At 44.0% G+C, this 266,059-nt stretch overlaps 6 protein-coding genes and 2 long non-coding RNA genes across 12 annotated transcripts; 5 read left to right on the forward strand and 3 right to left on the reverse strand.

Annotated features, from left to right (window-relative positions):
- The first annotated feature begins 2,873 nt into the window (after nucleotides 1–2,873).
- On the forward strand, nucleotides 2,874–17,723 carry LOC142748841 (zona pellucida sperm-binding protein 4-like). 3 transcript variants are annotated; one of them, XM_075856143.1, is made up of 13 exons: nucleotides 2,874–2,930; nucleotides 6,115–6,236; nucleotides 6,319–6,412; nucleotides 13,848–14,000; nucleotides 14,105–14,295; nucleotides 14,560–14,657; nucleotides 14,728–14,855; nucleotides 15,440–15,629; nucleotides 15,706–15,856; nucleotides 16,903–16,981; nucleotides 17,056–17,169; nucleotides 17,360–17,488; nucleotides 17,567–17,723. In XM_075856143.1, the coding sequence occupies exons 2-13, from the start codon at nucleotides 6,192–6,194 to the stop codon at nucleotides 17,710–17,712; spliced, it is 1,518 nt and encodes a 505-aa protein (XP_075712258.1). In that variant the 5' UTR covers nucleotides 2,874–2,930; nucleotides 6,115–6,191; the 3' UTR covers nucleotides 17,713–17,723. The 3 variants fall into 3 exon arrangements, with proteins under 3 accessions (XP_075712258.1, XP_075712257.1, XP_075712259.1); XM_075856142.1 differs by having other exon boundaries at nucleotides 2,875–2,942; XM_075856144.1 differs by having other exon boundaries at nucleotides 2,875–2,942; nucleotides 17,570–17,723.
- A 10,505-nt stretch (nucleotides 17,724–28,228) lies between these two features.
- Nucleotides 28,229–36,030, forward strand: LOC142750923 (zona pellucida sperm-binding protein 4-like). Its single transcript, XM_075859899.1, has 12 exons — nucleotides 28,229–28,406; nucleotides 30,300–30,421; nucleotides 30,864–30,957; nucleotides 31,584–31,739; nucleotides 32,229–32,419; nucleotides 34,051–34,148; nucleotides 34,232–34,359; nucleotides 34,534–34,723; nucleotides 35,239–35,389; nucleotides 35,473–35,551; nucleotides 35,650–35,754; nucleotides 35,888–36,030. Exons 1-12 carry the CDS (start codon nucleotides 28,229–28,231, stop codon nucleotides 36,028–36,030), a joined length of 1,635 nt encoding a protein of 544 aa, XP_075716014.1.
- A 23,992-nt stretch (nucleotides 36,031–60,022) lies between these two features.
- LOC142750924 (zona pellucida sperm-binding protein 4-like) lies at nucleotides 60,023–69,170 on the forward strand. Its single transcript, XM_075859900.1, has 12 exons — nucleotides 60,023–60,200; nucleotides 63,073–63,194; nucleotides 63,611–63,704; nucleotides 65,258–65,413; nucleotides 66,125–66,315; nucleotides 67,468–67,565; nucleotides 67,663–67,790; nucleotides 67,965–68,154; nucleotides 68,226–68,376; nucleotides 68,459–68,537; nucleotides 68,639–68,743; nucleotides 68,831–69,170. The coding sequence occupies exons 1-12, from the start codon at nucleotides 60,023–60,025 to the stop codon at nucleotides 68,971–68,973; spliced, it is 1,635 nt and encodes a 544-aa protein (XP_075716015.1). The 3' UTR covers nucleotides 68,974–69,170.
- Nucleotides 68,424–71,816, reverse strand: LOC142750925 (uncharacterized). Of its 2 annotated transcripts, none has more exons than XR_012882637.1 (3): nucleotides 71,652–71,816; nucleotides 68,836–68,943; nucleotides 68,424–68,736 (listed from the first exon to the last, which is right to left on the reverse strand). It is a non-coding gene; the product is annotated as an uncharacterized LOC142750925 (long non-coding RNA). The 2 variants fall into 2 exon arrangements; XR_012882636.1 differs by having other exon boundaries at nucleotides 68,424–68,758.
- Nucleotides 71,817–75,340: 3,524 nt separating this feature from the next.
- Nucleotides 75,341–82,333, forward strand: LOC142750926 (zona pellucida sperm-binding protein 4-like). The gene is made up of 12 exons (XM_075859902.1): nucleotides 75,341–75,518; nucleotides 77,230–77,351; nucleotides 78,023–78,116; nucleotides 78,879–79,034; nucleotides 79,478–79,665; nucleotides 80,817–80,914; nucleotides 81,013–81,140; nucleotides 81,323–81,512; nucleotides 81,587–81,737; nucleotides 81,820–81,898; nucleotides 82,000–82,104; nucleotides 82,191–82,333. The coding sequence occupies exons 1-12, from the start codon at nucleotides 75,341–75,343 to the stop codon at nucleotides 82,331–82,333; spliced, it is 1,632 nt and encodes a 543-aa protein (XP_075716017.1).
- Nucleotides 82,334–93,750: 11,417 nt separating this feature from the next.
- Nucleotides 93,751–122,108, reverse strand: LOC142748842 (cationic amino acid transporter 2-like). Its single transcript, XM_075856145.1, has 12 exons — nucleotides 121,741–122,108; nucleotides 116,627–117,002; nucleotides 115,040–115,195; nucleotides 113,389–113,554; nucleotides 112,580–112,716; nucleotides 111,955–112,177; nucleotides 109,762–109,898; nucleotides 108,104–108,206; nucleotides 107,889–108,025; nucleotides 104,646–104,812; nucleotides 95,825–95,933; nucleotides 93,751–94,674 (listed from the first exon to the last, which is right to left on the reverse strand). The coding sequence occupies exons 2-12, from the start codon at nucleotides 117,000–117,002 to the stop codon at nucleotides 94,532–94,534; spliced, it is 1,854 nt and encodes a 617-aa protein (XP_075712260.1). The 5' UTR covers nucleotides 121,741–122,108; the 3' UTR covers nucleotides 93,751–94,531.
- A 20,289-nt stretch (nucleotides 122,109–142,397) lies between these two features.
- Nucleotides 142,398–234,350, forward strand: ANXA6 (annexin A6). Of its 2 annotated transcripts, XM_075856146.1 has the most exons (26): nucleotides 142,398–142,551; nucleotides 155,220–155,268; nucleotides 187,572–187,662; nucleotides 190,177–190,271; nucleotides 190,485–190,598; nucleotides 191,097–191,187; nucleotides 191,306–191,385; nucleotides 194,770–194,826; nucleotides 198,235–198,328; nucleotides 201,561–201,656; nucleotides 202,695–202,753; nucleotides 207,990–208,112; nucleotides 209,563–209,621; nucleotides 212,784–212,868; nucleotides 216,470–216,551; nucleotides 216,781–216,875; nucleotides 217,837–217,950; nucleotides 221,214–221,304; nucleotides 222,064–222,143; nucleotides 223,327–223,380; nucleotides 227,128–227,145; nucleotides 227,341–227,434; nucleotides 229,201–229,296; nucleotides 231,277–231,335; nucleotides 232,262–232,384; nucleotides 233,933–234,350. In XM_075856146.1, the coding sequence occupies exons 2-26, from the start codon at nucleotides 155,257–155,259 to the stop codon at nucleotides 233,990–233,992; spliced, it is 2,022 nt and encodes a 673-aa protein (XP_075712261.1). In that variant the 5' UTR covers nucleotides 142,398–142,551; nucleotides 155,220–155,256; the 3' UTR covers nucleotides 233,993–234,350. The 2 variants fall into 2 exon arrangements, with proteins under 2 accessions (XP_075712261.1, XP_075712262.1); XM_075856147.1 differs by lacking the exon at nucleotides 227,128–227,145.
- Nucleotides 155,062–166,609, reverse strand: LOC142748844 (uncharacterized). Its single transcript, XR_012882318.1, has 2 exons — nucleotides 166,524–166,609; nucleotides 155,062–155,819 (listed from the first exon to the last, which is right to left on the reverse strand). It is a non-coding gene; the product is annotated as an uncharacterized LOC142748844 (long non-coding RNA).
- Nucleotides 234,351–266,059: the final 31,709 nt, after the last annotated feature.

Consider the following 266,059-nt stretch of genomic DNA (forward strand, 5'->3'; position numbering starts at 1 on the left):
TTCACACGCACTGTTTTCAGACGTAATGCAGGCGTTTTACGCCTCGAATTACGCCTGAAAAAACGCCCCTAATACACCTACAAACATCTGCCCATTGGTTGCAATAGGTTTTACGGTGTTCTGTTCCCACGAGGTGTAATTTTACGCGTCGCTGTCAAAATACGGCGAGTAAAAAGACGCCCGCGAAAAAGAAGTGCATGTCACTTCTTGGGACGTTTTTGGAGCCGTTTTTCATTGACTCCATTGAAAAACAGCTCCAATAACGTCCATAGAATGCGCCGCGAAAAATGCGAGTTGCTACAAAAATGTCCGAAAATCAGGAGCTGTTTTCGCCCCTTTAGTGTCGAAGTTGGTGCAAAAAGGCAAAAAGTTGCGACTTTTGTACGCCAGTTTACATAGAAATGTTGATAAATTACCCTCTTTATTGTTAACCATTTGAAAAAATTGCGCTAAGTGGTGAAGTTTTGCTATAAATCATGCCAAAAAACCGCTTTTTGATCGCAGCGTGAAAACTCAGCCTCAATTATGTGTTGGTTTTAGTTTGTGTGTTGCAGAAAAACTCATAAAAAACTGCAGTTGAAAAAAAGCAGAAAAAACCCCTCTAACATTTTAAAAACTGCATATATTTTTTTATGCCGTTCTTGTAAAAAACACACAGTAAATATTGTAGGACAAAAAATGTACACAATTTTACTGCCAATTGCTGCAGAAAATGGCATCGCATTTTGTGGTGACTCGTGGTAAAGTCATGTGCGGTTTTGCTGCGTTAATTGATGCATTTTTTTTACCTCACAGCTCAAAACATCTCATGCAAATGCACCCTAAACTCATGTTATTCATGTCTGCATTGATATAAGACCTTGTTCACATGACTTTTTTTTTGCAAGCTAATTCCCAAAGCTTTTTGTGCTCATTTGCATGCACGCTTTTGGCCTCCGTTTTACTGCCATTTTTTTTGCGGCTTTACAGCCAGAAAAGTCTCATGTAAATGGACCCTTTCAGCGTCAGAATCAGTATTGAAAACAGCTCTATATTTCCTTTTATTATTTATAATGGGAATCAGTGCCGTAGTTCGTACAGTAATGATTTTTCAGCAAACAGAATCTAAATCAGCGGTTTTACTGTGAATTTGCACAGTTTTGCGATGGGGTTTTAACCTACACCATTTGAACAGGTGAAACACATGACCTATTTTACAGTTTCACCTGTAAAAAAACACACGGGTTAAAAAACCGCATTGCAATTTACGGTAAAACCCCAATTTTTGAAGCGGTTTTTACCTAGCGGCAAAAAAACCACATGTAAATGTACCCTGGGGGTTCATTTAGACGTTGTGATTGAGGTGCGATTAAAACGGCATTAAAAAGACACATCTGAAAACCGCATGGATTTTTACCACGATTTGGTGCATTTTTCTATGCAATTTTTTACCGCATCGTAAAATTTACTAAATTGTTGTGAATTTTGATGCATTTTTTTACAGGCAGCTAAAACCGTCTCATCTAAATGCATCCATATAATGAACTACGGAGTAATGTATGAATGGACATGATGCTATATACCAGGATAAATGGAGGTGTATTATACCCTGATAATATACACCTGTAGGTACTCCCGCCCCTCCGCCTCCTGATATAAATGTCTGACTGGTGGATGTTGAGAGTATTGGGAGTTGGAGATAAGATGGGTTGGTGTAAGTGGGTACTGGAGCTACTGGTAGTGGTTTGGTGTTGTAGTTTCCAATGTTTAGCGTCTGGCATTGAGAACTTTTTAGATGAAGTCTCTGATCTACGGTGTCGGCCCAGTGACATGCGGGTTTCTCTTCCTTCTATCCGTGAAGATTTTGCTTCTGCTGTGACTGTGTTGGGTGAGAAGAATGATCCGTCCTCGGTTATTTAGGAGAGCGGCTAGAAATCTAATTGGGTGTTTCTCACACTTGTGTAACCTGTTACTAGATGTGGGATTTACTTTATGTTCTATGTTTGTGTGCTGTCGTTTTGGCAAGATTGTCTCAACTGCTGCGATTTTATGAAAATGATGGTAAAAGCTGCTGCTAAAAAAAAAAAAAAAAAAAAATTCATGTGCATGGGGGGGGTTTTTTTTTGTTTTTTGTTTTTTTTTGTTACAAATCCTAATCCGATGGATGGGACAGTTGGAGGAATTCCTTTAAGGGCATGTTCACATGGCTTATGAAAATAGGTCTGAAATTCCAGAGCTGTTTTCGCCTGACTACAGCTCCTGATTTTGAAGGTGGTTTTTTTTTTTTTTTTTTTTTTTTTAAAACTCACGTTTTTCGTGGCGTATTTTACGACCGTTATTGGAGATGGTTTTTCAATGGAGTCAATGAAAAACTGCTCCAAAAATGTCCCATGGCGTCTTTTTACGCGCCGTATTTTGACAGCAAAGCATCAAATAACACCTCGTGGGAACAGAACATTGTAAATCCCATTGCAAGCAATGGGCAGATTTTTTCAGGCGTAATTCAAGGTGTAAAATGCCTGAATTATATCTGAAAACACTGCGTGTGAACATGCCCTAACTGGCTCAGGATCAGACAATTTTGCCGTTCTTAGCACACGTTAAACTGCTATAGTGTTTTATTTTTTTAATGTACTGTACATATACATCCCCTGGATTTTTCTGCTTATAGTATGAAAATGGTAAAAATAAAAATTACATACTTTTGGTAATAGTTATGCTGAACAATGGCGGATCATCACAGGGCGTTCTGGGAGGCCTTTGGCCACCCAAAGTACAATGTAGATTTTGACGCGAATCGTGGCAAAAACTGCGCTGAAACAGCATTGTATATGTCCTGCAAAAGGACCTTTAGACATAAGGTCACATGACCTCATCTCTGAAGATTTTACGATTGCTTAGAGACCTGCTGGTCACATGAGCAGCAGCAAGACTCCACAGAGGAGACTGAGGTGAGCTGCTATGTAAGTATAAGGGGATGGATTTGTTTAGGGGGGTCTATTAGTTTGGGGGCTGTATTAGTTTAGGGGGCCTGTTCTGTAGTCTGTATTAAGGGAGTCAGGTCTAGGGTCACGATTAGTGTAGGGGGTCAGGTCTGGGGTTTGTATTTAGGGGTCTGTATTTCGAGGGCCTGGTCTAGGGTCTATTAGTTTAGGGGGTCTGGTCTGTATTAAGGGAGTCAGGTTTGGGGGTCATTATTAGTGTAGAGAGTTGGGTCTGTATTTAGGGTGCTTGTTCTGGGGTCTGTATTTGTTAAGGGGTGGTCTGGTCTGGGGGTTGCAATAGTTTAGAAGGTCTGGGGTCCATATTTATTAGTCTGAGTAAAAGGGGTTGTCCGGGCACATCGATAGGTCATCAGTATAAAAAATGATCTGCCCGGGCAACTCCTTTAATGTATAGTTCTGGGCCTTGGTGTCTAAATTTGTGTTTCTATAGAGGCTGGAAATGGCTGCAGAAGTGATGAGTGAAGAAGTCTCAGGAGAAGTCGCCATAAGAGTATGTTCACACGCAGTGTTTTCAGACGTAGATCGGGCATTTTACGCCTCGAATTACGCCTGAACAGATGGCTCCATTACGCCTACAAATATCTACCCATTGCTTGCAGTGGGTTTTACGATGTTCTGTTCTCACGGTGTAATTTTACGCGTCGCTGTCAAAAGACGGAGCGTAAGAAGACGCCCACATCAGAAGTGCATGTCACTTCTTGAGACGTTTTTGGAGCTGTTTTTCATTGACTCCATTGAAAAACCTCAAAATCAGGAGCTGTATTCAGGTGAAAACAGCTCTGTAATTTCAGACGTATTTTGCTACTGCGTGTGAACATACCCTAACAGTCCGTGTAAGATGGAGAAGAAAAGAAAACAGCTCCCGTCAGTGAAGACGTCACTAGATCTATAGGGGATCTGTCAACTCTCCTGACATATCTGTTGTAGGAAATCCTTGTAGTCTACATATCTTTGTGTACCCAGAATTAATAGACAAATGCGTGTTACCATTCCCATTCCCATTGTCAGGAGGATGTCCCTACACAGTGTGATACTGTCAGTATGTAGGGACACAGCCCTTTGACAAGGGCAATCGTAACACCCGTTTGTCAATGCTGGGGGAAAGGGGGTCCAACTTTGCCGAACAGCCCAGGGCCTACGGTCTACTTAATCCGCCACTGATGCTGAACATACTTATGTGTCATTATGTACTATAAACTTTGATTATATATGGATGTAGACTTGTTTATCTTGATAACTTGCTGCATATTACATGTGATGTCACGCAACAAGTCACTGAAAAGGATAAAGGATCTTGCCACTGTATACTGAATTCATTAAAAGTCAAAATTAAGATGTCTACATCTGTATTACATGTGCATTTTAGGGTAGTTGGGTCAGGGCTAGCATTATGACTGATTGGTATGGATTTTTTTTTTTTTTTTTTTCAAGCCCCTAATAAAAAACTAAATACAAAAACCTTGTCCACAAGTAACGGAATTGCTGCATATTTTCTGGCTGGAATTGCGGATGAAAAATATGCAGCTAATTGGGTGAGATTTAACAAATGTCATCCACACGCTGTGCAGAAATTCACCTGCGGTGCATATTTTTCGTACCGCAACATGTAAATTCCTGCTGTGGACAGAATTGCTGCGTCTTTCAGAGGAGATGTTACCATCTCACATCATTGATAAAAACACAGCATAAACTGCACCATTTCTGCAGTAAAAAATGCTGGAAATGGTGCAGGATTTCTGCAGAGTTGCTGCAGAAATTTTCTGCAGCAATTCAGTTACGTGTGGACAAGCGCTTAATGCATCTCCTCTCCAGGATCCAATTCCGTTTTTGTCTTAGAAGAAATGCATGCAAAACCTGTAGCAAACCTGCACTGTGTGAACAAGGCTCTGACTCTTAAAGAGGCTCTGCTGCAATGTAGATAACAGTAACATTTTTTTTTTTTTTAAACGATCATTTTTGGCCAAGTTATGAGCAATTTTATATTTATGCAAATGAGCCTTTCTAATGGCCAACTGGGCGTGTTTTCTCTTATTTCCAACTGGGCGTGTATTGTGTTTGTAACTTCTGGGCGTGTTTACTTGTTTTACTAGCTGGGCGTTGTGAATAGAAGTGTATGTCAGCATCATCCACTTCTATTCACAACGCCCAGCTAGTAAAACAAGTAAACACGCCCAGAAGTTACAAACACAATACACGCCCAGTTGTCCATTAGAAAGGCTCATTTGCATAAATATAAAATTGCTCATAACTTGGCCAAAAATGATCGTTTAAAAAAAAATATTTTTTTTTACTGTTATCTACATTGCAGCGCCGATCACATGCAATAGGAGATGGGGATTTGATCTGGTGGCAGAGCCTCTTTAAAACTAAAGGTCTATGTACTGCAGGTATGTGTAATGTGTCCAATGCTTGGTACTCGCAGATGTAAACTGGTTTTGTTGGTGGTTAAATGGGTTGTTTGCTTAATCACTGAAGACCTGGCCATTTTTGTTTTATATTTTTTTCTTTCTGTACAATAGTATAAAATTGCATAACAGCATGAAATTTTGCGACATAAGATTAGTTGCCTTTAGGGTTTTACAAAATAGAACTGATATAATTGATGAAGAAAGATTATGATGGCGGTGCGATATGCCACCAAGGACTACGTCCTGACGTTCATTTCCATGAAACCTCGGGCCTGTTCCCTAATCCTCTTATGTTAACCGTGTAGTTCCTTTGGAGCAGGGAGTCCTGTACAGGTTCTTGCCACCCAGTAGCCGAGTGGATGGGACCAACCAAGTCTCGATGTGTGTGTCTCTCTCTCTCCCTCTGTCCGTGTCCTGGACTCAGGACCTGACAGACCTTTTAATAGAGTACTGCTTCTGGCAAGATGGCTGTTATCCATAGTACAGGCTTAAACTGCTTGTCCAGGACTTAGAAAATCATGGTTGCTTTCTTTTAGAAACCGTGCCACACGTTCACAGGTTGTGGGTGATATTGCAGCTCGGCCTCATTTACTTAAATGGATGGACAGGTGAGGTTTCTGGAAAAAAGCAGCCATATCCTTCTAATGCCAACACCCCCTATATCTAGGAGAAGATCATTTACTGTATTTCAGTATGTAAGTTGAGCTATATTTGTCTTCCAGACTTTGAGGGAAAGTCACAAGATCTGCGTAATGACTCTACTTGTGGATTATTGGTGGGACACAATCTAGATGGCTCAATGACCATGGGTGCTGTATATGATGGATGTTATGTCAGAGAGGAGGTAAGTCAAGCATTGAAACTGTGCTACTCCTAAATAATAGGATAGGCAACCGTATGTATCCCAACGTGTTTTCTATTCCTAGCATGGAGATTATGTGATGACTCTGCTTGTGGAACACATTAAGAATGGTCAAGTGGAACATCGAAAAAAGGACTTTAAGTGCCCATCCATGCCAGGTAATCCCATGTTCTAAATTGTTCCTGTGGCTGTAAAACGAGGTTTAATGTATAACTGGGGTCAATGGATATGTACTAAAGTTGTATCCTATCCAAGCAACACCCTTTCAATGGTCCAAAGATTAAAGGGGCAAGCCACCATGTAGGAGGGTCAGTTTTTAGAGTGGCTCTTGACCCTGATACAGGAGCCCATCCCAGGGTGGTGCAGTAATGGGATCAGGTACAGTTCAATGAAACAAGACTCTTACTTCCGTTTGGAGAAGCTGTACAAATTTCTAATCCTTTCAATTCCTTATGATTTTCAAGGTCTCTGCTGGATGTTGGTAAATGGACACAGAATATGTCCTAAATGTCAGATAGATGTGGGACCCGCACCTAACTCTAGAACAGGCCCCCCCCCCCACCAAACCCCGTTCTACCGTTTGTCTGCTCTCGCTGCCTTCCGGCCACTTCCTGGTTATATGGTCGGGAGTTACAAAAACAGTGTAGCTCGCCGAGCTACTGTTTCCGTAACTCCCATAGTAGTCGATGGCAGTTAGTGCAGCTCAGCGAGCTACGCGGCTTCCTTAACTCCCGACCATATAACCTTTTCCATGGTCTGAATTCACCTGGTTCAGCCGCAACACAGAGCGGTAGAACAGGGTTTAGGGTGCCCCCTTCTGGAGATAGGTGGGACCCGCATCTATTTGACATTTATGACATCCTGTGGATATGTCCTAAATGTCTTTCATGGGGGGAAAGCCCCTATAAGGTACTTTCCAGTACATCCCTCATGACAGCACTACAGGAGGTTGCCCTCTTGACCTCTGTAGGGACAGGAAGACAGAGGTTAAAAGGCCCCTCCCACCACCCACTTGCCAGTGTTCTTCCTGTCCCCACAAGGGTCAGGAGCAGAGAGCGTCGCTCCTGTATTAGTGCAGGAAAAAAAACTCGGGCAGGGGGCAAGATCGGGGGGTCCGTGCACTCCCCCTTCTCTTCCCCCTAAAGCCCAGGCTAACACCCCTCATACGACGGGTCCCTTAGCTCCCTCCCTAAGACACCTACCGGAGGAATCCTAGGCAGGGTTCTGGTAGTGTGTGGGGGCTGGGGTTTCCCAAGCAGGCTTCGGCCGGACCGCGGACCAGGCGGGGACCGGCTACTCCATAGGCATGGACGCACCGGCAGGGATCCTCGCTGCACCGCATAGCAAGCCTTAGCGCCGGCTATGGCGGCTGCACTCCAGGTACACGCTGGACGAATAGCCGACCGGATATGACGTCGGGCTACTTCCGGTCCGCGGCCATCTTGGAAGGCGGGAAATTCAAAACGCCCGCATTTAAAGGGACACGCACAGGTATGTAGTTAGAGCTGATAACTCTAACTTGGATTTATTTTTTGTGGTTTGCATATTGCATTGCCTGTTACCTGTCGCGATATGGAACTTCCTCGTCCTGATGGAACTCCAGATATGTCCCAGGGTCACGTGAGTCTCACCCTTGGGGAAGGGTATGACCCCTTATGTATGTACACCATACTTTACCTACCTTCTGTTTTCTCTAGGAAAAAGATTTCTCTCAGAGACAAACTGATAAAAAGAAGGTTAAAAAATGTGCGACTTGTGCAAAAAAATTGCCAGAGTCCCATAAAAAACAATTGTGTCAAACTCCCTCACACTCCCGGGCAAAAAGACCACGGATTGAAGTGGATCAAAAATATTGGCCTCCTTCTCAGGGGTCGGACTCTGAACAGGAGTGCTATTACCTATCGGAAGATGAGTTAGAAGAAAGAGACGAACTCTTACCTTCAACTTCTTCCACTCAAGAGAAAAAATTTTTCTTCTCTTCCGAGATGTCTGATACCCTAATTCAAGCAATACGGGAAACTATGGATATTCCCGAAGTGGACCAACCACATACCATCCAGGATGAGATGTTTGGAGGTCTAACGGGAAAGAAAACAAGGGTTTTTCCGGTAAACGAAAATCTTAAAAGAATGGTGACAACTGAATGGGAAGATTCAGAAAAAAGGCTCTTCATTTCAAGAGATTTTAAGAACAGACTTCTCTTTGATCCAGAGGACACTAAGCCTTGGGATGAAATCCCAAAAGTAGATGTCCCAGTCGCCAGGGTTGCTAAAAAAACCGCAATCCCCTTTGAAGATTCCTCTCAGTTGAGGGACGCCATGGACCGAAAGGCAGACGGACTACTAAAAAGAGCGTGGGAATCTTCCTCTGCCTTGATCTCAACTAATATCGCGGCCACATCCGTAGCAAGAGCAATGTTCATATGGCTAAACCAGCTAGAGACCCATCTGATGATGAAGACATCACGACAAGAGCTACTAGAATCTCTACCGTTACTAAAAATGGCAACCGGATTCTTGGTAGACGCTTCAGCAGAATCTATTAGATTTGCTGCCAGGAATGGGGCTCTCTCAAATGCTGCTAGAAGAGCATTATGGCTCAAAATGTGGTCAGGAGATACTAAGTCCAAAAACAAGTTGTGTTCTATCCCATTTACAGGGTCTCTGATGTTCGGTCCTCTCCTTGATAACATACTGGAGAGTGCAACAGATAGAAAAAAGGGGTTTCCTGAAGAGAAACCAAAAAAACCCCCTCAATTTGGAAGATTTCGCCAACAGAGGGATCCTACTTCACAGAACTACAGCGGGAAAGGGAAGTCAGGTCGCTGGAGTTACCCCAAAGGGAAAAGGGGTCGAGGATATCTCCTTAACCCAAATAATTCATTCCAGCCCTCAAAGCAATGACGCCAAGAGTGTGGGGGGAAGACTCCTACAATTTTATCCCGAATGGTCGAGAATAACCCAGAACCCCTGGGTTCTAAAGATAATAGAAGAAGGATACAAAATAGAATTTTCCTCCATTCCTCCAGAGAAATTCCTAATAACCCAGTACCAAGCAAAAGATCTTCATCAGGTACTTATCCAGGACGTCCAGAAATTACTCAGATTGAGAGCCATTTCCCCAGTTCCCCACAACGAGATATGCAAGGGCCACTATTCGAAAATCTTCTTGGTCAAAAAACCAGATGGTTCCTACAGGACAATAATCAACCTGAAGTTCCTAAACAAATGGGTGAATTATCGGAAATTCAAAATGGAGTCTATCAGATCGACTATTCCTCTAATAAGGGAAGAGGCATCAATGTGTACGATCGATTTAAAGGATGCGTATTATCACGTTCCTATCCACCCCGCGTACCAGAGATTCCTCAGATTCGCAATTCAGGACGGTCCTTCCATTCTCCACTTCCAGTTTGTCTGCCTCCCCTTCGGCCTTTCCTCCGCCCCCAGAATTTTTACAAAAATTATGGCAGAGATCATGGCATTCATAAGAAGTCAAGGTATAGTAATTATCCCATATCTAGACGACTTCTTGTTGACAGCAGATACTCCTGCTATCTTAGTCAGTCATCGGTCACAGGTTCTTTCCCTCCTACAAGAATTGGGATGGATAATCAACTTTCAGAAGTCGAGTCTTCCTCCCCAGAAACAGAAGGTCTTCTTAGGAGTACTGCTAGACTCCTCCCTTCAGCATTCCTTCCTCCCAAGAGAGAAACAAATACTCCTACTGGCAGAAGTAAGAAAATTTTGGGGGAAAGACGCCTGTTCCATAAGGGAATGTATGCGGATGTTGGGAATGATGACATCTTGCATCCAATCTATTCCATGGAGCCAATTTCACTCCAGACCCTTACAGAATCTGATCTTGTCCCGGTGGGATCGAAAACAAAACTCCCTGAATTTAAAAATGCAAATTTCCGAGACTGTGAAATCATCTCTCCTGTGGTGGCTCTGCACAAACAACATAGACAAGGGAGTCCCCTGGAGAACTTCTCCTTATGTAGTGATTACCACAGATGCCAGCAAACACGGCTGGGGGTCAGTAATCCAAGACCAACACTTTCAGGGCACATGGACTGGTCAAATGAAGATGATGTCTTCAAACTTCAAAGAACTAAGAGCTGTATGGGAGACACTTATAAGAGCTTCACCCACCATAAAAGGGAAGCATATAAGAATTTTATCGGACAACACGACAGCAGTGTCCTTTCTTCGCCATCAAGGGGGAACAAGACACTCTTCTTCAGGGCCTCTCTGCACAAATTTTCAGTTGGGCAGAAGAAAACGTCCTATCAGTCACGGCAGTCCACCTAAAAGGCTCAGAGAACCTATCAGCAGATTTCCTGAGTCGGGAAAAAGTAGACCCAGGAGAATGGTCCCTAAACAAGGAAGTCTTTCGTTGCCTAACCCGAAATTGGGGTTATCCACAAATAGACCTGTTTGCCACGAGGAAAAACACTCAAGTAGAGACATTCTTCTCCCTAAATCTCAGAGACAACCCATTGGGAGTAGATGCATTGTCCCAACACTGGGACATGGATCTGGCCTATGCCTTTCCTCCGTTTCCTCTAATACCAATGGTATTAAGAAAAATCCAGGAAGATTTGACAAAGCTCATCATTATTCTTCCCTATTGGCCGAAAAGAAGTTGGTTTCCAATCGTACAATACCTAGCGTTGGAAGATCCTATCATGCTCCCAGTCAAGGAGAATCCTCTCTCCCAGGGTCCCTTATTCTTCCAGGGAATAGAGACTCTGAAATTGTCAGCCTGGATCCTGAAAGGCAGATCTTGAGGAACCACGGTCTGTCAGACGAGGTAATTTCAACTATCTTATCAAGTCATAAAGAAGTTACCTCAAAAATCTATCAAAAGATTTGGAAGAAATTCTGTTCCTGGCATGGAATCCCAGGACCAGATCCCTTTTCTCCCAACATTGCAAAAATCCTAGATTTTTTACAATCGGGATTCAAAAAAGGACTTAGCCCTAGTACCTTAAAGGTACAGATTTCAGCCTTAGGTAATTTTTTTAACACTCCTCTGGCTGAACATCGGTGGATCAGAAGATTCTGCCAAGCGGTCTCTAAACTGAAACCTTCCCTAAAGAAATCAGTTCCTACCTGGGATTTGAATGTGGTGCTAACGACTCTTTGTGAGCCCCCCTTTGAGCCGCTCGACAAAATTAGTATGCATTTTTTAACTCTAAAAGCTGCATTCTTAGTCGCTATTACTTCAGCAAGAAGGATTGGAGAAATCCAATCTCTATCAATCATAGAACCGTACCTAAAAGTACAAGAGGATAAGATCATCCTAAAGCTGGATCCCTCATTTATTCCAAAGGTATCTACCGCTTTCCATAGAGAACAAGAAATAATTCTACCTTCCTTTTATCCAGATCCAAAAGACCAACAAGAAGAAAAATTCCATTGCCTGGATGTCAGGCGAACAATTCTTCAGTATCTGGATAGAACCTCCTCCTGGAGACGAGATAAAAATCTATTTGTCCTATTCGGGGGAAAGAATAGAGGAAAGAAAGCCTCAAAAGGCTCTCTAGCGAGATGGGTAAAAACCACCATACAAGAAGCCTACAAGTCCCAAGGACTATGTGCCCCACAAGGCATCAGAGCCCATTCAACAAGGGCAGTCTCGGCATCCTGGGCAGAAAGAAGAGAAGCCTCTATTGACCAAATCTGCAAAGCTGCCACTTGGTCAAGCCATCATACGTTTTACAAACATTATAGACTCGATGTGCTGTCCGATACGGATTTAAGTTTTGGACGGAAAGTCCTCCAATCCATAGTCCCGCCCTGAGCATTATAATCTGGTATTGCTCCTGTAGTGCTGTCATGAGGGATGTACTGGAAAATAGCAATTAGACCTACCGGTAATTGTATTTCCAGGAATCCATCATGACAGCACCATTATATTCCCTCCCTTATTGAATTCTGATTTGTGCATTTAACATGTCAGTTATTATCCCTAGAAATAAAATATGGTTGCATCCATCCTGGTGTAGTAATTGAAAAACACTGGCAAGTGGGTGGTGGGAGGGGCCTTTTAACCTCTCTGTCTTCCTGTCCCTACAGAGGTCAAGAGGGCAACCTCCTGTAGTGCTGTCATGATGGATTCCTGGAAATACAATTACCGGTAGGTCTAATTGCTATTTTTCCATTTTGGCCGGAGCAATCAGCGCTTATCAACTAGACGGCTTATTGATCGGCGCTTGTTTCCTCCATTCACAAGAAACTAGTTTGGGGACCAGCGCTCGTTACTCTGATTGCTCGTCCCCATTTATCATGTTGGCAGCACATCTCGATGTTTACACAGGGAGGTGTGTTGCAGACGACAATATTTTTCACGGTTAAAACGTTATGATCAGCAGATGAGCGTTTGCTCTTTCATCTGCTGATCGCTGCCCTGTTTACACAGAGCAATTCTCAGGAATGAGCGTTCTTTGAACACTCGTTTGCCTAACTGGCCAGTGTATAAGGGACTTCATACTTGATCTGCAGCATAATAGAAAGCTTAAAGAGGCTCTGTCACCAGATTCTCAAATCCCTATCTCCTATTGCATGTGATCAGCGCTGCAATGTAGATAACCGTAGCGTTGTTTTTGTTTTTTGTTTTTTAAAACGTTCATTTTTGGCCAAGTTATGAGCTATTTTATATATATGCAAATGAGCTTTGAAATGGACAATTAAGCGTTTTTTTTCCATTATGTCCACCTGGGCGTGTTTATGTGTATGACGCTGACCAATCAGTGACCAGTCAGCGTCATACACTCCTCTCCATTCATTTACACAGCAGCGATGTGCAGCCACATACACAGAGATTAACGTTAATGCAGTGTCCTGATAATGAATACACATTAAATCCAGCCTGGACGTCGTGTATTCAGAATCCTGACACTTCTGACTCTCTTTTCTGTGAGATTCCAGCAAGCCACGCGTAATCTCGCGACATTACGGAGGTAAACGAGATTTAGTTTCCCTTGCTGGAAATCTCAAAGAAAAGAGTCAGAAGTGTCCAGGATTCTGAATACACATGACGTCCAGGCTGGATGATCATGTGTATTCATTATCAGGACACTTGATTAACGTTAATCTCTGTATGTGGCTGCACATCGCTGCTGTGTAAATGAATGGAGAGGACTGTGACTCTGGTCAGCGTCGTACACGTAAACACGCCCAGTTAAAAACATAATACACGCCCAGTTGGACATAACGGAAAAAAAACGCCCAGTTGTCCATTTCAAAGCTAATTTGCATATATATATATATATATATATATATATATATATATATATATAATCTCATAAATTGGCCAAAAATGAACGTTTTAAAAAAAAAAAAAAAAAAAAAAAGTTACTGTTATCTACATTGCAGTGCCGATCACATGCAATAGGAGATAGGGATTTGAGAATCTGGTGACAGAGCCTCTTTAAGCACAAAAACCTCATTTAGTATTTAAGGGATTTTCTGGCTTTAAAGTGGTGGGACCTTTTTTAAACCTCAGTCTGTCTGAAACTGTTAACCAAATAAACAAAGATCTAAATTAACTAACAAAGGCACAGTACTACATTAATGACTCTCTCAGCTTTGGATGCTCCAAGCCCCAGTGACTGTACTGCCATTCAGAGAACTGATCGTTTGCCATGTGCCAGCTCATCTGTGCCTCGGGATGCCTGTGAGGGATTAGGATGCTGCTTCTCTCCTGGAGATCTGCCTCAATGTTATTATGGAAACAAATGTAAGTTAATCTACTAACCAAAACCTTCCTATCATTGGCGCATTACTGTTCTGAAGGCTCCACTGAACACGTGTATTGCCTAATTTATTTTCTTCGTCCTCCAGTGACTGCACGGTGTACTGATGACGGTCAGGTTCTGATTACCCTCTCTAAAGATCTGACTCTACCATCTTTGATCTTGGCATCCGTGGTTGTCCTCAGTGTGGACTCCTCATCATGCTCAGAGATGAGAACTTCTAAGAATTCAGCTTTTGTAACGTTTCAGTTTCCTCTCTCGTGTGGTGGAAGGAGTCGGGTAAGACTGTAGGAAATTCTGCAACTTACAGTTCTCATAACCCTAGATAAGCACCAACTTTATGTAAGGTGGCTTCTTGGCAGCCTACAAAACTCCAACAGTATATTGTAGAGTTGCCATAATGGAGCAGTTGAGTAGAGTTCTCAGATTAAAAATTCAACTAACTATTCTCTAATAGTTGGAGAATCTATAGGCTACGGCAGTTTTTGTAATGACTTTACTTTCTTTACTATTATCTGACTCTAAACTATCTTACTTTGGCAGATTTCTGATAATTCTGTAGTATATGAAAATACTGTTGAAGCCTTTAAGGATGTCCGAACGTGGCAAGGGTCCTCAATCACAAGAGATAGTACAATGAGGTATGAATAACCCTGTCATACTGTGGGTGCGGCACAAACCACGTTGGAAAATATCTGCTTTTTCTCCTAGGTTGACTGTTCGCTGTAGATATTCGCAGATTGGTAATGTCCCGTTACAAGCTGAGGTATTGACACTGCCACCACCTCTTCCTGTATCCACTACTGGACCTCTGCTGCTGGAGATGAGAATAGCTAAAGGTAATGACTGAACTTAATAACCACAATGCAATGTGTTAACCACTCACCATATTAAGCTACTGAGCCTACATATCTGGGTGGGGCTGGCCCACCAGAGGATCTTCTGGTGGGCCCTTTATGACATATGGGCCCCAATGATCCAGCAGAAGACCACCCCATTTGGAGGAACTTTGGATCAAGGGTTGATTCGCAATTAGCCTTTATGTGCAATGTTAAAAAAACAAACAAAAAAAAACCTATTAGATCTTATTGATATCATTGCACAAAAAGGACATGACCAAGATTGCAATGCAATTAAAAGTGAATGTGTAGATGGAGGATGGGCCCAAAGGTCTCCAGTCTAACACTGCTACACATGGTGGCTTGACAAAACCATGTTGTATACATGGCAAACCTAAATGGCCGTAAGATTCCTACTCATTGCTGCAATCGTAATTTAAAAAAGAAAATTTCCTTGTATAAAACCGAGCTGAAATAAGAGGTTAACATCCTCCAAGTTGAGAAAAGCCAGTTAACAAGAGAAAAAATTGTACTAGTCTCCCTGCATTGACTAATGTGGCTTATTTATCTTGGTCACCTGGTAGATCAGGAGTATGCACTATACTACATGGACAACGAGTATCCTGTGATTAAAATTCTACGAGATCCAGTCTACTTGGAGGTCCGCATACTCAGAAGAAACGATCCAAACCTGATTCTATTGTTGGACGACTGCTGGGCCACTCCCTCTCCAGACTCCACCCAACAAGTCCAGTGGCCTATACTTGTAGATGGGTAAGGCTGGACAATGGCGCTTTAGTTTAAGCAAAGCATAACTGTTCCTAAAGCATGTAGTTCTCAATTATTTCAGATGTCCCTTTCCTGGAGACAACTACATGACTAGGCAACTCCCAATTGGAACTTCCTCACAGTCAGTGCCGTACCCAGCACACTACCAGCGTTTCATTGTCACCACCTTCACATTTGTGGATCCAAATGACGAAAATTCTCTTGATGGACTGGTAATATAACTTCAACATTTATTTAAGTTTGACTGGAGGTAGTATGTTGGCAAAGAGCATGGTGAGCACTATAATACCCAAAAGATCACAAGTGAACCAAATCAACTAGGGGGGGGGGGGGGGGGGCATGATTTCATACAGATCTATTGAGTAATCTCTTGTTGCAGATTATTGCGTCTATCATCATTGGCCCTGACCTTCTACCACGGGTTTTAGCATGTTTGGTTTTACTTGTGCGCTATACCATGGCTTAGGCCCCATGCACACGAACGTATTTATTTCCTATCCGTAAATACGGGTCCTTGGTCATACGTATTCCACCCGTATTTACGGGCACGTTTTCGCTGCAAAATTGCACTGCACTAATCGGCAGCCCCTTTCTATCGGTGCAGGATAAAGAAGGGGCAGCCCTTTTCGTAGTAAGTAAAAAATTCATACTTACCCGGCCATTGTCTCGGTGACTCGTCCCTCTTTCGACATCCAGCCCGACCTCCCTGGATGATGCGGCAGTCCATCTGACCGCTGCAGCCTGTGATTGGCTGCAGTGGTCACACGGGCTGAAACGTCGTCCCGGGAGGCCGGACTGGAGGAAGAAGCAGGGAGTTCTGGGTAAGTATGAACTTTTTTTTTTTTTTTTTTTTTTTAACACTATCTATATTGTGACCGGTAGCTTCTGTCCAGGTTGCTGAAAGTTACTGCAGATCGTTTAACTTTCAGCACCCTGGACAGTGACTATCCCCTGACGTCGCCTAGCAACGCTCCCGTAATTACGGGTGCACACACTTAGTCCCCTGTAATTACGGAAGTCCCATAGACTTCTATGGGCCTGCCCGTGCCATAATTATAGACATAATATGTCCATAATAGGACATGTTCTATATTTTTCAACAGCACGGGGACCTTACCGTAAGCATATGGGGAGGTACCCGTGGCCAATAGAAGTCTATGGGCCCGTGATTACGGGCGTTTTATGTTCGTGTGCATGGGGCTTTTAATCTGTATGGTCTTTATCCTGTTATCTGCCAACTCTCACTGTAACATTTCAGGTGTACTTCCACTGCAGTGCTGCTGTATGTGTCCCATCTGCTACAGAATCCTGCAGAACCTCATGTGTCCAAAGAAGCAGTAAGTCCTTTTACATCATGGCCTCAGTGTTTATAGACTGACCAAGCGTAACTGTTAATGTTATCTAACTGCAGAACGAGCCATCAAGGAAAGTGATGAGAAGATCACAGTAAGCAGAGGCCCTGTTGAGTTCATTGACCTAGAAACACCATTGCATATGAAAGTTAACCAGTCTATTAGCACTCAAGGTAAAACTTTACATGATCTTCAAATTCATGTTACTAGCTGATTTCATAATGGTGTAGCTTGGATATAGAGAGACTCTTCTAGTAGTTTTTGTTCTAACTTTTGATCACAAAATGGGAACGGTTTATATACAGAGACCTCAATATGCATGCTTCCACCTTTTAAACATATATGGTATATGATTTCCACCAGCAAGTGACATCTGGGATTATGACATGCAGAATGATACTTCTGGACCAGATTTTGTTGGTGCTAAAAAGGAAGACCCAATGGATGGAAGCTTAATTAGCATGGGCAAGAATTTCCCCAAGGGAGTTAAAGGTAATGGTGGCAATAAGACATTAGGGTTTGATTATCTCAGTATTTTCTTTAATTCAGGTTTTTTTTTTTTTCTTTTAGTAGGGTCTGATCCAGATTCGTCCACCCTGGTATGGCTAAAAGCAGCAGCTATAGGAGGAGGGTTCCTTGCTGTGATTGTTGCAGTACTTGGAGTCTGGCGGCGTCAAAGGAGCGAGAACCCCACTATGTATTCTGTAAAAATATGAATAAAGTAAATTACCACCATACAACTTTTATTTATTTCTCTGAATTTATAAACTACAAGTTTAAAGTGCTAGTTAAAGGTAATATCAATGCAGAGTTCTACATTTTGTTACGTGACAAGCTGCTTGGCTAATACAGCTAGCGGTTTGTTTTTTCACGGGTCTTTAAGTTTTCATAGTAAAACAAATATAAGAACAATTGTCCACAAACATTGGACAGGGTACAACAAGTAGTAATACAGTTCGTAATTGGAGCAGCATACAATATAGTAATGTCTATTACACAGTTCCTTGAATGTAGAAGACCTTGAAAACCTCTATTGCATAATTGGTGGTGATAAAGCAGGTGAGGAGATGAGATCCTGGGGGAAAAAAAGCACAAAGAGGAAGGTGTACCTGGCTGCCCTTTCTCAGGGGAGAAGGGTCCGGAAAAAAAAAGTTACGGTGGGATTTCCATGGGTCCCAGATCTTATCACATTTCTCCCAAGAGTCTGAAAGGCTGTATGGCGTTATCTACAGGGGGAGGGCTGTGTGGTGGAATCTATAGCGAGGCACTATCTACAAGGCGGGGGGGTTATTTGTTATGGGGCCCAGTCTTTCCTAGTTATGACCCTGAGTAACTAGATCGAGTGAGAAAGGAGATGAAGCTTTGAATTTCCAACCAGAATTTAGTCACCATGTGACATTCCCACCGTGTATGAACTAATGAGCTCACCTGTACGCATTGTCTAAAGCATTTTGGGTCGCTGGATTGAAATATGCATGACAAAGTGTGACCAATGCAGAAGAACAGTGTATCCTGCCTTGATCAATGTGTTAATGGCATGCTTAGAAGTAGTACAGGCTATCTCTCCAGGGACACCTCCAATATTTTTGCCTTTTTTTTTTTTTTTTTTGTAGTAAGCTGATGTAAAGCAGTCTGGCCCAGGGGCTTTGTTAGCGGAAAGGGATTTGATTCTCATTTCCTCTTTTGTAAACTGAGTCCATTTGATCTTTGTCAGATTGCATTGTGTTGTGGAAGTGCTTGTTGGAGGAACGAATCAGCGTTAGATTTCATAAGAAGGGGGTGTATCATGTAGTTTAAAATAGGAGTGAAACTTGTTCAGGTGCTTTTGTGGGTTTTGGGATAGGGATCTGTCATGTAACCTCTATTTGTGAAGGTGATGGGAGACAATGGGCCAGGAGGGTACTGTATTTATTTCCCTGAGAAACATTGGCATGACCATCTTGGACTTTAGTGAGATTTAAGGTCTGTTCTAGCCTCCCAAGTTTCTGCCCAGTCACGTCGGTCAGGGAGTTTTATATAGTCTACTCAGAGGCAAACTTGTATTCCTTCTCCGGTAATGCCAGTTTGGATTCTTTTGTCATGTGGCAATCTCAATAACTTTACCCCTAATTGTGACTTTGTGCTTCCCAGTTAATTATTGGGAAAGTAAGTCTCAATTTCATCCTGGATATTTTTGGCTATGATAGGCTCTGTCCATATATTCATTAAGTCTCCATATAAGAATGTGGCTTTCCCCCTTTTTTTTTTTTTTTTTTTTTTTTTAAGGTTCGGTTGTTGGACTTCTTTGGATTCGAGGACTACTTTGAGTACAGCATTTTATTTATTCTCAATAAAATGGTTGAGGGTTGTGTGTTTTTGTTTTGTTTCAATAAAATATTTTTTTTATGCCCTTGTATTCTTTCTAAATTTATTACTACCACTTTAGTAATGGCTGACAGTGTCCATTAGTAAGGCAGAGCTTGGTGTTAGCCAGTGAAACGGTTAATACTAACCTCCATTATTATATAGATGAAAGAAATGAAAATGCAGCACTCACCCGTTTGCAAATCTTCTTAACTTTATTGTGTCACCTTGGCGAGGGTAAAAGCATTACAGGGAGGACAGCTAGTTGTAGGTTACAGCCTGTTTCGCGCTGGAGATCGCGCTTCTTCTGACCTACTCGTAGGTCAGATGCTTTTACCCTCGCCAAGGTGACACAAAGTTAAGAAGATTTGCAAACGGGTGAGTGCCGCATTTTCATTTCTTTCATCTATATTATACTAAAAGACTGTCTATTTTTATGCTGAGCACCGCCCGAATTTTGCTTAAATGAGAAAAACCCTGATTCCACTTGCATCTATCTGCCTGTTCCATGCTGTGAGGATTGAGAGTGGTGCCGACTTTCTTCTACTGTGCGTAACCTCCATTATTACCCCGGTACCCACCGCCACCAGGGATACTGGGAAGTGCCGTGTGTGTGATCTGTAGTAATGGTTAGGCACTGGGGCGGCCGCATGCTGGTATCAGGCAAGGAAAGGCCAGAAACAGTGGGCCTTCCCACCCTGATAATGCTAGCCTGCTGTTATGTGGGTTTTTAAATAACGTGTGGTCCCCTGTCCCCGTCCCCCCCCCCCCCCCCCCCCGGCCCCATTTTTCATAACTGGCCAAACATGGTAGGCTTAGATACAGGGTCTAGCAGACAGTAATCTTATACAATTTAAGATTACTGTCTGCTAGGGACTTGTAGCTAAGCCTACCATGTGGTTGGCTTAAATACAGGGCCCATCAGACAGGATCACACTCATGAAGGGTCTGGACCCACTGGGCTGTTCTGCCTTGGCGGTAAGGTTGCTGGCCAACAGGGCGCAGGTGAAAGTCTATAGTTCGTATAGGTAACTGTGGCAGCTCATACAGCTACAGGGTAGGCTCGGCTGGGACTAGGTAGCAGGTAGACGTCAGACGAGGTGAAGCAGGTCAGACGTGAATACAGCACGACACGACTTTGGCACAGCACACGACCAGGACGGTATGGAATGCAAGGAACTGGAACAGGTAACACACTAGGAGGCCAACGCATAGACAAACTAGGAGACATCAACAATGCTCAGGCATAGAATCAGGGGGCTGGACCCCTCTTATAGTCCAGGGTACTCATGGGTCAAAGTTCATCAAAAGGTCCGGTATGCGTGCTGCCCCTTTAAGAGAGTGCACGAGCGCACGCACGCACGCACGCACGCACGCACGCACGCACCCACCCACCCTATGGGATCTGGCTGAGGTGAGTGGAAGCGAGCGCTGGCATCTCCTGAGGAGGTGGCTCGTGGCTGCGGCTGTCAGGAGGGGATTGGAGCTGACAGCCTGCAGCCATGGACATTACTGTATTTCCCCCCCCCCCCCCCCCCGTTCCGCCCCCTCTTCTTGGGACCAGAGCGAGATAGAAACTTCTTCAGAAGAGCAGGAGCATTGAGGTTCTCCTCTTGCTCTCAAGACCTTTATTCGGGACCAAACCCCCTCCAATCCACCAATTAAAAGGTCTTTCCTCACTTTTTTGGTGTCCAGGATCTCCTGAACCTCAAAGGTGTGTGAAGGGCCACTGGAGGTGTAGCAGTTCAGAATCACCAGCTTCAGGAGGGAGACATGGAAGGAGTTGGGGATCTTGAGGGTAGTAGGCAGCCGAAGTTTATAGGTGACAGGGTTGATCTGCTGTAGGATCTCGAAGGGTTCGAGGAACCCAGGAGCGAATCTGCATGATGCCACCCTTAGTCGGATATTCCTGGAAGACAGCCAGACCCTCGTGCCAGGAAGAAACTGAAGAGGTTCTCTTCTCCTTGTGTCAGCCTTCCGTTTCATGCGGTCGACTGCCATTAGGATGGAGGATCGAGGCTGCTGCCAGATCTGTAGGAAGTCTCTAAAGGTGGAGTCAGCTGGAACCTCGGAAGTATCGGGCACCGGGAGAGGAATTCGTGGGTGCTGGCCGTAAACAATGAAGAACGGTGTATTCCTTGTGGACTCGCTAGTGTGATTATTGTAGGAGAATTCTGCCCATGGGAGCAACTGCACCCAGTCATCATGCTGCTTGGAAATTAAGTGGCGCAGGTAGTTCTCCAAGATCTGATTGATCCTCTCGACCTGACCATTGGCCTGAGGATGTAGGCTGATAAAAAGTCCAATTTCACACTGAGGAGTCCGCAGAGGGCTCTCAAGAACTTCAAGGTAAACTGAACCCCCCGATCAGACACAATATGCTGCGGCAAGCTGTGCAGGCGGAAGATGAGCTTGGCCAGCTGAGGAGCAGAAGGAAGACCAGTCAGAGAAATGAAGTGGGCCATCTTCGAAAATCGGTCCACCACCACCCAGACAGCACTGCATCCAGCAGAGAGAGGCAGGTCTGTAAAAAAATGTCCTTAACTATATGCTGCCAGGGAGCATTGGGCACAGGCAATGGCTGGAGCAGACCAGCATGTCTGGAGTGAGCGGCCTTGTTGGCTGCACATACAGAACAGGAAGAAACACAGTCCATAAAGTCCTTGGGCAGCGTGGGCCACCAGAAATTACGAGCAATCAGATCCCGGGTCTTACGGACCCCCGCGTGACCTGCCAGTGTAAAGGAGTGTCCCCAGTGGAGGATTCTTCCACGAGAGTCCTCCCTGGAGGAATATACTATATAGCCCCCCTGTAGCTATAGCCCACCCCTGTATATGGTGCTCCATAGATAGCCCACCCCAGTATATAGCCCCCCTGTAGATATAGTCCCCCTGTATATAGCCCACCCCCTGTAGATATAGTCCACCTGTATATAGCCCACCGCATGTAGATATGGTCCCCCTGTAGATAGCCCACCCCAGTATATAGCCCCCCTGTAGATATAGTCCCCCTGTATATAGCCCACCCCCTGTAGATATAGCCCCCTGTAGATATAGTCCCCTTGTAGATATAGTCCCCCCGTAGATACAGACACACACTTCTATTACAGTTTAAAAAAAATAAAAAATATTCAAACTCACCTTATTCCCGCTCCCACGCCGTCCGGCAGCCATGGAGACCTGCTCTCTTCTGCGCAGGTCTCCAGGGGGTTGAACACAGCGTCTATGAAAGGCGCTGATTGGCTGGGCAGGATGACTTTCCCTGTCAGTCAGTCAGCGTCTTTCATCGACGGAAGCGTCACTGGTACAAAAGGTACCAGTCGCTTCATTCGTGGAAAGGCGCTGAATGGCCGGGCACGGAACGTGTCCGGTCATTCATTGCTTCTAATTGTACCTGTGTTCTTGCGACACAGGTACAATTATAGTGCAGGAGGAGGTGGCGCCGGCGCCCCCCTCTGAGCTGCGCCCGGGGCACGTGCCCCGCCTGCCCCCCCCCCCTAGCTACGCCCCTGGCTTAGATACAGGGCCACAGTAGACAGTAATCTTATACAGTATAAGATTACTGTCTGCTGGGGCCCTGTATTTAAGCCTACCATGTGGTAGGCTTAGATACAGGGCCCATCAGACAAGATCACACATGAGGTGAGATGCTCATCTCACCTCATGGACGGTGCGGCCCTGCCTATTTCAAACATTAGAAATTGCATTCTTGTTTTGTCTGAATTCATTTTGTTCAGCCTCACATACTTTGCAACTATATACATGTTTTATGACTGAGAGGTCATGGCATGAAGCGGAAATGCCTGGCCTGGATGTCATGGCTCCCTAGTAAAGGTGCCAAGAAGGTTTTGACCTGGGCTCTGGGCTTTTTGTAGACTGACAGTGCTGGCATTTCTCATTGCAGTCAAAAGGTTTACTTTGAAGATTCTGTTCCCCAGTGGAAAAATTTGTAAAAGGACGACCCACCCATCATGTTTCATTTATAATGCTGTCGTCTTCTGTGGCAGAGGTTGCCTTCCTCTGTACCCCCTATAGCTATGTACCTGTTTGCAGTTCTTAGTAATAGATTGAGTTGCATATACATACATCTTTCATAGGATTTTAATTTATTTTAATCTGTTACAACAGTCTGTGTAGCTCCAACTTTAAGGCTGGGTTCACACGACCTATTTTCAGACGTAAACGAGGCGTATTATGCCTCATTTTACGTCTGAAAATACGGCTACAATACGTCGGCAAACATCTGCCCATTCATTTGAATGGGTTTGCCGACGTACTGTGCCGACGACCTGTCATTTACGCGTCGTCGTTTGACAGCTGTCAAACGACGACGCGTAAATTGACTGCCTCAGCAAAGAAGTGCAGGACACTTCTTTGCAACGTAATTTGAGGCGTTCTTCATTGAAGTCAATGAAGAGCAGCTCAAGATTACGAGCATCAAAGACGCCTTGCATAATACGAGGAGGAGCTTTTACGTCTGAAACGAGGCAGCTGTTTTCTCCTGAAAACATTCTGTCTTTTCAGACGTAAAAGACAGTTCACGTGTGCACATACCCTAATGATTGTGTTTGGTACATAATGATATGTATTCACCCTAGGTTAGGCCCCATGCACACGACACTATTTTTCATCAGTAATTACGGACCATTCATATCTATTGGCCACGGACACCTTTCAGTATTTTTACTGATAGGTGTCCGTGTTGAAAAAATTCTAGAACCCGTCCTATTCTTGTCAGCAATTACGGCAAGGACTCTCCCATAGAAGTCTATGGGAGCTTCCGTAAATACGGACGGCTACTGATGTGCATCCCTAAACCGTCCGTATTTACGGAAGCATTGCTAGGCAACATGTTGATGACATAATTTGCAACCTTCCTCTTTCTGTTCGGATCCGTATATACGGAATACGGATGCAATACGGACAGTATTTACGGACACCCGTCCCTATATACGGATGAAATATGGATGTCTATGGACCCGTATTTACGGACAGTATTTCGGGATAGATGAAAATACTGTTGTGTGCATGGGGCCTTATTAGTGTGATGTCACTACACACGGAAAACAGGGCCAAGTAAATGAATGAGGGCAATAAAAGCCTTGAGTAGAAATCTCTGACATCAACGCAGTACTAGTTTGTTGTCTGGGGCCAAATGTGGAAAGAAATTTACATACAAGATCCAAAGTGGGGAGATGTATCAAAGCAAGTGCAAAGAATAACGTGATATAATTGATGCTTTCATTTCCCGAAGGCACCCTCAAACATGTGCGCAGACGTCTATTATGAGAAAATGCAACACTTTTTGTTGCATGTATTTGGATCAACGCAACATCTATCTATGTATCTTTTTAGCAGTCCTCACTGTTGGGTGCGATCAAAAGGAGAAAGGTGCACCAAGGTCAAAGTTTGGCAGAGTTCAAAGGCTAGCAATATTAGGGTATGTTCACACGACCTCTTTTCAGGCGTAATGGAGGCGTTTTACGCCTCGAATTACGCCTGAAAAGACGGCTCCAATACGTCTGCAAACATCTGCCCATTGCTTGCAATGGGTCTTACGATGTTCTGTGCAGACGAGCTGTCATTTTACGCGTCGCTGTCAAAATACGGCGCGTAAAACTGTCGGCTCGTCAAAAGAAGTGCAGGACACGTCTTGGGACGTTTTTCGAGCCGTTTTCTCATAGACTCTATTGAAAACTCATTGCCCCCTGTAGATAGTGCCATGCTCAGTGCCCCTTGTAGATGGAGCCACACTCAATGCCCCCTGTGGATGGAGCCACGCTCAGTGCCCCCTGTTGATAGTACAGCACTCATTGCCCCCTGTAGATAGTGCCACATTAAGTACCCCTTGTAGATAGTGCCACACTCAGTGCCCCCTGTAGATGGAGCCACACTCAGTGCCCCCTTTGGATGGCGCCACACACAGCCCCCCTGTATATGGTGCTACACAGCCCCCCTGTAGATGGAGCCACACACAACCCCTTGTAGATGGAGCTACACACAGCCCCCTGTAGATGGTGACACACCCCACCCCTGTAGATGGTGACACCCCCATAGATGGTGACATACACACACACACACACACACACACACACACATACACACAAACACACACCCTATAGATAGCTCCATTGGGGCTCTCTCTAGGAGTGGAATCCCCAGCCAGAGCGTTGTTGACACTCTGGCCGGGGATTCCTCTCCTGGAGGAGTGAATGGCAGAGAAGGGAGTGGGTAGATTCCTGCTCTGTCATAATATTTAATTGTATCTGCGTCCGTGAGGACACAGATAAAATTGCATAAGGCAGTTGCTGGGACATGTCCGGCACAGAAATTTGCCGGGACAGTCTCTGTAAAATCGTGACAGTCCCGGCAAATTCGGGACTGTTGGCAACTACTGTATGCACTTGGCAGTATGGCTGCATTTTAGCGTCTGTTCCAACTGCGGCACCTGGACTCCCCACGGTTAAATTGAACCGTTCTCAAATTGTAGCATCCTATGGTGATCTAAGTTCGATTTACTTGTACTGTGGGGAGTCTTGGTCTTGTAGCAACATTAAGGCCCTCTATAATGGTGCCTAAGGGCTTTGTTTTTGGTACTATTTCCACTGGCACTAAATCCTTATAAATTTGGAATATTGCCTTTTGAGTACAGGGTCCCATCCTTGGCTCAAATTTTGTCAAACTCCTGTAGCAAGTGCCTGTTGTACAGATCCATAATATATTGCCAATGCAAATCTATAGCCCCGTACTATACCTTTATGTGACTTAAATTTCACACAGCGGAATTCTGACGATTTTAGTCACATCACACTGTATTACTGAGGTGACTTTTCCCCACTGAAGTTCAACTTTTCAGTTTTAATGAAGGATCACCTTGGTAATAAAAAAAAATCGCAATACCCGGGAAACGCACATTTATGGTGATTTAGGTTAAATTCAGTAGAACTGTGTGGGGTTTGGAGTGTTGCTGTTGTTGAAGTGTGGGAACCAGGATACAAATATGAGTAGAACATATTCCCTTACACCCTACCAGCAGCACAATACAGCCCCCCCCCCCCATTACGCTATAAAAGCTGAACTAGCCCCTCCCACCACTGTATTTTTTTTCTGTCCTTTGGAGAGATTAGGACATATGATGTGATTCTTCATTTTCCTTCCAGACAGAGTACTCCTCCGTTAACTACCATCCTTTTTACCAACGGTCCCGTCGTTTCATAATGCAAACCAAGTCCTCTCCCTTCCGGTTCTGAACCTCCTCTGAGGAGGAATCTAGTCCCCATACACTAGAAATTTTGCATTGCCTCAAAATCTGTCAGTGAGTCAGTCAGGAAGGTTGAAAATCTCCTCATTCTCTTTATGGGGAAAAACAAGGGTCTCAAGGCTTCTAAACCCTCTATTGTTAGATGGATTAAGGACTATTAGAATTTCTTACGAATCTCAAGGTTCTGAGCCACCTGAATTTGTTGGGGTCTATTCAGCCAGGGCAGTTTTCACCTCTTGGGTCGAAAGAAGCTTGGAGCTTGACTAATACCTTTTTTGACCATCATTGGTTGACCATTTGGATTTTTGGAAGGGATGAACTTTGGACGGTCTGTTCTCAATTCCGTCTGTAAAGAGGACGCTCCCGTTGGGGTTATTTCTTGCTGAATCTCTATTACCCTCCATAACCCATGGGCTAAATTCTGCAACACAACTGTACTAACCAGTAAATGTCTATGACTCCATCAGGAAAACCGCATGGCCACTACTCATCTGATTCAACATCAAGAACATGTTTGTGGGGTCATCTGCTCTTGACTACAGTGTTTGGAACAAGCCAGACAGTTGTAGATGTTACAAGGTGATAGAAATGATAGGGGTTGTTGTAGACTACCTCAATTCCGCTGGATACATTCTGAAAAAAGTCCCTGAATAGTATAATATAGCATAAAGAGCAAACACATCTATATGGAAGTTACCTGTGGGTTCTGCATCCACAGTATCAAATGGAGATCGGCTGGTTGGAAGCACAAGCTGCAGATTTTGTTGCAGATTGAATGGAACTCATTTTGGCTGGATTCACACTTCGCATATTTGTTTCAAATTGATATGCATATTTCTGAGTCAAAGCCGGAAGAACTTTCAAAAGGGATGAGAAATATAAAGTAAAACATGTAAAATAAAAGTGTTTCATGAATGCATCCATAAACCATATGCGTTTTACCACAATTTATTGCGTTAAAAGATCGGTTAACCGCACTTCAACCGCAATGCCTGAAGTGCGGTTAACCTTTTTTCTAATGCAACAAATTGTGGTAAATTATGGTAAAACGCTTATGGTTTATGGATGTATTTTTTTATGCAGTTTTAGGGCGGATTCAGACGAACGTGTTTTGCGTCCGTGCCGGCCGCGTGGTTTTCACGCGGCTCGTGCAGACCTATACAAGTCTATGGGGCAGTGCAGACAGTCCGTGAGTTTTGCGTTTTTCGCGCATCACGCACCCATTGAGGTCCCATACAAAGTATGGGAGCACGGCCTGTAAAATCCGAAAAGTAGGACATGCTCCATAATTCCCGGCACGGTTCTATGGCACAGACACCTATCCATAGCGATACGGAAACATGTCCGTGGCCAATAGAACCGGGCGGATCCACACTTACTGAGTTTTTATTGTCGTGTGCATGGGGCCCAAGGGCCAAGAACTTCCAAATGCGCCTTAATTTTCCAAGAGATTAGGCAATCATTGGGCACGCGTGGAATATGCATAGTGTAAACTTCCTATCACCCATGTGATCTGCAGGGCACATGTGTTCCCATTAGTAACTGCCCAATCCCATTTGTTGCCGCCCGCTCTTCATGGTATAAATACTTGGTCTGGGCTTCCTGGCAGTATTCAGCCTTACAGGGAAGATGGGGGGCAGTAGAGCAGGTCTGAGGGTTGGGCTGATGTTCTGGACATGGTGTTTGCTCTGGTGTGAGGCCGAGGACTTATGGGAAGGATCTTCACATCTCCACTGCGGTGTTGAAAGCATGAAGTTGTCGTTTCCTATGTCTGTTGAGGATGTTGCATTTGTATTGATGGTTCTAGGTGAGTATGACATTATGCAAGTCTGTGTCCCATTGATTACTTATCTAAAATTTAATTTGTAATATAACTGATGCATTCGGACAACTTCCCATTTTTAGTGCAGGTCTCGTTCCCCTACCAAAAAATGTCAGCGTAACTTTTGTGCGTCTTCAAGTTTTGGCTAATCCTTTGTTTACACGAGTCTCTTTGATTTTGTAATTGTGTCAAAGCCATCCAATTAAAAAAAACAAAAAAAAAAAAACTTTGACAGATGGAAATGCCTTTTTAGTGTGCCAATAAAAACCATCTGAAGTGTGAACAAAGTCTGAAGGAACAGCCCCTTACCAGGTGGTGGTCAGTCTCCAAGTGAACTGGCTGAGTTGTAGTACCTGCAAAGCACCACTCCCAACCTGCTGAAAAATTAGAGGTAGCATTATCACCTGGGCCCATGTGCCTGTGTGGGCCCCTGCTATGTAAGACCTCTATTATAGATGACCCATGGTAAATATGGGGCCATGTTACAAATTTTGCATTGGGGCCTAGGAGCTTTAACTATTTGCTGACACAGGATGAGAATGCTCATCCTGAGCGGTGAGTACTTTGCGCATTAGGATGAGCAATTTTACCCTGTGACAGGTGTGCGTGTGCGATTGGGAGTGGGGCAACGGCTGTAACATACAGCCGCAGCCCTGCTCTAAGGCTGAGTTCACACTGAGTTTTTTGCAGGCAGAGAATCTGCCTCAATTCTGTTTGGAATTTTGAGGCAGATTTTGCTCTGCCTGCACCCTGTCTTTTTGCTGCATTTTTCGCCTGTGGCCATTGAGCGCTATTTATGTAAGTCTCATAGAACTTAATGGTAATTATCGAAGCAGCGTAGTATGTGAGCTCTTTCCGTAACTACCATTAAGTTCTATGGGACTTGTGTAACGCTGTTTATGTAACTCACGACCATATAAAGTTTTACATGGTTGGAAAACCCCCTCATTCGGCCACAACACAGCGGCTGAACGGGGTTTAGGGGGCCCCATTCTGGAGAGTGGTGTGGGTCCCAGAGATGGGACCTGCATGTATCTGACATTTATGACATATCTTGTGGATGTGTCATAAATGTCTCTTTTGGTGAAACCCCTTTAAATAGGAGCTGTACTGCAGCATGGCCGCTATATTGTGACAGGAGCCACCTGCTTCCAGCATGGACATCTGGAGGTAGGTGATCCGTGTGGGGTCCAGCTATTGGACCACCACTGATAGTCTAGCCACAGGATAGGTAGTCACTATATTATCCGTATGAAAGATGGATCTGTGCCCGGACCCAGACAACTACTTCAGGTTATGCCTGTGCTTAGTGCTGTGATTCCCACCCCCCCGACAGCACACTGCGAACACTACTGCCACCTAAGCCTATAAATATGCATTACTGCTAAATCGACTTACAATAGGGAGTTTTAGTGCACATTTTGATCAAATTGTGTGAGCCCACCTGCCACGACAAGGCGACTTCCATAAGGTGGGAACCTAGGCTGCACATACACCCAAACTGGGACTAAACCTACATATTCTTGGGGATGGTAGGAACCAGCATTAAACTAATTAAAATCACCCAGGGAAGAATGGGAGTGCAAGAACAAAAAATATATGAATCACATAAACACAAAAATGTGAACAGCACATTCCAATAAAATGTGTATGCAGGTGCAAGAACACCCGTGACTGCAAACTTATACAGCACACAAGAAAATGGCGACAGCACACTGCGAACACTAATGCCACTAAATAATTATTTGCAGGGTATGTCAAACCTCTTTATGGGGGATAAGATGTAGAACTCCGTTTAGGACCTAGATATCTCTATGAATGCTTTTTTTTATTTTTTTTTTATTCCATGCATTAGTCTAAAACCTACTTTGTCTTCAGATTTTCAGGGGGAGCCTCACAACCTTGATGATAACGCTGCTTGTGGGTTCTGGATAAACCAGAAACTTAATGACACCATGCACATTAGTGCTGCTTATGATGGATGCTACATAACAGAGGAGGTAAGAACCTGGTGGAACACCATTTGTTCTACTGATGACCACCATCCATTTATCCAGTCTGCCATGTACAACCCATGCATGGACCTGTGGTGGGTATTAGAATGGTTAATGGAACTGACAATGAGCGGATGGCTTGGTACTGATTGATTTCAAAGTAAACTTCCTCTTATGTCTATATGCCCTATTAACTCCAGTAACATATTTTTCATTGACATATTCACTAAAAAAAAAAGTTTACTTTCCTAGCACAACAGCTTGGGTAGTTTAGACCGCTAGTAGTTGCTATGGACATTCAAATATGGGGACATAGGTTCAGAATGAGAAGCTGCCAACAGAATTCGCAATGTAAATCGTGTAGATTACAACATTTTGCCCCAGTACTTGGCTTGAGTAGTAAAGATGAGCTCTGATCTACTGGTTTGCTGTCCATGTGTCCTTACAGGATAGAGAATATGTGCTGACCCTCATCCTGGAAGAGATTGTGAATGGAGAAGTTGAGCAACACAAGGTGGAGAAGAGATGCCCTGTTCTAAATGGTGAATAAGTGCTAGTGTAATCAATGAGATCTATCAATTGCCGCAGAGGGCTTCATCCCCCATACATCCCACTGGTATTTCTCTAGTTCACCTGTAATTTATATACACGACAAGGAATACCCAGCTCCTCAAAGTATGAGGTTATAAACGCAAATGTATCCCAACATGAGCAATGTCTTCAAGATGCAGCGGAGACTCGCCTTATGTCTATAGGGTCTGAAGTTATTAATGCATCTGTCCCAAAGAAATCAACATAATTGAGGGGTTAGTGTAAATTGGTGCCTCAAACTTGCATTAGTCACCTCAAACGCCTGTAGTTGAATGGAGACATTCTGAGGCTTAGTGTGAAGATTTACGCTGGGAATTAAGGTGTGATAAATCTCAATAGTTCATAGCCTGGAATATAATCTGACATGGGTGTAAGTTTTATTTATTTTTTCTTTCAATAGAGTACAGTAATGGGAAGCTGGTTCACATAGGTGGGTGATCTCCCTCCATCCCCCTTGCTCATGGTTTGCACTACTTTAATGGTTTGTCACATATGGTCCATCCCTTTCTACTTGCCCCTTTGCTTCTCTGCCTGTCTGGGTACAGCTTCTTAATGACCATTTTCTTATAACTTTTAGCTATGGACGCTCCTAGCCCAAGTGTGTGTTCTGCTGTGAGTCAAACGGGCAAGCTTTCTTGTATGGTGACACCGGTGTCACGAGAAGTCTGTGAAGAAGTTGGATGCTGCTTCTCGCCAAGTGACTTTACAATGCCCTGTTACTATGGGAATAAATGTAAGTGTCTTGTCATCAGAAGTACATGGAGATGCTGTAACCTGCCATGCCTGGCTTTTACTATGTAAAGAAACAAAGCTTTTTTTGTTTTTCCTCTACCATTTCTTAAACTAGTTTATTTAGCTTGTACCCATCTGCCATTTTATCTGTATTCAAAACTTTCTAACTTTGCCATCTATTCTTGCCAGTAGAACAGGAACATCCCTTTTGCAATAGTGTTGCACCTAGTATCACAATTGGCTTCCAAATATGGTTCTGAGTTATGTATTGACACTGTCAGAAAATTAAGATGCTCTTTTGCCAGTCAAACTTCTGCTTTATTTTTATGCATAGCAGGTTTTTTTTTTTCTCCCATAGCCTTAAAATGGGTACATGCTAATCTTAAAACACACTCTCCATTGTTGTCTTGGTCACCTTTTATTGAATTTTTTTATGCCTTGTGTGGCCTTTTTTGGATTTACATTATGATTCTTTACAACTTCCCTGCAGTGACAACACGATGCACAAGTGACAACCAAATGGTGGTTGCCGTTTCCCAAGATCTGACAAGGCCATCACTGGACTTGTCTTCTGTCCATGTTGTTGGTTTGGACTCCACTGGTTGTGCAGGGTTGACCATGTCCAGGAGCACATCCTTTACAGTTTTCCAGTTCCCTTTGTCCTGTGGAAGATCAACTCAGGTGAGAAGAATAGTTAAGCAAATTCTTGTATAAAGTTGTAAAACCAGTAGTCAGTACCTAGCGGTGTAGGATTTTGCAATGTGGACAATCTGTACCCTATTAGCAGGCTGTGTTCAGTAACACAAACTATGTAGGATACAAACCAGTCACCAAATAAGCTTTGATTGTTGGGTTACTTAGTGGACCGTGTATTTTCCCTCAATCTACTTGGGTTGAATGTTTTCTTCAAATTCTATCAGATCAATTATATATGACTCAAATTAATTATTTTTAACCCTCATTAGATAAGGTTCAGAACTTTTTTTGAATGCTGTCTGCCCATGCTACCTCCTTGTGTCTGCCCATGCTACCATCTGACTACTGGAACTGTAAAGAAACCTTATGTCTGAAACACTTTCCTCAACACATAAAGAATCTCCCCCCTGGTACTTTGTGCAGTACTTGTATAAAGTAATGTGGGCAATACAGAGAACTGGCCCAATTTATTCATTCCTTGTTTTCTAGCCTCACAGTGGCATCTGTCACCATAGCTTAATGGTATACATCATGAACTTTCATTACCCTGTTTATAATATGGGTAAAGGATGCCTCTATTAGTCTATGGGCAACATATGTTTTGAATGGATGTTCAATAGTATCCATTACATGTACACCATGAAAGGCTATTAACAAGCCCATGACATATACTAAATGTATACCATACAGTGGTCTAAATCACCCATAGACTCCACAAAAAAAAAACGTTATTTTACATGATCTATACGGATGGAAAAACATGGTCATATTCACTATTCCATCCTACGAGAGTAAACTGAAGTACCTCAGCCTGACAAAAGGCAAAAGGACACTTTTGGCCTTAGTCAGGCTAGGGACACTTAACGTGTACATCAGGAGCTTTCCCAATGTTCATGCTAAATGTACTATGCACAGCGTTGGACACCATCTCCTCTAATAATTTAGTTGCCTTTGAACTCACTCTCATATATGGAGCCTCAGGTCTCCGGTACAAGGGAACAAAATGCAGTTCTATAAAATGTACATGCTACAGATTGAGAATCCACAGGTCAATCTCCATACTTTGTTTTTTTTTTTTTTAGGCAATGCATGGGTGAGATTTGATCAAATCTCATCCACTTTGCCACCACTCTAATACATTTGTGGTGTTCACATATTTGGCTAAGTGAGTTCTTCTCTCAACGTCACAAGTCCTCATGTGACTACGCTGCAGTTTTCAGCTCTACTGAACTATATAAAAATGGTCAGTAACTAGCAGTTGGTGTGAGCTATGCTCCTATATTAGATGTGTTGTGAGGGAACCTATCCATCTGCTGCGGTAGACATATATTCAGTCTTGGGGCTGTAAAACTCCCCACAGATGAAACTGATGCAGATGTGAACCCATATCTAGGTAAATGATAGATTCACTTGGCTTATCTAAATTCCACTCATCACATCTGAGACCTCCAGTAATCACTGAAACAAGTATTCAGCTGAGTTTTGAGATCCAATAGCGTCCCTGTGTTTCCCCCCCCCCCGTAGCTCTTGGGTGCACACATAGAGTGGATGGATAGATATATCTTTTCTAAATGTTTGGGTGTTGTAGGTATGTAACAAAAATATATGTAATTCAGGTGCCTGGTGGTGCAATGATCTATGAGAACAACATTGAAGCTGTAAGAAATGCGATCTCATGGAAAGGATCCACAATCACAAGAGACAGCACAATGCAGTAAGATGAGTTTAGTAACCTCCAAGCATAGAGTTGTAGTGGGGGTCTCCATGCTGCATGGTAATATTGTATAATTCATCCAGGGTGACTGTGCGCTGCAGCTATTCCCAAACAGACCTTGTTCCTGTGCAACTTAGTGTATCAACTCTGGCACCACCACTTCCCGTGACCACATCTGGACCTCTCTTACTGGAGATGAGGATTGCACAAGGTAACTTTGTACTTAGATGTGATATTTCCATGTAGAGAATATGTACAGGCTTTTTCTTTCAATGGAACAAAGACAGTCTAGTTATAAAATTAGTCTTGGACAACTGGTAGGTCTAGTTTCTTACAAGTGCTTATAAGCGTATTCTTAGACCATTGCTTTTTGATATTTTTGTAGATATGGCCTACTCTTCCTACTTCTCTGAGAACGATTACCCTGTGGTTAAAGTACTCAGAGATCCAGTCTACCTGGAAGCCCGGCTCCTGCACAGAACTGATCCCAAACTTGTCCTAGTCTTAAATGACTGCTGGGCCACCAACTCTGCCGACCCCACACTCCTTCCTCAATGGCCTGTCCTGTTGAACAGGTAGCTGACCAGTTGCATCTGATAGATCTACTAATTGAGTTCATTCACATTAGGCCTTACTCACACAAATGTGTTTCACGTCCATGATACACACAAGAAAATCACGCGTGTCGCATAGACCTATTTTGGTCAATGGGGCCGTTAAGACATTCCGTGATTTTCACGCAGCGTGTGTCTGCTGCGTGAAACTCACAATATGTCCTATACTTGGCTGTTTTTCGTGCATCACGCACCCATTGAAGTCAATGGGTGCGTGAAAATCACACGAAGCACTTCCATGTGTCATGCATGATTCGCGCAACAGATCAAGAAATGAAGGAAAAATAAAAGCACTTCCTTAATTTCTTTTTCCAAACATCAAAACCACGTGTCATAGGGATGGCATATGCATGAAAATCACGCAGCCACGCACCATTCATTGACACACGGAACTGCAACGTGTGCAAAACACGTTTTTTGCGTGCGCAAAACTCACATATTCGAGTCAAAAAGGCCTAACTTACATATATTTTCAGATGCCCCTTTGATGGTGACAACTACATTTCCCAAACTGTACCTGTTGGAGGTCCTACACAAAGCCTGCCTTACCCAACTCACTATCAGCGATTTGTTGTGAAGACCTTTACATTTGTGGACCAGAGCACCCAAATTGCTCTTGCAGGATTGGTAAATAAACCTAAGTGCTATGTAGCCATGAAGAACCATTGTTCGTCTTGATAAACAGGCTTTGTATGGTCTCTCCACTCCAGGTCTACTTCCACTGTAGCGCATCTGTCTGTGTCCCATCTGCTATGGACAACTGCATGACTTCATGTTTCCCAAGGAAAAGTAAGTTCATATCCTCTAGGTAAAATCTTTCACCATATAGAACATCCTTTTGTGTCTCACCTAAATGTACATGCTAATGATTCTGAGATCTGTTCTAGGACGTATGGCTGAAGATTTTGAATTAGAACCTCTAAAGAACGTGGTGACTTCAGATGGACCAGTGGAGTTCCTCCCTGTTGGGAAAGAAGTCTTAAAACTGGAAGGTAACATGGAAAAACCTTATTAAAACAGTACACAATGGATTAATCCTTACATTGTAGTATTTCATATAAAAATTTTTTTACCCCGTCTCTATGTAAAAATTGATGTAATTACATTTTTTATTTTTTTTTATAGGTCACTACTACTCTGAATACTCCACTTCAGATGTTGTCAGAGCGATCGCTGCTGGAGGACTAGTTGCATCAATGTTTGTTGTGTTTTTAGGTGTGTGGTTTCACTGTAGAACTCAAAACAAAAAGCACAAACTAAATGCTTAAATAAAAAATATATTCAGACTTGTTCTTTCCTTCATTACAGCTACAGATTTTAAAACAAATCTAATAGGTGGCCTCGTAGCCATAAGATAAAACCAGGAATACATTTGTAGCACTTTTTTGCCTTGACTCTTCACACATTAAATACAGTGGCTTTTGCAGAGGCGTAGCTAGGTTCTCTAGCACCCGGGGCAAAGATTCAGTTTGGCGCCCCCCCCCCCCCCCCCCCCCAAAACCTCTTTCCCGACATCTCCTTCCCCCTCGCCGTGTTTGTTTTCTCTACCAATCGATGTGTCATTTCTCTTTATGTAACGTGAGCATAAAATTATTTGTACATTTTACAAGCAATATGGTTCTATACACAACACCAGAACCAAGCTCAGTACATATATACAAATACAGCTCAATTTAGTGCAACCCCTGCTGTACAGGTTTGTACGGTGTAAAACTACAGCTCCCAGCATAGCCAGAAGAATGGTGAGGATATGCTGGGAGATGCCGTTTCACAAAAAAAATAAATCCTATCCTAACTGATTAGAGGCAGAATGAACATTTACATTGAGTGACTCACCGGTGACATCTCAGATTCTAGTTCTTTTTCTCCGTCCGGTCCAGACCTCTATGATGACTTCTCCCGGGGACAGCCCATTTCTGCAGTTTGCCGCTCACATGTCTTCAGCTTCTCACTTTTCCAACATTTCTGCACCTATAAATAAAGAAAGTTCTCATTATACCACACACTATGCCCCTAAATATAATAGTGACATACACTGTGTCCCCCTCACGCACACCATGCCCCCCTGTGGAAAGTGCCTGCCATAGAGCCCCCTGTAGATAGTGCCCCATATAAACCACCCCTGTATATAGTGTCCCACAACTCCCCCTATAGTGCTCTACAGATAGCCCACCCCTGTATATAGCCCCCCTGTAGATATAGTCCACCCCTGTATATAGTGCTCCACATATAGTCCACCCCTGTATATACTGTATACAAGGGTGGGCTATCTGTGGAGCACTATATACAGGGGTGGACTATATGTACAAGGGGGCTATATACACAGGGGTGGGCTTTCTGTGGAGCACTATAGGGGGAGCTACGGAGCGTGGCTATAGCTACGAAAAAATAATAATAATTTCAAACTCACCTTGTTCCCGCTCCCACGCCGTCCAGCAGCCATGGAGACCTGCTCTCTTCTGCGCAGGTCCAAATTTGCCATTGACCTCTATGGCTAAAACGCTTGTATTTGTATTATGAATAGAATATTCAACTCTGTCCAATGTTTGGCTGAGTAAAGAAGGTTGTGGTTGACCCATTTGTAGTCTCGAGACCGTTGAGTACTGCTGTAATTGTATTTAATGTGTGATCAGGTAACAATCTCTAAGGATCTTAATATATCAACTAAGTACAAAGACTTTTGAAGTCACTGCCATAATGTGAGTTCCATAATTGGCTAGGCAGGACATCAAAGAACAGAGCTTTTGACCCCATTTCCTCCACACTGGCCTCTGTCTTATGTATGATTGTAATTGGCATGTTCACACTCTCTCCACTGGTGGATGCCATAGGTAAACTTCCTACAGGTCTTGCTATATATTTTGCCTATTTCCGCAAATTAAAAAAAAATTGGTTTTTAATTACCAATGACTACTTTAAGGCTTTAATGTCTGACTGAGGCTATAAAGAGTTCCGTTTTATTAGTCTTTTGGGGATATTGGTTCATGGGCTTGCACGGTCTGGATGGTATCTTGGTCATGTCAGCACCTTTTGTTAGTTGGACCATAAGTAAGTATTAGGATATGTTCACACGATTAACAAAATACGTCTGAAAATGCGGAGCTGTTTTAAAGGCAAAACAGCACCTGATGTTCAGATGTTGTTGAGCAACTTGTGTTTTTCGCTGCGGTTTCTGGACGGTTTTGGAGCGGTTTTCAATAGTCTATGAGAACTGCTCCCAAAACATCCCAAGAAGTGTCCTGCACTTTTGACGTGCCGTCATTTTACACGTCGTATTTTGACAGCGACGTGTAAAATGACAGCCAGTCTGCACAGAACATTGTAAGACCCATTGCAAGCAATGGGCAGATGTTTGGCGACGTATTGGAGCCATTTTTTCAGGTGTAATTCGAGGTGTAAAACGCCTCCATTACGTCTGAAAAGAGGTCATGTGAACCCAGCCGTAAAGTGTAGCTAAAAGTTTGCATGGGCGGGGGTCCAAGCACTGAGACCCCCCTCACCAATCGCTAGAACGAAGCGGCTGAAGTGCTGTTTCCGGAAATAAATGTATAGTGTACGTACACAACTGAAAGTCTGAGCCCGTCCTCTGATACATCGGCTTTCTGGAAAAAGCCCAATAGACACGAAGTGGCTGAGTGCTCACACGAGTACTTTAGCTGCTTCATTCTAGCGATTGGTGGGGGGTCTCAGTGCTTGGACCCCAACCAATCCAAACTTCTGACATGTCAGAAGTTTGTCAAATGTTTAGCTACACTTTTAACCCCTTCCCTCTTTAGCCACTTTTGACCTTCCTGACAGAACCTCTTTTTTCAAATCTGATATGTCCCTTTATGTGGTAACTCCGGAATGCTTTCACCTATCCAAGCGATTCTGAGATTGTATTCTCTTGACACATTGCACTTTAAGTTACTGGCAAAATTTGCTCTATGTTCAGTATTTAATTGTGCAAAACACCAAAATTTTGCGAAAAATTGCAAAAATTTGCATTTTTCTCAATTTAAATGTATCTGCTTGAAAGATAGGCAGTTATAACACACAAAATTGTTGCTAATTAACATCCCCCATATGTTTACATTAGATTGGCATCGGTTTTTGAACATCCTTTTATTTTTCTGACATCACAAGGCTTAGAACTTTAGCGGCAATGTCTCACATTTTCAAGAAAATTTCAAAAGGCTATTTTTACAGGGGCAGTTCAGTTGTGAAGTGGCTTTGAGGGCCTTATATATTAGAAACCCCCAAAAAGTCACCCCATTTTAAAAACTTCACCCCTCAAAGTATTCAAAACAGCATTTAGAAAATGTCTTAACCCTTTACACATTTCACAGGAATTAAAGCAAAGTAGAGGGGAAATTTACAAATTTCATATTTTTTTGCAGAAATTAATTTTTAATATAAAAAAAATTGTAACACAAGGTTTTACCAGAGAAATGCAACCCAATATTTGTTGCCCAGATTCTGCAGTTTTAGGAAATATCCCACATGTGACCCTAGCGTGTTACTGGACTGCTGCATCGGCCTCAGAAGCAAAGGAGTACCTGGTAGTGGATTTTGGGGCCTTATTTTTGTTAGAATATATTTTAGGCACCATCTCAGGTTTGAAGGGCTCTTGCGGTACCAAAACAGTGAAAATCCCCCAAAAGTGACCATCTGGGAAACTACACACCAAGGAAATTAGGGGTATAGTGAGCATTTTGACCACACAGATTTTTTACAGAAATTATTGGAAGTAGGCTGTGAAAATTAATATCTACATTGTTTCAAAGAAAATGTTGGTTTAGCGATATTTTTTTTTCTTTTTTCTTTTATTTCTTCCTCATTTCCACAAGGACTGAAGGAGAAAATGCACCACAAAATTTGTAAAACCATTTCTCCCGAGTAAAACACTACCCCACATGTGGTAATAACTGGCTGTTTGAACACACGGCAGGGCTTAGAAGGGAAAGAGCACTATTTGGCTTTTGGAGATCACATTTAGCAGGAATGGCTTGCGGAGGCCATGTCACATTTGCAAAGCCCCTGAGGGGACAAAACAATGAAAACGCCCAAAAAGTGACTCCATTTAGGAAACTATACCTCTTGAGGAATTCATCTAGGGGTGTAGTGAGCGTTTTGACCCCAAAGATGTTTCATAGAATTTATTAGAATTGGGCAGTGAAAATAAAAACAATCCTTTTTCTTCAATAAGATGTAGCTTTAGCGCAAATTTTTTTTATTTTCTCAACAAATAAAGGAAAAAAAGAACCCAACATTTGTAAAGCAATTTCTCCCGAGTACGTCAATACCCCATATTCGGTCATAAACTGCTGTTTGGGCAAACGGCAGGGCTCAGAAGGGAAGGACCGCCATTTGGAGTGCAGATGTTGCTGGATTAGTCTCTGGGCGCCTCTGGGCCCAAAACAGTGGAAACCCCCCCCCCCCCCTCAGAAGTGACCCAATTTTGGAAACTACACCCCTCAATGCATTTACCTAGGGGTGTAGTAAGCATTTTAACCCTGCAGGTGATTGGCAGAAATTGGTGTGCACTCGATGGTGCAGAGTGAAAATGGGATTTTTTTTTCCGTAGATATGCCAATATGTGGTGCCCAGCTTGTGCCACCATAACAAGACAGCTCTCATTATTATGCTGGGTTTCCTGGTTTTAGAAACACCCTACATGGGGCACTAATCTTTTGCCTGGACATTCGACCAGGCTCAGGAGTGAAAGCGTACCATGTAAAATTGAGGCCTAATTTGGCGATTTACAAAGTATTGGTTCACAATTGCAGAGACTCAGATGTGAAATAATAAAAAGAAACCCCTGAGAAGTGACCCCATTTGGAAACTACACCCCTCAAGGCATTTATTAAGGGGTGTAGTGAGCATTTTCACCCCACAGGTCTTTTCCATAAATGATTGCACTGCGGATAGTGCAAATGAAAAATTTATATTTTTCCCTAGATATGCCATTCAGTGGCAAATATGTCATGCCCAGCTTACGACACTGGAGAAACACACCCCAAAAATTGTTAAAAGGGTTCTCCCGGGTATGACGATGCCATATATGTGGAAGGAAACTGCTGCTTGGGCACGCTGTAGGGTTCAGAGCGGAGGGAGCACCATTTGCCTTTTGGAGAGCGGATTTTGCTTGGTAGTTTTGTTTGAGTATTGCTGATGTTTCCATTTATAATGTGGGGGTACATGTAAGCTGGGCGGAGTATATAAGGGGCATAGTCAGGTGGTATAATAATGGGGTAAAAAAACAATAAAATGATCCATAGATGTGTGTTACGCTGTGAAGCAATCCTTTCTGCACAGACCGGTGTCGCACTGATAAATGTCCATCCTTATCCCCCTTTTGGTCCACACTCCGCAACTTTGCAGTTTAGGGAATTTTGCTGTGAAGTGTTGTCCTGGTATAATACGGGCACCGTCGCTTCCAGCGGATATGTTTGGGCTCTCCCCTTCCTGGTTCCCTAATTTTAGGTCCTTGATAAATCGCCTCTTGAAACAGAAGAAATGTTCCCCTCGGACCTGCACAACTGCATATTTTTTTATTTCCCGACGTATTGGAGCCATAACTAATTTTATTTTTCATAGACGTAGTGGTATGACTGCTGGTTTGTTGTGGGACGAGCTGTAGTTATTATTGGTACCATTTTGGGGTACATGCGACTTTATGATCACCTTTTATCCTATTTTTTGGAAGGCCAGGTAAACAAAAAAACGCAATTCTGGCACAGGTTTTTTAGTTTTTTTATACAGCGTTCACCATGCGTTATAAATTACATGTTAACTTTATTCTGCGGGTCAGTACGATTCCGGCGATACCTCATTTATAGCACTTTTTTATGTTTTACAACTTTTTGCACGATAAAATTACTTTTGTAAAAAGAACGTCTTTTTTCTGTCGCCAAGTTGTGAGAACCATAACTTTTTAATTTTTTGGTCGACGGAGCTGTATGAGGGCTTGTTTTTTGCGGGACGAGCTATAGTTTTTATAGGTACCATTTTTGGATACGTGCGACTTTTTGATCACTTTTTATTCTAATATTTGTAGGGCAAAGTGACCAAAAAACAGAAACTCTGGTATCGGTTTTTACGGGTTTTTTTTACGCTGTTCACCGCGTGCAATAAATAATATAATATTTTGATACCTCAGATCGTTACGGTCGCGGCGATACCAAATACGTATGGTTTATTATTATTTTTCAATAATAAAGGACTTGATGAGAGTAAAAGGGGGATTGTGTTTTATTTTATTACTTGAAACTTTTATTTTTTGCACTTTTTTTTTACACTTTTTTATACTTTTTTTTACACTTTTTCTCAAGTCCCACTAGGGGACTTGAAGGTCCAATGGTCAGATTTTTTTTTTTCTAATACATTGCACTACCTAGGTAGTGCAATGTATTAGATCTGTCAGTCATTCACTGACAGCAAGCCGATTAGGCTTCGCCTCCCGGTGGAGCCTAATCGGCTTCCGTAATGGCAGAGCAGGAGACCATTGTGTCTCCTGTTGCCATAGCAGCAGTCGCCAGTCCCGATTGCCTATCAGGGCTGGCGATCTGCTAGTAACCGTTACGATGCAGCAATCGCTTTCGATTGCTGCATCGAAGGGGTTAATGGCAGGGATCGGAGCTAGCTCCGGTTCCTGCCGTTACAGGTGGATGTCAGCTGTACAGTACAGCTGACTTCCACCGCTGATGACGCCGGATCAGCTCCTGAGCCGGCGCCATCTTGCCGACGGCTACGGAAGCCGATCAGGCCCCGCCGCCGGGCAGATCTTGATTGGCTTCGGTGCTAGGCAGACCGGGAGGCCAGTATTAGGCCTCCGGTTGCCATTGCAGCCACCGGAACCCCGGCAATTTCATTGCTGGGGTTCCGATGAGCTGCAAACACCTTAAGTGCAGCGATCGCGTTTGAGCGCCGTACTTAAGGGGTTAATGGCAGGGATCGAAGCTAATTTCGGTCCCCGCCATTACAGCCGGATGTCAGCTGTCAGATACAGCTGAGATCCGGCGATTATGGCACCGACTCAGCTTCTGAGCCGGTGCCAAACATTTGTCGTAAGTACACGACATTTTGAGGGAAGCACTGGCTTTCCATGATGTATACTTACGACAAATGTCGGGAAGGGGTTAAAGTACTGGTAGAAATGGCAGACACAGGACCTACAGAGAAAACAAATCTTCAATTATAAAAGATACAGTACTAAACTTATTTCTTAAGATATATCCCTGGTGAACATGAGATGGAGATGTATGTTCCTCATATCAATGCAGAAATCCTGATGGCAGTGTTCATAAAATATCAAAACAGAAGTTGTCATGTACACTATATATATATACACACACACTACCGTTCAAAGGTTTAGGGTCACTTAGAAATTTCCTTTTTTTTTTAAAGAAAAGCAGTTTTTTTCAATAAAGATAACATTAAATTAATCAGAAATACACTCTATACATTGTTAATGTGGTAAATGACTATTCTAGCTGCAAACGTCTGGTTTTAATGCAATATCTACATAGGTGTATAGAGGCCCATTTCCAGCAACCATCACTCCAGTGTTCTAATGGTACATTGTGTTTACTAACTGTGTTAGAAGGCTAATGGATGATTAGAAAACACTTGAAAACCCTTGTGCAATTATGTCAGCACCGCTGTAAACAGTTTTGCTGTTTAGAGGAGCTATAAAACTGACCTTCCTTTGAGCTAGTTGAGAATCTAGAGCATTACATTTGTGGATTCGATTAAACTCTCCAAATGGCTAGAAAAAGAGAGCTTTCATGTGAAACTCGACAGTCTATTCTTGTTCTTAGAAATGAAGGCTATTCCATGCGAGAAATTGCCAAGAAACTGAAGATTTCCTACCACGGTGTGTACTACTTCCTTCAGAGGACAGCACAAACAGGCTCTAACCAGAGTAGAAAGAAGTGGGAAGCCCCGCTGCACAACTGAGCAACAAGACAAGTACATTAGAGTCTCCAGTTTGAAAAATAGATGCCTCACAGGTCCTCAACTGGCAGCTTCATTAAATAGTACCCGCAAAGAGCCAGTGTCAACGTCTACAGTGAAGAGGCGACTCCGGGATGCTGGCCTTCAGGGCAGAGTGGAAAAGAAAAAGCCATATCTGAGACTGGCTAATAAAAGGAAAAGATTAATATAGGCAAAAGCACACAGACATTGGACAGAGGAAGATTGGAAAAAAGTGTTATGGACAGACGAATCGAAGTTTGAGGTGTTTGGATCACACAGAAGAACATTTGTGAGACGCAGAACAACTGAAAAGATGCTGGAAGAGTGCCTGACGCCATCTGTCAAGCATGGTGGAGGTAATGTGATGGTCTGGGGTTGCTTTGGTGCTGGTAAAGTGGGAGATTTGTACAAGGTAAAAGGGATTTTGAATAAGGAGGGCTATCACTCCATTTTGCAACGCCATGCCATACCCTGTGGACAGCGCTTGATTGGAGCCAATTTCATACTACAACAGGACAATGACCCAAAGCACGCCTCCAAATTATGCAGGAACTATTTAGGGAAAAAGCAGACAGCTGGTATTCTATCTGTAATGGAGTGGCCAGCGCAGTCACCAGATCTCAACCCCATAGAGCTGTTGTGGGAGCAGCTTGACCGTATGGTACGCAAGAAGTGCCCATCAAGCCAATCCAACTTGTGGGAGGGGCTTCTGGAAGCATGGGGTGAAATTTCTCCCGATTGCCTCAGCAAATTAACAGCTAGAATGCCAATGGTCTGCAATGCTGTAATTGCTGCAAATGGAGCATTCTTTGACGAAAGCAAAGTTTGAAGGAGAAAATTATTATTTCAAATAAAAATCATTATTTCTAACCTTGTCAATGTCTTGACTATTTTTTTAGTCATTTTGCAACTCATTTGATAAATATAAGTGTGAGTTTTCATGGAAAACACAAAATTGTCTGGGTGACCCCAAACTTTTGAACGGTAGTGTATATATGTGACATCTTGGGCACCACTTAGCTCACAGGATCGCCATCTCTAGGGTGAGATGGTAAGCACACATAACGTTCACGCCAACTCATGGAATAAAAGTTTATACCAGCCGCAGCTAGCTTTATTGTCTTCACCACAGCTGCACTGCTACACAACATATATCCCCCCTTTTAGTCTCCCCCAATTAACTTCAAATAAATTAACCACCGACACAACTTCTTTGAAAGTGGGGTTGACCCGGGGGTCGGCCACAGCTTTATTAACACAATAGAAATTGAAATAACATTTGACAAAAATATAAACTCTAAATGACCTTAACAAAGGTCAATGAACAACCCGTATGCCTGCCTATACCAAGGACATGTAGGTAAATCCCCTTCCACTACCGCCATAAGGTGACCGTGTATTCCTCAACTATACGGCTCACCGACCCCCAACAAAACAAGAGCCTTCTCAACCCCATCCTGCAACCCCGACAAGAAAATATCCAAGCCAATGTCCGTCAGGTGCACCCCGTCTGGCAGCAACAATCCCCTGTTGTCACCTTCCAACTCCCGATGACAAACCACCACACCACCTCTAGCTCGGACGAACCGAGACACCCTGGTATTTAAGAGGCGCCTTGCCCGCTCGATGGCATTCACATCCCGAGCCCCATGTCACACCAACTGAGGAACAATCTCTGACCAAACTAACACCAACCAGGGGAAAAAAGAAGCGAACCGTTCCAAATCCGACTGGATCAGCGAGATCAACTCACCCAACCTAACCGAACACAGATCATTTCCACCCAAATGCACAACCAAAACAGTTGGTACCAGCCTATGCCGACTGATGTCGACCACTTCGGGCAGTGCCTGCAACCAGCGCAGGCCCCGGAGGCCTCTCCAGTAGACTTCGGCATTCCCAAAGCCCAACGATCTTCCACCTGGGCGTATAGCAGCACGACGCTCCACCCAGAACACATATGAGTGCCCGACAATCCACACCGAGGGTCTTGAACCTAAAACGAAAACTGAATTAATGCAAAAGAAGATCAGGTTGAACATAATCAGCAAAACAATCCGAATTGCACCTACCGATGTGCCTCACTGCCGCATCAGATAACCCCAATTCACTGGCCATAGTGGCCGCCCCAATACGGAAAGAATGAGTCCCATACTCCCCTGGAGGCTTACCGACCTGGACCAGAGCCTTACGGAAAATAGAAGAAAACTGAAACCTCGTATACAGACCTCCCATCCAAATGCGCCAAAAATTGAACCCTCGATCTACGCACCCCCAGGACAAGCCCCATCCGGAACTGGCTGAAGAGAAACCCAACAACCGCGTCCAAACACATCCGTCTTAGAGCGACATATATGCAAACGAATCCCCACCGAAGAAACCACGACATCCTCAAAAAGAAGGCCCCCCGGCCGAGCCGCCCCCATCAGAACTAGCTCCGAAATACGCAACGCCCCGAAAAAACATAACGAAAACGCCACCCAAAACAAAATGGATTCATACGGGGAAGAACATACCGACGGCAGCGCCGCTATAAGTTCCTGCAATAAAGAAAAGGACACAGGATGACGCGACTCCCTCCTGGAGGCCAACTTCTTCCAACCCTTCAATGCTTGCAAAATAAAAAAGGATTTAGTAACATCCGACCACCCCCGTAACTTCGAAAAGAAAGCAACCCCGGCCAGACGCCGCTGAGCCACCACCCCTGAGACACCACGCTCGTGCAAAGCTGACAAATATTCAAGCGTCACAGTCGTGCATAGCCCTGGATCCTCCCCAACGAGTCTATCCCGTGCAGCACTCAACCATTCCTTCCATGCATTACCGTAAGTAGCCCAGGTAGAGGGCACAAGGGACAACCTCACAAACGGCACTAACTCCGATCCAGCAACCTCCACAAAAACTCCGGGCAGCTGGCTCCCTCCAGATCCGCCGGCGGGCAAAAGGGAGCGAAAAACCTGCCAATGAAAATGAGATAAGGCATCAACAACAACATTGTGAACACCTGGAATATGGCGAGCTCGAAAACGTATGTTACACTGCAAGCAACGCAACACCAAATGACGAAGCAAGGCCAAAACCGGACCTGAGGAAGAAGTAAGTTGGTTAACAGCAAAATCAACGCGCCCCCCACAATTCAACGGCAACAACTATGGGAAAGAGCTCCAACAACGTTAAATTTGCACACCAACCCATGTCCCGCCAAGAGGCAGGCCAAGCTTCAGCGCACCACGCCGAACCCAGCAACGCCCCAAATCTCACCGCACCAGACGCGTCCGTAAACAACTCTAGGTCCACGCTGGAAATCGGCGGCGCCCTCCAACACGTGCGCCCACTGTAATCCTCCAAGAAAGTGCGCCAGACGCGCAAATCCGCCTTAACAGAACTAGAAATCCTACCACGATGAGAAGGCACTGAAACACCCACTGTAGCCAAGGACAACCTCCTGGCAAACACCCGCCCCATGGGCATAATACAACACGAAAAGCCCAACAAACCCAACAAGTATTTAATCTGCTGCAACTCCAACTTACGTGCAGCCAAGGCCATATCCAATGCGGCACGCAATTTCACCACCTTCTCCGCCGGGAGGCGAAAGACCATAGCAAGCGAATCTTTTTCAATGCCCAGAAAACACAATACCATCACCGGTCCCTCAGTCTTCTCTTCAGAAAGGGGGACCCCGAAACGCTGAGCAAGAAATTGAAAGGACCTCAACAAAAACTGACAGTGCCCAGATGAAACGGGCCCACAAACAAAAAATCATCCAGGTAATGAGTCACAGACCCATAGGCAAACACATATCATAATATAAAAACCCCTCCAAACACAACCCAACAAATGACAACAATCCGCATGAACAGGCAACAAACGATAAGCGGACGCAATATCGGACTTGGCCATATGGGCACCCTCCCCCACCCGACACACCAAGTTGACTGCCCGATCAAACGACACATATGAGACCGTCACCCTCGCTGTCGATCCCGTCAGTCATCGATCGTTCCTTACGATGGGACAGATGATGAATCAGATGGAACTTTCCAGCTTCCTTCTTAGGAGCCACCCCCAGGGGCGACACCCTAAGATTAGGAAAGGGCAAAACAGAAAATGGGCCGGCCATCCGGCCCAGCTCAACTTCTTTTTTCAGCTTCTCCCTAATGGCATCTGGAAACTCCACTGTAATGTCGGGGTAGGGAGACAGACAAGTGAGCCCTAATCTACCCACCAATCAGTCCCTGCCTACTTGCAACGACCCGCCCTAGGCGACGGGGTACAACTGGGCGACGGTCCCTATACTCAATAGGTGCACGACAGACAAACAGACAAGGGTACAAGAAGCCAGGGAAATGGGGAAGTTGCCCACGGGGACACCGTGAGCAAAAAGCGAAGTGAACGAGCCGAGACAAACCAGGAGATGAGCGAGGTACAAAAACGCAGAGCAGAAGAGTGGTCAGTAAAGCCATGGTCAAACACAAGCAGAGGATAAGTAGTTCAAGAAGCTGCAGCAGGGCCAGGAAACCAGCAGAGAAGAATCACAAGCAAAGGAAGAACAGGAAAGGCAGGTATAAATAGACAGAGGGCGGGAGCTAGCTTCGTCTGGCCAGGCTGCGATAGGCTCTCCCACTCCTAAGCCTGCCATCCTGGGTGGTGGAAGATGGAGTCAGTCTCACAGACATAGAAGCAGGTGCAGACGGATTACCTATGCGTTTCGACACAGAAGTTGTGTCTGGCAGATCCTTTACAGTACCCTCCCTTTTATGAGGGGCCACCGGACCCTTTCTAGGTGGACCTGGTTTATTGGGGAAACGCAGGTGGAACCTCCTGAGCAATTGGACCATCCTGCTGTCCACAATCTTGGCCACCTCGAATTCTACCCCCTCAGGGGTGAGAACAGGGACCGGAGGTTTCCTCGAGGGAGCCAAGGACGGGGAGCAGCGTTTAAGGAGGGAGGCATGAAACACGTTGTGTACTCGAAAAGACGGGGGCAACTCCAGTCGGAAGGAGACAGGGTTAAGGACTTCAATGACCTTGTATGGCCCTATAAACTGGGGAGCAAACTTATTGGACGGGACTTTAAGGCGCAAATTTTTTGACGATAGCCACACCAGATCCCCGACCACAAACAAAGGGTTAGCAGAACGTCTTCTATCTGCCTGAGTCTTTTGTATGCTCTGGGACGCCTCTAGGTTCTTTTGAACCTGGGCCCAGACTGTGCACAGTTCCCGATGAACGACATCTACCTCGGGATTGTTGGAACTACCAGGTGAAATGGAGGAGAACCGTGGATTAAACCCAAAATTACAGAAAAAGGGGGAAACCCCTGACGAGTTACTGACCCTGTTATTAAGGAAAAATTCGGCGAGGGGAATGAATGAGACCCAATCATATTGACCGTCAGAGATAAAACACCTTAAATATTGTTCTAGAGACTGATTAGTCCTCTCAGTTTGGCCATTTGTTTCAGGATGGAAGGCAGAGGAGAAGGACAGATCAATCTCCAACTTTTTACAGAAGGCTCTCCAAAACAATGAAACAAATTGTACCCCTCTGTCAGAAACAATATTGACAGGGACCCCATGGAGACGCAGGATGTGTTTGACAAACAAGGTAGCTAACGTCTTAGCATTGGGTAGTTTATTGAGGGGCACAAAGTGGCACATCTTACTGAAGCGGTCTACTACAACCCACACCACCGACTTGCCTTGAGATGGAGGCAAATCGGTGATGAAATCCATGGAGATATGGGTCCAAGTTCTCTGGGGAACGGGCAAAGAACATAGTAAGCCCGCTGGTCGGGACCTGGGAGTCTTGGACCTAGCACAAACTTCACAAGCGACGACGTAGGCCTTAACGTCTTTGAGCAACCCAGGCCACCAATAGTTTCTGGCAATGAGGTGCTTGGTACCCAGGATGCCTGGATGGCCAGATAGTGCAGAGTCATGATTTTCCCTAAGTACCCTTAGCCGGAATTGCAGGGGAAGAAACAGCTTGTTCTCAGGAAGGTTCCCGGGAGCTGAACCTTGATCAGCCGCAATTTCAGAGACTAAATCAGAATCAATAGAGGAAATGATTATACCTGGAGGCAAAATACAAGCAGGATCTTCCTCCGAAGGAGGGCTGGCCATGAAGCTATGCGACAGTGCATCAGCCTTAATATTTTTAGACCCAGCCCTATAGGTGACCAAAAAGTTGAATCTGGTAAAAAATAACGCCCATCGAGCTTGTCTCGGTTTTATCCTCCGGGCAGATTCTAGGAAAACCAGATTCTTGTGGTCGGTAAGGACCGTTACCTGGTGCCTAGCCCCCTCCAGGAAGTGGCGCCACTCTTCAAATGCCCATTTAATGGCTAAGAGTTCGCGGTTGCCAATATCATAGTTACTCTCAGTGGGCAAAAACTTCCTGGAGAAGTAGGCACAGGGGCGGAGATGGGTGAGACCTTTGCGAGTGAGATCCGTAAGAGGCTTAGCGATGACCGAGAAGTTAGCAATAAATCTCCTGTAATAATTAGCAAACCCCAGGAAGCACTGTAACGCCTTCAGGGAAGCAGGTTGGACCAATTCCGCCACAGCCTGGACCTTGGCGGGGTCCATGCGGAATTCATGAGGAGTGAGGATTTGACCCAAAAGCGGTATCTCCTGCACCCCAAACACACATTTTTCGGTCTTAGCAAACAGTTTGTTTTCCCGAAGGGCCTGGAGCACCTTCCTAACATGCTCAATGTGGGAGGACCAATCCTTGGAAAACACAAGTATGTCATCAAGGTACACTACAAGAAATACCCCCAGGTAGTCTCTTAAAACCTCATTTATGAAATTCTGGAAGACCGTGGGAGCATTACACAACCCAAAGGGCATGACGAGGTATTCAAAATGACCTTCGGGCGTGTTAAACGCAGTCTTCCACTCATCCCCCTCTTTGATGCGGATAAGGTTATAAGCCCCCCATAGATCAAACTTAGAGAACCATTGGGCCCCCTGAACCTGATTGAAGAGAACAGGAATCAAAGGAAGGGGATACTGGTTCCTTACAGTGACCTTATTCAAGTTTCGGTAGTAAATGCATGGCCTAAGACCACCATCCTTCTTCCCTACGAAGAAGAAGCCAGCACCTACCGGAGAAGTAGAGGGGCAAATGTAACCCTTGGCCTGGCATTCCTGGATATACTCTCTCATGGCTTCACGTTCGGGACAAGAGAGATTAAATATCCTACCCTTAGGGAGCTTAGCTCCAGGTACCAAATCAATTGCGCAATCGTATTCTCTATGAGGTGGTAACACTTCGGAGGCCTCTTTAGAGAAAACATCAGCGAAGTCCTGAACAAACTCAGGTAGAGTGTTCACCTCCTCAGGGAGAGAAATAGAATTAACAGAAAAACATGACGTCATGCATTCATTACCCCATTTGGTAAGATCCCCAGTATTCCAGTCAAACGTGGGATTATGCAACTGCAACCAGTGAAGGCCTAAAACCAAATCGGCCGATAATCCCTGCATCACCAGTACAGAGCACTGCTCCAAATGCATGGAGCCAACAAGGAGTTCAAAAACAGGGGTATGCTGTGTAAAAGAACCATTAGCACGAGGAGTGGAGTCGATACCCACTACCGGGACAGGTTTAGGCAAATCAATAAATGGCATAGCTAGAGACATAGCAAATTCCACAGACATAATATTAGCAGAAGACCCTGAATCCACGAAGGCACTGCCGGTAGCAGACCTTACCACCAAAAGAGACCTGAAAGGGAAGCAAGATTTTATTATGTTTCATATTTACGGGAAATACCTGTGCGCCCAAGCGACCTCCCCGACGGTCACTTAGGCGCGGAAGTTCTTCCGGCTGCTTATTCTTATGCCTAGGACAGTGGTTCACATGATGCTTGTCATCCCCACAGTAGAAGCAGAGACCATTCTTCCTGCGGAACTCTCTACGTTGTCGGGGGGACACGGAGGCCCCGAGTTGCATAGGTACCTACGAGTCTTCCGTGGAAGAACGAAGCAACGGAACCTCGGGAGGCATCATGGGGGAGTCAGAGGAGAAAATACAAATACGTTCAAGTCGTCATTCCCTGAGACGTCGGTCAAGTCGTACGACTAAAGCCATAACCTGATCTAGGGAGTCAGAAGAGGGATAGCTAACTAGCAGATCTTTCAGGGCGTTCGACAGACCCAATCTAAACTGGCACCTTAAGGCAGGGTCATTCCACTGAGAAGCTACGCACCACTTCCTAAAGTCAGAACAATACTCCTCAACAGGTCTCTTACCCTGACGTAAGGTCACCAGCTGACTCTCGGCAAAGGCAGTCTTGTCAGTCTCGTCATAAATGAGCCCGAGAGCAGAAAAGAAAAGATCAACGGAGGAAAGTTCAGGAGCGTCAGGAGCCAAGGAGAAGGCCCATTCTTGGGGCCCGTCCTGGAGCTGGGACATGATTATACCCACCCGCTGGCTCTCAGAACCAGAGGAGTGGGGCTTTAAGCGAAAATAGAGCCTACAACTCTCCCGAAAGGAGAAAAAAGTCTTCCGGTCCCCTGAGAACCGGTCAGGAAACTTGAGGTGGGGTTCAAGAGGTGAGGTGAGGGGCACTACCAGGGTAGCAACAGGCTGGTTGTCCCTCTGAGCCAGGGCCTGGACCTGTAGGGAGAGGCCCTGCATTTGCTGAGCCAGGGTCTCAAGGGGGTCCATAGTAGTGTAAGGGACCAGGGTAGACTAGGTATATGGGCTTGTGATTATGTAATGTCGGGGTAGGGAGACAGACAAGTGAGCCCTAATCTACCCGCCAATCAGTCCCTGCCTACTTGCAACGATCCGCTCTAGGCGACGGGGTACAACTGGGTGACGGTCCCTACACCCAATAGGTGCACGACAGACAAACAGACAAGGGTACAAGAAGCCAGGGAAATGGGGAAGTTGCCCACGGGGACACCGTGAGCAACAAGCGAAGTGAACGAGCCGAGTCAAACGAGGAGATGAGCGAGGTACAAAAACGCAGAGCAGAAGAGTGGTCAGTAAAGCCAAGGTCAAACACAAGCAGAGGATAAGTAGTTCAAGAAGCTGCAGCAGGGCCAGGAAACCAGCAGAGAAGAATCACAAGCAAAGGAGGAACAGGAAAGGCAGGTATAAATAGACAGAGGGCGGGAGCTAGCTCCGTCTGGCCAGGCTGCGATAGGCTCTCCCACTCCTAAGCCTGCCATCCTGGGTGGTGGAAGATGGAGTCAGTCTCACAGACATAGAAGCAGGTGCAGACTGATTACCTATGGGCGTCGACACAGAAGTTGTGTCTGGCAGATCCTTTAAATCCACAGCCGACTTCAAATTACGTGACATAACCGGGTCCGCCTGTGCCGTAAACGGAATAAAGAAACCAAACGGCTTCCGCCATCTTGGGATACTGGTTTAACCACGGGAGCATCGCGGACATGCGCACTGGCGTCCTCCCCTCGACCAACACCCGCTGCAACCCGACGGGAACACCTAACCGCTGCATGAGTACCTCCACATGAGGAGCACTCGTGGCGGAATTTACAAGTGGAACCGATAAAAACAAGGGGACATATATGAAAACACAGAAAAAGGCCATACTTGCAAATGGACACAGCCAGGTCAGAAAATGCTGATGAAGGAGTGAGCAGGTGCTTTAAATAATAATAGCCACTCCCACTGGTCTTGAGGGGAGTGGTGTGTGTGTGGTGCATGGGATGTGTAGTAAGAAATAATAAATGAATAGTGTGTGTGTGCAAGTGTAATACTATGAGTGAAATATAGGGGGCAGTAATGAGTAAAGTGCCTCAATAGAAATAAAATGGATAATGGGGTGCAAGTGTGTGAAACATGGAGGGATAGTGTGTACGTCATGAGGCACAACGTGTATAGCCAGGTAGAAGCCTATTTGTGACGCCTTGATAGTTCATAGAGCGGGCTACCCTGCTTGCTATGCCAAACAACAACACACCATGCTCTCCCAGCATCAAAGACCCAGCTGTGTCCAAGAGAAGCGAATATATGTAGTAATGAAAGATACCTGGGGTATTAGTAATCATTTTGGCCAAAAGGACGCAAGCTCGCAATCCACGACAAGGATCCCCAGACTTGCGAGTCCCTAACTCCTTAAATGGAACAGAACGTTCCTGATGTACAAACAGAACCGATAAAAACAAGGGGACATATATGAAAACACAGAAAAAGGCCATACTTGCAAATGGACACAGCCAGGTCAGAAAATGCTGATGAAGGAGTGAGCAGGTGCTCACTCCTTCATCAGCATTTTCTGACCTGGCTGTGTCCATTTGCAAGTATGGCCTTTTTCTGTGTTTTCATATATGTCCCCTTGTTTTTATCGGTTCTGTTTGTACATCAGGAACGTTCTGTTCCATTTAAGGAGTTAGGGACTCGCAAGTCTGGGGATCCTTGTCGTGGATTGCGAGCTTTTGGCCAAAATGATTACTAATACCCCAGGTATCTTTCATTACTACATATATTCGCTTCTCTTGGACACAGCTGGGTCTTTGATGCTGGGAGAGCATGGTGTGTTGTTGTTTGGCATAGCAAGCAGGGTAGCCCGCTCTATGAACTATCAAGGCGTCACAAATAGGCTTCTACCTGGCTATACACGTTGTGCCTCATGACGTACACACTATCCCTCCATGTTTCACACACTTGCACCCCATTATCCATTTTATTTCTATTGAGGCACTTTACTCATTACTGCCCCCTATATTTCACTCATAGTATTACACTTGCACACACACACTATTCATTTATTATTTCTTACTACACATCCCATGCACCACACACACACCACTCCCCTCAAGACCAGTGGGAGTGGCTATTATTATTTAAAGCACCTGCTCACTCCTTCATCAGCATTTTCTGACCTGGCTGTGTCCATTTGCAAGTATGGCCTTTTTCTGGGAATTTACAAGTGGCATAAAATTTACAGCGTCCCTCATTAATAAGCCATCAGGCCCCTGCTCTACAAACACCCCCAACCCCCCCGCCAACCCCGCCCCCACCGGAAGGGGAAGAGGCGGGGGCAGTGGGCTGAAAGGGCCACTGCGCCATCATCAAGCGCAACCAAACATCAGTGGCTTTGGTATCCCAACCAACCTCCGGCCTATGAGCCAGCCGCCTACGGAACTCCTCATCGCACCGCCACCAAGCCGCACTAAAAATAGTGACCAAATAGACAAACAACTGCCCCGCACACTCAGGCCGAGCCGTACTAAACCCCCCCCCCCCAAAATAGCAAGGGCCTGCAGCCAATTATTAAAAGACCGTACGACCTTAGGCTTACCCAACACACCCCGCTCCATTTGACGCTCCTTATCCACCGTCGACGAATCGACTGACAAAAGAGACCAAATATCAATGTAAGCATTCTTACCGATTTTCTCACGCACCTCCTCAGACATGTGAGCACCCAAGGGAGACACACTACAAAAATAAGAATCTCTGAACCGACGGGATGGACATAGAAGTGGATGCCTCCGCCGTGGACCCCGCAACCACAGCCTGCGACGACGGTCCCACGGGCAACGAGACGGCCCCTACCACCAGAGATTGCACAGCAGACAATAATTTAGTGGCAGACATGTTATCAGTATTCCAAGCCCGAAGGTAGGCATGCTCACCGTGTTCAGCAGCAAGTGCACCTCCCGGCGCGGACGGAACAACTTCAGCCGGCGTGGCAACTGGGACCACCGAAACCACACCTGATGCTCCAACCGATGGAACAGCGACTCCGACTACCAAGGTCGGACGCAGCGCGAAAACTCCTGCTACTGCTCCGTGCTGCCCGCCAACTACCCCGGGAGATGTCCGACGACGACGAGTCGGATGGAGACCGCCTATATCTCTTAGAGTGACGACGCCGATGCCGCCGCGGCCCGACTGCGACCAGACCCCTGGCGCCGACCCGATCCAGTCCTACTAGCCCCATGTCTGATATGGGTGCGCTGCGTGCGAGGTGAATGTGGCCGCACAGAAGAGCCCGTGGCGATCGCCGAAGGCCCGGGCAGGACGGGCACCACATCAGTGGGAGGCGCCGCCGCCTGACGGGCCACTCGCCTAAGTGACCAGCCAGAGAAAAATAGCTCCGAACCGTCTTGGGAGCCCTCGCCCTCATTGTGGGAATAGTCCTGCCACTCATCGCCAGCCCCCCAGACTACCCTTCTAGCTCCACTGCTCTGCCCTCTGAGGCAAAGAGCAGTGGAAAGCTCCCTGCTGGGGAAGCAGCCGCCGCTGATAAAACTGGGGCCGAGACTAAGGCCTGTCCCACGGAGCCCCGACCGTCCAGTGGGCGGGGCCTAAGGCCCACCACACCCATGGATCCCCTGGTCCCCTGCGTCGGGGGAACCACATGCCCCACAACGGCCCCCGGCACCCCCGCTAACGGAAGCACCGGCGCCGGAGGAGGAAGCCCTGACAGGGCAGGGGCAGCAACACGTGCATCGCCGGCAGCTGCAACCTACCGGAAGTCGCGGGAGAGAGCCGGGCCGGTGGACAAGAAGTCCTCGCAGAGCGCCGACGGCCATCAACAGGGGAGGGAGCCAAGACAGCTAACTCCTGCAGTATGGACTGCAGCCAGTCACTCCCCTCAGCAGCGATTGTGGCGCGCAGCACCTGAAGCAGCTCCTGTCTATCCATGGCAGAAAAACCGGGAAATCCAGCCTTAGAGGTACGGAACAAATTTTCACTCAAAGAAATTTCTGCAACACGTCTACCACTTGTTAATGTACCCTAAGGGAACATTTAGGGTAGGAACACACATGGCGTATTCAGGGTGGATACACTGCGTGAAGCTGCGCAGTGTATCCGCCCTGAACACCGCAGGGAATGCCGTCTGAAAAATCACAACACTTTGTGGTGCGTTTTTCTAGCGGAATTTCCGCTGCGTAAAACAACGCCGGAAAAAAACAATAGAAAAACAGAAAGGAAAGGTGATAAATATCTGATCGGTGGGGGTCCGACCGCTGGGACCCCCACTAATCATGAGAACATGCTTACCCTGACATTCCTGGGAGCCCCATATGAATGCAGAGGTACTGCACATGCTCGACCTCCGCTCCATTTTTTTTCTATGGGGCTGCCAGGAACGGCAAGATAAGCTCGTTCTCGTGATCGGTGGGGGTCCCACTGGTTGGACCCCCACCGATCAGATATTTATCACCTATCCTGTGAATAGGTGATAATTATTGAATATGGGAAAACCCCTTTAAATAGATTGACTTAGGTGGCTATCAGGCTAGCTTTTGTGTCCCAAAACCTTGATCCTCCTGACATTGTAAGGCTGGGTTCACACAACCTATTTTCAGGCGTAAACGAGGCGTATTATGCCTCGATTTACGCCTGAAAATACGGCTCCAATACGTCGGCAAACATCTGCCCATTGATTTGAATGGGTTTGCCGACGTACTGTGCTGACGACCTGTAATTTACGCGTCGTCGTTTGACAGCTGTCAAAAGACGACGCGTAAAATTACAGCCTCCTCAAAAGAAGTGCAGGACACTTCTTGGGACATTTTTGGAGCCGTTTTCTCATAGACTCTATTGAAAATAGCTAAAAAAACGGCCAACAAAAACGGCGCGAAAACGGCGTGAAAAACGCTGCGAAAAATGTGAGTTGCTCAAAAAACGTCTGAAAATCAGGTGCTGTTTTCCCTTGAAAACAGCTCCGTATTTTCAGACGTTTTTGGCTCAGCGTGTGAACATACCCTAAGGGTATGTTCACACGGCCAAATTTCAGACGTATACGAGGCGTATTATGCCTCGTTTTACGTCTGAAAATAGGGCTACAATACGTCGGCAAACATCTGCCCATTCATTTGAATGGGTTTGCCGACGTACTGTGCAGACGACCTGTTATTTACGCGTCGTCGTTTGACAGCTGTCAAACGACGACGCGTAAAAATACAGCCTCGGCAAAAGAAGTGCAGGACACTTCTTTGGACGTTTTTGGAGCTGTTTTCTCATAGACTCCAATGAAAACAGCTCCAAAAACGGACGTAAAAAACGCCGCGAAAACGGCGTGAAAACGCCGCGAAAAATGCGAGTTGGTAAAAAAACGTCTGAAAAGCAGGGTCTGTTTTCCCTTGAAAACAGCTCTGGATTTTCAGACGTTTTTGTTGACTACGTGTGAACATACCCTAAAAGCTCACTTGAACTCGGTCGATTTCCACCTCGTGGGCATAAAGAAATCTGACCCCGTTGGATCAGATTTGCAGTGTAACATCATAGAGCTCACTTGCCACCTTCTTTAACTACTACAGGTTAAATTCCAGGTTTTCGAAAAATACAGCCTTTGGGGAGTGTATTCTGAACTCGCCATTACATGAAGGCCCTCCTTAAGGGTATGATCACACGTGCACGTCCGTTACGGCTGAAATTACGGAGCTGTTTTCAGGAGAAAACAGCTCCTGAATTTCAGACGTAATGGCATGTGCAGGCGTTTTTCGCAGCGTCCGTTACGGATGTAATTGGAGCTGTTTTTCTATGTAGTCAATAGAAAACGGCTCCAATTACGTCCCAAAAAGTGACATGCACTTCTTTGACGCGGGCGTCTTTTTTTACGCTCCGTCTTTTGACAGCGGCGTGTAAAAAAAATGACCGTCGGCACAGAACATCGTAAAACCCATTCAAATGAATGGGGAGATGTTTGCCGACGCTTTGGAGCCCTATTTTCGGGCGTAATTCGAGGCTAAAACGCCCGAATTACGTCCGTAAATAGGGTGTGTGAACCCAGCCTAAGATTGCATTTTTGTGCATTTTCATAACGTCTTTATGCACTTCACACAACTACATGAAAAACGGCACCCAAAACACGCTATAAAAAACGCATGTTACATTTTAATAATGCTAGCGGGTTTTTTTGCGATGCAGTTTTAGTTTGTTTTCCAAGTTTTATCTGTAAAAACCACACAGGCAAAAACTGCATCAGAGACTGCGGCAAATTGAGGCCATAATGTCTCATCTAACTGCTGTTTGTGGTGCGTTTAAAAATGTATCCGAAAAATGTGTGCATTTTACTACGATTTGGAGCATTTTTCTAATATTTTGCGATAAAAACCACTCAAAAAAAAAACCACAACACTTCAAAAACCGCATCAAAGTGCTGTAAAAACCACACCTCAACCACAGCGACTGAATAATCCCTTAGGCTGGCTTCCCCTGTAGCGGAATTTTCACAACGGAACTCTGTGCGGAAATTCCGCAGCATTTACAGTGGCAGCAAAGTGGGTGAGATTTTGAAAATCTCACGCCGGTGCTGCGGAAAAAAAACGCAGCGAAAACGTTAATAAATTGACCTGCGCCACAAAAAACGCATCTCAGAAAAAAAAAATCATTCCTAGGACTCCATGCTTCTTCCTCCAGTCTGGCCTCCCAGGATGACGTTTCATCCCATGTGACCACTGCAGCCAATCACAATGTGGTGAGGTTTTATGGACGAAATGTTCTGCGTGTTCCAGGTTGGATACGCAGCGTAGTTTTTACGCAGCGTATCCGACTCATGGGAACCCGGTCTTAGGCTGGGTTCACACGAGCATGTTACGTCCGTAAACGACGGAACGTATTTCGGCCGCAATTCCCGGACCGAACACAGTGCAGGGAGCCGGGCTCCTAGCATCATAGTTATGTACGATGCTAGGAGTCCCTCCCACGCTGCAGGACAACTGTCCCGTACTGTAATCATGTTTTCAGTACGGGACAGTAGTTCCACGGAGAGGCAGGGACTCCTAGCGTCGTACATCACTATGATGCTAGGAGCCCGGCTCCCTGCACTGTGTTCGGTCCGGGACTTGCAGCCGAAATACGCTCCGTCCTTTACGGACGTAACATGCTCGTGTGAACCCAGCCAAAAGGTGCATTTATATGAGACTTTTTTGGCTGGACGGTAAAAACGCATAAAACATCGCGGCAAAACACACATGCCTTTTGCCGTGGTTTACGATTCAGTTTTCACCTGTACGGTTTTCATATGTAAAAGATAATTTTAAAGATAAAATAAATGTTTTTTACCTGTAAAAAACAACACAGCTGAAAGCCACGACAATTCACAATAAAACAACCTGCGTTTATAATCACGCAATCCAAAAACTTGTCATCTAAATGCACCCAAATGATCCAGGAGATTAGGCAATCATTGGGCCCACATGGAATATGCATAGTGTAAACTTCCTATCACCCATGTGATCTGCAGGGCACATGTGTTCCCATTAGTAGCTGCCCAATCCCTTTTGTTGCCGCCCCCTCTTCATGGTATAAATACTTGGTTTGGGCTTCCTGGCAGTATTCAGCATTACAGAGAAGATGGGGGGCAGTAGAGCAGGTCTGAGGGTTGGGCTGGTGTTCTGGACATGGTGTTTGCTCTGGTGTGAGGCCAGAGACTTATGGGAAGGATCTTCACATCTCCACTGCGGTGTTGAAAGCATGAAGTTGTTGTTTCCTATGTCTATTGAGGATGTTGCATTTTCATTGATGGTTCTAGGTGAGTATGACATTATTCAAATCTGTATCCCATTGACTGCTTAATGAAAGCTTTTGGTTTTTTTTTAAATCCTATTTAACTTGCTGTTTCTCTCCCTTCATCATGTGTGGCTTGTACAAGGTCCTTATGCTGAGTAGTGTCATTATATTGTATGAGCTGCAACATGCTGAGGGGACCTGGAGTGGACAAATGGTGAGGTGAGTATTCATGATTTGTCTGGTTGGTATGGTGCCCAGTGGGGACTTCTACTTTGCTATGGCCCATGGGGAGGGATCTATGCCAGCTAGGAGCTGGTGTAGATTTCCATTCAATTCTTACAAAAATATTTTGGAGTGCTGTGGGCCTGCACTCTTTTTGTGAAGTTGTACCCTTTCTGTAAAAATGGTGGGCAGTGTAAAAAGACCCTCTTCTGACTTCAGCAAAAAATTGGTGAGAAAGGTTGAGTAAACTTGCCCAGTGTGGCAAAATAGCCAAGGGACCAATGCTCAAAGCTGGACACCAACTCTGCATGGCACTTGACTAGTTAAGGTACTTACTACCTGCTGCTGTAAAATGCTGAAAGGGTCTATTCACATGTTTAGGTGTGGTAAAAACTGCATGCGTCTTTACCGCAACTTGGTTTATTTCTTTGTTGCACCTGCGTAAAAAAAAAAAACATAACAAATGTCGTCTGGGTTTCAGATGCAGTTTTAACTGCAACATCTGAATGAATTCTTAGACTACATTAACCATTGTTTGCTGTGGCTCCACTGCAAGAAAAAAAATGTCCAGTGGACTCCCAGCCTTATTTTAGACTTTCAATTTGCCATGAAACTGAATTTCTCTCCAGTTTTGGTGCAGGTTGTGTTCCCCCTACCAAAAATCTGTGCATAATTTTGAATGCATCCCATTCCAGCTTTGGGTAAAGCGGAGTTCACACAGGGTGGCTATACTATGTTAAAGCATGTGATGTATGTGCGCTGCAGGGAATTCTGGGTGCAGTTTTTTTTGCCTGGAATGTCCACTGCAAAAAAACTGTAGCACTTAGCTATGCTGGCCTCCTGGGAAGATGTGGATTGGATGAAGTGGTCACTTGGGATGAAACTTCATTCCAGGAGGCTGACCTGGAGGAAGAAACAGACTTCTGGGTAAGTATCACTACTTTAATTTTTTTTGCAGCAAACACGCCACAAAAAGCAATTTGTTATGGGTTTTACCTTCCCATTAAATGGGGAAACCCTACAACAAATTAGCAGCATTTATGCAAATACAATTGACATGCTGTGGAATAAATCCCTGCACCACATGTCAATGTTTGAGTGGTTTTTCTGCAGTGTGTGGATGAGATTTGTTTTACCTCATGCACTTAGCTGCTACTGTACCTGCTGCGGATTTTTCGTCACAAATCCCATTGCTGAAAATCTGCAGTATTTATGCAATGTGTGTATTAACCCTAAATGTGTGGTTTGTGTTTGGCTTACTTTAGTCTAATAACCACATTGCAGTACTAAAAAAATAAACAGTTTCAATGTGCGTCACCTGTAGTTACCACAATGCCAAAAAAAAATTCAATCTAAGGTGATTTGTGTCCTAACCCATGTGGCTTTAAAAGCAATTAAGAAGCATGTGAAAATAGCAACAATTGCTATAAAAAAAACATTTCAGACATTGCAAACAAAAAACACATGCAAATGTAAAGTGTTAACAAGGTCTGAAGAATCCACCACATACCAGGTGAAGCTCAGTCTTTCAAGGGCATTGGAAAAAGCTGTAGTACCTGCAAAGCGGCACTCCCAACCCATTGATATCAGAAGGGCCACCTGTTTCAGCTGTAGGGGGCGCAGGGGCAGCAGTTGTGCCTGTTGGCTCCCAGAAGACACGGTATTAAAAATAGTGGGTAGGAGCCCTGTTAAAGATTTTGCATTGGGGCCCAGGAGCTTCAAGCTATTGTCAAAAAATTCTGAAAACTCTGCAGAGAACTTCATCACTGATTTCTAGCATGTCCAGAAGTATTGCAAGCCCCAAAGCATTTCTCCCCCCCCCCCTCACAAAAAATTATCTATATAGTTATTAAATCATGCCACTATACCAGAGTAAATATTACCTGCATACTGTTACTGCACACAACTCACTAGAAGACCAATAATATCACGTTAAAAGGTCCAAATAATACCACCACACCATAACCACATAGTGACTGAATAATACCCCCCCCCCCCCATAGTTACTGAATGCCTTCATAGTGTTACTGAACAAAACGCTGTACAAAGACCAATATTGCCACCATGTAGTGGTAGACACCAGTTATACACAGGAGCTCTGTAGACTATTACAACACATTTATATCCAGTGACTCACAGGTGGTTTCTGAGTCGTTCACTTCCCCCTTTTTTTTTCTCCATCCGGCCCAGACCACTGACTACTTATTCCAGCCACAACACGTTATTGATGTGAGGGTTTGTTTTCCCATGCTTTAATCTAAGGATATGTTCACACGACAGCGTCCGTAACGGCTGAAATTACGGGCATGTTTCCGCCTGAAAACATCCCCGTAATTTCAGCTGTAACGGCATGGGCAGGCGCTTGAACGCCGCATCCATTACGGATGTAATTGGCACTGCTATTCATTGGAGTCAATGAATAACGGCTCCAATTATGGGCAAAGAAGTGACAGGTCACTTCTTTGACGCGGGCGTCTATTTACGTGCCGTCATTTGACAGCGGCGCATGAATATACGCCTCGTGTGAAACGTCTGCCCATTGCTTTCAATGGACAGATGTTTGTCAACGCTATTGAGGCACTATTTTCAGACGGAATTCGGGGCAAAAACGCCAGATTTAAGTCCGTAATTAGTGCGTGTGAACATACCCTAAAACCTACTTTTGTCTTCAGATTTTCAGGGGGAGCCTCATAACCTTGATGATGACTCTGCGTGTGGGTTCTGGATAAGCCAGAAACTTAATGGCACCATGCACATTAGTGCTGCTTATGATGGATGCTACATAACAGAGGAGGTAAGAACCTGGTGGAACACCATTTTGTACTGATGACAACCATCCGTTTGTCCCGTCTGTCATGCTACAGCCCATGCATGGCCCTGTAGTGGGTCTTGGAGTTGACAATGAGTCCCAACAGCGTGAACTTCCTCTAATGGTATCTCCTAATTTCTTTAATGTCTCTAATTCAAAAAACATTACTGACATTTACTTTGACAGTACAGCAACCTTATGGGCTCAGGTGGGTTGGACCTCTAACTTTCTTTGGGCATGTAAATGTGGAGACATGGGCTCAGAACAGAAGGCTTCCACCAAGTGCACCATGTAACCTTGCACAGGTGTATAGAGAATATGAAATGGATTCACCCCCTGGCCGCAGTACTTGGCTTGAGTAGGAAAGATGAGCTTTGATATAATGTCCATGTGGTTCACAGGATCGAGAATATGTGCTGACCCTCATCCTGGAAGAGATTGTGAATGGAGAAGTTGAACAATACAAAGTGGAGAAGAGATGCCCTGTTCTAAATGGTAAATGTGTTTGTGTTACTGGTTTATATCTGCTGGCACCACTAATCAATTACCGTAAATGTAATTGTGGTAGAACTTCAGCCCCATTCATGCCACTGCTATCTAACCTCTTAATATGTTAAACCTTAAGAACCAAGCAATTAAGCTTTTCCATCGTCTCATTCAAAAGAGCTAACTTTTGTTTTTTTTTTCTGTATAAGGACTTGTGTTTTGCAGGACAAGTTGTACTTAATAGCACCTTTTGGGGTACTTATAATTTTATTTAACTTTTATTACATTTTTGGTGGGGTAATAGGGAGAACCTGAAATTCTGCCATTGTCATAAATTTACTATGTCATAAATAACTTTATTCAGCAGGTTGTTACAATTTCGGCAATACCAAATTTATCTAGTTTGTTTTACTACTTGCACAGTAAACTTTTATTTATTTTTCCCCACTAGGAGACTTTGAAATGGAATCTTTTGATCGCTTTTATAATACACTGCTATACTTCTGTATTGCCGGGAATTATGCATATCAGTGTAAAACTGACAGGCATCTGTTTGGCCATGCCTCTGGCATGGCCTAAAAGGCATTTACTATAGGCAGACCTGGGGGCCTTTGTTAGGCCCCCAGCTGCCATAGAAACAATCAGCACCCTGTGATCACACAGTGGGGTGATGTTTGCATGAGGGAATGCCTGCCTCTAAAAGCATTAAGATGCGGTGGTTGCTGTTGACCACCACATCTGAGGGGTTAAACATGATCGGAGACCAGTAGCAGTGCTGTCTGATTAATTCCCTGAAGCCTGTTGGCAACAGCCTGGTCTTCAGGAGCACCCTGCCCGATGCAGGAAGACTTCTTGTGAAAAGGCAGCACTTCATAAGAACTACCCTGAACGGCTGATGTAAAGAATATACGCCAGTTGTGGGCTTAAATTATTTACACATGCCAAAGAATAACTTGCACAAACCTTTGTTTATACCCTCCTACCTGTAACTAGCATTGAATTAATGTACCTAACACTAGCAATGTCTTCAAGATGTTGCTGAGATGCACCTCATGCCTTTAGGTTCTAAATGTATTAATAATCCCATCCCAAAGAAGTTGCCATGTGTCTAGTGCAGCTTCATGACCATAAGGCCATATAACTTCATTTGGCCCTGTAGTGGCTTGGCAAAGTAAGCAACTGAGGGAGGGGGTAAGTGTAAATTGGGTGGCTCCAACTTGCATTATGGTCACCTAAACAGCCTGTGGTTGTAGAGGAAGCATCCTGAGGGAAGAGGCTTTGAATATCCTGGGATCTCAATCACCCAAAGGTGCAATGATTCTATATTCCAGGGTACAAGTTCAATATGATGGTCTTCTAACTTTCAGAGTTTTGTCTTTCAAATAAACCACTTGCCACAAATCCATCAAATTGAATAAAAATTTTTCCATAGGGTATAGTATGGAAAAGTCAGTTCCTGGGCAGTGAATCTCTGGGTTGTTAGTTCTGGTCAACCCCTTTCTATTTGCTCCTCTGCTTTTAGTGCCTGGATGCAGCATTTTTGTTTTTCCCCCATACCTTAGCTATGGACGCTCCTAGCCCAAGTGTGTGTTCTGCTGTGAGTCAAGTGGACAAGCTTTCTTGTATGGCGAAACCGGTGTCACGAGAAGTCTGTGAAGAAGTTGGATGCTGCTTCTCAGCAAGTGACTTTACCGTGCCCTGTTACTATGGGAATAAATGTAAGTGTCTTGCCCTCAAGTACATGAAGATATAAATGTGTAACCTGCTATGCCTGGCTTTTACTAATTCCCCTTCAGCCTCTAGTTTATTTTGGTTGTACACATCTGACATTCTTCTCTCGTTGTTCTAAAATTCCATCTAACTTTTGCTTCTAGTCTTTCCAGTAGAACAAAAACAATCTTATTTCTTTAGTAATTGCAGTTTTGCACTTAGGCCTCATGCACACTTCCGTCGGCCGTTATTGATGGTCCCGTCACACCTGTGTGCAGCCCGTTGTTTCACGGACCAAATTCAATAAGCAGGCCGAGACTGTTCTGTCAAAACGGGCAGGAGTAGGACGTGCCATACTTTTGACGGAACGACCGCATGGCTCCGTTAAAACAGAAGTGTGCATGGCCCCATTGAAATGAATGGGTTCAGGGTGCTATCCGTGACAGACTGACAGCACCCTGGAGGAAAAAAAACGGAAGTGAGCATGGGGCCTTAGTATCACAATCTGTTTCCAATGATGGCTTGACTATTGCAATTCATCTTTTTGTACTTCTTTACATAAAGAAATTAACAAACTAGTTAATTTTTTTTTTTTTCTCATGACCTTGCATTCCCATTTCAGTCTAGTTGCCTGGAAAGCTCAAGTTTTGTAATGTATAACATGGTTGGGTTTTATTTACTCTTCTCTGGTTTATGACTCCTCACAAATCTCCCTGCAGTGACCACACGATGCACAAGTGACAACCAAATGGTTGTTGCAGTTTCCCAAGATCTGACAAGGCCATCACTGAATTTGTCTTCTGTCCATGTGGTTAGTTTGGACTCCACTAGTTGTGCAGGGTTGACCATGTCCAGGAGCATATCCTTTGCAGTTTTCCAGTTCCCTTTGTCCTGTGGAAGATCAACTCCGGTACGTATACAATAATTTGAATTTTGCAATGGGGCCCAAATCTGTAACCCATTAGCAGGCTCTTCAGTAACACTGAAATTATCTCTGATAAACCTGCTAAATAAGCTATAATTGTTGGATCAATTTGAAGGAGAATACACGGTCCACTATCTACTTGGTTGGGTTGAGCATATGTCTCTCCAACCTCTTTAAGATCAATTATAGATCACTCAATAATAAATTACTTGGAACCCTCAATGCACAGTCATTCGATAGGCATCCAGCCTTTTCTTCAATGCAGTCACAATCTCCCATTAAATCCTCTTGGGGTATAGTAATCCATATCTTTACTACTGTAACTGTAAAGAACCCATTCCTATGTCTGATACTCAATTCCCCCAAATGTAGATCGTGCTAGTTCGTCTTTTGTGGTCAATATAAAGACTTGTACATGCTAATCAATTGTAAGGCCCCCCCTCCCCACCTGAATAAGGTATTTTCTAGCCTCATTAGACCTCAACTCAGTGAGTCATTAAATGAGCTTGTCTGCCTATGAACCCTCTCCAGCTTCCCCATGTCCTTTTTACAATGTGAAGCCCAAAAGTGAATCTCCTATTTGAGGTTTGGTCTTGCAAGGGACATATACATAACCAATAAAGCACACATCTAGTGTGACCTCACATCTCTGGCAAGTGACTTCTTCTCTTGGAGTATGTAGTGTCCATGTGACTTGCCACTTCAAGAGTTGAGGAACTTGACATGAATGGAAAATTGTAGTTCAATAGCAGTTGGTGTGAACTATGTTAACCAGAATGACTAGTATGGTTACAGATTCACAATATATCCCTATTTACTGTATACATGCAAGTGAAGTCTGTCAGTCTACAACGTTGCTTGACATGGTTCCCCACATCTGTATAATTCTATAGTGTAGATCTCATTTCAAATAACTTTGGTGGGTCCTTAGACCCCCCCCCCACCCACTAATGACTAATCACTAGAACAAGCCAACTCTCCCTGCCCCACTTGGTTGCACATGGAGCGTTAAGGTCAGACCATATATTCTCAATGGCCTGTCTTGATAGCTCATATGTACAATTGCTCCCAGATATACATTGCTGCAGTATTAAACTGGATCATAATTGGCATGTAATGTTTAAATCTGTAATTCAGGTGCCTGGTGGTGCAATAGTCTATGAGAACAACATTGAAGCTGTAAGAAATGTGATCTCATGGAAAGGATCCACAATCACAAGAGACAGCACAATGCGGTAAGATGAATTTAGCAACCTCACAACTATGGTATTGGGGGAGGGGCGGGGCGGGGCCTCCATGCTCCATTATAACAATGTTGTATAATTCATCCAGGGTGACTGTGCGCTGCAGCTATTCCCAAACAGACCTTGTTCCTGTGCAACTTAGTGTATCAACTCTGGCACCACCACTTCCCGTGACCACATCTGGACCTCTCTTACTGGAGATGAGGATTGCACAAGGTGACTTCATACTTGGATGTGATATTTCCATGTAGAGAATATGTACAAGCTACTTCCTTTTTTCTTTCAATGGAACAAACAAAGACCATCTAGTTATAAAATTAGTCTTGGACAAATGGTAGGTCTAGTATCTTACAAGTATTCTTGGACCATTGCTTTTTGATGATTTTGTAGATATGGCCTACTCCTCCTACTTCTCTGAGAACGATTACCCTGTGGTTAAAGTACTCCGAGATCCCGTCTACCTGGAAGTCCGGCTCCTGCACAGAACTGATCCCAAACTTGTCCTAGTCTTAAATGACTGCTGGGCCACCAACTCTGCCGACCCCACACTCCTTCCTCAATGGCCTGTCTTGTTGAACAGGTAGCTGACCAGTTACATATAATAGATCTACTAATTGAGGTCAGGTATCTTACTTGCATATATATTTTCAGATGCCCCTTTGATGGTGACAACTACATTTCCCAAACTGTACCTGTTGGAGGTCCTACACAAAGCCTGCCTTACCCAACTCACTATCAGCGATTTGTTGTGAAGACCTTTACATTTGTGGACCAGAGCACCCAAATTGCTCTTGCAGGATTGGTAAATAAACCTAAAAATGCTATGTAGCCATGAAGAACCAGAGTGTCTTGTTGCAAAGTGTTGTATTTTCTCTCCACTCCAGGTCTACTTCCACTGTAGCACTTCTGTCTGTGTCCCATCTGCCATGGACAACTGCATTCTTTCATGTGCCCCAAGGAAAAGTAAGTTCATATCCTCTAGAAGCATGACATCTTTTACTGTATATAACTTATCCTTTTATGTGTCATTTCACAAATTCTAATGATTCTGAGATCTGTTCTAGGACGTATGGCTGAAAATGTAGAATTAGAACCTCTAAAGAACGTGGTGACTTCAGATGGACCAGTAGAGTTCCTCCCTGTCGGGAAAGAGGCCTTAAAACTGGAAGGTAACACAGAACAACCTGTTAAAAATAAAAAAGGTCAAACTGTACATTGTAGCATTTTATGTTAAAAACAAACTTCATCTTTTATAGGTTACCTCCTCTCTGAATACTCCACTTTAGATGTTGTCCGTGCAATCGCTGCTGGAGGAGTAGTGGCATCCATGTTTGTTGTGTGCTTAGGTGTGTGGTTGCACTGTAGAACTCTAAGCAAAAAGCACAAACTAAATGCTTAAATAAAGAAGTTTTTCAAAATTGTTCACTCATTCATTATAGTTAACTATTTCGATACCAGAAGAAAGCAAAAAACACACGGCGACACATAGTGCGGATCACAAAGTAATAGAATAAAACAGAGGAAGGTCAAAAACTTCCATGATTGCACTAAAGACTAGAAAATGTCCATCTTGTAAAATTAATGTTTGGCTGCCCAAGTATGGGTTAAGCCCATTTGAGTATTGAGTCAGTTGGGTTTTGATGTACTTTGTGTTTTTGTTAGGTTATCAAATAAAATGATCACTAAAATATTTCATTGTATTTACTAAAATACAAAGCTTTTGAAGTCTCTGCCATAATGTGTAGTTTCCATTGGAGGGCAGGGTCATTATTATAAATGGAGTTAAAAAATAAAATTAAAATAAAATAAAATCCAAGAACTGAACTATTTCCGCTGCACTGGCCTTGGTCTTACGTATGACTGTAATGGGAATGTTCAGCGTCATCGTCATCGTCATCGTCACCGGCAACAAATGGCAGAAGTGTACGTATTACCTCAGAGTAAAATTGATTGTTACAATGACTACTTGAACATTGGCTGGGTTCAAACTGCAGTCAAATGTTTGGTTTTTTGTCACCACCACGAAACTGTAGTGTTTTTGTGAAAACTACATTGAAACAGTACAGTTTTGTCATGGAGGGGGAACATCTCATCATCCCGCCTGTGATAATGAGATGGCTGAGGTGGTCTGTACAAAACGAGTGCTCCAATGCTTTTGGCCTATATTTAGCATCAGCCACATTGACCATAGGAACCTGTGAACAGGAAAAGACCCATTGACTTCTATGGGGGTTTTCTAGGCCTGTTCTGTGGTCTGTGCAGGGAGGACGATATGGTTCCTCAATAAGGTACCACTTGGCAGCGCATGGTGTGTGCCTACAGGTCTGTATGCTGCCATAAAGCTATGCACACCCAGCATTGCCATGTGCATTAAGCCTTATACTGCTGAATCCTGTAGGCACAAAAACCATGGAACAATGTCCTGATCTTTGAGTTGTAAAGAATTTATCCCAATCTTTGTACATTTAGGGAAGGATTGAAGTTGATATCAGCATGGTTTCTGTCTAGCTTCAATACTTTTGTCTTTCTAACCCTTCGTGCACCCGGACATGCTATTTTCAGGTGCAGTGGGTGGTGTTTGGAGCGTGCTCCATATGCTGCGGGTGACTCCTGGGACTAACAGCTGGGAGCAGCGATTGCACTGTTCCTGGCTGTTTACCCCCCCCCCCCCCCCCCCCCCCTCCTGCTGCAGTTAATCATGACCGCAGCATCTGAGGCATTGAAAAGAGCTTATTCCCCCCCCTCCCCTGAAGTGAGATCAGGGGTGACAACGGTTGTATGGCAGCCCAGGGGTCTAAAGAAGGCATCAGGACTGCCTTCACTCTACCTCTAAGCTTAAAAGAAGCCTGTAAGAGTGCTGATATACTGAAATACGTTAGTATTGCAGTATATTGTACTAACTATTGCTGGTTCAAGTCCCCCAGGGGGGGCTAGAAGTGTGTAAGATAAAAAAAAAATTGTAAAGCGAAAATATATTAGTTCAAAAGAACCCTCATTTACTTCCCCCCCCTAAAGTAATGTAATAAGTGAACAAAAATAGTATTGCTGCATCCCATAAAAGTCTGACCTATTACAAAACGGCGCTATTTAATGTGCGCACCATAAATGTAAAACTCCAAAATCTTTTTTTTTTTTTTTTTTTTTTTTTCTCGGTTAACTTAGCGCCCCAAAAAATAAGTTCTAATGTACCAAACAATGGTATCAATAAAAACTACAGCTTGTCCTGGGAAAAAAATAAGCCCTCAATCAGTGAAGAATCAAAAAAAAAAAAGTAATGGTTCTCAGAATGTGGAGACAACTTTTTTTTTTTTAAACTGAGTATCGATTAAAAAGTAGTAAATCTAAAAAAAACCTATATAATTTTGGTATCACTGTAATAGTATTAAGCAACAGAATAAAGCTAACTTGTTGTTTTAACCACACGGTAAGTCGTAAAAGCTAAACCCTAAATACAACTGAAGAATTGCAGGAGTTTTCCAACCGTACATTATATGGAACTATAAGGGTATGTTCACACGCCCTATTTACGGATGTAATTCAGGTGTTTTACACCTGGAATTACACCCGAAAATATGGCTCCAAAGCGTCAGCAAACAGCTGCCCATTCATTTGAATGGGTTTTTACGATGTACTGTGCAGACTTTTTTTAATTTACGCGCCCCTATCAAAAGACGCCTGCGTCAAAGGAGCACATGTCACTTCTTGGGACGTAATTGGAGCAGTTTTCCATTGACTCCATAGAAAAACAGCTCCAATTATGTCCGTAATGGACGCCGTGAAACTCCTGCTCATGCAAAAACGTCTGACATTCAGGAGCGGTTTTCGACTGAAAACAGCGCCGTAATTTCAGGTGTATCTGACGCTGCCTTGTGAACATACCCTGAATGGTACCAAAAGAAACCAACCCCCTCCATCAAAAAACAAGCCTTCACACCACTCTATTGACAGAAAAATAAAAAAGTTAGTTGGAATGCAGGGAGTGAAAAACGAAAATAAAAAAAGGCTTTGTCCCAAAGGGGTTAAAGATTGTGTACATTGTTGCAAATCCAACTAAAATAAAATTTAAAAAAATGTCACCTTTTTGTTATGGTGTTGTGCCTGCAGCCCCTAGGCAAAGCTATGTGCCTCCATCGTTAGACTCCAAACTGTAGTCTAATCCTGCTTTATATATATCTATCTGTCCCCTATCTGTTGACCTGACGTACACTATCAAGACACATGGAATGGAGTATGACTGCAGATAAGACTACACACTTTGTTTGTAGTCTGTAACCATGGAGACACACCTCCTGTGTAGAGCTTTAGATTCCAAATGATAGATTTTTCAATCCAAACTATTTGCAAAGTGGATTTTTGTTTTTATATTCCAAAGCATTGGAGCAGTAAAAACATTAGCTGCAAAGGTGGACACAGCACTTAACGCGAAATCATGTCACTTTATCTCATACTAAGGGCGGATTCACGAGCGTGTGCGTTTTGCGCGTGCAAAAGTTCTGTCATTAGCATATGCTGCGTGATCTTCGTGCAGCCGGCATCATTGACACTGTTTTTATGTTTGTAAACAAAAGCACGTGGTGCTTTTCTGTCTTTCATTTTACTGCTGTTGTGCAAATCGCGCGTGGCACCCGGAAGGCTTCCGTGTGCCGAGCGTGATTTGCACGCACCCATTGACTTCAATGGGTGCATGCAGCGCGAAACATGGCCAAATATAGGACATGTCACGAGTTTCACGCAGCGCACATATGCTGTGTGGAATTCAAGGACAGTCTGGACGGCCCCATTCATTAACATAGGTCCGTGCGACGCGCGTGAAAATCACACGCGTGGCACGGATGTATAACACGTTCGTGTGAATAAGCACTAACGGCAATGTAAGGTTGTCTTTCAGTAACAAAGGACACTAACTTAACGTTTGCCTGTATGGACGAGTGTGCCGGCCTCTGTAATATGTTATTAGGTCCTTTAGTGTTTCCATTGGTCGTCGGGCTAATTTCAACTCTTAACTGGTACCTGATGTAACACTTAATGTTTTATAGGTATTTTCATAATTATCTACAACATTTGTATATACCATTACCTGAGTAGCAAGACACATGAAGACACCGAAGTGCAGGCGAACGTGGCGCCAATAGACATATCTACCAAGGCTTTCAGATCGAACAGGAACGCCATGAGAGCGGTGAACAGGAACTTGTGCTGTTATAAATGTTTGTCTACTTGCTAAGAGGTTATTGTGACATGTAAGGCTATATTCACATTGCCGTTATTCCATTGTTCTGCTCTTTCAGAGAAGCAGAAAAGTAGAATAACGGAAGAAAAAGTTAATTTGCATAAAACGGAACCCATTGACTTTAATGGGTTCCGTCGGGGTGTCTGTGATTTTACCAGAGACAATAGCGTAGCACGCTCCGCTATGGTCTCTGGTAATCGCCAATAAAATTGGACGGATCTGTGACGAAGGCCCTTAACAAAGATGTGATTGAGGCCTAAGATCTATGGCGGGCTGTGAGCCAAGAACCCCACCAATCCCCAGATTGAAGGCCTACAATTCACAGTCATGGGACCAAACACATTTCGCATTGTTGCCAACTTGGAATCTCCTACGAAACACATCCTTGGAAGCGCCGTGGAATTTTGAACTGCTGTGTAATGCATGTGGGGTCCGGTGCCTGTGGCTTTGGAAACAATGACACAACCTAAGGAAATTTCAATGGAAAAGTAGCCTAAGAAGCCGTGTATATCCACTGAGAAACACCACCAAGCTATGCACTCCTGCCATGACTGAAAATAAACCATCAAAACAGCGCAACATCATTTGTAATATGTACAATGTCTTCTGTGACCGGCTTTAACCTCTCCTCCTCCGATGCGCCAAAAAACACTAAAAACTATATAAAAAATGCATGTTACATTTTAATAATGCTACAGGCTTTTTTGTGATGTGGTTTTTACGAGTGGTTTTTAATGGTCAAACCAATTTATTTTACAACCTGTAAGGGTATGTTCACACGTAGTCAACAAAAACGTCTGAAAATCCAGAGCTCTTTTCAAGGGAAAACAGACCCTGCTTTTCAGACGTTTTTTTACCAACTCGCATTTTTCGTGGCGTTTTCGCGGCGTTTTTTACGTCCGTTTTTGGAGCTGTTTTCATTGGAGTCTATGAGAAAACAGCTCCAAAAACGTCCAAAGAAGTGTCCTGCACTTCTTTTGACGAGGCTGTATTTTTACGCATACCCCCTGAGGAAGCTAGAACAGCGAAACGCGCGTTGGGGTGCTACTATTATCTTTTTGTTACGGGGATCACGTGGATCGCAGGCGCAACACTGCAGAGATGGGTAAGTTTTGATCTAGGGGCTCCCACTGGTACTTGCCGGTCGGGCCCTTTTGCTCACTATCGGACACATATACGGTATACTCCCTGCCCCTCCCGCTTTTGTGGGACAAACTTGTTTATAAGTTACTAAGGGGGACGGACATGATATGTTGGGATATCTTTAGTGCTATTGCTGTAACAGGCTGGTCTGCAGACTGTGTGTAACTTACACCTGGGCAACATATGCATTGATTATATGACTTTTTCATTAGTTACTTGTGCCCATCATATACATGTCCCCGGTTATTAGGTGGAAGATATTTCCCGTCATTTTTTGACAGAGTGCTGATATGTATACCCTTCCTGCGATTTGACCACCTTGCCATATGATCCGGTTATTATCTGTCGTCTTTGAGATACCTCGTTGTGTTTTTATTATTATATATGTTATATGTTATGTGTTGATGTATTTATATGCAATAAAATTGTACTTTTTTACATTATATGTAGCCTTGTGACTCTTGGTTCTCCATTTGTTTTCACTTCTTTTGACGAGGCTGTATTTTTACGAGTCGTCGTTTGACAGCTGTCAAACGACGACGCGTAAATAACAGGTCGTCTGCACAGTACGTCGGCAAACCCATTCAAATGAATGGGCAGATGTTTGCCGACGTATTGGAGCCGTATTTTCAGACGTAAAACGAGGCATAATACGCCTCGTATACGTCTGAAATTTTGCCGTGTGAACATACCCTAAAGACCACAAAGGCAAAAACTGCATCGGAAACCGCAGCAAATTGAGACCATAAAGTCTCATCTAATTGCTGTTAAAACTGTATACGAAAAGTGTGTGCATGTCTACTACGATTTAGTGCTTTTTTTCGATGCGGTTGCAATAAAAAAAATACACCGCTTCAAAAAACGCATCAAACCGCGGTAAAAATGGCACCTCAACTGCAGCGACTGAATAAACCTCTAAGGTTCATTTATATAAGACTTTTTTGACTGAGCAGTAAAAATGCATACAAAAAATTGCGGCAAAATCACACGCCTTTTTTTCACAAATTGCCGTGGTTTACAATGCGGTTTTCACCTGTACAGTTTTTACATGTAAAAGATGTAAAATAAATGTTTTTCACCTGTAAAAACCGCACAGCTGAAAACCGCAATAATTTGCAATAAAACCACATGCATTTTTTACTGATAATTTTTAATCAATTTTTTATCATGCGGCCAAAAACGTCTCATCTTTATGCACCCTCATTTTCCTAGAGATTAGGCAATAATTGAGCACACATGGAATATGCATAGTGTAAACTTCCTATCACCCATGTGATCTGCAGGGCACATGTGTTCCCATTAGTAGCTGCCCAATCCCATTTGTTGCCGCCCCCTCTTCATGGTATAAATACTTGGTTTGGGCTTCCTGGCAGTATTCAGCATTACAGAGAAGATGGGGGGCAGTAGAGCAGGTCTGAGGGTTGTGCTGGTATTCTGGACATGGTGTTTGCTCTGGTGTGAGGCCAAGGGTTTATGGGAAGGATCTTCACATCTCCACTGCGGTGTTGAAAGCATGAAGTTGTCGGTTCCTATGTCTATTGAGGATGTTGCATTTTCATTGATGGTTCTAGGTAAGTATGACATTTTTCAAATCTGTATCCCATTGACTGCTTAATGAAAGCTTTTGGTTTTTTTAAAATCCTATTTAACTTGCTGTTGACATTATGCAATTCTGACACTGTATCCTTCCCTGTTTTTTTTTCTGCATTTATAATTTTTTTTGATGGGGGTGTAAGGTATTTTGCCCAGCAGGGTCTTCTATCTTGCTATGCCTTACAGATTGATATCTATGATCAATAAAAAGCTGGTGTAGATTTGCACTGTTTAATGCTAGGTTCCTAGTGTAAATTATAATTTTTTTTTGGGGTGCTGTGGCCCTGCCATATTTTGGGAAGTCCCACCACCTTTCCATATGTCAGTCTGTGTGGGGGGGGAACCACAAACTCCTCTAAATAAACCCTTAGCAAAAGATGGGATGCATTTGAATTATGCACAGATTTTTGGTAGGGGAACAAGACCTGCCTCTGTTTGTGATGCTGCAGCAAAACAATGGCTAACGTTGCTGCATGTGTGGGACACCACTGTATAGAGGAGCCCTTGACTGAAGGTTTTGTTTTGTTGAATTGAGGGTTAATTTCCCTACTGTTCCTTTTGGCTGAGTGTCATACCCTTCTCCCCCCCCCCCCTATTTGATCTGCCCCTAAAGGGACACTACCAAGTGACAAGGGGATATGTAGATGTTTGTGGTTTCCCCCTGGGCATGATATGGCCAAGTTGCAGTAAAGACGCGCATGTGCTTTTTAACGCCACCGAAACTGTAACGTGTGAATGGACCCTTCCGGCATTTTAGTCTGTCAGGCAATCGGTAACTTGCAGAGTTAATGTTCAGTTCAGACTTGTTCCCCTGTCTCTATTGCCACATTGGGCATTGAGGGGTTCTAAACCTTCTGTGCCAGTCTTGTGGCATAGAAGTGTTTCCGAAAGGGTTTTTTATTTTTTTTCTTAGTGCGGTCTTCTCCAGTGGACATTGTCTGAAACTGCACCACAATATTGGTGCAGTTTTTCCCTGAGGCTGCCAGGGCGGATACGCTCCTTTTACACCGTGTATCCGCCCTGTGTGAACATAGCCGAAGTCTGCAAACAAAAAGCTACATCGTAATGTGTTAACAAGGTCTGAAGGAACAAGCCCATACCAGGTGAAGCTCTCACTCAAGTGAAATGGAAAAAGTTGTAGTACCAAAGCTGCACTCCTAGCCACCTGAAATCTGAAGGGCTGTCTGTGCCTTTAGCTATAGGGGGTGCAGAGGTAGAAGTTGTGACTGTGGTCCCAGAAGACACAAGTGTTATACATGGTAGGTGGGAGCCCTGTTACAGATTTTGCCTTGGGGCCAAGGAGTATCAAGCTACACGGTGTCAAATAATGCCGTTAATTCAGAAGGCAGTGTGCAGAAAACTGTGTGGCTGATTTCTAGTGAATCCAGGACTGTTGCAAGCCCCAAAGCATATGTGCCCCCCCCCCCCCTCACAAAAATATCTATATACTGTATAGTGGGGTGTAGTTTTAGTTCTGACCCCCTCCTCTGTTATAATTTGGGTGGAGGTTCCTGGAGTTCGACCCTCAATGGTTAGCAGGGGGTGGATGATTACTAGGATGTGTCAAACTTTTATGGTGGCTAAGATGTAGAACCTGGATCTGTCTGTTAATGCATGACCCTGCACTGCTAAGGGGTATGTGTGCGTGTTTGAATCCATGCATTAGTCTAAAACCTACTTTGTCTTCAGATTTTCAGGGGGAGCCTCACATCCTTGATGATAACTCTGCTTGTGGGTTCTGGATAAACCAGAAACTTAATGGCACCATGCACATTAGTGCTGCTTATGATGGATGCTACATAACAGAGGAGGTAAGAACTTGATGGAACACCATTTGTACTGATGACCATCCGTGTATCCAGTCTGCCATGTACAACCCATGCATGGACCTGTGGTGGGTCTTGGAGTTTCTTTTAAGTTATCAGAATTGTTAATGGCTATGACCACTATTCCTAACAGCGTGAACTTCGTCTGATCAGATTTCTTTAATCGCAAAAAGCTTACTGAAGTTTACTTTAATAGTTCAGCAACTTTACGGGGTCAGATGGGTTGGACTTCTAACTTTCTTTGGGTGTGTAAAATGAGGGGACCGATTCGGAACAGGAATCTCCAAGTGCACCATGTAAGGAAAACGTGCCAAAAAAATGTCTGAAAATGCCTCCCATTGATTTCAATCAAAAGCGTTTTTTTTTTTTTTTTCCGCGAGTGGAAAAAAACGCCTGTTGGCAAAAAGAAGCGACATGACCTATTTGAGGTGGCTTCTGCCTCCAAAACCCCATTTAAATCAATGGGGGACGGAAATAAAACGCCTCAACGTGTTTTTGTCAAACTACTGTGCAAAAAAAACGCCTGGAGCAGATTTTACAGGCGTAATTTTCCGCCTGCAAAAAAACTCAGTGTGAACAGGGCCTAACCCTGCACAGGTGTGTACAGAATATGGAAAGCTTTGATCTAATGGTTTGATGTCCATGTGTCCTCACAGGATAGAGAGTATGTGCTGACCCTCGTCCTGGAAGAGATTGTGAATGGACAAGTTGAGCAATACAAGGTGGAGAAGAGATGCCCTGTTCTAACTGGTAAGGAGGTTTTTGGTTTTTTTTTTGGAGGGAGGGGGTTGTTTGTCTACTGGCACCAGTGGAATCTATTAATTGTGGCAGAACTTCAGCCCCATCAATGCCACTGGTATTTAAATTAGTTTATTATATACACATGCCAAAGAATAATTTGCCCATAAACCAGTGAGGGTATAATATGAATATGCTCTTTGCTGTACACTTACCAATGAGTGTACCCCCAACATGAGCAATATCTTCAAGATGCACTTCATGCCTATAGGTTCTAAATGTATTTCTTATCGCGTCCCGAAGTTGCCATGTATCTAGTGCAGCTTCATGACAATAAGGCCATATAATTGCTTTTGGCCCCATGTAGTGGCTTGGCAATGAAAGCAACTGAGGGAGGGGATTAGTGTAAATAGTGTCGCACCAACTTTCATTATGGTCACCAAAACAGCCTGTGATTGAGGAAGCATCCTGAGGGACGAGGCTTTGAGATCCCAGAATATTCCATCTCCCTAAGGTGCAATGACTCTACATTCCTGGGTACTTATCCAATTTGGTTCATTTGAAAGACAAAATCTAATGATTGACCCAATACTCACTTACCACAAATCCATCACTGGTGGAATTTAGAATTTTTCCATAGGATATAGTACGGAGAAGCCAGTTCCTGGGCAGGGAATCTCTGGGTTGTCACTTCTGGTCAACCCCTTTCTAGTTGCTCCTCTGAGTTCAACCTTATGATTTTATTTTTAATTCCCCCTCCCCCTTGTAACATAGCTATGGACGCTCCTAGCCCAAGTGTGTGTTCTGCTGTGAGTCAAGATGACAAGCTTTCTTGTATGGCAAAACCGGTGTCACGAGAAGTGTGTGAAGAAGTTGGCTGCTGCTTCTCGCCAAGTGACTTTACAATACCCTGCTACTATGGGAATAAATGTAAGTGTATTGCCCACAGAAGTACATGGAGATGCTATAATGTGTAACCTGTCATGCCTGGCTTCTACTACTTCCCCGCCCTCCTACCACTAGTTTATTTGGGTTTTACACATCTGACATTGTTCTGTATCTATTCCAAACTTTCATCTAACTTTGGCTTCTAGTCTTGTCAGTAGAACAGGATCGTGCTCTTATTTCTTAAGTAGCAATTGCAGTGTTGCGCATAATCTCACCATCTGATTGCTTGAATGTAGCAAAAATATCTTATTTTTGTAGTAATGACTGGATATTCTGGTTAATTTATGTACAGGTTTTTTTCACGTCATTGTGCTCCCACTTTAGACTAGTAGCCTTGGCAAGCACTTGTAGTATTGCAGTGTAATATGGTTGTGTTTTATTTACTTTTTTGGTTGGGTTATGACTCTGTATAAATTTCCCTGCAGTGACCACAAGATGCACAAGTGACAACCAAATGGTGGTTGCGATTTCCCAAGATCTGACACGGCCATCACTGGACTTGTCTTCTGTCCATGTGGTTGGTTTGGACTCCAGTTGTGCAGGGCTGACTATGTCCAGGAGCACATCCTTTGCAGTTTTCCAGTTCCCTTTGTCCTGTGGAAGATCAACTCCAGTACGTATACAAAAATAATTTTGTCCAACTATTCTAAAGCTGTGCAACAGTCTAGCTTTAAAGGATTTTGCAATGGGGCCCAAATCTGTACCCTATTAGCAGGCTGTTTAGTAACATGCCAAATAAGCTACAATTGTTAGGTTACTTTGAAGGGGAATACTTGGTCCACTATCTACTTGGTTAGGTGTCGAGCATATGTCTTTAACTTTCTCAGATCAATAATATATAACTGAATATTAAATTATTTAGAACCCTCAATGCTTTGTTATTAGATAAGCATCTAGTCCTTTCTCAAATGCAGGCACGATGTCCTGTTACATCCTCTTGGTGTATGGTAGTCCATTACTACAGTAACTGTAAAGAACCCTTTCCTACTCCCTTCCTCTAAATGTGAATTGTGCCAGTTCTTTGGTTTTTGTGGTCCATATAAATATTTCCACATGCTAATAAGCTGTAAGACACCCCCCCCCCCCCCAGCTGTATAAGCTCTTTTTTAGCCTCATTAGATCTACCTTAATAACTGAGTTGTCTGCCTATGAACCTTCTCCAGCTTTCCCATCTCCTTTTTACAATATAAAGCCCAAAAGTGAATCTCCTACTTGAGATTTGGTCTTACAAGGGATATATACATAACCAATAAAGTGCACATATCTAATGTCACTTCACATATATGGCCAAGTGATTTCTCTTGAGGCGGCAAGTCAATATGTGAACACTCCATATTGGTGTTAACTATGTTGGATATCTAGTGTGGTGAAGGAGCATAGCACTATAATACGGTAGACAGACTTCAGGATGTTAACTGGAATGACTAGTATGGTTACAGGTTTAAGGTAGCCCCCTATTGTATACGTGCAACTGAAGCCTCTGCCACAGTTGCTTGACATGGTTCACCACATCTGCTGCATTAGTTTATAGTGTAGATCTAATTTCAACTGACTTCTGTTGTGATTGGTGGGTTCTGGGTCCTTAGACCCCCATTAATCACTAGAACATGCTGTAGCCCTTGGTTGTACATGGAGAGTTTAAATCAACCCATAGTCTCAATGGCCTGTCTTGATAGCTGATATGTACAATATCTCTCAGATATACATCACTGCAGTATTAAACTAGATCATATCTGTCACGTTATGCTTAAATCTGTAATTCAGGTGCCTGGTGGTGCAATAGTCTATGAGAACAACATTGAAGCGGTAAGAAATGCGATCTCATGGAAAGGATCCACAATCACAAGAGACAGCACAATGCGGTAAGATGAGTTTAGTAACCTCACAAGTATGGTATTGGGGGTGGGGGGGGGGGGGTCTCCCCATGCTCCATTATAACAATATTGTATAATTCATCCAGGGTGACTGTGCGCTGCAGCTATTCCCAAACAGACCTTGTTCCTGTGCAACTTAGTGTATCAACTCTGGCACCACCACTTCCCGTGACCACATCTGGACCTCTCCTACTGGAGATGAGGATTGCACAAGGTAACTTCATACTTGAATGTGATATTTCCATGTAGCAAATGTTTTAGATTGATTTTATAACTAGTCTTCATATGCTCCATTGAAAGGAAGATGTAAAGTTTTACATAAACGGTAATTCTTGATTCTCAAAAGTGCATTCAAGAGTATTCTTAAACCATTACATTTTGACATTATTTTTGCAGATCTGGCCTACTCCTCCTACTTCTCTGAGAACGATTACCCTGTGGTTAAAGTACTCCGAGATCCCGTCTACCTGGAAGTCCGGCTCCTGCACAGAACTGATCCCAAACTTGTCCTAGTCTTAAATGACTGCTGGGCCACCAACTCTGCAGACCCCACACTCCTTCCTCAATGGCCTATACTGTTGGACAGGTAGCTGACCACATGAGTTACATATGATAGATCCACTAGTTGCGTTCATGGACCTTACTTACATATATTTTCAGATGTCCCTTTGATGGTGACAACTACATTTCCCAAACTGTACCTGTTGGAGGTCCTACACAAAGCCTGCCTTACCCAACTCACTATCAGCGATTTGTTGTGAAGACCTTTACATTTGTGGACCAGAGCACCCAAATTGCTCTTGCAGGATTGGTAAATAAACCTAAAAATGATATGTAGCCAAGAACTAGAGTTTGTCTTGGTAAACAGGTTTTGTATGTTCTCTCCACTCAAGATCTACTTCCACTGTAGCGCTTCTGTCTGTGTCCCATCTGCCATGGACAATTGCATGACTTCATGTGCCCCAAGGAAAAGTAAGTTCATATCAAGGAGCATAAAAAGTTTAACCATATCTAACTTATCCTATTTGTGTAATCTCACCTGAATGCTAATGAGACTGAGATCTCTGTTCTAGGACGGATGGTTGAAGATGTTGAATTAGAACCTCTAAAGAATGTGGTGACTTCAGATGGACCAGTAGAGTTCCTCCCTGTTTGGAGAGGGGCCTTAAAACTGGAAGGTAACCTGGAACAACCTTAATGTTTTTATAAGGTCAACCCTTACCTTGACGAGTTTGTCTAACTTTATGTAAATGTTCCTTTTTAGGTCCCCTTCACTCTGAATACTCTACTTTGGATGTTGTCAGAGCAATCTCTGCTGGAGGAGTGGGTGCATTACTGTTTGTTGTGTTTTTAGGTGTGTGGTTTCGCTGTAGAACTAAAAGTAAAAAGCATGAACTAAATGCTTGAATAAAATGTTTTTCAAAAAGTTGGTCATTCTCTTTCTTTAGAGCGATTTTGATCTGATCCACTAGCTACTGTTTAATATTATATATATGTATATATTCCTGACTCTATGTATGAAAAGTAGAACTAACTGTAAAGGCCACCATACACACTTGACATTTTTAGCCAAAGTGCTCAAAAAAAAAATGTAATTGCAACCAATTTAGTTACCAACATGTGCCAAAAGATTAGATAAGGGAGAAAATACTCTGAACATGCAGTTGGCCTCTTTCACTGAAACTCCTATTTCTCATTTGTTTAAATTGGGGACACAGACTGTGGGTATATACTGTTGCCAATAAGAGGCTTGACACTAAGAAATGAAAGTGGGCCACCTACTAAAGAATATACATGGCCCACAGGCACTGAGCTAATCAACCCTAGCTTATTGTCTATAGGAGGCAGCAGTCTTTACAATTTTTTTTTTTTGAAGTGCCACCATCTTCTACCTGGACAGAGGTAACGGTGCCATCTTGTAGCTAAGCAGGAGTTTTGCTTTTTTCACTTCAATTGCACTCCAGTGTGCTTTATTTCACCATTTCCCCTCGGAGTCGGTTGCATCCAATTAGCCAGTTTTTTCACATGGCAGTGGTTCAGGGGCGGAGCCGATCTGTCCATCTCTCCTGCATATGGACACTGCTGGGGACACAGGACCTGTTTACCAGTGACACTGCATCTGTTTTAGGAGCAACTTTAGACACTTTGAAACCAGGTAGGACCAGGCCTTTCTCTACTTCCCCTACAGGTGGCCTAGTCTCAATCCCTGAGTTTACCTTTTTGTTGGAGTGTCCTTATTTCCTAGCAGAGCCAGTTGAAGGCAGCCATCAGTTCCTAAGGGTGTGTTTTACTGTACTGAGTGGATAAATTTAGTTCTGCTACTTCTAGCTTTTGTACAGTAGTTTTGTGACCCCCCCCCCCCTCAACTGCCATGTTTCCACCCAGTGCAGTACTAAGTTTCCTAGTGGTTAATCCCCTAATATTGCTCACACCTGATGGTAAGTCTGGACTTTGAATGGGCCCATTCACTTTTCAGATCATCGCTCAATCCATGATAGGCATGATGCCTTATTTTTCTTGACACTCTCTCCCCCCCCCCCCCCCCCCCCCCTCCCTTGGCGGGACTCTATATCCATGTTTTCATCACAGAGCAGAACCCAAGTGGCCAGGTCTGCTCGCCTAGCTTCATTCGCTGGCCTATCTCTCCTTCCCCCCACGAGAGGTAAGGACAGATGCGTACCCTCCCCCTCAAGAGATCTTGTCAGAGGGGAACTGTCGGATTCAGTTGACAAGGGCTCTGCCCCACTAGTGTGGATGTGCTTATTAGGGCTGTCTTTGACAACTTACAGGTTACTGATTCCACACCTTCAACTGGCTATTTTCTTCAGCCTCAGCAGTCCTAGACGGTTTCCCAGCTCATTCTGTTTTTGAGGTTATAGTTGGCAACACCCGGACAAGAAGTTCTCTCAAGCCAACTGAACGTCTTCGGTTCCTTTAAATAAAAATAAAAAAATACCTCTTCCAAGTGGGTCAAGTCCCTGGCGGACGACCATTCCTTCTGTTTCTTGTCTGGCCAAGCTGCTAATGGCATACTCCACTTCCTTAAAAGATTGCGGTGTGGAATACTCTTCCAAGTTCACCTTTGAGGTCTCTGGCTATGCCTTACACCCAATTTTTGTCAGGGTCAGTAGGGTAGTCACTGTATGGGCACACAAACGCAGTCATGGCCTGCTCTCAGGTCCTCCTTGTACCAATGCATCAAAGTAACGAAGAGGCTTCTCTTGATGCTGCCAGTCTGGTAGCTTGGGCTTCAGCTTCTTCCATTTGCTGTCTGGAGCATAATCTGGCTTGGACCTCTGATAATGCTCCCAGGCGGTCCTTGATTGCGCTTCCCCCTTTTCAGTTTCCTGTATCTATGGAAGTAGATTGGCATCAGTAGCCTATTTCAGCCAAGTGCACCCACCTCCTCCAAAACAAGGTCAAGGGGACCACTCCTGTCTAGGAGGTTCCTCCTTTGCAGTAATTTTGTGAGTTTTCCAACACGCCTCCAGACCAGTCTTCTTGCCCCTCCTGGTGTCTTCTCCCCCGACCCAACCTCGGTATGCAAATGTTGGGGCTAGTACATCCACTTCTGCCTGCAGTTGTGACCCTGCTTGATTTGTTTGGGTGGGGGGCAGGCTTCTGCCCTTCAAGGACATTTTGACGCTCACACATTTTGGACTTCTGAGTTCAAAATCGAATTTAACAGCTTTCCTCCCAGTGTTTCCTTCCAGCCACTTTCTCTCAGTCCCCCTCCAGGGCAGCCGCTTTATTTTTTTTCAAGAAACCTGTGCTTTCAAGAGGCATTTCCAGTACCCCCAACCCAAAGTTTTCAGTGTTCTACATCAATCTTTTTGTCATACTGAGAGGATGGCGTGGTTTGGCCCAGACTGGACCTCATGCATCTCAATGCACATATCCGGATCTGTCATTTCCATTTTGAATCCCTACAATCTCTCTCATTGCTTCCATGAAATAGGGAGGGTTTTTTTTCCCTCAGTGGATACCCAGCATTAGTATATGCACATTTCTATTTGCCAGACTCACCAGTGCTTCTTGCGCTTTGAAGTCCTGTCACATTACCAATTTGTGGCTATTCCCTTCAGCCTGGCCATGGCCCAAGAGTCTTTACAAAAGTTATTTTAGGTTGTGATGACACTCCTTCAGACCAGGAGGTCACCCTATATCTTGATGACATTTTCTGTTTCAATATGTCTTTATTAAACAGTTGAGACATCAGAAAATATGTGTATAACAGTTCTACTCGCAGGTAGAAGTAAATAGTTTCAAATAATAATTAACCTATAAGTTTTAACATTTTGAGAAAATGGGATTCAAAATAATATGGATAATAAAAGAAAGGTAAATAAAATAAATGTTGTGAACGTATACAGGTCATCATAAAGAAAAAATAAAATGTATACAATAGACAACGTATGAGCTCCCACTAGAAAGGGAGTGGTACGGCATATACAGAGTTATTCCAACACATCCAATCTCTACAGAACCGGTCATGTCTTTATATGCTACAGGCATAAATATATTCATATCGATAGTTTGTATTGACTTTTTTAATGATGTCTGTGATGGTCGGGACGTTACATGTTTTCCATCTGAATGCTACAGCTGATGTGGCAGATATTAATATATGACATATTACAATTTGGAATTGTTTGGGAATAACATCAATTCCAAGCCGTAGTAACCCAAGTTCCGGCGTGAGGTTGATATTTTGAGTTGTAATCTCATTTAGTAATGCGCTAATTGATTGCCAAAAGGTTAATAATAAAGGACATTCCTAAAATATGTGAAGTATGGATCCCAAATGGTTACAACCTCTCCAACATTGGGGCGATGCATCACTATATATTATGGAAAGTTTATACGGAGTGAGATACCATCTATAGAATATTTTATAATATAATTCTTGATGATTAGTACAGGAAGAGGATTTAAAAGAGATGGAGAACGCTCTTAACCACTGGTCTCTTGAAAATTGGCCGTTCAGATCTCTATGCCATTTAGATATGTGTTTGATTTTCAAAGGTAAGTGATTGGGAACCAATCTGATAAAACGTGTGAATACCTTTTTAATTGGTTATTTAAGTACGTAGAAGCCGGCATAGGTAGGGAGAGTAATGGATATGGAATTTCTCTCATAATCGTTCTTATCTGCAGAAATTTGTAGAATTGAGTTTTATCTAGTTTGTATCTGAATGATAAGTCAGAGAAGCAACATAGATTATTTTCCACATATAGATCATCTATATATGTTAAGCCTGCATTTATCCAGCTGTTTATGTCTAGATCTGGAAGAAAGTCATTCAAGATTTGGAATGGGATTTTCTCTATTTTGGTAGGCATATCAAGATGCTTATTTGTAGTAAAATTGTTCCAAATTTGTAAAGTAGCGCGTACTGTAGATGTGGAGCCGTGTTCAGGCCTATATTTAATGGCTTTTGAGTACAATAAATTTTTTAAGTTATCTCTACTCCTAGGGAAGCTTTTTCTATGTCTACCCATTTCTTATCAGAATGAGGGAGCCACCATTCTTTGAGTTGGTCTAGTATGGCAGCATGGTGATATAACTTCAGATTCGGAACACTAAAACCTCCATCAGATTTATGTTGTGCCATCGTTTTTAAAGCTATCCTTGGTTTTTTGCCCGACCAGATAAAGTTAGACATTTGTTTATGTAGTTGGTTTATTATATGGAGGGGGATAAGAATGGGAATTGTTCGTAATTTTTTATAGTATAACAGGTAAGGTCATCATTTTATATAACGCAATTCTACCACACCAGGATGGTTCAGATTTACTCATATGATCTAAATCTTTCTGAAGTTGAACGATTAGAGGCTTAACCCCTTCGCGCTCAGCGACGTAATAATCCGTCGCGCTAACTATATCGTTAGCGCTCAGCGACGGATTATTACGTCGCGGGGAAAATGCATCGCCATTTTCCCCCGGCGCGTGCACGAGCTGTGACAGCTGCTGTTTCCAACAGCAGGCTATCACAGCTCAATACGCCGGGACCTGCCGCGATGGTCCCGCCTCCACGATCGCCTCTATTGGACAGTTAGTGAGCAACTGTCCAATAGTGGCGATCAGTCGCTTCACTTCCTCTCCCTGACCTCACATCCGCCCTGAACGCCCTGTTGGAGTTAGCGAGGCGTTCGGAGCGGTTGTGAGAGAGAGAGAGAAGTGAAAGTGTGAAAAAAGTCAAATTACAAGTTAAAAAACAACTTTTTTGTGCTTCCCACCTCCCCAATCCACTACCCAGTCCTATACCCTTCCTCTTTGTGTTCCCCCCACGTTTTTGGTCAGTGATCTCCTATCACTGACCACTTCTTAGTTTTCAGGACCAATTTCTTGGTCCCTGGAGATTATTATTTTTTTTTTCTTCATATAAAACAAAATTTTTTTTAAAAAAAACAAAAAAAAAATAGTTTAGCCAATTTTGACAATTTAACTGGTTAGTTTAGTATTCGGGTTAGTTAGCGTCAGGGAACCATCAAAAAGCGTAGTTAGGTATAGCGTCAGGGAATTTAGCGTCCGTAATCCGTCACCGTAGTTAGATCTAGCGTTAGGGGTCCGTCACCGTAGTTAGATCTAGCGTTAGGGGTCCGTCACCGTAGTTAGGTTTAGCGTCGGGCAAGCTCGTAATAATCTAGATAGGTTTAGTGTCAGGTACCCGTCACCGTAGTTAGGTTTAGTGTTAGGGAAGCTCGGAATTATCTAGTTAGGTTTAGTGTCAGGGAATAGTCGCCGTAGTTAGATTTAGTCTCAGGGAAGTTCAAATAAAATCTAGTTAGGTTTAGTGTTAGGAAGCCTCGCCCTAGTTAGGTTTAGTGTCAGGGAAGCCCACTCGTTCTATAAAAACAATTTTTTTTTGCTGGTTTAGCAGCCTATTGGGAAGGAATCAAACATGTCCCAACGGACATTTACTGCCGAAGAGGCGTATTCATTTCTTGCCTCCGACACAGAGTCGTCGGGTGGTGAGACTCTGTTCTATTTGTCTACCTCCTCATCCAGTGATGAAGAAGAGGAACCCCCTAGGAGACGCCCCAGGACCACCACTGCAGTTGAAGTCCCCGAGCGAAATGACCCCGCTGCAGCTCAAGCCCCCGAGCGAAGTGACCCCATTTGGACCCCCACACCAGACGTTTATGAGCCCCAAATCCCAGAGTACACGGGCAGCTCAGGGATAAAATTTAACACGGCAGGGCTCAGTGAGATGGACTTTTTCAAGTTCTTCTTCACTGATGACTTCATAGAACTAATGGTCACCCAGACTAATTTATATGCCCAACAGTATATAACAAAGAACCCCACATCGTTTTATGCCCAGTCCCACAGGTGGACCCCTGTAGATGCAGCAGAGTTGGGCAAGTTCTGGGGACTTCATTTGAACATGGGGCTTCTGAAAAAGCCGTCCATTAGGACCTACTGGAGCACGGACATCTTATACCACACCCCGATGTACCGTATGGCCATGTCCAGGATGCGTTATGAGGCAATACTTCGCTTCTTGCATTATACGGATAATGAGCAGTGCCCACCCCGAGATGACCCCAGTTTTGACCGTTTATACAAACTGAGACCCCTATTAGACCATTTCAGCGCCCGGTTTGCCCAAGCATACACCCCCGAGAAGTGTATTTCTATAGATGAATCCCTGGTACATTTTAAAGGGAGGCTTCAATTCCGCCAGTACCTGCCGAGTAAGAGGGCAAGGTATGGCGTGAAGTTATATAAGCTGTGTGAGAGTGCATCAGGGTATACATATAAATTCAGGATCTATGAAGGAAAGGACAGCAGTATTCAGCCCCCAGAATGCCCCCCCTTACTGGGAATTAATGCAAAAATTGTGTGGGATTTGGTGCACCCACTGCTGGACCAGGGTTACCACCTCTACCTGGATAACTTTTATACCAGTGTCCCACTCTTCAAGTGCCTCGCTTCCAGAAGTACTGTGGCATGCGGCACTGCTAGAAAAAATATGAGAGGCCTCCCTAAGACTCTGCTTGGGCAAACACTCAGAAGGGGTGAGAGCAGGGCACAATCTAGCAGCAATTTATTGTGTGTCAAGTACAAGGACAAGAGAGATGTCCTTGTATTGACAACAATACATGGCCACACCAGTACCCATGTACCTGTACGAGGTACCAGTACAGAGACCCTCAAACCAGACTGCATCCTGGACTACAATAGGTACATGGGAGGGGTGGACTTGTCCGATCAAGTCCTGAAACCCTACAGCGCTATGCGGAAATCGAGGGTGTGGTATAAGAAGCTGGCCGTGCACATTATACAGATGGCATTGTACAATGCGTACGTGCTACATCGAGGTGCAGGCCAGAGGGGAACTTTCCTGGAATTTCAAGAGGTGGTTATCAAGAACCTAATCTTTAGGGACCAAGAAGGGGGGCACCCAGTACTTCTGGAAGCGAGGCCACACGCATCGTACCAGGGCAACACTTTCCAGGAGAAGTTCCCCAAACTGGCAAGAAGGGAAAAAGTCAAAAGAGGTGCAGAGTCTGCTCAAAGAGGGGGATAAGGAGGGAAACAATATACCAATGTAACACGTGTTTCGCGAAAAACCAGGGCTCTGTATGAAAGATTGTTTTCAAATTTATCATACATCCCTTGATTTTTAATTTACCCTGATGCACTCCGCACAGCTTATCCCCCTCATCTTTCCCTTCTAAGCCCTGCCGTGTGCCCAGGCAGCTGATAACAGCCACATGTAGGGTATTGCCGTACCCGGGAGAACCCACATTACAGCTTATGGGGTGTAGATCTCCGGTGGCGCATGCTGGGCACACTATATCGGACACTGACATGCCATATATATATATAGAAAATTGCAAATCTCACTCTGCACCATCTGCTGCGCATTATCTTTTACACAGTACCTGTGGGGTCAAAATGCTCACTACACCTCTAGATGAATGTCTTAAGGGGTGTAGTTTTTAAAATGGGGTCACTTCTCGGGGGTTTCAACTGTACTGGTACCTCAGGGGCTTCTTCATACATGACTTAGCACCAGAAAAGCTCCAGTAGGCCAAATGGTGGTCCTTTCCGTCTGAGCCGTGCCGTGTGCCCAGGCAGCTGATAACAGCCACATGTAGGGTATTGCCGTACCCGGGAGAACCCACATTACAGCTTATGGGGTGTAGATCTCCGGTGGCGCATGCTGGGCACACTATATCGGACACTGACATGCCATATATATATAGAAAATTGCAAATCTCACTCTGCACCATCTGCTGCGCATTATCTTTTACACAGTACCTGTGGTGTCAAAATGCTCACTACACCTCTAGATGAATGTCTTAAGGGGTGTAGTTTTTAAAATGGGGTCACTTCTCGGGGTTTCAACTGTACTGGTACCTCAGGGGCTTCTTCATACATGACTTAGCACCAGAAAAGCTCCAGTAGGCCAAATGGTGGTCCTTTCCGTCTGAGCCCTGCCATGGGCCCAAATGGCAGTTTATCTCCACAAATGGGGTATTGCCGCACTAAGGACAAATTGGGCAACAAAATGGGGTATTTTGTTCCCTGTGAAAATAAGAAATTTTGATCAAAAATTACATTTTATTGGAAAAAATGGCATTTTTTTTAATGTCACAGCCCAATTCAAATTGGTGCTGTGAAAAAACTGTGCGGTCAAAATGCTAACAACAACCATAAATGAATTCCTTGAGGGGTGTAGTTTCCAAAATGGGGTCACTTTTGGTGGGTTTCCATTGCTTTGATACCTCTGGGACTCTACAAATGCGACATGGCACCCGAAAACCAATCCAGCAAATTCTGGACTCCAACAAACACATAGCGCTCCTTTCCTTCTGAGCCCTCCCATGGGCCCAAACGGCAGTTTATCACCACAAATGGGGTATTGCTGCACTAGGGACAAATTGGGCAACAAAATGGGGTATGTTGTTCCCTGTGAAAATAAGAAATTTTGATCAAAAATGACATCTTATTGGAAAAAATATCATTTTTTTCATTTCACAGCCCAATTCAAATAGGTGCTGTGAAAAAACTGTGCGGTCAAAATGATAACAAAAACCATAAATGAATTCCTTGAGGGGTGTAGTTTCCAAAATGGGGTCACTTCTGGTGGGTTTCCATTGCTTTGATACCTCTGGGGCTCTGCAAATGCGACATGGCACCCGAAAACCAATCCAGCAAAATCTGGACTCCAACAAACACATAGCGCTCCTTTCCTTCTGAGCCCTCCCATGGGCCCAAACGGCAGTTTATCACCACAAATGGGGTATTGCTGCACTAAGGACAAATTGGGCAACAAAATGGGGTATGTTGTTCCCTGTGAAAATAAGAAATTTTGATCAAAAATGACATCTTATTGGAAAAAATATCTTTTTTTTCATTTCACAGCCCAATTCAAATAGGTGCTGTGAAAAAACTGTGCGGTCAAAATGATAACAAAAACCATAAATGAATTCCTTGAGGGGTGTAGTTTCCAAAATGGGGTCACTTCTGGTGGGTTTCCATTGCTTTGATACCTCTGGGGCTCTGCAAATACGACATGGCACCCGAAAACCAATCCAGCAAAATCTGGACTCCAACAAACACATAGCGCTCCTTTCCTTCTGAGCCCTCCCATGGGCCCAAACGGCAGTTTATCACCACAAATGGGGTATTGCTGCACTAAGGACAAATTGGGCAACAAAATGGGGTATGTTGTTCCCTGTGAAAATAAGAAATTTTGATCAAAAATGACATCTTATTGGAAAAAATATCTTTTTTTTCATTTCACAGCCCAATTCAAATAGGTGCTGTGAAAAAACTGTGCGGTCAAAATGATAACAAAAACCATAAATGAATTCCTTGAGGGGTGTAGTTTCCAAAATGGGGTCACTTCTGGTGGGTTTCCATTGTTTTGATACCTCAACACCTCTTCAAACCTGGCATGCTGCCTAAAATATATTCTAATAAAAAAGAGGCCTCAAAATGCACTAGGTGCTTCTTTGCTTTTAGGGCTTGTGTTTTAGTCCACGAGCGCAGTAGAGACACATATAGGACATTTCTAAAAACTGCAGAATCTGGACAATACAGATTTTGTAGTATTTATCTGGTAAAACCTTCTCTGTTACAGAAAAAAATTGAATAAAATTGAAATTCAGCAGAAAAAAATGAAATTTGCAAATTTCACCTCCACTTTGCTTTAATTCCTGTGAAATGCCTGAAGGGTTAAAAAACTTTCTCTATGCTGTTTTGAATACTTTGAGGGGTCTAGTTTTATTCTGGGGTGTTTTATGGGGGTTTCTAATACATAGGCCCCTCAAAGCCACTTCAGAACTGAACTGGTACCTTAAAAATAAGGCTTTTGAAATTTTCTTAAAAATATGAGAAATTGCTGTTTATGTTCTAAGCCTTGTAACGTCCAAGAAAAATAAAAAAAAATTCAAAAAACGATGCCAATCTAAAGTAGACATATGGAAAATGTGAACTCGTAACTATTTTGGGTGGTATTACCGTCTGTTTTTAAAGCAGATGCATTTAAATTCTGAAAAATGCTATTTTTTGTAAATTTTCTCTAAATTTTGCAATTTTTCACAAATAAAGACTGAATATATCGACCAAATTTTACCACGAACATGAAGCCCAAAGTGTCACGAGAAAACAATCTCAGAATCGCTTGGATAGGTTTAAGCATTCCGACGTTATTACCACATAAATTGAAATATGTCAGATTTGAAAAATGGGCTCTGAGCCTTAAGGCCCAAACTAGGCTGCGTCCTTAAGGGGTTAAAGTTCTTATCAATCAAGGCCTTGATTGACCAGGTTAGCTCTATACCTAGATATGGGATAGATTGATCGTGCCATTTAAATGGAAAGGAATGGGTTATAATGTCCTTCATTTGCGGTTGTATGTTTAAACCTAGAAGTAATGATTTATTATCATTGACTTTGTAGTAAGAGATGGAGTTAAATATCTTGATTGTTTCTGATACAGTTTGGAGGGAAGATAATGGATTTCTCAAGGCTATTATAATGTCATCTGCAAATAAGCCTATTTTATGAGTAGAATTATTAATTTGTACACCTTGTATTTGAGTGTGTGATCTTATGAGTTCTGCAAAGGGTTCTATTACTAATACAAATATTAAAGGGGAAAGAGGGCATCCTTGTCTTGTGCCATTGGATATGTCAAATGGTTTGGATAACATTCCATTTGTGAGTACCCTAGCAGAGGGGTTAGAGTATAGTGCTTTGATTGCTTGTAAGATCAGGCCATGAAACCCAAACCTTTCTAGAGTCTGAAAAGTATATGTCCAGTTTATTCTATCAAATGCCTTCTCTGCATCTAAAGATAAGAGCAGAGAGGGCGTTCCTCTTAATGACATTTTAATCAAGTCCCTCTCCAGGGAGAAAAATAAGATGGCACTCTATATTAAGCGGCACTCCATATTAAGCAGAACAGTTTATCAGTTTGGTTGGATTATCTACCACTTTAAGTCTTTCCAGCAAATAAGGTTTGAGAGCGGAGATTGACACTTGGCAGGAGTCTTCCTTCATATCGCTTATCCGCTTCGGCTTTTCACATGAATGAGGACATTGAGATATATAAAAGTCATCTGAGGGAGCAAATCCTCCACAACCTGGATGTGGCTCACGCCCTGCAGACTTGCCCTACTGTCACTGCTTCCTTCCTGATGTCTAATTCCTTGTTCTTCCTCCCAAGAAAGGGTTGGTGACCTCTCAGACCACTATCGCTCGCTGGATTTAAATGGCTGTTCACACGGCCTACTGGTTTCAGGGTAAGGCTCCCCCCCCCCCTCCCCCCCCTCCCCCCCTCTTCAAATCACGGCCCATTCTACTAGCTTCCTGTGCTGTGTGCCATAAGGCCTGTGCCCTTCAGGTGGGCAAGGCAGCCATATGGTCTTCCCTGCGCACTTTTGCTGCGCTGCATTGCAAGGTCTTGCAGGCATCTGTGAAATAGGTGACCATGTCCTGTGTTCTGATCCTGCCACCGGTAACTGCTCTTGAACAGGCCACGGTCTGTATGCCCCAATGTAATGAAGGAGACAACAGGATTTTTTTGAGTATTAACCGCAAGATCCTTTTGTCCAGTTCATTGGGGACACATCTACCACCCATTGTTTTTTGTTTTTGTGGTTCAGTTGGAGGGGATTCCCCTCTTGTTTTGACATACCGGTTTCTTGCCTTGTTTCTGCTTCTGTTACTGCTTGCGGACAGAGTAAATATTTCAGTGTCCGTGGGAGGGTATATACTGTAGGGAAGGCCACTATTTCACTTAGTGCTAAGTTTCCTGGTGACCGCATATACCCACTGTATGTGTCCCAATAAACTGGACAAGAAAAGTATTTTACAGTGTACTCAAAAAAAAATAAAAAAATTTGTACTGACTGGAAGAATGCCACCTTGTTAGATCACTTTTTGGCTGCGTAATGAATAATGTAGTCAATTCATCTGTAGTCAAGCCAGTTGGGCATTGCTGCGCTTGTAATTTAGTGGGTGAGCAAGTCGAATTATCACTAAATGTTATAATGAATTTACTTTGAAAAAAAAAAAAGGACAAAGCTTTTGAAGAAGTCTCAGCCGAATTGCATGATTTCCCTTAGGGGCTCGTGATTATTTTCGAAGTTGAATGTCAAAGAATTGCGCTTTTGATCCTATTTCCTCCACACTGGCCTCTGTATTATGTATCACTGTAAGGGACATGTTCAACCGCTCCACACTGTGGTGGATGCCGTAGCCAAAATATATAGCGAAACCTGTAAAGAAAAAAATGTTTACATATTACTTCAGAGTAAAAAAAATGTAAATGTGTTGCTAATTGTAAGGCCTGATTTACACAAGCGTGTGCGTTTTGCGCGCGCAAAAAACGCAGCGGTTTGCGTGCGCAAAAGGCACTTGACAGCTCCGTGTGTCATCAGTGTATGATGCGCGGCTGCGTGATTTTCGCGCAGCCGCCATCATAGAGATGAGGCTAGTCGACGTCAGTCACTGTCCATGGTGCTGAAAGAGTTAACTGATCGGCAGTAACTCTTTCAGCACCCTCGACCGTGCATTACGATCACCATATCGAGTAACCTGTTTAAAAAAAAAGAGGTTACCGAGAACTTCCCGGCCGTTGCCTTGGTGACGCGTCCTTGGTGACGCGCCTCTCTTGACATCTGGCCCCACCTCCCTGGATGACGCAGCAGTCCATGTGACCGCTGCAGCCTGTGCTTGGCTTGTGATTGGCTGCAGCTGTCACTTGGACTGAATTGTCATCCCGGGAGGTCAGACTGGAGGAAGAAGGCGGGAGTTATCGGTAAGTCAGAATTATTTTTTTTTTTTTACACGTTCATGTATATTGGAATCGGAAGTCACTGTCCATGGTGCTGAAACAGTTTAAACTCTTTCAGCACCCTGCACAGTGACTGTCTCCTGCCGGGTTCGGTCAAAACGAGTTCGGCCGAACCCGGTAAAGTTCGGTTCGCTCATGTCTAAGACACTCCGTTTGGATGTTTGTAAACAGAAAAGCACGTGGTGCTTTTCTGTTTACTTTCAGTTTGACAGCTCTTGCGCGAATCACGCAGTTCGCATGGAAGTGCTTCCGTGCGACCTTCGTGGTTTTCACGCACCCATTGACTTCAATGGGTGCGTGATGCGCGAAAAACGCAGAATTATAGAACATGTCGTGAGTTTTTTTCAGCGCACTCACGCTGAGCAAAACTCACGGACCGTCTGCATGCCCCCATAGACTTGTATAGGTCCGTGTGACCCCCGTGAAAAGCACGCGCGTCGCACGGACGTATATCACGTTCATGTAAATGAGGCCTAATGACTATTTGAAAGATTTAATGTCTGTGACTGAGGCGATAAAGAGTTTCCTTTCATGACTCTATTTTCTTTGGAGTAATTGGTTTTTCAACTTACCGAGTGCCATCCAGACAGCGTATCTCAGCCATGTGTCAGCACTTAGTTGGACCATCAGGTATATATTAACAAAGATGCTAAGCACCGGTAGAAATGGCAGACATGGAACCTACAAAGGAAAAAAAATGGAATTCTGTTGTCAAAGGTACTAGTAAACTTATTTCAGCTCTATCCCTGGTAGACATCAGATGGAGATGTATGTTCCTCTCATTTCAATGCAGAAGCCCTGATGGCTCAGTGTTCTCACAAAATTGACTAAAATACAGAAAAAAAAAGTTGTCTAAACTTATTGACCAAACATGACCTGCCTAGGTAGAGTCGTGCGTTAACCTTAGATCATCCTATCCCCCCACCCCCATTTTAGTAAAGACACGTGACACCGAGGTTGGATGTGAAATGGCCACAGCAGCCGTTTATTAATTTCACAGTTTTATAAAACAATTTAAATCCGAAACATTCGGATAACTAGTTAGGAATCCGCCATAGAATTCCTCCTAATAATTCACATGACCCAACATGGGTCAGAATCGTAAATAACAATTTAACGTTAACATTAACCCGAGCAGAGGAAGTCCTTGAAGCCCCTTCAGATGTTCCTTTTTAAGAACACACCGAATTAGCCATCTGCAAACCACCAATTACCTCCAGCCGTAAACCAGCTCGGAAGCACCGTTCACCTCTGCAGATGGCTCCAACCACTAGAAGTCCACTTCAAGGGGATAACACCCGATGAAGCCCTCAAGTGATATACCGACCACCAGAAGTCCACTTCAAGGGGATAACACCCGATGAAGCCCTCAAGTGATATACCGACCACTAGAAGTCCACTTCAAAGGGATAACACCCGATGAAGCCTTCAAGTGATATACCTTCTACCAGAAGACCACTTCAAAGGGATACCACCCGATGAAGTCTTCAACCATGTACCTTTTTTGGGGGACGCATACCCCCGATGCGACCCCCCCACCATTTTGTACTGACTGGCCTCAAGGACTCCCCCCGCCAGCTGCCATGACAACAGAACCTACTCCGGAAAAAAGAAAAACATGTTAAATAAGCACACAAATAAAACACAACGCTCATAGACGGACGTACATAAGACCTAAGGAGTAACAAAACCAAGGGCGGGAGGGTGGGAGCTTACTGTTCTTGTGTTACTCCTCCCGCTGCTTCCGGCTCAATGCCGAGAAACAGCGGGAAGCGCAGAACAGCCCCCCCCGTCCCCCTTAACTCCTCCCCGTCCCTCCTCCAGCTCCTACCAACTCTCCCTCACCTAAGTAACCCTTTCCCTACCAGGACGGTCATGTCGGCCTCCCTTAATCCCTGCGGGCTGCGTCCAGCCTCTTCTTGACCTGCCTAGGTAGAGTCGTGCGTTAACCTTAGATCATCCTATCCCCCCACCCCCATTTTAGTAAAGACACGTGACACCGAGGTTGGATGTGAAATGGCCACAGCAGCCGTTTATTAATTTCACAGTTTTATAAAACAATTTAAATCCGAAACATTCGGATAACTAGTTAGGAATCCGCCATAGAATTCCTCCTAATAATTCACATGACCCAACATGGGTCAGAATCGTAAATAACAATTTAACGTTAACATTAACCCGAGCAGAGGAAGTCCTTGAAGCCCCTTCAGATGTTCCTTTTTAAGAACACACCGAATTAGCCATCTGCAAACCACCAATTACCTCCAGCCGTAAACCAGCTCGGAAGCACCGTTCACCTCTGCAGATGGCTCCAACCACTAGAAGTCCACTTCAAGGGGATAACACCCGATGAAGCCCTCAAGTGATATACCGACCACCAGAAGTCCACTTCAAGGGGATAACACCCGATGAAGCCCTCAAGTGATATACCGACCACTAGAAGTCCACTTCAAAGGGATAACACCCGATGAAGCCTTCAAGTGATATACCTTCTACCAGAAGACCACTTCAAAGGGATACCACCCGATGAAGTCTTCAACCATGTACCTTTTTTGGGGGACGCATACCCCCGATGCGACCCCCCCACCATTTTGTACTGACTGGCCTCAAGGACTCCCCCCGCCACAGCGAAACAGGCCTTGACCACCTTAAGCCTGTGAGTTCCTCCACACCACCACCGCCCTTTCTATTCCTTCTGCTATCGCCAAGCTCCAAAGATCAATGCCAACCTCGGTCAGATGAACCCCGTCACTCCTCCAGAAATTCCCCACTCCTGACTCCAAATCCCTATGCCTCACGCAAATGCCCCCGTTTTTTGCCACAAAACGGGACACCGCCCGATTAACTTTAATGCGAGCCTTATTGACTCTCTCCACAGATCTAGCTAACCGCCAATGCTTTCTTGGGACTATGTCCGACCACACTATCACCAACTTGGGATAAGATACCCACAAACACAACATATCATGTTTGATATCCCGCACCAACTCACGAAAGGGGCGGACTCCTAAGTCATTCCCACCCACGTGCAACACTAAGACCTCCGGAACCCTATCAAGCCGAGCATATGTCTGGAATTCCGCCAACACCCTGCTCCACGACATACCTCTAAAACCCAGCCAATGCACAACCGCATCCTGTCGCGGAATGCGCAACTGGCGACCATTCGGGCGGACGTCCGCCCTCAAAGCCCCCCAGTGCACGTAAGAATGACCCATCAACCACACCAAACACGGAGGCGAATCTGAAACGGAAAAAACAATTAGGCACCACCATATAACATTTGTATAGCGTTAACAGCAAAATTCATAACATATGGGGGCGGACATAGGACTTAAACCTGTTGGACTCCCAACGACCATTACGCCTCACCCCCTCATCATCCAACCCCCAGCGCCCCGCTTCTGTTGCTGCGCCAATCCTGAAGGAATGAGATGAATATGAGCCTGCCGCGACACCAACCGCCATCAAACATTTTTTAAATACAGCTCCAAACTGAAACCTGGACAAAAACGACCCGTCCACATGACGTAACAAAGGCAAATCTGGAGACCCCCTGTTTGGCGTAAAACCCCGCATGCACTCTACTGGGCACATAACCGACCCCGGGGCGCAACCCCTTCAAAGCCTGCGGTACCAGAAATTCCTTCGATACATCCTGAAAGCCCCGCAACTTAAACCCAAACGCCTCCGCAGATATGAACCGGTTCACCTTCGCCACTGACAACCCCGCCTCCCAGGCGTCCCCTAACCAGTACAAAAGTGCCACCAACCTGTCTCTATCCGTATTGACGTCACCCAACTCTCTTACCCACTCCTCCCACTGCCTCCAACAAGCAGCATAAGCACTCCACGTCGTGCGCGCCAAAGACCTTTGTACCAATTGTTCTACGGGACCGAGACCAGATCCCAAAGATGCTCCGGACAAGCCAAACCGAGACGTTCCGCTCCCGGTGCCAATTGCCGAAACCGGTCCCACTGCGAGCGAGAAAGAGCATCAGCGATACAATTCCGTACACCCGGGACATGCACCGCCACCACCCACGCGTTCAACGTCAAACACACCAACACTAAATGTCGCAACAATTGAACTACCGGAGGAGAGGACGCCGTGATGTTATTAATGGCAAGCACCACCCCCATGTTGTCGCAGTAAAAACGGACCTTCTTATCCCTGAGCCTGTCCCCCCAAATGGTAGCCGCCACCACGATGGGAAACAGCTCGAGCAGGGCCAGATTCCGCGTGAGTCCACTGGACACCCAGCTAGCCGGCCATTGACCTGCGCACCACGGACCTCCCCCGTAAGCTCCCAAACCACCCGCCCCAGCCGCATCCGTGAAAATATTCAAATCACTCGTATCCTGCGCTGGGGCCATCCATAGCGAGCGACCATTGTACTGGCCCAAGAAGTCATCCCAAACCTGAAGATCAGCTCGGTGCTCCTCCTTGAGCCGCACAAAATGATGCGGCGCACTCCCGCCGTTGCCGCCGCCAACCTCCTACCAAACACCCTCCCCATCGGCATAATCCGGCAGGCGAAATTCAACTTCCCCAGCAGCGACTGAAGCTCCCTCAGCGCCATTTTCTTCATTCTACAAGCCCGTCGAACCTCCAGCCTCAACGCACCCAACTTATCCACCGGGAGACGACACTCCATTGCCACCGAGTCTATTTCGATGCCCAAAAAACAAATCGTCGCTACCGGGCCCTCCGTTTTTTTTCGGCGCCAAAGGAATCCCAAACTCCCTCGCCACCTTCTGTAGAGCATGAAGCAAATTACCGCAAACCGGCGAACCCCCCGGGCCAACGCACAAAAAATCATCCAAGTAATGGATCAACGAATCGACCCCGGATACTCCCCTCGTTACCCACTCCACGAAGCTACTAAACGCCTCGAAGTATGCACAAGAAAGGGAACACCCCATCGGAAGGCACCGATCCACGTAAAAAGCCCCATTCCAAAAACAACCCAACAGCCGTTGGCTTTCTGGATGGACCGGCAACAACCTGAACGCCGCCTCGATGTCAGTTTTTGCCAGCAGCGCCCCAGGACCCGCAGCCCGCACTAACCCCACCGCCTTATCGAATGAGGTATAAACTACGGAGCACAACTCGTGATCAATCCCGTCATTTACCGACGAACCCTTGGGATACGATAAATGTTGAATCAAACGAAATTTTCCGGGCTCGCGTTTAGGGACAATACCCAAAGGGGACACAACTAAATCTTTTACCGGCGACTCAACAAACGGCCCCGACATGCGGCCCAACGAAACTTCTTTTAACAACTTTTCCGACACGACTTTTGCATGCAAGTAAGCCGATTTTAAATTCCTCCGCGTAACCGGAACCTCATAAGGAGGCGGAGGAATAACAAAACCAACACAAAACCCTTCATAAAGCAACTTAGCCGCCGCCCTATCCGGATACTCATTTAGATAAGGGGCCATCTTTTCCACCCTCACCGGCGACACCCCCTTGACCAGCCGCGTGCTGGTTACCTGACCTCTTTTTTCGCAGACATTTTTCCGCCCCGTGTGATGCACCATTACACTCGGAACACACGTGCTTGAACTTGCACGTGGCCCCGAACTTGCACTGACCTTCATTAAATTGCCAGCAAAACCCCGCCTTTCCCCCGCCGCTTTGTCCAACCTGACTAGACTGGCCTCCCTGGCCGGCGCTCCCGGGAAAGGACTGCCTAACCGGGGCCGTAACCCGTAACCAGAGAGCAATATCCTTCTGGTCCCACCGAATCGCCGGCCGAACCGCCTTCCGCTGACGGAATTGCTCATCGTATCGCAGCCACGCTTGCCCCCCATACGCCCTATGAGCCTCCCCAATAGCATCAAAATAACAAAACAACGCCGAACAATTTTCCGGCGCCTTTTCCCCTATCACACTAGCCAATATGGCGACCGCCTGCGACCAATTAACGAACGTCTGCGGGATAAGCCTATACCGCCGCCGTTCCTCCTCGTCCTTTTTACTCTCATCCCGCTTGCTCTTATCCAAATTAAATTTAGCGAGCGGCAAGAGAGAAAAAATTTCAACATACTCGTCCTTCCAGATCCGCTCGCGCACCTCCTGCTTTAAATGCGCCCCCAACGGACCTTCAAAACAAACGTACACCTCCCCCCGAGCACGATCATCAATACGCACTCGATCGCCGTCCTTCGGCGCCTCGGTCTGTACCGACACCGCGACCGCCTCTCTAACCGCCGCCACCGGACGCGCCTGTAACGATCCCACGTCCCTGGGGCCTTCCCAAACTACCGCAGGGGACACTTCCGCTACTACCGGCGCCGCGGCCCTGTCCAGGCGCCCCACCAGCTCCCGTAAGCAACCCACTAAGTCTGCCAAACCCGCTCCGTCGCGTCCGCCCACGCCACTACCGGCCCCCGATGCAATGCTAGCAGCCCCCCCGCCGACACCCGACATAAAAATCGCTGGATAAGACAATGATGGAGTTATACACTCACCGGGCTGCACAGGCGCTGTGTTCCCGTCAGCCGGACCATCCTGACCTCGACGATACGCGTCCAGTTCACCTTCCTCCAATTCTTCTCTCGCCGACGACTGTCCATCCCAACGACATCTTCGGAACGGGGATGAGGACGCGCTGACCGATGGGCCGGCAACCTGCCGCCTGACCGCCGGGACCCAGACTTCCGACCGGACCTGTTGCCTCGACGTCGCTGCAGATCTAGGCGTCCGTCTAGACGATCCTGACGAAGCCTGCCCCCTGGCCGGAACATCACCATGCGGGGCGGCCGTACCTTGTACTCCACATCTTCCATCTGATGGGGGAGGGGTGACAGGGAGCCCAGCCTGCGACTCCCTGCTTACCGCCGGACCCCGTCGCGGCCTGGGATTCCTGCCAGGACGCAGGGCCTGGGAAGGGGCGGTCCTCCCAGCTGCCTGGCCTGCAGCGTCCGGGATCGGGCTCCCCCTGCGACGCCGTGTCCGCGGGACTGCCTCCGGGCTGAGGCGCTCTGGAGGTCGGGACCGCCGAGAGGGACGGGTCGACCCGGCCTGCGTCGCCGTCACCCCTGGCAACGCTCTCTGCCCGCCCAGCGCAGGAGCGGTTGTTGCCGACTCCCCCCCGCCGCCATAGCCATGCTCGTGAGGGGGCCGGGGGAGGGGAGCCTGTCCTTTGCAACAGACCCCGAACGCCGTGCCCGACGTGGCGAAACGGCGTCCGGGATCCTCGTTATGGCAGCCACGGTCTCCTCTAGCCATCCGGGACCGTGGTGCACAGCAGCGGCACGCAGCCGCTCCAACATTAAGGCCTCTGCCATCACTAAAAGCACGGGCAACGGGGGAGCTTACTGTTCTTGTGTTACTCCTCCCGCTGCTTCCGGCTCAATGCCGAGAAACAGCGGGAAGCGCAGAACAGCCCCCCCCGTCCCCCTTAACTCCTCCCCGTCCCTCCTCCAGCTCCTACCAACTCTCCCTCACCTAAGTAACCCTTTCCCTACCAGGACGGTCATGTCGGCCTCCCTTAATCCCTGCGGGCTGCGTCCAGCCTCTTCTATACCTCTTACAATGACTGGTGGTACACCGGCATGAAGCCTGTATGACTTTTTCAGTACATGTACAATGCATTGAGGGGGAGAATATTTTCCATACATATGTAATCTGACAGAAAAAAAACCGGTATGAAATCAACTGAATGCAAAGATACAGTAGAGGACTCGTGTACCACTTTGGAAGGCCTGTTGCAGCGCTGTATAAAATTAAGCTGTAGGGCCGTGTACCTTAAGACTAGAACTAGCCTATGGAAATGATCTGTGTTCTACTTTGTGGTTGAATCTGTTACTCTCAGAGTGTGGAAACCAGTGTTCGGACTGAAAATGCTGCCTCATACTGGTTTTATACAAGGGGAGTAGCTTATGCAAATTTTCTTAATGAGGGTATTTCCTGGGTGGAGTGCTTGAACCCCTAATGTTCTGTGAAATGTTGGGAGTTTTGGAGTAAATGCCCCCTTCACTAGTGAGCTAGGATAATGGAGGGTTTGTTACCTAGCGTCCAGTGGTTTACTCTCTTCAAGCTCTAATAAGGTCTCCTTTGTCCTGTTGATCTGACAGGAAGCTGAACATGATGTTCTTATTGTATTCAGCTTCCCCTGCATACAGATAAATGAGGTGTACTGACTATTATACAGTCTTAAGGGGTATTTTCGCATATTTTTGTCACAAGCCCAGTTCCTTTTTAACATCATAAAATAGACTGCTAAAATCTGAGTATCCATTTAAAGGAGCACTCCAACAATATTTTTTTATTTTTTTTTTGTTCATGTAGTGCATAGATACTCTTGTGCATTGGCCTCTTTTAGTTAAAGTGCCATTTATAGGTTGTCTGTCATCTTGGTTACTTCTTCCCCTCTGGTATGGTTTACCTAATGTGGCCTACATATCCCATGATGCCTCTGGCTTGGTATAGGGTGTAGAGTCTCATCACACTGCACTTGCTCTGCTCTGAGTCCTATAGACGTGCAGCAGAATAGTGACGTAGAACGGTCCTCACATAGTATTCCTATGTGATGTGGCTGAGCCGGTCTTCTCTGCCTCCTGCTAGTGATAGATTTCTCTCTGCTTTTACACAGGAGAGAGTGAGGAGCAGCATCTGCTGGGAATGCACTGGATTTTCAGCACACTGCACTCACAGATAGTATACACAGTTATGTGAGTCTGGGGAGTTATATAACTGCAGCTAATCATGGCATGGATTTACCTATTATTTCACTGCCCTCCTGCTCCATTGGGGTAGAAATAATCTCTTCAGCAGCGCTGTATACCTGGAGGGGGCATACAGAGGATTGTGGAGCTGGGTAAGGAGCGCAGGGGTTTGACAGCTGCCAGGAGTGATTTGTTAGGTGATAATGTAGTTCTGTAGTTCACAAAAAGTTAGCCGGACAGGAAAAAATTACCTCCTGTCTATGCATGAGAGCATGGTCTATTCTGGTGGTCAGACTTAAAGCCCTTTTACACTGGGAAATTTTTGTCGGGCAAACAATCATTCATAGAAACGTAAGCTTAAAAAAAACTTAAATATCACCGTTGTCAGCAGCACATCGCCCTGTTAACAGGGAGACGTGCTGCCGTCATGATAACGTATGGGGATGAGCGTTCAGAGTAACGACCGGTCGTCCCCTTGCATCGCTCCTTGCGACAGAAGCAAACGAGTGCCGATCAACTAATAGGGGCTTCAGATCACATGACACAACTGTCCTTAATGGAAGGGTTCAAAGTACATGGATGCAATGGAGCTGGAAGAAATAAATGATGCTACTGGGCTAATGCTAGTGAGTTAGTATGATATCTGCAAAAAAGTGTTAATATGATATGTGCATAATGATGAGAACCCATAGGTTAAGTTCTAACACTTACCATGAAGGCTGCTTTATTCTGATTCTGTGGCTGTCTCCAGATGAAGAAGGTGAGTGCTGCAATTCCAAAAAACGCCAGAGCAAGCAGAATAATACACCAAACTGTACCGGCCAGCAAATACTCTGATCCTGCTGTAGATGCCGCACTGGTCACACAGATGAGAACGGCTGGGAGAAGAGAAACTTGTGTGTAGTTACTTGTTTTTTTTCCCCCCATCAGTCTGTTTATACTAATGTAAAGTTTCTTGAAAGTATTACCTTCCCCTTTGATTTAGCAAGAAGAACCAGTAATCGCTGTTCTAATCTACAGCTTCGGATTAAAGAGGTGCTACCGCGATTAATTTGACTTTTTCTATTAGACCGATTTTAAAACGCATTTATTCAATCGTAATAGTTCTTAAAAGAAAAATTGCTCCTGTGTCTAGATATAGCTATGAAATACTTATTATAGCGCCCCCTGGTGTACTTTTTGTTCTCTGGTGGGTTAACTCCTTTAAGTGCCCATACATTTGCCCTTTTGTCCTTATGATTTCACACATGGACACATGGAAGATTTTCCTCACAGATTCCCTGGGCATTGCATGTAATATTATAGGGAAACTTTACTTTAAAATAATTGGTTCAAGTGGACATTATGTTGCCTCACTGAGAGTGCCTACAAGTTTGTTTTCAAAACCCATAAGCATTTCTTATGCCACCATACAGCTAAGTGCACACAGCATTGGCATGTGTATGAGGCTTTACATCGCGGATTCCAGTAGGCACAACAATTTTGGATCAGTAGGCCCTGATCTTAGCTTTGTACAGAATTGATCACAGTATTTTTCAGTTTATGTAAAGATTGAAGGTGATGGTGGCAGCATGACTTCAGTCTGTATCTTCAATTCATACTGGTTAAACCAACCTTTATCCTTTTATCTTTATTTAATTCCTTTAAAGATTAATCAAATCTTTGCAAACTATTTTTATTGCTCCAATCCACCTAAAAGAAAATACAAAAAATTAAGCTACTTTTTAAACCCTACCCGCACTCTGACGTAATAGCAAGTTGTGGTGCCCCCCATAATGTTTGGAGCGGGATCGCCTGCTGAACCTGCTCCGTACGAAGCGGGTGTCAGCTGTGTATTACAGCTGACACCCAGGACTAATGGCCAGGAGCAGCAATCGTGCTCTTCCTGGCTGTTTAACCTCTTTGATGCTGCGATCAATCACAATTGCAGCAGATAAGACGTAAGAAAGATGGGGGGCCGAATGGACCCCAGGACTGCCTTTCTTCATCTCCTGTTAAGCCTTGCCTCAGGCAGGGCTTAACAGGAGTCTATATAAATGTTAAAATGTGTATCTAACGACTAAATGTGTAAAAAAAAAAAAAAAAGTTTAATAATGTTTTTAGTAGTGTAAATATATATATATTAGTTCAATGCTGGATCCTACCATCCCCAGGTATATATGTAGGCTTAGTCCAAGTTCTGGGTGTATGTGCAGCGTAGGTTCCCACCTATGGAGGACGCCTTGTCGTGGCAGGTGGGCAAACACTTTTTGATCAAAATATGCGCTAAGAACCTCCCTATTATAAGTAGATTTAGCTTTAGTGCATATTTATTTATATTTAGTGGTTTAGGTGGCATTAGTGTCGCAGGGTGCTGTCGCCATTCTTTTTCTGCTGTGTATGTATATATATATATATATATTAAACGTTTTAAAAAAAAACTCCCATTTTTCCTGTCAAAAATAAAAAAATTGGTATCACTGTCTCTGTAAAAGTCAGAACTATTACAATATAGCATTATTTAATGTGCACGGTGAACGCCGTAAAATAAGAAAATATAAAACGCTGTTTTTTTGGTTACTTCATATCCCACAAACCAAATGTGTTACAAAGTGATCAAAAAGTCTCATGTAGCCCAAAATGCTGTCAATAGAAACTACAGCTCGCCCCACAAAGAATAAGCCCTCATACTGCTCAATTAACGGAAAAATATAAAAAGTTATGGCTCTCAGAATATTGCGACAAAACACAAATTTTATTTATAACATTTAGTTTGTTCCTTGTAAAAGTAGTAAAACATAAAAAAAACTTTAGCAATTTGGTATCGTCGTAATAGTCTTGACCGTTAGAATAAAGTTAACATGCCATTTTTACCGTATGGTGAAAGCCGTAAAAACTAAACCCCTCAAAATATTGAGGAGTCACTGTTTTTTCTCCTATTCCACCGCACAATTTATTTATCTAGTTTCCCAATACATTATATGTTACAATAAGGGGTGCCGTGAAAAACTACAAATCATCCCGCAAAAACAAGGGCTTTGTTGGCGGAGAAATAAAAAAGTTATGGCTATTGGATAGTGGGGATGAAAAAAATGAAAACGAAAATCCCCAAAATGTCTGTGATGGGAAAGGGTTAAGACACTGTTTTGTGTCTACAGCCCCTAGGCAAAGCTATGTGCCTCCATGGTTACAGACTACAAATAAGCTGTGTAGTCTAATCCTGGAGTCCTTCTTTCTTCCATTAATCCCCTACTTCACGTTGACCTTCTGAAGTACATTATCAAGAAGTAGGGGATAGATGGAAGTGAGTATGACTGCAGAATGAGGGTATGTTCACACGCAGTGGTTTCAGACGTAATGCGGGCGTTTTACGCCTCGAATTACGTCTGAAAAAACGCCCCTAATACGCTTACAAACATCTGCCCATTGCTTTCAATGGGAATTACGATGTTCTGTTCCCACGAGCCTTTATTTTACGCTTCGCTGTCAAAAAACTGAGCGTAAAAAGACGCTCTGTAAAAAGAAGTAGCATGTCACTTCTTGAGGCATTTTTTGGAGCTGATTTTCCATTGAACACTATGAAAAACGCCTCAAAAAACGTCTGAAAAGAAGCCTCAAAAGAAGCTCCAAATTTCATTCTCAGCTTCAAAAACGCCTGAAAATCAGAGGCTATTTTCTCTGAAATAAGCTCCGTATTTTTCAGACGTTTCTTGTTAAGCGTGTGAACATACCCTCAGACTACACAGGGTTTGTTTGTAGTCTGTATCCATGGAGACACATAGCTCCTGTGCAGATCTGTAGACCTCAAAAGGTCGATTTTTAATCCTGATCATTTGCAAAGTGTATTTTTTTTTAAAATATATTTCAATGGGTTTGGCAGTAAGAGAACATTGGCTGCAAAGGTGGACACAGCCGTTAACAAAACTAGCCCATGTCCCTTCTGTTCCGTGTTTCAGTAATGTAAAGGACACTAACTTAATGCTAGTACACTCCGTGTCACCAGTATGGATGAGCGTGCGGGCCTGATGACTGATGGCATCTCTAATATGTTTTCATTCGGTCCTTGGCTGTTTCCATTGGTCGTCGGACTAATTTCAATTTGTAACTGGTACCTGATGTAACAAAATAAAAACTTTAATAAACGCATTCTGTAAATACTTATAATATACAACCTTTGTATATGCCATTACCTGAGTAACAAGACACATGAAGACACCAAAGTGTAGGCGAGCAGGGTACCAATAGACATCATATCTACCAAGGCTTTCAGATCAAACAGGAACGCCATGAGAGCTGTGAACAGGAACTTGTGTGGTTATAAATGTTTAACTACTTGTGACTTGTAAGATCTATGGGGGGCTGTGAGCTATGAACCCCACCAATTCCCAGATTGAAGTCCTACAGTGCACAGTCCTGGGACAAAACACGTATAGCATTGCTGCCAACTTGGAATCTCCTACAAAACACTTGCTTGGAAGCACCATGGATTTATGAGATGCTGTGTAATGCATGTGGGGTCAGGTGCCTTAGAAAACAATGACACTACCTAAGGCCACTTTCACGTGAAAGTGACCTAAGTAGCACTGTATTTAAGACTCCGAAATCCACTGTACATCCAAAACTTCCTTCTGTGATATTCGGGTGAACCCAGTTTACGGACCCTTACTAGTGCTAAGTTATGAGATGTCTTAGGGTGGATTCATACGTGATGGTTTTTTTTACGCCATGGATTTATTTGCAGGGAATCTGCCGGAAAATCTGGATTTATCTGTTTTACATGCGAATGTGCTTCAGAATTGCTGTGGAGAATTCCGCATCCAGATCTGCACGTATTTCACAAGCGAATTTTGCGTTGCATTTGCTGCAGCCAAAGCCATGGCGTAAAAATCCACCTGCTGTCAATCCCCCCCTTAAACCGGTAGTACAGGATTAAAAAACCTGGATACTTTCTTCCAAAAACAGCACCAACCTGTGGAATTTTTGTGGTATTGCAGCTCAGTTCCATTGAAGCGAATTGGGCTAGATACGGCACACAATCTGTGGACAGGTGTGGTGCTGTTTTTGGAAGTATCCATGTTTTTCTAATTCTGGACAAAGACCTGGGATTTCCCCTTTACTAAAATTAGATTTATGACTTATTCTACTGAGTTTCTATAATTCCTTATAAAACTCCTGTCAGCAGGCTTTGTGTCCATTCGCTACAAGTCCCAGTAATGTGAACAGGACCAATTAAAGGGGTTATGTGGGGACAAAAAATTATTTTCCGTGTGCTCACTGCAGTATGTAAGTACACTCGCTAATATACATTCTGGTACCCCGTCGCGCTGATGCTGAGATTTTCATAGATTTTTATAGCGCTGCCGGGGGACCGGAAGTCTAATTGAACAATCTTCTTTGATGACGATACGACTCTTCGTCATGTGACTGGCCCCGCTGTACTCTATGTAATCGATGTACTACTGCTATTGCTTGTACATAGAGTACAGCGGGGCCGGTCACATTATAAAGAGTCGTATCGTCATCAAAGAAGACTGTGCAACTAGGCTTCCGGTCCCCCGGCAGCGCTATAAAAATCTATGAAAATTTCAGAGTCAGCGCGACGGAGGACCGGAATGTTTAGCAAGTTTACTCACATACTGCAGTGAATACACTGATAATAATTTTTGTTGGCAAATCATTCATGGAGAAGTTGATAGCTACAGAAAATAATGTAGCACAACTAATAATACACAATGAATAAATCCATGTAACCTACAAGTTACAATGCTAAACCAAAATATAGATACATTTTTCTAATAAATATGTTCCAATTTTTAGAAATTATGAAATAGTGAACAGAAATATATACCTGCCACTACTCCAGATGTCATGGTGGCAATCACTGGACTCTGTCGACTGCTTACCCGGGACAATGGTTGAAAAAGTAGTCCATCTCTAGCCATGGCAAAGAGAATCCGGGGCATTGGGAAAATAGACCCTAGAAGGCTATTAAAACGGTATCATTTGCAAACTAGAAAGTTGAAAATTGGTGCACAAGTTATGAAAAGGGGAACACACAAAGTAGACATATCTCTCAACATTTAGAAAATTTTTGATTCATCAAGCTCCGATATGGCATGTAATGGGAGACACGGTGATGTTTGTTTCGACCTGCGTATACCATGTTATATAAATACAGCAGTCTGCATGCAACCATTGATATGCACGGTGGATGTATTAAGTGTGTAATATAGAACCCAAATACGCCCATGTGCAAAAAAGCTTCTAGGGGGGGGATACGATGTGATACATAGCAGCCAATATTGAAAAGCATTAACCACAATACTGTTCCATGTTGCGCACTGTATGGCGGACTGAAGTAAATGTGGTGTGCATGAGGTCTAACCCAACGTCCCTCCATGCATGTAACGCTGGGGTTTTACAAGAGCATGACTACATGTGTCAGCCCTATAAATAAACACTACCTGTACTAGATCATATGATCTCTACAATATATGGACCAAAGTATTAGAACAGTAGTTTTATTGTAAAGTGGAAGCGTTTATGAACCACAGCAACACACTCACGAAGTGGAAGACCACGTAAAGTTACAGTGTAGGGTCGCCGAGTGCTGAGGAAAAAGTCCCCAATGCTTTGCTGACTCAATAACTGCAGAGTTCCAAACTCCTCTGACATTAACAGTTGCACAAAAACTGTGCCCCGGGAGCTTCATGACATGGGTTTCCATGGCCGAGCAGCTTCATGTCAGCCTTACATCATCAAGCACAATTCCAAGCGTCAGATGGAGAGGTGTAAAGCCGCCGCCACTGGACTCTGGAGCAGTGGAAACGTGTTCTGTGGAGTGATGAATCACGCTTTTCTGACAGTCTGATGGATGAATCTGAGTTTGGCGAATGCCATGAGAACGTTACCTGCCTGACTGCATTGTGCCAACTGTAAAGTTTGGTGCAGATGGGGTAATGCTATGGTGTTGTTTTTCAGGGGTCGACCTGGGCCCCTTAGTTCAGGTTAAGGGAAATCTTTTATGCTTCAGTATATGAAGACATTTTGGACAATTGTAGCTTCCAACTTTGTGGGAGCAGTTTGGGGTTTAGGGCCTTTTTCTGTGCATGACTGTGCCCCAGTGCACAAAGCGAGGTCCATAAAGACATGGTGGGGTGAGTTTGGTGTAGAAGAACTTGACTGCCCCACACAGAGCCCTGACCTCCACTACAGTAAACAAATTTGGGATGAACCAGAACGGAGATTTCGATCCATACCATTTCTCCGACATCAGTGTCTGACCTCACAAATGCTCTTTTGGATGAATGGTCAAAAAGTCCCACAAACACTCTTGTAGAAAGTTTTCCCAGTAGAGTAGAAGTTGTTTTAGCTGCAAAGGGGGGGATCAACTCCATATTAATGCCTATGGATTTAGAATGTCGTAAAATCTCCTGTAGGTGTAATGTTTAGGTGTTCTAATACTTTTGTCCGTATAGCGTATGTAAAATGTTGAAGGGAGGGAGATAAGCCCAGATTCAGGCAATATTGTATTCCCTAGAATTATAATGTCTTAGGGCTGTCCATGGACTTAGTCCTCCCGACTCCCACATACACGCTCAGCTTGGCCAAGCATGCATGTGTATTAAATGGGGATAGGGAAATAAGCCGCTGCCAGATACAGTAACTAACTCAAGCTTATCTCCTGCTTGAACAAAGGATTGGGCTTGTTGAAATCCAACATGCCTGATCCTTCTGCTGTTGGGGAGAAGCCGGGACACCACTACACACATTAGATAGTCGGACGAAATCGCCGGGTTCGCCCGACTGTCAACTGTTGCGTATGGGCACCTTTCCTAACACGTCATAGGATTTTTTAAGAAAATGAAGCCATTCTTTTTTTAATTATACTCCACCCTGAATTTATGAGTTCTCAAATTCAAGTCTTTCACGTATACTGGGAATTTTCTTCTGCGTTCTATTAGTGCCTGGCATTGAGTGATTGCCATATGTGTAAGTGGTGGAAAAGCATTCAAATAAAAATGATAATTCACTATCTTACCTTGTAGTCAATGCACATAGAGAGCCAACAGCTACAATGTATTTGGCCACACTCCACCCAACATATTCAAAAGCAGCTGGCAGTGGACTCCGAGAATCCAGGAGGTAATATGGCATCATAAGAGTGAGAGAAGCAGAGACTCCAAAATATGCCAGAAAGCAAATGGACAGGGATACAACTATTCCAAGAGGTATTGCTCTCTGCGGGTCTTTCACCTCCTCTCCTGAAAAGAGTTGAGTTTATTCATAGATCCATAAGAAGATAAGAGCCAGTATACTGTAGTGCACATGCAATATAAGTGTAGCTCATACCGATAAATCCATTAAAAGGTTTGTATGAGATGATAAAAAATTTTTTGCTCTTTTTACAAAAACAGTGCCACTCTTGTCCATGGGCTGTGACTAGTATTGCAGCTGATTTTCATTGTAATAATTGGGACTGAGCTGCAATACCAGACACGAGAGGACAAGAGAGGTGATGTTTCAGGCATAAAAATTAATTATTTTAATCTTATATAACCCCTTTGATGGCTGTTAATGTTAACGCACTAAATGCCAGAAGGAAGACGGGCATACTTGTATTTCCCCTTAAATATCCTTCGTTTTTATAGATAGTACATACATACCTGTGGTAGCAATGCAGTCAAATCCAACAAAGGCATAGAAACAAGTAGCTGCTCCCGCCAGTGTGCCACTAAAACCGAATGGCATGAATCCACCAACTCCATACGTGCCAGTTATGTTACCACCTACAGAATGGTTACTGTTGGTATGATGGTTAAAAAAATATCTCTCAATAAAGTCATGTTATGTTGAAGGTACTCTATATCGAGTGCTACTTTCTAAGGTGGAAGGCATTTGAGTCCTCTTTATAACTGCTCTTCAATGACTGTGTTGATTTCTATCTTAAAACTTTGTTTTTCAATATTACCTCATGATAAAAATTAGTCTACCACTATGACTGAGCATAGGTGTATATACAGAAAAGTGGTCCCCAGAGCAAAAATCAAATTGTGGTCCCCTTTTAGAGTCAGGTCTTACCCCCATCTCCTGGTACGGGAGGAAACGACACGAGTTCTCCCACCCACAACCTTTCCCATTTTAGGGGAGAAAGGGTCATGAACCTCAAGGCGGTTGCCACAATGTTGAAGTGCTAGGGCAGAGAAGGAACCCTGAGCAGGTTCATGTGGCCCATGGGTAGATAGAATGGAGCCAACCTTAGCAGGGTCCTCTCTTTGTTGTAATTACGTTTTACATTTTCTTCCTATATCAGAAGTTGTATATTAAAAGAAGAGTATTACATTAATAGCTAATGCCGAGCCGACATAATAGCGAGAGTCTTGGTACCTACTGTTTTAGGGCACAGCACCCAATTTATGTTATATTACGCTAAGTGTCTAAAAATATGACCCAAGAGATATAGGATAAAGAATACCTCATTCTCTTAATGGCTACATCTAGCTCTTCCTTGGTGATCTCCCAGTTCCTCAGGTCACCTTTAACACATCCACTCACTATAACAAACATTAGGACAATCATGTTGATGGTTGTGAAGACTTTATTCACAATGGTTGACTCCTTCACACCAAAGGAAAGAAGCCCTGGAATGGAACAAAATATAATATATGATATGCCTTTAAGCCACAAAGCTCAATGCATAATGCGTTGGTGTACTATAATGAATAATTCTATCTATCTGTCTATCTATAGTATCATGTATATGTAACATTAACATATTCCAGAATAAAGAGGACCTGTCACTAGGTCATATTTGTCGAACTGGTTAATTGACTTGAATAGCATTGTCTCCCTGATTCCAGAGCTGTTTTTATTTTTCCTGGACTCCCTCCCCCCCACCCCATTGTACAGATATGGCTCACTGTTGTGTTAGCTTCCTATATGATAATTTGCTGTAGTTAGCCAACTGGGTGGGGCTAGCTTCCCTGCCTCTGATGCGGACTAATCAGCGCGAGGCAGCTTGAGGGTAGTTCACGCCCTGTTGACTAACTATAGCAAATTATAGCATATAGGGAGCCAACACAACTGTGGGCTATATCTCTGGAACGAGGGGGTACAGGAGAGGAAATAAACAGCTCTAGAATCAGGGAAACAGTGCTATTCATGTCAGTTAAAGGGGTAGTCCACTACCGGACAACTGATGATCTATCCACCGCATAGGTCATCAGTACATGATCTGTGGGGGTCCGACACCCGGACCCCACACCGTTAAGCTGCTCCGGCTGCCTCCGAGCACTGGACGCCCATGCCAGAAGCACATAGCTCCGGTCATGGAATAGCGGCTGAGCTGCAACTCTGCTCCAATTCAAGTGAATAGGAGCAGAGCTGCAGTTCAGCAGCATAGCCGCTATGCAATGTACAGAGCCAACTGCTTCCGGCTCTGTACATTGCATAATGTGCCGTAACATCCGGTGCCAGGAGGCCACCGGAGCAGTTAATCAGTGCGGGGTTCAGTTGTCAGATCTGCACCGATGATATACTGATGACCTATCCGGTGGATAGTTCATCAGTTGTCCGGTAGGGGACAACCCCTTTAACCAGTACAACTTATATAGCCTAGTGACAGGTCCTCTTTAAAGGATGTCTGCCTGTAGGACTCATCTCTTTAAGTTAGGACATTTAAAGGGTACTATGTTAGATGTGAGAAAATGGATATTACTGCCCCTCTTAAAAATGGCCCAAATAATCAGGGAGCTAAAATCTAGTGTACTGTACACTTTTTGTTAATAGCATGGATTCTTTGCTCTGAGCCCTTCTGACCGATAAAAAGCAGACTCAGACTAATACGAAATAGGAAGTATTATATCGGCATCACGTGAGCCCTCTATATAGTAATGACTGGCTCAGGGCTCAGTACTGGACAATAAACACATCCAATAATTACATATAGCTAGATACTCGCTTTTGCTCCATTTAATAGGTACTACTAAAGTGAATGGGAGCACACTGCAATACCAAACAAAGCCCATAGAGAGGCGCTGTGATAATTTCCAAGAATTACCATTCTTTGTAAATAAAGTGTTCCTTCATTGTTCTTAAATGTTAAAGTCATAGAACCTTTTCAATACCTGCAAGAATGAGTATGAGACACACAGCGAAGATATCAGGGTATTCTGCCAGCCCTGGCACATCCATAGGCATTGTATTGCTGAAAAAGTTTCCTAATTTCTTTCCAACAAGCTCATCAAATGTAGCGCTCCAAGCCCGGGCAACACTGGAGGTACCTACAAGACAAAATTTATTGGTTAGGAAGTATGACATAAAATTGGGAATACCATGTTTGTCTTACTCCTGGTAAGTGCACATTAAATACAGATACCCTCTCTAATGTGCTTGTTTGCAGTTATAGTCAAGTAGCTGCTCTCTGAGTGGCAAACCCCTTATAGTACTGGGTGGCACAGCAGTTGCATGGGTACTGATATATATAATTTTAATTTTTTATTTTTTTGGGCTGTCTGAAGCTTCGATAGGCTTGGTAAACACTTCTTGACCTCTTAGACTTATTTGAAGCAGGTTTCTTCACATGAGTCTAAGGAAATGGGGGTCGACCCAATATTTTTTGTGAGCCTCAAAGACTGACCTTGACTGTATAAAAAGGCTACAGACCATACTCGGGCAGGGTTGGGTCAAAGTCACACACACATGGATCACTTTTGACTTTTTTTGTGTTAATAGTGCCCTCTGACATGCTAGATCACCTTACAAACTTCATGGATGCAATTGCACCCACTAATACGCTGAACCATTGTCCTAATTTCAAATGGACTATCCCAATGACAGATCAGATACACTTACTGTAAGTCAAATCTTTCATAATTTTAGGTGTAACGGCCGCCGGTCCCTGCCTCCGCCGTATACTTACCAATTCCAGGCGTTTTCTGACTCCTGACTGGCGTCGCTTCTCTTCTCCGATCTATGCTTTTGGCAGACTCCCACTTAGTCGACGCTCACCTTCTGGTCTGACTCCCGTGTCTTCTGGTGCGCTGACTCTCCGTGCCTTTAAGTGCCAGCCGTCGCCAAATTATCCACTCTTTCCCTGGGTATAAAGGGTCCTCCCTTTCCTGTACACCTTTCTTTAATAATTAGCTCCTTCTTAGCTAATCTAATGATTCCCTGTGATTATTTTGTTAGATATTCTGTGATTCACCTCTGCCTGCACCTTAAACTATCCTTGCCTGCCGCCTGCTCGGACCTTTTGCTAGAAACCCGTGACGAACCTTTGCCGCCTGTCCTGACCTTGACTATTCCTGACCCTGCATACTGTCTACTGATTTTGTACTACACCTGTTAACGTTGGCCATTCCCAAGGGCGATTATTTCAGGGGTTCCCCAGCTGCCAAGTCCAGATCTCTATATGGGTTTGAAGGGTGGATACATGGGGTCCCCTTAGACTCCAGTCTCCGGTATAGCCCTACGTAAAATCCCTTGGTGACACAGTGGATTCACACCATCCTCTGCAGGCCCCCATGACAGTCTCACAATCCATGGGCCCTGTGACAGTTGTATTTCTTACAACATTGTACAATAGTATATAGTATAAAATTAAAAAAAAAAAAAAAAAAAGAAGCAATATGTATGCAAATTGGTGAAATAACAGTGATGACATAATTTATGTTTTGGTTGTATAGAACAGATGGAGACAACTTAGCTCTTGCCTATGACATAGGAAAGTATCAGGTTCCACCCCGTGATGAAAGCCCAGAGCTCTCCAACCGTTACATAGCTGTATAAGTAGGCAGATCCAGTCAATGGTACCCGGGCACCAAACTCAGCATAGCACAGTCCAGCAAGCACTGAGGCCAGAGCTGCAATCAAGAAGGATAAGATGATGCTTGGACCCGAATCCACCTTTGCCACCTCTCCTGCTAGGACATACACACCGGCCCCTAAGGTGCTTCCTACACCCAGTGCCACCAGGTCCACGGATGTCAGACATCGGCATAGGCCAGATCCTTGTGTTCCTTCCAAATTGATTTTTTTTGTTCTTATTAAGCTTTGGTAAAAGTAATGTAGAGCATCACAGGACGGCATCTGAAAGAGACGAGAAAGGAACATAATCAATGTGTGATAGAAAGTATAGCCATGTAATAATATATAACATATTTTTCTATGGAATAAAGCAACAAACCAAAACTAGCTTTTTAATTTTAGGTCGTTTTTTAAAATTAAACATTATTGAACTTCCTAATAGAAATATATATCATTTTATAAAACATATGGATCCAACAAAGCACAGGCCTCTCCTCTGCTGTGATCCCTGAGATCAACACTTGGAGACATTGGGCCAATTGGAGACCCTTCTAATAAAAAGGCATTGTCCATTGTGGAAAAACCTCTTTAACATAAGTTTGGCTATGTTCACATATCGCAATTTGTTGCAGATTTTTGAGACAAAGCCAGAAGTGGATCCAGGAGAAAGGAGAAGTATAGGTTCTTCCTTTATATTTTCCATTCCGTTTGTAACCACTTCTGACTTTGCCTCAAAATTTGCATCAAAATCTGCAACAAATCGTGATGTGTGAACATAGCCTTCGAGTTGGTTCTGATCAGAAAGGGAAACGTTTTGAACAGTTTCATTCCTTGATTTGATCCTTCTATTTTCTACTAATCTCCTATTCTTATAATTTGTGGATTAAAATCCTTTTTGGGTTAGTGTGGGTTAAGCCCTAGCATATGGCCTTTAATATGACCATCGTGTAGTATTATAATCCTCACTGGTTTTATGCCACCCATGAGATCAAAGCAAAAATATTCACGCCATGTGCTGTTTTTTTTTTATTAAATGCATTAGATTAAGTAGCTACCTCCTGCTTATTCCAAAATGTGGTTTATATGTCTTTGTATGTTTGTTGTGTAGCACAGACTCTTGTATGCTACATACTAAGGGTATGTTCACACGGCTTATTTTCAGCCGTTTTTGGGGCAGTAAGCTGAAAATACGAGGGTTGAACGTCTCCAAACATATACCCATTGATTTCAATGGGTAAAACGGCATTTCGTTCCCAAGGGGCGTTTTTTTACGCGCTGTTTGTAAAAACGGCGTGTAAAAAAACGCCCCGTAAAAAAGAAGTGCATGTCACTTATTGAGCCGTTTTTGGAGCCGTTTTTCATGGTCTCAATAGAAAACAGCTCCAAAAAACGGCCATAAAAAAATCAATCAATAAACGACCCTTTCACAACAGTATTTTACAGCCGTTTTTAGTCTAGCGTGTGAACATACCCTAATGGATCATGATGAATCCCAATAACTTATAGGTTTGTTGGTTTCTGTTTTTTGTCAAGGTTTCTGATTTTTTTACTGGAAAAAATATTGTGGCATCAAAAAGCAAAAAAAAAAAAAACTGATGCATTGGACTCTTAAGACATGTTCAGAGGTGGCTGATCTTCTGTGGATTTTCAGTGAGGCCCAAAACCCCTCTGCTATATAAGAAGACACCAGTATAATACGTGGCACGTGGTAGGTGTTACAGATTTGGACTTAGCTTCAAGTTACGACTCTGGGTGCAATTCTCTGTCCTATTGTCCTTGAATGACCTCAAAGATCCTCTCATGACTTGCCAGGTAAAGACAGAAGTGCCGGCGTTTTCCCACTATTGTATTTCCAATCTTTCATTTGTAAGCGAGGAGCGTACTGGTCCTAACAACATTGTTATTTCTTCTCCAACTGCAGGACCGGAGTGGAATATTAAGTACATTTCAGAGACCATTGAATCAAATAGAGGATACACACATGGTAAAACGCGGGGGGATTGGGGGAAAAGATGGGCAAAATGCTAAAGTTTGACCCAAACACATTTAAATACATGTATCAAATGCATAATTACAATATTGCAAAAGAACTAGTCTTCCTTCGCACAGAATTTTTTGTGGTATCTTCTATTCGTTACATTTAATACATGCGGTTTTTCTTACTAGTACTATAGAGAAGTCTATGGGAATAACACTAGAAAAAATGACATACCCAGAGCATGCTGCATTTTGAAAGAAAAGTCACTGAACCGAAAAACATACCAAAAGGCTAGAAAAACAACACAAAGGAAAAAAAATTGTGTGTAGTGCATTTTATATTTCACTATAGACTTCTAGCTAACATCTGGCAGCAGCGTTTTTAACAAAACAAAAAAAAAAAAAGGGAAAAGGCCAGGAAAAATGCCACAAAAACGTGTCTTGATTTAAAAAAAAAAACAAAAAAAAAAAAACACCCTTAGGCCATGTTCACACAGTGCATAGTTGATGTCATTTTTTAATGTAGTTTTTTAATCCAAAACCTAGAGGGGATCCTAAATTGCACTGTGTAAATATCCCTCTAAACCAGGATATCACACACACAGTTCTGATGCGGATTTTGTTGCAGTTTTTGGCTCCGTTTTAATTAGTCAAACTCAGAAGGGGACACAAAAGAAAGGAGATGCATCAGTCTTTTCTTCATATCTTTTCTGTCTTTTGGATTCACTTCTGGCTTTGGCAAGAATAAAAAAAAAACCGAGCCAAAAACTGCACCAAAATTGTGTGATCCTGGTTTTATTGTTTTTTTTTTGTATTATTATTCTCTTCGCTATATGAAATTCTCTTTCTTTTCTCCATTGCATGTGGACATTGAATTGCTTCCCCAGACTAGACCTTGGGTGAAATTTATTAAGATTGGCATTTCCTAAGCCATTTATTAAGAGAAATATGTTGCATCTTTTGACCGACCTTGCGCCATCCATAAAATGAAAAAGAAGCATACTCTATATAACTTACCGCTCCTCTTCTCCACTCCAGGTCCCCACAGGTTCCCTCAGCGTGCAGTGGCTCATACAAGGTCCGGACGTCGAGCAGTGTCAGGGCCTTATATGTGACGCAGCACTCAACGTCATCAGTACAGCGTCACATACAACATCCTGACACAGTTTGGCTTCAGTACGTTGTATGAGCCGCGGCAGGCTAAGGGAGCCTGAGAGGATTCCAAGGAAAGAAGAGCGGTGAGGTGAGCATAATTTTTTTTTGTATCATTATTAATTGTCTGATGGGGGGTCCATTCCTTGCTACGCCACCCAAAGTGAAATCTACGCCAACTAGGAGCTAGCGTAGATTCCCACTATAATTTATGCCAGTTTTCTGGCGTAAATTATAATTTATCAGGTCGCTGTGACCCCGGCTCTGTTTTAAGAAGCCACTACCCCTTTCCACAAAAGAGATGAGGGCAGCGTAAAATGGCCAAAAGTCGCAAATAAACCTATTCGCGACTTTTCTATGTAGAGAAATTTCCCCGATAGCACCCTCTACCCCACATATATTAATTGTAGTTACCTCCCTTATAAGTATGGGGCATTACAACTTTCCCCTGATAGCAGATCTCGGAGGGGGGGGGGGAGGGATCGGGCAGGTTGTATTTCACATACCCATCTCTTTGTTCCTGCACAAAATAAACTTATTCCCCTCTTCAAATAAAAAAAAAAAGGCTCTGAAAGTCAGGTGACTGATACCTATGGCACTACAATATAACCAGATCTCATAGGCAAGGTAACCCAAACCAACGCTTGCTGGGCAATATTACATCCTACCACCGGGACCATAGCAAGATGGAATTTATTATAATCACAAGAGCAGAGCAGTCAAAAGTATACACACCCTGTATAAGATTTAGAGGGATTATAGCAACAACAAAAGCTGTGTCGTATGTCTTTATGCTTGTTAGAATTTATATTGCTTAGTTCAATCTATTGATTTCGCGGTCATATGACTGGTGGAAACATTCTGGGGAGATTTATCAAAAGTGGTGCAAGAGAAAAGTGGAGCAGTTGTCCATAGCAACCATTCATGTTTCTTCTTTCATTTTCCATAAGGACCCTGGAATATGAAACCTACAATCTGACTGGTTGCTATGGGCAACTGCTGCAAATTCCTCCTTGCACCAGTCTGGATAAATCTCCTCCATGTACTGGTTAATTGCAACCTCTTTGAGACGACCATCCAAACTTAAATTGAAAAATGGTGTTCAGGGGGAGGGGGTGGTCTTCTCGAATAAGATGGCCAGCATGCATAATATATGGTGGAACTAAAAATCTGTCACAGAAAATCTGGTTTGGTTAAGGGGGTGGCCTTCTCAAAGAGGTGGTATTTTGAAGAGGTTTCACCGTAAGGCCGAATTCAGATGAACATGGGGAAACACGGACGTGGAAAAACTACAGTCTTTCACGTTTGAGTTGCCCCTGTGAAGGTCCGGTTTCCACGGACCACCGTAGACTTGAGTCTATCGAGGGATTTGTGAAAATGGTACAAAATAGGACATGTTCTATTTCTCAGTGGACCCTTCACACGGTCCGTTGAAACAATGGCTGTGTGAACGGCCTCATTGAAATACATGGACGTATACTACGGTCGTCTGAATTCGGCCTAAATGGCATTATATAAGACCTAGAGTACAACCTGAATCCTACTGAGCATGGGCGTTACTACCAGGATAGCAGATATAGCAGCTGTTATAGGGTCCGGCAAACAAAGGGCCCCATCTCTACTCAAAGGTGAGGTGCAGTTAATGATAATGGTGGATGATGGAAGGCGAGGGTGAATGCAGATAACTCGGAGATTAAGGAAAGAAACAAAAGACACAGGAGAGCCAAATAATCATGAAACCTTTCATGTCCTGTTGAAGCAGGGCCCTACTGGGGACCCCATGGTTACTTGTTGCATCCCTGCCAGTCATTTGTATATAAAAATTCCCATACAAATCAATAAACTCCAAGAATACAATGAAGAAACTTCATAAAACCTGAGAAAACCTTACCTTAAGACCTCCACCACCTGACAACGCCGCTGATCTGTTCCTCCAGAAAAGTATGTCTAAATTAATTCAGAAAGCCTTTCCCCCTCCATTTAAGCCGTTCTAAAATGTTAACCCTTACTATACTTCACCAGCAACCAGAATCATGGCACTGTTATATAATAACTCATACCATGACTACCGTAATACTAAAGACAAGCTTCCAAGAAGTCTGTTCCCTGCCTAATATCCAGCTAGCTGCTGGAAACCAATGAATGAAACGTCAGGAAAGAAGGGGTTAAAGCCACTTAGGATGCCAGCCCAGTCCATAACTAAAGAACTATTCAAAGTTTGCTATGTATTTCTCAAATCTCATAATCTCCTTTGTTTGGGAATGTGCTGCAGGTCTCGCCTCCGCTTGTAATAAGCAGCAATAGTCAGCAAATTGTTGACTTGGACCCTTTTGTTGGCATCGGGTATGAGAGGGCTGAACATTTGCTTTGGTAGAAGAAAAGTTAAAGAAACAACAATTAAAAACTTAGACAAAATCTGATTCATTCATGTAAATTTCTATTAAATGGACAAAACCGTTTATTGTCTTTTCTCCAAATTCTGAAATATACAAAAGCCTCATTCATATTTGCCGTCCTATTAGATAACAGTTTTCTGCTGACTTATATCCATGTTACAATATCAGTCACTGTTGGCTCCGGATGCCAGATTTTGCAGTGTACCAGCTGTACACTGCAAAATATTCAGAAATGTTAGGCCTCAAACAGACTGCCGTAATACAGCGGCATTTTAGTATCTGAAGCGTAGCACCCCCGGCCTGACCGCGGGTCTATTATCCGGAATTAACACTACCAAGATGCTTTTAGTTTGAGTCATTAATCCGGGTCTGCGGTTAAGGCGGGACTTGTATCCGCAATACGAATGCTAAAATGCGGCCATTTTATGGATGTCTGAATTTAGGCCTTAGTCTGCTTGCCTGCTTGCATTGGTGCAGCAATAGGGGTTAGGCCACCTGCAATGGAGTAAATGCAACGCCATACTATAGCCTTGCATTGGATGATGCCTTGAGCAGTACTTTCTCTTGGCGCCCCACTATATGGTATATGGTCATACAGCATGGAAATAGCCCCATGGTGCCCAAATAACAGTATCATACGTTGATCAAATACAGTTGCCTAAATAACAATAACACCATACTGTGCTTAAAGGGGTTTTCCAGTCCCAAAAAATTGTGGCTTATCCTCAGGATAGACCATTAATAGCTGATCAGTCGGGGTCCGACTCCTGGCACCCCTGCCGATCAGCTGTTCTGAAGGGGCCGTAGCGCTTGTATGAGCACTGCTTCCCCTTCATTTCCTTTGCTGCTCACACTTTGATTTGCCGACACACTTATAGCTTCAATGGGAGAAGGCTATAATACTGCGAACCGCCGCTACAAGTGTCGGCGATTCAAAGTGTAAGCAGTAAATAAAATGAAGGGGAAGCAGTTCTCGTCCAAATGCTGCGGCCCCATCTATACAGCTGATCGGAGGGGGTGCCAGGAGTTGGACCCCGACCGATCAGCTATTGACGGCCTTTCCTGAGGAGAGGCCATCAATTTTTTCGGACTGGAAAACCTATTTAATTTTCTTCTACGGGTCAATACGATTACGGCGATACCCAATTTATATATTCTTTTTGTTTTGCTATTTTTACAAAGAAAAAACGAATCGTTAAAAAGAAAATTTTTTTGTGTTGCCATATTCTGAGATCCATAACTTTTTTTTTGCATTGATTGAGCAGGGTTAGGGTTTGTTTTTTTGCAGGGTGAGCTGTAGTTTTTATTGATAAAATGTTGGTGTACAGATGTAGCCATCTTTATCTTTACGTTTAACGCATTAAATAGACAATGGCAAGAATATTTAACTTGACTTTTTCAATGACTTTTCAATGCCTTTTGTTGTGTGATATCACGCTGCAGCACGTTATCAGAATCAATATAAATTTGGTTACATCCGTACCGTACATAAGACTTTTTAATGAGCTTTTTATTCCATTTTTTTATGGGAGACGAGGAGACGAGAAAAAAAGAATTCTGGCATTTTATGTATATTTTTTCATGGCGGTTACCATTCCAGTTGAATAATGTTATATTGTAATAGTTCGGACTTTTGGGAAAGTAGCGATTCCTGTTGTGTTTCTGTATTTATTTAGGTAACAAGATTTTTGTGGAAAAATGGGAAAAGAGGGGTTTTTTGAACTTTTTAAATATTTTTGTATATTAAAAAAAACATTATATATGTTTTTTTATTAGTCCCCCTAGGGAACTTGAATTAGCGATCGTTGGATTGCTTGCACAATATACTGCAATACTTATGTTATCTCCTATCCCGGCGGTTGCAGTGAAGTGTCCGCTCCATAATTCCCCTTGCCAGCTATGAGATAAGCCTATGTCAAATGTTGGCAAATGGTTAAATAATACCAACATTAAATAACCAAATAACTCCAATCTTATAACCGTGCTTTATAATATCTAAATAAGGTTGCTATACAATCAATATTAAGATTCGTGGTGGTCACAAGCCACTGGCCATCTGGGGCAACCCCTTCAGCGGAGGTGGCTGATGCACAGGGTGTGCAACCGCATGGACCATGTGTGTGATGCCTCCGTACTGCGCAACACTTCTAGTGAAGAATACCTCTGCAATATAGCATCCAATGGGGCACGCTAGGATTATTTTTCTGTCTGATTCACACAGTATCCAACAGAAACACTCTGTATGAGATCAGAGGTATGAGGAAGTACAGTAAGGACGTAGGTAGGGGTCTGTTGGGCAGGGGCGTAACTAGGAAAGACTGGGCCCCATAGCAAACTTTTGACTGGGGCCCCCCCCCACCGGGTACCACACAACCCCCCCCCCCCTTGTAGATAGTGCCTCCCTATAAATTCCACCACACAGCGGCCCCCTATAGATAGCACCATACACAGCCCCCTGTAGATAACGTCTTACAGCCAGAATCCCCCCTGTAGATAATGCCATACAGCCCTCCTGTACATAACGCCATACAGCCTCCTGTAGATAACGCCATACAGACCCCCCTGTAGATAACACCATACAGAACCCCCCCTGTAGATAACGTCATACAGACCCCCCCTGTAGATAACGCCATACAGAACCCCCCCTGTAGATAACACCATACAGAGTCCCCCTGTAAATAACGCCATACAGAACCCCCCTGTAAATAATGCCATAAAGAGTCCCCCCTGTAGATAACGCCATACAGACCCCCCCCCCCCTGTAGATAACACCATTCAGAACCCCCCCCTGTAGATAACGTACCCGGACTTCCGGCGTCTACGCAGTTCAATAAAATGAAAAGGTGCGCTGGTCACGCATCCGCACAAGCACGATCAGTGCACAATTCATTTCTATGGAGACTTTCGGTCCCCCGTTCTCCTTATCGCTGGGCGTGCCAGCGATCACACATGTATCACACACGCATGTCTTTTGTAAGAACAACCCCTTCAGTGGCGTTGCGCTGTAGCAGCCATATCGGCTGCTAGTGTAGCCTCCGGCCATGGGAGGGGGGGCCCGTGCCGGCGGGTGCTATAGCGGTAGTTACGCCACTGCTGTTGGGGTTTGTGCTCCAGATGCTAGTAGACGGAGGGGTGTCGACAAGCCACTCAGTCTTGGTCAGACTATTTAGATAAAGGGTGAGGATGGCAAACTGATTCTTTACCATGGAAAAGGAAAGACTAACTACAAATCTGCGGGACAGTAGGGCCCAATAGAAGTCTATGGGTGCCATATTTTTGCTCCATACAAGTTTAAGGTTGAAGCAGGGGCGTAACTAGGAAAGACTGGGCCCGATAGCAAACTATTGACTGGGCCCCCATCCCCTGTGTGCCACACACAGCCCCCCTTGTAGATAGTGCCCCCTGTATATAGTACCCCCCTACAGATTATGTTATACAGCCCCCCACCGTAGATTCTGCCCTACAGCCCCCACTGTAGACAGTGCTATACAGCCCCCCTGTAGATAGTGTCACACCCCCTTGTAGACAGTGCCATACAGCACCACCCTGTAGATAGTGCCCCGCACCTCCCCCTTGTAGATTGTGCCATACAGCCCCCCTGTATGTAGTGCCCCCTGTAGATAGTGCCTCCCACCACCTTGTAGATAGTGCCATACAGCCCCCCTGTAGATAGTGCCATACAGCACCCCACTTTGTAGATAGCGCCCCACCAAACAAAATATAACAAAAAAAACGTTATACTCACCTAGGCCCCGTTCCCGCAACTAACTGTCCAAAGAATTGACGCCGACTGAATCCTTGCGTAGGACGGCGTGATCCAGTGACGTCACGCCTGAGTCTGAAGAGTCAAGAGGTGAATTTCTGACAATAAGGATCATGTAGAGTCACTGACCTAAGTTGACTAAATTAAGAACAGTAAAGCTAAGTTCACACGTAACGGATTTTCTGCAGAAATTGTCAGTATTTTTTTAAAAAGTGTGGGTAACTGTAGAGCCAACCTCCCCTTAGCATTTCTTTAAGTCAGGACACCTCTCTCTCTCTCTCTCTGCCTTCAACTAATCTGTATGAGCAAATCACGCTTAGCTTCTTTTAGGTAATTAAATCACTGGACACCAGATATTGACCCCTCCACTATCCCACAAAACCAGACAAACAGGCATTAACACCCCCCCCCCCCCCCATTACCCTAGTCCCCCAGGGAGGCAGATATAAACCCCCTTACTACCCTAGACCACCTGAGAAACTGATATTAACCACTACACTGCCCTAGGCCACCAAGGAAGCAGAAATTAACCTATTTACTACCCTAGACCACCAGGGAAGCTGTAAATTAACTGTTCCAACAACCTGTACCACCTGGCAAACTGATATCAACCACTACACTGCCCTAGACCACCAGGGAAGCAGAAATTAGCCTATTTACCACCCAAGACGACCAGGGAGGCTGTAAATTAACCTTTCCACCAACAGCAGAAATTTATCTTTTTACTGCACTAGACCACCAGAGATAGTGGCATTAACCCCTCTACAGGTGATGAATTATTGGAGTTTGTCTTATTAAAATTACATTAGGCTCAATTCTTATTACTTGAGGTGTTAGTGGTATATTTTGAAGCCTTCCACCGCAGGACTTGATATTTTCTATACTCTACAAGAATTTGTAATCAGATCACTGGAATAGGACTAGAGTTTCGTTTAAAATGTAACCTTTACTCGTAACATATTTCAAAAAGCGTGCAAAACAAATGACACACCAGGACAAGACTAATTACAACAAAAAAAATCTTCCTTATCATAAAGGAGATGTAATGCTCCATGCAATAAATGTCAATTTTATATTGATGATATTAACATTTCTTTGCAGAGTGTAAAAGATGCTCCAAATTATTTCAATACATGTGAGTGGTCTATTTCCCAGAAGGATAAATGTTAATCTCTGTGGGGTAATGACCCCTCCTACCCGTTCCGTAGTTTGTTAAAGTCCTGTTCCGTTCCTATGGCTGGGGACTGGGAAACCTCACTTGTTTCTTTCTTATAATTAGGCAATCAATCCTTGCCTTCTCCCATTAAGTTGGAGCTGTTTTGAAGTTTCGTTTTTCTGCAGTGGCAGGGATTCCTCATAGCACTTGTTTCCCCGTGCTGGAGTAAACGCTAGTTCCGGCGTATGACGTCCTCCATCATACGTCATACGGAACTAGCGTCAATATAAAATTGACATTTATTACATGGAGCATTACATCTCCTTTATGATAAGGAAGATTTTTTTTTGTTGTAAACAGTCTTGTCCTGGTGTGTCATTTGTTTTGCACACTTTTTTAAATATGTTACGAGTAAAGGTTACATTTTAAACAAAACTCTAGTCCTATTCCATCAATTCTTATTAGTGTTAAGACTATATTTTCTACCTTCTTCTATTTGCCACCAGAAATAGGAACAGATCCCAGAAGAAGGACTAAGGGAATAAATTGGCAGAGAAAATTTCTAATGTTTTCTAGATCACAGTGTTGATTTCTGTCTTCAATTCTTCAAAAATCCAGGCCACCTTGACCTTTTTAGTACATGAATTTTGGGGATTCCTTTTAATAGATGCTGATGAGTGGATTTTCAGACTACTCAGTGGCTAGAAATATCTTGGATGAAACATAGAATTCTTACCTAAGGATTCATTCAGACAAAAGATTTTCATGCCTGGGTGCTGTCCTGGTGTAGAATGGACAGCACCAGACTAAACACTGATATATTATAGTTAATTGGCCAATTTAGACTACAGGTTTTTTTATTCTATGGACCATCCATCCATGATGAGAAAATAGCAGCATGCTCTATCATTATTCTTTTTCAACGCTGGAATGGCCCATAGAAGTCAACGGGTCTCTGTGAAAAACAGACGCCATATGTATGCAATCCGCTCTGTTGTATTTTCCATGGATGGTTGGCTGGAGACACTTGAGACGTGAAACCAGGATGTAGAGCCAGAGCTGTGTGGTCATGAATCTAAGACATGGTCAGAAGCCAAAAATACGCACTAGAAAGATCACAGAATGCTCTGCATCCTATAAGCAATATGAAATGGCATTTCAGTGGTCATGTGACCATCCTAATGGTGTTTTTAGCAGGTTGGTACAATTGGGGACATGTCTCAGTTTCTTTTTCACGGACGTGAAAGATGGATGGCGCATTGGTGCCAAGTGGTCGGAAAAAAATAGACAAACTGAAGGCAATCGCAGAGAAAAATTGATGCATAATTCGGACAACTTTTAACAATGCTCATCGGAATTTGTCTGAATCCTCGTTCACATTTGCGTTGGAGGCTCCGTTAGGGGCCTCTGTCGCAGATCTGGCCGAGATTGGCTATTGTCTCCAGTAAAATCACAGTTGCTTCCGTTATTTCCTTTTTCTGCTCCTCTGACGGAGCAGAACAACGTAACACACCGATGCATGTGTGGGCATAGCCTAAATTCTAACTAATCTGGGTCCCAATCAGCATGAAGACGATAAATAGACCAACAAGTGTCTTCCCCCAATAAAGATGAAGTCCATCGGTTCTAGATAATACAAAAAATAGAATCTCAATTCAGAGGAATAGTAGTATCATACACTTACTGTACTTTAGCTGTCTGGAGGGAAATACTCTGCTGAGGCTGTAAGCTGGCAGTCATGAAATATGGAGAAGTGGACTGGTCCAGAGTGAGCGTAGGGTACGTGCAGAGAAGACCCTCCCGGACCTATGTGAATGATTGAACTCTCTGAGAATGGATTCTTTCTCAGCCTGATTCCCACCTTCCAATGCCCTCAATCAGCTCCAACAAAGAGATCCATCCAGAAAAACTTTTTTCCCACAACACTTTCCAAATTCTGCACGAGTAACAGAGAGCTGATGCACGACCTGCTAGGGTTAAGGCCGTAATTGACATTTGGAAGAGACTCATTCTGGCAGGAAATTCCAATCACGTATTTAATATTCTTTGAAATAGTGAATGTTTTAGTTGCTATTATAATTAATTAATAAACTTTAGATATTTTATTTTTCAATTCCATATCTGGAATTTTAATGTGTTCATTGCCTGATTTTATGGGCTGTGACCATGGCCAATACAATGTTACTGATCAATTATATATGGATAATGTACCCTCTACTGTAAATGATACGACTATTAGAAGTAAATAATGAGTTCTGGGACCATATACGAGAAGGACCACAGGTTGAGTGTATTTATACAGGTCATGGAACTCCAAGGTAACATATTCTTTATAACTTATAGTGGGGGCACTTTTTTTAATTGTAATACATACCTCTGCTGCTACAGTACCTCTTTTTGGAAAGAAAGAGGGAGATTTCTATCTACCATTGATTGATATTAAACCGCTCATCCTTTTCATGAAGGTCGGCAGCATGTGAGATGTACAGCATATTATGATGTGTTGCAGCAGCAGGAACTTGGTGCTGTATAATATTCACTAAAGCCGATGAAGAATGTCTTGTTAAAGAGAAAGGGAGAGCTACATGTCAGTCAATCAGCATACCTTCCAACTGTCCCGGATCCATACCTCCCAACTGTCCCTATTCTAGCGATACACAGATACTGTTGAATCCAATGGTGGAGCAGGGAGCCGTCAGCTCCCTGGTCCACCACTCACTATGTAACGCCAGCTGTGAACGGCTTGGCACGGACAGGCGTGATGCAGTGACGTCATCACACCAGCCTGCGCCATGCTACACAGAGCATAGACCGGAGGGAACCCGCAGAGGGATCTACTCCACTCGTCATGGGAACGGGACTAGGGGAGGATTTAGTTTATTATGGGGGCATTAAATTGTGTGGGGCAGCTATTTGGCATTATACTATGTGGGAGGCACTATGGGGCGTTATACTGTGTGGGGGCAGTTATGGGGGCATTATTCTATGTGGCTGCAGCTATAGGTGTATTATACCGTGTTGAGGGCAGCTATGGGGCATTATATTGTGGGGAGGCACTATGGGGGCACGATATTGTGTGCTGGGGCATTATACTTTGTGGGTGGCACTATAATTCATTATACTGTGTGCTGGGCCACTATGGGGGCATTATACTGTGTGGGGGCACTATGGGGGAATTATACTGCGTGGGGGCACTATGGGGCATTTTACTGTGTGAGGGGCACTATGGGGACATTCTACTGTGTGGGCTAAACTGGGTGTGTATGGATGGGGATTAAGTGAGGTTAGAAGCTTGGCTTAACATCCCAAAAATTTGCCGCACTTGAAAGTTGGGAGGTATGCAATTAGTAGTTGACTCAAGAAAAGGAGCATCCTGCAAATGTGATGGTGACAGACCAGTTCTGCAGGAAGAGATAAGCACCAAGTGGCACCGCTCATCTCTGTATAATCATGAGAATCTGACTTTAGAATGTGATAATTCTAAAAATCTTATTAACAAACATGTCAATGAAAAATATTGCTATGTTGCCATTTATTAGAACGGTATCAATAGTATGTGACCACTGATATTATATAATAGATAGATGACTTGTCACTTATGTGTGTGAATTATTCATTGTTTCTCTCCTTTGTTTATTTTAGCACTGTGTATGCAGCATATAGCCATAGAAGCATAGGTTATAACTTGCAGCATGTATAAACGAAGAGCCATAATCCATAGAACAACGCTCCCATGGGATAATCAACTTTGGATGTCCTATGGCACTATAGGGGATAGTATATAATAGGTGATAGTGTATGATCCGTCTCTTCCTCCATTATTACGCATATTAGGACTTACGCGCAGGGCCGGCCTTATGGGTGTGCGACCATTGCCATTGCGCTGTGCTGGCTCCCTTCCCCTGCTTGTGTTTCAGAAGCGTCAGGGCCCGGTGACTCAGCAGCTGCATTTCCGCCCGGGTGCTTCTTCTCTCAGTGGCGTTGCTACCGCTGTAGCAGCCATAGCGGCTGCTAGCAGCGACACCGGGCATGAGGGCACCCGTGCCACCCGTCGGGACAGGCCCCCTCCCCCATAGCCGGCGGCGCCACATTCAATAGTATCTGCGTCCTTAGGACGCAGATACTATTGAACGCTATAGCAGAGCACGAAACAATTTTTGGTAGGGGTGCCCCGAGTAAAAATTTTTTCCCAGGGGTACCACGAGTGCGAAAAGGTTGGGAACCTCTGTATTAGGCTACAGGATCACGCTGGCCTACGCAAGTGTCCAGTCATTGGCGTTGTGGAGCAGCTCAGTTAGTCGTGGGAACGGGGACTAGGTGAGTACAATTTTTTTTGTTTGGGGGCACTATCTACAAGGGGGAGGTGGGGGGCTGTATGGCACTGTCTATAAGGAGGAGGTGGGGGATTATGGCACTGTCTACAGGGAGGCTGTATGGCACAATCTACAGGGGGCACTATCTACAAGGGGGCTGTGTGTGGCAGCCAGGGGATGGGGGCATCATACTGTGTGGATGCAACTAAATGGACATTATACTGTGTGTGGCACTTAGGGGGCATAATACTGTGTGTGTGTCTTTGAAGGAGTTCTAATATATTATTAAATATCATTTTTTTTATGATGGGGTGGGGCGCGGAAAGATCATTTCACACGGGGCGCGATCTATCCTAAGGCCGGCCCTGCTTAAGCGGGTATTACACAGGCAGACGGGTGCCATGTAAAAACGAGACAGCTTGTTGATCAACACTCGTTTGCTCCTTTTACAAGTAGCAATGTATGGGGACGAGTGTTCGTTACTCCGATCGCTTGTCCCCATACATTATTATGATGTCGGCAGCACATCTCCCTGTTTACGCAAATGGTGTGCTGCCGACAACGATAATAGTTTCAGTATCTAAAACGATACGATCAGCAGATGAAGGGCAATTATCGGGAACGAGCCTTCTGGGAATGCTCATTTGCCCGATAATTGGCCAGGGTAAAAGGGCATTTAGTGCCCAGGTGGGCAAGGTGTTTGTATTGTTTATATGCTGCAAGTCTCGTATTTATTTTTGGACTGCAATAGTGGACTTTAAATTGAACTGTTTCTTTATTTTCATTGCATCCCCCCTACGCACAGATCCAGACAGTAGTCTCTGGTAATATGAGGCGTGCTAACATTTTGTGCCTGCTTGCATGCAGCATTAGTCTTACTCTGCAGCATTTGAGAGAGAATGTCCCGTGATGTTGGCTCTTATCCCAGACAACACAAGAATGGAGCTTTCTATTGCTGGATGGATTGCAATATCTCAGCATCTTTGAGATGTTTTGAAACAATCTGACCCAAATGTAAAATTTTTACATGCAGTTTTCGGGGCCGGAATCCCCTGTGGCGATCAGCGCAGATACACTGTGTGCTTTTACGCAGCGTATCCGCCCTGTGTGAACATAACCAAAGGCCTCATTAAGACGAGCATAATACTCGTCCGTGTGCTGTGCGTTGAAATAATTCACAGCACACGGATCCATTCCTTTCAATGGGGCTATTCAGACATGCGTGAGTTTTCAAGCAGCGAGTGTCCGTTGCATGAAACTCACTCCATGTCCTATATTGGTCCGTTTTCCCGCAAAAAAAAAAATGGGTGCGTGAAAACCAGCACGCGTATGACATCCGTGTGCTGTCCATGTTCCACGCATCAAATACATATAAAAGCAGAGAAATAAATGTAAAAAATAAAATGAAGTGCTTGCACAGACGTGGAAAAACGTGTGCCACACGCAAATCACACTCATGCCAATAAATTACAAGAAATGTAGGAAAAGAACTGCATTTTTTACCCGTACAAATCAGACACGCTAGTCTGAATGTTGCCTAAGAGTAGACTGTCAAGTGGGTGGTCCCCAGCGCTCAATGTCAATCTCAGGCCACACGGGGTGGAAATGCTGTGAATTTGTCCAGATGTGCGGATGGAAAAACCGCAGTGGAATACAGCAGCGGGCAAGTGGATGAGATTTTTACATAAAGCAATAATCTTTATTCAGGCCATATGGTTAGAGCATATTCAGTCTCTGGATCAAGATCTCTTTGCCAGGCGGGCGTTTTCTCTGTTATCCCGTGTACATAGTGGTCAGATTTTATCTATTATTTGGAATATTCTTTGGTTTATAGAACAATTGGAGTTTAGGAAATGTTCATCTAATGGAGAATCTGTTTTTTTCCGCAGTCTAATATTCTACGTATGTTGTGACATTTTTTGTTTTGGGCCACACCATCAGCGATCAGATGATCGCCATGGTAACTCTCATATTAATGATATCTGTGATGTAACAACCTCATACAGGTAATGACAATTTGACTATGTTCACACGCAAGATCAAAAACGGCTGAAAATGACGGAGCTGTTTTCAGAGACGTTTTTGGAGCTGCTTTTCTATTGAACTATGAAAAACACCTCCATAAAACGGGTAATAAGTGACATGCTCCTTTTTACGTGGTGTTTTTTACGCGCTGTTTTTTAAAACGGTGGCGTAAAGAAACAGCCTATCTGAACTAAGCACCATTTTTCTCTTTGAATTCAATGTGCAGCTGTTTGTAGGCGTTTAGCGATCGTTTTTTTCAAATGTATTTCAAAATATGCCTGAGAACACAGCATGTGAACATACCCTAATTGTTTGAATCCAAGACGTTTCCACTATTAGCAGACAGGGGGCAGTGTTCCCATAATAATAAAACAACGTATTACTACTTATACAATTTTGTATTATTTTATATGGATAGAAATGTTCATTACATTATATGTCTTAATCGGAACAGGTTTTCTGTCCTATTTCTGGGAAAACTTTGCTACAACCAGTGTATATGTTACATCTCCTACTAAGGTCGTGGCTCTGCTTTCCTACATTCCTAAATAGTAATTCTGCCTAGTTATGCAGTTAAAGATAGTATTGAGACAGGGACATATAGCTGCAATATTCTGCAGGTTTCCCATTCTGCATCTGGGAGAGATGACTGAAGCGTGAATGTTCCCTTGGCGGCTGTAGTAATACCCAGCATACCCGGCAATACCCAGATTGTTCGGCAGTCTCTTGAAAAAGGAGCAAATCTTCTGCAAACTGTTACAGAGAGCCACCACTAGAGGGAGCTAATTACATAAGTATTTATATTGCTACCATTGACTTAAAGGTAACTGAACGTTTGACAAACTTCCTACATGTAATAGTGACATGTCAGAAGTTTTGATTGGTGGGGGTCCGAGCAATGAGACCCCCACCAATTTGAGTGCTCAGCTGCTTCATGTCTGTTCGCTTTTTCCGGAAATCAATGTATCGGAGTACGGGCTCAATAGAAAGTCTATGAGCCCGTACACCGATACATTGGCTTTCCAGAAAAAGCCGAACTGAAACAAAGCGGCTGAGCGCTCACACAAGTGCTTCTGCCACTTGGTTTTAGCGATAGGTGGGGGTCTCAGTGCTCGGACCCCCACCAATCAAAACTTATGACATGTCACTATGACAGGTCAGAAGTTTGTTAAACATTTAGTTATCCTTTAAAGGGAGCTGTATAAATATATCTGTAGTTTTTGATCACTGTTTATCCCATTTTTTTGTGGGAGATTAGGTGACCAAAAGTCAGTTCAGACTTTTACGAACATGCAATACCAATTATCTTTAGTTTTTTTTATTACAATGCTTTAGGCGGGATTCGCACGACCGGGTCGTTCCCGAGCCCGAGTGTCGGCCGGTAAAATCCGTGCCGGGCCGGGCAGATCCGGACAGTGACATCAGCGGCAACTCCTGAAGGGGAATCCCCATGTGTTCGGGGATTCCGCTTCAGGAGTTTCCCCTGATGTCACTGCCCAGATATGGACAGAGACATCAAGCGCTCTGTCCAGGAGCGGAATCCCCGAAAACACGGGGATTCCGCTCCTTCAAGGAGCTAAAGTGCGGCTAGCACATAGCAGAGCGGGGAGATACCTCCCCGCTCTGCTATAGTGGCGTCGCTACAGTAGTAGCAGCCGCAGCAGCAGCTGCAGCTGCTAGCGGCGCCATCGAAGGTGTCGCCGGGCCAGGGTGCTTTTCAAGCAGGGGAAGGGAGCCAGCGCAGCGCTCCCTTCCACCTGCTGTACACCCCGGCCCTGCCACACAGTGTACAGCGATGCCATTCGTCAGAATGGCATCAACTCCTCCTCACATGCACTCTGCGCTGTGAGGAGGAGGAGATAGAGCGCAAGCTCCGGAAAACCCGGCCATCACTCGGGACACATCCCGGTGATGGCCGTGTATTACCCGGCCCCATAGACTTCTATGGCAGCCGGGCGGCCGGGTACCCAGGCGAAGATAGAGCATGACCTATTTTTTGACGGCCGGTTTTCCCGGCCGTCAAAAAATTGGTCGTGTGAATAGCCCCATTAGGGGTCTATTATTCCTAATGCAGCCGGGTGCCGGACGATTTATGAACGGCCAGCACCCGGCCGGGAAACCCTGCCGTGTGAATGAGGCCTTCTATGGGAGCCGGGCGGCCGGGTACCCGGGCGAAGATAGAGCATGTCCTATTTTTTGACGCCCGGTTTTCCCGGCCGTCAAAAAATCGGTCGTGTGAATAGCCCCATTAGGGGTCTATTATTCCTAATGCAGCCGGGTGCCGGCCGATTTATGAACGGCCGGCACCCGGCCGGGAAACCCTGCCGTGTGAATGAGGCCTTAGGGTGAGAAAGGGAAACACTTTTAATATTTTTTTGTGTATATAAAAAAACCTTTATTTTGCTATTTTTTTTTACTAGTCCCCTTGGGAGACTTGAACGAGGGATTATTGGATCACCTGCATAATATACTGCAATACTAATGTATTGCAATATATCGCGATTCTGACAGTCTCCTATGAAGCCCTGAAACATGTGTCCGTCAGGTCAGTGGGTCTGACGGGTCCAGTGACAGCGGGTCCTGCATGTCTCTGACACACAGGATCGAGCTGCTATCGATCACATAAAAGTTCTTAGATGTGATCGATAACAGCAGGACCCGCTGTCACTGGACCTGTCAGTGCCGCTGACCTGACGGATACAGGTTTCAGCGCAAGATACAGCTGCTCTGTATACAGGATACAAAGCGGCTGTATCTCGCAAAGTTTAAATAATTTTCAATAAAATGTAATTAGAAAGTTACACAAAACACATTAATACACATTTTTATTAAAAACAAACAAAAAAAACTTTTTCAAAGGTGTACATAGCCTTTAAGGAAAAAAATATATATTACTAAGAACAAGTTAAAAAGAGCAAGAGAAACCTGTTGACTCACTGACTGTTCACATCACCACTCGCTTTCCGTTCCGGGGTTCCGTCGGAGGTTTCTGTCAGGTGAACTCCGCAACGGAAGTGAAAGTGAAACCACAGCTTCCGTTTCAGTCACCATTGATATCAATGGTGCCGGAATCATCGCTAATGGTTTCCATTCGTCACCAACGGAATCAATAGCGGAGTCGACTGCGCTATTGATTCCGTCGGGAAAAACTGAAACCTTCCAGAATGGTGACGAACGGAAACCATTAGCGATGTTTCCGGCACCATTGATATCAAACGGAAGCTGTGGTTTCACTTTCACTTTCCATTGCGGGGTTCACCCGACGGAAACCTCCGACGGAACCCCGGAACGGAAAGCGAACGGTGATGTGAACAGGCCCTAGATTTAATTTAGATTTTGAATTTCACATCTTATTATAATGCTGCATTTTTCATTATAAAGGGGATTTTTAGGTTTATTCCTTAGTCTACCTAAATATTTTTTGTTTATTTTTTTTTGTGGGACACATAGAGCTTTCTAATTTTTCCCAATTGGAGTAGTTATATTTTTTATTTTGTAAGTCTTTTGTAGGGAAACATGGTCAGAAACCGTAATTAAATAAAGTAGTCCCTTTGATTAATATTTACCCCAAAAATTAGTCTTAGTGAATAGTGATGGCAAATGTGTACATATTGTGTGCACCTCTTAATAAATTTGGCGGATTTTACGCCAGCGTTTTTTCAGACCAAAAGGTGTTTTTCCACTAAGTACATTTATCACCTTTCCACAGAATAGATGACCCCCACCATTTACTAGAACGAGGTCCCAACTCCCGTTCCTCCTCACTGCATGATCGTAGTGAGGAGGATTTTGAATGGAGCGGTGGTCGTGCATGTGTACTGCTGCCACTTCGTTCAATATCTCTTGGGCCGACGGAAATAGCCGAACAAAAACAGCCTGTACTTTATCTGAAAATCTAGTCTTAATAAATTCCCTCCCATGAGTGTGTGAATTGGGTTTTTGCTGAGGGCAGACAGCGGTATATTCAGAGATGTCATTTCCTGCCTCTTTCTCTCACTAGATGCTTCCCCCAGCCTTTTGGCCATCATTTATGCTGGACCACTACCTCTAAACTCGGGCAGTCCTTTAGCTTTGGTTCAGGGGTGTAGAACTATAGGGAGTTCAGAGATAGCGGACGCTGGCAGTATTACAAATGGCACATGATAGGTGAAGACGGGGTCCTTGTTACAAATTTTACTTGGGGCCCCAGGAGTTACAAGTTACTCCTCTGCCTTAGTTTCCTAGACGTTGCCTCCACTGGAGGTTTTTGCCCTCCTAAGTGCTCAAGAATGTCTTTTCATGAGACAAGTTGCGATTTTCAGTGTCCTTTCATAGATAATAGCCTGGCTTTATTGAAGTAGATGGTCTCTCTAACACAACCCCTTTTTTGATGGAAGTCGGCATAGGGACAGGGGTCTATCCCTTTAAATTACAGTTTCCATCCAAACAATGCATCACCACTATCACCACTATTTGCTATTTACAATGCCTTTTTGTTAGAAGGTCCCACTAAAATAAGCTGATCACACATTGTCCTGCTGTTCAATTGTTCATTTTCCCTGCACTGCCACCACAGGTTAAAGGGAATGTGTTGCCAGAAAAACATGTTTTGTTTTTTTTAATTAAACATTTAGTGTGTAGGTGATTAAACATTGTTCAAATTTTTTTTATTTTTTTTCACGAGTCAGGAAATATTATAAATTAGATTCTAATTTATAATATTTCCCATTGCTGGTCACTAGATGGAGCTATTCCCAAAATTGCAGCATTGCAAAATTGGGTAAAAAGCCCTCGCTCTAGTGAGCTCTCAGCATCCCCCCCTCCTTTATCCTGGCTAGTGCCGGGATAAACGAGGGGTTTGAACGGTCTAACCTCCTACACTGTGTGTCGCCATTTTTTGAGCTAACACACAGTGTAGTAGGTTTACATACAGTAGTAAACACACACAAACACGAACATACATTGAAATCTCTTACCTGCTCCTGCCGCCGCGGCTCCCTCCGGCCCGTCCGCTCCGTCTGATGCCGCTGGTCCAAGTGCACAAGTCCGGAAGCCGCGACCGGAAGTAGTAATCTTACTGTCCGGCCGCGACTTCCGGTCCACAGGAAAATGGCGCCGGACGGCGCCAATTTCAAATTGGACTGTGTGGGAGCGGCGCATGCGCAGTTCCCACACAGACGGCGTACACAGAAGTGGATGGGACGGGACCCGTTCGCAGTCCCTATGGGACTGTGGCTGCCGTATTCCATGTCTGTATGTGTCGTTAATCGACACATACAGAAATGGAACAAAAAATGGCAGCCCCCATAGGGAAGAAAAAGTGTAAAAATAAGAAAAAGTAAAACACAAACACACAAATAAATATAAACGTTTTTAATAAAACACTAACATCTTTAACATATTAAAAAAAAAATTGTGATGACACTGTTCCTTTAAGTGTATTATTACATATCCCACTGAACTCAATGGGCTTTCCGTACAATGGCGGGTCCTCCAGAGACTCTTTGTAGTCATTTTCCTCACTGGCTAACTGATGAAGGTCCTGAACAAGGGATCCCCTCTATGAAATCTTTAGTACAGTATTTGAAAATTGGCTTTTCTGAGCCAGACAACATCTTTTATTGGATTTGTCACTGTTCCATTTAAAAAAACTGGGTAGAATAGCATAGCCGACGCTAAATGGACACAATTAATAACAAAAAATAATAATTATGTCAATGCAAACATTAATGGAAAAGTTTTTTATGTAAGCTTGATGGAACCTACTGTAAAGGATCTGCCAGGCACAGCTTCGGGGTTAACTTCCATAGGTAATCAGTCTACACCTGAATCTACGTCTCTGAGACTGACTCCTTCTTCCACCACTCAGGATGGCAGGCTTAGGAGTGGGAGAGCCTATCGCAGCCTGGCCAGACTCAGCTAGCTCCCGCCCTCTGTCTATTTATACCTGCCTTTCCTGTTCCTCCTTGTTTGCGATTCTTTCCGTGTGGTTTCCTGGCCCAGCTACAGCTCCTAACAATTTGATCCTGCTCCATACTGACCCTTGCTTACTGACTACTCTTCTGCTCTGCCGTTGGTACCTCGTGCTCTCCTGGTTTGACTTGGCTCGTTCACCTCTCTTGTTGCTCATGGTGTTGCCGTGGGCAACTGCCCCTTTCCCTTTTGCTTGGTATTCCCTTTCATGTTTGTCTTGTGCACTTACTGAGCGTAGGGACCGCCGGCCAGTTGTACCCCGTCGCCTAGGGCTGGTCGTTGCAAGTAGGCAGGGACAGAGTGGCGGGTAGATTAGGGCTCCCTTGTCCGTTTCCCTACCCCTATCATTACTCCTACATAATTTTATTATTAATTGTGACCTGAGCCCCGCTGGGCAAACCCCATGGCCGTGTGTAAACAATACACCTACAATTGACATGTCTGCTGTGTCCTATGACTCTGGCGCTATACGATTCCTCATATTCTTAATGCCGGTGGGATAAGGAACCCGGTGGCCACACATACTCCCCCAGTAGATCGTTTGGAAGGGCAGCCTGTAGTGTAGGGGAAAAAAAATCTTTCATTCCTGCTTATTCAGAACCAGAAGAACCCTCTGGTAGGACAAGAATAGAGGTGGGTGCACTCTATAGTGGGACAGTAAAGTGCCTGAAATTTGCCATAGAAGGATCCCATCCCTAGTGATTTTCTGGCACCCCCTGGGTCATCTTTCTGGGGGCACTTCCGCACTTTAGTTATTCAATCTACTTTGTCTCTGGTGGCTGTTGGTTACCTATAGGGGGCACCTTTATAGTCCCAACCTAAATATTCACATGGTGAGGTTGAGTATTGGTTGAAAAATGCCTTTTGGACATATTTAAAAATTCGTCTGAAAAATGCATGTATGTCTAAAGTACATGCGGTTTTACAATGCGCTTTTTTATGGCGGTAATTTAGTGAGGTTGTTTCCTGGTTGTCATCCTTGAATGCGGTGATATGAACTTTTCCAAGACTTTTCTCATGCAGTTCCAATAAGTTAGGTACAAATGGACTGACACACGATCTTTCAAAACGGTTCTGCACCAGAAATTCCAGTGCTGCAGCATAGCCCATGAAAAAAGGGGAATAAAACGCAGTTACCAACGCAAGTTGACTGTATTGCGTCTTCTACCATAAAGCGGTTTTCCAAAATCGGAAATAAGAGTTGGATATGCCATAAAATAATAAGAGCCATTACTAACCTTACAGATCCTCCGGTGTTCCATCGCAGCCACTCCGGTGCTCCGCGCTACTCTTTGTTGACTGTACAGTACTAAAAACTTGCGCATATACCCACCTGATCGCTAGAGCCAATCACTGGCCTTAGCGGTCACATATACAGGCACGTCATAACTGCAGCATTGTCAACAAAGAGCGGTGCGGAGCACTGGAGTGTTTGCGCTGGTAAACCGGGGATCTGTCAGGTGGTTCTTGTAATGTTTTATAACATCTCCAACTCTTTTTCCAATCTCGGAAAACACCTTTTAGTGTACGTCCACACACAGCGGAAAAAAAACTGAATTTCTAACCAAACTTTCTGTGCTACTGTAATACGCTGCAGATTTTCTGTAATTAAATCCGTAGCGGATAATCCGCAGCTAATCTGCCGAGTGTGAACATACCCTTAAGGCCTTCCACACACGATTGTGTTCGGTCTGTGATATACGGTAAATGAATGGTTGTTTATTATTTTGTATTTGAACGTAGAGGTACAAAACAGACTATTAGGCCGGATTCACACGAGCGTGTTCGGTCCGTGATATACGCCCGCATGTCGGCCGCATTTCCCCGACCGAACACACTGCAGGGAGCCGGGCTCCTAGCATCATAGTTATCTATGACGCTAGGTGTCACTGCCTCGCTGCGGGACAACTGTCCTGTACTGTAATCATGTTTTCAGTACGTGACAGTAGTTCCGCGGGGAGGCAGGGAACCGAGCGTCATAGATAACTATGATGCTAGGAGCCCGGCTCATTGCAGTGTGTTCGGTCGGGGAAATGCGCCCGACATGCGGACGTATATCACGGACCGAACACGCTCGTGTGAATCCGGCCTAATAGTCTGTTTTGTACCTCTACGTTCAAATACAAAATAATAAACAAACATTCATTTACCTCAGAAATCTGTTTCAGTATGTCTTTATTAAACAGTTGAGACATCAGAAAGTATATATGGACAGTTCTACTCGCAGGTAGAAGTAAATAGTTAAAGTGTCAAATAATAATTAAATCGTTAATTCCTATGTTTTAACATTTTGAGAAAATATCATTCCAAATAATATGGAGAATAAAAGAAAGATAAATAAAATAAAGGTTGTGAAGAACATATACAGGTCATCATAAAGAAAAAAGATGTATACCACAGAAAATGTATGAAGTCCCACTAGAAAGGGAGAGGTACGGCATATATACGGAGTTATTCCAGCATATCCAATCTTTACAGAACCGGTCATTTACCTGAGAAATCAATCGCAGATGGTTTCATATTTTCAAAACTGAATAAAATAAAAATGCAACTCAACTGCACAATGTGAATATACCTAACAGGGCCTCCCATCTACCGTGTGCTATTTATAATACTGCCGTCTTTATATGAGACATAGGGGCTTGCTACCTCTGCACTCCCTATAGCTATGCCCCTGTTTTAGGTCCAAATTAGGAACTGTCCTACCAAAAGAGCGACATTTCAGAGGTATGCTCTGGGATTTATGCCTTTGGGAATGACCTACAATGTTCCTGTTCATGAACCCAGGTCTGATTTTCATTCAGTTACAGGCAGAGTATAAAACAATAGACAATATATAGATGTCATGTTACTTTTCCCAGAAGCAGGGCTGATTATAGCTCCGTATAAAGGGGTAGGATCCGGCCCTCCCCCCCAGTAGTCACTCTAGAGCTCTGCAGCCTGGTGGTGACATCACGGTGACGGCTGTGGTAGCAGCTGCTTCAGTGTAGGAGGGCATACTCTGTCTTTTCTTATCCTCCAGGGCTGCGCAAGTCTTCTCTCTGCCAGGATCTCTGCCACATCTCTACCCGAGAGAAGCCCTGTAGCCACCTCACAAGTAAGTCCTTATTTCATTCTTCGTTCTTGCACTTCTACAATGGGCAGAGCAGTTGGCACACAGCCTAGGCTTTAAGGACATTCCCAAATCCTTTCTTTTTTTTTCCCCCCCATGCGGTCATAGCACACACTGCTTCAACTCTGTATTCTGCTTTTCCTCTGTGGCTATAATAGGAAACTACTTTGCAATATGCAATTTTCTCATTGACTTACGATTGTCCTGCTTCGACCTGTGTAAGCTGACCATACAAGTCGCCATACTAAATTGCAACTTGTAAGGACATATTTTAGGATAAAATATAATTATTCCAGCAGGCTAAGTTGGCGATGTGTTTTGGTGCACCTCATCATATGTTGGTGTTACATAGGACTGCAGGATATCTTGATATAACACAGTCCCCAAACAGTTGAACTACTAATTCAGCTCTGCTAGATCTGTATGGTTAATGACATTGTTCGCTCAACTACATTTGATAATAATTCTTTGTACTTTATTGGCTTATATTTATTTTCTACTAATATATTAAGCAACCGGCAGAGGTGTATGCCATGTTAGGCCCAATTCTGCATCATGTACCACGGTACAGTAGACTGGGTGTGTCCCCTGCTGCATACAGTACAGTGTCGACTGGTACAATACCCAATAGCGAAGGCATTTTAAAGGGGCACTGGATCAAAAATGATAAGACTTTAGGTGTTTCTGTCCCTTTAAGAATTACCTTAACTTTGCATTAGAGACATTTTTATCAGTTTCCAAAACTTTATTACATTTCCCATTTCTAAAATCATATTGTGTCCCCTAGATTGATATTTCAGTTATTAATCTTACAAATCACAGAAAATTGGATAAAATTTACTTAAAATCAGAGAAAAAGGGTGTACTCAGACAATAAGCTTGAGGTACAGTAAAAACAGTATCGAAAACTAATCCAAAAATCACCTGTGTTTTTTACAGCAATTTTGTGCGTTTTTTACATTAAAAACGAATGTGTTTTTTTCTATGCAGTTCTTTCTGCACCTCAAACGCAACGTTTGAATGCACCCATAGGTTAGGGCTACACCGCGACTTAACCACTCCACTGGTCATACGTCGTACATCGCAGTAATGTAAGTGAATGCGGTTGCTTCGAGACCCGCAAGTTGATGTACCTGCAACACCACAGTCACAAGAAGTCCAGCATCCGTGACTTGCGGGTCGCAAAGCGACCACTTTGGCTTCCATTACCTGCGATGCAGGCGGGGCGAAACAGTGATATTTGACTGCGTGACCTGTGTTGCTGCCAAAGTCATTAAAGTCCCAGCCTTTAGGTGAGTCTACATGGGTTGTTTTTGGCCGCGCGGTAAAAAATGCTTCAAAAACTTATTTTACAAGTTTTACCTGTAAAAACCGCATCACGGAAATTTGCAGTAAAACCAAAGCAATTTCTAATGCATTTTTTTTACCAAAAACGACTCATATAAACACACCTAAAGGCTAGGACTTTGACTGCGACACAAGGGCAGACACGATACAACAGCAATTCTCAGCAGGATGCAGTCAGACGAGCCACAATTCTGTGATTGCACAGGGGTAAAATACTGATGAACAGCCGCTCTCAGACTGGGTTCACACGTTGCAGTAAAGCCGTGCCGTTTTGCAGCGATTTTCGTAAAAATGCCTTTTAATCGCCGTGTGAACCCAACCTAATACTAAGCAGCCACCCTCTCATAAATGGTAGGTGTGAGTGTGAATGTTCATCAGTATTTTACACGTGTGCGATCTTCCCTTAGGGTATGTTCGCAAAGCTTATTTTCGGCCGTTTTTCGGGCCATAAAAATCGCAATTCTGACCGGGCGTTTTTTTCCACGGCCGCTTTGAAAAAACGGCGCGTACAAAGACATCCTGTAAAAAGAAGTGCATGTCTCTTCTTGAGCCGCTTTTGGAGCCGTTTTTCATTGACTCTATAGAAAAGCAGTTCCAAAAACGGCCGTAAAAAACGCTTTCCCTTGTACACAGCTCCGTATTTTCAGACGTTTTTTAGTAAGCGTGTGAATATACCCTTCATGTGTCTGCATCCTGCTGGGAATCGCTGTTGTATTCTGCCCTTGTATTAGTACAGCCTTTTTCGGTTGGGCGAGTCCATTGCACCATTTAATGTCATGTTACCCACTAGGGCTCACCATGATGCTAAAATACTCTACATTTTTTGTTGATCTCACATACAGAGGTAGTTCAGCTGAGTTTGTCATTTGGACCATCTCATCTTGATACCAAAATATGATATTTTGGGTTTTTACCAGTAAAGCTACTGCAGTATTTTTATTTAGAGGATTATTACAATGTAGCCACTAAAGGGTTAAATAAGAAATGTAACTCTACTACATCTATAGATGTTTTATGGCATAGTTTAAGTTTTTTAGTTGTCACTATTCCTCTTAAGTCAATATTGCAAAAACGAAAGAAGAATTCGTTAAATAGTCATATGATGTGACTACGGTAATGTTTGAAGACGAGTCATGTGAAGCTTATTTGCAGCGCGTTGATGCTGACAGTCTTCTCTGCTTTACATGCTGCCTGATTTTGGTACAGCGTAGGGTGCGGTCTTTGAGTGATGCATTGCCAAACTTCATTACTGAAACGAATACCTGCCAACTAAGTCCAATTTTATCCCACGTGTTCATACATTGAACCAGTTTTGGAAGGGCTTATATAAAACTGTTTGTGAATAGAATGCCGGGACTACAGTAAAGACTGACACAAATGCAGGGAGCAGTGGGAGATTGTAGCTCTGCATAATAAAGCAGGTTTATGTGTTATTCATTGTCAGTAGAAAGCTTGGTGACAACCACAATGGACATTGTAATGACCACGACTCTGATATCTTAGTATAGAATATTAAAACATCTCCCACAAAAGACAATCTGGGGACTTCTATCTCCAGGTATTTATATTAATGTTACCTTTTCGATTTCCCCCTAAGATTACAAGAGACATTTAAGTACCATTTTTATATTTTTGGAAAGCCCTATATCTGGATAATTCACACATTATTGGGTGGGCATAGTCCTTTGTTCTATGTTATCAGCCAGTCTAGTCAGTGTCTAATAGGATTTTTGGACAGGATATCTCCTTATTGTGCCACTCCCTATTCAGAGGTGTAGCTAAAGGCCCTGGTGCCAAAGTTTACCCTACACCCCAAATCAGGGATGTCCATACCAACATACTGGATAAAACACCTTCTGGATATTTAAATTCAGTAAGGTACTGGATATAAAAAACTATTAATTATAATGATGCCTTTTCTGTAAGGAATTGGACAATCCCCTTTAACTAAAGGGTTATCCCAGTTTCTAAAAATGTTCACACCACCATTATCTAAATATCATGGCCGCGAATGCAGCTCCTTCATGTGATGTCACGGTTGCGCTGTCCATAGCCTCGGGTACTGGGTGCATCTACACCATTAATGGCCTCACCCTCTTGATTCATAGGCACATGTACAGACTACTATAAATGCTCGAGACCATGGACAAGGTCGTCAGGTGATGTCACATGTATTGTGACTTATGGGGAAACCTGTATTTTTTTAAGAGACAAGATATATTAGTAATGCTATTAGAGCGCTAAATAGAGTACCATTCTTTTTGTTACACATATTTACGCTAGATGGCCAAACGTATGTGGACGTCCCTTGCTAACACGTGCATAAACTCAATCGGTCACCATAGACCAACATCAAAGAATAGGTCATCTACATGGCGTTGTCATAGGATGTCTGGGGACAAAGTCAGCACATGAGCTGATGGCCAAGAGCTTTATGGTTGGGTTCCCATGACCGAACAGCTGATATGTGATGTCAGGCGATGGTTGGAGTTGAGTAAAGTGCTCTGCCATTGGATCCTGGAGGTGTAGAAATGTGTCTTCTGACAGATATGGCAATAAATGAAAAAAAACACAACTGGTAAAGTTGTTAGCAGGTCAGTTAAAATGTTGTCTTGGTGAACAGAGAAAATGCTGAGCCGGCTGTTAGGTAAGCATGAAAAGCAAAAAAATATAGTGGAAGTTCTCCAGTATCCGTGCGGATGGTGCAGAACTTCCACTATACTTCTTTTGTTCTGCTGACAGACATACTATATCTTTGTTTGGTGGTTGCCAGGAAGTTTCTTCTTCCAATGTTGCGTGGAGAAGGAATTATTGCCTTCTGCTGTCTTCATAATTTGGGCTGGGAACCTTCGCTCTAGTGAATGGAAAACATTAACGCAACAAAGAGAGAATTGAGATTCATAGAAAGATTTTCAGAAGAACTTTACTAAACTCCTTTGGCATGACTTGGACTGCTGACTGGGAGCCAGGCCGTATTGTTCAAAATCAGTGCTCATCCTCACTAATGCTCTTACACAAGAATATGCGAAAAAACTTCCCAGTAGAGAGGAACAAAAGGGATTATCTCCATATTAATGACCCTACTAAAGTATTTCTTGCGCTAGGTTGTAGAGGACATCATAGAAGGTTCAAGATCACTGAGGAGACCTGACTTTTCAGTTTGTACATGTATGTGTGCTATTACATTAAAGGGTTTTTCAGGACTTAAACATTGCCAACCTATCCTTAGGATAAGCCGTTACATTTTTTTAAGTAGGGTTCCCACCCTCAGGGCCACCGTAGATCAACAAAATGTAGGGGCACAGCACTCCAGTCCCTGGACCCAGCTGGTCCGCGCATTTGCCCTTACATTCTGCTGAACGGTGGGTTTCCCTGAAGTAGGATAGGTCATCAATACTTAAGTCCTGGAAAACCTGTTTAATTAGAACATCTATAGTTAAAGGGGTTTTCCTAGAAAACACATTGATCCTTGCCGTTGCCCCTTCAATGTTTATCCAGGCACAGCATTGAAAACTTATGTGCCACTGAGACTGGTACTGCAGCTCAGCCCCACTATCGGGGGGGGGGGGGGTCAGACCCATACCGATCACACATTAATGGCCTACCCTAAGGATAGGTCGTCGTTATGTCTTCCTGGACTGGTATTTTGAAGCCATGCTATCGATGCCTATGATTGTAAAAAACATATTCAATATAAGTTGGTTGAAAAATGTCCAACTAATTACATATGTAAGTAAATGTATAAAGAGATTTTTACATTATATACTTGAGATTAGGCCGATTGTTGGGAATTCCTACACACAGTCCCATTGTAGACCACTGAAGCTAACCTCACCCAATGGTCCTTCTTCATCATCAGTAAATACGCATGAAAATGCAGAGGACAGGAGTGTGAAATATCTCATGTTCTGTCTAATTAATTTTTAACAATCTATGACGGAAGAACTAAAATACATGATAAATGAGATGTCAGCCTTTTAGATACTGGGCACATAAATATCCCCAGACCCCCATATATCTCTGGGTATGAACAGATATCCATAGTAAAGGCTTGTGAGCACAAGGAATGTGTTCTCCTGGGATATAATAAAGAATTATTAAAGGGGTTACGTGGGATTTTAAAATTGATGGCCTATCTTTAGGATAGGCTGTTAATATTAGATCAGGGAGGGTCTGACTCTCGGCACCCCTGCCGATCAGCTGTTTGAATGGGGGGCGTTGCTGCAATACGTTGTACAGCCGCTACGAATGTAACTTCATTTGCAAGTATGAAGAGGAATTTAAATTGATGTCAACAATGAAGGTACTGAAGCGCTTGTACGAGCATCGTAACCTCTTCAAACAGCTGATCAGCGGGGGTACCGAGAGTCGGACCCCCACCGATCTAATATTGAGGGCTTGTCTTAAGGATAGGCCATCAATTTTAAAATCCTGGATAACATCTTTATTGTGAGAAGATCTGATTATAACACTTACATTACCCACATAGGACGTTACTTGTCCAATTTCATACTTCCCCTATGAAAACCACTTTGTCTAGTAAATTATAGTTTCCCCTCCCCCACCACCAAAAAAATCACTGATCTTAGTTGTTACTTTAAGTAATTTAGTAGTCTCTATAGTTTTTTTGTTTTTTTTTAAGTGCAGGTATTTTACCAAATATGCAAGACTAGATATAACCCTATTGTGCTTTTCGGGAACTACTTTTTGCTGTTTTTGCTCTTTTTCTTCCAAATAACACAGAGTAGTGTGGAAAGGAAGGGGGGTTATGGGGGACTTCCAGTTTAAAAAATCCCAGTTTAAAAAATCCCTTTACTCTAGCAGATATGCTGACACAGTATGACTTACTGCTGGGCATCCCAGAGATCAACTCCAATCTGCAGGGGAGTGTCGTAAAAAGTGTTCATTTTTCCTGCAGTGCCACCACAGGTGAAATTAGGTATTACACGGATCCCATTTAAATCAAGGGGCTGTTTATAGCTGCTCTCTGCTCCAGATAATTTATGGAGGTAACAAATAAGGGATTCCTCTCTATTAACTGAGAACGTCCCAATATAATATTTGGGAATGGGTTTTCAAAGTCAGACAATCCCTTTAAGAGATTTCTTTATGTGGGGTTTGTGGGACTGATTTTCGAGTCATAAGGCATTGACAATACAAAAACTGTTTTCAAGAAGGAACGGTCGTGTTGCCCATAACAACTGTCCACATTAAGCATTTTTTGGTGCTCATAAGATAATGAAAGCTGAATTCTGATTGGTTGCTCTGAGCAACAAGATCACCTTTTTCTCAGAGACTGTGATACATGAGGTCCTATATTTACAAAAAAATCTGGCAAACCTCGCACCCTTAAAACCACAAAGGTCTCTGGCCTTTCTCAGGAGTCTGCAACTCAAGTTGTTTTCATGACTGGGACTATTCACTATAGAATACAAGACATAGAATGGCAAATAACCTATAGAAGAACGTTCCTTATTTTCTTACATCTTGACTTTTCATTAGCGATATACAAGTTTCCATTTGTTCCGAGTATTTTGTTCTCCTATTTCTATTTCGCACACAAGAATTCCTGACGGCGCCAACATTATCCAGTTTAACCCATTAACAACCATCAATATATTTTCTGGTGGCCTTTTAATGGGGTATATTCTAAGGAACTGCCTTTTTGTAATGACTTTTTACACCCTTTTAGTACTGCCGTTTTACAAATAATTGGTCATTGTAGGTACGAGGCCCGGCTATCACTTACACCCCTTGTACCACTTCTACCTTCTCACTAAGCCGTTATAGTGCATCCCCAAAAGTCTGTTCACTTTATGGGGGATGAGCTCTATAAAAAAGCAAAGTAACAATAAAAATAAAATAAAAACGATATCAGCAATTTAATCCTTAGGCCCCATGCACACAAACGTATTTTTGCAAATCGGCAGGTGAATTACAGCCCCATTCATTTCAATGGGCCCATGCACATGACCATGGTTTCCACGGTCCGTGCATTGCCCAGGAGGCTGGACCGCAAAAAGATAGGACATGTCTTATTACGGCCATGTTTTGCGGTCCAGGCTCATAGAAATGAATACACACGATTTGCGGGTGGCCAGCGGGTGACACACAGCGGCCATGAGAGCCGAAATCACAGCCGTGCACACCACTACGGTTGTGTGCATGAGGCCTTATCCCATTCGTCATTTTTTCAAGAGTTAACTAGGATGCCGTTTGTATGGTATTTCAGCATAAATGGCAGCCAGATCTGACACCATATTGGTTCAGCCCTGTCAACCACCTTTCGGGTGAGACATAGCTTGAGGGTCCTAGACCCCAATGCAAAATCTGTAACAGAGCCCCCAACTATTACGTATAGTACTGGTCTCCTCATATGAGGCAGAGGGACCGTTTTAGGCCCCCTTAGGCCTTGTTCACACGGTGCTAAAAAAAAACGACGTGTAAACGCCTAAAAAATGCTAGCGTTTTTCAAAGCCCTTTTTAAAAACACTTCTTCGCTGCGTTTATTGACGCGTTTTCAGTAAGTTTTTGGCCACGTAATTAGGACTCCCATTGACTATGGAAATTAGTAGCGTTTTACGCGCCAAGAATTGAACTGACGCTTCTTTTTTTGCTCAATGCGTTTTTTAAACACGCGAGCGTAAAAAAAAACTTGTCGTATGCTCTACAATGTGTTTTCCCATTGATGTCAATGGGAAACTTAAAGCAAGCGTCTTTGACACGTTTTTTGCCGCAAAAAAACGTGTCGAATACACGCCTTGTGATCAAGGCCTTAGGCTTAAGAGCTCAGATGTTACCACAACTTACATATAAACCGCTGCCTTTCACTAAATAAAGACATCACAATTATAACCGGAAACCACGGAACTTAGAATGGGGCCTCGTTAAATAAAGAGGGCGATCAGTAACAAAATTAATTTAGGATACAGAAATTGAAGAGGAGAAACTAAGAACCGCACATCCACAATATTAATCAATAAACATGAACAGGAGGTTCTTTGTTAACATTTTAATCAAATTGTATAAGCCCATTTGCCACTTTACAGCGACCTCCTTTAAGTGGGTCCCTACTCTATTGGTTGTAGCATCGCATGGCGACGCCCACCACGACAATGCCGCACCCGCAGAGGGAGCAACTCAGATGCCCAAAAACAACCCTGCTGCCAGGCCAAGCTAACATTGGTTCTGGGCCATGTCCCCCCACAAGTGCAGCACCACAGCAACAGACACCACCACACGGCACCACAACAAGTGAAAAGATAGAATGAAGTCACCATTAGATGCGCTCCCAGTGGCCAACAGAGAGCACAAGAGCAGAAACCCTTATGAGGTCATTCCTAAATTAAAATCAGCTGGGTCAAAAGCATGGAGTGCTGGTACCAGAAGTTGCAAAAAAAGGTTAATGTTGTGGATGTGCGGTCCTTGGTTTCCCCTCTTCAATTTCATTAATTTAGGATACAGGTTATGGTTATTATGGTCTCCTCTGTCCTATCTTTCACCCATGAGGTGCTTTTAAAAGTGGAGTTGGGCCCACTCACCTGCTAAGTCCCATAGCAGCTGCTATGCCTATACCCCTGGTAATAACGCCACTGTCTCTTTGACATGACCACCCCAAATTGGAGTGAAAAATGGTCCTCTACATGGGTGGTCTTCTCAAGGAGGATACATAGGATATAAGTGAATTCCGAACCCATCATAGAGAAATCTGGTCTAGCGGGAGTGGTCTTCTCAGAGAAGTGGTCTTTTAGGGATATTCACTATATATATTTGGCCCAAAGTGTTCTTTAATATATAAAGCTGCCTGGTATATAGCCGTGATCCCCCTGCAATGAAGGCCTCCCCATGTCTGTAACATGGAGTACAGCTGCCTAAAAATAGAACCATCAATACTACTTCACGACTAATCTCTAGGGCCGCGCTGCCTGGGTTTGCAGATCTGGTCACCTGACAGACTGCAGCAGGCAATTTCCTAGATGGGATCCTGCCATGGTGCGGACATGAAAACATGGCTCAGGATTTTTACCGTTCAGGAAAGTACATCTGTATACCGGGACTCCTATATAATGTTTGGAAGACTCTGACTGGAACATTATCCTCCAATGATGAAAACAAATGTGCATAGTTACCAGCTGTCTATTGAATTAATGCCTGCGGTGACTACACTGTTGACTACACACAGGTGGCGGCAGCCATTTTGTCTGGAAATGGTCTCACAGATTCTGTATGAACGAAGGGCTCATGCACCGTGTTACTGGTCTATACAACCTTCACGTTGTATGAAGTCGTAATCCGACTTTGTATATTGTATTTTGTGTTTACAAAATGCATTTTGTCCTACATAATAAAATAATGAACAACGTAAAAATAATAAAACTCCATGATAAAATTGCCGAAACAGGACAGATTAAAATTTTTCTCTATTATGCCTCAAAATACTTGATTTTCCGCTGAATTTTCAACTTGATCTGAATTGCAAACCCACTGGCACTTGAGGGGTTAATATCCCATCTCACCATTTGGCCACCTATACTCGAACTAATTTTTGTTGTGCACAATAGAAGTCCTAAATATTTCATTTGCTTTTGGCTATTAGCTTTGTGGGTTTGCGTTTCGCACTCAGCTGTCTCTACATATCAGGGACAGAACATCTGCTTCATTCCTCGGAGGTGAGGAGTGAGGGGCAGTCGAGGGGCTGAGGGGGTGAGCGAAACACAGAGAATTAGGTGTTAACGCCTGGGATAGTAATGTGGACGCAAGGACTATAAACAACCTGGACTGTTATCTGCTGTTTCGGCTATGAAATATTTATGAACTGTGTAGTCTGCTTTGTTCTAGTGTTTAGGTGACATGAGTTGGTATATGTGGCACAGAGGTACCAGGGTTGTATTTACAGCTGGCGTTATTCAAGGCACAATGGGTTATTCATAACACTTGTAAAAACAGCTTTGTTGCCCTTAAAAACGAACAAAATTTTTATTTCCTAAACTGTACTAGAAACTGCACAGCTATAATCTGGTTGGAATACTAGCAGCTCATGATAAAATATTAGAGGAGAAACTGTGCCTTAAATAAGTTACTGTATGGAGAAACACCTACCCATAGAGTGAGTGTGTGTGTGTGTGTGTGTGTGTGTGTGTGTGTGTGTGTGTGTGTGTGTGTGTGTGTGTGTGAGCGTGTGTGTTGTGCTGCACACAGCCATAAACACGTCACATAAACTTGTTTCAGCTGCTTAGCAATGTAAACAATGGGGGCAGCATAGCAGTGGATACTACATAAGGCCGGATTCGCATGATCGTGTTTGGTCCATGATATACGGACCGCTCGTGTGAATCCGGCCTAATACAGAGAACACTGCTCTAATTAAAGGTTTTAGCCTAAAGAGGTAGAAAGTAGTGACTATAATGCATTAGGCCTTGTTCACACAGAGTGTTTTTGTGAGGCAGAAAAATATATTTTTCTATTTTGGGAAGATTTTGAAATACCAGCGTTTTTTTAAGTTTTTTGTTTTTTTCTAGGACTTTTTTTAAAATTAAGTAAATACAATAACTGCGCCAAAGAACACTTCAAACGAGCGGCGTGTTTTTTCTGCCTCCCATTTATTTCAATGTAGAGTTCAGAGGCTGAAAACACTCAAAGCTACATAGGGCATGCCGGGTTTTTTTTCCCCCAAGCGGTCAAAAACCACCCAGGAAAAACGCCTCTGCCTCCCTTTGAAATGCTGCTTTATATACCCAAATCTTTTGTGCAAATTAATATAAAATTATAAAAATGTAGATATGAAGAATAAAAAAAAAATACCTATGCCTTTCTGTAGGCTTGCAATGGGTGCTGGAGACTGTACAGGAGGAGAATGAATGGTTGTAGGGGGGGAGTAACACTGAAGTTACAGTTCTTCTCTATGCAGCGTCTAAAATACAGGCTCCGTTCCAAGACACTTGAGTCGTGTATAAACCTCCTGTATGTGATTTGCAGCAGGAAGACGTCTGAGGCTGAGCCAAGATTGCTGCACTGTGAATAATATTCCATAAAAGGGTTCACAGGAGTATCAAAGACCATGGAGAAAAGACAGCGGACCATTATGTATAAACATTATATGGTTTACAAGAGGCACAATGATGCATAAGGCAGACAACGTTACATTTTTTAAAATTTTTTTTTGAAAATTCCTTATTTTTGGTTTGAAAAACATAGAATTAACTTTTTTTTAAAGAAAAAATTTAAGTTTTGTCTGGGATTATAAAAAGGGTGTTTTAAAAACAGCGCTACACCTGTCAATAGGTTGTGTCTGGTACTGCAGCTCATCCCCAATCACTTGAGCTTCAATACCCGACACAACCCATGGACAAGAGTGGGGCTGCTTCTAGAAAAACAGCAGACCTTTTTTTCTGATCTTGTACAACCCCATTAAAGGAAATCAATACTCAGGTCGATCCTATAGTCTCCCTGGCAGGACATTTTTGTCCTGTTGGATCCCATGGTGACTGCAGAAAATCCTGGTGTCTAAATAGATACTGTCCAATTCATCTCGTTTTCCTTGTCCCCAGTTTTAAGGTGAATTTCTTTCCTAAAGAAAAAAAAATCTTTATAGGTCAGTGGGAGAAAGGAGAACAAGGCATAGAACCAGTCCACATGGAGAGGGGGCCCAAAATCAGGTTAGCCCTCTGCCTCCTCCCCAAGGACAATGTGAACCTGCACAGGCCTCCACCTCTCCATAGGAATTGCAAATTTAGTGAATTGGGAGAGATTGACCAGCCAAAGGGTCTTTCTGCCCATCTCTCCTACATTTCGAAGGAGGGGGGGGGACAAGAACTAAGACTTCCAATTCCAGAATGGAGTGCAACAGGCTCCTGCTCATTAAGCTCCTGGACCCTGATGCCAAATCTATACCAGGGCCGCCCAACTATCACGTCGTGTAATAGTATACAGTATATATTGATTGGCACCAGTAACGTTGCTAGCATATGGCACCAGGGTCACATGACCAGGTCTTTTTCCCAAGGTTCCAGACATCTAAGCACCAGTGGCCACATTGGTAGACTCCAAAGACGGATACAGTTAACCAACACCTCTAGTTGTCTTTCCCATCTTTCCCAGTAATCACTAAATATGCTTAAAAATAACAAAAAATTGAAGGAGACAACTAAATGACATGTTTACTGTGCATTTTATTTTAGGGGGGAAATGCTATTTACATTTTCAATGTTCTACTGATCTTGGATTTGGCTCCATTTTACTTTATAGTCGTTTTCATTATTGTTCTGTACTTCTTTGCATTCTTCAATAAATCTCTTGTTTCTTGACAGGTCCTTGTTTTCCTCCAGAGATTTGACCAAAGTCATCATGGCATCAAAGGTAAATGTCTATAAGAGGATCTTGGTGCAGGAAGGGTGTTCACCATATAATGTTTATAGCCGGTTGTGGCTTCTGTTATAAGGATTTGCAGGACCCGGCTTCTTATGCGTTTTTTGTTGTTGCAGGTTTTCCTTGTTATGTAACCCACCATGTAACTTTTCCTTATATGTAGCCGTGATGATAGGGGACACATTTTATTGTCCAATCTATGTCCTTATGGCTGTTTATAATTGGGAAACCCCTTTTACTCTTAATTTTCCCAAGCTTTAGAGGATCGTTCTCATTAAAGCAGTTCTATATTATTAAGGATTAATGACATATTGCTAGGACCCACTTGAGAGAATAGGACTGAGCAGCAATACACGTTGTAGAAGACCTGTCTGGTAAAGGCCAAAGAAGCCCCGTCTTTCCCGTACCTGCACCGATCATATATTAATGGCACGCCATGAAATAGTGGCCATAGCCACTGTTATGGGACCTGCCATCCAAGGGGACCTAGGTTTGAGATCTGCCTTTAAAACCTGTTATAGGCACAGGCTTCCATTATCATCCTAAGTGGGTAGAAGAAAGGGCAACCAGTCAGCGCGTATGCTTTTGGCAGCAGTGTGTGTGTTATAGACAAATGTCAACAGCTTTTGAAGACGCTTCATTGCTTGTGCTTATCTATAAGTGACATATTTGGACCTGTACATATATTGGGCTGAACTGAGCCCAGCAACATCCTGGATTGAAGCATGCTCTTCCTGTAAAGTGTCGGTAGCTGCACATATAGGCACTGGGCATAGGCTTAGGTGGGCATAGGCTAAGTGGAAAAAGATCTCAACCATAGAACATAAACGTCTATACAGTTTTTGGAGTATGGATATGAGGAGAGGGAATGTGGGTGATTTCCCAGCACTCAATATATTTTCGAACACATGCCAAGATATGTAGAGAACGTTACGTCTCCCTAAGATGGGATATTTATAGTGACAGTATGGCTCTTGATGACTCAGATAAGTAGAAGTGAATCTTGGAACATTACTCTTCTAGAAGGATCGATTGCATGGCCTATATCCCACAATTATGTTCTTAAGGGGAGTCTGTCACCAGTTTTTTCCAACCTAAGCTGCTTACACCACTGGTCTGGTATTGTGAAAAGCCGTGTTCACATAACTTTATTACATGTCTTGGCTCTTGCAAAACAACAAAAATCAACTTTAATACCTCTAAAGTGGCGTACGCAAATTCGGCACACAGTCCTCCGTACCAAGAAGTGTCCGGCACTTACATTTTAACGCCTCCCCGGTCCCTCCCTCAACACTTCTCTGACATCTCTGCCAAGCTGCTACGTCATCCGCCATTTCATCCGGGAAGGGATCGGGGAGGTATTCGCACCAGGAAGTGTCCTGCACTTTTCTTTCTAACCCATTCCCGTTCTCTTCCTGGATAACACAGCAGCTTGGCAGAGACGTCAGAGAAGTGTAGAGGGGAGAGAAGAAGGAGGCGTTAGAAAGAAAAGTTCAGTACACTTCCTAGTACGGAGGACTTTTTGTGCCTAATTAGCAGGATAGGACAGGAAAGGCCTTCAATACCTGATCGGTGGGGGTCCAACTCACGCCACCCCTGCCAATCAGCTGTTTTAAAGGGGCTGCAGCGCTCGTACGAGCTCTGATTCCCCTTCACTCCTTACCTGCTCATACTGTGAATCGCTAATATACTTGTATTATTCCATGACTTGCCTAAGTAGAGTCATGTGTTATTGAACATTTTATTTCCCCTTTTCCCCACCCATTCACCCAAAAAAAAAAAGACACGTGACAACCGAGGTTGGAAGTGAAATGGCCACAGCAGCCGTTTATTAATTTACATTGTTTAGAAAATGCAATTTAATCCGAAACATTCGGATAACTACTTAGGAATTCAACCAGAGAATTCCTCCTATAATTCACATGACCCAACATGGGTCAGAATCAGTAATAAAAATCAACATTAACACTAAATCAGAGCAGGGGAAGTCCTTGAAGCCATTTTTCCGATTTTTACCTTGAGTTAGCCATCTACAACCACCACCAACTATTTACCTCCAGCCGTAAACCAGCTCGGAGGCACCGCTCACCTCTGCAGATGGCTCCAGCCACCAGAAGACCACTTCAAAGGCATTACACCCTATGACGTCTTCAAATAATATACCTTTTTGGGGGACGCATACCCCCGATGCGACCCCCCCCCCCACCATTTCGTACTGACCAACCTCAAGGACTCCCCCTGCCACAGCGAAACAGGCCTTGACCACCTTAAGCCTGTGAGTTCCTCCAAACCACCACTGCCCTTTCAATTCCTTCTGCTAGTGCCAGGCTCCACAAATCAATCCCAACCACGGTCAAATGCACTCCATCACTCCTCGAATAATTCTGTAATGGCAGGGGGGTAGGAAAACAGACAGTGAGCCCTAATCTACCCACCACTCAGTCCCTGCCTACTTGCAACGACCCGCCCTAGGCGACGGGGTACAACTGGGCGACGGTCCCTACGCTCGAAGTGCTCCAAAGAACGCTAGGGAAAAAGCTAAACGAAACAGCTCAATTTCAAAAAGCGAATGACAAACAGACACTAGCGATGAGCCCAAAGAACCGAGGAGAGTAAAAGACACGGGTCGCCTCTGAGCTGCTTCAGCCCTGACTCGACGCAAACCCTTCAAAGCTTGCCCTACCAAAAAATCCTTGGACACATCCCGTAAACCCCGCAATTTAAAACCAAAAGCCAAGGCAGAGACAAAATTATTAACCTTGGCCAGGGAAAACCCCGCCTCCCAAGCGTCCCCCAACCAATACAATAGTGCCACCAACCTGTCTTGATCCGTGCTGACGTTACACAAACCACTTACCCACTCTTCCCACTGCCTCCAACAAGCAGAATAAGCGCTCCACGTCGCACTTGCCAACGACCTTTTGATCAACCCTTCTGCAGAACCGAAACCAGATCCCAGAGATGTTCCGGACAAGCCAAACCGAGCAGATCCACTCCCGGTGCCAATTGACGGAATCGATCCCACTGCGAGTGAGAAAAAGCATCAGCGATACAATTGCGAACCCCCGGCACATGCACCGCAACCACCCACGTGTTTAAGGACAAGCACACCAGGACTAAGTGTTGCAACAACTGAACCACAGGAGAAGATGCCGATATGTTATTAATATTCAAATAATATACCTTTTTGGGGGACGCATACCCCCGATGCGACCCCCCCCCCCCCACCATTTCGTACTGACCAACCTCAAGGACTCCCCCTGCCACAGCGAAACAGGCCTTGACCACCTTAAGCCTGTGAGTTCCTCCAAACCACCACTGCCCTTTCAATTCCTTCTGCTAGTGCCAGGCTCCACAAATCAATCCCAACCTCGGTCAAATGCACTCCATCACTCCTCGAATAATTCTGTAATGGCAGGGGGGTAGGAAAACAGACAGTGAGCCCTAATCTACCCACCACTCAGTCCCTGCCTACTTGCAACGACCCGCCCTAGGCGACGGGGTACAACTGGGCGACGGTCCCTACGCTCAGTAGGTGCACGACAGACAAACAGACAAGGGGACACAAGCAAAGGGAAATGGGGCAGTTGCCCACGGCAACACCGTGAGCAACAAGAGAGGTGAACGAGCCGAGTCAAACCAGGAATGTACGAGGTACCAAACGCAGAGCAGGAGAGTAGTCAGTAAGCCGGGGTCAGTATGAAGCAAGGTCAAATAGCTAGGAGCTGCAGCAAGGCCAGGAAACCACACGAGAAGAATCACAAGCAAAGGAGGAACAGGAAAGGCAGGTATAAATAGACAGAGGGCGGGAGCTGGCTCCGTCTGGCCAGGCTGCGATAGGCTCTCCCACTCCTAAGCCTGCCATCCTGAGTGGTGGAAGATGGAGTCAGTCTCAGAGACATAGAACCAGGTGCAGACTGATTGACCATGGGCGTATACACAGAAGTTGTGCCTGGCAGATCCTTTACAAATTCCCTTCTCCTGACTCCAAATCCCTGTGACGCACACAAATGCCCCCGTTCTTGGCCACAAAACGTGACACCGCCCGGTTCACTTTAATGCGGGCTTTGTTAACCCTCTCCACCGACCTTGCCAGCCGCCAATGCTTCCTCGGGACTATGTCAGACCAAACTATGACTAAACATGGATAAGATGCCCATAAACACAACATATCGTGTTTAACATCCCGCACCAACTCCCGAAAAGGCCGCACCCCCAGATCATTCCCCCCTACATGTAATACCAGGACCTCTGGAACTCTATCCAACTGAGAGTATGTCTGAAACTCGGTCAACACCCGGCTCCATAACATACCTCTGAATCCCAGCCAATGCAAAACCGCATCCTGCCGCGGAATGCGTAGCTGACGGCCGTCGGGGCGGACGTCCGCCGGCAGGGCCCCCAAATGCACATAAGAGTGTCCTAACAGCCACACCAAGCAAGGGCGCTGATCTGAGACGAAAAAGGACTAGCACACAAACATGTACCAAACAAGCAAATAACAATACAAACTTATAACAAATGAGGGCGCACGTAAGTCCGAAACCTGTTGGACTCCCAACGGCCAATGCGACGCACACCCTCGTCATCTAACCCCCAACGCCCAGCTTCAGTCGCTGCGCCAATCCGAAACGAATGAGAAAAGTAAGAACCAGAACCGACTCCGACCTCAGCTAAACATTTTTGAAATACTGCACCAAATTGATATCTGGACAAAAACGCTCCATTTTCGTGACGTAGCAACGGCAACTCAGGCACCCCCACCCGTGGCTTGAAAGCAAGCATACAAGCGACCGGACACATTGCCGACCCGGGGAGGGCAAACAAAACTATGCACTTCCCCCGTCCCAATTGATCCGTCTTAGACCGCCGCAAAAACAACTCGAGTCTGTCCCCATAGAGACCCACATCTTCCTGTCTCAATCCCCCTGCACGCTCTGTACTAGGAGAAAGCAACTCACCAATTCGAAGTGCTCCAAAGAACGCTAGGGAAAAAGCTAAACGAAACAGCTCAATTTCAAAAAGCGAATGACAAACAGACACTAGCGATGAGCCCAAAGAAGCGAGGAGAGTAAAAGACACGGGTCGCCTCTGAGCTGCTTCAGCCCTGCCTCGACGCAAACCCTTCAAAGCTTGCCCTACCAAAAAATCCTTGGACACATCCCGTAAACCCCGCAATTTAAAACCAAAAGCCAAGGCAGAGACAAAATTATTAACCTTGGCCAGGGAAAACCCCGCCTCCCAAGCGTCCCCCAACCAATACAATAGTGCCACCAACCTGTCTTGATCCGTGCTGACGTTACACAAACCACTTACCCACTCTTCCCACTGCCTCCAACAAGCAGAATAAGCGCTCCACGTCGCACTTGCCAACAACCTTTTGATCAACCCTTCTGCAGAACCGAAACCAGATCCCAGAGATGTTCCGGACAAGCCAAACCGAGCAGATCCACTCCCGGTGCCAATTGACGGAATCGATCCCACTGCGAGTGAGAAAAAGCATCAGCGATACAATTGCGAACCACCGGCACATGCACCGCAACCACCCACGTGTTTAAGGACAAGCACACCAGGACTAAGTGTTGCAACAACTGAACCACAGGAGAAGATGCCGATATGTTATTAATTGCTAACACTACCCCCATGTTATCGCAGTGGAAACAAACCTTTTTATCCCTGAGCCTATCCCCCCAAATGGTCACCGCAACCACGATAGGGAACAGCTCGAGCAGGGCCAGATTACGGGTAAGTCCACTGACCACCCAGCTATCCGGCCAGTTCCCCGCACACCATTGACCTCCCCCATATGCGCCAAAACTGCCTGACCTAGCCGCGTCAGTAAAAAGGTCCAACTCGCTCGTATCCTGTACTGGAGACATCCATAAAGATCTACCATTATATTGACCGAGAAAATCGTCCCATACCTGAAGATCAGCCCTATGCTCCTCCCCGATCCTCACAAAATGATGTGGTGCACGAACCCCCGCTGTTGCTGCCACCAAACGCCTACTAAAAACTCTACCCATTGGCATAATTCGACAGGCAAAGTTCAACTTCCCCAGCAGAGACTGAAGATCGAGCAAAGGGATTTTCTTTAAACGACAGGCCCGCCGCACCTCCTTACGCAATTACATTAATTTATCCTCGGGAAGCCTACACTCCATTGCAACCGAATCCATCTCAATCCCTGAAAAACAGATGGTGGAGACAGGGCCCTCAGTCTTTCCAGGCGCTAGTGGAATCCCGAATTTCTTCGCAACTTTTTGTAAGGAATACAATAAATTCCCACAAATAGGCGAACCGCTAGGGCCAACACAAAAAATCGTCAAGGTAATGTATCAATGAATCCACCCCGGCTGCGCCCTTCATCACCCATTCCACGAAGCTACTAAACGCCTCGAAATATGCGCAAGAAAGGGAGCACCCCATAGGAAGACACCGAGCCACATAAAACCCACCATTCCAGAAACAACCCAACAGCCGTTGACTTTCTGGATGAACTGGCAGCAAGCGAAAAGCCGCCTCAATGTCCGTTTTCGCTAACAACGCGCCAGGCCCCGCCTCAAAAACTAACCCCACTGCCTTGTCAAAGGACGTGTAAACTACCGAGCATAAATCATGACTGATCCCATCATTCACCGACGACCCCCTGGGAAAAGACAAATGTTGAATCAAACAAAATTTGTGGGGCTCGCGCTTTGGCACAATTCCCAAGGGGGATACAACTAAATTCTCTATCGGCGGATCAACAAAAGGGGCCCGCCATGCGACCTAACGAAACTTCCTTCAAAAGTTTTTCCGAAACGACCTCAGAGTGCAGATAAGCCGACTTAAGATTGCGCCGAGTAACCGGAACCTTATGAGGAGGAGAAGGGGGAATAACAAAACCAAAACAAAACCCCTTATAAATTAACTTGGCCGCAGACCTATCTGGGTATTCATTTAGATACGGGGCCATCTTTTCCACCTTCACCGGCGACAACCCCTTGACCAGTTGAGGAGAACTGATTACCTGACCGCTTCCCCTTCCGCATGCATCTGGCAGCCCCGTGCGAGGATCCATTGCATTCCGAACACACATGCTTAAATTTACATGTAGCCCCAAACTTACACTGGCCATCATTAAATTGCCAGCAAAACCCAAGTTTTGACCCAGAGCCCTGCCCGGCCTGGCTAGACTGACCTCCTTGGCCAACGCTCCCGGGAAAGGACTGCTTAACCGGAGCCGTCACCCTCAACCAAAGCGCAATATCTTTCTGATCCCACCGAATCGCCGGCCGAACCGCTTTCCGCTGGCGAAATTGCTCGTCGTACCGCAACCACGTCTGACCACCATACGCCCTATGGGCCTCACCGATAGCATCGAAATAAAATAACGCCAAGCAATTCTCAGGCGCCTTTTCCCCGATCACACCAGCCAAAATTGTAAAAGCTTGCGACCAATTGACGAACGTCTGTGGGATAAACCTATACCGCCGACGTTCCTCTTCCTCCTTCTTACTCTCGTCCCGCTTGCCCTTATCCAAATTAAACTTTGCAAGCGGCAAAAGAGAAAAAAATTTCACATACTCGTCCTTCCAAATTCGCTCGCGTACCTCCTGTTTAAGGTGGGCCCCTAAAGGACCCTCGAAACACACATAAACTTCGCCACGAGCACGATCATCAAGCCGAATTCTATCCCCGTCCTTCTGCGCCTCGGTTTGAACAGACACCGCAACCGCTTCCCTGGACACCCCCAAAACTGCCCCTACCATGGGACTCGACTGTATCATCCCCCCAACATCACGAGGACCTTCTCAAACTACAACCGGGGACCCCGCCGAAACTACTGGCGCCGCAGCCCTATCTAAGCGCCCGACTAACTCCCGCAAACAACCCACTAAATCCGTTAAGCTGTCGCACCCAGCAACGCCACTACCGCCGGCCGATACCTCCGCGCTCGCTGCCCCACCCCCGTCATAAAAATCGCTGGATACGGCAAAGAAGGAGTTACGCACTCACCAGTCTGCCCAGGCGCTGTGTTCCCGCCAGCCGGAAAGTCCTGACCACGCTGAGACACGACCAACTCGCCATCTTCCAAGTCTTCTCTCGCTGATGACTGGCAATCGCACCGACATCTCCGACACGGGGACCCCGGCATGCTGACAGATGGGCCGGCGACCTGCCGCCCGACCAAAGGGACCCAGACTTCCGACCGGACCTGTTGCCTAGGCGTCCTCCCTGAAGACCTCGAGGAAGCCAGCCCCCTTGCCGGAATATCACCATGCGGGGCGGCCCTGGACAGCTCCCTGGAAACAGCATCTGAAGGAGGAGGCGTGACTGGGAGCCCGGCCTGCGACTCCCTGTGGACTGCCGAGCCCCGTCGCGGTTGAGGATTCCTGCCAGGACGCAGGACCTGGGAGGAGACAGCTATCCCAGCTACCTGGCCTGCAGTGTCCTTATAAGGGCTCCCCCTGCGACGCCGGGCCCGCGGGACCACCCCCGGACTGAGCCTCTCTGGTGGGCGAGAACGATGGGAGCGGTGGGGTGACCGTGCCTGAGCAACCGCCGCTCCCGACTACGCCCTCTGCTTTATCTCAGCAGGAGCAACATTTACAGACTCTCCCCCCCCCCCCGCCGCCATGTCACCGGTAATAGAGAGGGGGCCGGGGGAGGAGAGCACATCCGGCCCGGCAGCAGACACAGAGCGCCAGGCTCGGCGCGGAGAGGGGCCAGCCTGCGGCATCCCGGCCAGCGCCACAATGGTCTCCTTAAGACTCACGCAGCTGTTCCAGCATCCTGTCAGCGGTCGCCATGACAGGTAAGAGCAGGAGCAGTGAGAGCTTGTATTTTTTGCTTGTTCTTCCTCCTGCTGTTTCCGGCTCACTGCCGAAAACAGCGGGAAGAACAGATACCCGTCCCCTAACTCCTCCCTTCCCCAACTCCTCCTTGTCCTCCCTCGCTTGCCTAACTAATTAACCCATTCCCTCCTGTGCAGTCATGGATGCTGCTTCCCCTTAAGCCCTCCGTGCTGCCGTCCAGCCTCTTCTTTATCTTCAATGGGAGAAGGCTGTAATACTAAGAACTGCCGCTACAAGAGTGTTGGTGTTTCAAAGCATGAGCAGTTTGATACGAAGTGGAAGCAGCACTCGTACGAGCGCCAGAGCCCCTTCAAAACAGCTGATCGACGAGGGTGCGAAAATTTGATTTTTGCAAGAACCAAGACATGTAATAAAAGTATGTGGGCAATGCTTTTCACAATACCAGACCAGCAGTGAAAGCTACTTAAAGAGGCTCTGTCACCACATTATAAGTGCCCTATCTCCTACATGACGTGATCGGCGCTGTAATGTAGGTGACAGTAATGCTTTTTATTTTAAAAACGATCTATTTTTACCACTTTATTAGCGATTTTGGTTTATGCTAATGAGTTTCTTAATGCCCAAGTGGGCGTATTTTTACTTTCGACCAAGTGGGCGTTGTACAGAGGAGTGTATGACGCTGACCAATCGGCATCATGCACTCCTCTCCATTCATTTACACAGCAGCATTGCGTTCTTACTAGAACACAATGTGCAGCCACATACACAGACATTAACGTTAATCAAGTGTCCTGATAATGAATACACATGACCTCCAGCCTGGATGTCATGTGTATTCAGAATCCTGACACTTCTAAATCTTTTCTGTGAGATTTCCAGCAAGGGAAACGAAATCTCGTTTACCTCGTAATCTCGCGAGAATATGCGTGGCTTGCTGGAATCTCACAGAAAAGATTCAGAAGTGTCAGGATTCTGAATACACATGACGTCCAGGCTGGAAGTCATGTATATTCATTATCAGGACACTTGATTAACGTTAATGTCTGTGTATGTGGCTGCACATTGTGTTCTAGTAAGAACGCAATGCTGCTGTGTAAATGAATGGAGAGGAGTGCATGATGCTGATTGGTCAGCGTCATACACTCCTCTGTACAACGCCCACTTGGTCGATACTAAAAATACGCCCACTTGGGCATTAAGCAACTCATTAGCATAAACCAAAATCGCTAATAAAATGGTAAAAATAGATCGTTTTTTTAAATAAAAAGCACTACTGTCACCTACATTACAGCGCGGATCTCCTTATGTAGGAGACAGGGCACTTATAATGTGGTGATAGAGTCTCTTTAAGGGCTAGTTCACACAGAGTATTTTGGCGCTGTTTTTGAAGTGGAAACCGTGTTGGAAACAGCACCAAAAAATGCCCAATAATGCCTCCCATTGATTTAAATGGGAGGCGGAGGCGTGTTTTCCCGCAAGCAGTAAAAAAACGCTTGTGAGAAAAAAAAAAGCAAAATGCCCTTCCTTCAGGCATATCCGTCCCTGACCTCCCATTTACATCAATGGGAGGCAGAGATCGCGTTTTTCGCTGCATTTTTTCCCCGTGGCGCTCAATGGCCGTGGACGAAAAACGCCCTGAAAAACACGGCACATTTTCTGCTGGCAGTTCAAAATCTGCCTCAAAAGTCCTGAAGGAACTTTGAGGCAGATTTTTCTGCCTGCAAAAAACTCAGCGAGAACATGGCTTAACGGGGAAGAAATTGGTGACAAACTCCCTTTTAATGGTATTTCGTAATAGTAAATGCATCTTAATTTTCTTACTGGTTTATACCAGTTGTCACTGTTACTTAAAGGGGTTATAGATTAGGAAACAAGGTCTGTTTTTTTTTTGTTTCTTTTTTTTCAGAATTAGCGCCAGTCTTACCAAGTGGTTGTCTCTGATATTGCAGCTTGGAACCCATTCAAGTGGATTTGGCTCAGCTGCAATACCAGGCACCACCCAGTGTACACAAGTGGCACTGTTTCTTTAAAAGAGAACAGACCCTTTTTCCTAAGCTCATACAACCCCTTCAACAGACACTGCTAAGAACACTATTCGGAATTAGAAAAAACACATTTGCGAGGCACAATTTTTTTGGGCTGCGCAGTAGGCCAACAGAGATTAAGGCCGGATTTACACGAGCGTGTGCGTTTTGCGCGCGCAAAAAACGCTGCGTTTTGCGCGCGCAAAAGGCATTTGACAGCTCCGTGTGTCATCCGTGTATGATGCGCGGCTGCGTGATTTTCACGCAGCCGCCATCATAGAGATGAGGTAGTCGACGCCCGTCACTGTCCAAGGTGCTGAAAGAGCTAACTGATCGGCAGTAACTCTTTCAGCACCCTCATCAGTGAATGCCGATCACAATATACACCAACCTGTGAATAAAAAAAGACGTTCAAACTTACCATGAACTGCCTGCTTCCTCCAGTCCGGTCTCCCGGCCGTTGCCTTGGTGACGCGTCCCTCTCTTGTCATCCGGCCCCACCTCCCAGGATGACGCGGCAGGCCATGAGACCGCTGCAGCCTGTGATTGGCTGCAGCCTGTGCTTGGCCTGTGATTGGCTGCAGCTGTCACTTGGCCTGAATTGTCATCCCGGGAGGTCGGACTGGAGGAAGGAGCCGGGACTTATCGGTAAGTCCGAACTTCTGTTTTTTTTTACACGTATATGTATATTGTGATCGAAAGTCACTGTCCATGGTGCTGAAACAGTTTAAGTCTTTGAGCACCGTGGGCAGTGACTGTCTCCTGACGTCGCGTACCCGAACATTTTTTGCCGGGTTCGGTCAAAACGAGTTCGGCCGAACCCGGTGAAGTTCGGTGCGCTCATCTCTAATTTGACACTCCGTTTGGATGTTTGTAACCAGAAAAGCACGTGGTGCTTTTCTGTTTACATTCATCCTTTTGACAGCTCTTGCGTGATTTTCGCGCATGCAACGCAGGACCGTCCGTGTGGCATGCGTTGTTTTCACGCACCCATTGAAGTCAATGGGTGCGTGTTGCGTGAAAAACGCAAGAATATAGAACATGTCGTGAGTTTTACGCAACGCACTCACGCAGCGCAAAATTCACGCATCGTCTAAACAGCCCCATAGACTATTATAGGTGCGTACGACACGCGTGAAAAGCACGCGCGTCGCACGCGCGTATAATACGCTCGTGTAAATGAGGCCTAAAAGTGGTGCAAATAAGGTCCAATAGACACCTCTGTTAAAAATATTTGCTTGTTTGTAGTTACGTATGCAGGTTTTCAAGTGTTTCTCCTGGAAATAAACATTGATGGCCTATCCTCAGAGTAGGCCTTCAATGTTTCGTTGGTGAAGGGTCTGATCCCTGGGACGCCCGCTAATCAGTTCAATGAAGCAGCATCAGTGCTCGTAGGTTAGGCTTCATTCACATCTGCGTTGGGGTTCCTTTCTGGCAAAACTACAGGTCCGGTGCACAACAGACACAAACGGAAACCATGGGCACCGGATCCGTCACCATTGAAATCAATGGTGATGGAAATGGAAACCTGTGGTTTCCGTTCGTGTCAGTATGTTTCTGTTCAGGGTCCCGTTCTGACGGAAACCTCAGACGGAACGTCAAAACGGGACCCCAACGCAGATGTGAACGAAGCCTTATCCGTACAATTGACATCTGAGTGTTATCATTCTCCAAGTTAATGGGACGTCTCCGTACACACCCTGACACTGTCCATTCAGTGTAGGGACATACCCTATTGACAAGGGGAATGGTTGTAAGTTTATCTATACATTTCCAGGAGGAATAACAGAGGAACAGCATGCAGAGTTCTAAGAGGAGCTGTTCTAGAATTGTTATTTCATGGGGAATGCAAGCATTTACTAAAACAGATAGGAAAGCTGACCAATCCTCTTAAAGACTCAGTTACGACATTTCCCACCACTAAAACTTTTTATACTCAAGTCCCATTGTCTTTTGTGTGAAAGGTAACAGGTGTAACCTAATGGGAACGTTCTTAACATGTGAAAGTTCTCAAATTAGAAAGAGAAAACATAAAAATACAAGCAAAATCTTGTCATAGGATTTATATTGAGTATTTGCATATCCAGGATAGTCCGACTATGCTCGTGTCTCTTAAAGGGGTTTTTCCACATTGGATATTTATCACCTATCCACAGTAAGGGCAGATTCAGACGAACGTTGCGTTTTTGCGCGCGCAAAAAACGCAGCGTTTTGCGCGCGCAAAAACCATTTGACAGCTGCGTGTGTCATCCGTGTATGATGCGCGGCTGCGTGATTTTCGCGCAGCCGCCATCATAGAGATGAGGCTAGTCGACGCCCGTCACTGTCCAAGGTGCTGAAAGAGCTAACTGATCAGCAGTAACTCTTTCAGCACCCTCGACAGTGAATGCCGAACACAATATCGAGAAACCTGTTAAAAAAAAAGAAAAAGTTCGTACTTACCGAGAACTTCCCTCCCGGCCGTTGCCTTGGTGACGCGTCCTTGGTGACGCGCCTCTCTTGACATCGGGCCCCACCTCCCTGGATGACGCGGCAGTCCATGTGACCGCTGCAGCCTGTGCTTGGCCTGTGATTGGCTGGAGCTGTCACTTGGACTGAATTGTCATCCCGGGAGGTCAGACTCGAGGAAGAAGCCGGGAGTTATCGGTAAGTCAGAACTTCGTTTTTTTTTTACAGGTTCATGTATATTGGGATCGGAAGTCACTGTCCATGGTGCTGAAACAGTTTAACTCTTTCAGCACCCTGGACAGTGACTATCTCCTGACGTCGCGTACCGGAAATTTTTTTTGCCGGGTTCGGCCAAAACGAGTTCGGCCGAACCCGGTGAAGTTCGGTTCGGTTGTCCGGGTTCGCTCATCTCAAAGACACTCCGTTTGGATGTTTGGAAACAGAAAAGCACGTGGTGCTTTTCTGTTTACATTCATCCTTTTGACAGCTGGTGCGCTGTTTCAGTCGGTTCGCACGGAAGTGCTTCCGTGCGACCTGCGTGGTTTTCACGCACCCATTGACTTCAATGGGTGCATGATGCGCGAAATACGCGGAGATATTGAGCATGTCGCGCTTTTTGCGCAGCTGACAAACGCTGCGCAAAAAGCACGAACTGTCTGTACTGCCCCATAGACTTGTATTGGTCTGTGCGTGGCGCGTGAAAACCACGCGGCCCGCACGGACCCAATACACGCTCGTGTGAATCCCCACTAAAGGTGATAAATATGTGATCGCTGGGACCCCACCAATCACTAGAACAGGAGTCCGGAGCCCCCTTATTTCTTCTCACTGAACAACCGCAGTGAGGAGGACATTGAAATGAGCGGTGGTCGAGCATGGGCGGTGCCGCTAAATTCAAAGTCGATGGGACCAACGAGGGGCATGTATTGTAGCTGCTCTCGGTTCCGGCAGATAGATGAGAGTCCTGACTGAGGTACTCCCCTTCATCTCTGACATGCACTTATATCTATGAGGGTTTAAAGGGAATGTGTTGCCAGAAAAACATGTTTTTTTTTTAAAAATTAAACATTTAGTGTGTGGGTGATTAAACATTGTTCAAATTTTTTTTATTTTTTTGCACGAGTCCATGTAATATTATAAATTATTTCTAATTTATAATACTACCCATTTTTGGTCACTAGATGGAGCTGTTCCCAAAATTGCAGCATTGCAACATTGGGTTAAAAGCCCTCGCTCTAGTGAGCTCTCAGCATCCCCCCCTCCTTTATCCTGGCTAGTGCCGGGATAAACGAGGGGTTTGAAAGGTTTAACCTCCTACACTGTGTGTCGCCATTTTTTGAGGTAACCCACAGTGTAGTAGGTTTACATACAGTAGTAAACACACACAAACACTAACATACATTGAAATCTCTTACCTGCTCCTGCCGCCGCGGCTCCCTCCGGCCCGTCCGCTCCCTTTGCTGCCGCTGTTCCATGTGCACAAGTCCGGAAGCCGCGACCGGAAATAGTAATATTACTGTCCGGCCGCGACTTCCGGTCCACAGGAAAATGGCGCCGGACGGCGCCAATTTCGAATAGGACTGTGTGGGAGCGGCGCATGCGCAGTTCCCACACAGACGCCGTACACAGCAGTCAATGGGACGGGAGCCGTTCACAGTCCCTATGGGACTGTGGCTGCCGTATTCCATGTCTGTGTGTGTCGTTAATCGACACACACAGAAATGGAACAAAAAATGGCAGCCCCCATAGGGAAGAAAAAGTGTAAAAATAAGAAACAGTAAAACACAAACACACAAATGAAAATAAACGTTTTTATTAAAGCACTAACATCTTTAACATATAAAAAAATTATTTGTGATGACACTGTTCCTTTAAGAATCCTGAATTGTTTAAATCTGATATCGCTTATGGTTCTACAATCTCAGATGCAGAATATTGAGGCAGATTTTTTTCTGTCTGCAAATTCCTCAGTGTGAACAGGGCCTCAAACTTCTGGTGGATACGGCTTGTCAAAGTGTCCGAGAACCACAAAGAGTGGTCCCTCAAATAACCAGTGCAGCAAGAATATCATCAGATTGAAGCAGAGGCGTAACTTTAGGCTCCTGGGCCCCTATGCAAAATCTGTAACTGGGCCCCGCACATACCTTGTGCCATTTATAATACTGGTGTCTCTTTATGGGACAGAGGGGACTTCGGGCTCCCTGAAGCACCAGGTCCGAGTGTGACTGCTACCTCTGCATTACTTGTAGATATGCCCCTATAGTAAAGTTTGTAGATTAGGGACAATTAATAGAATAGGAACAGAGACTGTTTAGTGCTGAGAATATAGGATGTATGTACCGAGTACAGCGCAGGCGACAACAGTATTCAGCCACATGTTTCTAGATTCTTAAAGGGGTTGTCTAGTTTAAAAAACCCTATTTCAACAAATACCATGTGATGCTTAGCTGCACGGTTCCTTCCCACAGATTTTAGCTGAGCATTGAGAACCCTCCTAACAAAAAAGATATGTACAAAATGAGCAACCCATTTTAGGTGGGATTGTCTAGCGATTGGGTTGCAAAATGGGTGTGCTTATGCAAATTTGAAAAAAAAGTGGGCCTTCCCAGGATGTTTTGTGAGCATTCCTAGAATGATCGGGGCAGGGCTTAAAAGGGTCCTGCCAATAGGAGGAATAGGAGGTATGCCTTTAAGTGTTAAGTGCCCACGATTCTCCTCTGGTGGAATAGAATCTCTGCCTACCCGCCTGTTCACAGCAGAAGAGGTGAGAGTGCATTGTTATAAGTGTGATAACAGCAAGGAGATAGACATGGATGCCCTCACAATGAACCGTCCATCTGATATATTCAGTGAGCAGGAGAAAGCATTGTGCAGCCCTTTGATTCATAGGTCGGGGAAGCACCCAATGGTTTAATGCCTCGCTTACTTTTTCGGACACCTTTCTAAGGCTTCGTTCACATCTGCGTCAGGGTCCTGTTCTGACGTTACGTCTGAGCTTCCCGTCAGAACGGGACCCTGACTGAAACAATTTGCATCACCATTGATTTCAATAGTGACGGATCCGGTGCAAATGGTTTCCGTTTGTCTCCGTTGTGCAAGGGTTCCGTCGTTTTGACGGAATCAATACCGTAGTTGACTGCAATATTAATTCCGTCAAAACGGCAGAACCCTTGCACAAACGGAAACCATTGGCACCAGATCCGTTACCATTGAAATCAATGGTAATGCAAACGGAAATCTATGGTTTCAGTCAGGGTCCCGTTCTGACGGAAAGCTCCGACTGAACATCAAAACGGGATCCTGACGCAGATGTGAACGAAGCCTTATTTGCACAATTGTCAGTCCCAAAAACAATTACAAATCTCCGCCAGCCTAACATCTTATACCATTTTCAGTAAGTGAAAAATTGCTGCGGTCTTCCAGAAAGAGTGCAACTCTTGCCCATAAGCTGTATGTGGTATTGTAGCTCAGTTATATTCATGCTGCAATACCCAACACAGACCATGGACAAGAGTGGCGCTGTTTCTAAGAAATAAAAGCATTCAAGTTCTTCTCCTACATGTCCTTTAATTTCTCTCTAGTACCATTCCTCTGTCCTAACCTGGTCCCTGTACACTGGATAGTGATGTGATCTCACTCACCTCCTGAATCTATGGTGTAACCAGACCCCTATTGTTACCTGTGTGGAATGATGAAACCTAAAAAACCATAAATTATTAACAATTCTACAGCTAAATACAAAATGTAACGAACCAACCATGAAAAGTATAATTGTTTGTCATGCAGTGACGCAGGGCAGTTCTACATAGTATAACATGTAACTACAAATTCACCTAAAAAGATATTAAATATGGTTTATATCTAGATATCATGACTGGCCTAAGTAGAGTCATGTATTATTTAAACCACTTAACTTTTATTCCCCCTTTCTTGCCCACCACCAAATAACGACAACCGAGGTTGGATATGAAATGGCCACAGCAGCCGTTTATTTATTTACATTATTTTAAATGCAATTTAATCCGAAACATTCGGATAACTCCATTAGGAATTCGACCAGAGAATTCCTCCCATAATTCACATGACCCAACATGGGTCAGAATCATAAATAACAATCAACATCATTAACACTTAACAGAGCAGGGGAAGTCCTTGAAGCCATTTTAAACCGGATTTCCTTTTAGTTAGCCGTCTGCAAACCACCACCAACTCTTTACCTCCAGCCGTAAACCAGCTCGGAGGCACCGCTCACCTCTGCAGATGGCTCCAACCACCAGAAGACCACTTCAAAGGGATAACACCCTATGAAGTCTTCAAATTATATACCTTTTTGGGGGACGCATACCCCCGATGCGACCCCACCCTTTTGTACTGACCAACCTCAAGGACTCCCCCCGCCAGCTGCCATGACATCCGAACCTGCTCCAAAGAAAATGAGAAACACAAGTTACAAAAGCATACGTCATGAACACAATAAGATAAACAAACGCAAAACAACCCCAACCCCAAAATTACCCCCCAATTTAGGGTGGGAGCTAATTTCTCTACCTGTTGTTCCTCCCGCTGCTTCCGGCTCAATGCCGAAAACAGAGGGAGGAACAGATACCTCACCCACGCCTCCTCCCCTCTCTGTCTCCTCCTTTTCCTTTTTCCCTGCCTACACTAACCCTCTCCTTTCCTATTGGACCACCTTTCCCTCCTATGGCAGTCATGGAGGCTTTCCCTTAAGCCCTCCTGGGTGCTGCCGTCCAGCCTCGTCTATAGTTTAATAGATGACATACATCATTATGCTACAAATACACTTCAGGGCCGACACACTGCTAACCTTAAAGGCAATGTGTTGCCAGAAAAACATGTTTTTTTTTTTTTAATTAAACATTTAGTGTGTAGGTGATTAAACATTGTTCAAATTTTTTTTATTTTTTTCACGAGTCAGGAAATATTATAAATTAATTCTAATTTATAATATTTCCCATTGCTGGTCACTAGATGGAGCTATTCCCAAAATTGCAGCATTGCAAAATTGGGTAAAAAGCCCTCGCTCTAGTGAGCTCTCAGCATCCCCCCCCCTCCTTTATCCTGGCTAGTGCCGGGATAAACTAGGGGTTTGAACGGTCTAACCTCCTACACTGTGTGTCGCCATTTTTTGAGCTAACACACAGTGTAGTAGGTTTACATACAGTAGTAAACGTACACAAACACGAACATACATAGAAATCTCTTACCTGCTCCTGCCGCCGCGGCTCCCTCCGGCCCGTCCGCTCCGTCTGCTGCCGCTGGTCCAAGTGCACAAGTCCGGAAGCCGCGACCGGAAGTAGTAATCTTACTGTCCGGGCGCGACTTCCGGTCCACACGAAAATGGCGCCGGACGGCGCGCATTTCAAATTGGACTGTGTGGGAGCGGCGCATGCGCAGTTCCCACACAGACGGCGTACATTGAAGTGGATGGGACGGGAGCCATTCGCAGTCCCTATGGGACTGTGGCTGCCGTATTCCATGTCTATGTGTCGTTAATCGACACATACAGAAATGGAAAAAAAAATGCCAGCCCCCATAGGGAAGAAAAAGTGTAAAAATAAGAAAAAGTAAAACACAAACACACAAATAAATATAAACATTTTTAATAAAGCACTAACATCGTTAACATATCAAAAAAAAAATTGTGATGACACTGTTCCTTTAAAGGGAATGTCCACCTTTTAACACCAGGTTCAACATTCCGGGCTGAATAATTTTCTTATAAATCTTTACAGCGGTCTGTGCTTAGTTTTGTTAAGACAGAGCTCCAAAATCCCAGTGTAATGCCTGCACTCTGTGCTCATTGACGTACTACTGCCCCTAGTAAGAACAAAGGCCAGAACACCTTTGGTACACTTTGTATGGTTCCTGGATCTTCACACTGAGGCTGGATTCACACGAACGTGTATTGCGTCCGTGCGGGCCGCATGGTTTTCACGCGCCACGCACAGACCAATACAAATCTATGGGGCAGTACAGACAGTCTGTGCTTTTTGCGCAGCATTTGTCCGCTGTGCAAAAAGCGCAACATGGTCAATATCTCAGCGTATTTTGCGCATCACGCACCCATTGAGGTCAATGGGTGCGTGAAAACCACGCAGGTCGCACGGAAGCACTTCCGTGCGAACTGCCTGTTTCGCGCACCAGCTGTCAAAAGGATGAATGTAAACAGAAAAGCACCACGTGCTTTTCTGTTTACAAACATCCAAATGGCGTGTCATAATGATGGCGGCTGCGCGAAAACCACACAGCCGCGCATCATATGATGCTGCCTCACGGAGCGGGTAAGTGGCTTTTGCGCAGGCAAAACACCGCGTACGTCTGAATCAGCCCTTACATGCACTTCCTTGTGTTGCTGGGTCTGACTATAGGGCAGGCGCACGCTCATTTCCTGCAAATTATAGGGCCAGCGCGCACACCCAAATCTATCCCCAGCCTATCCCTGCCAATCACTAGGTATATTAGTCCTCTTCACTGGACACACCCGGCCTGAGCAATGTTGGAACAACCTAGAGTTATCCAGCGAAGGTTTCTGTATGCACATGATCCTGCCTGCTATTACTACCAGTTGTCCGTTAACAGCCTGTATTCTGTTTGCTATTTCTATCAGTTATCAGCCTGTCTCCAGTAATCCGGTACAAGCCTGCACTCAGTAATCGGGCACCCGCCACTTGCCTATGTCTTGTTATCCGCTGCCAGCCACTACTTTCACTGGTGGAGTAGCCCAGTGGGTCCACAAACCTGCTGGTCATTACACCCTTCATAGACAGGACTGCGAGGACCCATTGTCCACTTTACCTGCCCAGGACCTTATACCATCCTTCTTTAAATAAAACACCAACACCTTCTTTATGGAAATGTGGAAGTGGCCACAGCTTTATTATTATTTACAACCATCGGCATGAAGACATATATATATATATTTCTTTTTCTCCTTCTCCTGAAATGCCGATGCTCCCTGTCTCCATCAGGCATGTAGGGTGCTAACTCTGTCTTTCTTTGCCGTACTTTCCGCCAGCTGTGACATTTACGAAAAAAACAGAAAAACGGCAGAACAAGAATATAACCGTAGAAAAATTTAAACCAAACCAAACCAACACCACAAGGGGAGGGAGGGCGGGTGTTTCTCTCGCTGCAGCTTGAAGGTAAGAGGGCTTTCTGCTCCAAACCCCAGCCTTATATCTCCTTAACCACGCCCCTCTTACCCCTTGCTCACCAATCCTGGTCCTGGGGATTATTTCAACGTTCCATCCTTCTTTAACCCCTCGCAGTCCCTGACACTCTCCCTAGGCGCTTCAGTGTCTGCAAGACTGCGAGGACCCATTGTCCACTTTACCTGCCCAGGACCGTATATCATCCTTCTTTAAATAAAACACCAACACCTTCTTTATGGAAATGTGGAAGTGGCCACAGCTTTATTATTATTTACAACCATCGGCATGAAGACATATATATATATTTCTTTTTCTCCTTCTCCTGAAATGCCGATGCTCCCTGTCTCCATCAGGCATGTAGGGTGCTAACTCTGTCTTCCTTTGCCGTACTTTCCGCCAAGGAGGGGAACTGAGAAACCTACTCAGTCCCCCGACCACCCCCACCAAGCAACGCCAGTCCTCTCTCGGCACCATCCAAAAAATCCAACAGAAAGATATCGAGCCCGATATCATTGAGGTGTACCCCATCCGGCTCCAGCAAATCCGGATTATCCCCTTCCAAGGATTGGTGCCGCAGCCCAACTCCACCTATCGAGCGAATGAACCGCGACACCCGCACATTAAGTAACCTGCGCACTCTCTCCAACGCTGCCAAGTTCCTCGCTCCTCTCCACACCGTTCGCGCCACTATCTCAGACCATACCAACACGCAGCGAGCGAACAGATCTTGAAAGCGAGCCAAATCAGTCCGCATTAATGATAACAACTCGGCCATTTTAACTTGGCCGATATCATTCCCCCCGGCGTGAATGATCAGGACAACAGGTCCGTCAGTGTGCCTCGTAACTGCCACTACTTCTGGCAGCAACGGCACCCACCGTAGTCCCCGGACACCTCTCCAGTGGACGTCGGCCTGTGAGAGGCCCAAATTCGGACCCAACGGCCTCCGTACTGCTCGGAACGCCGCCCAATGCACATATGAGTGCCCCAGGATCCACACCTGGGGGCGCCGAGACCCTAACAAAAGAAAAGTCAAGCTAAATTCCAGGTGAAATGCAAAAATGATACAGACAGGAATAGCATAACACGATACCGCAAAGAAAACGAGGAAGGATGGGGGGGGGGACATCAGGGGGAGGATGGGAAAAAGAAACTCACAGGAGGACCACCATGATTAATCACATTTTAAAACCAAATCCGGTCGCACATACGACTTATAGCTATTAGAACACCATCTACCCAAACGCATGATAGCCACTGAATCCAAGCCCAAGGCATCTGCTTCCGTGGCAGCGCCTATCCTAAATGAATGCGTACCAAACTCGCCCGGTGGCAGCCCCAGGTATTTCAGCCCGGCCTTAAAAACCGCCTCAAATTGAAAACGCGACATTGCTGAACCATTCTGATGTATCAAGAATTGAGCCCCGGGCACCCGGACAGACACAAATTCTTGAACCAACCTTACCGGACACTCCTGGCCCCCAATCTTCCTAATAGACAACCAAGCTCCCCTCCCTGCCGTATCTGTTTTTGACCTCCGAACGCAGACCCGGAGGGAATCCCCCAACACCACCACATCAGTTCCGAGAAGCCCACCGCTTGTGTTCACGCTGGGTGGAACCAGCTCACTAACCCGCAATGCGGCGAAGAAAGCCAAAGAAAAAGCCGCGCCAAACAATGAAACCTCATATTCATCCCGGCACACAAAACACAAAACGGATAGAAGCCGACCCAGGAGCGAAAAGGATACCGGACGCCTCGTGTCCCTGGAAAACGCCTCTTTTCTCCACCCTTTCAAAGACTGCCTAACCACAAATTCTTTTGTAACATCCCTACATCCCCATAATTTTAACATAAAGGCCACACCTGCTAAATGTTTTCCTGCAGTGGCCGCACTGCAACCCTCCTGACGCAATTGCACCAAACTTGAAAAGGTGATATCAAGGTGACAACCATCCTGTGATGGGAAATTACCCCCCGCAATCTCCAACCACCGATCCCACGCTCTGCAATGACTCTTCCAAGTCGTCGGCACCACAGAACCCCTCAACAGTCTCATAAGTTGTCCTCGACCAGGGCCCATAAGTGAAGGGGGGGGGGACTCCCCTTCTGCCAAAGCTGCCGGGTGCAATTCCCGAAACCAGGACATCTGTGAACGAGACAAAGCATCGGCCATCACATTACGGACTCCCGGAACATGTTTTGCACGAAACCACACATTCAACTCCAAACATTTCAAAACCAACCATCGTAACAAAGCTAATGCTGGCAATGAACTAGACGACAAACCGTTCACCGCGTGCACCACCGCCATGTTATCTGTCCAAAGTACAATCCCCTTATTCACCATCACGCTACCCCACAACTCTATAGCAACTATAATAGGAAACAACTCCAATAACGTCAAATTACGTACCAAACCTAACTCCCCCCAATGCGAGGACCAAGGGGATCTACACCAACTTCGGCCCAAAATTGCTCCAAAACCATCACTCCGAGCTGCATCCGTGAACAACTCCAAATCTATATTAGACAACTCAGCGTCCTGACAAACCGACCTCCCATTGAATGAACTCAAAAAAGAATGCCATACACACAAATCCTTTTTCATCCAAGAAGTTACCCGGATGAAATGATCTGGTTTTGATATACCCCTAGTGGCTAATGACAAACGCCGAGAAAAAACACGACCCATAGGAATTATCCGACAGGCAAACACCAGTAAACCCAATAACGACTGTAACTGTTTTAACGTCACTTTTTTAGACCCCATGACTTGGTCAACCTGGGACACCAAACTTGCCAATTTGTCATCAGGCAAGCGAAAAATCATCTGTACTGTATCTATTTCAATACCTAAAAAGGACAAAACAATTACCGGGCCTTCAGTCTTGTCTTCTGAAATGGGTACGCCAAAACGAGACATTACCTGTCGAAACACCCGTAGCAACGTGCTGCACAGGCCAGAGCCCCTGGGGCCCACAAAAAGAAAATCATCCAAATAATGAATGACCGAAGCAAAACCAGACTCCAAACGAACTACCCATTCTAGAAATGAAGCAAACATTTCAAAATAACTGCACGATATAGAACAACCCATGGGAAGGCACATATCAACATAAAAAGCATTATCTAAACAACAACCCAGCAGGTGAAAACAGTCCGGATGAACCGGCAGCAACCGAAACGCCGCTTCAATGTCAGACTTAGCTAACAACGCGCCCTGTCCTGCCGCCTGCACCAACCTAACTGCAACATCGAAAGAAGTATACGAAACCGCCGCATCCGCTCTGGAGATCCCGTCGTTAACCGATCCACCGCGGGGAAAGGAAAGGTGATGTATCAACCTAAACTTCCCCCTCTTCTTCTTTGGAACTAAGCCAAGTGGGGAAACTCGCAGGTTCGGATACGGCGGGTCGCAGAATGGACCTGCCATCCTCCCCAACTCAACTTCCTTAGCCAATTTTTGTCGCGCAACACCGACATTCTCATTGATAGACTTCAAGTTGTCAGCCAATGACAACGTTGCGGAATATTCAAAAGGAATCTCAAACCCATAGGAAAACCCACTAATGAGCACCTCAGCTTCCCGTCTCCTGTGGTAACGCTCTAACCATGGGCCAATCTCGAGAACGTTCACCGGCATTCTCTGCTGCGCCGGAAGGAGGTGCCTTAGCCGGCTGCTTGCCTCTCCGGAAACACCTGAGCGCCGAATGAGCGCCCCCACAGATGGAGCATTCATGCCGGAATTTGCACGTGGCAAAGAACCGACAATGACCCTCGTTATAGAGCCAACAGGCTCCTGTGGGCCTCGCGGCCGCAGCTCCAGGGGTGGGGCCTGGCGCTGCGGCCGCACTGGGAAAGGGGCGTTGTTGTCTGCTCCCTTGCGCTAAGATTAGCTGCAACCAAACATCCGTTGCCTTTGTCGCCCAACTAATATCCGGCGACAGAGCCAAACGACGCCGAAACTCTTCGTCGTAACGCCACCAGGCCGCACCACCGTGCAGCCTGTGGGCGCTGAAAATTGTGTCAAAATAAACAAACAACTCGGCCCCTTTTCAGGGTAACGCTGGCAAATAACATGAGCCAGTGTAGCATAACACTGTACCCAGTTGCCAAAAGTTTTTGCGACTTTTACTTTTTTATCTGAACATCTCTCAAACACCCGCTCCTTATCGACAGTCACCTGCTCCACGGAGACCAAAGACCAAATATCCACAAATTCATTCCTCCAAATTTTTTCCTTGATCTCCGCTGACAAATCAGTCCCGAGAGGAGCGACCCCACAAAACAATGAATCCCGAAACGCTAGACCAGCTAAATTATTTTCTCTCTCAGACGGGAGCCTAGCCCCCCCTGGTGACACAGAGGGAACTGACGTTCCCTCATTCCCATTTAAACCAGCCACCACGGCTTTTAAAACAGAAATCAAATCCATACCAGATGCATCAGATTTATTAAGCCATGCGTCACTGCAGGCCGACTCACCGCTCCCAGAGGTCCCACCGACTCCAGAGGGTCCTACCGCCACTTGCCGCGGCACTGGAACCACGGCGTGAACCTCCTCCACCGACCCGGCGGGAGGAACAACCTGGGACAGCTGCTCGCGATCCACCGACAAGTGCCGCACCTCCCGGCGTCGACTGTGTCTCTGCGGCCGTGATGATCTCCGCGACGACCTCTTCCGCGACTCCGATGAGGCAGATGCCGATGACGCTGACGAGGAGGAGAATCCTTCGCTGGATGACGATGAAGACCGCCGACCATGCCTCCTCGAGCCACCCGATCTGCGACGTCTGCGATGGCCGTGGCGGCGATGTCTCCCAGAACGACGTTTCCTCCCTCGCCTGGAACACTCCCTCACCGAACCTACAGGAGAAAAATGAGACAAGGCAGGAGAAGGGCAAACCGGACCAGACGTTCCCCTGATCCTACACTCACTAGCACAATCCCCACCCGGCCTCGCCCCCTGCTGGCAGGGGACCGGAGGAGACCGTGGGTGAGAAAAAGCAGGCTGGGCTGAATGCTCACCGTTCGTTTCTTTGTTCCCGCCGCCATCTTCTTTTCATGTGCGCCGCCATCTTGCTTCCTGGCCGACCTGCGCCGACCCGCCTCTGTTCTCTCCCCAACCATTTCTGGCTGCACAGAGAACAAAACGGGGAGCGATGACATCAGCGCTGGCTGCCCGCAGGAACCGGAAGCAAGTCCCAGTTCCCGCGAACATGCCTCGTGGTAGGCAACCATGGCGGACCAGCTTTCTGGACCCGCCCTACTCACCCCACTGTCAACGACGTCGCCTGCCCCATCCGTACCAGCAGCTCGAGGTAGGTTGTACCGTGCCTGTGCCGGTTTAGCTGCAGCCCTCTTACTGCTATGGGGGGGACGCCAGCGCGACGCGTGGACGGGGGAGAGGGCGGCACTATGTCGCCCGAAGAAGCGCCAGGCGAAATAGGCCTATGTGAAATACTTGGACTAGCGCACAACGGTGCAGCAGTCACCGCGGCCCGAACGGGAACGGGGCTGGGGCTTAAGCGAACAGGGGGACGGATAACACGCTGCGGCCTACCTCGGGTAGCCGCTCCCGGCTGTTCCATGCCCCGATCCGATCCACTCCTCCTCCCATCCGACAACAGGGATTCCAGCCAGGCAGACCCCTCCAAGGCCACCCGCTGTGCCACCTGCCGTAAGAGATCCTCCGCCATCCGTACAGGAAAAAACAACAGCTCTGCAACTTCCAGCTCCAACAGAGGATGTTTCTCTCGCTGCAGCTTGAAGGTAAGAGGGCTTTCTGCTCCAAACCCCAGCCTTATATCTCCTTAACCACGCCCCTCTTACCCCTTGCTCACCAATCCTGGTCCTGGGCATTATTTAAACGTTCCATCCTTCTTTAACCCCTCGCAGTCCCTGACACTCTCCCTAGGCGCTTCAGTGTCTGCAAAGACTCAAATAATAATGTCTGCCTTCAGTCATCACTAGAGGGAGCATAGGTACTTTTTACTGCAGATAAAATTCTGTCCATGGTCATGTGATGGACACACAGGTGCACGGCTCGTTACAGTATGTGTATCAGAGCTGTGTCTTCTAATAATTCCAAAATCTGTGCGTCCATCACTTGACCGTGGACAGAATTGTATTCACTGGAAGTAAACAAATGTTCCTACTGAATAACAACAAGCAGAGATCTTGAAAACCATGAGGAATTAATACAGAAATTATATTGGAAAACTAAATAACTTTTAATTATTCAAGAAAATAACATTTATTTGCTGAAACCGAAAAATCCCTTTAATTGTAGTTTTGCTATATTGTAAGGCCTGTAGAAAGGTGACAGCTATACTCTAGTCACAGTATTTATTGTACAATGGTTCAAGCTATACAATAATGTCCATAAAATAGTGCTGGCCACATAGCAGCCTCTATAGATTGAAGCCCACTGCATATAGAGAAAGTATTGCTCATGGATTAATGCAACCACAATATAAACTAATTCCCAGACGGCAAGCATGGTATACACCCGTATCTACCCGAGGGGCATCTTTGCTTATTTAACTAAATAAATCACAAGACACAAGCACTCACTTTTGCTGGATGGTGATCGACCACAGCTTTTCTTAAATTTTTCCCAACAGAACCGCTTAGCGGCAAACCAATAATCTCAGCATGGCTATGAAGTGTTATGCCGACCGCCGCACTCCCGACGGGCAAGTCCGTCCTCATATCTCCTCCTCACACCACCGAACTCTCACAACCGCCGCGAAGGAGCCCTTCTACACCTACACAGGGTTCCGTCCCCCACCCAGCAAAAAGAGTGCCTTAAAACGGGTTAGGTGAGTATGTATATTATTATTTTTAACAGGCACTACTGGGTGCATCTATGGGGGCATTATACAGCATTGAGGCAGCTATGTGGATTTTATACTGGGTGGGGGGCAGATATAGGGCCATTATACTGTGTGGAGGGCAATTCTGAGGGGCATTATACTGTGTAGAGAGCAGTTATTGGGGACATTATATGGTGTGAAGGATAGTTATGGTGGCATTATACTCTGGGGGCATTATACTGAATGGAGTGCAACTATAGGGGCATTATATTGTGTAAGGGCAACTATTGGGGCATTATACTGTGTGAAGGGCAACTATAGGGGCATTACAATGCATGTGGGCAGCTATGGGGCATTATACTGTGTGGAGGGCAACTATAGGGGCATTATAATGTGTGTGGGCAGCTATGGGGCATTATACTGAGTGTGGAGCACTATGGGGCAATATACTGTGTGGGGCAGTGTCGGGGTATATTATATACAGCAGGTACGGGGAATAAATATTAATTCAATGGCGTAGCATGCAAATAGGGGCCGTGGCATGCAAAAGGTGTGTGGCCTAAATAATCGTTCATTAATCGTAATCGAGGTTACATGTTCAATTAATCGTGCTCTTGATTTAGGTGATAATTGCCCAGCCCTAGCTGACATCTTGCTCTAATGGCCTGGATCAGAGATAACTCGGATCCTGAATGTTTAACCACTGAGATGCTGAAGTCTAAGGCTACCACGGTGTCTAAGCCATTAGAAAGAGGGGGCTTCCCCCTCCGACAGCCTATCGCATTGTCGTCGTCCCGTCCCCCCCGCAACGTGATTTTGGAGTGCCAGTGGTTGTCATGGCAGCCTCTGGGCCTAATGAAGAGGCATAGCTTAATAGGGGCCGGTAAAAAACACAATTTTCTGTATTACCCCAAAATGGTACTAATAAAATCTACAGCTCGTCTCACCAAAAAAAGCTCTCACACCACTCCATCGACGGAAAAATGAAAACGTTCTTGGTCTGAGAATATGGTGACAGAACACTTTATTTATTTTTTTTAAAAAAGGTTTTTTTTGTTTGAATTTTAAATAGTAAAACATAAAAATAACCCTTTACGCTGTAATCGTATTGACCCGCAGAATAAAGTTAACAGAATATTGTTTCTATTTTACTCCACAAAATAAGTTTCCCAGTGCATTAAATGGTGCCATTAAAAACTACAACTCATCCTGCAAAAGAAAAAGCCCTCGTACAGAAAATGGAAAATGTCAATGAAAAAACAAAAAAGCTTTGGCTCTTGGAAGACGAGGAAGGAAAAACTAAAGCGAAAACATGAAAAATGGCCTGGTCATTAAAGGGTTAAGGTAGCACCTCTTGCTATGTCCTCCTATAACTAAGCGAAGAAGTTCAAGATGAAGTCATATGTGGAATGAGCAGCCAGAGAAATAACGGCATAGAAATTCTAATTACCAACATTTCAATCCCAAATGGCAAGACATTTTAAGCATCGCTTATTCCACAAGGGAGATCCCATTGCCCTGAAATCCCCTTTTAGGGTACGTTCACACAGGGCAGATTAGCTGCGCAAAAAAAGTGTATAAATTGACCTGCCGTGCAGATAAAACGGCTGTCACCCGGCCGCAGTAGGAACAATATACCCCTAATGGGGCTATTCACACAACCGATTTTTTGACGGGCCGGGAAAACCGGCCGTCAAAAAAATGGGACATTCCCTATTTTCGGCCGTTTCACCCGGCCGCCCGGCTCCCATAGAAGTCCATGGGGCCGGGTAATACACGGCCATCACCGGAATGTGTCCCGAGTGACGGCCGTGTCTACCGTCGCTCGCTCTCTCCTGACAGCGCAGAGTGCATGTGAGGAGGAGGAGTTTATGCCATTCGAACGAATCGCTGTATGCTGGAGGTAAGATTCTACAATGTGGGGGTGCTGTATACAGGGGTACTGTGTGGCAGGGCCCAGGTGTACAGCAGGTGGAAGGGGGCGCTGTGCTGGCTCCCTTCCCCTGCTTGTTTTAAAAGCGTCCTGGCCCGGTGACACCTCCCATGGCCGATGGCGTCGCCAGCAGCTGCTGCGGCTGCCACTGCTGTAGCTAAGCCACTATAGCAGAGCAGGGAGGTATCTCCCTGCTCTGATATGTGCTAGCCTGGGGCTAGTAGCCCCAATTTAGCTCCCTGAAGGAGCGGAATCCACGTGTGTTCGGGGATTCCGCTCCTGGACAGAGCGCCTGATGTCTCTGTCCATATATGGACAGTGACATCAGGGGAAACTCCTGAAGCGGAATCCCCGAACACTCTGTGACCGGGGATTCCACACCAGGAGAAGCCAGTAACATTCAGTTGCCATAAATGGACACAGACAACAGGGGCTTTTCCTGAAGTGGAATCACCGGCCACATGGGGATTCCTCTTCAGGAGTTGCCCCTGATGTCACTGTCCAGATATGCCCGGCCCGGAACGGATGCAAACCGGCCGGGAAAAACGGACGATTTTATCGGCTGACACTCGGACCCTGTCGGGACCCTGTCGTGTGAATAAGCCCTTAGCCCTTATGCACACGACAGGGTTTCCCAGCCGTGTGACGGCCATTCAAAAAACGGCCGTCACACGGCTGCAGTAGGAACAATAGACTCCGTTTTTTTGACGGACCCATTGACTTGTATGGGCCACACGGTCTCGGAATCTCAGACAAAAGTAGGACATGCTCTACTTTTGTCGGAACGGAACAACGGGACCGTCAAAAAAACTGAAGTGTGCATGGCCCTATTGAAATTAATGGATCAGGGTGCTAGCCGTAAAAAAAAAACGGCTAGCACCCTGAAAGAAAAAACAAAAGTGGGCATGAGGCCTTATGGGGCTATTCACACGACCGATTTTGACGGCCCAGGAAACCCGGCCATCAAAAAATGGAACATGCCCTATTTTCGGCCGTCCGGCTTCCATAGAAGTCTATGGGACCGTGTAATACACGGCCATCCCTTGAATGTGCTCGAAGTGACGGCCGTGTCTTCCGTCGCTCGCTCTCTCTCCTTCTCCTCCTCACAGTGCGAAATGCATGTGAGGAGGAGGGTATTTTTTTGCTCCCTGTAGGAGCAGAATCCCCAATCCCCGGCCACAGCTTCGGCAACACTGTGGCCGGGGATTGGGGATTCCGCTCCAGCAGAAGTCCCTGACTTTACTGTGTCCATTTATGGGCACGTCAGGGACTTCTCAAGCGATGTCGCCGGGGATTCCGATCCAGGAGAAGTCCCTCACTTCTCTGTCCATATATCGACAGTGAAGTGAGGGACTTCTCCTGGAGCCGTGCCCTACAGGAAAGTGTGGGGGTGTGCCATCTATGGGGGGTGGCTATGTACAAGGAGTCTGTGTAGCACTACCTACAGGGAGGCTGTGTGGCATTACCTACAGGGGGGCTGTGTGGCATTGCTTACAGGGGGGTCTGTGTGGCACTACCTACATGGGGGCTGTGGCGGTATCTACAGAGGGCAGTGTGTGGCATTATATTTACAGAGGGAAATGTGTGGCAAAATATTTACAAATGAAAATCATCCGATTTTAAAACGGACAGGGAAAAAAACGGATGCAAAACGGGTCAAAATCAGCCGTTAAAAACGGCAACACGGCCCGGAACGGAATCGGAACGGATGCAAAACAGCCGTTTTATCGGCCGACACTCGGACCCTGTCGTGTGAATAAGGCCTAAAGTCACAGCATAGCTCTAGGATATTCAATAACTTTGTGATCGGCACTGGTCCAACTGCCAGGATCCCGACCGATCCCGAGAATGATCCGAGGAGCTGCAGCACGGCACTATTCACTTGAATGAAGCTGTGCTGCAATTTCCTTGCACAGCGGGTAGCCAGTTCTGCAGGGAAAAACAGTGATGGGGCCTAGCGACCCGCCATCACTTTCTGTAATGGGAATAACCCTTTAATGCAAATTATCACAAGCCTGTACCTTTTGCGCTTTAGCTCGTGAGACAGTCCTGCAAAAATCAGGACTGTTGGTAAGTTCGCAATACCCTCTCCGTGCATTCACATTATGGCCACAGGCCAGCATGTAATCAGAGTATTGTACTCTGGAGATAATGGGTTAACAGACTAGCGTAGATGATCCAGGATTGTAATACTAATACCTGGTTCATTAGTGGAAGATTTACTGGAAAGGGCGGTAATCGGATCCTGCAGACATAGCAGTAAAGCTACAGTGCCTTCCGGTCACTAGTGTCAGAATGCCCCATTTTCAGGAAACTGAGATTTATTTGTATATTATGACCTTTCTTTAAACCAGAAATGATATTATGTAATGTAACGTACAGCTGTGATGCACAAGCACAGAGGACCAGAAATGCAGCAGCGCCGAACACGTGGCATGCTTTCACAGGGTGCTTGTCTTGCATTTTCTACATCATTCTTGAAGGCACAGACGCCCTCTAGTGGATGTATTCTGTATTTTCTGGTGTATTTTCTGTCTGATTAATTTACGTTTCTTTTATATAGCACCAATACATTTCACATTGATTGTAATCACATCAATCCCTTTCCCCAGTGGGCTCACAATTTATATGGGACACTGGCTTGGACTGCTATAGGGGCACTGGGATTGACACGGTCATGGGCGAAAAGAAAAAGTAGCAAAAGAAAATGGTGACAAATTTGCACTCTGCCCACTGCATATATGGTCAGGCTGTTTTTTTTTTAAATTTATTAGAATATTTGGGGGTATGCTACAAGATGCCCGGAATGTGTTAAACTTGTGGGTACTAATAAACGTGCCCACTCCATGGACCCCCCATTCCTGAGTCCAGGAACAACATTGCCAAGAGTACCAAGATTTTTATCAGTTATATAACACAGGTGCTTTAACGCTTTTTCTATTTTTTTATTTAGATCCTGTAATCCCCCTTAATGTCTTTGGACTGTTTACTACATTTTGCTTATTTCAATTTATAAAAAAATTATTATTCAAAATTTTATTTTATTTTATTTCACTTTTGTTTGAACTAAATTTTATTTAACTCTTTTTTTGCAGGGTGGCCGTTACAGAGGATCCGTGAAGGATTACCCTGACTTTGATGCCAGCCAAGATGCTGAAACCCTTTATAAAGCCATGAAGGGATTCGGTACGTACGGTATAAATAATACCACACATTATAGTATTGTGAGCGTGCCCTGGAGCATATGGTCAGTCTAAATGAGTTCCACTAAAAGAGCTGGAAAATTAGAGGATGGTAAAGGGTTGAGAAGGGAAACACAGGGAATGATCTGATAAGTAAAAAAAAACCTCAAAGGGTATTCCACTGTGGACAAATCCTTTTTGTTACAGGGGTCCCCTTACGGTAAACTGATGACAGGTTGTCTAACTGCTGGGTTCCCCAACGATTAGCTGTAATATGTGTTAAGTTTTCCTGTAGCACCACCACAGGGGAAATGAGGCATTACACAGTGTCCATTGAAATCAATTGGCTATCCATGTAATGCACAGTTATGCTGGGTCCTCCAAAGCATGAGATGCCTATTTCTGCTCTGGCTAATATATATAAAGAGTTTCATTTCTATACTGCGATAGGTCAGACACTGCATTGAATGTATTTTAAATCCTACCAGGTGGGCCACATAGGGATTAGACGGGAAGAATGGCAGGGAGAGCAGTGGCTGTGCATTGTTATGAATCCTAGGTGACTCTCTGACTAAATAATAGCTCCACAGCTGCTTAAAAGGCTGTTGTAGCTTATCTTCTCATTGAACCAGCTACAGGAGAATGAAGTAAGAAGCTTAACTGGCTAACATAGAAAGAACACACTGAAGACTACATATATTGAATTCCATTTAAGCTGATACATAGATGTGCATTTGTGCTGAAAATCTTGGCCCAAGAAAGAATGAATGGGAAAGACTGTTTAGCACAAGTATATTGCTACTAGACTTCCGGTCCCACGGCAGCACTATAAAAATCTATTAAAATCTCATAATCAGTGCGACGGGGGACCTGAATGTATATTAGCGGGTGTACTCACATACCGCAGTAGGTAAACTGCTAAGAATTTTCGGTCCCCACTTAACCCCTTTAATATCAAAACAGTATACAGGAAGCTCCAGAGCTCCCCCTAGTGGTGGCTGTAGGCAGCCTTGAATTTAACATTTAACTATACGGAAAAGTTGAGCTCTGACTTCTACGTAGATATATGGATCAGTGAAGAATAATGGATCTATTTATGTTAAAAACAACAAAATGGTTTTAAGGGTGGATAGTCGCTGTAAAAAGCTCTTGGGTGTCAATGCAAAGGTTGGTTTAGAAGGCTACAAAGCTATGTCACAGTCTATACACTATCACCTTGTACAATTTGGCTAGCCATATACCTAAGATAACTGTCGGATGATTATGTCAGGCGAGGACCGCAGATGTAGATCTTACATTTACTATTGACTTCTTTATGTTTCTAATCCTTTTAGCCTGGAATGTATTTTCTTTCCTTCAGGTAAATCATTAGACTGTAAAACAAAGAAAGCTTTATGCACAGAAAAATCTCCCGGGACCTTTAAATCCACCCAGTCCTGCAGATACTATAAAGCTCTATAGAAAAATAACAAAAACATTTCCTTTTTCTGTAGTCCTAGACACTATTTCTGGTTTACTATGGCAACCCCAACCTAGGGGGGTATAAAATGTCTGGACTCGTTCGGCCTCATGTATAAATACTAGTGTAGACAAATAACAAGGTCGTTGCCCATAGAATAAAATTACAAAAATACCAACAATGAAAAAAAATAAAGCTAGAAATCACTGCTACTCCGGACAGACCGTCCAATCCTGGTAGGAGGAAATACGGTAACTGACCGGTTTCCGATGGCCGTAATAAAGCCACAATTTAATGTCTGTATTATGGCCACAAGATTCAGAACCCCTGTAGTTCTGCAGAATTGAACTTAGATCCCCCATAAAACTTTATTGGTTCCCATCATTTTATGGATTGGGTGAGAAGAATAGAGACGCCAAAACTGAAACTATGATGTAACCCTAAAATAGGTCAATGTGGACCATCGGGCGTCGTTGGGATCTGTCACGGCATTGTGGCTTCCATTATGTGTACGAAGTAGTGTTCACACAGTACTAATGCTAATAGTATATGGAAAGGTGCAACTGTTACAAGATAGCTACACCGTGCTCATAGGGAGAACGGAGCACTGTCACTTGACCCCAGCCCGGTCCTCTCTCCCGTTCACTCATGGGGCAGTGTTATACCATTGTTACTCCTTAATCGTAACGTGCAGTCTTATGGTGGCAGTGAGGTCGGCACTGTTTTGTCAGCATTGTGATTGGTGCTCATGGGGGAAGTAGAACTAGTACTCATGGGGGCAGTAAGTCTGGCATTAAACGGGACACTGACATAGCACTGTTAAAATGGGGTATTGCGCCATGGTACTCTTATGGGGAACTGTTGATGCTATTTATATGGGAGATGTGTCTGCCACTGCTATAATGGCCCTGTGCCAAATGATGGTGTCCCTGGGCTACAGTTCCTTCTCCTTGTTCATCTGTGTTCAATATTCCCAATGCTCTGGATGTGTCATGTGATAATTTTGGTAGATTTCTTTTTGGTATATTTTTACTCACAACTTCTTTTGATTTCTTGTAGGAAGTGATAAACAAGCCATCTTGGATCTTATCACCCTCCGGAGCAACCAGCAGCGTGTTCAGATTATACAGGCCTACAAATCCCTCTATGGCAAGGTAACTACAGAAAATTGGCTTATTAAGTAATGTGCCCGATTTTTACTTAGATGGGTAAAACCCCTTTTAACACCCTGAAATATGGGCTTCTTCCACCCCCTATACCAGACTGTTATCCCTTGTCCCTCAGCATCTGACTCGTGCACTAGTGAGCGTGACTAGGGGCTAGTGACACTCAATGGTTTATAGTTTTATTTTTGTGTTTTTCCTTAGGATCTTATTGATGACTTGAAATATGAACTTACTGGTAAATTTGAAAGACTTATTGTAGGCCTCATGAGACCCCCGGCATACTTTGACGCTAAGGAAATAAAAGATGCTCTGGATGTGAGTGTTACACGATCTACTTTTATTACAGGCAACAAAAAATAATCAACATTAAATATTCACTTAACAATATAAATATCTGCGCTGAAACTGCCAAATCTACTGAATTATTAGGCAACTTATATTATATGATCTTATAGATGATATTATTAGATGATTGATGGATGGATGGATGGATGGATGGATGGATGGATGGATGGATGGATACCGTAGATAGGACAGGATGGAGGAAGGAAGGAATGGGAATAAAAGGGATGGATGGAGAAAGGAAGGAAGGAGGGAAACGATGGATGGATGGATGGATGGATAGATAGGACAGGATGGACAGAGGGAGGACAGGGGAAGGGATGGCAACAAAAGATAGATAGATCGACACAGACTGTTTATATACATTTTTTTTAATCTATACAAAAATAGATTATTTTTGTCTAGTGTTATTTTTATTTTATAAAAGTCGCTCCTCCAATCTTTGGTGTGATGTGTCTTCTATCATTTTAGGGCATTGGTACTGATGAGAAGTGTCTCATAGAGATTTTGGCCTCTCGGGACAATCAGCAGATTCAAGCACTACTGGAGGCTTATAAGGACGGTAAGTGAGGAAGCGATTCTGTGATGATAAATGGTCATTAGTGTGTGTATATATATATATCTATATATATATATATATATATACTACGTGCTTATCTATGTCTTCTGATTTATTCCAGCTTATGGAAACGACCTGGAGACTGATGTTGTCAAAGATACCAGTGGACATTTTAAAAAAATGTTGGTTGTTTTACTGCAGGTAATGGGAAGAATACTTTGTTATAACTTTAAACACACAGTACATAATGTTTACACAAACTATCTAATAACTTTACCTTAAAGGGAATCTACACCTTTTATGATGATGTTTTATTCTATGTTGATTAATTTCTTAATATATTTTTAGAGTGGTTGGAGCTCCCTTGTTTTGAAACAGAGCTCTAAATCTCTTGCATAGACATAGATGTAAAAGATAGTATTGTGACTACCTGCAGCCACCACTAGAGGCAGCTTACTGCACACTGTCTTATTAAATGTAGAAAAATAGGCAATATTCTCCCTCTAGTGGTGACTGCAGGAAGCCAAAACAATATTTTAGGCCTAGTTCACAAAGTGTTTTGGCCCAGCGTTTACATGTACACCGGGAAAGCTCCTGATGTACACGCTAAGCATGTCTATTGGGCTCCATTAGCCTGATAGAGGCCAAATGAGGGTCAGTATACTTTTTTTTTTTTGAGGAACGGAATAGCATAGTAGACTACACCTTTTCCATCCCGCAAAAAAAAAAGTATACCAAACAGTGTACTATTTTTTTTTCACATAGGGGCCTATGGGTGACAAATGCAATGTCATCCGTCATAGGCCTCCATTAAACATATGTGTTGGGAAGTTCCAGTGACGTAACTGTCCATATATGGACAGTTAGCGCTAGAGCTTCCCGATGCAGAAGAGGCTGCCCTACCCACCCACACGGGGACCCTATCCCCTGCAAGATTGTTACAGCAGGAGTCCCCAGCTACTCTCAAACCAGCCGGAGTCCTCGGCTGCTATCTCTGCTCGGTCAAGCTACATCACTGGAGCTTTCCTGGAGTAGCCACAGTGATATAACTGGCCAGTTATGTTACTCTGGCTACCCCGGAGATGATCCAGTGACGAAGCTTGCCCGAGCAGAGATAGCAGCTGGGGATTCCCATGCATGTTCCGATTAGGATGTAGGGACACTCTCGCGTTCACTACGATACGGAGCCAGGCGTGAAATCGCCTAGTACGCTGCCTGGCCCCAGTCAATCAAAGGAAGCAGGGAGGGGGGTTAGACTGGGGAATGACGAGAGAGCATTTTGGAGCAACGGTCATTGCTCCAAAATGCTAATTTGCATAAATTTAATAAAAGCTTTTTCTCTTCAAGGGAGGCTCTCTGTGTAAAAACATAATACACGTCAGAATCAGGTTAGCCTATAATTGTCTGTTGGTAGTTCAATACGGACATCTGGTGACAAACTCCCTTTAAATGAAGGACATTAGCGCGATCCCCTTATGGTGTTATACAAGTGAGTACAACTACACCCACTAATCAGCCCCCCAAAGTGCCATGTGGAGGGCTGAAAATAAAGTATTTCCTGGTTCTGCTAGGTCACATGGTGTATCACACGCTCCTCCTCAGCCCGTCAGCATTGCTGAAAAGATCATGTGATACAGTCTGACACCTGTTTCATAAGATCTTCAGCGCTGCTAACTGGCTGGGAGGGATCATGTGATACACCGCATGACTCCACAAAACCAGGAGGTGCTTTATTTTGAGTCTTTGGGTTCACACGGCAGATTTTGCTTGGCGGGTCCTGCTGCAAAACCCGCAGCGGAATTATTCCTGCCACAACATAGTGACGCGCCCTTAGGGTGTAATTCACACGTCGAGTTTTTTTTAATGCAGGTTTTAAAGCAAAAAACTGGAGTGAATTCAAATAAAAGGAGAATTTGTATCTTTACTTTATACTTTCTCTCCCTTTAAGATCCACACCTGGGTTTGGCTAAAAAAAAAACACAAAAAAATGTGGGAGTGTGAATACACCCTACAGATCTGTTTTTTTATTAAATGAACGTATGGCCAAGTTAATGTCCACCCATGAGCACCATTTTTAAAATTCTATACAGGTTTTTCCTGAATGATCTTTATTGTCGTTTTGTTTTTCTGATACAGAGCTCCAGATCCCCTTCAGAGACATAGTTAAAGAGGCTCTGTCACCAGATTAAAAATGCCCTATTTCCTACATCATTTTATGGGCGCTGGAATGCAGTGTTTTTTATTTTGAGAAACAATCTTTTTTCAGCAAGTTATGACCTTTATTACATTTATGCAAATGTTTCTTAATGCCAAGTGGGCGTTTCTTAACTTTTAACCAAGTGGGCGTATTACAAAGAAGTGTATGACGCTGACCAATCAGCATCATACACTTCTCTCCATTACACCGAAGCTTGTTTCACTGAATAGCGTGATCTCGTGTGACGTCACTACCGCCCACAGGTCCTTCGTCTCTAGGGAGTTCTATATTCTTACCTGCACTGTGTGATGCTGCCTCCTCCGCTGCTGCTGCTGCTGCTGCTGCCGCTGCAGATCCGACGACTAACTTCTCATACGCCTGGAGACGATCTATGTTCAGTCTTCAGACGCAGGGATGAAGGACCTGTGGGCGGAAGTGACGTCACAGTGTGGTCTCGCGAGATCACGCTGTTCAGTGAAACAAGCTTGGGTGTAATGAAGAGAAGTGTATGATGCTGATTGGTCAGCGTCATACACTTCTTTGTAATACACCCACTTGGTTAAAAGTTAAAAAAACGCCCACTTGGGCATTAAGAAACAAATTTGCATAAATATAATAAAGGTCATAACTTGCTGAAAAAAGATAACTTCTCAAAATAAAAAAACACTGCTGTTAACTACATTCCAGCGCCCATATAATGATGTAGGAGATAGGGCATTTTTAATCTGGTGACAGAGCCTCTTAATGATAACTTGCTGGCTACCTGCAGTTACCACTAGAGGGAGCTCAGGAATGCACTGCATACATTTATACATTTAATTTAATAATAAGACAGTATGAACAACCTCTTAAGCTCCCTCTAGTGGTGGCTGCAGGCAGCAAGAATCTTATGTTTAAAATGTCAATGCAGAGGATTAGGAGCTCTGTATCAAAAAAACAGAGCTCAGAACTCTATAAAAATATATTAAGATACTAATCGAAACAGAATGTTGGACCTAAAACGACATGATAAAAGGTGTGCTTGTGTTTTACAACTGTGCACTGTAAAGACTGTCTGTTTTCTGTTACAGTATGGTTTCTACATTGTAGCAGCTTGCGGCTTTTATATCCATGGCACATTTTTTCTCCGGATATGTGCCAGCAGTATTTAACTATCTTACACACGTGTCAGTTGGGGGGTTCACACAGTCATGTGACCAATAATGCAGATATCCAGGGTGGGGAAAATTTATGAAATGACTAGAAATGATCAATCATGTGACCTAACGAAAATCTATTTTGTTATCTACAATATGTGGTAACTGATGTTTTTTTTTTTTTAACACCTGTGGTTTCTAGGCCTAAAAAAATTGTTACTATTATTTCACACAGTTGGTCTTGTTTTGCAGGGCACAAGGGAAGAAGATGACATTGTGAGTGACGAGCTGGTGGCACAGGATGCCAAGGTAATGTCCTACCTCATAAACAATCACTATTTATATTTTATAACAGCCAAAAAGCCAATAATGATTATAACTCATATCATAATTGAAATTCTATACTCTTCCTAGTATATCATAGGGACATTAAACTAAACAATAGGTGCATTTAAAGGGGGTGCCTGCTTTGGACAATCCTTTTATGTTAGAAAGGTCTACCAATGATAAGCTGAAGACAGAGTATCCTGCTGCCAGGACCCCCAACAATCAGCTGTAATCTGTGAGATAATATTAGACAGTGTTTTATTTAACTGCAGCGCCTCCACAGGTAAAATAAAGCATTACACAGTTCCCATGGAAATCAATACGCAACTGTAATGCAGGGACCTGCCGGGTCCTCCAGAGTGAGATATGTATATTGTAGCTGCTCTTCAGTCTAACTAATAGATTAGGGATTTTTTTCTGTTATTGTGAGTATGACTTTGCTGTCATGAGACACATTTTAAAGTATTTATACACATATATAGTACCAAAAATATTCAAATGAAGCAGCACTCATGTAATAAAGTGGTGGGTGAAAAGCAACTAGAGCTTAATCCACAGCTCAGGATACCATATGAGGAAAAAAAGACTGCCGCACTCCAGCAAGGTCCAGTAAGAAAATGTGATCAAGAACCTGGGGCATGCTTACTGAAATTTGCTATGACATATTTTTGCATTGCCAATTAAAATATTGTTATTATGTTTTAATATGTAAAAAAGAGAACATATTATCCACTGGTCAATGTTGAAAAAAAGTCTATACAGGCAAATCCCAACCCGGGCACTGGCCTGAAAAATGTGCAATTCAACCTACTTTGACTATTGCAGTCTATGTAAATAGCCAGTACTCTCCATCACGTGCGAAAACAGGACCTATTACTAGGAATTATTTGTGGTCCTTTTAGATTTCAAATTCATGTTTGACCCATGTTGGACTGGCCCACCAGTGGTCCAGTGGTTTGTTTCGTGGGCCCAGGATCCGACATTTAAATGTGCCCATCAATAACAAGGGGTATATTAAATTTTGGGGGTTAATGCACAAATAACATAATAATTCTTATTGCTGAGTCATCTTGTGTGGAGTGATTGGTCATGTGGTCCCATCTACTTGTTCTGTATAGATGGAGGGTGGGACATTGAAATCATTTCTTATGGAGGGCTCACGGTACTCCATTCAGACATTTTTTTGGAATTAAGATTTTTGGAGTTGTGCTCATCTTTACCAGTCAGGAGATCATTTCTATGAACATTATTTGTGATAATTATGACTTTCCGTTCGTTTATTGCAGGGGTGGGGAACGTCCGGCCCGAGATAATTTGGTCCGGCCCGACCTCACTTAGACCGCTCTGCTGCCACGTCATTCGTTACTTGGCTCTGTCCGCCCTACTCACTCGCATGTAGGAGCAGGACAAGGGCAGACGGCTGTCTGAGTGAGGTCGGTGCGTGCCAGTCCAAGAATCAGTGAGGCTTGTTCAGGTGACCGGACTGGTCCACTCCCGGGCTGGCACAGTCCAGTCACCTGACCTCATGTCAGTGACGTGAGGTCAGGTGACTGGACTGGTCCACTCCCGGCAATCACGCACGCCCTGACATTACTCTGACCGCCGCTATGTCAATTCTTCCTTGGCTCCGTCCGCCCACCCTACTTACTCACATTTAGGAGCAGGAGATGGGAGGATGGAGCCAAGTATGGCGGCGGCAGTCTGAGTGAGGTCGGTGCGTGCCGGCCCAAGAGTGCGCCAGTCCGGTCACTTGACCTGAGTCAGTGACGTGAGGTCAGGTGACCGGACTGGTCCACTCCCGGGCCGGCACAGTCCAGTCACCTGACCTCACGTCACCCCGTTCTACCTCTTTGTGTTGTGGCTGAAGTTTGTGATTTCCGACCATGAAGAATAAAATGGTATAGCTCGCTGAGCTACGCTGTTTGCATAAGTCCCATAGAGCTGAATATTAGTTACGGAAACAGCGTAACTCGCATGCTACGCTACTATGCCATTTTATTCTTCATGGTCGGAAATCAGCCGGAACACAGAGAGGTGCCCGCATCTGACATTTATGACCTATCCCCTGGATAGGTCATAAATGTCTCTAATGGGAAAACCCCTTTAACCGCTTAAGGACACGGACAATTTTGGTCTTGAGGACAGAACAATTTTTTTATATTTCCCTCTTTGCATCCCGACGCTCATAACTTTTTTTAATTTTTTGTACGACGTCGTTGTATAAGACTTTGTTTTTTGCGGGACGAGTTGTACTTTATGTAAGTACCATTTTTTGGAACAAATACATTATCGTTTAATTGACATAAATTTTTATTTTGGCGAAAATGCTAAAAAAAAAAGCAGTTCAGCTGTCGTTTTATTATTATTATTTTTTTTTACCATATACCGATCATCATAAATAATGTTCTACATTTGTTGTACAGGTTGTTACGGTCGTGGCGAAACCAAATATGTCTAAATTATTTCATGTTTTGGGACTTATATTTTAAAAAGTTTATTTATTGTAAAAAAATGAGAATTTCTGTGTATTTTTTAACTTTTTTTTTATTTTTTATTTAACATTAATTTAACTTTTTTTTTTCTAATCCCATAAAGGGATTTTTCATTTTGATTTAGATTTTTTAACTGTAATGTACTGGCATAGATCTATATGCCAGTACATTAGCCTGTCTACTGATTGTACACAGGCAGTTGTTAGGGCGTACTTCAGTATGCCCTAACAACAGGAAATATGGTCAGACAGCCCTGGGGTCCTTCAATGGACCCTGGGCTGTCTGACCATACAAGTTATGGGCTTTGATCGCGTTACATTTTCACCGATTTTCTGTGACACGATCAAAGGGCAGTCCCCCTCCTCTTACTTACTTTGAATGCCACTATCATCTTTGATCGCGGCATTCAAGGGGTTAACAGCGGATAGAAGAGGTTTCTCTTCTCTCCGTTGTTAGAGGGAGGCTACGGATGTGTATTACAGCTATTGCCCCACTTCTGATCGCGCGCGGACACCGGCTGTCACACAGGACGATTCTCGTCCTAATGCGCAAGGTACCCGCCTGTGTCGGCAGTGGTTAAGTAAGTCGGAACAACTTACTGTTGCCAGCAGTTCTTTTCAAAACTTGCCAAAGATTCGACTGCGCTCCAGACTGACCGACGCAGTAGCAACATCATCAATACCGGCTAACATCACTCGCCCCAACAAAGAGAAGCCGTTCCAGCCATCACATTAGGGGAGAGTTAATTAAATGCTTGACCAAATATAGCAGGTTAATTTTTAAGTTGATGATTTTCTATGGCGAATGATTTTATAAATACCCAAATGGCCCTTGGCAGAAAAAAATTCCCCACCCCTGATTTATTGTATGATTTATCCATGTATTTTCTTGTGTTCAGGATCTATTTGAAGCTGGAGAACAAAAATGGGGCACAGACGAGGCTCAGTTCATATTTATTTTGGGAAGCCGGAGCAAGACACATCTCCAACTTGGTAAGTGAACACTATTTCCATAGCTCTGGACTGTTCGTGTGTAGATGCAGCAGAGCTGCCTGTGCTACAGTACATGTGGTAGAACTGAATTTGTAAACTTAAAGGGTTTCTCCACTTTTGACAATCCCTACTTGTTAGGATACCTTGACAAAAAGTATTCTCCTGCTGGGACCCCCAGTAATCAGCTGTTATCTATGGAGAAATCTAGCAGTACAGTATAAATCTTGCTGCAGCGCCATCACTGGCAAAAAAATAGGTATCATACCAGCCCATTCAAATCAATGGGCTGTCTGTGTAATGTAGGACAGGACAGGTCCTCCAGAGCGAGAGATGCTCTTGATAACCTTCTCTTCACTCCGGCCAAGAGTTGGAGATCCTGAAAAGAACCCCTAAAATGAAATACAACCATTCTTACCCATCTAACGCCAAAAAGACAAATCTATTTAAGCACAGAGAATTAAGCTGCCCATACACTTCAGATACAAATTAGCTGAATTGACTGACATCGACCATTGTGTCTGATAAATGAATGAAAACGTTACGTGGGCAGATCATTATCTACTGAAAAGGTGATCAGTCATTTTATATTTGTGTCCTCTACAATGATATAATTGCATAATCGGCCGTTCAAGACTGATCGTTGGTCACTTTACAAATGTACATTATGCAAAGGCGTCCCCTGATTGGCCAGTGCCGATCCAGCGTGCGATTGATCAGCTACATTGCGGTAAATCGTTATATAATGTACATGGGCCGCTTTAGTCACTTAGAATTGCTTGCATTACTGTATTTCAGCGTTGATGGTTTGAAAATATCAATACCGCACCCTCACAGGGTTTTAAGCACAGGCGGGGCATGTAGAGGGCAGGGGTCAGTCGGTAATTAATTTGTACTTCTTGGAGCAGCACAATAGTTCCTGTGGTGGGGGTGCTGTCAAACAGTGCACTGCCTTCTACTGAGGTTATCTATCTGGATTCAAGAAGTTTATGCCGTTTATTTCCTGGTCATTTTGTTGATTACATATTGCCTTTGTTTAAACTTTTCCATTTTAGGCAAAAAATACCCAAAAGTGCAGGTTCACTTTAAGGGTTGTCTCAAGATTAAAAGTTATCTCTTAACCACAGGATAAGTGATAAGATGCTGATAGGTAGGGGGCTGACCACTGGGGCCCCCACCAATCATGAGAAAGGGGGTCCTGTTTCTCCAAATGAACTGAGCGGCAGGTCACGCAGGCGAACAGCCGCTCCATTTGCTGTCTATGGGACTGCTGGAGATAGCCGAGTACAGCGCTCGGCTATTTTCGGGAGTGCAATAGAGAATGAATGGAGCAGCAGGGCGCAAGCACAACCTGCCACTACATTCATTAGGAGGAATGGTACCCCCGTTCTCGTGATCGGTGGGGTCCCAGCGTTCAGCACCGATCAGCATGTTATCACCTATCCTGTGGTTAGGAGATCATGTTTAAACATGAGACAGCCCCTTTAAAGATGTGTTGCAGGTTGGGCCACTGCTGAAGGTTGTATAGGTCCAATATTGGACCATTCTATTAATTTTGGTGTAATATGGGGACATGATATAACATTTTATATATTAAAACACATAAGCATTAAAGGGGTGTCTGGTTTGGAAATCTGTTTTCAAATACTCGGTTATGTAATTCTGAGTTATTCGAGAGGGATCCATTTAGGACTTTCATGTATGAGCTAAAGCAGAAAGTGTCTACAAAGAGCGTCTCTCACTCTGGAGGATCCGGTATGTCTGTGCATTAAATTGATAGTCCATTGATCTTAATGAGAGCTGTGTAATATTTAATTTCCCCTGTGGTGGTGCTGCAGGGAAATATAACGCCTGCTCCTGGGTTATCCCACAGTTTACTACTGATCATTGCGGGATCTGCTTATCATCGGAAGACCATTCTGTCAGAAAAGGATTTTAATAGTCAGACAACTTCTTTTATAATTATAAACAGTATATTGCATTAGTTATAGATATATTATAGTTACTGTGGACTATTCTATAACTTATTGTGATTATAATCAGTGTTCCCTATTAGGTGCGCGGCCGCGCGGTGCGGTCCCCCGGCTCACTAAACTTTAAAGCCGGCGCAATGTCATGGGCGGCGGGCGAATGCAGTGGCATCGCTAGCACTGGAGGGGGCCCCAGTGCTAGCGACAGCCACATACACTTGTATCTGAGTCCTTAGGACGCAGATACAAATTAATACTATAGGCTGCAGGCAACGTTAGGTATGCAGCCTATAAGGCGCTGGGAAGACTCCCTGCGCAGTCGTGGGAATGGGGCATGGTAAGTACAAACTTTTTTTGGGGGGGCTATGTGACAATATACACGTGGGGATGGCTGTGTAGCACTATATACACGGGGGGATAGCAGTGTAGCACTATATGCACAGGAGGGATTGCTGTGTAGCACTATATACAAGAGAGGGGGACTATGTGGCACTATATACAAGGGGGGCTGTATGGCACTATATACAATGGGAGGGCTGTGTGGCACTATATACAATTGAGTTGTGTGGCACTATTTACCGGAGGGGGACTGTGTGGCCCTATATACAAGGGGGGCTGTGTTTCACGATATACAAGGGGGCTTCGTGGCACTATTTGCAGGGGGCTATGTGTGGCACTATCTACAGGGGGCTGTGTGGCACTATCTAGGGGGGCTGTGTGTGATGCTATCCACAGGGGGGCTGTGTGACGCTATCCACAGGGGGGGTGGCGCTCTCTACATGGGGGAGTGTGTGGCGTTATCTATAGCTAGGGCTGTGTGTGAAATCTACAGGGGGTTCTGTGTGGCTCTATCTATAGAAGGTCTGTGTGGCGCTATCTACAGGGGGATGTGTGTGGTGCTATCTACAGGGGGTCTGTGTGGTGCTATCTATAGGGGGGGGTGTGGTGCTATCTATAGGGAGAGTGGTGTAAGAGAGGGATTCTTTCATTGATGCCTATAATTGGTGTTTATAACTGTCTATTTTACTGCTGTACTTGTAATATTGTATTTAAAAAAGGAATTAAAACTAATTTAAAATAAGTTTTCTTATTCTTTTATTTAGTACGCATTATTAGCAGTTACTGGGGGTATTATTTTTGGTCATCCGATTGCCCGCCAATAATGGAGACCTGCCCTGCTCCCTAACTGCCCCGCTCAGGAGCTGCCTATACTTAGGGGGAACATTGATTATCATACTTTATAACATATTCTTTTTATTTTGCAGTTTTTGATGAGTATGAGAAAATTGCTGGGAAGAGAATAGAGGAAAGCATAAAGGGGGAACTTTCTGGGGACTTCGAGAAGTTGATGTTGGCTGTAGGTAAGTTTTCTAAGAATAAAATCCATGACTGGATCTGGTATGTAAGTCGTCTTCTAAGAAGCCATGTATAAAGAATAGCACAGAATGAATACAGGGCTCTTAACTTCACTGCAATTGTGAGGTTATTTTATAATGTACATCTAAGATGCTGTGAAATGTATTTGCCCCCTAGGTTTAGTATTAGGATGCGCTCACACGTGGCGTAGTTGCATTGTATTTCCGCAGCGTATGATGACAATGTAATGCCTATGGGAAAAATATTCTGCAGTGAACTAAAAAAATCTGACTACGTTGCAGAATATTTTTCCTGTTGGCCTACATCGCAGTTTTCCGCAGCGGATTTTTTGCAGCAGAAATACGAAGCAAATACGCCACGTGTGAGCGCTCCCTTGGTTATGGGAACCTGAACTCCTAACAGAGTACCTGAATTTATTGCATTTCTTTCAGGAATATATTCCGCCAACACCCAGTGACAAACTAACTGCCCCCTAAAATTAAAACTGCTATCCAAGTTTTTATTGAATTAATTAATTTATTTATACCATACAAACATACAACTATGTTTTCCTACATACGTGTCTTATGTCAATGCAAAAGAGCCCCGTATTATGGTATGGTAAAGCCCATGTGTCCTGTGTAGCATATTCATAAGCAGAGGCGTAACTTGGAGTTCCCGAGCCCTAATGCCAAACCTGTAACAGGGCCCCTACCTACCATGTGCCATTTATAATACTGGTGTCTTTTTATGTGGCAGTGGGGCCTTTGGGACCCCTCAGGCACCAGGGCGCAGGTGTGACTGCTACCTCTGCACCCCCTATAGCTGTACCCCTGTTTATGGGCAAACGAAAGAGGATAAAAGATGGCGTTGGTGACGTGACACGCACTGGTGTTCGTTCAATGACATATAACTATTTTGATAAATGAATGTCAGAGGTGACATCATATTAGAGAGATCATTTCCATCATGAAGTGATGCCCTGTTTGAATGTGACCTCTAGAATTACCCGCACGGTCAATATATTTTTACTTTCTTTCCAGTGAAATGCATTCGGAGCACTAGAGATTACTTTGCTACTAGACTCAACAAAGCCATGAAAGTAAGTGCAGTAAATGTACAGAACAGTGATCACCATGGCCTGAAACATGAATAAGTGTCGCTCAGTCTACATACATCACACTGTATATGCAAAAAAAATAATTAAAAAGACATTAAAAGCAAAGGTCTCCCAAATGTAAAAGTTGATCCATCCTACTTAACCCTTTTCCGACGCTCCACCGGCGATTTATATCGGGAAAGGGTTTTTAAAAATGGTGCCGCTCGGCTTCTTACACAGCAGGGACCTTGCGGCAATGCTTGCGGTCAGAAACATCCCTGATCGCAAGCATTTAACCCTTCAGATGCCGTTGTCAGAGGGGTTTTTACTTTCGCTTTGACTTCGGGCGAGATCACGGGAGCCGATGTATTCCTCTAGCAGCTGGGAGCCTTGTGAACACCCCCAGCTCTGCTATAGGAAGATTGCAATACATTGATTTTGCAATAGGCTGCAATATTGTGATATTGCAGTCTATGGCATAAGCGATCTAATGATCCTTGGTTCAAGCCCACTAGGTGGGGCTAAAAAATAGTAATAAAAAAGTCTTAAAAAATATTTAAAAAAATAATATATATATAAAAATTCAAATCACCCCCCCCCCCCCTTACCATAGATCACATATAAAAATAAATTTACCAAAATAAACAAACACATTAGGTATACCTGCATCTGAAAATACCCGAACTATTTAAAAATCGACACATTTTTTCCAATACGGTGAATGCCGTAGCGGGAAAAAAGGGTAAATGGCCGAATCGCCGTTTTTTTTGCCACTTCAACCCCCAAAAAAAATTTAATAAAAAGTGATTGAAATGCCAGACATTCCTCAAAATTATATTAATACAAACTACATATTTTCACATACAAAAATACGCCTTACACAGCTCTATACACAGAAATATAAAAGTTACGGGGGTCACAATATGGCGATGCAAAAAAATTTTTGTTTCTTTCAAACTTTTCAATTTTTTTTAAAGGTACTAAAACATAACAAAAACTATATCAATTTGGTATCACCGTGATCGTACTGACCCGCAAAATAAAGCTAATGTGTCATTTTCACCGTATAGTGAACACCGTAAAAATGAAACGCATAAGATAATGTCAGGACTGCTGTTTTTTTCCAATTCCTCCCCATTCTGAATTTTTTTCCAGCTTCCCAGTACAGTATACATAATATTAAATAGTACCATTAGAAAGTATAATTAGTCCCGTAAATATTTGTCCCCTCATGGGTGTGTCAATGAAAAAATAAGAGTTATGACTTTTTGAAGGCGGGGAGGAAAAAACAAAAGCATAAAAGCAAAAACTAGTCTGGACCTGAAAGGGTTAAGGCCCTATTACACGGGTCAATGGTCGGGCAAATGAGCGCTCATATGAATGGTCATTCTTGATCATTGCGCTGTGTAATCAGGGCAATAATCAGCTGATGCTCGTTCATCAGCTGCTCTGCCCTTTTATGCAGAATTAAAAATCGGCATTGTCGGCAGCAATTCTACCTGTGTAAACATGGAAATGTGCTGCCGACATGATGAAAATGTATGGAGACAAACAATCGTAGTAATGAGCGCTCGTCCCTATACGTATCTAATCATTGCTCCGTGTGGTAGGAGCAAACGAGCGGCAATCAACGAGCTGTCTCATTGATCGGCGATCGTTTGCACGTCCTGTGTCGGCCCGTGTAATAGGACCTTTACTCGCCTCTGATTCTATTACTAGATCAGTGGTTCTTAACCTAGGTTCGATCGAACGCCAAGGGTTCGGTGAGTCAGCTTCAGGGGTTCGGTGGAGGTCAAGACACACATCCGACTCATATGATTTGTGATGACACACCCCGCTTGGCCATCATTGGCTGCAGGTGATAACGCTACGTCGCTTGGCCTATCTGTGCTGCGGGGAATTTGGTGCGCTCAGTAGTCGACTTGTGACTGTCGTGATGGTACGTCGTGTGATTTCTTTCTTAATATTTTAATCCCTTCATACTAACCATGTCAAGCAAAAAAATAGCGGTTCGGACGAATATGTACAATATGGATTCACATGTATAACGGAACGTGATGGGAGTCAGCGTCCTAACTGCATGATTTGCAATGCCAAGTTGAGCAATTCTAGTCTAGCACCGGCAAAACTAAGAGAACACTTCCTTAAGCTGCATGGAGATGGAAAATACAAGAATACAACGCTCGCTGACTTCAAGGTGAAGAGAGCCAGAGTCGATGAAAAGGCTACTCTGCCTGTCCTTGGCTTTGTACCCATCAACAAACCGATCCTCACAGCATCGTACGAAGTTGCTTACCTGATCGCAAAGCAGGGCAAACCACACACCATTGGTAAAACCAGCTGTGTTGAAGATGGCGAATATCATGCTGGGAAAAGCGGCTGAAGTTAAGCTATCCCAAATTCCTCTTTCAAATGACGCCATCAGCGACAGAATAGAGGACATGAGCAAAGATATCTTGACTCAAGTAGTTGCATATCTGATTTCAAGCCCGGCAAAATTCATCCTTCAACTCGACGAGACCACAGACGTTTCCAATCTAAGCCAGCTTGCTGTATTCGTGCGCTATGTGAACGACGACGTGATGAAGGAAGATTTTTTTATTTTGTAAGCCTCTTACAATAACAACTACGGCAGCCGATGTGAAGAAACTTGTGGATGACTTTTTTCAAAGACCACAATCTTTCGTGGGATATGGTTTCTGCAGTTTGTTCGGACGGAGCTCCAGTCATGCTGGGAAGAAAGTCTGGTTTTGGTGCGCTAGTGAAAGCCGATGCACCACACATCATTGTTACGCATTGTATTCTGCACAGGCATGCGTTGGCAACAAAAACCTTGCCTCCAAAACTGGCTGAAGTATTAAAAATTGTAGTGGAATGTGTGAACTATGTGCGAAATAGTGCTCTGAGGCACCGCATCTTCAGTGAGCTGTGTAAAGAAATGGGCTCTGAATTCGAGGTACTTCTGTACCATTCTAACATTCGGTGGTTATCCCAGGGTGTTTTTGCCGTGCGTGTGGAATTAGCCCTGTTTTTGCAAGAGCACCAACATTGTCCTGCAGATTGCTTCAAAAATTCTGAGTTCATTCTCATTTTAGCGTACATGGCTGATATCTTCGCAGCTCTTAATCCCCTCAATCAACAGATGCAGGGCGGTGGAGTCAACATCATCGAAGCGGAAGAAAACCTGAAGGCTTTTAAAAAAAAAGCTACCGTTATGGAAACGACGAACAGAGAACGATAACTTCGCAAACTTTCCCCTGCTGGATGACTGTGTAAGTAAGATCGAAGATGTATCTGGAATCGAAGACATTTCTGTACCCGCGGAACTGAAGCAAGCAATTGCCACGCACATGAGCTTGCAAAGTCGCTCGACGGATACTTCCCTACAAGAGTCATATCCAGCATGGGTGAGACAACAGGTGTCAATGATGAATACCTCGATGAAATCATTGAAATTCAGCAGAGCCAGGTTCAACAGCAACTCTTCAGAACAACAACGCTCTCAATGTTTTGGTGTCAACAAATGGTAACGTACCCTGTTATTGCTGAGAAAGCTCTGGAGATTTTCATACCGTTTGTTACACCATATCTTTGCGAGTAATCCTTTTCGAGGATGCTGGACATAAAAACGAAGAAAAGGAACAGACTTTGTTGCGAAAATGACATGAGTATGGCACTTGCCAAGGTGAAGCCGCGCATTTCTGAACTGGTCTCTGAAAGGCAACAGCAGAAGTCACACTGATTTCCAGTAAAGATTCATTATTATGTTTTTGTGTGAAAATCATGTTTTGATGGTTTTGTTCTTTGAACACAGTGATGTTGATGCACGCTTCATTTTGTGCACCAGTAAAATATATACCTCTGTTTTGAATTTGAAAAAAATCATATTTTATTTTTCCAATTAAGAAGGGTTCGGTGAATGCGCATATGAAACTGGTGGGGTTCAGTACCTCCAATAAGGTTAAGAACCACTGTACTAGATGAATATATTCTAACTCAAGATGCTTAAAGGGGTACTCCGATTTCAGTAAGTAATGGTTATACATTAATTCCACTTTCTGTATTAATCCCATATCACTTTAAAGATCTCTGCTTACTGTCATTCAATCGGAAACTTCTTTGTTTACTCCCAGGGGATAAAAATATGTCCTGGTCATGAGATGGATACACAGATTCGGCCTTATTCACACAAGCGTATTTCACGTCCGTGTTACGCGGTTAAAACAACGGACGTCACACGGACCTATGAAATTCAAAGGGGCCATTCAGACATTCAGTGTTTTCCACATGTGTCCGCTGCATGAAACTTAATGCATGTCCTATTCTTGTGTGTTTTTTGTGCATCACGCACCACTTGAAGTCTATGGGTGCGTGAAAAAAAACGGACAGCACACGGACCTCATTCGTGTGCTGTCCATGATTAACGCAACAGTTGCTAAATAAACGGTAAGAAAAAGAAAAACACCTCCTTCAGTTTTTTTTTTTTGCTGACGTAAAAACGGATGACATACGCGTGTAAGAAGACGCATGCCACATTGAACTGCAATGCAGGAAAAACGCGGCATTTTCTTACGCGCGCAAAACGGACATGTTCGTGGGAATAAGGCCTTATGACGAGTCAAACACCTGTGTGATCATGACAGATTTTTATTCACTGGAGGTAAGCAGTGAAGGTTCCCATTCAATGACTGTTAGCAGAGATCTTGGAAACAGTGAGAAATTTATACATAAAGGATTTTGGAAAATTATGTAACTTTTCATTATACAATGAAAAACTTAAATCTGGGTGTGAAATATCCCATTAAAGTATTATTGAGGTTGGATTTTGACAGATGAGGCCTTAGAATAAGAAATGTTTTGGTAACAAATAAAGGAGATTTATCAAAATTATTGTAAAAAGCAAAATGGTGCAGTTACCAATAGCAACCAATCAGGTTCATGCTTTCTTTTTCCTTAGGGCTTCTGGAAAATGTGAGATGGGTTCTGATTGGTTGCTATGGGCAACTGCTCTATTTTTGGTTTACTTAAGTATTGATAAATCTTCACTTTGTGCATTCTTAAAATTGATGAATACACTTTTTAAAGGGGTATTCCACTTCTTTCAATTAAACCTTATTCATTGTATAATAAGCAATTTTGTGAAAATTGCAGCATGTAAAGTGATATATGTCCGTACTGTGTGTATTTTAAGCTTAATTTTTGTGAGGTTCACCAATTAATATGATTTTTCTTCTTCCAGGGCTTTGGTACAGCTGACAACACCCTGATTCGTATAATGGTCTCACGTAGTGAGATTGACATGATGGACATTCGGGAATCATTTAGGACCCAGTATGAGAAGTCTCTGTTCTCTATGATTAAGGTAATGACCAGCGCACCCCATGTTATCTGCTCTAACATGAAATGAGGATGACAGGATTATGAGCCACAAATTGACATTGTTGGAAAAATTTATAGCAATCAATAAATCAATCGAAAATTATTTTCAAAGTCCAAATTCAGGTCCTGAGTCTCCCTCTCTACCATGTGGGTAAAGTAAACCGCCACAATGGGCACAAGGAAATGGCTCAAAAAGGCCGATCCTGGATCCGGTCCTGAAAAATATACCTGTATATGTAGTCAATCTACAGCTCTGTTCACATTACGTTTGAGGCTTACGGGAGGTATATGTCGTCGGGCATACAGTGGCATATATCACCCATAGGCTCCCATTGTAAAAAAAAAAAAAAAAAAAAACTTTATTGCGTTGTATACTTTAAAAAAAAAAATGTCTCTGTATAGGAAAGTACAGCAGACTATGCTTTGCTATACAGTTAACAAAAAAGGAATTCCGTTATACGCCTGTCTGGCGGATGCCAAAAGGACAATGTTTTGGCATAAGTCGGGTAAATGGTGCCCTGTGGATACATTCAGGGAACGCCCCGGGAGCATTCCCGTTTAATACACTTAACATAGATGAGAACCGTGACATTAGGGAACTCATACAGTCATACATCATAGACATGTCAGCTTTAAAGGGTATGTCCACCTTTTAAACACTATCTTAGTTAACTTATAGAATTAATCTACATCGCAAGTTGAGTAACTTTTTAAATATATTACATTACTTATCTTACAGTAATGATCCTGAGTTAAAGTCTGTATTTTACTCCAGAGCTGCACTCAAAATTCTGCAGACTTCAGAGCTAAAATCAACTAGCATCCCTTGCTGCTTCTGTATCTGCACAGACCTTGCTGTGGTGATTTTGTATAAGTAACTGCCCCTTACATTATAGGAGCTTCGCTAAGATGTCAGGTGTGTGTGTGTGTGTGTGTGTGTGTGTGTGTGTGTGTGTGTGTGTGTGTGTGTGTGTGTGTGTGTGTGTGTGTGTGTGTGTGTGTGATAACCAGCAGAACTGTGAATGCAGCTCTGGGCTATAAAACAGGCTGTAACAAAGGATTAGTACAACATTAGTAATGAAAAGTATTTACAATGTTACTCAACTTTTCATACAGATTTTATCTGTATATAAACTGTAAAATAACATTCAGAGGTGGACAAGTTGAGCAGCGAGCAGATTGAACTGTAGAATTAAATACCGTATTTGTGTTCCTTCTAACCTTTCTCTGCCGCTTTGTATGGTACTTCATTGGGAACCCTACAGGGGCAACACAACTCCTTTAGAGGAACAGGGAACACATCAGAGGGATGAAATAAAAGGAAAACTCATTTTTCCATTAATCTTAGTAGATGATTTTCTTGATCTGCAAATTTTTCGAAACAGTGATTTTATTTTTATATTTTTTTAATTCATCTATTATATTCTTTGTAGAATGACACATCTGGAGAATATAAGAAGGCTCTGCTGAACCTGTGTGGAGGAGATGACGAGTATGTATGACCACATGCTGCTTGTATATTAGTATAGCTCATCGTTTTCAGATCGTCACCTTTTACTTATTTTTACTTTATGATTATATATCATTGGTATAAAATATAAGACATAGATGTTTTATTTTTTTTGCAATTCCCCTGCTCGGAACCTTCCTCTATTGACCAGCGCTCCGCCACCTATTACATGGTCAGCTATTCATTTGACTGGTATTAAAAACTAGTCATGGGGAAATGTGTGGCCAGCCACAACTTTCCCTGGCGATATCAGGTATTTACCAGATATTTCAGGAGTCAGAATTAGGCTATGTGCACACGATAACTGCATTTACGTCTGAAATTCCGGAGCTGTTTTTTAGGAGAAAACCGCTCTGTCATTTCAGACGTAATTGCATGTACTCGCATTTTGCGAGGCGTCCATTACGGACGTAATTTGGAGCTGTTCTTCATTGGATTCAATGAAAAACGGCTCCAATTACGTCCCAAGAAGTGTCCTGCACTTCTTTGACGAGGCTGTTATTTTACGCGCCGTCTTTTGACAGCGACGCGTAAAATGACAGGTCGTCGGCACAGTACGTCGGCAAACCCATTGAAAGTAATGGGCAGATGTTTGCCGATGTATTGGAGCCGTCTTTTCAGGCGTAATTCGAGGCGTAAAACGCCTCCATTACACCTGAAAATAGGTCGTGTGAACACAGCCTTAGGGTCAGTTCACACGTTGCGTAAATACTGCGGATTTTCTGCACCAGAATTCATTAGGGAAAATCCGCAGCAAATACAGTAGCAGCAAAGTAGATGAGATAAAACAAGTCTCATCCACACACTGCGGAAATACTGAGTGGAAATAATGCTCAGAAATTGACCTGCAGTGCGGAATTTTATTCCGCAGCATGTCAATTGTATTTGCGTAAACGCTGCTTATTTGTGGCAGTTTCTCCCCATAGAATTCAATAGGGAGGTAAAACCCGGCGGGTTCGCAGCGATTCTGCCGCAAAAAACGCAACTCAGAAAAAAATATATCTTATACTTACCCAGGAGTTTCTTCCCCCAGGCCGGCCTCCTGGGATGACGTTTCATCTCATGGGACCCCTGCAACTAATCACAGGCTGTAGCGGCGGTCACATGGGATGAAACATCATCCCAGGAGGCTGGCCTGGATGACGTTAGAGGACCGGCCTCCTAGGATGACGCTTCATCCCATGTGACCGCCGCTGCAGCCTATGACAGGCTGCAGCAGTCTCCTGGGATGAAACATCATCCCAGGAGGCCGGCCTGCTAGCATGCCAGCTAAGTGCTGCAGTTTTCCGCAGCGGACATTCCCGGCGAAAAACTGCACCACAGTTTGGAGTGGTTTTTCGCCTGGAATTCCCTGCGCCGCACAGGGCTGATACGCTGTGTGCTATTACGCAGCCTATTCGCCCCATGTGAACTCGGCCTTACAGATATCAGCTGATTGCTGGACAAGCTTCATTGTAAAAAGAGGTTGTCTTGATGAGACTATTCCTTTAAGCTTAAAGTGAATGACCACCATTGAACACCATTTTTTTTTTTTTTTTTTTTTTTTAATAAATGGGTCCAAAATTCTGTTATTAATTTCTCAATATTAATTTATAAAGAATTTTTTGGTCTGATACAGAGCTCCAAATCACCTGCATAGACATGAGGTAAAATATAACATTCTGTAGGCCTGCTGCTTACGTTAGGAGGAGCTTGCTGTATACAACATATATATTGAAATAAATAATAAAACAGTTTGCAGTAGCTTAAGCTCCCCCTACTGGTGGCCGCAGGCAGGCAGAATTTAAGGTATGGACTCTATGGGGGAAATTTATTAAGACTTGCGTTTCATACGCCAGTGTTAATATACAGATCGCTGGAGTAAGATGCGCGTAATTTATCAAGCGCCTCTTAGAAAATTAAGCGCATCACTGGCCGTCCATGCGCCAGTGAGTCAAATCTACACCAGTTATGAGGTGACGTACATTTGCGCAACAATTGATGTCAGTTTCCGGCTTAAATTATTGTCAATTTGCCCCCTTCCACTAAGCTCCACCCATTTTATTATTTCTTTTTTTAAGAAAAGTGCCATTGGTGGAGGAAATGAAACTAGAGTCAGATTTTTTTCAGCAAATTGCGACTCTTGCGCCGTTTGTGCGTTTTCTACACCAGAAAACTAGCGTTAAAAAGTTATTAGATTCCACCTATGCAGCTGATTTGGAGCTCCGTATAAAAAAAAATGGATCTCCCATCTCTATAAATTTATATTAAAAAATAAATTCTTACAGAATTTTGCACCTGAAAACGATATGGTGTTAAAAAGTGGAGATTTACTTATAAAGGGGTTGTTACTTTTTTAGTAAATATAGTTTAGTAGCGTTATATTAAATAGTATTGCCAAAGTCGAGGATGAAAGAGCTTTGTTCTGGACATGAATATTTACCATTTAAATGATGCAAATTCTTAACATAAAAATACACTGTAAACATCTTCTGACCGGTCATTGAGATGTGTCTGAAGATGCCATCAATGGTGGTCCATGACCTGTGACCCCTCACCAATTGCTAGAATAAAGAGGCCCACGATACTGAGTGCCCCCTCAGTTTTAAGTTTAAGGCCTCATGCACACGACCGTAGCCGTGTGCACGGCCGTGATTTTCGGGTCGGCCGGCTGCGGACTGTCAGCGGACTGTCAGCCGCAGGCCGCCCGCACATGCACATGGCCGCGGCCATTGTTTTCAATGAGCCCGGACCGCAGAACCGGGCCGTAATAAGACATGCCCGTTCTTTCTGCGGTCCGGGCTCCCGGGCCGTGCACGGACCGCAAAAACTACGGTCGGGTGCACGGCCCCATAGAAAAGAATGGGGCCGCAATTCTCCCGTGGATTTTCGGGGGAATTGCGGGCGCAAAAACACGGTCGTGTGCATGAGGCCTAAGATCTTCGGCTCTCCCATTGACGTGTATCCCATTAGAGTTGATGGACCTGTTATGTGTCACTTCCTCTTACAATCAATGGGATCACAGCTCATGGGATTCCGCCAATTACATCTTCTATTGTGTCTCAATGGCATGTCAGAAGATGCCTAGAAGCGAACCTTAAATATATAATTATAGTATCCTATGAATTGTAATCCTGCATATAAGCTGTTATTTTCCATTTTTAGCGCCGCTGGGGAGTATTTCCCAGAAGCCGCTCAGGTGGCCATTCAGAAATGGGAACTTAGCGCGACCACTGCTTCACGTATTGAGGTTGGAAGAAAATATGATGTTCACCTCCCTTTTGCTGCACCTGCTTCTGTTCAACTTGATATAACCAAGCTAGCAGCCTACCGCATCACATTCAGCTGCTTGCCTCCCCTTAGCTAAAGCTTAACAAAGATCTATCACAAACAAGTCCTCTATAAAAATCAGGAATCTACAAGATGCATTAGGGGTGCTCGAACAATTGGCGTGGCTTTGTCATGTAGTTTTCGGCTGCGCAGCCAAAAATGTAGTGCATTGGGGCAACTACATGGCTCCCCAAACAAGAATTTGAGGACTGCAACCTGCACTGCTTCAAGACAAGAAATCGCCTCGATTCTACTTTTAACAGAATATATTTCTTAGACTTCCTTAAAGTGAATGTCCACCTTTTTAATATCAAGTCATTTTTAGGTCCAATATTATGTTTTGATAAATTGCTTATTTCTTTATAGCAGATCAAGATCCTTTTTGTTATACGAAGCTTCAAATTGCTGAGCATACAAAAATAGAGAGATAAATGATAAAATTCTCGCTCCCTTTAGTCACCACTAGGGGGAGCTCAGGAGTTTAATGCTCACTGTTGATACATTGAACACGATAATAACACCGTAAGCAGTAAACTCTTTAGCCCCCTCTAGTGGCAACTGCAGGTAGTCAGAATTTAATTGTTTGACTACGTCGATAAAAAAAATTAACTCTGGCCGGTAAAAACATATATTAAAAAATTAATCAGCACAGAATTTTGGACCTATTTAAATTTAAAAAAAATAGTGTTCACTTTAAAGTCCTAGGTCCAGCACCTTCGAACCAACAGGGATCCTTCCTATTGGGGTCTCAGATCACTGCCTTTGAGATGGCCATTTATTCTAGATAGCTGTTGGCCGAACTCAATCCCCACCCCATAAATATACACGATTGGCTCGGTGTGGAAGTTTATCTCAATGGGGAGAGATTAAGACGTTGTTGCCAGACCTCCTGTGACAACAAAGGATCGAGATCCAATACTTCCTATATCAAATCAGGTTGCAGTAGCCAAATCCCTATTTGGAGAGTCTATACAAAAGGCACCACTAGTACCCACTGCACCTACTATGAGAGGGCACGCTGTAGATACCCATTGTGTATAGTGGACCGGTTTGTGATGCATTTGCTCTAACAATATTTTTAACTCCTTATCTAATCCTTTTTGCTTCCCAGTTTCCTCGGCTAACACTTTGCTTTCTAATTAAATCGCACCGATAACTTTATTCTATTTGCAATTATTTTTCCTTTCCTTCCAATTCCTTTTGTGGCTAGCCGAGTAGTACAATGCATCCCTGGCTTTCTAACCTCCTGGTTTCTTCACTGAGCATATTCTACGAGGTCTTTATTTGCAAATTATAAGCTGCTATGATAAAGTAGTCTACTCAAGATATATAATAATCTCTGGAAAATGCACCATAATTGCAATGGAAAATGTATAAATGAGTATATTCTCTATATTACAAGAACCTTATTTCTACATCTGTCGTCTACATCAATGCTCATGGCTTCTTGTATAAGAATAATGATTCCTTGAATATAGGATAAAAGCCGATTAGAGACACCCAGAGATTATATATTATATTTTCAGTGGACATCCCTCTATTTTTTTTTTTTGCTTCTCTGGTTGTTGAAAGATAATTTGACTGTTTAAAATGACACTTATGTTACATGTATAATATAAGATGATGTAGAGTAATATTTATTAATATGCAAAACTACCATACAATATATTATAGTACAATGCACCCTTCAGCCATAACAGTAAAACCATTGACAAATTGTGATAGTTCGATGACTAGGCAGGTCTTGTGGGGTGTTCCCGGTATGCAGTGGTTAGTACCTACCAAAGTGGTACAAGGAAGGAACAACCTATGAACCGGCAACAGGGTCATCGGCACCCAAGACTCCTTTAAAACTGGGAAAGAGATGAAAGAAGTGATAAATTAAAAGAGAGATATTCAATAGAAATAAGACAAGCCAGCGGAGGCAGTATAATGCTCTGGGCAATGTTTTGGGTCCTGGCACTCATGTGGACACGTACCAACTACCTAAACGTTGTTATAGACCCAGTACACACCTTCATGGCAACGTTATTCCCTCATGTCAGTGGCCTCTTGCAGCAGGATAATGCCTCCTGCCACACTGCAAACCTTGTTCTGAAATGATTTGAAGAACATGATAAAGAGTTGACTCCAAATCCCTAAGATCTCAATTCGATCGAGCATCTGTGGGATGTGATGGAAAAACCAAGTCTGATCCATGGAGACCCCACCTCACAACTTACAGGACTTATGATCTGCTGCTAACGTCTTGGTGCCAGATACCACAGGAACCTTTAGAAGTCTTGTGGATTGTATATTCTGACAGGTCAGAGCTGTTTTGGGGGGCACGAGGGGATCTACACAATATTAATCAGGTAGTTTTAATGTTATGGCTGTATAATAATATTAATAATCTTCATCTGTCTATGCGGTGCACCTGGGGAATAACTCAATAATAAATAAATGACACCTGAACTTAGAACTGTAAGGGTATGTCCACATGGGACGCTTGAAGGGCGGTACGAAGGAGCACCACTACCACATTGGCAAAACCGTGAAATGACACATGCATTTCTGCTGGATATAGTATATTCCTTGAACTGCTTCTACAGAACCTTATATGAAACCATGCTGGGTTTTTTTTCTCCATTAAAGGTGGCATCAAAATAGGGAATGTTGTAATTAAAAAACCCCCAAAAAAACAGCACGCCAGGGGCAGACCCGGACAGCAGAGAGTCCCAATCCAAGAACAGTATCTGGGTTCCTTGCTCTACAATAGTTTATTATAGAGGACCTACAAGTCCAATTTTCCAATAGGGCAAGTTGTACAGCTGCACCAGCACAGGTATTTGCCACAGAAAGTTATACCCCCCCCCCCCCCCCCACCAATCTTTGCAATACTCTATAAACTAAAGAAGGGCAATTCTCCTTCTTTCGATTATGGGCACTCAGGGGGAAATCTGTGGCTGGGACGCAATGTCTCTATTGCAATCCACCAGTAATTGTGAGCCATAAAATCCATTAGCTCAGTCCCTGTAATGTAATTGACAGTAGGGAGCACTATTATTTCTCTATTAACGGCGTTGTCGAATCTGGACAACCCCTTGCCGTAGGCCCTATTGGGGCTATGGACGACAAGAGTGGAGAGCTGCAAAGAAAAAGCAATTCCAGCTCTGGCTGACTCAACAGAAACATGTATTACATGGTCATCAATCCATTATAAGGGAAGCCATATCATTTTACATTCCCCAGCAATTCCCATGAAATGAGTGACCACACAGAACTTTCCCTGATAATATCAGCTGATCACTGGGGGTGTGAAAAGCTGGACCCAAGATGGTCATTTGATTTCCATTATATATGGAACAATTCCTTCAAAATAGTAGTTGCTGTCCTTCCTTACCTAGACAGGTTGCACATATGGGATGTCCATTCCTGCAGCACGGCCCTCCGTTACATGTGAACATACCCTAAAATAGCCAGAAATTACATAATACAGCATTAGCCACATTTACAGGATGTATCCATTTATGTGTTTCTAGTTGAAAGGAACCATACAGCCCGCAGCTGACTTCAATGCAGACAGTGACGGGAAGGCATTAAGGAAAGCAATGAAAGGATTTGGTAAGGATGGTCACCAGTTACTACTATCTGTCCTGCTATAGGAATGTTGTAAGGGGACCGTTGTATTATTGCATGTGCTTATATCCAGCATCCCATCCACATTTCCTGTACCATACCTGTGATATAAGTTACTACTACTCTGTAGCACTGGAAGGGGGGCCCACTCATGAAACACTGGACCCACCAACGTGTTAAAACAGCCCTACCTATATTTTATTATATTCCACAGGTACTGACGAGGACACCATCATTGACGTACTAACCAAACGCAGCAACAACCAGAGGCAAGAGATAAAACAAGCTTTCAAATCGCACTTTGGACGAGTAAGTCTCATTTTTCATTAACAAGGCATGTTCGTTCAAAAGCCACCCCATCCGAAATCTAAAAATGTGGCCTCTGTTAAAGAAGTCTTCTCATCACAGACAACCCCTATAATAGGAGCAAAAGGGTCAACCTACCCATACAATGTAGATGTTGACCATTTTGGACAGTCGTGATTGGCCAATTATGCCTCCCCTCGCTCCAGCGCTATATATATATATTTTTTGAACATGTTCTTTCAGTTAATGGTCTGATCTTGCGTAGGATCGATCCAACATACGAGTGATTGACTGCGAGGTGGCCGATCTTAATCTAATGTGTATGGCCAGCTTTAACTCTGTACTTACCACCAAAACTATTTACATGGTTGAGGAGTGCAGGTTATGGCGTTCGCTGCTTGGGACGTCATAGTGGTCGCTGGCTTTTGCAGTAAACAAATAGACCAAATTGAAATCTCAGATTTGTGTAAAATTAGAGTGGTCATAAGATGTCATCATGTCTTATAATTCACATAGGTCTCACAGCATAAAAGACTAAAGGCCCTTTTACACGGGCCAATTATGGGGCAATCGAGTGTTCATCAGCTGATTGTATCAATAATGCTGCAAGAAATATTATTGTTATCGGCAACACATCTCGCTGTGTAAACATGATAGAAATGTATGGGGATGAGCGATCGTAGTAACGAGCGCTCGTCCCTATATATATCTCCTTGTCAAAGGAGCGCCGATCGACGAGCTGTCCTGTTGCTCTGCGCTCGTTTACATGGCCATGTTGGGCCGTAAGAGGACCCTAAGCCTTCAGAGCTCCGTCCTACTAGGCATTATCTGGAGTCTAGTGTTAAAAGATATGGTGCCCACATGAAGATAAGACCAGATAGACTTTGTATTTGTGCATTGTGGATGTAATGAGGATTTCTTGATACCCAAACCCTGTCTAATGCTGCGTTTGTCTTATTTTTAGGACCTTATGGCAGATCTGAAGTCCGAGCTCTCTGGAACCGTGGCCAAACTCATTCTGGCACTCATGATGACACCAGCCCAGTTTGATGCCAAGCAGTTAAACAAGGCCATCGCGGTAAGTAACCTTTATGCTCTGTTAGTTGGATCGACTGATCACCGCAGGTCTGGCTTCAGAAACCCCCAACAATCTGTTCTCCGGGGGAAGTTGCAGCCAGCTATACATTTGCTGCTGAGGAATGGAGTACTAGAAGCCGGTTATTCAAATGTATAACCAATCACGTAATACATGGACGAACCAACTCTGCCAGAGCGAGAACCATTTGCAGATAGCTCCTCTCCACTCTTGCTAACAGAGGGTGCCCTGTGCGGGGGACCCCCATATACATCTATATACCCTAATTGAGTGGATGACAAGGATTCTCTTCAAGAGACAACCCCCTGCAATCAGTGGCGGATTATAATATAGGCGTTTCGGGCGGCTGCCCGGGGCCCAAGCTTTTAGGGGGCCCATCGCAACCCGAAACGCACATCATTTTAAATCCGGTCGGACTCACTAATGGCCGTTCACAAGAAGCGCCGCTAATGGCCGTTGAGAGGGAGGGGCGGGCGGACTGCAGCAGAGGGCAGCGCAGTGCTGATGAGGAGGAGGGGGATGGATATCAATTGCTGGATAGGACTAGCAGACGTGCGTCTGCTAGCCGTGGTAGAACACGCCCCTCTGACGCTTCACGTACCGCCAGTGAGGAACAGACGAGAAGGGCGGTGGTCGAGCAACGAGGAGGTTAGTGTTCATGTTCGTCTCCATCTTAATTTACATCTAAGTGACTCCAGAGGACTCCATGAAGGGGGAATAACCCCCCATCCCATCCCCCATAGAGCTCTCAGGATTTCAGTATTTATTATACAGCAGGGGGGGTTGAGCGTGTAACTCACTGCAGAGGACTCTATGGGGGGACAATAATTTCCCTCCATAGACACTCAGCAGTGAGTTACACGCTCAAATCTCCCTGCTGTATAATAAATACTGAAATACTGCGAGCTCTATGGGGGATGGGATGGGGGGTTATTCCCCCTTCATGGAGTCCTCTGGAGTCACTTAGATGGTTAGAACCCCCCTCCCCCATTCAGTATAATCCCCCCTTCCCATAGAGCCCTCACTAGTTACTAATATATTACAAGGGTAAGTCAAATTGTCTGACTTCTGGGGGCTGTATAGGGGGGTCTGAGCGACGGGCTCTATGGGGGGGGCTACCCCCCCCCCCCCCACAGAGATGTCAGAATCAGACACTCAGACCTCCCTATAGAGCCCCCAGAAGTCAGACAAACTCACCTCCCCTTGCAATATAATCCCCCCATACAGCCCTCAGTTTTCCCATAAGAAAAATGTATGACATATCCACCATCCGTAAGTCCCATAAAACTGAATGATGGTTACGGAAGCAGTGTCTCTCGCCGACTCCCTCTGATCACTAAAACTAAGCGGCGGAAGCACTCGTGTGAGCGCTGAGCCACTTGGTTTCTGTTTCCGGAAAGCTGAGCAGCTTATGTACGGGCTCATAGAAAGTCAATGAGCCCGTACACCGCTACTTTGGCTTTCCGGAAAAAGCCAAACAGAAATGAAGTGGCTTTTTGCTCACATGAGCGCTTCTGCCGCTTAGTCTCCGCACCCGGACCCCCACCCATCAAAAGTTCTGACATGTCACTATGACATGTTAGAAGTTTGTTAAAAATTGACTTACCCTTTAGGCCTCATTTACACGAGCGTGTGAGTTTTGCTCACGCAAAAACTGTGGCGTTTTCCGTGCGCAAAAGGCACTTAACGGCTCCATGTGTCATCAGTGTATGATGCGCGGCTGCGAGATTTTCGCGCAGCCGCCATCATTATGACTAGAGATGAGCGAACTTCTGAAAAGTTCGGTTCGGCTAGTTCGCCGAATTTCACGAAAAAGTTTGTTTCGGACCGAACCTGTAATTTCCGTGCGCCGAGCATGGTACTGTCCAGGGTGCTGATAGAGTTAATGGGCTGCACTAACTCTTTCAACAACCTTGACAGTACATGCTCGGCGCACGGAAAATACAATTTTAATGTAATAAAAAAAATAAAAAAATACATTCATACTTACATTCCTCCTGTCCGGCCTCCAGCGGTGACGTGTCATCCATGTCGCCGCTGAAGCCAATCACAGGCTGTAGTGGCGGTCACGCACGTCAGGATGACGTCAGAAGGCCGGCCTCCAGGGATGACGCTTCATCCCACGTGACGGCCTCTGCAGCCAATCACAGGCTGCAACGGCCTCTGCAACCAATCACAGGCTGCAGCGGCCTCTGCAACCAATCACAGGCTCCTCTCCTGAAATACTCTGTGCTGCCTTAAACTCTGTGGACAGGTCATTATCCTGTTTCTTTTAAATGCTGCTGGGGAACCCGCTCGATCCATTATATAAGGCTGCACTACAGTGCAGCATTTAAAAAAAAACAGGATCCTGACCTGTCCACAGAGTTTAAGGCAGCACAGAGTATTTCAGGAGATGAGCGTGCAGATTCAGTGCTGCTGTAAACTCTGCTCTTACCATTACGTAGCTCAGTCTGTTACCACTCCTCCACTCCTGTCCTCAATAACACCTTCAAATGATTGGCAAGTCACCACGTAATGGTAAGAGCAGAGTTCACAGCAGCACAGAGTATTTCAGGAGAGGAGCGTGCAGATTCTGTGCTGCTGTGAACTCTGTGTGAGGGGGGCCCAAGTTGTATCAACAGCCCAGGGCCCATGGTACACTTAATCCGCCACTGCCTGCAATCTTTATATAAGGAAAAGATTTGCAACGTTATTTTCAAATCTAATATAATTTGTGTTTCAATTGATCATCATTTTTTAGAACCCTGTCTGCTGTCAGTGAATAGAACAATCATATTTACATCAAGAGTCTGAAAACCCAAACAAACCTAATACATCTCACAGATAAGAATTTAATACAATTGTATCCAGGCTAGACAGACCTTTTGTGAGCTAAGCCTGGGCCCCAGACCGATACATTTTGTATACATAATATATACACCTGTGTATAAATAACATGTCAGAGTAGAAGGGCAATTTGCCTGTTGATATATTTAGCTTCCAGAAGATTGCCTAAAGTAGACACAATTATATTAAATTCTGCTGTAGGAATGTTATATCTGTGTAGTTTTCAACTTATTGATGTAAATGGAAATGTTTCCTATTAGTGACAGCAAACAGAGATCCTAAACATTTTAAGCGATTAAGAAAATCAAATTATATTAGAAAGTGACAATATTTTTTAGGGTCATTGTATGCAGTGATCAGATGTTATTGCTCCTAGTATAGATGATTTTCCATAAACTGTCTCTATGGACTTGCAGGGTGCAGGCACAGATGAAAAAGTTCTAATTGAAATCTTGGCTACGAGAAACAACCAGGAGATCCAAGCTATTAATGAAGCATATCAAGAAGGTGAGCTGACAAGAGACTGTGTACGTTCAGCTCAGCATTATCATTTAAAGGGACACTGGACCTAAAGTTTATCTGTATTTGCTGTGCCGTTGAAGGAGATCTATTGCTCTCCGTAAGCAGCCATTTCAATGTGGGTAGAAATTGCCATTTTTAAATGCATCTAAAATACAGAATGAAGCAATTTTGCAAATAGTCTTTCTGCTTAAAATTCTCCTACCATTTTTTGCCTACAGCTCCTATGTAGACCTATGTGTCTCCATGGTAACAGACTACAAATAAACTCTGTTTATTCTATTCTTGCAGTCCTGCTCCCTTCTATCCGTACCATACTTCTTACCAGCGTACATTTAGCATACATTTAGTATGTTAGCAAGAAGTAGGAGACAGCTGGATGGCAATATGACCTCAGGATCAGACTACACAGGATTTGTAGTCTGTCACCATGGAGATGAATACAGTAGGTGTGCATAGGAGCTGTATACACAAAATGATGGACTATTTTTTAATAAATACTATTTGTAAAGTTGCTTCATTTTGTATTTGAGATTAATTTGGAGCAATAAATAAAATGGTTGTAAAGGTGGATTACTGATACGACGTAACTACTTGTCCTGTTGGTAAGCAGAACTTTACATCTTGTATGAATGTAATGTAGATTGTTTCTGGAGGTTGCAATAGACAAATTGACAGTCATATATTAGCGTTGTTATCCTACCTGGTAATCCTTATTACTGAGCCTCTCCTCATTCTTCCCTATAGCTTTCCACAAGTCACTGGAAGATGCTATAAGTTCAGACACGTCCGGACATTTCAAGAGGATCCTTGTCTCATTGGCATCGGTGGGTTAAAAATGCAAACAAAGCAGAAACTTTCATAGCTAATATGTGTATATATATATATACAGTAAATATGTATCTAATGGGCTATACCTGCCAAATATTAACTACATGTAACTATTATTTTTATATTATATACGTCAATGGAATAATATTTGTATAACCTTCACAGTCAGATGTCAGAACCTGGCGATTGTACGGAGACGAGTGGCGCTATTTAGGCACTACATATCTTTTCCTACAGAAGAGGTCAGCCAAAAAGGGGCATAGCTATAGGGGTCATACCTGGCACTGCAACCCGAGGGGGCTTAAAAGATCCCCTCGCCCCATATGAGGAGACCAGCACAATAAATGATGTGATAGTTAGGCGCCCATTACAGATTTAGCATTTGTGCCCAGTAGCTTAAAGTTACGCCTCTTATGTCAACCATGAATTCAGAGCTTACTCTGTTTTTAAAAAAGGGCTTCTGCAGCAGCTGCAGTGTGTAATATTATACAGTATTGTTCCCCAGCTTTTTGCAAAACAACATAATTCTTCAACCTTTTGAAATGCTTCTCATATCAATCAATGATGTACATACTCTTACTCCTGAAAATGGGGTTCTGCAGCAGCTGAGGTGTGTATTAACAGGAATAATGTGCCTTCTACTATAAATTACAGAAATATTAGAAGTCACATTGGATTTCCATGATCCGTACTCGCTTCCTACTGCTTTTATAGTCATGGAACTCCGAAAAAAAAATCTTTTACTTACTCAGAAGTCTGTTTCTTCCTCTAGGCCGGCCTCCTGGGATGACAATTCATCAAGTCCTGCAGCCAATCACAGGGTGTAGCGGCAGTCACATGGGATGAAACACACCCCAGGAGGCCGGCCTGGATGACGTAAGAGGGCCGGCCTCCTGGGATGATACTTCATCCCATGTGACCGCCGGTGCAGCCAATCACAGGTGGACAGCCTATGCTCAGCAGATCTCCGTAGCAGACATTCCGGGCGAAAAACTGCACCACAATTTGGTGCGGTTTTTCGCGCGGAATTCCCTGCGGATACCAGATACCGCGGCTCGGTACCAAATGATGCGCGGCCTGGTATTTGTCCATGGTCCAGTGGTTGGGGATCACTCCACTACATGACATTCAGTCATTAAAAAAACTAACGACCCCCACTTATATTTCTGTCTCTGTCAGGCTAACCGTGATGAGGCGGGTGAAGATTTTGAGAAAGCCAGTGAAGATGCCAAGGTAAGAATGGGGATATTTCCCCTTTAAATCTTCTTTATACTCACCTGGACAGAAGCAATGACATATAAATTTAAAAATATATATATATTTTTATATCCACATACTTTTAATCAGAAATAACTTCATATGTATGAAGTAAAATTTACACGCATACATACACTGTATAGTAAAGTTCATATATTGTACACCAGATGGCGATGTCGTTCCTCAGGAATACAGTTTACAGCTTACATGCTGCCAATATACTCTGATCATTGATTACCCTTTACTATATGCTTAAAGGGGTTGTCCACTACCGAACAACTAATGACCTATCCACCGGATAAAAATTAACATAATTGACTTTATGAATGAAATTCATCATACCTCCCTTAGTTCCAGTTTTTTGGAGATCTGATCGGCATCATCACTGTCTATGGTCTTAGCAAAGGCTGGTTTAGATGAGTGAAGTAAATTTTTTTACGAATCAATATATTTGTTTCTGGCCATATGCCCTATAGTATTTGATTAATATACAATATACCTATGTGAGAAAAGATTCAGAACTTGTATGTTATTGATATAAATCTCTGCTCACTCTGCTTAAGAGTCCAGTGGGCGGTCATACTCAGTGATTGGCAGATGTTTGTGTATGCACACGCATACAGGGAAGACCGTCAATCAATGGCCACTGGACCATTATACCCAGAAGAAATTTATACCAATAAATTACAGGTTATCCTGAAATTTTTCCCACATAGGTACATTGTATATCAATCCACTCAGCTCCTAATGCTCTATAACATCCTGCCTGTAAATCAGACTGCATGTACCATGAGACAGATAAAAGGGTTATCTTATCTTGTCAACCCCTGACTATATGCCCTATTAGAGCACATAGACATCATAGAGGATGCTCCCCCTCTCGGGACACCTCTCTATAAGCCAGAGCGGAGGGCCGCTTACAAGCAACGGCTCATGATCTGGGGGACCTCGTCTGTCAATGTTATATAGACAGGGTTGCTTGTAATACTACGTTTCTCCTGTAGCGGCCACTGCAGGGGAAATTAAGCTGGCTGCATCTTTCTCTGGCAAACTCTGTTTTTTGCTGGGGGTCTCGTTAGATGGAACAAGCTGACCGCTGTGGCAGCTCTCATATTAAAGAGGATTTGAAACCCCTTTAAGGTCTAGTTTACACAGTGTTTTTTGTGGCGCGGTTTTTGATGTGGAAATCGTGTAAAAAAAAAACAAAATCTCCTCCCATTGATTTCAATAGGAGGCGGAGGCGTTTTTTTCCTGGTAACGGAAAAAAGAAGTATCGTGCTCTTTCTTCAGGCGTTTTCGCCTCTGACCTCCCATTGGCATCAATGGGAGGCAGAGAAAGCGGTTTTCGCTAAATTTTTTGCCCGCTGCGCACAATGGCCGTGCCCGAAAAACAGCGCAAAAAATGCTGCAAAAAATGCGGAAAGGTATTTTGAGGCACATTTTTACGCCTGCAAAAAAAACTCCCTGTAAATGGGGCCTAAGGCCTCATTTACACGAACGTGATATACGTCCGTGAGACTCGCATGCTTTTCACGCGGGTCGCACGGACCTATACAAGTCTATGGGGGCATGCAGACAGTCCGTGAGTTTTACTCAACGTGAGTGCGCTGAAAAAAACTCACGACATGTTCTAAAAATCTGCGTTTTTCGCGCATCACGCACCCATTGAAGTCAATGGGTGCGTGAAAACCACGAAGGTCGCACGGAAGCACTTCCGTGCGAACTGCGTGATTCGCACAAGAGCTGTCAAACTGAATGTAAACAGAAAAGCACCACGTGCTTTTCTGTTTACAAACATCAGAACGGAGTGTCTTAGAGATGACCGAACCGAACTTCACCGGGTTCGGCCGAACTCGTTTTGACCGAACCCGGCAGGAGACAGTCACTGTCCAGAGTGCTGAAAGAGTTAAACTGTTTCAGCACCCTAGACAGTGACTTCCGATCCCAATATACGTGAACGTGTAAAAAAAAAAAAGTTCTGACTTACCGATAACTCCCGGCTTCTTCCTCCAGTCTGACCTCCCGGGATGACAATTCAGTCCAAGTGACAGCTGCAGCCAATCATAAGCCAAGCACAGGCTGCAGCGGTCACATGGACTGCCGCGTCATCCAGGGAGGTGGGGCCAGATGTCAAGAGAGACGCGTCACCAAGGCAATGGCCGGGAAGTTCTCGGTAAGTATGAACCTCTTTTTTTTAAAACAGGTTACTCGATATGGTGATCGGAATTCACTGTCGAGGGTGCTGAAAGAGTTACTGCCGATCAGTTACCTCTTTCAGCACCCTGGACAGTGACTGACGTCGACTAGCCTTATCTCTATGATGGCGGCTGCGCGAAAATCACGCAGCCGCGCATCATACACTGATGACACACGGAGCTGTCAAGTGCCTTTTGCACATGCCAAAAGCTGAATTTTTTGGCGTGCGCAAAACGCACACGCTCGTGTAAATGAGGCCTAAGTCTGATTCTCAAATGACATGATTCGGCCAGCTATTAGTGCAGTATAACAGCCGCTCAGATAAGCCATTTTAGATCTCGAAAAATGGTGACCAGAGGTTTGATGTATGGGGATTCCATGGTAATTTTTATATTAAAAAAGTGTCCACTAAACGAGTCACCTTGGCGAACTCCTTTCCAGAAGCCAGCCCCGCGACCACTAAATTTCATCCAGTCGCACAGTGGCCCCTGCAGGAAAAATATGGTATTACATGGCATCTTGGACTTATAGTGTACACAGCATATAAAGTGGAGTCCTAAGCGGGGGATGCCTTCATAAAACAAACCATTTAACCTAATTATAGAGATGCCTTGTATCTTCTTTCAAAACTTTCCAAGTTGTTAGGGAATGTCCGACTCAACTTTTTTGCACAATTCTGTTCTCAAAAACAAACTAGCGGTTTCCTTCTAGCTAAATATTTTGTAACCATGATTCGGAAGCTGTGATTTTTTTTTTAATATAACATTTTCCATTTTCCCAGATATCTTTACCTAGTCATTTAACATCTGTGTCCTCTTAATATCCTAAGAACAGCACTTTCACTTTGATATGTAGATGTTCAGTAGATAACGAGCAAAGCTACAGAAACCACAGATTGACCACAAAACCCTTAGTAATGTGTTCATTAAGATTCCTTAGATGAAGGATACATGATCATGATTATACACTGTAAATTAATAAGAATAACTAGCTGAGTTTGACTCCGCTTTCCCAGGAGTAAAATATCACATTCAGCTCTGCTACATTTGTATGAACATTTGATACAAGATTTTTATTGGGTATTTACAATTTGGTTAAGACCTGAACACTTCAATTAGTTCAAGAAAATCTGAATTTGCACCCCACTTTCTTTTTTTTATTCATGTGAGGGCATTCTCCCCATATCATAGTTGCCCACACTTCTTGCCATTGAGTGTAATGATAAAAATTCTGTCTGCCTGCAGCCACCACTAGGGGGAGCTTACTGTACACAGATTTTTACAATTCCCCCTGAACCCAATAATAACTCTAGATGCTTTGAACTCCTTAGTTCCCCTAGTGGTGAGTCAAGGCAGAGAGAATTAAACTTTATACAGAGGATTTGAAGCTCTGCATAAAAAAAATGGAACTCCGACCCCTATAAAATATATTTAGAACGACATGATCTTCATTTCTGCTCATCTCTTGGTGCCGTTACTAAATCTGAATTCTCTTTTTTATTCCTTATTTCTTTTTTTCTTGCCTTAGGTTATTGCTTCAGTCCTGGTGAGTGATTATCCATGTCTAATAAATGTTGTCATTGTGCCGAAAAAAACAAAAAAACATGTCCGTCACCCACCTTCTCAGTTGAATTAGACTCACAATCCATAAAAGTTTGAAGGTGCATGGGGTGATGACCCACTGAAATGACAGTCGTACATTTCACATTGGCTTGGTTACGTCTTACTTGGTTGTTTTCAGGAGGTCTCCGATTCAGGATCCGGCGACTCAAGCTCATTAGAAACCCGTTTTATGACCATCCTGTGCACACGTAGCTACCCACATCTCAGGAGAGGTGAGCACCGATCCCTTGGTTTACATATTATTATTATTCAGTCAGTGGTTCTCGACACATTTTCGGTTATTTGCATATATAGGCGTGTACCTGTTATGTTTAATTGGAAAATGAATAATTATAGTTGAATAAAATAATACCGTAATGGTGGAATGAATATATTTTTAGTTCACCTTTTGCTGCTATTTTTACAAAAAAATGAAGGAGCTATTTGTAGGTATTAATACTTAATGCACAAAATGTCACCTTTTTTTTATTTTTTTTTAGCTTTTGTGTTTTACAGAAGCTGCTTGTTGGTATAGATGGGCTGCTCCATGACTGCAGGGTCCAGGGCTGTGAGAAGTTTTTTGGGAATGTAGTGAGAGGTCCAATCTGTAAATGGGTGGGGTCAAGTGGCCTACACCAGCGGCCTATAATGCCCCTGTTGAGTGAGCTGGGCCCTTTTTGGACGCCCAGCAGTTTAGCCGGTTGCCCTGGTTTCCTTACTATGTTGTTCCAACTGCAACTTGTTGTCAGGAATACAATGTTAGTCTACTGGATCCTATGCTGATCTTGGGATGCCGTAAAATGTGTGCCTGTGTCTTTGGGGGGGGGGGTGTTGGGTGGGCTATATTATTGAGGAGGTCCTTAGGGTTCTTTCTATATGGTACTTTCTACACTCTTAGGGTCTGTTCACACCTGCATTCAGTGTTTGTTGTTCTGCACATAGGAGCATAACAATTAAAATGCTGGAAGTTTCGGTTCCGATGTACGACAGGCACCACCGATGCCCAATGGAACCAATTGACTTTAATGGGTTCCGTTAGGTTTCCGTCAGGGTGTCCTTGGTATTACCGGAACCAATAGCGCAGTATGCAGTATTGACATCAATATAGGAAAGAGTTCTTTACAGTTAGAGTAGTCAAACTATGTAATGCCCCACCCGAAGAGGTAGTAATGGCAGAGATATATCAGCATTTAAAAAAAGGCTAGATGATTATTTACTGATGAATGGCATTGAGGGTTATAATTAATCAAGCAATGAATGACGGGTAATTTATTGTGAAATATTGGACCTGATGGACCTGTGTCTTTTCTCAACCTATGTAACTATGTTTCCGGTACTTTCGTCCAGATCTGCGACAGAGGCCTCTAATGGAGCCTCCAACGCAGATGTGAAGAGGCCTTTAGGCCACAAAAGACAGGAGATGCATCAGTCTTTTATTTATACCTTTCCTTCCTTTTGGATCCACTTCTGTCTCTGGATTATTATTTTTTTTACAAAAACTGCATAGAAACTGTGTGTGAACCTGGCCTTAGAAAGTTATGCAGACTGGATAAAGTCAATGACAGAATGAGGTTACTTGGCCCACCAGTGAAAATAATTCTATACAGAACATGTACAGTCCACTTTTAATTGCATTGTAAATGTTGTTGTTATCATTACACACACCGGACATATTATCTGTAAGTTCTACGAGGTTATTTGTGAATCAACCCATAAGATATAGACCCTAGTGGTAAGTGATTGGCAAAAAAGTCCATTCCAAATGAGGTTGCCTTGTATTTACCATTAGAGCCCAATATTGGTCCTTCGAAAGGTCCTCTAATGGGCCACTAGTATGACCCTGGATAAAGTTGACTATTTTTATTTAAAAAAAAAGTTTTTTTTAATACAGGTAATGTAGCCTTTACCTAAAAAATGACATTAGTCTACTACTGTTGATTTTATGAAATGACATTCACGCCAAGGTATTATGTTGACTCCCTTGTTCTCCTATTTCCAGTATTCCAGGAGTTTATTAAGCAGACAAACCATGATGTTGAACATACTATTAAAAAAGAAATGTCAGGGGATGTGAAAGACGCCTTTGTGGCTATTGGTGAGTAGGGGGCGCTCTCTGATGTTATAATATTACTGGGCATTATTTTCCGACCTGTATCTGAAACTGTTGCGACATGATGGCACAGGTGTTTGTTATTACTGCTTCCTTACTGTGCTGGGGTCATGGCTTTGATTCCGAAAGTTTTTTTTTTTTTTTACGTAAATGAACTTTGAAACATTGAAAAGGATGGCAACTTTGAATAAATGCATCACCATTTGTATGATCTCTGCTTGTTGTTATTGTATGGAAACACTCATTGACATTGAGAGGCTAAAAACCCACATTGATCATGTTCTGGTCACTCAGCTGCACAGCTCATTACAGGAGTGGGTTAAAAGAGTTGTATCACTACCTGCAAGACCAAGTGCCGGTGGTGGCCGCATCCAGGAGTAGACTGAATGAGTGGTGGCATTTTCCGGGCTCTCTCCATTGAAGTCTATAGGAGTTACTGAAATGGCTTGTTCTGTTATGGGACTGAATCAGGGTCAGGGATCCCCATTCTCCAGATAGGTGGTTACCCCAGAGTTGAGATACCTACTCGTCACACATTTATGGCATATCCTGTCCTAAGGTGAGGAACCCCTTTAACAAGCCAAGTACCGGTGTCAGATATGATCAGAACAGGTTTTCAGCGGCTGGAGTAATAAAAGGCAAAGAATTGAAACACAAAGTATATTCGAAAGTTGCAGAACTTTTTATTATATAATGATCAAGCTTTATTTCCATAAAACCAGAAATCCTTTTAGGGTATGTGCACACACCCTAATTACGTCAGTAATTGACGGACGTATTTCGGCCGCAAGTACCGGACCGAACACAGTGCAGGGAGCCAGGCTCCTAGCATCATACTTATGTACGATGCTAGGAGTCCCTGCCTCGCTGCAGGACAACTGGCCCGTACTGTAATCATGTTTTCAGTGCAGGACAGTAGTTCCACGGAGAGGCAGGGACTCCTAGCATCGTACATAAGTATGATGCTAGGAGCCCGGCTCCCTGCACTGTGTTCGGTCCGGTACTTGCGGCCGAAATACGTCCGTCAATTACGGACGTAATTAGTGTGTGTGCACATACCCTTAACCGTCATTGTATCTGCATGGAGTTCTATGTTCTTCCTATAGTCTTGCAAATCCAAAAACATCCCAGTAGGCTAGTTTGGCTTTTCATGAAGATCAGCTATTGTGTGTACCAAACAGAAAACAATTAGTAGCAAACTCTACTGGTGCGGGCCGATGTGAAAGAATATTGTCTATGTAATAAACTGAGGGACCATATCAACCATTGGATTCTAAGGTCCCCATAGATATGTAGTCTTAAAGAAGCACGACTTTTTTTTGTTCTCCCCCCCCTTCCGTTTGCAAGTGTAATGTAGTCGAGTTTATTGTCTTACCTGGTGATGTATTTCACGGGACGCCGCTCCATTCCGGGCCGCCGTAGGGTCTGTATTCTGACAAACCAAATACTACGGCGTCTACTGTAACCGGAGGTCAGGCTCTCAATGCAAGTCTATGAGACACACATTGAGGGTCTCATAGATTTTCATTAAGAGCCTGACTTCCGGTCCCTACAGCAGACTCTGTGGGATACAGGGAATTAAAATGAAGATCGCGTGACCCCCATGGTGGACCGGAATGGTGCAGTTACCCGTGAAATACAGCACCAGGTACGTCAATACACATGTCCTCATTGTACTATATTGCATTTGCAAACGGAGGCAAAAAAAAAAAAGTTGTGGTGCTTCTTTAAAGTCTAATTCCACCAGAAATCTCCACTCTCTATGCACATTACCAACTTGTATCTCTAGAATCTGCATTCCTAGTTCAAGCACACATCCTCCCAACCCAGCCCACCAAGACTGAAAGCTGTCTTCCATAACTGCTTCTAGCTCCATTGGGGAGAGAAAACCCTGCTCTGTTCTCTCCCTTATGTGAATTATTATTTGTGACCAGAGTTCATCCCGTTCTTATTTCTTCCTTTTAGTCCGCAGTGTGAAGAACAAACCAGCCTTCTTCGCAGAACGCCTCTACAAAGCGATGAAGGTAAGAAACATGTCTACCAATTTGTCACGTAGGGTGTGAAGAGCTGTGGCGCAAAACTGAAACATTAACTGACCGAATGACGGTCAAACAATTATACCAGTGGTCTCCAACCTATAGCTCTCCAGATCTTGTAAAACGACTATTCTCATCATAACCTGACAGCCGCTGGCTGGGAGTCTTAGTTTCACAACATCTGAAGTGTGACAGGTTGGAGACCACTGATGTAGACAAAAAGCATGCATATTTCTTAAAGGCTATGTACACTTGTTAATAAATAGATCAGTCAGTGTGATTTGTGTAACTTCCTAATTAGTTTTTATTAAAAATTCATTTTACTTTTGGAGATACAGCTGTTCTGTATTTTCTATACAGAGCAGCTGTATCGTTCGCTTCTCACTGAATCAGTCAGTCCCACGGACCTGAAGGGTTCAGTGTCGGCGGGTCCATGTGATCATTTATAGGTGGATCCTACGTGTCCCCACCAGCACTGAACCCGTCAGGTCCGCGAGACTGATAGATTATGTGAGTAGCGAACAATACAGCTGTTCTGTATAGAGAATGCAGAACAGCTGTATCTCCAAAGGTAAAAATAATTTTTAATAAAAACTAATTAGGAAGTTACACAAATCACACTGACCATTTTAGTTGTAATTGGACTTTAAATATTTTATGACACATATGTCCAATATAGACCCAGTAGAACCTTATGATGTCGCCGGGTCAAACAAAAAGATCTGCACTAGACATTTGACCTTACAAGTGCAGATCTGTTTACATTACTATTTAGGTATTACCAAAAAGGAGAATCCTACCACTTCTTCTGATCACTCTGCGAGAACGTTATCATTATATGATCTTGTACACAATTCTCAGATTGAGTCATTGAGATAATAGAAACACAGTAATGTATGATTCTGTTTCTTCAGGGCGCTGGGACAGATGAACGAACATTGACCAGGATCCTGGTGTCCAGAAGTGAAATCGACTTGTTCAACATTCGCCAAGAGTTTAAGAATGAATATGAAAAGTCTCTGCATCACTGTATTGAGGTAAATGAAGAGATCGATTGGTGACCTGTTAGTGGTGCGGCATACCCGTCTTTCAAAGTGGTCACAATAAGTTTTCTTATGGCATCCACATGTCTGGAATATATAGAAGAGATGAAAAACCTTAGTTGACATGATGAAAATCTTGATGCATTTTAGATAGATTTTAGATAGTTGTACAGCCATACTGTGCACAGTCTTTCCTATCGAATCTCCAGGACAGTCAAATAGGTTTAATTCTGAGCCGGCCATTGAAGCAAATCAAATTCATCTTCGTGATCCTGGACCAGTTTCATGGTGACATGATCCTTGTGAAATAATACATTGTTTTGTGTCTGCCAGCTTAGTGGTATCTGAATCCTCGGGTTATGCTAGTGTTCTCCTTTAATATTACTATAGGGTTAAGCTAGAGCAGAGAGGGGCTTCCTGATTCAACAATTTATGGGAAAAGACCTTTCCATTACCTTTAATCAAGGCTGTTGGAAGCACTGAACCTAGAGGTGTTCCCAAGTCCACCAGTCTTGACTGAATCCTCAAAAATAATGGAAGGTTCTTCCTTCACCATCTGTTGACTGAGGATACCCTTCATGCGTAATCTATTTTTTTCTTAACATTGATGATATGAACAAGGGAACAAAATTCTTTACAAAACATGACATAGTAGTCTGAGAAGGTGACAGAAGAACAAATTCTATATCCAAAAATCATCTGGGTTTAGGGAACCAAAGAAGTTTGGGCCGGTTCTTAGGAGGGTTGGGGAGGAAACTAAGAGCAATACAATAACGAAAAGGCCCAAAGGACAGGTGTGAGAGGTATGATAGGAGAAGGGACCTAAGTAGTCAAGGGGTCAAAGCTTCTTGTAAATCATGTAATAGCTCATAGTTCACTTAACTTTAGAGAAGTCAAGGGTCGGCTGCTTCTAAGGTCTGTTTTGTTGCCAGAAAGAAGATGATTAGCCAAGGGCCACGACACCAGGCGGTACAGGGGTTGGTTGACCTCGGTTCTGGAGATACGGTAGATGTGGATATCCTGTCGATATGACATAAATATTTGAGTGGGTAATGGAGCAACGAGCTGTACTCTCTACAAGATGTGATTCCTTTTCTTTTAGAATTATAAGGGTATGTTCACACGCCCTATTTACAGAAGTAATTCAGGCGTTTTACGCCTCGAATTACACCCGAAAAAACGTCTCCAAACATCTGCCCATTGAATTCAATGGGTCTTACGGTGTTCTGTACAGACTCCAATGAAAACCAGCTCCAATTACGTCCGTAAAAGACGCCGCGAAAAACGCGTGCACTTGTCAAAACGTCTGAAATTCAGACGTTTCTTTCACCAAAGAGAAATATTAAGGATCACTAGCTAACATACAACGTCCTCTCTTCAGAACAGTTTCTTGATTCGGCTGAAGTACAATATTACAGTAACTATATCAGTGCAGAATTATCAGATAGAAGGCATGCAGAATCTATACTTAAAGTAAAGGTGGTACAAAACAAAAGCTAAACACAAAATTCTTCACTGTCTCTTTAATATATTTACTTATAGAGTGAAACATCTGGAGACTACTGCAAGGCTCTGCTGACCATCTGTGGAGGAGACGACTAAATTAGGAACACAAACCTTTTCTACATCCATCTGTGAGCTCACACACTAAATGTCTTTGTGGTAGATAGCACCTAGGACCTGCAGAGCAACTGTGAAAAGAGAACTTCAACAAGCAACAGAAAATGCACCAAAAAAATACAATGCATGGGATATGGGAGGGCACTTTAGGTTGGGGTGAGCGATATGGGATCACCAAATTGTAACAGAAAGGCCTTCTAAAGCCCTTCAAAGCCAGACACTGCTGTGTATGTGACACTATGTGACATTTGGAAATTATTTCTTACAACACCATAGCCATTTCTAGATTCTTTATTATATAGGAGGATCTAGTCAAGTCTAAATAAAGTGTCTTAATAGATATGTGCCATTTGCTGTCTTTTACTTGTGCATGATGTGTACTAATTTTTCGGACATAAACCAAACTGGTTGAATCTACCATTTAATAATCCAGAAAGTCTGATAATCGGCTACCAGCATCCAGCTTAGAATATATAGTATAGTATAAAAATAGAACAAGACCCAAAATAGAAGACTGAACAGAGAGGATTATTTAGGAACTTTATATAATAAATAATAAAAAATTAAAGGGGTGGTCCAATTTTCACAATTTATTTTTGACAGAACGGTTCACTGGCGATAAACTGATCACAGGTTTTCCTGCTATTAGGAACCTCAGTGAACAGATGTAACATGTGGGGAATCAGGCAGCAAATGTTTAATTTCCCTGCAGTGCCACCACAGGGGAAGTGAAGCATTACATGATTCCCACTGAAATCAAGGCTCCGTGTTATGCATGGCTGTCCTGGATCCTGCAGAGCAAGAGACGTTCTTTGGAAGCCACTCTCCTCTTTTGAAGAGATGAGGTTCTTAAATACAGGACTATCCCTTTGTTACCTCAGAATTCCCTGAAAAAAAAACAAAAAGAGTATTGGAAAATTGATTTTCAAACCAGACAACCAGATTCGGTGTCAATATTTTGTTTTGAGCAGTGTATCTGAAAGTTCTTTGTATACTGTAAGCTACTGCTCATCTTCTGAATCCTTTTCTAAATAAAAAAAAATGTTTGTTAAGGGATGGTGTTCACATTAAAAAAAGTTCATGTGCCCCCCTCCCTCATGGGTCATTTATAGCCATACAGGAACAGGAGAAGGATTACAGAGTCTCCTTCTCTACCTGCGTGTCCCCCGCTGGCCCATCTTTCCTCCTTCGCACAGGCTAAAGTTAGATCTGCAAGTATATGCAGCTCTCACTTTAACCTGCTCTAACTCCCAAGAATCCTAGCTTTAAAACATTACTTAATTTTCAGCTTTAACTGCGACCTCGCCTGAGCTGCTAGTAACTGAAGTGTCTTCCTTCCAGGATGTATGAGATACATCCTTGGCAGGGAGTGGGTCAACATGTATCATAGAACTATGTCTGTAAACAATTTGTATAGGAGCGTCGCACTTTTTGTCAATTTGCTTGTCTGTTACTTAGGCAAGCAAGAATGAATAAGGCCATGTTTACATCAAAACCAGGAAAGCTCCCAGCGTACACATTACACGTGTCCATATGGCTCCATAAGCCCGACAAGCTGGTATATGTCGGAATCCTTTTTTTATTTTTATTAAAGGTATCTATAACCTCCGGGGTCGCTGACCACGAACTCTTCTCATCCTGCCGACGCCTTTCTCTCCAGTGATGCCAACACATGCGGCCGTCCTGTCCCACAATGACCACTAGGGTGCGCGCGCAAGCTCAGTCCAGCCTTAAAGAGCCAGAGTACACACATGTGTAAGAATGAGCTGATTGCTCCCAGATCACCCTGGACTATAAGAAAGGCCCTGCCCCTTCCTTCATTGCCTGAGCGTTGTTTGTACCTTCCCGTGTCAGTCTTTGCAAATGGTCCCTTGAGTGTTCCCCAGTTCCCAATGTTCCCGTTCCTGCTACTTTTAACCTGTATCCCGTGCTACCGTGTTCCTGTGCTGTAGTTGGAGTCGTGTTGTGTCGCCTGCAACACCCGCTGTTTCACCGCACCTGTTGTCTGCCTGCTGCCAGAGTTCCATCCGAGCCTAAACCATCGCTACTGTCTGAATTGCCACAAGTACCTTTATCCGAACTATAGACATTGACTTTGTACCCTGTTTGGCCAGCTGCCATACCGCTACGGCGATACGGCCCAGTGGGTCCAAATACCCACAGATCGTGACAGTATGGAACAGCATAGTAGACTTTGCTATTCCATACAATGGGATCCCACAAAAAAAGTATACCGTGTCCTGTCATGTTCCTCTCAGAAAGCCTTCTCGCTTCAAGTATATGCTATTTTTTTTAATATTTGTTTTATAATGAATTCACATCCACATAAATGGGAATTGAAATATGTCTGCCGAGGGTTGATAGGTCTTCCAAGAGGACTCTCTGATGTCTTCTCTAGATTCGAACATGAAAATGGGGCCGATCTTATGTACGTCTGAAGTTTCTTGGTCCCACCAGAGGAAATTATTCTGAAGGCCTGTCCTCCATCTATACAGCACATGTGCACATCCACTATTAATGGCACCATTGTAATTCTAAGAACAACACTTTACCTTTAAGATTTTTTATTTTTATTAGATGCTCTACTAAGGGAAAGGAAATATGAAATGTCTTGGCATTAACGGACTACGTCATGTGTTTGTCCCATGACAAATACTTTTCCACACTTACCGCTGGCTATGAGAGAGCTTCCAGACTTGAAACGAGTCATTTTTATTTGTAATAACAACGGTCAAAATTATAAAATGGGTTGTTTGGTTTAGAAAATCAATTTTCAGATACCCTATTAATGGGTATATAGTATATTCCGGGTGTGGGGAACACTTGCTTCTGGAATTCCCCCACTGACAATATCTGATTACTGGGGGGGGGGTCACAGCGGGACCCTATGATCACCCCACTGTTTAAGGACCCCACTAAGAGCCACAAGGTCCAAGAGTGGCTCTGTTTATAGAATTTTATTGTTTTTCTAATATCATACAATATTTTTTAAGCTAGGACTAATGGCTTCTTGGGTTTTAGGTCAACATCCAATGTTGCATCTCGATATTGTCAATGGTTTCAGTACTAAATCACAACCGTTTTATCCCAATGCTCTGAAAAAGTTTGGGTTTGGTTTGGTCAAAGAGACAACATCAGGTAAGTTCACAAAGGCAGTAATAATTGCAATAATAATTAACCAGTGGTGTTTAGCCTCTCAGATGCCACAGTCAATAGCAACTGCAGCAACAAACTGGCCTGACAGAGGGAGCGGCTCCCTCTGTCGCCCCATCGGAGTCCCAACAACACGATCGCAATGGGTTGCTTTAGCAGCCTGGCCCCTAAAGAAGATCCCCAGGTCTGCCATGTTTGTATGCCTATCGGCCTCTAGAAGGGCCAAATTGGCTGTCTGACAGGCATGATACACTGCATGATTAAGTAAAACATTAAAATAAAATGTTTAGAAAAAAATCCAAAAGATAAAAAAAAAAACACACAGAATTTTTTTTTTACCCTCATAAAATGTGTTATGGGGGAAAAAAAAGATATTAAAAAAAGTACACAGAATTGGTATCGCCACAACTGTAACAACCCGTACTATAAAAATTATTTATCCAGTACCTTACAAGCCCTTATGAAGCTCTGTTGACGATAAAAAATTACATCTCTCTCAATTAAGCGACACACAAACAAATAAATAATTTGTTTAAAAAAGTTGTGGAAAAGTAGTAAAACATAATATATATATATATATATATATATATATATATATATTTGTATATATATACAGTGGAGGAAATAAGTATTTGATCCCTTGCTGATTTTGTAAGTTTGCCCAGTGTCAAAGACATGAACAGTCTAGAATTTTTAGGCTAGGTTAATTTTACCAGTGAGAGATAGATTATATAAAAAAATAAAAAATAAATCACATTGTCAAAATTATATACATTTATTTGCATTGTGCACAGAGAAATAAGTATTTGATCCCCTACCAACCATTAAGAGTTCAGCCTCCTCCAGACCAGTTACACGCTCCAAATCAACTTGGTGCCTGCATTAAAGACAGCTGTCTTACATGGTCACCTGTATAAAAGACTCCTGTCCACTGACTCAATGAATCAGTCTGACTCTAACCTCTACAACATGGGCAAGACCAAAGAGCTTTCTAAGGCTATGTTCACACGGAGTATTTTGGGGGAGGAATATCTGCCTCAAAATTCCGTTTGGAACTTTGAGGCAGATTTTCCTCTTCCTGCACGCCGATTTTTGCGGCGATATTCGAGCCGTTTTTCGCCCGCGGCCATTGAGCGCCGCGGGCATAAAACAGCGCGAAATACGCTTTCTCTGCCTCCCATTGAAGTCAATGGGAGGTCAGAGGCGGAAGCGCCCGAAGATAGGGCATGTCGCTTCTTTTTCCCGCGAGGCAGTTTTACTGCTCGCGGGAAAAAGACGCCGACGCCTCCCATTGATTTCTGGGCCGTTTTTGCCGAGTTTTGCGACGCGGTCTCCGCGTCAAAAAACTCGGCAAAATACCCCGTGCGAACATAGCCTAAGGATTGCAGGGACAAGATCATAGATCTGCACAAGGCTGGAATGGGCTACAAAACCATAAGTAAGATGCTGGGTGAGAAGGAGACAACTGTTGGTGCAATAGTAAGAAAATGGAAGACATACAAAATGACTGTCAATCGACATCGATCTGGGGCTCCATGCAAAATCTCACCTCGTGGGGTATCCTTGATCCTGAGGAAGGTGAGAGCTCAGCCGAAAACTACACGGGGGGAACTTGTTAATGATCTCAAGGCAGCTGGGACCACAGTCACCAAGAAAACCATTGGTAACACATTACGCCGTAATGGATTAAAATCCTGCAGTGCCCGCAAGGTCCCCCTGCTCAAGAAGGCACATGTACAGGCCCGTCTGAAGTTTTCAAATGAACATCTGGATGATTCTGAGAGTGATTGGGAGAAGGTGCTGTGGTCAGATGAGACTAAAACTGAGCTCTTTGGCATTAATTCAACTCGCCGTGTTTGGAGGAAGAGAAATGCTGCCTATGACCCAAAGAACACCGTCCCCACTGTCAAGCATGGAGGTGGAAACATTATGTTTTGGGGGTGTTTCTCTGCTAAGGGCACAGGACTACTTCACCGCATCAATGGGAGAATGGATGGAGCCATGTACCGTCAAATCCTGAGTGACAACCTCCTTCCCTCCACCAGGACATTAAAAATGGCTCGTGGCTGGGTCTTCCAGCACGACAATTACCCGAAACATACAGCCAAGGCAACAAAGGAGTGGCTCAAAAAGAAGCACATTAAGGTCATGGAGTGGCCTAGCCAGTCTCCAGACCTTAATCCCATCTAAAACTTATGGAGGGAGCTGAAGATCCGAGTTGCCAAGCGACAGCCTCGAAATCTTAATGATTTACAGATGATCTGCAAAGAGGAGTGGACCAAAATTCCATCTAACATGTGTGCAAACCTCATCATCAACTACTAAAAATGTCTGACTGCTGTGCTTGCCAACAAGGGTTTTGCCACCAAGTATTAAGTCTTGTTTGCCAAAGGGATCAAATACTTATTTCTCTGTGCACAATGCAAATAAATATATATAATTTTGACAATGTGATTTTTTTTATATATAATCTATCTCTCACTGGTAAAATGAACCTAGCCTAAAAATTCTAGACTATTCATGTCTTTGACAGTGGGCAAACTTACAAAATCAGCAAGGGATCAAATACTTATTTCCTTCACTGTATATATATATAATACACACACACACACAGCCCGAGGCTGGTCCTCATAGGCTTCCTGTCAGACTGACTGTCAGCGTCACACTGACAGTTATAATACATTACACTCCCTAGGTAGTGTAATGTATTTTAGCAGCGATCAGTGCTGCAGGTCTTCAAGTCCCCTAGTGGGACAAAAAAAAGTTTATAAAAATGTTTTATAAAAGTGTAAAAATAAAAATTCTAAGTTAAAAAAACAAAAACTGAATTTTTTCCTATAATAAGTCTATTTATAAGAAAAAAATGAAACCGTTAAAAGTACACATATTTGGTATCACCGCCTTCGTAATAACCCAAACTATGTTATTTTTCCCACATGGTGAACAACACATAAAATTACAGAATAAAAAGTGATCAAAAAGTCGCATGTACCCTGAAATAGTACTAATAAAAACTACAATCTGTCCTGCAAAATCAAAGCCCTTACACAGCTTTTTTGACTCAAAAATAAAAAAGTTACGGCTTTCAGAATATGGTGACACAAAAAAGAAATATATATTTTTTAAAAAGTGATTTTATTGTGCAAATGCTGCAAAACATAAAAAAAACTATATGCATATGTATCGCCATAATCGTGTGGACCCGCAGAACTAATTAAAATGTAATTTATAGCGCATAGTGAATGCCGTAAAAAATAAAGCATTTAAAATGCCAAAATAGCTGTTTTTAGTCACCTTAGTTCTCAAAAAAATATGTAATAAAAGTGATCAAAAAGTTGTATGAACCAAAAATTGGTACCAATAAAAACTACAGCGTATCCCGCCAAAAATAAGCCCCCACACCCCTCAATCAGCAAAAAAATAAAACAGTTATGGCTCTCAGAATGTGGTGAAACAAAACAATTTTTTTTTAACAAATAGTTTTTCTTTGTAAAAGTAGTAAAATATAAAAAAAAAACATATAACATTGGTATCTCTGTAATCGTATTTAGCCGCAGAATAAAGTTAAGTTGTCGTTTTTCCCGGATGGTGATAGCCGTAAAAACGAAACCCAAAAAACAATTGAGGAATCACATTTTTTTTTCCCGCAAATAATTTTATTTACCGTTTCGCAGTACATAATATGGTACTTTAAATGGTGTCAATAGAAACTACAACTCCTCCCGCAAAATATAGGCCCTCACTCTACGCTATTGATGGAAAAATAAAAAAGTTTTGGCTTTTGGAAGGTGGGGAGTGAAAAACGACACTGAAAAAGCAAAAAAAAAAAAAGGATCAGTCCTAAAAGGGTTAATTAAATTCTAATGAAAAAAAACATTTACGACCACATGTGGGGTTCTGCGGTACTTGGAAGAAATTGCTTTACAAATGTTGGGGTGCTATTTATCTTTATCCCTTGTGAAAATGAAAATTTCAACGTTTTAGTGTAAAAAATGCTGATATTAATTTTCACAGCCTGATTCCTCTAAATTCTGCAAAAAACCCATTGGGTCAAAATGCTAACTATACCCTTAGAAGAAAATTTCAGGAGCCGTCACAGCAGGGACAGTAGATGGCTTTAAAAAAGGATTAGATAATTTCTTACAAAAAAATATTAGCTCCTATGTGTAGAAATTTTTCCTTCCCTTTTCCCGTCCCTTGGTTGAACTTGATGGACATGTGTCTTTTTTCAACCGTACTAACTATGTAACTACAGTATATATCTAACTATGTAACTATGTAATAGCCCAGGCTTCAGGAGCACCCCGCTCGTCTCGGCAAAAACTTCTTCTGAAGCGCCGACGTGAAAATGTGGCGCTTCAGAAGAACTACCCCTAACGGCCAACTTAAAAACACTATATGCTGGTCGTTAAGGGGTTTCCCAAAAAAACACATGTATCCCCCATCCACAGGATAGGGGATACGTGTGTGATCACTGGGGGTCCAACAGCGGGGACCCCTAGCTATGGGGAGAATGGGGATCCATTTATTTCTATGAAGATGCCGGAGACAGTGGTCCCAGAAGTTCCATAGAAATGAATAGAGCGCTGGCTGAACATGCACATCAGAGCTCCATTCTAATAGACCATTTCACGGGAATTTCGGTCCCCCATTCTCATCGCTGGGGGTCCTAACTGTTGGACTCCCAGCGATGACACATGTATCCCCTATCCTGTGGATACATGTGTTTGGGGGAAAACCCCTTTAAGGGGTTAATGTCGTTTGAGTACATAAAATAAACAGGGTAAGGTTAATTTAATATCTGTATCATGGTCACTATTTATAATGGAAACCACGACGCAGTGCCGGATCCATCTCATGACGGACACCAACAGCCACTTATACAGGAGTAAGGTATTTTTTCGGAAAAGTAGTGCGGCATGCAGAAATATATTTTTCGTCAAATGTGACAGAATTCCTCGATGGAGGCAAATAACGGAGCTGCCAACACAGTTTTGAACAGATCCTTACATGTTCTGCGTTTACATAAAAAATACCTTATACATGGATTTTATTTGTATTTTTTTAAATACCTTTATATCCTATTCTAAGAACATTCTGACCTAATTGGCAAAGCCACAGCACATATATTCTATAGATTCATCAGAAGATGATCCAGTTCTCAAGCAGTCTTTACATTTTTGTTGCTTTCTTGGTGGAAACCATAATTACGAAAGGAAGAGCAGAGCTCATTTACTTTCTGCTTCATTGACAATTTCTGACAATAAGCCAATTGAGGTCATGGATGTCTCACGTGAAGTGCCATCACAATGCTGGGCACAGGGATATCACTAGTCCCAGCCTGAACAGCAGGACAATCCACCCATGGGCATACCTCCTAAGGCCTTATTCACATGAAGATGTTAAACGTCCGTGTGACTGCTGTTGAAACAACGGCCGTCACACGGACCTATATAATTCAATGTGGCCGTTCACACGGCCGTTGTTTCAACGGACCGTGGGAAGAGTCCGTGAGAAAATAGGACACGTTTTATATTTTCACGCTTCACGCATCCCTCCATAGACTCTAGTTTCTGCTGGATGCGTAATATCGCGTCCTGCAGTGCAGAGCGCAGATGCACCTCGAAAATGAAAAACGGACGTTTTTCACGTCCGAGATGCGCAAGGCTCATGTGAATCCAGCCTAGCAGTAAAACTGAACAGGACAGTACACAATAAACAAGTAAAGTATAGGGTCTTGTTTCGACAAACTGGAAAACAGCGTGTGTAACAAGAAACCATGAGGCCATATTATACTGCAGTGATCGGGAGGAAAGGAAAAGATAGTTTAATGTAGTAGTTGCAAACTGTCTTCTTTTTTGCGGGATATTCCCAGCTGACTCCTAATGCGGCAATCAGAATAAATTCCTGGATCAATGACCAGTTTCCAGTAAATTATTTATTTCATTTATTTATATAGCGCCAACATATTACGCAGCGCTGTACAGAGGTCCTCTTTTACTGTCCTTATTGGGGCTCACAATCTAAATTCCCTATTGGTATATTTTTGTGGTGTGGGAGGAAACCAGAGTACCCAGAGGAAACCCACGCAAACACGGGGAGAACATACAAACTCCATGCAGATGTTGTCCTTGGTTGGATTTGAACCCAGGACCCCAGCATGGCAAAGAAACAGTGCTAATCACTGTGTCATGCTGCTCTTACAGTAAAGAATCTTCTTCTTTGCTGATGGTAAAACCTTCTTTCCTCTAGATGTAGTGTATGCCCCCTTGTCATGCTTGTATGCCTGGGTACAATAAAAAGATCATAAGACAGCTCATTGTACTGTCCATGATAGATTTATAATAGTTAATAGGTCACCCCCTAAACCATTACTTTTTCCCCCAATTAGTGTATTATTAGTGTTCTGCCCCGGGACTCAGACTCTGGGGAAGCCCCTGACATCAGGAGCTTTCCCTGGACCGTGGTCCCGGGTCAGAGCCTCTACTAGCGCTGTACACGGGGACTCCAGCACTGCTCCTGACGTCACCATCCATAAATGGGCATGATGCATTCCAACTATTTTTATAGCATCTTATTATGGTGAACTCCAGCACAAGTGTGGTTTTTACATGGGATTTTGTAAAGATGAATCCTTCTTAGGACAATTTCAAGAACTGTTTCTTTAAAAATAAATTGTATCAGTCCAACTGGCACCAAAAACTGTACAAACAAATGTTCAATGAATAAGGTATCTGTATAAAGTATGTCAATATTTTTTATTCCCCTCTGTTTAGATTTGTAATTGTTTCTTATCACAGTAATATTATCCTGTGTCCAAATAAATAAGACTTTGAGATCAAAATGAACCAGACCTGGGAATTTCCGTTGATTTACAGTTTTAGCCATAATCCGTGGCTCCTCCTAAAGACTATAAGGCCCTGTTCACACTGAGTTTTTTGCAGGCAGAAAATTGATCTGCCTGCACACTGTTTGCCGTGTTTTTCGTGACTTTTCCGCCATTGAGCGCCGCGGGCAATAACACAGCAAGAAACGCTTTCTCAGCTTGATGTCAATGGGAGATAGGGCATGTCGCTTCTTTTTCCTGCAAGACAGTTTTTCCGCTCGTGGGAAAAAAAATGCCTCCGCCTTCCATTGAAATCATTCGGAGGCATTTTTTGGCGTGTTTTCCGACGCGGGTCCCGGGTCAAAAAACGTGTCAAAGAACTCTGTGTGAACAGGGCCTTAGGCCAAATTCAGACAAGTGTAAATCTCATCCGTGTGATGGCCGTTTTCTTAACGGCCGTTACACAGACGCATGTATTTCAATGGGGCCGTTCACATGGCCGTTGTTTTAATCCTATCTTTGTCAGTTTTCACGGATTCCTCAATAGACTCAAGTCTATGAGGCATCTGTGAAAACGGGTCCCGCAGTTTTTTACGTCCAAGTTTGCAATCATTCGTGTGAATATAACCTAAAGTGAAGAAGGTCATAGGATGCGCTTAAATTCTTAAAGGGGGTTGTCCCAAAAGTATTGAAAAAAATAAAGTCAGACATAATATAGTGCATGCCAATCTCTATCTAACACAGCTAGAACCAGCCTTGTATCTTACATGTATCCAGAGATCACCACAATCACTGCTCCAATTGTTCTGCTAGATTTGTTTCTGACTTGCAGCTCAGGGGGTGTGTGCTTTGGCAGTTCCTCCCCTTCCCTGTTATAGTTTGTATTGGCAGATCATTTTGTTTCACTGCCTCCTCTCTAGGAGAAGTTTTACAAATGCCCCACATTACATGTCTATTTAGAGGGAGAGCCCAGCCCTATACAACTCAAGAAGAGGGAGAGCCAGCAGCTAACATACAGTGAGATGATGAGAAGGAGAGGGGAGAGCTCAATGCTGTATGCAGGGTTTCTATGCAAACTGCTGGCTCTCCTGTGTGCTTCTTACTGTGGGAGTCTCCATCCACTACTATTTCTGAATAAAAGTTTCTTCTTTACTGACAAGCAGAGAAGGCGTTTTCTATTGGCTGGTGGAACTGAGCATGTGCGTCCTCCCCTCTTCAGCTCAGTAAGAGGCCATGCACATTACTGTACATATTGAACACCAGGAGGTGCCAATCATAATGAAGTAAAGGCTCTGGGACCCGCATGTATATCAAAAACGATACCCAACTCCCGGTCTCCATGAAGTCCTTGATATTCATGAGCTGCGGGAAGCCCCACTAACCCACTGCCCCTTAGAAAATAGGTCATACCCCACAGATGCCGCCAACCTAATGCCATTGAACAGTGACTCCATAACTGTGTCGGTCATAGTGCCACACGCTGCATAAATTTTCCTTGCAGAAATTCACCTGTGGTGCGTATTTTTTGTACCGTAGCATGTCAATTCCTGTTGCGGAGAGTGGACCGAATTTCTGCGTTTTTCAGAAGAGATATTACCATCTCCCAACATTGAGAAAAACGCAGCAAAATACGCACCATTTTCTGTAGTAAAAAACGCAGGAAATGTTGCGGTTTTTCCGCAGCGGAATTTCTGCTAGTTTCAGTGGAAATGGAGATGATTGACTTTATCTGGTTTCCGAGCATTTTTATAGCATCTTATCCCCTTTGAGGTGAACTCCAGCACATACACCCTAAGGCCTTATTCACACGAACGTGTCTGTTTTGCGTGTGTAAAAAATGCAGCGTTTTTCTTGCATTCCAGTTCTGTGTAATATCCTCCTGCGGTTTTTACACGCATATTCCATCCGTATGTCACGCGTTTTTTACGTCAGCAAAAAAAAATTGAAGGAGGTGGAATTTTTTTCCTCATAATTACTTTAGCAACTGTTACGTGAATCACGGAAAGCACGCGGATGACGTCCGTGTGCTGTCCATTTTTTTTACCACCCATTGACTTCAATGGGCTGCGTGGTGTGCAAAAACGCACCAAAATAGGACATGCAGTGAGTTTCACGCAACGGACAGCCGCTGCGTGAAAAACAACGCATGTCTGAATAGCCCCATTGATTTTCATAGGTCCGTGTGTTGTCCGTGAAAAAATCGGACGGCACACGGATGTGAAATACGCTCGTGTGAATAAGGCCTAAGGCTGGGTTCCCACAGTGCAGATTTGGCATGCCTTTCTTTAGCCAAAACCAGGAACGGAACCTAAACAGAAGAAATATATAAAGAAAAGCCTTCTGGTCTCGGGTCCGTGAGATGATGGATTCTCTGTGGCAGATATCCTTGCCAGTGTCCCCCACCCTTTTTCTTTTTCATTATTGGGAGGGGGAGGCGAACGAAGGCAGAGCTTTTATTATTGCAGCTCTGGCTGTCCCGCCACTGTACCGACTATGCAAAACATATTGATTCAGTTGAAACAATGCTTGAACATCGAAAGATTAGAAGCAGAACATACGTGTCTGACTCCAGACTCACACGGGCGGTGTCTCCTTTCACACTCACCGAATGGTACTTATTGGAAACGTTAAAGGGCACATTGGGTCGCCTACATATCACGTGATGGGTACACTTTAGTATCAGTGCGGAGTATTACTTTTTCCCAGGAGATCTTTTTGTCTTATTTTATGACATTGGAAGAACACAATGTGTAATTTTTCGTTTTACATTTTTTGTATTTTGGGTCTGCATACCCATATTTGCTGTATGGTTCTGAATAATTTTATGAAAATAAATAAAAACTTTCTTTAAAAAAAAACAGTGGCGTAAAAAGATGCCCCGTATTAACTAAGTGCCAGTTTTCCCATTGATTTCAAGGGGCAGATGTTTGAAGGCGTTCAGCTACTGTTTTTTCAGGCGTATTTTGTGGTTGTTTATGCCCCGAAATATGCCTGAAAACACAGCGTGTGAACATACCCTAAGGCCCTGTTCACACTGAGTTTTTTTGCAGGCAGATCTGCCTCAAAATGCCTTCAGAATTTTGTTCCGATGCTTATTTGTTGATTTCAATGGAAAGGTAAAACCAGCAACAATAGCAGTTGTTGCGTATTTTTTGGGCGGATTCGCAACCATTTCACCGCAAAAAAGGCAACTCAGAAAAAACAACAACTTATACTTACCCAGAAGTCTGTGTTTCTTCCTCCAGGCCAGCCTCCTGGGCTGATGTTTCATCCCATGTGATCGCCGCTGCTGCCAATCACAAGCTGCAGCGGTCTCCTGGGATAGCAGGCTGGCTAAGTGATGCAGTTTTCCGCAGCGGACATCCTGGACACAAAACCACCACATAGTTTGGTTCGGTATTTCGCCCAGCCACCGGGGCGGATACTCTGTGTAACTTTACGCAGCGTATCCGCCCAGTGTGACCCTTAGGGCTGATTCAGACGAACGTGCCGTTTTTGCGCACGCAAAAACCGCAGCGTTTTGCGTGTGCAAAAGGCACTTGACAGCTCCGTGTGCCCTGTTCAGCTGGATGCGCGGCTGCGTGCTTTTTGCGCAGCCGCCATCTTTATGACACTCCGTTTGGATGTTTGTAAACAGAAAAGCACGTGGTGCTTTTCTGTTTACATTCATTCTTTTACTGTTATTGCGCGAATAACACTTGTCCCACGGAAGTGCTTCCGTGGGGCATGCGTGATTTTCACGCACCCATTGACTTCAATGGGTGCGTGATGCGCGAAAAACACCGACACATAGAACATGACGCGAGTTTTACGCAGCGCACTAACGCTGCGCAAAACTCACGGACTGTCTACACTGCCCCATAGACTTCTCTAGGTCCGCGCGAGCCGCGTAAAAACCACGTGGCCGGCACGGACGCAAAACACGTTCGTCTGAATCCGCTGTTAGGGTCAGCTCACACGTTGTGTAAATACTGCTCTTTTTCGCAACAGAATTCATTGCGGAAAATCTGCAGCAAATACAGGATCAGCAGAGTGGATGAGATAGAACAAATCTCATCCATACGCTGCATAAATACTGAGCAAGAAAAACGTTTAGAAATTGACCTGCGGTGCAGTTTTATTCCGCAGCATGTCTATTGTATTTGCGTAAACGCTGCTTATTTGTTGCAGGTTTTCGCAATAGGGAGGTAAAGCCCACAACAAATAGCAGTTGTTGCATTTTTTGCGGCGGGTTCGCAGCGATTCCGCCGCAAAAAATGCAGCTCAGGAAAAATTTTTATCTTATACTTACCAAGCAGTCTGTGTTCCTCCTCCTTCCAGCGCGGCCTCCTGGGATGACGTTTCATCCCATGTGACCGCTACAGCCAATCACAGGCTGTAGCTGCGGTCACATGGGGTAAAATCATTCTAAGAGCCAATCACAGGCTGCAGCGTTCTCCTGGGATGAAACGTTATCCCAGGCGGCCGGCCGGCTAGCTGGCCGGCTACGTGCTGCAGTTTTTTGCAGCGGACATTCTGTGCGAAAAACTGGCACACAGGGAGGATACGCTGCATGCTTTTACGCAGCGTATCTGCCCTGTGTGAACTCAACCGGAAGAAAGCTGTTCATACCTACCCCCTCCCTCCTCTGACGTCCACTCTAGCCTCCCTGGATGACGTTGCAGCCCATGTGGCACTTCAGCCTGTGATTGGCTGCAGCGGTCACATGGGATGCCACGTCATCCCAGGAGGCCGGACTGCAGGAAGAAGGAGGGCTTTCTGGGTAAGTATGATTTTTTTTTCCTGGCATTGCGATTCTGCAATTACGCCGCAAAAGTCGCAACGCTTAGCTTTCTGTTGTGGGCTTTGCATCCCCATTGAATTCAATGGGGAAAACCTGCAACAGAAAATCGACAAAAACGCAACGTGGGCATGAGATTTACTAAAGCTCACCCTCTTTGTTGTTACGTGGGAACCCGGCCTTAGTCGTCTTGCTCACGCTGCAGATTTTGCTGCAGAAAATCAGTTCCATTCATCTGACTTGGTTGTTTCTACAGCAAGCATAAAATCTGCCACAAATTCTGCAGCTTGTTCAAATCTCATCCACTCTGCTGCGACTGTATTACCCTGCATATTTTCCAGAATAAAATGCGTTGCAGAAAATCCACAGTATTTACGCTGCATGTGAACACACCCTTAAGGTGTGTTTACATGAGACATTTTCTGTTCGCATGATAAAAACGCATAAAAAAATTGCCACGAAAAAAAGAAATAAAATCGCTACAAAAAATGCAAAATGTTTCACCACAAATTACCGTAGTTTGCAATGCAGCCTTTCGCTTGTGCGGTTTTTACTGGTGAAACACATTTATTTTCCATACTAAACCACACAAGCGAAAACCACGTCGCACATATGTTGTTGTTTTTAACTGCACGTCCAAAAACGTCTTAAGAAAATGCACCCTTACTACAAAAAGTTTGTGTGTAGCCCCATCCTTGGGCACAATATGCCATTGTGTGTCTGGCTATATTATGGGGGGCAGAGTGGCTTGACAGAGGTGTAACTTGAAGCTCCTATGCCCCAATGCCAAATCTGTAACAGGTCCCCCACCTACTATTTATAATACTGGTACCAGCGCCCGGGTGCATCTCCTACCTCTAAACCCCCTTAGCTAAGCCCCTGCGGTTGGCATTGTTAAAAAGTATAAAATAGAGACAATTGAGAGGAAAACAAAACCTAAGATTTGAGAGTCATACGTTTTGCTGTTGGCAGCCGTTATAAGGTCGCTGGAAGGTCTACGTTTTATCCGGGTTCTTCGGTGAAGTATAAGAATGTCAACATTAAATCGAACCTACAATTCTCTCGCTACTTTAAGTCCGGCCCATCCCATCTATAATCAGTATCAGGAAGCTTAGGGTTAAAGAGGAAGCATGTCAGGGAATTTCCACCTCACGCACACAGTAGAGCGATTAGAAGCTTTACACAAGTCAAACCTGCAACAGGGCAGCCTCAAGTCTGTTGTCTATGTATCTGCTATGTCTGTGTCTACTCCGCACCGCCAAAACTATGTGCACGCTTTCAAACTAAAGTCTAGGTATTAGGTTGGGTTCCCACAGTGCAGATTTGCTGCAGAATTTGCATGCGTTTTTTTTTGCAAGCCAATAATCGATCAGGCATTGAGGGACTCCCCGGCAGGTTAAAACCAAAAATAGCGGTGTGCATTATACGATATTGAGCGTCTCTCCATACCTCCCTCACCACATGTTTACGAATGGAGCCCCATCCTGTCAAGATTTTATCCCTGACATCACTATCACCAAGCCGTTCTTCCCATTTTGTAAAGAATTTCTCAGGTGGGACCACAATAAGGTTATGTGCACACACACTAATCACGTCCGTAGTTGTCCTGCAGCGAGGCAGGGACTCCTAGCATCGTACATAAGTATGATGCTAGGAGCCCGGCTCCCTGCACTGTGTTCGGTCCGGGACTTGCGGCCGAAATACGTCCGTCAATTACGGACATAATTAGTGTGTGTGCACATACCCTAAAGCTGTCCCTGATGTTGCAATATATTCGAGAAATGGACATTACTCTGTTTTGAAAAAGAGCCTTAGGCGGGATTCACACGACAGGGTTTCCCGGCCGGGTGCCGGCCGTTCATAAATCGGCCGGCACCCGGCTGCATTAGGAATAATAGACCCCTAATGGGGCTATTCACACGACCGATTTTTTGAAGGCCGGGAAAACCGGCCGTCAAAAAATAGGACATGCTCTATTTTCGGCCGGGTGGCCGGCCGCCCGGCTCCCATAGAAGTCTATGGGGCCGGGTAATACCCGGCCATCACCGGAATGTGTCCCGAGTGATGGCTGGGTCTACCGTCGCTCGCGCACTCTCTCTCCTCCTCCTCACAGTGCAGAGTGCATGTGAGGAGGAGGGTATTTTATTGCTCGCTGTAGGAGTCGGAATCCCCAATCCCCGGCCGGGGATTGGGGATTCCGCTACAGGAGAAGTGCGTGACTACACTGTCCATATATGGACACAGCGAAGTCACTCACTTCTGCAGCGGAATCCCCGACTCTATGGCCGGGGATGCCGCTACAGGAGAAGTGCGTGACTACACTGTCCATATATGGACACAGCGAAGTCACGCAATTCTGCAGCGGAATCCCCGACTCTATGGCCGGTGATGCCGCTACAGGAGAAGTGCGTGACTACACTGTCCATATATGGACACAGCGAAGTCACGCACTTCTGCAGCGGAATCCCCGACTCTATGGCCGGGGATGCCGCTACAGGAGAAGTGCGTGACTACACTGTCCATATATGGACACAGCGAAGTCACGCACTTCTGCAGCGGAATCCCCAACTCTATGGCCGAAGAAGCCGCTACAGGAGAAGTGCATGACTACACTGTCCATATATGGACACAGCGAAGTCACGCACTTCTGCAGCGGAATCCCCGACTATATGGCCGGGGATGCCACTACAGGAGAAGTGCATGACTACACTGTCCATATATGGACACAGCAAAGTCACGTACTTCTGCAGCGGAATCCCCGACTCTATGGCCGGGGATTCCGCTACAGGAATAGTGAGTGACTACACTGTCCATATATGGACACAGTGACGTCACTCACTTCTGAAGCGGAATTCCCGACCTGTGGCAGGGAATTCCTCTTCAGGAGAAGTCAGTGACTACACTGTCCATATATGGACATTGAAGTCAGTGACTTCTCCTGGAAGGGGGGGGGGATGGGTGCAACCTACAGGGGACTGTGTGGGATCACCTACAGGGGACTTGGTGGCATCACCTACAGGGGGCTGGGTGGCATCACCTACAGGGGGCAGGGTGGAATCACCTACAGGGGGCAGGGTGGCATCACCTACAGGGGGCAGGGTGGGTGGCATCACCTACAGGGGGCAGGGTGGGTGGCATCACCTACAGGGGGCAGGGTGGGTGGCATCACCTACAGGGGCAGGGTGGGTGGCATCACCTACAGGGGGCAGGGTGGCATCGCCTACAGGGGGCAGGGTGGCATCACCTACAGGGGGCTGTGTGGCATCGCCTACAGGGGGCTGTGTGGCATCGCCTACAGGTGGCTGTGTGGCATCGCCTACAGGTGGCTGTGTGCCATCGCCAACAGGGGGCTTGGTGGCATCGCCTACAGGGGGCTTGGTGGCATTACCTACAGGGGACTTGGTGGCATTACCTACAGGGCGCTGGGTGGCATCACCAACAGGTGGCTGGGTGGCATTACCTACCAGGGGGGCTGTGGCATTATCTACAAAGGGCTGTGTGTGGCAACAAATTTAAATGAAATTCATCCAATTTTAAAACGGACAGGGAAAAAAACTGATGCAAATCGGGTCCAAATCGGCCGGTAAAAACGGCAACTCGGCCCGGAACGGAATCGGAACGGATGCAAATCGGATGCAAACCGGCCGGGAAAATCGGCCAAAAACGGCCGATTTTCCCGGCCGACACTCGGACCCTGTCGTGTGAATGAGGCCTTATCCATGTCATTTGTAACAACTTCTCGACGAACGTCTCTCAGAGCATTCGCGAAAAAGTGTTTGACCTGAGCAGACTCTATATGTTGAAAAGGTGTTAACCAGTTTTTATCCATCAGCGAAAACAGCTCCTGATTTTCAGACGTTTTTGTAGCAACTCGCGTTTTTCGCTGCGTATTTTACGGCCGTTTTTGGAGCTGTCTTTTAATAGAGTCAATGAAAAACGGCTCCAAAAACGTCCCAAGAAATTATCTGCACTTCTTTTTATGCTGCGTCATTTTACGCGCCGTATTTTGACAACGACGCATAAAATTACGCCTCGTGGGAACAGAACGCCGTAAATCCCATTGCAAGCAATGGGCAGATGTTTGGAGGCGTAATAGTGCAGTTTTTTCAGGCGTAATTCGAGGTGAAATTACGTCTGAAACCACTGTGTGTGAACATACCCTTAGGGCTTATTCAGACGAACGTATAATACGTCCGTGCTACGTGCGTGATTTTCACGCGCCTCGTATGGACCTATGTTAGTCAATGGGGCCGTTCAGACTGTCCGTGATTTTCACGCAGCGTATGTCCGCTGCGTAAAACTCACGACTTGTCCTATATTTGCCAGTTTTTTGCGAATTACACACCCATTGAAGCCAATGGATGCCTGAAAACCGCGCATGGCACACGGACGCACTTCCATGTGCTGCGTGTGCTGCGCGCTACAGTAGTGAAAGCTATGAATGAAAACAGAAAAGCACCACGTGCTTTTCTGTTTACAAACATATAAACAGAGTGTCATAATGATGGCAGCTGTGCGAAAATCACGCAGCCACGTATCATACCCGGCTGACACACAGAGCTGTTATGGACCTTTTGCGCGCACAAAACGCAGCATTTTTTGCACGCGCAAAATGCCCACGCTCGTGTGAATCCGGCCTTAGGGTAAGGTCACATAGAGCGGACCTGACAAGGTCGCAACGCGGCCAACAACCGCGCTGGCAATATGTGGGCGCGGCTATCAAATACCTTGTTAAAGGGTATTCTGGTTACACGCTCATGCGCACTGCCGCTCCATTCATTCTCTATGGGAGCGCCGGAGATAGCCGAGTGCAGTGTTCGGCTTTTTCGGGCGCTGCCATAGAGATTGAATAGGGGTAACTTCTTGTAACCTGCAAAATCATGCGGCCATAAAGGGTGTATTAATTCATGGGCGCACGATTTTGCAGATAACCTGTGGCCACTAACAGGCTGTTTGACAGCCGCACTGAACAAGGTTGTTGCCGTATGGTCAGAAACCACATGTGTTTTCCCATGATTTTGAGATGTAGTTATTGGTTGCATTTTTTATAAAGGTAAAATAAACAATGGCAGAATTTCTGCGTTTTTTGCCTCCCCAAAATAGTTTTTAGAAAAGTTGATCCATAAATGATGTGCCCCAAAATGATGCCATTGAAAAAACAACCCATGCCGCAAAAAACACTGCCATACAGGTAACTCAACGGAAAAATCAAAAAGTTACGCCTCTTGAAATGACATGTAAAAAACAGAAAAAAAAATAGCTTGGTCTTTAAGAAGTTTAAGCACTTCTTCCATTAAAAGTAATCTTGTTAGAAAAAAATAATAAAGTATAGACATGGTAGGGAACCGATAATGCTGTCGGGTAACGGACCCGCTTCTTACCAGAGAAAGAGGAGCTAAAAATGGCCACACGTTTAGACTAAGGCACCCCCTTTTTATTATTTACGGTGCTGGCCTGTTGGCCCCAGAACTATAGTGCATGTTGGATATTCAGTTATTGATTCTGCGAATACATAAACCAGCGAGAGGCGAGCAAAGTGAAGGAGCAGGTGGTTGCTAGTAACCTTGGACTATTTCATAGTCATCAATCAGGGTCATAACCTTGACAGGGGTCAAAGCAGGGACTAGTCAGAAGCCAAATGCAGGGAGCACGAACATACATGTTGTCAGAAAATATACTGGTGGTCGATGAGCCTGGAGGCAGAGAGGGGTCAAATGTTTAGTCAAAGTCCAGGGTCAATAGAGAGGAGTAGTATCATTCCTTCCTTTATACTTTTGCTTCTTTTTAAATCCACTCCTGTGTTTGGCTCAAAAACTGCATCAAAAACTGCATATGTGATTTCAGCCTAAGAATATTTGCCATGGGCCAAGCCACCGTGGATTTTTTGGGGGAAATCTGCTGCGGAAATCTACAGCTAAAACTTGGATTTCTGCCATGGATAGAGTATCCACACTCCGATTATCCCCAATGCAATTCAATTGAGCTAATCCGCGGCTTTTGCGGAGTTAGATTCGCGGTGACCTTGAGCATGCTGCGGATTTAAAATTCCACAGCACGCTCTTTATTCTGTGCATAGATTTTCCTGAGCGTGTAAATAGGGTATAAAGAAAGTCAAAGAAAGTAAGAAAAAGTAAAACTATGACTGCATTCAGCAAGTCGCATACATTACATTAGAATTAGTCACATTAGATGTCACCGTAAAGAAAAGATGTCCCATACGGAAGTAAGAAACTGACCCTACAATACTGGCAGTCCCATCATAGAAACATATTACCATATATTAGGCAATGTACTAAATATGGACTACATACCCCACATAGTTCCTGAGTATTTCGCATAATAAACGGCAACTACTGGTAGTTCTTATATAATGGTGGTTTCTCTTGGCTCAAATACCCACAAAATCTCTCTCAGACCGGAGCAGGCAAAACTAAATTGGGTATGATCCAACAAATACCCTAAATAGCATATATAAAGTACAGTGAAGTTTACCGCTCAGACGGCACTGGTAACAGTCCAATATCATTCAGTATAGACACTCTCTCCCAGAAAAATGCAGTGGACAGTCCGCAATCCAATGAGGGTGTGGATGGTAATTCTTATCCTTGTAGTTCCACCAAGCTCCTTATCGTCTCCCTCCACATTCAAAGAACTCCTGGTAGGAAAAGGATCTTATGTCTCTAATAGATGGAAAAAGGAAGACACATAGTGCAACACCCTCTGAAAAAGATTGCTCCACGCCAAGTTTAATCCATACTCACAGAAGTAACAAGAAATAAAAGCATCAAGGAAAGTAAAAATCTTTAAAATTTCTAGGCGGCACGCCAAACACTCTCGCCCGACCCTGGGTTTCGCCCTTCCGGCTTCCTCTGGGGCATGTGTGACGTGTCTAATTAACAGGTTTATATAGCCGCATATCATTTAAATTTACATAAATTTACATACATAAAAAATGGTTAAAAAAAAAACATATACACCCACAATGAGCTCTGCAATATATAGAGATAATCTGATCTTACCATCATAATCATATACATATATATACACTTTTATTATTTTTATATAAATGCCTAATCTCTTTAAAAAGTAAAAAAATATATATAATATATTATGCTAAACAAGCCTATTTGCCACCTTTATAGTTGGTTAGATTCCACATATCATCCCATATCCATTATATTGATTTTTATTTATATTTTATCAGTTGTTTTATATTTTTTCTGTCTCTAATTTTCCACTTAGTCTGAACTGTGGCCAATCTCTAAAGCTTCCAGAGCTTCAGTGAGCTGCAGCTAATCAGAACAATTAAGTTCTGCTGAGACAAGATCCCTTGGTCATAATACTATGTGTGAACAAGTCTCTTACGAATACTATACATAGGGCATTTTTTGGCATAATTGTTTTCATAACATGGAACTACAAATATGGACCAGAATATCTATCAGATGGTATCTCACCAATATTAATAAATACTTGTATAAACAACACAAAAACAAAAAAACATTTTTATAAAAAACACTTCAATTCGAAGTCTGAATTGAGTCCTAAGGGCTGAAGCGTTTTTAATTGATAGATCCAAAAACTTTCTTGCTTGCTCATTTTTTTAATAAAATCCTCCCCCCTCCAATGATTATCAATTGTCTCAATAGCAAAGAATTTAGTGTCCTTGGGATCTTTATGGTGGAATTTACAATAGTGTGCTGATACACTATGGTCCATCTTGCCTTTTCTGATGTTATTACAGTGTTCTGCTATTCGAGTTTTCAATTTGCGGGCTGTACGTCCTACATATAATTGCAGTGTCCCTGTGGGCAGTTATATGTAGGACGTACATGTAGGACGTTTGTTTTTGTGTTGTTTATACAAGTATTTATTAATATTGGTGAGATACCATCTGATAGATATTCTGGTCCATATTTGTAGTTCCATGTTATGAAAACAATTATGCCAAAAAATGCCCTATGTATAGTATTCGTAAGAGACTTGTTCACACATAGTATTATGACCAAGGGATCTTGTCTCAGCAGAACTTAATTGTTCTGATTAGCTGCAGCTCACTGAAGCTCTGGAAGCTTTAGAGATTGGCCACAGTTCAAACTAAGTGGAAAATTAGAGACAGAAAAAATATAAAACAACTGATAAAATATAAATAAAAATCAATATAATGGATATGGGATGATATGTGGAATCTAACCAACTATAAAGGTGGCAAATAGGCTTGTTTAGCATAATATATTATATATATTTTTTTACTTTTTAAAGAGATTAGGCATTTATATAAAAATAATAAAAGTGTATATATATGTATATGATTATGATGGTAAGATCAGATTATCTCTATATATTGCAGAGCTCATTGTGGGTGTATATGTTTTTTTTTTAACCATTTTTTATGTATGTAAATTTATGTAAATTTAAATGATATGCGGCTATATAAACCTGTTAATTAGACACGTCACACATGCCCCAGAGGAAGCCGGAAGGGCGAAACCCAGGGTCGGGCGAGAGTGTTTGGCGTGCCGCCTAGAAATTTTAAAGATTTTTACTTACCTTGATGCTTTTATTTCTTGTTACTTCTGTGAGTATGGATTAAACTTGGCGTGGAGCAATCTTTTTCAGAGGGTGTTGCACTATGTGTCTTCCTTTTTCCATCTATTAGAGACATAAGATCCTTTTCCTACCAGGAGTTCTTTGAATGTGGAGGGAGACGATAAGGAGCTTGGTGGAACTACAAGGATAAGAATTACCATCCACACCCTCATTGGATTGCGGACTGTCCACTGCATTTTTCTGGGAGAGAGTGTCTATACTGAATGATATTGGACTGTTACCAGTGCCGTCTGAGCGGTAAACTTCACTGTACTTTATATATACTGGTAGTTCTTACTGGCAAGTGATGGCGTATGCAAAAAACAGGATAGTGGGGGTAGTATTGAATTCCTGGCAGTCAGTGCATCACTGTCATAAAGAACAGAGGCTTCACTTGTACCCATATGATGAGATCGCCAACCAATAAATTACCAGGTGATGGTTTTGAGGTGACCGTCTCTCCCCCAATTTTTTTTTTAAAATTACTATTTAGTAAGAGATTCAGAACAGTCATGTTTAAGAACTGCCAAACCTCCTTGTCCATTCTTTGCCTCCAGCTCAGTGTCATTTTGTCCTTGAGTTAAAGATCTACTTTACAAATCGCAACTCCGAAAAAAAAAAAGTTATACTTACCCAGAACTCTATGCTTTTTCCATCCAGGCCGGCCTCCTAGGATCACGTTTCATCCCATGTGACCGCTGCAGCCAATCACACGAATTCACAGCAAAATCCACACGTGTTACATGAAGATTTCCTGCGGCTTTTACCCTATGCATTGAAAAGGGTGAAATCTGCAGTGAAAATCTGCAACAGCTGAATTCCGCACAAATTTCTTCCATTTTGAATACCCTATCCACTACAATTGTCGCAAATTTTCAGACCGGAATTGTCACTGAAGATTTGCCAGAAATCCACAACATGCAAACTCAGCCCACAGATACTGTGTTTGTTGCAAAAAAAAAAATCTGAATTCCATTGAGCGAAACGCACAACAAATCGCGTGATATCAGTGCAGATTTGTGTGCGGCTTTTCTGCAGCAGATCTACGCTGCCCGATGTCAGGACCTTGTATGTGCCACTACTCAGACCTTTGCCGGGGCCTGATATGGCAGCCTGAGGGGATCCGGGGCCTGGTTGTGTTCGTACCCCCTGCGGCCGCGATCATTATGCCACTGGTTCGAATGTGGCCTAAAAGTCAGACTGGTTGCTAGAGGTGCTTTGCTTGAACACTATTTAAAGGACACGGTGAAAACCTGATACTGTGTTATGCCTAGTACAGGGTCTGTGGGGATGGTGCATGACACAGGGTTTTAAAGAGCACCAAAAGAAAATTCCTTTGTCATTTACCTCAAAGGGGTTTTCCAGTCCGAAGAAATTGATGGCTTATCCCCCGGATAGCCCATCAATATCTCATCGGTCTGGCTCCGACTCCTGCTCCCCCCGCCAATAAGCTGTTTTGAAGGGGACGCAGAGCTTGTATGAGCGCTGCTTCCCCTTCATTTCCTTTACTGCTCACGCTGTCAATTGCTGACTCACCAGTGGTGGTTCACAGTATTACAGCCTTCTCCCATTGAAGTGAATGGGAGAAGGCCTAGATACATGCCCTGTCACCCTCTCCCCCTCCCCCAGCTTTGCCCCTGGCCAACCCTAAACCTACAGGAACTGGAACTGTCTTTGTTATGTTTATGCTTCACTGTAGACCCTTTCTAGGTAAAAGTGTTAGCCATGGCAGGTGGTGGTGGCCATCATTGCATCAGATACAAGATTAGTCACTTGAGTTTTTTTGCATCTTTGTTTTCCGTTGGAAAATATAAAGTGTTGCAATGAGGTCTACTCCACCATTAGCCAAGATCTGGTGTGTAATATTTCACAATAAAGAAACAAAATGTAATTGTCAATATTTTCACACTTGGTGAAAAAATAAATACATTTTATGTATGTAAATGTAGTAATTCAAGTGAACATTAGGCTATGACTCCTCAGCTACACCGTACGTCTGTCATTTAAAGGGTTGTTCGGACAGGACAGCCCCTTCTTAGGGATGTTATCGCCAAAGGATGCTCCGTGTGGCCACTTAGTGGCACTGCATGGGAAACAGTACTAAATGGCGCCTATGACGACCATGCCACACATAGCTGTATTGAGTCTGTCAGAGAGAGTCTTTGCAGAGGCTGTCCACTCTGGTTCATAGAAGGCTCTTGACCACCTAATGTGGTCGAGAACTGCACAACCACGACATAAAAAAAACAACAACAAATACGGTGTAAAATGCATTTCAAGCTGTGCTCCGCATGGGTTGGCGTGGCATAATCTTCCCTCCATTTTTTGCTCTGCTCTTCTCATCTATTTCTTTCTCGGTCTTTACTTTTTTTTTGTTATGTACATATCTATGTGGTGCCGGGGGTCCCTGGCTTGGGGCTCTTTCGCATACTTCTTTACCGTTTTCCATTGCCATGGCAAACTACCACTTTTGACCCGAGTTGGTGGATTCACCTTTAGCTTTACATGTGACGGACTCTGTTCAAAGCTGCCATCATACTTTCATCCAATGCTCTCTGATTTGGGGGAATACGATGGGGAGGGAGGCTACTGGGTCTTCTTGGGGCCCCATAATTGTTTGTATTTGATATACTGTATGTCTTTGTGCTTGTTATATGTTTATATTGTAAAAAATGTAATGTAATGTAAAGGCTTTTCAATTGCTGCAATTTTCTAAAAAAATAAAATAAAATATGTAAGCATACAGTTCTAGGAATTGTCCCTTGAACTATTTATAAAGAAACCAAATGTGCATTACTGGATGTTGAAATGTATTTAAGCATGCATTATTTTTCCATTGAAATGAATGGGGAAAGAAAAACAAAAATCCTTCACCAAAAGGTCTTTCCTGTTTGTCTCTAGCAATTGGTAAACTACAACCCCCAGCAAGAAAGACCACTGACCCAGAGCATGCTGCTATTTTCAAAATAAAATAAAGGGTCTGTATTAGGTTAGAAAAAAACGTTGGTTGTCTCATAGGGACAGCCCTTGTCTATTTGCATTATTAGTGCATATGGCCAGAATGGAGCGCAGCTTTGTAATTGCAGCTCTGGACGACTCGGGCCGTCATTGCATTACATGGATAGTATTCGATTTTCAATGTCCGCCATGTAATGCTCTGCAGAGAAGGTGTATAGCCAGAAGCAGTCTTCTCAGGAATCGCCAAGGGTTAGAGAAGCTGGACCCACAGCGATCGGCTAGCTTCTTTCCAAAAATGTATTCTCACTTTGGGATACCCTAAAAACACCCCCTCACAAAAATTTTGGGTTTTCCCACTGGGCTCCATATGTCCCAACAGATGATTTGGGTTCCATGTGTCCATCATGTTTTCCCCACATACTGTACATACATTCATACCTTCTAACCAGAAATGGAAATGTGTTAGAAATGTGTTGTTTGCTTGCCAACTATTTTCCCGCTGAGTTATGAAATGCCTATAAAGCTATCTCTTAGTTTCCTTATGGTTTTACAAAATGTCATCATTGACACTTGGCTTTATAAGAATAACATGTTTAAATGTCATTGCCGGCAGCAATAAATAAAAAAAAAAAAATTAACAAGACATTTCCAGGATTTCCATTATAAAAAAAAAAATTGTTGTCAGATCACCATCAAACCACCAACCACATCCGATGTCCACAAAGCTGCAACTTCCCTGTCCTACTGTGAGAATCTAAAGGACCTGAAACTGCATTGGTGACATCCATGTTTGATCTCTGCTCTCAGGTATTGATGACGCCCTCCTTAAAGGGAGTCTGTCAGGAGATTTTATGCTACCAAACAGCAGACACCGCTGGGTAGATATCGGGTAACGTATTAGGATCCCACCATTGTTGAAGACGTTAATGCTCGCAGTAGTGTAAAAAATGTTTTATTCTGCTGCATGCCATGTCTGCCGAACCAGGGGGCGTCCAACATCTAGTGCTCCAACAGCATTGCTTGTAAATGTCATCATTTTAGGGTACATATAACCTAATGATGAACTTTTAGGCTACGTACACTTATGAAATCGTTTTTGTTTTAAAATAAAAACGTCTATCAGTGTGATTGGTGCAACTTTCAAGATACTTTTTATTAAAAATAATTTTCACTTTTTAAAATACAGCTGCTTTGTATTCTGTATACAGAGCAGCTGTATCTAGCACTGAAACCTGTATCCGTTAGATCCGCAGGACTGACGGCTTCAGTGGCAGCAGGTTCTGTGTCTCTGACTTGCAGGACTCGCTTTCACTTAACCCGTCAGTCCCCTGGACCTGACGGATTCAGGTCTTAGCGCACAATACAGCTGCTCTGTATACAGGATACAAAGCAGCTGTATCTGAAAAAGTAAAAGTAATTTCAATTAAAAAGAAATTAGAAAGTTTCACCAATCACACTGATTGTCATTTTTATTAAAAAAAACTATTTCAAAGGTGTACATAGTGTAACGGCTGCAGTCACGGACTGCAGCCTCCATTTACACGACGACCGCAGACCTCTCTCTTCCTACCGACCTCTCCCTCCCCGGAGTAGTGCTCAGTGGCATCGCGCTGTAGTAGCCATAGCGGCTGCTAGCGGAGCCTCCGGCCATGGTGGGGGCCCGTGCCGGCGGGCGACACGGGCCCCCTCATGCCGCGGGCCCCGTAGCAGCCGCTACAGCCGTAGTTACGCCACTGCTGCTCTCCTATCTCTATATATACAGTACTGTGCAAAAGTTTTAGGCACTTGTGGAAAAATGCTGCAAAGTAAGAATGCTTTCAAAAATAGAAGTGTACATTTTTTTTTTATCAATTAACAAAATGCAAAGTGAATGAACAGAAGAGAAATCAAAATGAAATCAATATTTGATGTGACCACCCTTTTCCTTCAAAACAGCATCAATTCTTCTAGGTACACTTGCACACAGTTTTTGAAGGAACTCGGCAGGGAGGTTGTTCCAAACATCTTGAAGAACTATCCACACATCTTCTGCTGAAGCTAATTCTTAATGACATTGGCTGTATGTTTGGGGTCGTTGCCCTGCTGCAGAATAAATTTGGAGCCAGTCAGAAGCCTCCCTGATGGTATTGCATGATGGATAAGTATCTGCCTGTATTTCTCAACATTGGGTAAAGGGTATGAAAACTTTTCTAATGCATTGTAGATGCAGCAGCATGGAGATTGTACAGCAGGAATGGAAAGTGTAGCTATAAATCCAGCACTGAGAGATATGACTTACCAGGAAGCTGCAGCAGGTCTGTGTGTATCTTTCTCACTCTGCTCCTCCTCCTCCTCCCCTCTCTATAGACTTGTCTGTGTATACACTATCTGCTCCTTCCTCCTCCCTACCCTATCCATAGACTTCTATTGGCAGGTAGCAAAGAGACACCCCCTACTTCCTGTAGTCCATCTCCTCTGCTCTGTAACGGGACGAATTTTGCTTGGCAACAGGGGTGGCCGGCAGATTACAGGAAGAAAAACACCTAGTGGCAGTAACTTCACATTTATATTTTAGAAATATTTTCTGTACATAGATCCCCTGTAAAAAAAAAAGTCACAGCAGCCACATACTCCAGACATGCATTTACAGTAGCATTTTGCAAACTGACAGCTGAGGTCATTTGGGTCTTCTCCATTTATTTTCCTTTAATAAGGGGAACTAGCACATGCAAACTGCTCATCTACCCACATAAAAGCACACATGGCTTATTTATAGATGATAAGACTCTATCAAATTCCTGCAAGACAAACCTCAATTATCAATGTGCTGATTCTGAAAATTCAGGCTTTTTGCCAGTGTCGTATGAAAGAGATACTTTCTGTCTTGATGAATGAACTCAGGGAACTAATCTGTAATTACTGGCGGGCTGGTCTTACATTGTATGATGCCCCGTGCAGTATCTTCTCTTGGTAAGTCCCCATATGGTGTATGACCATACAGTGTATAGTGCAACAACTACTATACAGTGCAAGAATTATATAAGTGCCATCGGCAGTTAGAACGTATATAGCCGTATAGTAGTCGTGAAGGGGTTAATGTTAAAAGTTATAATCACACAATTGGGTTAGGGCGTAAGGCGCTATATGTAGGCAGTGATCAACTTATTGTTACCACCTGTCCTATCATTTCAGGGAGACAGAATCTCTCCATTTGTGCTGCTGCTGCTGCTTTGGACTAAAGGAAAGAGAATTTACGGTATGTAGAAATTACACTTCATACCGCACCGCTAATAGCGTGCAAAAACAATGGCAGATTTACTAAACCCCTTCCTGCCACAGTCATTTTTCATTTTCTATGTTTTCGTTATTTCCTCCCAGCATTCAAAGTCGTAACTTTTTTATTTTTCCGTGAACATAGACGTATGAGGGCTTGTTTTCTTGCAGGATGAGTTCTAGTTTTTAATGGCACCATTTAAAGAGGCTCTGTCCCCACATTATAAGTGCCCTATCTCCTATATAAGGAGATCGGCGCTATAATGTAGGTGACAGCAGTGCTTTTTATTTTAAAAAAAAACGATCTGTTTTCACCACTTTATTAGCGATTTTAGATTTATGCTAATGAGTTGCTTAATTCCCAAGTGGGCGTGTTTTTACTTTAGACCAAGTGGGCGTTGTACAGAGGAGTGTATGACGCTGACCAATCAGTGACCAATCAGTGTCCGCGTGCGCACTTATTGTCAGGAGCAGGGCAATGGCTGTATTACACAGCCGCAGCCCCGCTCCAATGGCAGAGATGAGAGAAACCTCTCATCTCCGCCGCTATTCCTCTGAATGCTGCGATCAAAGCTGACCGCAGCATTCAAGGGGAAAATGAGAAGGGGGATGCCCATTGCTTCGCGTCACAGGGAATCCCTGTGATGCGATTGAGAGACATACCATATATGGGCAGACAGCCCAGTGTCCATTGAAGGACTCCAGGGCTGTCCTACCATATTTCCTGTTAGGGAATACTTAGGTATGTCCGAACAACTGCCTGTGTACTATCCCTATATAGATATATGCCTGTACATTAAAATTTCAAAATAAAGTAAAAACATAAAGTAATGTTAAATTAAAAAAATACACATACACATTTTTTTACAATAAACATTAAATTAAGTCTCAATACATAAAACATACACATATTCGGTATTGTCGTGACCGTAATAACCTGCACATTATTTTTTTTTGCGTCATTTATGATGTGTACGCTGTAAAAAAATAATCTAAAAACGTCTTTCTTTCACTTATTGTGGAGCACGTGGTGTGATGAATTTAACCTCCATGTGCCTCACATTAATAGTAATTAACCCCATCATGTACCTTACATATTAACCCATTATGACTGAGAAACATGATGGGGTTAATTACTACTAATGTGAGGCACATTCAAAATTCATCACACCTCACGCCTCACATCAGAAAATTGAAGAACTTATTTTTTTTTTATTATTGTTGGCAAAGTATCGTTTTGGTACTGAAAATCGCAATACTAAACGAAGTATCGGTATCGAAGTCCAAATTCTGGTAACGTGACATCCCTAGGTAAGAGATTCATTTGACACAGATTTTTATGACACTGTCCTATGTGCGAACTCAATCCACTGAATACAGGTTACTGTAAAATATATTACTGGTTCCTGCAGGGAAAAATTAGCTCCGGATAATAACATTATATAAGTGAATTACCTATAAAGCAATTCGAAGTTGAAGGTTAACTTCATAAATGTCTAGCAAACTGTATGAAACCCATTTTATGACAATACCTGGACAGCATTTATCATGTAACACAATGAGGAAACGTCAATTCAAGCAGGTTGAGCACGGATTTCCCCATTGCCTCTGGGAGAGAATAGAATAAACAAAAAAAACAGCCATGAGAGATAACAAAACATCTTCGCTAGGAGAGACATTCGCTTCAGTTTTCTTAAGGTAATGTATGTTATCTAAACACGTCAAGTATTCAACGGCGACGAGGAGAAAATAAGCCAAAAATGTAAAGGTTGGCAATAACTTGCGTTGTATCTTCTTCTCAGGGATGTGTTACAGTCTTGTGTATGCCCTAATTATGCCAATTTATTTTTACTTACAATGTTTTTTTTGAAGAAAAAAATACTGTGTAATTCCTGGCATCTGAAAATCCAGAAAGTCTGATAATTTGGCACTTTTTTCCAACAAAGAACAGCAGTCTAAGCGGAAGAGAAGAGAGAATCAATTCGGAAATTCCGGTTTCTGTTCACATATTAGTCGGGGCTTCCGTTCATAATCCCAACGGAGCCAGGCGGACCGTATTGATTTTTAATGGGGTCTGCACTATTCTTGGCAATGGAGGCCCTGAACGGCAGTGTGAACAGAGTCTAAGAAACAAAGTGATAGTGGCAGATTTTGTATTTTCTTAACGTTTCTTATGCCAGTTTTAAATTGAAGTGCGTCGGAGTGATACGCGCTAAATTTCTTAAAAGGCATGCGCCTCTTAAAAATTAAAGGGCAGTCCAAAAGACAGAAAATTAAACTATATTTGTGCTACAATTTGCCCAATCTTTAAAAACCATAAATCTGTTGGAAACTTGCTGCCCCGGCCCTCCCGGTTGACCTCGCCAACTTTTCTGACCACTTTTAAGAAGCGACGAGAGGAGAGAAAAGTTTTAGCGCAAATATGGCAGGCACCCAAATTGACAACTTTTTCCCCCTCTATCTTGTCTTTCTAAAGGTAGTCTATCCTAAA

This window comes from Rhinoderma darwinii, chromosome 3 (genome assembly GCF_050947455.1).
Source record: "Rhinoderma darwinii isolate aRhiDar2 chromosome 3, aRhiDar2.hap1, whole genome shotgun sequence".
In the NCBI taxonomy this organism is placed as follows: domain Eukaryota; kingdom Metazoa; phylum Chordata; class Amphibia; order Anura; family Rhinodermatidae; genus Rhinoderma; species Rhinoderma darwinii.

Coding starts and splice junctions, on each gene's coding strand:
- LOC142748841 (XM_075856143.1), top strand. CDS start 6,192: ATGACCATGGGTGCTGTATATGATGGATGTTATGTCAGAGAGGAG. Junction 14,296..14,559: donor CGTGTGGTGGAAGGAGTCGG/GTAAGACTGTAG, acceptor TTACTTTGGCAG/ATTTCTGATAATTCTGTAGT. Junction 14,658..14,727: donor ACAAGAGATAGTACAATGAG/GTATGAATAACC, acceptor TTTTTCTCCTAG/GTTGACTGTTCGCTGTAGAT.
- LOC142750923 (XM_075859899.1), top strand. CDS start 28,229: ATGGGGGGCAGTAGAGCAGGTCTGAGGGTTGGGCTGATGTTCTGGACA. Junction 30,422..30,863: donor GATGCTACATAACAGAGGAG/GTAAGAACCTGG, acceptor GTGTCCTTACAG/GATAGAGAATATGTGCTGAC. Junction 35,755..35,887: donor AGAAGTCTTAAAACTGGAAG/GTAACATGGAAA, acceptor TTTTTTTTATAG/GTCACTACTACTCTGAATAC.
- LOC142750924 (XM_075859900.1), top strand. CDS start 60,023: ATGGGGGGCAGTAGAGCAGGTCTGAGGGTTGGGCTGGTGTTCTGGACA. Junction 60,201..63,072: donor ATTTTCATTGATGGTTCTAG/GTGAGTATGACA, acceptor TTTTGTCTTCAG/ATTTTCAGGGGGAGCCTCAT. Junction 67,791..67,964: donor GGAGATGAGGATTGCACAAG/GTGACTTCATAC, acceptor ATGATTTTGTAG/ATATGGCCTACTCCTCCTAC.
- LOC142750926 (XM_075859902.1), top strand. CDS start 75,341: ATGGGGGGCAGTAGAGCAGGTCTGAGGGTTGTGCTGGTATTCTGGACA. Junction 79,035..79,477: donor CTGCTACTATGGGAATAAAT/GTAAGTGTATTG, acceptor ATTTCCCTGCAG/TGACCACAAGATGCACAAGT. Junction 81,899..81,999: donor TTCATGTGCCCCAAGGAAAA/GTAAGTTCATAT, acceptor TCTCTGTTCTAG/GACGGATGGTTGAAGATGTT.
- LOC142748842 (XM_075856145.1), bottom strand. CDS start 117,002: ATGCCGTCCTGTGATGCTCTACATTACTTTTACCAAAGCTTAATAAGA. Junction 115,196..116,626: donor GATACTTTCCTATGTCATAG/GCAAGAGCTAAG, acceptor TTTGTCTTGTAG/GTACCTCCAGTGTTGCCCGG. Junction 112,717..113,388: donor GTAGCCATTAAGAGAATGAG/GTATTCTTTATC, acceptor TCATACCAACAG/TAACCATTCTGTAGGTGGTA.
- ANXA6 (XM_075856146.1), top strand. Junction 190,599..191,096: donor AAATAAAAGATGCTCTGGAT/GTGAGTGTTACA, acceptor CTATCATTTTAG/GGCATTGGTACTGATGAGAA. Junction 208,113..209,562: donor CTCTGTTCTCTATGATTAAG/GTAATGACCAGC, acceptor TATTCTTTGTAG/AATGACACATCTGGAGAATA.